At 47.9% G+C, this 287,214-nt stretch overlaps 1 protein-coding gene across 7 annotated transcripts; it reads left to right on the top strand.

Moving 5' to 3' along the window:
- The first annotated feature begins 4,979 nt into the window (after positions 1-4,979).
- SIPA1L2 (signal induced proliferation associated 1 like 2) lies at positions 4,980-228,930 on the top strand. Of its 7 annotated transcripts, none has more exons than XM_023240409.2 (23): positions 4,980-5,255; positions 55,348-55,397; positions 119,562-121,302; positions 138,380-138,513; positions 140,203-140,391; positions 146,311-146,485; positions 150,741-150,844; positions 161,373-161,530; positions 167,582-168,158; positions 171,335-171,609; positions 184,875-185,132; positions 186,871-186,954; positions 188,570-188,670; positions 189,071-189,174; positions 191,201-191,580; positions 198,919-199,143; positions 202,486-202,639; positions 204,914-205,133; positions 213,176-213,307; positions 223,850-223,903; positions 224,506-224,629; positions 225,700-225,781; positions 227,543-228,930. In XM_023240409.2, the coding sequence occupies exons 3-23, from the start codon at positions 119,826-119,828 to the stop codon at positions 227,687-227,689; spliced, it is 5,154 nt and encodes a 1,717-aa protein (XP_023096177.2). In that variant the 5' UTR covers positions 4,980-5,255; positions 55,348-55,397; positions 119,562-119,825; the 3' UTR covers positions 227,690-228,930. The 7 variants fall into 7 exon arrangements, with proteins under 7 accessions (XP_023096177.2, XP_023096178.2, XP_023096179.2 ...); XM_023240410.2 differs by having other exon boundaries at positions 186,874-186,954; XM_045039940.1 differs by lacking the exon at positions 4,980-5,255 and adding an exon at positions 5,428-6,095.
- Positions 228,931-287,214: the final 58,284 nt, after the last annotated feature.

Genomic DNA, 287,214 nt, shown 5'->3' on the forward strand with positions numbered 1-287,214 from the left:
TGGCTCCTATGAGTAATATGTGGTATTTAGCACATTATTTAATAACTCTTACTTATTCTATTGAGTTTCACTTGAAAAGGAACAGGTGCTTTCTTTTTATCAGGACTGCTGGAATACTCACAACCAGGGCCAGTAACCCACACTTTCTAAATATAGTTTTATTTTGTTTTTTAATGTTTTTATTTTATTTTTGACAGAGAGAGAGAGCGAGAGAGGGAGACAGAGAGTGAGTGGGGGAGGGGCAGAGAGAGAGGGAGACACAGAATCCGAAGCAGGTTCCAGGCTCTGAGCCATCAGCACAGAGCCCGATGCAGGGCTCGAACCCACAAGCTGTGAGATCATGACCTGAGCCGAAGTTGGATGCTCAACCAACTGTGCCACCCAGGAGCCCCCCCTTTTTAAAAAATGTTTTAATGTTTATTTAATTTTGAGAGAGACAGACAGAGCATGAATGGGGAAGGGGCAGAGAGAGAGGGACACACAGAATCCGAAGCAGGCTCCAGGCTCTGAGCTGTCAGCACAGAGCCCGACGCGGGGCTTGAACTCAAGAACGGTGAGATCATGACTTGAGCCGAAGTCAGATGCTTAACTGACCGAGCCACCGAGATGTCCCTTAACCGTGTTTAAATTGCACCAGAAATTGGCACTTCTTATTTTGCTTTATTACAGGATAGCCTAACACGTTTCTGTTGTGAGAGATGGCCACTTGGAAAGGAAAGTGAAGCAATGCCTATATGGGACGATTTCCCTCTGAAGAAGAAAACGCACCTCGCATGGACAACGCACTAGATAAGTGTACGTTATATAAGTGAATAAGCCTGCGTACGGCCAAAGGGCACAGCTGTTTCCCAAACATGCCTCGCACTGTTGGTTCCTGCGTCTTTGCCCATCGTGTTTCCTCTTGCTGGCGGTGTTCTCTTCTTTCCTCCTTGCTCGGCAGGTTTGATATCTTTGGTGATGCTTTCCTCCACTGGCTCAAGCTTTGCCTGCAGGCGGTTGACTCTCCCGCTCTCCCTATGGGAACCTCTCCTCAGGGGTCCTGAACACCTGCTCCTTATCATGAAATACACATACACTGCTGTGTAGCCCTTTGGGTCCTTTGAGACTAACATAATGCCCTGAATGTAGTATGAAATCAATACACATTTGTTGCCATTTATGAATATTCATTTGGCTTAAAAGAAATACTTTTAAAAAGAGGGTTGACGGTAGAAAAGGGAAAGAGGAAATGAGGGTGGAAATCTAAAACCTTATTAGCTTAGACAGCCTTTCAGGTTTATGACAGTGTATACATATAGTTTGTAGGTAGAAACTTGCTGTAGTGTGTTAAGAAATTAAAAAGTCCCGTTTTGCTAAATTCAAAGGTAAATAGATACAAGTACTAGCCAAGGTCAGCCAATAAGCTCAAAATCTTGGAACGGCGTAGACAGCTGGTATGTCTTTGAACTCTGTGCCTTTTTACACCGTTTAGAAAAAAATAGGTAAGGCCGATGTTGGAATTATTTCAGAAGGAGTGGATGTGCTGATTCAGACTTGTAAAGAGGATTAATCCCTTGAGTTCGTTTCTTTAGGAACCCCTCAGAGCATGATGAAATTCACAGGAGAAAGCAGACTTGAAAGGCAGAAATTGAACACAGGGCAGGGGTGGGGGAGGAAGCCTTAACCCGAGGGAGGGTGACAGTGACAAGATAAACACACGATCTTTCACTCTAGCTTTTGGGCAAATACAGTGTCACACTTCATAGTTGATATTTTTCTTTAGAACGTCAGCAAAATTTATAGCTTTAATAGAAAAAGATTTTTTTTTTTCTGGTAAGATATCCTAAGGCCGAAATGATGAACTGATATCTTAACAGGTAAGGCAATTTCAATCTCTGCCCTTGCCTAGAAGGTCAAGAAACGAGGGTTGATGGAAAAACCGGTGAGGAAGAACACAGCAGTAAACCTAATGGTATCTCTGTAATATATTTCTGGGGAATACGATGTGCAATCATTCCTGAGGTTTGTCTCTTGAAGATCTCACAGTGTCCTATAAGGTGGACACCTTGTGGACCTGGTCCTGGGCCCTGTCACCACCGTCCAACATCAACCAGATGCGGGAAAGGGGCTCAGGAGAAGTCTCCTGAAGCAGGGGACACTGGGACGAGGGAGGACTCCGTGTGACCTGGGGTTCTGGGAAAGTCAGAAACCCTCACAGGCTTTCATAAACGCAGACAACCGGTTGCACGGTCAATTACAAGCGCTTAAACAAATGCTGCCAACTTTGGTAGTGGCCAAAAGGGCCCCGGGTGTTTCGGTTTCAGCTTGCAAAACACGAGAGGGATGGTAAAGTGGGAGAGGAAGAGAATTGTGGCTCACACCGTCACTGAGCGTCTGGGCAGACTTCCTTGGAAAATCGTTCCGCAGTGGACCTTAAGGAACACCTCAAGGTTCCTCCTCATCTGCCAGACAGTAGACAAGTGCGGCTGCCAGAGCAAGGGCCACCTCCGTGCCAACCCACCGACTCAGGCAGTGACCGCCACCTGGAGCCAAAAGGCTGGGGCAGATGTGGTTCTGTTCCTCGAGGCCCTCGCGGCATAGTGGGAAAGACAATGACATGTGTGATTATGTCGAGTGTGAGAACTACTGTAATAACACGTTATGAAGGGAAATATGTCCTCCCTAGGCTCCCCCAGGAAACGTCTGTCCATGACTGTCCCTGTGGGATTTTGTTCACATCTGTAGCAGAGCATCTCTGATATATGAGGATGACTCCTGAAGACAGGGCCCGTGTGCTATGTGGTTTTATATCCCCTGCTCCTGCATCTTCTGGAACATCCCAGGATCTCCGCATTGTGTTTGTTGAATGACTATTTGACCACCTTGTAAGTGCGGGAATGGGGTGGCAGGTGGGAAACCCATCAAACCTGGAGAACTCAGAAATTTTATCATGTCGTTGTAACACTCAGACATGTTTTATTACACCTACTCCCATATATTATGCACATACTTTACAAAGAGGTCTAAAAGATTGTACGATGTACAGCCTTAAAACACGGCATGGGAGGAACCACCTCTAACTTTTCACAGGGTTATATTCTAGGGAGTGTTGGCGATGGGGAAGTACAGACAACTTTATCTCTCCAGGGAGAATTCTGCCTCCAGAAAACAGGAACTGAAAGCCCCGGATCCAGTCTCAGGAAACAGCCTGGCCGGCCCTATGCCATAAAACCAGCTCAGGAAATGCTATATGTAAGGTGGGGCTGGAAGGTAAGTTAGATTACCTAAACCAATCCAGTCCTGCTTACAGGTTGTGACTCCCACCTTACCATTTAAAAGGCAGAGGCAATTCCACCATAGCTTAAACAAAGTCTTCTCTCTCTCTCTTTATTTATTTTGAGAGAGAGAGAGCACGTGCATAAGCAGGGCAGGGGCAGAGAGAGAGGGAGGGAAAGTCCCACGGTAGGACTGTGAGCCTGTGAGCGCTGAGCCCCACGCGTGCCTGGAACCCACGAGCGCTAGGAACACGTGAGATCATGACCTGATCCGAGGCTTACCTGACTGAGCCACCCAGGCGCCCCTAAAAATGGCTTCTCTTCAAAGAGTTCCTTGAGGGGCTCCTGGGTGGCTCAGTCGCGCCGACCTGGACTCAGGTCATGATCTAGCAATTTGTGAGTTCTAGCCCCGCCTCGGGCTCTGTGCTGGGCTGGCAGCCTGGATCTTCTTTCGGATTCTGTGTCTCCTTCTCTCTCTCTCTCTCTCTGCCCCTCCCATGCTCGCAATCCCTCAATCTCAAAAAAAAAAAAAAAAAAAAAAAAAAAAAAAAAAAAAAAAAAGAGTCCTTTGAATCTTTCAGCAACCAATTCAAGTGTCAAGCAATTTATATTAATAGTTTCAGGTAGCGCTTCCTCCTGGGTGATCAACATCTCCTAGCAAAGCAGAAAAAGATGGGTATAAAAAAGTTCATTTCCTTCTCCTCCTGTAGATAAAGATCCGAAAGCATTCCGACCCTAGGTTGAGGATTGCCTGCGGCGCAGGGTGGGCGGGCTCCGGGCTGGGCCCGCAGCGCCTGGACTTCTCGCCTAGCACCCCTCCCCCTAGCTTGGAAAGGTTTCATCTGTGCAGCATTCCAGGGCGCTGGCACCTACCTGACCTCATCTTACCGTGCAACCTATTACCCCAGCCCCAGAGCGCAGGGGCTCAGTCAGGGCTGTCCCGGGGCGCGTTCCCGGGCCAGAACGCAGTAGGGACATCCCCAGGGCGGTCCCGGGACGCCCCCTTCCCTCCAGGCCGGCACACGGTAGGAACACCGCCTGGGCGGCCCTGGGGCGCCCTACCAGGCCGGCACCCAGTCGGAGCTCGCCCCTCTTGCCGTCGTCTTCTGAACGCAGTGAGACAGTGGTCTGGGCCGTCGCCGGCCGCCGCGATTCCGCTGCGTCTTGAGGCAGGTGCCCGCGCAGCGCCCGCGGCTGGCTGGGTCTCCTCGGCCCGCGACACTCAGGCTCTGGCGGCTCGGGGACCTGAGCCCGGGGCTGGCGCGTCTCTCCCAGTCGCGGAGAGTGGAGGGCCAGGCGGGGTCGCGACGGCGCTAGGGGGCCGCTCGCGGCCGGACTCGGGGTTTTTAACTTATTCCGGCCGGAGGGGGGAAACGAGTCCGCGGAGGGCGGCGCCGGTTCCCCCGGGGCGCGGGTCCAGGTAGGCTGTACCTCCCCCGAGGTCACCAGGCGCCGCGCCCCCGCGCCCCGCAGCCCCCTCGCGGGGAAGGGCGCCCGAACCCCTCCGGGACGCGCCACTCTCGCGCGCCGCGGGGCCTGGGAACCGCGCACCGGCTGAGCCCCGAGCCCCGCGGGGCGGCGGGACGGACGGCGCCCGCGCCCAATCGCGGGGCGGGGCCGAGGGGGCCTGCAGGCGGCGGCCAATGGGAGGCCGCAGAGCGGGCGGGGGGCGGTGCCGCCGGGCGGGCGGGCGGCGGCGTCGGGAGCCGGCTCGGCAGACCGGGAGCCCGGGAGGAGCCGGCGGAGCGGGAGGAGGACGACGGAGGAGGAGGAGGAGGAGCAGCGCCGCGCCCCCGCCCCGGCCGCCCGCCCGCCCGAGCGCAGGCCGACAGCTCCAGCCGCAGCCGGCGGGTCCGGGCCGCCTCCCGCCGGAGCCCGGCGCCGGCAGAGTCCGGGCCGATGGGCAGCCCCGGGCAGCGGCGGGCGGCGAGGCGGCGGCCCCGGTACGCGCCGCCGCGCGCTCGTGGGCTGTAGCAGGTCCCGGCGGACTGCGTCTCCGAGGTGCGTGTCGGGCGAGCGGACGGGGAGCGAGGCGGGATCCGCTCGGGAGCCTTCGGGTGGTGTCTGGGCACGGCCTCCGCGAGGACTGTCCCGGGGTGCCGGGGCTGCCCCGGGAGCGCTTCGGGGGCTGATGGCCGGGCCGGGGGCAGGGCAGGGGCGCGGGGCGGGGGGTCCGGCTGGCAGACGCGCCCGCGCTTCCGAGCCCCGGGTGGAAGAGGAGCCGCCGCCGCTCGTTCTCTCAAAGTTATCGATCGGCAGAAAGGTTATTCCCGTCTTGGTGACACGAGCACTAATGAGGACCTCCTCTGGGTGCGCAGCAACTCCTCTGTGACTAACCCAAGAGCGAAGATGAAAGGCTGCGGGACGCTGTGCACCGGCGCGCCGGGCGGGGTTACTTGCTGAACTTGCTGCGGGGTGTCTTCCCCCGGGAAGGTGTGCGCCCCCGGCGCGCGCTCTCGCCGGCGCCCCGCTCCCTCTTTTGTAAGATCCCGAGGCGCGGCGAACGCCCTTCTAACTCGGCGCGACCACCCTTTGGGGTCCCGACCGCTCTGCCACCTCTCCGGTCTCCGTGCCTCGCTCCATCCTCCGCTCCCGGGCCTTGTCGGGTCCCCCCATATTATTAAAGCTAGTTTGACCACGTCCTGGGAGTATCCCCACGAGCGCCTATAGATTAATTTTCAACCGTGCCACAAACCCAAAGAATCAATTTCAGTTCATCATCTGCAAGCGAGAGCCGATGCTTCTGGGGAAGAGAAAACAACTTGGCATTACCCCTCTGGGAGATATTTGTCATCATTAACCTGCTTCAGTTAAATTAATTCAGCCCAAGATGACTCCAGCGTGAGTATTGGAAAAATCAAGTGCATTGGTCACGGAATTGTGGTCACCAAAACATGATTTTGGTCAAAATGAAATTGTACATGTTTTGGATTTTGTTTAGCTTAGGAGTTGGTTTTCATGATGATGGCCCCCTTTTTTTTAAAAAAAAAAAAAACAAAGAATCTTGATGATTCTCATAGGTTTGCTCTCAGTAAGTTCAAAATAGTCACTAAGATTTTTCTTTTCTTTGCCTCTTTTGTCTGCAGCTTTCATTTCTAAATGTTAACACTAGATGGCTTTCTTATGACGGGCATTTGTAAACTGCGCTTTTGAGTTGCCTATCTGCAATCCAGGTTGCAATTTTTTCCAGTTTTGCAATTAGTGATGGGAGGGGGGAAAAATCTCCAGAACTGTTGCTTTCTTTGAAATATACTACTTCTGTATAAAACAAACGTTTATCTCCACTTCAAAAAGTGTCATTATTTCTGGCATTCTTAAAGATGAATTTCAAGAGACAACTTGGTCACCATTTTTAGTCACAAATTTAAGGATGTCTGTTTTCATGTTTTTGTTTGAGGAATATATTCGAGGACTGGATTTAGACCATATTTTCACTTTTTTTTTAACTTAGGAGTTCACTGCTTGATTCAGAGAGGTATAAAACAACATTATTCGTGAGAAAGTGCAGTCTTCAATCTTGAGTTTTGTGTACAAAATCATTGATTCTTCCTAAGGTTTCAGTGATGCTTGTAGTTGGAAGTATATATATGCATGATTCATACCAAGAATTTGGTAGAGACGTCTTTCTGTCTTTCTCCCGGTTGACACTTGGTTTTTCATTTCCAAGCACAACCCCTTTTTATGAGAATTACTGTAGCCAGCAGGTAATCAGCAACAGCAGGTTCTCAGTTATACATTTTAAGTACTTTTTTTCCTAGACCAAAACCGTGGCAGCCTGTCCAAATCTTGCCTCGGTAGGCATACTTGTTCATAAGCTGGAGAAATATCTTGGACTTATTTTATAGCTGCCATTTATTGTGTGTCTTGCCCAGCTTAAAATATGACATGTTGAATTTGTTTGTTCTAAATTGGAGTGCATTCATAAATAGCTGAAGAAAAAAAAGAAAACTCTAGCAAACATCTGGGAAGTAGGAAATGGAATCAGAAACAGCTTTTATCAGTACCCACATGCTACCTATAGATGGGGTGAAATGAACTTGGGTAAGAAGCAGTATAAGCATTTGGTCTGGAGAATAAGAGAAAATAACATACGTTGCAGGTATGGAGGTAGAGCTTCTGGCTTTGGGGTAGGGGCTGCAGATTTTCCCCAGCCGATTTAAGTGTATATTTTTCATCAGATGCTTGTGTTTTTAAATCTTTGCCTTTTTCCAAGAGCTTTCATTTTATGGAATGTGACGGGAATTATCAGAGCATCGTGATTTGGCTTTTATGAGGTTTATTGTAGTTAAAGCTGTGTACTGTGGGCTTGTAAGTTGCCCCCCCCCCCCCCGAGACTGGAATGGCATTTTAAAGGGTTCCTTGATACCTGAGCTTAGTAAACACCTGGCCACCTTGGGGATCTTTTTACCTGAGGCAGAGGAGGGAATAGTGGGTTATTCATTTTGAAAATCTGTCTGTTCTTGAACGTGAGGAAATATGCACTAACCTTGAAAGGGCAACTGTCTGGTAATTGAAACTGGTTTAGAAGTATTGGGTTTGGTCATGAAAACTAGTTTAAAGTCTTTGCATTTATGGTCTGCTTGTCATGGTGGTTTAGGATTACTTATCTTTTCAAAGATGCGCTGAACTTGAAGAAAATTTAGACTGTTACTATTAACTGAAAAGCAAAGCAGTTTTTTTTTTTTTTCCTGTTTTGAACTTGAGTGAGATACAATGTACAGTTCTGAAGAATGCAGGGAACCGGGTTCCAGATTTTTCTGCATCCATTATTGTACCTAATTCCCTTGCAGGGTGATAGACTAGGGAGAGCTTTAGGCGGGAGGAACAGGAACCTCTACTTTCCTCCTTCTATTGCCTGTCACAAATGAGTTTGGATAAAGTATTTCCATGATCCCTTTCAGCAGCAATATTTTAGATTTCTTGAACATTTAAAACAAAGGTATTCGCGTAATGCAGAGGACTCACTGTGACATTTCATCGTTTTCATGATTGTGTCTGCATTCATTGCCTTACGGTGTGTTTGTATGTGAACATTCCTGAGAGTTCTAGCTACTTGGTTTACCTTGGAATCAGTGAGGCAGAAATCGCTTTTCTGTTCCAATCACATGTCACCGTGACCCCTTTGAAGGAGAGATAACAGTATAATAGGACTTTAAATGCTTCTTAACTTCAGCGATAAATGATTTCAATCCTTTCTGGACTTGATTCATAAACTTTGGTTCCCAAGAGTGGTTGGAGAGAGCCAGATCTGACCCACAGGAGAGGTTCTCTTTCTTGAGAGGTTTCATATTTAGCGTAACCCAGTTCCATGATATTCCCCCCCGCCTACCCCCCCAGTATGCAGTATTGCTACACGAACATACTGAAAATTAACAGCATCAGTTCCTATCTACTTTCGATGCATTTCATCAAGGTGTATTAGTTTATACCCCACTCCTCACCCCACCCCACCCCCCAAAAGGAAGAAAGAGTATGCATGCCTTCAGACAGGAAGGTTCTTCCCCTCCAGAGAAGACATTTGTTAAAATTATCCCACATGAGGGGCGCCTGGGTGGCTCAGTCGGTTGAGCGTCCCCACTTCGGCTCAGGTCATGATCTCACGGTTCACGGGTTCGAGCCCCGCGTCGGGCCCGACAGCGCAGAGCCTGGAGCCCGCTTCCGATTCTGTGTCTCCCTCTCTCCGCCCCTCTCCCACTCACGCTCTGTCTCCCCCTTCTCAAAAATAAACGTTAAAAAAAATTTTTTTTTTTAATTATCCCACTTGTGCATATATACCCTCCCAGACATGGATACTTTTTCCTTTTGCACGGGCCAGTGAAAAGTTCACTGAGGACCAGTGTTTGGAAATCACAGTCCAGCCCTTCTGTGATGCGGGGATCTCTTGATAATGCCCTACGAGTGGTCTTCCAGCAATACCTGAACATTGCCTGGAAGGGGTGGAGGGCTCCACCCTTCCGAGGTTTTTGACTACTAGATGAGTGTTTTTTTTCTTTTTCTTTTTCTTTTCTTTTATTTTTTTCAACGTTTATTTATTTTTGAGACAGAGAGAGACAGAGCATGAACAGGGGAGGGGCAGAGAGAGAGGGAGACACAGAATCTGAAACAGGCTCCAGGCTCTGAGTGGTCAGCACAGAGCCTGATGTGGGGCTCGAACTCATGGGCCGTGAGATCATGACCTGAGCCGAAGTCGGACGCTTAACCGACCGAGCCACCCAGGCGCCCTTAGACGAGTGTTTTTTACCCACAGCACTGAAATCGAACTCTTCCTGTTTATTTGCATTCTACTCCCTTGGTGGCCCGTGGAACAAATCTTTCTAGAGAGGTATTTCAGTTATTCACTGAGCACCACCTGTCACACTCGGACCCCGAACTGAAGGCTTCCCACTCAGCTTGACCTGGGCAGAGTAGGAGTACCCTTCCCTCAGCCTGCGTGTCCCACTCGCACTGATAGAGGCCAGGCCTGCGTTCAGTTTTTTTTTTTTTTTTTTTTTTTTTGGTGGCCGCGTTACCCAGACTCAGTGAGTTTCCTGTTCGCTAAAACCCCTGAGTTGTTAATCACATACTGCCACTAGCCATGGTTGGCCTTCCTGCACTAACGTCGCTGCAAGACCCAACATCTATGGTGCTTCATTTTCCTTTATTTTAGCTGGTTCTACCCCGGGTGCTTCTTGGGAGTTTGATTCTGTTGGTTAGCACCTTTGCCTGCCCTCCCAAAGGAAGGCTGCTTGCTTAGAACATCAGACTGGTTTTTTTGTTTTGTTTTGTTTTTTATCTCTACCTAAGTCGGGGATGAAATTGTCAAACTGGCTCAGCCATGAATAGTGGCTCTGGAAGCTTCTAGGTCTACAAGGAATCACTCTCGGTTATCGTTAAGTCCTAACGCACCTAATTTCTTACCAGCTGGCTCTGATCTCTCTGCCTTTTCCAGACATCCTGAAAGAGGGTGTCAAGCCTCCTTGGCTACTTCTGCTGACCAGGTTATTCTAAGACAGAAATGAGTTGAATTGTAGTGTGTCCCTGGTAATTAGAACCGTGCTCTGCATGGTTGGTGATTAAGAAATATTTTAATGACTGACTGACTGAATGACTTAGAAAATAGGGCCCCACTGTGACCTGTGACCTCTGGAGGTCTTAGGCACTGAAAAGCCTGTGGGAAAAATCAGAATGTTGTTGGACTTTCTGAACTTATCTTGGAGCTGGGTATTATTTTATTTTGTGTTACTTTCGGGTAGTGGGTAAGAGAACCGTGAGCTTTCCCCATTTTCTCGGCGTTTTAATACTCTTCCCTTCCTGTTTCCCGAACATACGTTTAGTCCGAAGGGGCTTGTTCAGCTCTGCCCGTGGGATTACTCCATATTTTTCACTTTCGCATATTTGCTAAATCTGGAAGAAGCTCCTCGTTGGTCGAGCTGTTCGAGCAATCCGAGTTGCCCGAGCAGGCTGTTGGGTTGTGCATTCAGTTACTCATCAGTAGAAAAAATCTAGGTAGAGAGCCAATGTTAAAAATTGTTCCTGTGGAAAGCAAGAACTCTTGGATAAATAAAAAAATTATGTATGCTGGGATGAACTATTTGTGGATACTCAAAAAAGCATTTCTGATGGCAGTGCTTGGGGCGTAGTGGCCTGTATAGTCAGATGATGGCTTTCTGTCTTCCGGGGGGCTTCATAATGCATTTGGTTCCTGGTTGGACAGTGGGTGTTCACGTGGCTCAGGAATAGCTCTGGGATACAGTCTTCTTTGTACTGAAGTTTCTAATAAGTAATTTTAGGAATCACAGTTTTAATTATTCATAAAGGACAAAAGCTTTCGTTTGAGTGTTTAATACCTTAATCCAAGGAACAGTGATTTCTTTGTAGTGGGGTTTCTAAATGTTTTTCAGCGTGCATACCCTTTCTGTACAAAATCACCATCTCAATAAATGTGTGTGTATGCCTGTGCAAATATACGTGTCTGTGTCTGTGTGTTTGTGCCTATGTGTATATACACTTGCATGTATGTAAATTTATCATGCTAAGATACAGACGTTATAAAACACAGAAATGCACATTTGAAGAAGGGTGGCATTGAAAATAAATAGAAATGGAGTATTTCCTTTTGCACCTTAAGGGCTGTCTTGTTACCCTTCGAAATGTGTGGCCCCCAGTCTGGAGACCCGTGTTCTGTCCACCACTCTCTTCAGCTTAGAGTTCATGACTGTTTGGAAGCAGTTTCTCAGGGGCCTGTCAGCATCCTGTGAGGGAACTTTAAGACAGACTCTATCCTTACCGGGCCCTCTGTTTACTATATTTGTTCCTTTTCTGAGAACTTTTTTTTTTTTTTTTAAACTTTGGCCTGTTCTCTTCCAGAATTGCTGTGGGTTCTTTAGGGGTTTAATTTGGGTAGGGAGTAGATACCGTCCTGGGGGCTACTGTTCTTTCTGGAACGTTTCTGGTTGAACTCAGCTGTTGAGGAGGCACCATACTGTCACACACAGCCCCCACCAGGCCCACAGTCAGGAGAGAAGGACATAAGTAATCATTTTCTCATCCAGAAACTTCTGAAGCGTAAAAACAAATTTGGAAGTACAGTATAGTTCGGCTCATGTATCATTGGCTACCGTGCTAGCACATGTCAGCCCCTGCTGCGAGGGAGTTAAGGGAGCCCAGCCACCTGGCCTCTCCAGAGCCTTGGTGCTGCAGCTACCCAGCTAAACTAGCACCTCCCCCCTCAGTCTCCCTCCTGTGCACTCTCTGCTCCCCTGTTGTCTGCTGGATCTTAATCCGCAGCACTCAGCATTGCCTGACATGAAGAGTGTGTGTATGTGTATATTGTTTTTAAATAGGCTCCACAGCCAACGTGGGACCTGATCTCACGACCCTAAGATCAAGAGTCACCCGATATACTGACTGAGCCAGCCCCCCAGCCTCAGCATTGTATTTTAATTTTTTTTAACGTTTATTTATTTTTGCAAGACTAGAGAGAGAGAGACCGAGCATGAGCGGGGGAGGGGCAGAGAGAGAGGGAGACACAGAATCTGAAGCAGGTTCCAGGCTCTGAGCTGTCGGCACAGAGCCCGACGCGGGGCCGGCACCCATGGACCGTGAGATCATGGTCTGAGCCGAAGTCGGACACTTAACCGACTGAGCCACCCAGGCGCCCCCTCAGTATTGTATTTTAATTTTTGTATGTTTATCTTCCATCTCACCTCAATAGAACATAAGAGCCGCAGGGGAGGGGCATTTCTGGTTTATTACTGTTACTGCCTGCACTTCCCTGGGTTTTACCACATAATAGGCTCTTAGCAAACAAATATTTGTTAAAGGAATGATGGGGAGCCAGGGGTTTAAACATGAAGGGATTGTGTATCTTGGCTTTTATTGAACTAAGTAAGTAGTGTTCCCTGAAAGTGCGGTAGTGCTGCATCATTTCTTTTGGAAATGGTCTATGTAAACAAGCTTTTTAAAAAAAATTCATTTATTTTCAGAGAGAGACAGACGGCACGAGTGGGGGAGGGGCAGAGAGGGGAAAAGAGAATCCCAAGCAGGCTCCATGCTGTCAGCGCCCAACCACATAGGAGGCTCGAACTCACAACGGTGAGATCACGACCCGACAGGAATCCGAGAGTCGGACGCTAAACCGACTGAGCCACCCAGGCACCCCTCAACAGCCTTTTATACTTCCATTTTAAATCATTTCCATCTGAAATGACCTGTGATTGAACTTGGACACCAAGCCAGTGAAAGGGGAGTAGTAAGTAGTTTCTGAAGAGAGTGAGAGCAGAGGCCCAGCTGTTCCTTTAGGACGTTTATAGCCCTGCTCCAGGGCTGTGATTCTGGGGACGCAGGACACCCTGGGGGTTGTCCTCCTGTTCCTGAGAGCGTGTGGTCTGCACCCATCCCAGGTTTCAGAGTCTCCAGACTGACAAGGGCACAGCCCTGATGGAATCCGGTGACGCTACAGGTCACTTAAAAACCCTGGTGTGGGCTCCTTCGTAAACACACCTGAAACGAAGTGATTTCTGAATTGTGCCGTTTCATCGGTAAAGTCTTTTGCCTGTCGGCCCATCAGCCATGGTAATTTCTAGAGGAAACCGTGATTTTTGAAACTCATCACTAGAACACTGGACACCTCTTGTTGACTTAGCACTTTGAGGATTGCAAAGTACATCAGAGAGATATTTATGCCTTAAAGGTAGTCGGTGCTCAGGAAGTGTAGGTTTCATTTTACAGGTGAAAGTCTTTTATGTTCAATATCCTGATACGGTATTCCTTCCTACATTCCATGAACTCAGAAGGGTGTCATCCTAAGTCCTGTGTGTGTAAATTTCTGTGTTAACAGGTACTAATGATGAGATTTGAGGCAGGACTGAGAGATTCATCTAAATAATAATAGAATCACCTCATTTACCAACCAAGTCTGCTTACTGGAGGGTCATGGGAGGCCTTTTGCTTGGAAAAATGCATCAATGTTCCTATTTAAAAACTTTTTTTTATAAATTTTTTTTTTTTAACGTTTATTTATTTTTGAGACAGAGACAGAGCATGAACGGGGGAGGGTCAGAGAGAGGGAGACACAGAATCTGAAACAGGCTCCAGGCTCTGAGCTGTCAGCACAGAGCCCGACGCGGGGCTTGAACTCACGGACTGCGAGATCATGACCTGAGCCAAAGTCAGCCACTTAACTGACTGAGCCACCCAGGCGCCCCTTATTTAAAAACTTTTATGTGTTTTTGGTAAGAGTGAGGGAGACTAATGTTTTTGACTTAACAACATAGAGAATCAGGGGGAGGTATTCTTGAAAATAAATGTAAAAGACAGCCATTGTGCTGGAACTTTCATTGGCGTTCTCTCACATACTGAACCAGACCCTTGTAAGCTGATGGGATGATCCCCTTTCACTAACACAAAAACTAAGGTTTGTGGAGAGAACACATGCTTTTCTGAGTCTTCTTAGTCTTAAAAAATTTTTTTTAAGGTTTATTGCCTTTGAGAGAAAGAGAGACAAAGCGCAAGCAACAGAGGAACAGAGAGAGAGGGAGACAGAGAATCCGAAGCAGGCTCCAGGCTCTGAGCTGTCTGTGCACAACCCGACGCGGGGCTTGAACCCACGAACCGCGAGATCATGAGCTGAGCAGAAGTCGGACGCTTAACCGACTGAGCCACCCAGGTGTCCTTGAGTCTCCTTAGTCTTAGACCTGAAACCCCATCTCTCTGCTCCAGCTACCGGCCGCTTTCCTCTGTTCCCATCTGCTTTGTGAGGTGTGGTTGGTCTCCAGAGATCATGGAAGGAGTGAATGGAAGGAGGGAGTGAGTAGAGAAGGTGTGTGCACAGGAGAATGGTGGACTCCAGCCAGCTGTCCCTGAAAGGGGGAAAACGGTGGCCCAGCGTTGGGCTGAGGAGTCTGAGTTTTATTAGCCGGTGGATGGTCTGTTCTTCAGGAGAAATGTAATTCGCGGAGAGGTAGCCCTTCTGATCCAATCTGGTTACCTGTCCTTTGTTGGGAAGTGAGTGGGACAATTTCTCTGGCTCCCCGCCTCTTTGCCCGGGTTCAAAGAAGTATAAGGGGAAAACAGTTTTTGTTTTGCATTTATACTTTGCCAGATTTGCATAATCTGTGTTGAAGCCAGTTCAGTGTGAATCCCTAAATAAATTTCAGGCATTTAAATATTTAAAAGGATCCGTCCACAGTACTTTACTCACCCAAAGAATAAGTGCTTCCAACAAAGAAAATAACCCCCTTGCAGATGCAGCCCATACAGACTTTGTTCACCTTGTCACTGAATTATAAAACATTAATAGCAAAGCTAGAATTGGAACATTCGCCGACATGCCTGGCTGGCTCGCTTCCAAAATATTGTTTCCCTGGTTGGAGCATGCGGGACGGTTTGTTTAAAACTGGCAGCTGGCCAGGGAGCGGAGCTCTGACGCAATCACGGCGGTAACTACTTTGCTCCGACTGCTAATTTTAGGGCAGTTAAATCTGGGTGATGTCTGATGACTGCTGTCGCTGTGCGTCTGGTGGCGGGGAGCCTTCCAGATCCATCCTCCGGGCCCGGCACCGCGGTCCTCGGCTCCCCGCGCGATGGGCTGGCAGAGGCGATGCCGGGCTGGCACCGAATGTGAGCGGTGAGATGAGTTGGGGCAGGGCCCGCGCGGGGCTCCAGGGGACGCCGCCTCTGATCTCACTGGTTTTCTGTGCCAGTCCCTCAACAGATCCGTATCCGAGGGCACCGGGCCGTGGGAGGTGTGGAGGACGGAGGCAAGTGTAAACAGAGGCTCTCGCCTTCCGCGGCCCCCCCCCCCCCCCCCCCCCCCCGATGACAACACGCTCTGCTTCTCCCTGCCCTCCCCGCCGGCGCTGGCTGGCTGGCTCAGCACCCAGTCGCTTCTGCCTTCTCCTTTTCTGGAAGAGGCAAAACTGAGGAGAAAGATGGGAATTTTTGGAGACCAGTTTGGAGCATCGTATAGAAGAGCAGAGTAGAGTTTTCTGGCTCTTGCAGGAGAGGGAGGTGGCGGGGAGGGGTTGCTTTGTGGCCATCCCGACCTCACTTCGCTTCCTGGACAGCCAGCGTAACCCAGTTTCAAAGCAAGGATCCCCAAGGCCTCTATAAACGCTGGCATTCTGAGGTTGCCCGGTTAGCGGGAGGCGTCCTGGGGTGTGACACCCATGGGGGCAGGGGCCACTTACCTCGTTCCCTCCTGGGCTCCGGGTGAGCGTCCGGCACCATCAGAGAATTAACGGACTCGTAGCATTTCCGGCCTCAGAGGGCCCTTCTGGTCGTCTTCGAATCAAACTTCCTCATGTTCCTGATTCGGAAATTTAAGAGAAGGGTTTAACAGCCGGGCCCCCGTCGTGGAAGAGAATGGGCTGGCTTACTGGGTGAGACCCTGGGATAGCCGGGCTCTGTGGCTTGAAGTCCCCGTGGGCTGCTGAGCATATAGCGGGTTGCCTAGTCGAGAGAACATTCCAGAAGAAGGCAGGAGCCAAGTTATGCTTCGGCAAACGGTTAGGATTTGAATTTTCCGCGAGGGGCCCTTAGACACAAGGACACTCCGGGCTCTGTAGAGACCGGCCAACGCAAGTAAACCCATCTCACTTAGTTGTTCATTTGAACCCAGTGTTGTCTACAACAACTCCCTCTGCCTGAAACAAAACTCACCTCCTTGCCTGGTTTAGGTTTTGCAACCCCGAAAACAGATTTCGTTATAAAAGCGACCTCAAGGAGAAGTGACGGACCGTGTTTTTGACATGGTGGTTAACTCACTCGTCTGTCACGTGAGGTAGTCAATCTGATCTCCCCCCCCCATTGTAATTTGTTAAAAGTTATGTCACACACCTGAAGGAAAAAAATATCGAAAGTAAATGATGAGCTTTATTTATTTTTTTTAACATCGAGATATATAGATGACATCATATTAGTTTCAGGTGTATCACATGACAGTTGGCATTTCTGTGTGCTGTGAAATGATCACAGTAAGTCTGGTCACAATTTTTTTTTTCTGGGGATGACACCTTGTAAGATCTGTCTTCGCAACTTTGAAGCCCTTTAACTGTCCCGTATTATTCACTATAACACCACGCTGTACATTACATCCTCGGAACTTATGTATTTTATGACTGGGAGTTTGTGCCTTTTGACCATGACGTTTTGGTGTGAAATTACTGAATCTGTTTCAGTTGTTTGTCTAGAAAATATACACACCAGTATTACAGTTGTAATCCAAGGTCACATGTTTTAAGACTTTAGGAATTTATAACTTTTGGTGATTGGTTGACCAGAGTGACTTATTTGAAAAATTATTCTGGGTAATCAAACTTTTATTTTTTATTTTTTTAAGTTTTAGTTATTTACTTACTTGTATATTTGTTTTGAGAGAGAGAATGAGTGGCGGTTGGGGCAGAGAGAGAGAAGGAGAGAGAGAATCCCAAGCAGTCTCCACGCTCTCAGTGCAGAGCCTGATGTGAGTCTCGATCCCAGGAACCATGAGATCATGACCTGAGCTGAAATCAAGAGTCAGGATGCTGGGGCACCTGGGTGGCTCAGTCTGTTAAGCATCTGGCTTTGGCTCTGGTCATGATCTCACGGTTTGTGAGTTCGAGCCCCGTGTCGGGCTGTATGCTGACAGCTCGGAGCCTGGAGCCTGCTTCGGATTCTGTGTCTCTCTCTGCCCCTCCCCCAGCCACGCTCTGTGTCTTTCTTTCAAAAGTAAATAAACATTAAAAAAAGAAAAAAGGATGCTTAACCGACTGAACCACCCAGGCACCCCATGAGTAATCAGACTTGTAAACCGAGGCAGCAGGGCTTGGGAAGCATGGCCGCGGGCCGAGCATTTACCCTGTGGAGCACTGGTCCCCCGCCGGCCAGGGTCTCTCTGCTGTGTTGAGTTACCGTCCATGCCCTCTTGCCGTAGCTCTCTGTCACTTTTAAGTGCCACGAAGTAGTAGAAAGTGCCAGCTAAGATTTGCATTCCCCTGTAACTCTAAAACAAGAGATCTCAAGATCATCACCGTAGACTTCCCCTCAGGTTTTTTATCACATGGATTTTTATTTTTTTTTTTTATTTAAAAATTTTTTTTTAACGTTTATTTATTTTTGGGACAGAGAGAGACAGAGCATGAACAGGGGAGGGTCAGAGAGAGAGGGAGACACAGAATCTGAAACAGGCTCCAGGCTCTGAGCTGTCAGCACAGAGCCCGACGCGGGGCTCGAACTCACGGACCGCGAGATCGTGACCTGAGCCGAAGTCGGACGCTTAACTGACTGAGCCACCCAGACGCCCCTATCACATGGATTTTTAGACACGCAGAGAAGTTGCAAGAATTCTGTAGTACAGTGGGCACTATATATCCACCACCTAGGTCGTGTAAAGTGTTGGCATTTTACTATATTTGCTGCACGCATATCCATGCAGCAGACCAGTTTTGGGGGATGCATTTGAAAATAATGGTACCCATCAGTACACTTCGCTGCCCTGTTCTACTTTTTTCTCTTCGCCATAGATAAGTTTTGCCCGTGTTTGAACTTCATAGAAATGGAATCCTGCAGGATGCACTCTTTTGGGTTAAGGCTTCTTTCGCTCAGCATAACGTTTTCCTGATTGGCTATATGCTTTTAAATGCATCACCGCACCAGGCGGCCTTTCCCCTTGGTTTCGGGCTGTTTTTGAAGGTGGGATCGTCAAGGAATTTTAGGAGCAATTTCTTTTGGGTGTGTGTGTATTTTTCTTAAGCCTCATCTTCCTCTTTCCGAACAGGGATGTGATTTTTACACTTAATTTTGGTCGTTTTCTCACTGGGTCTCTTCTTACCTCCCGCCCGTGCGTTCGGGGAGACCAGGCGTGCCTCTGGCCAGTTTGCAGACATTTGCCACCTGGTGGGCTCAGGCTGGTGCGAAGCTTTCAGCTGAGCCCTCCGCTTCTGAAGATTTAGATCGACACATGATCCCTTTACTTATTTATGTGTGCTACTTGGAAAATTTTAGGTAAAAGAAAATCCATCTATTTACTTTTGCAAAGTCTATGCTTGACCTTTGTGATTAACTTTTAAAAGATGAAGATTTTATAAGGCATCTCTGAGGAATAATTTCTAGTTCCGTTGCAATAAATTATTAAAGCCGAAATATCCTGACTTCAGTTTTCGGACACTAGATAGAGGAGACTAACCAACAAAACCTACAAAATGAGATTTTTAAATCAGCTGCCGTGAGTCGATACCAGTTAGCAAAATAAAGTCCTAGCTGCTTAAAAATAAAATGCTACATTGCTAAATTTACCTTTTTAAAATTTTGGACAGTGAGCAAGCACGATGGGGGGAGGGGCAGAGAGAGAGAGAGAGAGAGAGAGAGAGAGAGAGAGAGAGAGAGAATCCCAAGCAGGCTCCACACTGTCAGCGCAGAGCCTGATGTGGGGCTTGAACCCATGGACTGTGAGATCACGACCTGATCACGACCTGAACCGAAAGCAAGAGTCAGAGGCTTAACCGACTGAGCCACCCAGGCACCCCCCCCCCCAAAATGCCAGAAATAAATTAACCGTGCCTTTTGCAGAAGGCCCACTATTACTGAAGCTCTGAGTTGCTAAACCTCTCTAGCTGGGCACAAACTAGTTAAGTTTTCGTCAGCAGGACTGGTGTATGTTCCGGTACGGTGACATTGGCCCTGCCCGTGGAGCAGTGGGCACGCACGTGTCTTGCCTCGTTTGTCCCATACTTACCACACTCCCTTTTGTGCCGGGCACGGTTCTAGGGAGGGACTCCGATTACGGTGGGGGGTGGGCAGACATGGGTGTTGTTCTAATGGCACTCGCATTCTGGAAGTATAGTCGGTCTTCTATTAATATTTCTCTCAGATTTTTTTTTTTTTTTTTTTAAATGGGAAGCAGTGCACTCTTCAAGTGCGGTTTAGCTCTGGGTAGAGGCAGGGAGGGTAACGTCTACTCGTAATGAGATTGCAGACAGAGTCTGTAACTCTGAAAGAAATGTTACTGGGGACATGGATTAGGAGATGTAATAAAGGACCTCGTCCCCTGTTTAAAATTCAGACTCATAATAGAAGGCTTAAGAGACACTCGATGAATGGAATAATGGGAATCATTTATTCTGGAGCCAGAGGGTTTCTTGGGAGCAGAAACCTTTTGAATGACTGCAGGGCCCTCCGGCTTATGGGCCATTCAGGAGCAGGTTCCACGGGAGTCCAAGGGCCAGCGCCCAGTCCGAGAAGAGCCGTGACGGGGTCCTGGGGCAGATGGCAGGGAGACAGCTGTGCATGCGATTCCCGCCCCCCCTTCCCCCGATGAGCTGACGTCACATTGCTTTTGCCCCCAAAGAACGGCGCACTATGCCCCCAATGCTGGCACCTTGACAAACTCTTGAAGGGCCAGCCTGATGGGTCGAAGTGGCTGCTTTGGAGACCATGAGGAGCAGATCATGAGTCTGTCTGAGCTCAAGGTGGGCAAGGTCAGCGCACCTTGGGTGCCAAGGATGTGGAGGTGGGATGCGGCCGCCGTGCCTGGGCTCTGAGTTCTGTGTTCTCCAGGGTTATCCCGTGGCTTCCAAGCATGTGCAGAGTAATCCTGGGCATAGCAAACAAAATATTCCTTCCAGAGGGTCAGCTCATAACACGCGGTCTGAACATGAGTTTATTTCCCTCGGAATGTCTGGGAGAAGAGACTTCCTTCCGCTCACTTGCTCTACGTTGAGGGACTGCATCCAGCTTTGGATCTGAACTCTTTTCCTAGAGATTAGGAGTGTTCATGAGCCCGAAGGAAGGTCTGCAAAAGAGAGAGAACATAGAGATTCGGTTGTATTTGTCGCTTCGCACTGATAAAATTAAAAAGTGGGGGAGGACTCCGGGTCGAAATAAATGACACTTGAAATTGTTTCAAGGATGGAAAGGCTGGATGGTTTTTATTTTTCACAGGAGCATCATGGCGTTTTGATCATTCATGGCCCCTCAATTGCTGCTGTCTGCTCAGGATATGTTACAGATGGGTTATGCTGATTTTGCTAATTTTTGCCAATAATTTAAGCATGGAAGGATTCAGGGAACCTCCCGAGCGATAAGAACACAGCTGCTGAGGATAACTTTGAGAGAAGAGGAGTATGTCTTGAGCCTCTCACATGATTTGGGGGCAGTAGCCACAGCTAAGCAGCTGCAGATGGCGTGTTTTCAGCTCGCACTGTGGCAGTTTGGGAGTTTTCTCCATCTTTTTGTTTGTAGCGAACAAAAGAGCAGCGCGGAACTGAATCGGCTAGATCAAGTGTATATAAATTCTACGGACGGTGTCTCTACTCCATCTTGACTGAAATATTAAACTTCTGTCTCAGGAAGGGAAAACCGACCCGGTGATTTACTGGTGTCTGATTAAACCCCATCTTCACATGCCTCTAGAATGTGTGTGCTTTGACTTTCCATCAGTGGGTAAACATTTACATTGGCCTTTGCCCTTAGAAATTCACTATTCTAGCAAAAAACCAATGAAACGATTTCTGCTTTCGCTGTTCCGTGAAGTGTTCTGCAGCATCTGGAAGGGAGGAGGGGCCTGGATTTCAGTATTAATTCCTTTAGTTTGCAGGAGAAAGGGAAGGCTTCTAGAGGAGGGCTTGTCAGGGGTCACGTCTTCATGGGGAGAAGGGGAGGAGATGCCAAAGAAATCACAAATATTCTAATAATCCTCCCGGAAGTGGCTTGTACACACCCCCTCCCACTGCTCTCTGTTATTGTTGGACTCCAAAGAAAGGCCTGCTGGACCTGCCTCTACTCCCCTGGGTGATTTCTTTCTTGTGTTCAGAACCTTCTTGACTTCCTGTTGCTCAGATGCTGGGCATGTTCTGTGGGTTAAAAAAAGCATATGGCTCCTCAAAGATCCTATTCTGTGCTCCCTAAATCCAGATGAACCAGTCCGACCTACATCAAGGCTTTTTTTTTTTTTTTTTTTTGCCACTATATCTTTTTTGTTCTTGAGTTGCATAACTTAATTGGAAGTTTCCAGAAGGCTGATCCTTCTCATCTTGTCTTTATAGTTAGTGTCTCTGTTTTGTTCCAGTTTGTTGTTGTTGTTGTTGTTGTTTTAATTGCCGAGTCATGGGAACACATTTTCACCCAGCACTAAGTGGAAATGTAGGCTTAACAGGCTCTGAAATGCAGTTTTTTTGTAGGCGTGTCCCTGATTGCCTGTAGGCCCCTGCCTCCGACCCAAGGCCGCCGGGTCCTCCTAGAGCTCAGCCCTGGTCACAGGTTTTTCATCTTCGAATGTTTCGATTCCAAATAATTTTCAGAATCGGTGGAAGACAGTTCCATGTCTGACACCTGGAGATATTCCCTTTGACTCCATAGTGAAAGTGAGAGATTGCTAGAGAAGACCTATAACTTTGCTTTTTACTTCTTTTTTTTTAATGTTTTATTTATTTTTGAGACAGAGGGAGACAGAGTGCAAGCGGAGGAGGGGCAGAGAGAGAGAGGGAGACACAGAATCCAAAGCAGGCTCCAAGCTCTGGGCTGTCAGCACAGAGCCTGATGCGGGGCTAGAACCCACGATCCATGAGACCATGACCTGAGCCCAAGTCAGATGCTTAACTGGCTGAGCCACCCAGGCACCCCTGCTTTTTACTCCTTGTATGGGACTTCTATAGCCATCAAGACTTTTTTTTTTCTTTACATGTAATATTTTTTCTTTAAATGTAGTATTAAAGGTCTTAGGCAAATATTAATTTTTTCAGTAATACGTTTTGGAGTGGAGACATTGTGACTCCAGTGCTGCTGCTGACCATCCCACTCCTTCTGGTAGACAAGTCCAAGGTCGCAGAGCATCCACAGCCCTCTGTGCCTTGGGCCTATTGTTAGACCATAGAGAAATTTTCAAAAAATGCATTTTTGAAATGTGACTGAAGGTCGCTATGCGGACAGAGCCGATTCCCCACCCCACCCTCTTGCCCCACTGTTTTGTCTTTATTCTGTTTCATTTTATATATTACTTTGTTTTACTTTTATCAGGCACCTGCCCTGGCCTTCTGTTGAATTCAGAGTTAGGGAGAGAGATTGAAATGGTGCTTCCTCTCAGCCCCGAGAGGAATCAAACAATATTTTATTGTTTACCCAGATCTCTTAGTATAATTTCTCGGGTATTTCACGAAACAAAAACTGCAGAAATTAGCAAGGATGTTACCTCCCTTCCATCTTCGGTTACAATTACACGCATAACTTTGTTCTACAATCATAACCAAGTAACAGTTATCAGTAAAAGAGCAGTTCCTCATACTAAATGCTCATAACACATTTGTAACAAACACCACTGTATATCAGTGCAGTTGACCCTTGGACACCGTGGGGGTTGGGGGCGCTGACCCCCCACACAGTCGAAAATCCGCATGTAACTTTTAACTCCCCAGAACTTAACTACTAATAGCTTACTGTTGACCAGAAGCCTCACCGATGACGATTAACACTTAACTTTGTATGTTATGTGCATCACATACGGTATTCCTACAGTAAAGCTGGAGAAAGAAAATGAAATTAAGAAAATCATTAAGGAAGAGAAAGTAGGTCTTCAGTTCTGTACCGTATTGGAAAAAATCTGCATAGAAGTGGACCCACGCAGTTCGAATCTGTGCTGTTCAGTGGTCAACTATTTTTAGAGATTTTGATGTGATAAATGAGCTTGCCTGCTCCTTGCTTATTAATTTCTCTAATCAGGGACAGATTGATGATGTCTGTTTGCGGGGGATTATATGTGTCTAGATAGTTTCTATGTTTTGTTTGAACCACACTCATTGTAGAGAGACCCTTTGACATGAGGTACTTTGATGGAAATGGAAGAAGAGATTTTAAAGTACATTTGGCAAGTTCAATTTATATAGCATTTTACGCTTTTATCTGAAAATCAACAAATGATGTATTTCCAACTTGATCTTTGATTTGTCATTGGGGGCCAGGTCAGAAAACTTATTCTGCAAAGTAGTAGACCATTTGTCTTTTGATGAACAAAAAGGATTTTGTGTACTTTTGTGTTATATTTGACAACATCATAATACTGTCCTGATCAGGATTAGTCACGTGACTTACGTGTTCAACAATTTTCGAACTGGTTTCCAGGAGGTTTGATGTGGGTGATTATCCTGACTTAGCTTTCAGAGAAACTAGATTAAAATTGTGGAATACAAACCATTAGAAAAGAAGTTCTGTGTGTGTGTGTGTGTGTGTGTGTGTGTGTGTGTGTGTGAAATAGCTGCCTCTTCTTTAAAGTTGGGGTGTGGATTAGTGTTAGATAATGTGTTTGATGTCATGAAGACTGATCTGTAGCGAGGAGATAGCTACTAGTGGGTAGGGAAGTTCTTACAGAATTTATTTAAAAAAAATTTTTTTTTAATGTTTATTTTTGAGAGAGACAGCGCATGAGCTGGGGAGGGGCATAGAGCGAGAGGGAGACACAGAATCTGAAGCAGGCTCCAGGCTCCAAGCTGTCAGCACAGAGCCCGATGTGGGGCTCCAACTCACAACGTGTGAGATTGTAACCTGAGCCAAAGTCAGACCCTTAACCGACTGAGCCACCCAGGCGCCCCTGTGTTTTTTACCTTAAAAGAGAGTGTGTGTGCACACACACGTGTGAGTGGGGGAGGAACAGAGAGAGAGAGGGAGAGAGAAAATCCCAAGCAGGCTCTACCCTCAGTGCGGAGCCCGACATGGGGCTCGATCCTACTATCATGAGATCATGACCTGAGCTGAAATCAAGGAGCTGTAAGCTTAACCAACTGAACCACCCAGGGGCTCCTATATATTTTTATTACATGTACCCTGTACATGTAAATGGTTAAGGGCTGTGCTAAGGAGGAAGGGATCTACCCGAGGAAGGGATGATACTGAAAATTGATCCCCTGATCCCCACGCCTGGGGATCCCCACGCCTGGGGATCCCAGCCTATTTTTATTTTTGTTATTTCAAAGTCCCTCGTACCTAGGGCAGGTGGTCTGTCTTCTGCAGCAGGGTCCCCAGGTTCTCTGTCTGTTTCCCTCAAGAGGCGAAAGATGGATGGTGTACGGGTAGGAGGGAACATGACCCAGCAACCCTGCACCTGTGCCCGAACACTTTCAGTGAAGCAGCTCTTCCGAGGCCCCGGGTCAAAGATTAATGGAGAAGAAGCAAAGAAGGGACAGTGAAGTTTTCCTTAACCCTCTGTACTGCGAGCCCTGCTTCCCACGATTTCTAGGGTAAGCTCTGTGCAACCCTTAATAAAGAAGAGGCTAATAATTGGGTGGGGATATAGGGTGGGGAATTCAGCCCAACAAAATAACCACAATTGGTGCAAAAGATTTATGTATAAGGATCCTCAAAGTAGTATTAGTTATGATGTGAAAAACTGGAAAAATACTGGCTGTAAAGCATTAAATTATGATTCTCCATATGATCAAGTAATTTAAATCAATTAAATATCTTGTTTTATAGGGCCATTTAATGACGTGGGAAAATGTGCACAGAATATTAAGTGAAAACATTTTCTTGCTAAGCAGTATATATAATGGATCCCAGTTTTGCAGGAAAATTAAATATGCATATGCATTCTCAGAACAAGGATACATTAAAGAATTTACAGTGGTTATTACTTGTGGTTATGTGTAATTATCATTTTCTTTCCGCGTTTGTTTTCCACTTTTTCTAAAATGAACATATTAATTTTGTGAGAGGAAAAAACATAGTGTTAAAGTATTTGAATTCTATGACTCCGTTATATGTATCCTTAAAAAAAAGTAGTTTGTTTCAATAAAGTTTCCTGGTTCAGTGTAGTGTGGATTTATTTTATTACATAATCTTCTTGATTTGTTCTTTTGAGTATAATTAAAAGAAGTATTTAAGGCCCAGAGTTAGCAAATATTTATTAGATACTTACTATGTATTCTAAACCTACTTATCAGAAAGCACTTACAATCTGAGGTTAGTATTATGTAGGCAGTTCTTTGAAAACTGTTACTTGGCTGATACTATATGTTGAGTTTAAGCACTATATATTTTTAACCTTTTGACTACCTTCTTTCATTTAAACTTGTTACATAGGACGGGGCGCCTGGGTGGCGCAGTCGGTTAAGCGTCCGACTTCAGCCAGGTCACGATCTCGCGGTCCGTGAGTTCGAGCCCCGCGTCAGGCTCTGGGCTGATGGCTCAGAACCTGGAGCCTGTTTCTGATTCTGTGTCTCCCTCTCTCTCTGCCCCTCCCCCATTCATGCTCTGTCTCTCTCTGTCCCAAAAAAATAAATAAACGTTGAAAAAAAATTTTAAACTTGTTACATAGGAGAAAATACATGTATGGATACCTTAAAGGCATTAAATCAACCTACTTTCAGGAGATTGATTTTTTACTATTAATAATACATTTTATTGGTAAGGCACTGAATGCTTTTATTTATTTATTTATAATTGTTTTTAATGTTTATTTATTTTTGAGGGAGAGAGAGACAGAGTGAGAGCAGGGGAGGGACACAGAGAGAGAGGGAGACACAGAATCCGAAGCAGGCTCCAGGCTCCGAGCTGTCGGCACAGAGCCCGACGCGGGCCTCGAACTCAAGAACCGTGCGATCATGACCTGAGCCGAAGTCGGATGCTTAACCGACTGAGCCACCCAGGTGCCCCGGCACTGAATGCTTTTATATACATTTATTGTTGAATCCTCATAGCTAGTATTCCTGGACAATGAGGACATCTTTCTTAGTGGGACTAAGAATTAAGTTAGAGACTTCGGCATTTACTCTCAAATTACTGTTGTCGCTCTCTGCTTATCTTTGAGAGCAGAGATACCTTGATTCGGATAACATCCATGTGTTTTTGGCAGTGTCATTGCCAGCCCTTTGATACTGTGCTTTTTGACATTTACATTAAAAATAAAAATTAGCTAATTTGTAAGTTATAAGGTCTCAAAAAGTAGTTCATTCTTCCTTCACGCTTGTTAATGCTTCTATTAAAATTCCGGAATGGCTTATTAAATTAAGTGCAGTGTCAAAGGCTAATTGTCTCTCCGTGAATTATCTACATGACTTATGAAAGCACGATTTAAGAATTATGTTTGAATAGCAAGTCTGAAGTCAGTTTTTAGTATCTATCAAATTGTAACGATCGTGGACGAAAAGTATTAATAGATGATGAAGTCCATGCCTGTGCTACAAAAGACGCCTCTAAAATATAACCAGCGTTAATGTCCTTGAAATCGCTTGCCCTTCTTAGCGTCACATGTCTGAGGCACAAACGGGTGGTCTGAATGTCTCACGCAGCACGGCCTGATGGATCAGAAAGCCGTGACGGCGTCTGTGGCGACAGCTAGCGTTCCGGTGGGGGTTCGGGCACTGTGGTGACCTAGGCTTTGACTGTGACTGAGCACTGCACTTCCTTGGGCAAGTGGTACCTCGATTTGCACAAGTCAGAGTGGGGATGTGAGGCCCGCTGTGGAAGATGGTTGTGAGCTCACGGAGGGCGCTCGTACAAGTGCTTTGCCTGCTACTAGCGCGTGTGAGTGCTCAGCGGCTCCCAGTTGCTGTTCCTCGTGTGCGTTATTTGAGCATCGAGCACGTGCTACAGGAGCCCATGCCTGTGCTTACGCTCAGGGAGAGAAGACAGCTGGAAAAGAAAGGAATACGACTGCCTAGAGAAGCTCAGGGAGTTTTGAATGAATACGGCGATTTTTTTAAAAGAACGCGAAGGAAATCAAGTTTTAAGCCGAGGGTTAATATTCCTCTCATTAGTGATAATGAGAGTCGGAAACAAAGTTGATTTGAAAACAGTTGGTTTGGATTCTTGCAAAGGAGGTGCCCTCCATGCTGGACAACCTGCTGGGATCCTTTGAAGATAAGAGTCCGGGTGTGCTGGGTCTTTCTGCCTGCTGGACTCGGCCCCTGGGGTGGGATCAGCTCCATTTGTTTGGAAAAGTGCCACCAACTGGTATTAAAGGAGATAGTTGCGGTGACAGGTAGGTGTAGGATGACAAAAGAGAGACTTTAAAAAAAATTTTTTTTTTTAACATTTATTTATTTTTGAGAGACAGAGAGAGACAGAGCATGAGGAGGGGAGGGGCAGAGAGAGGAGGAGACACAGAATCCGAAACAGGCTCCAGGCTCCGAGCTGTCAGCACAGAGCCCGACGTGGGGCTCGGACTCACAAACCATAAGATCATGACCTGAGCCGAAGTCAGATGCTTAACTGACTGAGCCACCCAGGCGCCCCCAAAAGGGAGACTTTGTAAAGCAGACTGTGCACGCATCATGTCTGTTCCCATTAAACTTCCTGATCTTGACTTCGGAAGTTGAAAGGTGTTTATTTTTATTATTATTATTTTTTTGCTAGATACCCTTTTACTTCGAACCTTCCTGATAGTTTCCGTTGGGGCCCAGAGAAAGAAATGACCTTGGTAAAGACTTGCAGCGGGTGTGGTCTTGTAGCTGGTGTCGGAGCAGGGCCTGAGTGCCCCATGTGTATCTTATCACTGAGCGAGAGGAGACTGCCCGGTTCTTGCTGTGCCCCCAGCACCCAGCAGGGCGCTCATCCCTCAGCACTCTGCGGTTCCTGGTCTTGTGAATCCTCCCGCTGGCCCCAGTCCCCGTCCTTTGTGACTTGCCCTCCTTGTGACCATGTCGAGTACTAACCCCCCTGCCCCCCTTCTCTCTCCCCTCTGCTTCTGTGCACCACTCTCTCGCATGCTGTGACTGCCTTTGGACATTTCTTCTCTGCCATGGCTGGCCTCTCCTTCCTGAATACCTTCGAGGTGTTGGGGTCCCTTCTGTTTGCTCTCGCTCTGGGTGATCCTACCTTCCTAAGTGGCTTGTTTCACTACCTCTGTGATGGTGACCTCCAAATCTTTACCTGTCTGACCTTTTTTCCACCCACCTTCTAGCCATCTTCTGGGTATTCTTTGTTTAATTTAACTTATTTTATTGTATTTTTTTGAGAGAGAAACACATAGTGCGAGCAGGGGAGGGGCAGAGAGAGGGGGAGCCACAGAACCTGAAACAGGCTCCAGACTCTGTGTTGTCAGCACAGAGCCCGACGCAGGGCTCGAACTCACGGACCGCGAGATCATGACCTGAGCCGAAGACGGCCGCTCAACTGACTGAGCCACCCAGGCGCCCCCAGAAATCTTTTTAAAACTAAATAACTAATTAATTAATTAATTAATTTTGAGCGCGAGGGAGGGAGTGACAGGGGGCGGGGGGGGGGGGCGGGGAGAGAATCCCAAGCAGGCTCCACGCTGTCAACACAGGGTCCAACGTGGGGCTTGATCTCACCCATGATCCTGGAATCTGACCTGACCTGAAATCAAGAGTAAGACACTTAACCGACTGAGCCACCGAGGCGCCCCCAGAAATCCCTCTTGAATCTTTTCCCCCTGTTCCTGCCGCACATCAGGACGTACCATCCTGTGAAGTTAAAACCGCTCCCTAGTCTGTGGGTCCAGTAGGGTAGCCACCGGCCTGCATGTGGCAATGTAAGTTTAAATGAGGGAAAATTAAATACAGAGAAAAGTTCACCTCCTCAGTCTCATGAGCTGCATTTCAGGTGTTCGGCAGCCGCCTGGAACGTTGTCCTTGCTGACGGGGCAGATGGAACATTCCCATCACTACAGAAGGTTCTGTGGGACATCACTGCCTAGCTGACCTGCCTGCTCCCAGCTTCTCATTCTCTCCGGCTCATCCTTCCTATTGCTGTCAGCATTTTCTCCATAGAAGCAGCGATTTAGTTAAAACCTTCTCTTGGGTGTGTGGATAAAACCTGAGCCCCTCTGCAGGGCACATAAGCTCTCCACTGCCTCAGTCCTCTCTCCGGGCTGGAAACTTCTGCCCCTAGCCCCCTTATGTGCATCCCTGGCTTTGCTGTTCTCTCCTTTCCCAGGGCTCCTCTCTGCTTGGAATGCCCTCCCCCTCCTCCTTGTCCTTTTCATAGACTTTTCCTGTACCACTTCTGTCTCCGGTAGTGACATTCCTCATGGCCTTGCGGAGTGCTTACTGCTCTGGCTGCCATGTGAGGAGGTGTCTGGGGCGTGCTCAAATTTTTTGTCCTTATGCCCTCTGAAAGAACTTAAAAGTTTTTTTAATGTTTAATTTTGAGAAAGAGAGACAGAGGCAGACAGACCATGAGTGGGGGAGGGGCAGAGAGCGAGGGAGACAGAATCTAAAGCAGACTCCAGGCTCTGAGCTGTCAGCACAGAGCCTGATGCGGGGCTTGAACTCACAGACGGTAACATCATGACCTGAGCCAAAGTCGGACGCCTAAGCCACTGAGTCACCCAGGCACCCCTGGAAGAACTTTTAAAAACTTTGTAGTCTCCACTGAGGGTTGATGGGGGGGGGGTGGGAGGGAGAGGGGGGTGGGTGATGGGCACTGAGGAGGGCACCCGTTGGGATGAGCACTGGGTGTTATATGGAAACCAATTTGACAATAAATTTCATATTAAAAAAAATAAAAAGAGATGTGAACCAAAAAAACAAGAAAACTACAGAGTCTCTCCCATGTTTTTAAGTTCACACCCAACATTTTGGTCACAAGGTCAAATGATTTATTTTTGGTGATGGGAAGTGTGAGGTATTAAACATCTTAAACAGTGAAACTAATACGAGGGTTGTCTTAGTTGAAATAGAGTTTTTGACAGTATAGTTTGAGAGAATCAATTCTAACTTCCTGATTGAAAAATACAGAATTCAAGTAAATTTGTCATCTGAGGAGTTTCCCTAACATGGCTTGAACGTTTTGGCACTGGGGGAAAAAAATTTCCAGTTCATGTTTAAGAGAATCCATACCACTAATCTATATTTCTTCATTTTTTTTTTCCCCCCTGGGTCAGATGGGTCAGAGTTTCCCCTTAGCAGAAATATGTTTAAGGCGCTTAAAACCAGGAAGCATTATGAATTTAAAGGGTCATGATTAATTACCAAAGACATCTTCCCCGATGATCACATTTTGAATTATCCCTTTGGCGCCCTGGGGGTTGGCGTTTGAACTTTGGGACCATGCACCATGTTGAGATTTCGGGAGACAGCAGCTGTTGGGAAAACAGAAATACCCATCCGTTTTCGGGAAGAGTGCATGGAAGGTGAGGGTCTAGAGACAGATTCCTTATCCACCCTCTGCCTATTAACTATTCCTGGACTCCTGGGAGAATCTTAGGGCCCTGGGGGCTGCATGCCTCATTGTCTGCCCCAGGGCCCAGCCTGGCCATACATTTGAGGCCTGGAGAGTAGATCTGTCTCCTGCTGTTAGCTCACTCCCCCTCCCCGTGGTTCACCTCCTTTTCTGGAGATGCAGTGGGGGAGTGCTGCAGAAACCCCCCTCATCCGATAGGCTTGTCCACCAATGGCCGCAGGAAGCAGGTTACTTACAATATGCTAGACTAGAAGTGGTTTTGTCATGAGAAACAATAGCTGTGTTTATGGCTCCTTGGCTGGATTTTATCAAGCCTTACATAACCAGCTTTCTAGGCGAGTGAAGATGGCATATGTCTCCCCTTGCATTGCCTGCACGACGGGAGTGTGCGTGTCCCGAGGCTTCCGTTTCTTCCTGCGGTGACCCCCGGCCTCTTGCACTGGAGTTGAGGTACTGTGTATGCAGAGTTGAGGATCAGCCTGCTTCCTCCCCGGCTCTCGCAGAGATAGACCACTTGTGTCATCCACCAGGCACACTCTTTAATTCAGGCTGTCATCTCTTTTGGGAAATTATATAAACAGATACCTTCAGGCATAAAGAAGAAGCCACTCTCAGACAGCAGTCCTTTGGTTCTCAGTCAGCCCAGCGGCCCATTCTCTCATCCCTTCACGTACCTCACCCCTGCTTTGCAGGGCCTAAGGCGTTTGCCCCGATCAGGCGGCATGCCCTTACAAGCTCGAAGTAACCAGAAGATATTAGACATGCTTGATTGGAAATAAAGGGAGGGTTGACTTTGGCTGTAACTTTTAAGGGAGAGTGACTGGGGAAATAAATTGATTTTGTGTAGTTTTTATTAAAAATGCACTTTCTGATTCTGCTTAATACAGCACCGCGCAGATATGCAAAGAAATGATTTTTCTTGTTGTTGTTAACTGTCATCAGTACTGCCCCTTCCTTTGAAAAGTTGAAGTGGCTGTCATGTTTATAGCTCCTTCCAGAGCTGAGCTTAAACTTCTCAAGCATCCCTGGCAAGCACCCAGCAAAGCCCAAGGTCTTGCTTTCTGAGCCGGTTCAGGGCCAAGGGGGCCCCTCAGATGGCGGTAAACTCCAGCGTGGACTCTTGCCCGTGGTTCGCTGGGAGCCCAGCCTGTGTGCGAGCAAAGCCCACATGTTTGCTTTCTCATCTCAAGTACATTAGTTGCTAATTTTTCATCTGATAAGTCTTGAGTAGCACACATTGAGGAAGGTGCTTCTTATCTTGGACCAGAGATGCCTAGGGTAGATAGGTGATTGATGAATGGTTTGCGGAGGATGTGATCTGTTTCTGCACAGCCTGCCGGGAGTGGGTTGTGGCCTTCTTCCCACCTGGCAGCGTGGGATTCTGGTCCTGGTGGTGGGTGCTCACAGGCCTCAGGCAAATCTGCTTTCCCCGGCTCTGGTCACATCTGCCGGAGGGGACACGGGAGGGGGACTGTCCCAGATCTCAATGGAGGCAGTTCTCCCACCGTGGGCGGCCACCCTCGCTGAACCCCTGGGGACCAACAAGGCTGTTTCAGGCGGCTGCGCCACGCGGGGTGGGCACACGTGGGCGCGCAGCACGGGCGTGTGGGTTTCTCCAGAATTGGCAATGTGTTTGGATCTGACAGTTTACAGAACCTGGTGCAACTTCCTTGCAACAGGTAAAAATGTGCCCTTGGCCAAAATTCTTACTCGGCAGGCAGCGCTTTGCTGAAAAGCTGTCGACATTCTATTACCCTGAATCCACCTGCCAAGTGGTATAGTTAGTGGGGGATACGCGGGGTCAGGAAGCAGCCATTGGAGGAGGCCCACCGTGGGGCTCCTTGAGCCGGTCCTGGCTTCGGCAGGACGGGAGCTTGGCCACAGCTGCTGTGTCCCCAGATGAGGAGCAGTGGCTTTGTTGTTTATTTTTAAAAAGCAGAATGTAACCCGAGTCCAGGACCCCCACGCCCACTCTGTCGGGGTCCAGGTTTTGAAGCGTGTGACAGGTTGCTGTTTACCCAGTGACTAGTCACTGTTTGCTAAGGCAAGTGATGTCAACTGAATCCAACGCATTCCAGGCCATGAGGGAAATTGCTTGATCAGCAACTGTTGAAGTCCATTTAAATGAACAAGCCAAGGGGCGCCTGGGTGGCTCAGTCGGTTAAGCGTCCGACTTCAGCTCAGGTCACGATCTCATGGTCCGTGAGTTCGAGCCCCGCATTGGGCTCTGGGCTGATGGCTCAGAGCCTGGAGCCTGCTTCCGATTCTGTGTCTCCCTCTCTCTCTGCCCCTCCCCCGTTCATGTTCTCTGTCTCAAAAATAAATAAACATTAAAAAAAAAATTAAAAAAAAAATAAATAAATGAACAAGCCAAAAACCCCAAAGTTGGGAAGTCTGTGATTTTGTGTGTTAGATAATGCAGGGGCCAGCCTGCAGTCCGAGAGAATAAGCTTGTTTCATGGGGAGGGAGGCACATCTCTAGGACTCGTGCCCCAAGGCTGGGGCGAGTTCCAGAGTTGAGGGGCGTCTGAGGCCTATTTGTCTAGGTTCATCTCTGTCTGGCTCGCCAGTCTCTGATGAACCAAAGGGAAACAGGTGTCTTTGGAGTTGGACACGAGCTGTCTTTTAAAGGAACATTGACCAAACAGAGCAGGCTTGACTTTGGGAGCCGGAATCATGGACAAGCTCACGGCCAGGTGAGGGGGTTGAAGGGGCAGATAGTTATCTGCAAGCTGTCAGCAGCCTGCGGCTCACGTGCAGGTATACCTCGCTTTAGGAAAACCAATACGTAAAGATCTTCATGCAGAAAACCTGTTTTTTAAAATGAGGCATTTAGGGGTGCCCAGGTAGCTCAGTCGGTTAAACATCTGACTTCGGCTCAGGTCGTGATCTCACGGTTCGTGAGTTCGAGCCCCACATCGGGCTCTGTGCTGACAGCTCAGAGCCTGGAGCCTGTTTTTCTGTGTCTCCCTCTCTCTCTCTGCCCCTCCCCCACTTGTGCTCTGTCTCTCTGACTCTCAAAAAGAAATAAACATTAAAAAAATAAATAAAATGGGGTATTTATTTGCATTGCAAAAGTTGTTTCTGATGCATCGGACTCAGCCTTGCCAAAAGGAATTCACGTTTGGGCTTCTGCTTCTACCTCTGAAATGTCTGGTCTCCACAGTAGTCTGAGCGATTGGACTCCCAGATCAGATCTTGTCGTTTCTTTAGGCTGGAGTCCAGGCACCCGTTGCCACCAGAGAGGGGACTGTTGCCTGGCTTCTGCCGAATCCACTGTCCCCACCTTGTGCCTTCCCTTCCCCCGTCCAGACCGTGTCTGCAGTGCGTCTTCCCCGGGGGCAGCTGTGCCACCTGCCATCTGTCCTCCAGGCCCGGCCACTCCACGCTCGCTTGGCCAGCGCTGCTCCTCCTTCAGCTCTCAACTCGGACACCAGTGCTGAGAACACCCTCCAGACCTCCTCTCCCCAGTTCTGGACTCAGCTCCGCCCTCCCCGCTCATCCGGGTCTTTTCCTACAGGCACTTAGTACAGCCGCCAGTACCCCCACCGTGGAATCCCTCCCGTCCCCATCAGGCCACGTGCTCTGGGGGAGGGGGGTGGTGGTGGCGGAGACCAAGCGACTGTCTTACCTTTGGTGCCTCAGTTTCCAGCATGTTCTTAGACGTGATGGGCGGTTGGCACATTTTTGTAGGTTGAATGAGGGTAAGAGTATTTCGTTTAAATCGCGACTGTTTCTAATGTGCTTTAATAGCCGACTTTCAGATAAACCTATCGGCCGGAAGCCGAGCCATCCCAGCCTGAGTGGCAGGGCCCGGGCTGTGGGCGGATTGGTGACCGCCCGACAGGAAAGCGTCTTGTACTCCCGCTTTTAGTTATTTCGGCCTCAAAACTACCTGGGGTATTGTCTGCTGGGGAATGGCCCTCGGCAGGGCCTCTGGGAAAAGAACCATTCGGGAAGAAAATAAGGCTCCGCAAGAAATTGTGCGGCCTTACGTTTAGCCCTTGCCATCCCCTACGGAGACTCCTCTACTTACAGGAAGGATGGCCTCATACATTTGCCAGCAAAGGAGGCCAATAAAGGAGAGACATCTGGATTTGAAAGCCCCACTCCGGCAACTAAGGAGTGTATCTCTGGGCACAGGTGACTTCAACCCCTAGGCCCCCCCAGCCCCCCCGGAGGCATTCCAGATGATGACTGAACCTAGTCGGTTAAGGTACAGAATGGTTCATTGGTTCTAGGTGCATTGTCTCTCTGAGAATGCATGGGGCATGGGTTTCTAAGGCTTTTTCGGCCCCTTCCTGGCACCTCGGACGGAGGCAAACGCATTGTTCTTCTGGCCTCATGTGGTTAGGAGGTCATGTCCGTGTAACTGTTCCACTTGAGGTGTTGAGAAATGGAGGGCCTTTCATGCGAACAGCAAAGCAAACGCTTTATAGACTATAGATAATTATAGACAAATGCGGGTGCATAATGGAATAATGTAAGAAATTAATCAATAGTCAAAGGGTATGCGGGAACATTACGAGAAAATCGCCACGGCATTTCTTAAAGGTTGATTACACATAGGAACATTTTCGAAGTTAGGTAATGTTAGAAAAACGTCGATGACGTATGCCGCAAGGAGATCACTAGCAAATATAATGCCACATTTACTGCAACAAATCGGCCAGTTCAACACACTGCTGTTGTCCGGGTCCATTTTTATTTTAGTTTCAGTTTCTTATTTTAGTGTTTTATTTTTAGTTTTTTTTAATTTTCGTTTTGTTTTATTTTCACCGACGCCATCCGTCCTTCGGGAACCCCTGGACCTGTTGGAGCTGGACTCCGGCAACCATCCGTGCAGCAAACGAGGGTATCCTAGTTATCGGGGTGGGGAACGCGGACGGTGGTGGTATAGACGCTACGTTTCAATGGTGACTGCACTCACAGACCCTGGAATAGGAGACTGCGCTGTCCTTTTGGGAAGTGAAATTCTCACGAACCGTAGCCTTCCTACTACTACTCTTCTCTCTAGTGCTTGTTTTAATATGAAATTTAATCCTATTTAGAGTGTTAAATACATTATTAAATACTATAAATATGAAATTCAATAATAATAAACTGTTGCCTCTCCAGATAGACCATGCCTTTATAGCTATTTTGTTGGATTCAAGTGGAGCCCCCTACCCTTTCTCCATACGAATACGGGTATTTTAGAATATATTAGTTGACCAAAAGAAAAAAAAAAAAAAAGCAAATAGGCAATATTTTAATAGTTTCTTTTCCTGGAACGAATTCTATTTCATGTTAGCACATTGGAATTCAGATTCTTTTCATATTAGCACAGGTACGTTTCAGTGACCAGAAAGTCATGTTAGGATCCTTCCTTGTGTGTGATTGGGGGCCCAGCTGTGCTATGCTTTGGGCCCTCGCTTTGAGGTTTTTCAGCAAGTTGCAAACCAGTGGCACTGTCCGTTTGGAATTTGTCGCGCGTGTGGGAAACCCACAGGGCAGTTCTCCTGTGGCCACATGAATCCTGGAAGACTCTTACCGAATGTTCCGGGGCTGCCCGAATTGAGTATTCATAGAACCGCTTCAAGGTGAGCTCACCGACTTGCTGGAATCTGAGTTGCCGTGAAGGAAGTCTTTTCTCTCCTGCCCTTCCTCTGCGTCTCGCCAGCATACCCCGCCGCCCCGCCACCCCCAGCTTCAGACCTGCTGTTAACTTTCGTTAGAAGGGTCTGAAGGCATCCTTAGTGAATGAGAGCAGTTCTGCAGGCAGCAAGGGAAGCCACTCACCTCTTCCCCGGCAGTGGAACTTTCCAGGTAATTGTCAGCCATCGTGGAAGACCGGATTCATACGTGTTCTGACCTAGTTACCATTTGGTTTGCAAGTGTTTATGGATCCAGTTGATCCTCTAAGCAAGCACTGAATGATGATTTCATAACGAAAGTAGGAACGTTTTTCCCTTTGATATTTTTAATGGAATCAAGCTCAAATTTCGTATGTCTCCAAAAGTCAGGTTTTTTTTTCTTTTCTCAAAGAGAATATTGATGGGACAAAAATGGTCATTTGCTGCAAAGACTCTAATTCTAAGGATACGTGGAAGTCTACACATATTCTCCCCCCCACCCCCACTTCCTGAAAGTTAATTTAGACAGTTTCTATGAAAGTCAGGATTCTGAAAACCCCTATTGTTGGAGGAAGTACAAAAGATGACTTTGCAGACCTCGTCTCAAGCCCAGTCTGAGACTCAAGCCCATTCTGAGCTGGATGGAATGAGATTAGTGCGCTGGGATAGAGTGTCCAGTCTCCAGGCCTTCTGTCCTTTGTGATGAAGGTGACAGCTGAAAACAATCAGGGTCCGCCCAGTGACAGCAGTGGCCTTGCAGCACAAAGACTGGGGTGCCTCTGACCTTCGCCTGTCCTTGCTCCTTGCTCTCCTTCACAGGGGGACTGGGAGGTTTTGTGGGGTTGAAACTTTTTGCTAGACCTTTCATTGTAATCAGCCACTCAGACTTTCACATTTTTCTTCTTTACGTTTTTGTGTTGTTTTGTGTAGCCACTTTATTAAAGTAAGACTTTCATCGCCCCAAAGCTTGGTGCTCTTTGGACTGGAAATTACATGAGGTGGGGGATAAGTCTTGTTTATGTGAATGAAAAGAGAGTAGTTGACAGGAAAGACACTGTGACCCAGCGCCCCCCTGCCTAGCCAGGTGTAAATGACCTGATTCTTGCCAACAGTGTTGTAAGTGCTCAGTAGCAACCGGCTCCGATCACACGTTGGCTGTTCCTGATCTTCAGAATGAGTGCCTTCCCTGGAGTTCAAGAAGAGCCTTCTCAGACTTGTCTGCACACTGGGATCATGGTGGGGGGGGGGGTCTTGAAAGACTACACGTGCCCCGCCCCACCCCAGAGGTTCTGATCCAATAGGAGTGGGGCAGCCTGGGGGCCGGGACTTCCTGAAACTCTTCAGGTGATTCTGACACCTGGCCGTGGCCAGGACACCCACCCCCCCACCTGTTCTGGCTCAGAGCCCTCGCCTCAAATCTGGAATCGGGGGCCCTGCTCTTTCCCCGCCGCTGAGCTTTTGGGGGGTTATTGGTACTCTTTCTGACTTCCGGGACTTGGAATTTTTAGTGAACTTAAATGGTGTTAGAAACAGCAGAGATTCTGGCCAGATGTAAGAAAGAGCCTATTAAATTTGGGAGACTCGGGCCATTTAATGTGGTTGACCTGGGAGAAGATTTAGTGAACGCTGAAGCGCACTGATGTTGCTAAACCCTTAAAGGGAAGAGTTAACAGCGAGGCTGGGAAAAGAGTCCAACGGTTGCCTTTAGTGCTTGTTCAAGGTGTTTCTCCCAGGGAGAGAACGAAGAGGGAACTCTCTGGAACAGAATTACATGGGCACAGTCGCTCCAGAAAGAGCTACTGGAGTGGATGATTAGGAGCTTACAGTGAGGTTTGGGTGACATCCCTACCCAGGCCCCTGTGGCTGTTAGTCATGTCTCCCTTGGTTCTGCATCCTTGGTGCTAGCCCCTCTGACTCAACTTCCCCTTGTGTTTTTACGCTCTTCCCAGGACCATCTGCTCGCTTTTTATTCATTCACACCCATGCCCTGCCCCCCCCCCCCCCATCACGGGCCTTAACCACCTACTAACTCTGGCTACATTTTCCTTTTCCGTCTCCATTGGTTCATGTTTTATATTCGCTTTTTCTGTTACGAGTTAGGTGGAACTGGAGTCATACCCTGCAAGTCTGTTTTAGCCGGGGCGGGGGGGGGGGGGTGATGGAGTGAGGTCACCGAAAGATTGTGGGGGAGAGGGGCTTTGAGAAATCTCGGGGACTGGGACCAGTCTGCTGGTCGACAGGAGGCTAGAGGGTCAGAAGCCCGATCCACGGGCCAGAGGTCAAGGGGGCAGCTGAGTACGGCTGTGGGAGGGACCTGAGCTTGCCTGTGTGGGTTAGCATTGACCATGCAGAAAAAGAGCTAGTCCGTGCCTACCCAGGCAGGGTCTCTGCCCTCGTATCCACGGAGAAAAAAAAACATCCCTGGGGCCACGTGGTCCAACTACTTGCCTGTTAGAAATCCACTTTTCTAAAGATCCTCATTATAGCTCTGTGACTATTGCTCATTTCACACAAGGACTTTTTTTTGTTTTTGTTTTTGATGGGATATCTTTATTTTATTCTCTGTGTTGCCGAGAATTTTTGTCTTTTCACTTTATTTTGACAACTTGTTGGAACATTCTTGCCACTTGGCTAACTTTTGAGATGCCTAGCAACGTTTTATAGATATTTTGGAATGTTTCTCTCTAATCATTTTGGTGAAACCACAATAAATCATTTTATGAAAAGCACCCTAGAGACAATAAATCTTTGCTGAGAGTTATTTCAGAATTCCTTATTCTGTAGAGCTATATATGCATTTAAACTTTTCATGTAATGTAGTCTTTGTGTCAGGCCCTAGAAAGGAACACCTCTAGTTAATATCTTGCTTACGTTCAAGAATATCTGGGAAAGTGGGTTGGTGTTGATCCACAGGCTGAAAGCTAGCATCCTGTGGGCTGGTGGGGGCTGGCTCCTGGCTTCAGCCCCTGTCCCCGGCCACCACTAGGACTCTGTAAACATGGGCTATTAAACAAATGAGTATTTCTTGACTTTTAGGAGTATGACCAGCTAATGGAACATTTTAGAGGCATCTTTGTGGGGGAGTATTTAACTTTCAGAGAAAATATCTTCTTGTTTTTCTTGGAAGTGTTGTTTTTTGTTAGGAGTGTGAGATAGGAGATGTCGTAATTTATGCAGCCCCCGGAAAGACGCATGTTTGGATTCATTTTGCAGCTGGTGTCTGAGTTTCCTAAGAAATTTGGATTTACCTGCATATGTCCGGCTCTGCAGTTGGGCTGCTGTTAAAACTAAGAATCTTGGGGCACCTGGGCGGCTCAGTCGGTTAAGCATCCGACTTCAGCTCAGGTCTTTGTCTCTTGGTTCTTGAGTTTGAGCCCCGGTCAGGGTCTGTGCTGATGGCTCAGAGCCTGGAGCCCACTTCAGATTCTATGTCTCCCTCTCCCTCTGCCCCGCCTCCGCCAGCCACCAAATAATAAAGCATTAAAAAAAACAAACCTGAGAATCTTTTGCAGTGAAGGAGCAGATCTTCTTAGTTACTTATAATGATTTTGCCCCCTCTTCTGTTTTTCTAGTTGTGCAGAGGAAAGAAGGAGATGTGGGATTTAAGGAGAGAAAGGCATGTGTGCTCCAGGGTTCTTTCTCGTGTGGCGAACATATGGAAAGGGTACACCGACGTTTGACATATCGGTGCTCCTTTCTACTCAGTAGTAAGAAATTAGGCTCGTTGCTGGTTTTCTGAGGCCCTTAAGGAAAGGTTTTGGAAATTTTTTTCTTTTTTTTAATTCTAGAAAACTTACCAGTTTACCAAGTTTCTGGGTAACAATAAACCTTCCTTTCTTTGATGATTCAGGAAGTTTTGCTTAGCCCTTCTAATGCCTTTCAGGCCAGCAACGTGTAGACAGCCCGATACATCAGCTCTTGTTTGATTTTCCCAGATAAACCAGAAGCTATTTTGATTCAGTACCAGAAGTCACAATTTATAATGGGCTATGACTGGTTTTTTTTGTTTTGCTTTTTTTTTGGACGTAAACATTTTAGGTGTCCATAGTTGTATCCCGAAATGAAGAACCTTTAAAACAAAACAAAACAAAACAAAGACAAGTGGCAGGTGGTCCCATTCAGATCTACTAGTTCGGATGTGTTTACCTCCGGAGATGGAGTGAACGTAATTGTATCTGGCAGATAGCAGAGTAAAATTGTCGTCATTGCTAATTATTCAGTGACTCCTATCTCTGCCGCTTCCCATTTTAATTCAGACAGTAAGTGTCTGCAAATGTCTGTGCTAAATATTCCTCTCGCTATCAGACAGCCTCTAACAGCGTGTGTGTGTGTGTGTGTGTGTGTGTGTGTGTGTGTGTGTCTAAGAATTGATAATTTTACATTCTTTCCCTTCCCTTTCTCTGGTGGTTTATTTTCAGTAGTAGATTAGTAGAAACAGGTAATTCAGCCATCTTTCCCCCTGGTCCTGGTCGCCCCTTTGGGCACTGATTAGTGGGAAAGAAGGGACTAGGCTCAGCAGCGCTGAACCTGCTGTCCTGTCTGGTCTGCCCGGAGCCCTGAGCGCCACCCCCACCCGGCCCGCTGCCCCTCGCACCCTGGGCGGACCTGGGGCTGGAGGAAGAGGATAGCCTTCCATGCAGTCCTGGTTAGTCCACCCGTTACAGGATTGATTCCAGTCCTCCTGCTGACCCACGTGGAACATTTCAGTACTCCTTTTTTTTTTTTAAACCCCCCCCCTCCCTGAAATATAAACAGTCGAGTTATTTTCCAGTTTGGTCAGGGAAGTGGAGAATCACGTGTGAAATATTTGTGTAACAGGCAGAGTTACTCATTTCTGTGTTACTAAGTCTTCCCGTTCAGATACACTTGCCCATTTTCTCATGATTCCCATTCGGGCCGATACCTTCACACCGGGGTGCTGGGGGCACGAAATAGGTCGGTGAGCCCTCTGCCCTGCTCCCCGGAAAACAAACCCACACTCTGAATGCACCACGTTCCGATTTACCAGCTTTTCTTCTCAGCAGCCCTGAACTTGCTCAAGGTTTGAAACCTTTTGTTTGGTCTAAACTATATGGAGGAAAGTCTGAGGAAGCACAGGCTTTCCTGTTGGCATTATGTGTGTTTGAAGTCGGTGGATTTCAGTTCTCTCTTTAGAGGATTGCTTCTCTAGCCAGTTGCCCCTTGTCTGTTGCATGTTAATGAATTTGCTGTTTGTACGGTGACTCTGGTTGGCTGGGCGTTGGAAGATCTCACTCTCCTTCACTGCAGGACCTATTTTTTTCTTTTTTTGTGTGTATGCTGGTGCAGGTGTAGGAGGAAGGCAGGGCTGACATGCTGTGTGGCAGGTCCTGTGGGCTGGCCCCAGGCCCTATCTTTCAGGATGTGGGTGAGGCTGGGGTCCCAAGGCGCATCTGATACCAAGTCCTCGGTGTTTTTCCTCTGTGCCTTCCCTCTTTCCAGAAAAGAATGTGTGTAACTCAAAATTTGTTTCTTCCTCCAGCAACCTTGTTAAATGTGGATGCTGTCCTAAAGTTTCTTTCTTTCCTTCTCTTTCTCCTTGCTCAGCATTTACACTGTGGCTTAACTTGTTTGCTTTTTCCAGACTGAGGTTGTGCTGAACACAGAGCCTTATTGAGTCTCACTGCTCAAGCCGGTGACACCCACATTTTAGAGAACTTAAGAAGGGCCATAATGGGTATTCTTGAGATGAATTCCGGAGGCTTTGAATAGCATCCTCTTTTGCTGTGGAGTCTAAATCCTAGAGTTGCTGCAGGGACGTCCGCTTAGCTGTGCAAGTATTATTTCGGGAATTAGACCCTGTTTTCCCTTCTCTTAGATTTCCATGCTTGCCCATCGGTAAGGCGAATTTGTTTTCTATTGTTCTTGTAAGGTCAAGCATGCGGCTTTTATGAATGAGCGTTTGTACGTGAATGTACTTAGCAGTCTTCGGCTGGGCTCAGCACAACTGATTTATTCTAAGATTCGAGTGGTAAAGTTGTTGAAGTGACAGAGAATTGAGGGAAGATCTAAGGGAAAAGCATCAAAGCCTGTTATCCAGTGAAAAATAGGTCTTTGTCCACTTAAGCGTCTGACAACTGGCTTGTTTGTAAGTTATGCCAGGGATATTTTTAGAATTCAGGATCGCGTCTTTAGGCTTCCAATTATTTTGATTCCCCAAGAGACTCTAAAGGGTACAAGAAAAGGAAGACTGGAGAAGGGACAATTTCTACAGAGATAAGCCCTACTGAATCTCACTATGGTAATTAATTGGCAGAAAATCAATAATTCAGTGAGAAGTCTCTCAGCCAATGGTGGCAAAAGACAATGTGGTGATGTTAGTGAATTCGGGAGAGTGTACAAGTATCAGTGAGCTAATTGGGTGAATTTGCATACGGTGTTACCCTAACGTCACACGAGACTAGTCATTTGGGAAATTTGTGGAAGATTAATGGCGATCCACATGTGTAAATACCTTAACCATTTGTCTCTCCTTAAAGAGAGACCTCAGTAAATGTATATTTGGCTTAATGAATTAAGATGGGACTGTTTTTTTGCATTGTCATCTGACGATTAAGAAACGTTAGCCCACCTGCTTTCTTTCTCAAATTTGTCTCCCTGTGGGAGTTGCCATCTAAATGTTCCTTTTTAAGGTGGTGATTCTCAAATATTTTCGTCTCGGGACTTTTGTACGCACTTAAAAACTATCGAGGACACCATTGAGAGCTTTTGTTTATATGGCTGTATCCACTGATGTTTATCACATTAGAAATAAAAACCAAGAGATTAAAAAAAAGTCGTTATTGAGCAGAATTCACGTTAACATAAACAGCATTTTTTTTTGTCAAAAGTCACCATTTTCCAAACCCAAACAAACCTAATTAAGAAGCGTTGTATAAAGTTTTTATACCTTTCTATAAAAATGCCTTGAATATTGGGCACAACCGAAGACAGCTGGGTTCTCATTTTTGTGTCTGCATCCATTCTGCTGTGATATGATCTTCCAGTTGCCACGTATGATGAAAATCCAGCCTCACATGGATATGTGGTTGGGGAGAAAGCGGGGAGGGGAGTGTCTTAAGACTGAACATGAGCAGGGGAGGGGCCCAAGAGAGAGGGAGACGCAGAATCTGAAGCAGGCTCCAGGCTCTGAGCTGTCAGCACAGAGCCTGATGCGGGGCTCGAACTCGTGAACCACAAGACCATGACCTGAGCCGAAGTTGGACGCTCAACCAACTGAGCCACCCAGGCGCCCCAGATGGTGGTGGTTTCTTTTTTAATGTTTATTTATTTTTGAGAGAGAGAGAGAGAGAGAGAGAGCATGCACCAGCAGGGGAAGGGCAGAGAGAGGGGGGGACAGAGGATCAGAAGCGAAGTGGGGCTCTGCACTGACAGCAGAGAGCCCAAGGCAGGTTCGAACTCATGAACCGTGAGATCATGACCTGAGCCGAAGTTGGACGCTTAACCGACTGAGCCACCCAGGCTCGCCAACTAGTGGTGGTTCCTTAAAGGTTGGTTGAGATGTGGGTTCTGAAACCACATATATTAACTTTCTTTTTTTTTTTTTTAATTTTTTTTTTCAACGTTTATTTATTTTTGAGACAGAGAGAGACAGAGCATGAACGGGGGAGGGCCAGAGAGAGGGAGACACAGAATCGGAAACGGGCTCCAGGCTCTGAGCCGTCAGCCCAGAGCCTGACGCGGGGCTCGAACTCACGGACCGCAAGATTGTGACCTGGCTGAAGTTGGACGCTTAACCGACTGCGCCACCCAGGCGCCCCTGAAACCACATATATTAACTTTCAAAACTCTGTCCCGGATGTGATTTTGAACATCACGCATCGGTCATTTGGAACATCTCCCAAGTGTTGATAGATTTTATTTTGTAAGTTAAAAATGTCCTATCGCCAATTGGAAAAGCCTTTAAATACAGGGAAGTTGTCAGTGTTAAGGTGCATATGGAAATACAAGTTTTCAAAGAGTCCTAGGGCTGCATAGAGGCTGAGATCTCAGTAGCTTATTGGCCGTTTCCCTTGAAAACACGCCCACGTTGTTCCTTTCCTGTCGAGTGTCACCACCAAGCCAGTCTGAATAGTGGATTGCTCGCTGAAGTACGAGGTAATGTTTCGTCTCACGGAGGGTGAGATCGTGACCTGAGCCGACGTCGGATGCTTAACCGACTGAGCCACCCAGGCACCCCGAGAACCGTTGCTTTAAAACAGATGGGGAGGGTGCTCGGTGAAGCAGAGCTGGGCTTGATTTGTACTGATCGTACAGACACAGACCGCAGAGGTGGCGGGGCCCGAGGTGAAGAGAGCTCCTAGAGGCTGGAACTCTCACTGGGGGTGGCGGCTCACGCGTCCGCGACATCTAAATCCGTGCCTGCTGTGTGACTCCAGAAACGTGTTGTAGTTTGAGTCATTAGATCAAGAGTAACGGGTTCATAAAGTCAGTGGGTTTGAAGACAGTCTGGTTTATCGAGTGCTCCTTGTATTATAAAGGTAATTTCGGACATCGTGAAAGGGAGCTGCACAGCCTGTCCCGTCCATGCTGCACTGTGACGCTGCTCCCTTCCTTCGCTGCCCTCGCCCTCGCAGGTCTCTTTCCTGACCCCTGGAAGTCCCTGTTACCGGCTGTGCAGAACCACTTCCCCCGTCAACACTGCAGCCTCTGTGGATGTTAGCTTAAGAAAAACCAGTGTTTTCCAGCGCGAAGGGCAAGGGCGTGGAGTCGGTTGTGAAATTGATTCTGCTGCCCGTGATAAAGTCATTCACTCCCGTTTTCCAAGTGTGTTTGCACGGTGACTAGGTGGTTCGGCCGTTTACGTTGTCTTGTGCTTCTGAAGCATCACAGGTAAGTTCCTCTTCGGAAGGCTCCAGAAGAGAAAGGTTTTGTGCCTAGAACACCTTGTCATTTCTGTCTGTGCTTTCCTTTCTTCGTCGTTAAAAGAAACTTACCTGGGTGATGGTGGGGGCTAATCACTATTTCATGGGTTAGAACTACTGCCTTCATTTTTTGTTACCGTTACTACGAATTTGTCAGGTTGGTCGGTTACTCGAGAGTTGATATTTTGCCCCATTTTATTTTTCTCTTGGTTTTCTGATTTTGTGTGATGGTGCAAGGGACTCCTTCTGTGAACGTGGAATACCCAGGCTGGAGTTAGTCCCTTAGGGCCTCTTGAGATGAGGCCAGGTTTCCTTCAACGGCTCTTTCCATTAGGAATCCCCAGTTGTAGAGGCATTGTAGACGTGATGTGCTAGTCTGAGCAAAATGAAAACGTCTGATAAAATATTAATAAATACCTTAGCGGACATCTCCTCAAGCATGTGGATCACATGAGCTTAGATATTCTGGTTTATGGCTTTTTCATTGACTTCACTGGGATCAGATCGACCCACGCGATCACTGAGAAGCTACCAAAGAGCAGTGTGGGCAGAAGCGTGGCAGAACCCCCTGTCCCAGCCCTGTCCCCGTGCACAGCAAACACGAGGTCTGGAGGAGGAGCCGCGTCTTGTGTTTTGCCTTTCTGTGGGAGTTTTCTGGAGTAGCTAATGAAGTCAAGCCAAGTCAATACTATCTTTTCATGTTGGCCTTTTGTTTTGAAATACCATCCCAACTCTATTCTCCAGTTTTCTTTTTATTACTGGTGTTACCGTTACAGATTAGAGGTACCGCCCTTTCCTGGTTTGTTCCTCATGCTTTTCTTGCTTGGGACCTGTGAAATCTTTCATTCAGGTCAGCGGGCATTTGTACAGTGTGTGCAAGTCAGTGTGGCATTACTACCAACCTCCAGCTTTGTTTTCGTCATTTCTAGAAACCCTGCGATTTGCATGTTCAGGATCCACACTCTGGCTTCCTCTTTGCTCTGCTTTTCCCCCTCGTTAGGTTACTAAGACCAAGAGAACCTTGTGATGGAGCATGACTCTTCCCGATGGGCTTTCTTCCTCCTTTGGTCGTTTTGTGTTGTTTCATTGCTGTACTTCTGTGTAGACAGGTATAGATATCAAATTGTGGGCTCCTTTGGAGGGGGAAGACTTCTTGGAGGCGAGAGAGATCGGAAGGAAAGGGGAGGAAGAGAGAGGACATTAAGAGGAGATTATTCTGCTTTGGTCACTTTCCATTTTTGCAAAGTTCCTAACCTTTGGCCCATCTCATTCTTACTCCCCCACTTTAGTTAGAGACCGCACCTCTTCATCTATGCTTGTACAATGAGGCCCACTGCTCTGCCGTGGTAGGATGGCTGCTTCTAGAGTTGAGGCTGTCAAATATCTTCCATTGCTGGGGAAGGAGGGGAAGTCAGTTAGAAAACAAGCGGTAGCCCCTAGACTAGGATACTGATTGTACGTGTAGAACATATAGGTAGAACACTTGTAGAACATATCGCCTAAAGGTCTGATATCTTGGTACTGAGAAAACATAGAAGACATGTCTTCCTGATGATAGCTGATAACCTACATGGATGGGCAAGGGTTGTTTTCTTGTTACACTTCAGATGCTTCCGTTGTATTTTCTCCCCAAATTGCGTATCAGTTACAGAGGTTAGCTTCCCATTTTCTACATTTAGGTGTATACAATAAAGATCTACGCCTCAGTTGACTAAGATACATAATTGTTTCAAGTTGAACAAAGTGAGGGACGCCTGCGTGGCTCAGTCAGTTGAGCGTCCGACCCTTGATTTCGGCTCAAATCATGATCTCGTGGTTTGTAAGATGGACCCCTGAATCTATCTGGGATTCTGTCTCTATCCCTCTGTCTCTCTGCCCCTCCACTGCTTGTGCTCTCTCCCTCTCTCTCTCTCTGTCAAAATAAATAAATAAACTTAAAAAAAATAAATGCTGAACAAAGTGAAGTAACAGGGCTTAAAGGAAGTGCACCCTTACATACTAGCTGGGATCCTCTGCCCTGCCCAAGGTGACAACACAGTTATTATGTCACTTTGCACAGTCAGAGTTCTTTCTTCCGTTCTGGATGTGGTCAAGCCCTCAGTAGATGAATCTATGCCAATGTATTTTCCCTTTCTCATGTTCCTTCTGTCTGGTTTGCCCAGCTCAGCATAGACTTTTCATCTTGAGTTTTGTGTAAGCGATATTTAAGGATGATTCAAAAAAATGCATCTGGTGATGGGTTCTGTCCCTCCCAGTGTCAGAAAACAGACAGCACTGCTAGCAAGGTTTTTAGTTGGGACATTTTACCTTTTATGGAGGCCAGTAGTCATCTGTGTGAATTTAGACTTTTTCAATTTATTATGGTTGCTCTTGGCAACTATCCTTACAGTAGGGAATCTACTTGAATTTCTGAAGTATGTTTTATCCTTTCTTTTCTTGATCGACTTACTGAACACGATTTCAGGTATACAACGGAGGGTCCCCAAGTCCGAAAATGGCATCATCATATTGTTACGTTAGAATTTTGTCCGACCTGTAGACCGTGCAGGGTACCACAGGTTTTGAGGGTGTGCCTAAGTTTGAATCAGTTGTCAGCCCTTCAGACAATGCACCGCCACGTTAAGGAAGGATATTTTCTTATTTGTGATGTTTTGCTTGTCTCCAAGCGGATGATAAAGCAAACTAGCAAATGAAGATGGAAAGACATGTATCAACTGTGTGGGCCAAGTTCAACATCCTATTTTTTTTTTTTTTTTTTTTTTTTTTGCCCCAGGTAGGCGTGCTTGTGGTGATGGATCTCAATCCACCACGCACATCCTTCTGCTAATAAAAACGTTCCCGGTTCCCAAACTAACATGATGTCATTATTCATCATGTGTTACATACTCGGTAGAGGAGAGCGTGTTCACCAAACAGTGTCAGGAGTTCTTACTGCTCCACCCTCCACCTAAGCAAGTGAAAACCACCGTTTGGGTGTGTGAGCAAGCGTGGTGGGGCAAGGGGCTGGAAGAGGCGGCTGGACAGACCGCCAGTGCTTGGTTGCCTTGGTTACAAGTTTGGACTTTGCGATCACCGAGGAGTAGTGAAAGCTGTCTAGCTTAATTTAGCAAGGGGGTACTGGCTCCCAAGAGTCCTTCCTACTCACCTTATTTGTGGGAAGTACTGAGAGAGCCCAGAGCATTTGCTACGCCACATCAAGGACGTCTCAGTAGTCGTGCTGATTTAGTTATTTATGCTTAGAAGTCCAAAGAAAAAGTAACGTAATAAATTTATGGAAAAGGGGTACAGACTTTGAATCGATTGTAACGTCATCACCAGCCATTGTTTTTGAACACAGGAGGCTCGCCTGCTTAGGATTAGTCATTTCACCAGCGGTGTATCGATTACCTATTATGCCTAAGGCCTCTGCTCATTAAGAACTCCCGATTGAAGGTGGCAGACATCTATAAATAAATCATCATCTATGATACTGACTGAAAAATGTCAGAATAAATGGTGTAAGCAATGGTCCCTGGGGGTAGCAGAGAGCAAGAGACACTGTCTGTCTAGAAGGGTTTTCTTGAAAACTTTTTTCCTCTGGAGATGTCTGAGAAAGTTGTATTGGGGTGAAGGCCTCTCACTGAGGCCCTAAGGATGCTCGCGTTTGGGGTGATGGGAACTATAGGGCTTCTTTATTTGGGGAAGAGCCTACTGACGCCATGACTGTCAGAGTAAAGGCCATCTTAGGGGAATCATTTGAAGACTCCTTTGAGGTGATGTTATGCGTGGTACAGTTTTGCCCAGGTAATTCATCTGGACCACCGGTTACGAATGACAGAAACCCAACTTTAAGCAGAAACGGAAAGGGTATCGCTCAAGTAACGGAGGCATCTAGTAGTAGCATGCTACAGAGCCAGGGGTTCTGACGTGGCCCCAGACCCTTTCTCTGTATCTTGACTCCGCTTTGCGGAGTCCTTCACGGCCGCGCTCTCTGTGTCATCGGCAAGATGGCAGCCAGTAGCCGGAGCTCACGTCCCCCTAGCTAGTGCTCTTAGCTGAAACCGAACTTCTCCCTCCCCAGACCCCTGCGCTGCCCAGGGACGATGTAGACGGCTTGGCTTTGGTTCTGCACGCGGAACTGGGCACTGAGGGTGAGGGAATGCCAGGCCTCGAGTGGCCCAGTGGACGGCATTACGTAGGGCCAGGGAAGGTTCCCCACAAGAGCCAGAAGAAGGGGGCGTGGCCCTGGTGTGCCGGGCAGACAGACACTGGAGCTGCCACGGTCCACGGTGGCGGACGAGGGCACGGGCAGGGAGAACAGAGACGTCAGCTGGGGTGTGGAGCGGGGGCCGAGGGCGAGGTTTGGCGGGAGGGATGTGCGCTCCGCCCTTTGCATGTCGTGGTAGGGGTGCCGGGGTGGGGTGGCATGGTGGGGTGACAGCTCGCTGTTTGGGCGCCAAGCTAGCAGGGTACCAAAGCAAGTGATGCGTCGCAGTCAGAGGCGTGGAGTAGTTAAGCTCACTGGGGAGGAGCGTGTGGGAGGTTGAGTCACATGAAATTCCTGCTTTTGTAGGTCAAAAATGGCAGCGCAGGGGTGATTGCACATGGTTTAGCTCATTCCTTGGGAATTCCGTCCTGAAACGCCTCCGTTCTCTCTTCCGGCAGATGGGCACTGTGTGCTCCTTACTGTGCTGGCCTCCTGTGTTCGCGTTCTCCGCGGCTTTCAAGTCTTCACAGAGAGCCAGTCTTTTTTCCTTCCTCTTTCCTCCCTCCGCCCCTTTCCCTCCATCCTTCTCTTTTTCCTTCCTTCTTCGGGAAATACTGACCGGGTACTTTTGAAGAAAAGCTCGGAGCACAGTACTTAGGACGGGACGCATAGTGTGAACCTTGCCCCCGCCCTCCTGGATCCTAGAGTCTAGATACGAGAGCAGAGTGTTGTGGGGATGAGGAATGCTCTGCGAGGTGTGGGGAGGCATTCAAGGCCTGGATTCTTCTTTATTCACCCTGGGCCAGTCATGGGGGAGAGGAAGACTGTATGTACCTTGCTGATTGACATGAGGGAATAGGACTGTCCCCGCCACGCCCCACACCTTTGCCATGGTTCGGCTACTCCCGTGTTACCTGCTGCAGAAAACCTTCCCTCTCTCTCTCCTCCCAGGTAAAATTTGGCCTCCCCCTCGCTGGTGCCCCAACGGGGCCCTTCGAGAGATTTCATCCCACTTACCTGTGTAAAGGTTGGCTCCCTCCATTAGGCAGTGAGCCTTGGGTGACAGGAATGGACAGCATTTAGTACAGTGTTTGAATGCTCGAGGTGCTAAGTAAATATTGATTCAATGTTTAAATAACTTTGAAGGGGCTGCGTTTCCAGAGCCCTTCTTCTTTCCACCTGACTTGAAAAGAATGCCGGGGAATATATACAAAGGATACTATTCAGCCTTAAACAAGAAACCCTGCCGTTTGTGACAAGGAGGAAGTTGCAGGACGTTATACGAAGTGAAATAAACCAGTTCCAGGAGAACGGATGCCATGTGATCCTACTTAGGAGGGGAATCCAAAAATAAGCAGACCCACGGGGACAGAGAGGGGCATGGTGGTTGCCAGGGGCTGGGCAGGGGGCAGATAGGGAATTTCTGTTCCATACGTATAAAGTTGCGGTTATAACGTAAAGATGAGTACATTCTCGAGATCTGCTGTGCCCCATCGTGCCTATGGAGTTAATAATAGCGTATCGTGCACTTAAACGTTTAAGAGGGTAAATCCCTTGTTAAGGGTTCTTGCAACAATTTAAAAATACGTTTGCGACAGCCGCCAAAACAAACACCGAAACGAAAACAGATATAACCCCACCTGAGTGACGTAGTGCGTGGCGCCACGCTGAAATTCCAAAGGAAATGTGCGTAGCCAAACGGCATCGCTGCCCGCGTTGAGAGTTTCACATCGCGCCGACCCGATTCGCAGCAAAAGTAGACTCTTGAGGGTGGTCAGAGAAGTCACTTGACCTCCGGCCTGTGATTGAGACGCCCAGGTAAAACTAGACCTCTAAATGGACTGAAAACGCTGAACACGGTGTGTCTAAGTGCGACTGGCCGAGATGGTAAAAGCCTGATGACTCGTGCTCCTGCGTGGTCAGTGCTGGTGAACGTGGGGCGTGGCAGGGGCAGCGGTTTCCAAAATGCGTTTCCTGGAGCACGTGGCCTAAGGTGACATTCATCTGCGCAGATCCCAAACCCTTTTCTGGGAACGACTGGCTGTTTGAATCCGGCGCTGATTCCACGTTCGGCTATATGCCTTCTTCAGGAACCATCTCCTGGAGTGTGCAGTTTCCTTTCGGAGCGGGTGAGGTCTGGGTTGAGACTGTAGCTCTGCACCCCTGGGCCTCATGACGGTGCACAGGACACGGCCGTGGTTCAGAGATTCAGGGCGGGAACCGTGGCTGGCCTGTTGGCCCAGAACTGGGGAGTGGGGGGCTGGTCCGCGCAAGGACTGCTTGCACACATTGCCAGCGTTCACAGGTGTAAGGACAGAAAGCAGTGCTTAGGACTTTGCCTCTCGGACCCATGTCCTTCTTTCGAAAGGAATTTTTCTGTTTAAAATAAAAACAAGAACCAAAACACTGTAGCCTTTCTCTGGTGCTTTTCCTGAATACTAGCAAGCATGTCCTAACACTGGAGAAGTAATGACTTCGAGCTGGACCGAATATTTTTATTCTTCTCAGTGGAAAGTAAATATTTGCCCTCACTTTCTCAGAGCCCTGTTTCACTGGGAAAAACAGCTGAGGAACCTGCTGGTAAGAACAAAGGGCCAGGCCTCTCTTTGCCTGCAAATCTGGTTTCTGGCAGAGAGAGTCCTGTTGGAGCGTGAGTCGCCGCCTCTCAGCAATGGGCCAGGGGACAGGAGAGCATCTCGCCTTTCTCTGACCCGCTCTCTGCAGGACAGCGCACAGCCCCAAGTTCTGCGCTTTGAGAAAACTACGCTCTGCCGAAAGCCCACCGATTTTCTTCCCCAGAGCAAAAACAAGGCAAAAGACAATAGCCAGTTGCCTCATGTAAACCACCTGCTCGGTAGGAAATGGAGAACCGTGGAGCCCCCCAGTCCCACTTGGGAGGATTTGTGGTTTCCTTTCCTGTCGGTAAACAAAAGCAGTGAGTTAAAAGAGTGGAGTACGGATTGTTTACAGGATATTTGCTTGTATCAAAGGAAGGAAAAGTGCCTTTTACAGAGTTGCGTTCATTGTGTGGGGGATGTCACAACGTCAGTTAAAGGGTCTCGGCCGAAGAGGAGAAATTAACCCCAAAATAGTGAGTCGTGAAACGCAAACCGTTTCATCAATAGGACTTTGAAAAAGCGGAGGGTTTTATAATGTACCAGCATTTAAAAAAAAAAAAAAATTAGAAGACCAGAAAGCCTCTTGAGAGAGAAAAAAAAAAGGGTTCCTACAACTTTGAAAAATATGGATAGTTCAGAGGATACGATTTTTTTTTTTTTTGTAGTTGCACGAGCTCGTGGCTTTGTGTGCCAGAAACATTTATCACTCACCGTGCAGTTGTGTCTCCTAAGCAGGCCTTTCCAGATTGCATCTCAGTACATCTAGTGCGATGCCTGGGTCGCTGCCCTTCCTGTGCTGCCCAGAGACGGTCTCCTTCAGCTGTTCGAGGCACAGGAGCTCATAGCTGGGAGGTGGTTGGCGAACATGGGCCAAGTGGATGGATGCTTGGTTGGAGTTATTTATTTATTTATTTATTTATTTATTTATTTATTTATTTATAAATGTTTATTTTTGAGAGAAAGGGAGAGAGAGAGCATGAGCAGGGGAGGTGCAGAGAAGGGGGTGGGACAGAGGATCCTAAGCTGGCTCTGGGCTGTCAGTAGAGAGCCCAACTCGGGGCTCGAACTCGTGAACCGTGAGATCACGACCTGAGCTGTCATCGGATGCTCAACTGACTGACCCACCCAGGCGCCCGTGGTTGGAGTTAATAAGCTAGTAAAAGATTGAAGCAATGACCTAGGATGCCCAATAATATATTCTTTTCCCCGTTATTTAATGTTAAGTCTTTTTGATAAATTCTTCGGTGTGTGTGTGTGTGTGTGTGTGTGTGTGTGATAAAGTTTACACAACAGAACATTTACTATGTTTAAGTGTGTGGTTCAGTGGCGTTAAGTATATTCACACAGTGGTGCAACCATCTGTCTCGAGACACTTTCCCTCTTCCCGAGCAGAAATGTTGTACTCATTAAACTCTAACTCCCCCTCCCCCTCCCCCAGCCCCTGGCCACCACCCAACTCTGCTTCCTGTCTCTATGAAGCTGATTATTCTAGGTACCTCATGTAAGGGGAGTCCCGGAGTATCTGTCCTTTTGCGGCCGGTTTGCTTCACTTGGCATCACATCTTTGGCGTTTGTCCGTGTTGTAAGGTGTTATGATCTCCTTCCTTTTGAAAGCTGAGTAATATTCCATCGTGTGGATTTGCCACAGCTGGTTCTTCTGTTCATCTGTTGATGGACACTTGAGCTGCTTCTGCCTTCTGGCTATTGTGAGTAAGGCTGCTGTGAGCACGGGTGTGTGTGCATCTTTTCAAAACCTGTGCTGTCCATTCTCCTGGGTATGTACCCAGAAGGGAAATTACTAGATCGTATGGTAATTCCAGGTTTAATTTTTTTTGAGGGACTCGCCGTACGTGCTTTGGATTTTTAAGCTCCGAATTGGCTGCATCGGCTCCATTAAGTTAAGTCCGTGAGAATGTCTCCCCCCTCCCTTACAGGCGCACATAACCTTAAGTCCAGCTGCAGTTGAGGGACTAACGATAGTAACCTTTCGTCAGCTGTTTCAGGGCTTTGTAAGAATGGAGACAGATTGAAAAAGGTGGGCTTCCCAAAGCCAAGGCCAACGGTAGCCTTCTCGGGAGGTGGTCTTGTAATTGATCGCGGTCAATACCGTTCTGGGACTGTAGGCGTAAGCCGGCCGTTGCGGGACAGCTCACTTACTGGGGTCTGTCTTTTGTAGGGAGCAGAGTGCAGGACTCTACCAGGACTTAGGGAAGCCACGTCGGTACCATTTCATCCAGGCCGCGCACCTCACGCTGTGGCGTGTTGAGTCCGCACGATGTCAGGTAGAGGTGCGGGGCCTCAGCGCGCCTCGCCCTGGTTCAGTTTGCATAAATTCTTACAACGACTGTTTTTAGAAATGATGTAACGAAAAGATCACGATCTTAGGAGCCAGGCTGACTCAAGTTCACACCCTGTTCTGTGTGCTTCACTTTGGGCAGATAATCCATTTCTTAGAGTACCAGTCTCCTCATCCGGGAGGCAGGAGAGGCCGATTCTGTTCAAGTGATCATGAATGTGGAAATACCGTGTGTACAGAAAGTATCTAGCAGAGTGCCTGGTACTTCGTGCTGTATATCCAATATTGTCCGCTGCTGCTATATTAAAAGCAGATGCAGCCTAACAGAAGTTAGTACCAGAAATAGACCCTTAGACCAGCCGTTGTCAAAATTTTGGTTGACATCTGTAAATGACAAATTTTTGGCCCCCTGGACATCTGTAAAAGTGATTGAGGATCCCAGAGAGCTTTTTATTATGTGGCTCATCTCTACTGAGATTTGTGACACTAGGATTCAAATGGAGAGGTTTAAAAATAGTTATTCGTATATTAAACGTGGCAGCAGTAAGCCCTTCACCTTTTATTGTAAATAACACGTTTTACGAGAATCAGTGTTTTCCAGAACGACAGAAACTTAATGAGCAGAACGACATTTTCGCAAATCTCTTTAATGCCCTGCTTACGAGAATACAGCTAGACTCTCAAGCCTTTTGTGCCGAGACTGGTTACTCAGCCTCTAGAAGATTCCGCCGTGCCTTGGCGGGAAGAGAGTGGAAAAGGGAAATCCTGCCTTTTGCTGCGAAAATGGTTTGAACCCGGGAGACCCCTGGAAGGGTCCTGGGAACCCCTGGGGACTCTCAGACCACACCTTAAAAACCGCTGACCGGAAGTTTTTCTGTGATTCTGAACTAGAACTCTTCCTTCTCTTGCAGGTTCTTGCTCCCAGTGGCCCAAGCTGGAGGCTTCTATTCTCCCTGCTCAGGTGAGTCCACTCCCCTTCCACACCCCCAAGCCACTGCTTAGAGGCTTAAATTTGGGCTTTTGGGTCCCATTAATAAGAAGCCATCTGAGGGGTGCCTGGTTGGCTCAGTCGGTTAAGCGGCTGTCTTCTCTCAGGTCACGATCTTGTGGTCTGTGGGTTCGAGCCCCGCGTCGGGCTCCGCGCTGACAGCTCAGAGCCTGGAGCCTCCTTGGGATTCTGTGTCTCCCTCCCTCTGCCCCTCCCCTGCTCACACTCTGTCTCTGTCTCTCTCAAAAATTAACAAACATTAAAAAAAAATAAAAATAAATAAATAAATAAATAAAAAAAAGAAGAAGAAGCCGTTTGAACTTTGGAGTTGCCTAAACTGGGGGCTTCAGAAGGAGGGACTAGCAAGTTCCTGTGAGCCTCTGTCCCTTAAAGTGTTTAAAAGGGCATGAATTTTTAAAACTGGTTGGTGTACCTCTCCAAGGAGTGCCCCTACTTAGAGTAAAGGGACAAAGTGTGAGCATAGCGGAGGTTCAGGGGCTGCACAGAAGCAGCTGTCCTGGTGGCTAGTGTGCCCTGCCCTGAGGGGCCACTGTGAGTGAGGAAGGTGATGGAGGGTGGGGTGGAGGAGGGCTGGGGACCCCTGGATGAGGCCCAGCCCCTGTGCCTGGGGCCCCGCCGCGCCACCTGGAATGCCTTCCTCCAACACGGGATAAAGGCAGAGCTGGCTGCTCCCTTGTGTGTGTCCACACGTGTTGCATTTTCTGTAACAGCAGGACATCAGGTGGTTTGGGAAGGAGCCCTCAGCGGTAGCCGTTGCCCCTGCACATTTGGTCGCTGGCCTTGGATTATCAGAAGTGGCTTACTTACCATCCTTCTGTCTGTCCGTCTGTCCACACACAGATGCACGCACACGCGCACGCACGCAGTTTTCTTCTGCACCATTTATGAATAAGTTACATGCATCGTGGCCCTTGGCCCTCCCCAAACGTCAGTGTGTGTTTCCTAAAAATAGAGATACTCACTTGGTCGACAGTAGTTCAGTGATCAGTCCAGAACTTAATATGGATTCCTTACTAACACCTAATCTAGGATCTGTCTGCCGGTCCTGCCACCTGGCCCGGAGCATCCTATAGAGCCTCGTCCCCTCCGTCTGAGGTCCACTCTAGGGTCGGGTCCTGCCCCCAGTTGTCCAGACGTCTCTGGATCCTCTTTGTTCCCACAGCCTCTGTCGCCTGTGTGTGTGTGTGTGTGTGTGTGTGTGTGTTGGTGCATTTTGAAGGCTGCGGCCTGAGAGCCTGTGTCTTAAAATGTTCTTCAGTAGAGGAGCATTTTGACAGCAGCCAGGGTATCTATCTCTGGAGGAGGGCGCGATGCCCACGATGGGTTTCCTTGTTACCAGGTATAAGTACATCAGTGCTTTGATGGGTTTCCTTGTTACCAGGTATAAGTACATCAGTGTACTACTCGTGGGAGAGAGAAGAGGGGGAATCAAGGAAAGTCAGCCTGAAAAGACTAAGTTCCTTCTTGTGTGGGACTCAGGAGACTTGGCCGAGGAGGTGCTAATGAAGTCCTGATGGCCGAGGACATTGTGATGTGAAAATAACAATGAAGGGGCATCATCTACATTCCAGCGCAGGAGAAAGGAGGGTGGTACCTGGGTTGGTCTTAAGGGAAGACCTTCCCTCGTTTGGCTGTTTTTGTCCCTCCTGGTTCCTTGGCCCGCCTGAAGCCGGGCGATGAGTCCCTTGTGTTAGTAGCCTCTGGCCCACCGAGGGGCAAAAGCTGCCTGGACCCCACCTTGGATTAACCCGTGTCCCTTACTGTGCTTTTCAGCACCATGGGGAAATAGCTCCTGCCAGGAATGAACACTGTCCAGGATTTTTTGGATCAGGTGTATAGAGCTTCCAGCCTAGAGGGTGTGGACTCCAGATTAGTTTCCTTAGGGCTCATTTCGATGAGCGAAGTTATGTGGATTTTATGGAATACGAGACTGTACAGACGTTTGTGATACAGGCTCATGATTTTAAGCATACTTCATTTTATCGAAAATGGCATTCTTTAGTTTTGAAATTGATAGATGTGTTCAGACAACACAGAAATATATAAAGTAGAGCATACATCTCCCCTATATGGGATTATTCCCTTCATACTGTTCTGTTTTCCCAGTCGCTTTTTTTTTCTTACCAGTACATCGTAGATGTCTTTCCCTTGGTAGTATTTCAGTAGTGCCTACTTACTCTTTTAAACGATGAACCGGATTTCCTTGTGTACCTCCACGATTATTTAATCCCTACGAAAGGACACTTCGGGGCTTGTCAGCGTTTGGCTCTAAGTAACAAAATGCTTGTATGTAAACAAGTATATACATACTTACATAACTATCTCTTGGGGATAAATTCCTAGGAATGGAATTCCTGGATAAAAGAGTACTCACACTCAAAATTTTGGAGATATTGCTAGATGGCCCCTCAGATAGGTTGTGCCCAGTTAGGATTCCGTCAGTGACTCAGGAGTGAGCCTGTAGCCGGCACCAACAGCGACTAATCTCAGTCTGTTGTTTCTGATTTTAATGTGAAAACTGTTATTGTTTTCATATTTATTTATTTGTTTTTTTTTTAATTTTTCTTAACATTTATTTATTTTTGAGACAGGGAGAGACAGAGCATGAATGGGGGAGGGGCAGAGAGAGAGGGAGACACAGAATCGGAAGCAGGCTCCAGGCTCTGAGCTGTCAGCACAGAGCACGACTCGGGGCTCAAACTCACAGACCGCGAGATCATGACCTGAGCCGAAGTTGGACTCTTAACCGACTGAGCCACCCAGGCGCCCCTATTTATTTGTTTTAATTAATGCTGAAGTTAGGCACCTTTATGGCCACTTGTGGTTTTTGTTCGTTTGTTTTTTTGGCCTGTTTGTCTTTGGAATTATTACACGTACTCTTTTTTGCTTTTGAAACTTTATTCTGGGTATTGGTCTTTTGTCACATGATACAAACCAGTATTTTTGCAAGTTCTTAATTACCGTCTTTTTGTTTTAAACTGTTTGAGGGGCGTTTGGGTGGCTCGATCCTTTAAGCATTCGACTCTGGCTCAGGTCGTGATCTCAAGGCTCATGAGTTCGAGCCCCTTGTCGGGCTCTGTGCTGACAGCTCGGAGCCTAGAGCCTGCTTCAGATTTCTCTCTCTCTCTTTCTCTGCCCCTCTCCCGCTCGTGCTCTGTCTCCTTCTCTCTCTCATAAATAAACATTAAAAAAATGGAAACTGTTTGAGTTGCTTATGATGTGAATCCAGACAAACTCTTTCAGAGCAGAGTGTGGAGTGAAGCCATGTGTATTGTGCTGTAGCTGCTCTGTACCAACTAGTCTTTTTTTCCAAGTTGAAAATCCGTTTTTTTTAATGTTTATTTATTTTGGAGAGCGAGAGAGACAGAGGACAAGCAAGGGAGGGGCAGAGAGAGAGAGAGAGACGCAGAATCCGAAGCAGGCTCCAGGCTCCTAGCTGTCAGCACAGAGCCCGTCGCGGGGCTCGAACCCACGGACCGCGAGATTGTGACCTGAGCCGAAGTCAGACGTGTAACCGACTGAGCCACGCTGGCGCCCCTGAAAATCCATTTTAAATCTCTCTTAACATGGGTAACGATTACACCCCAGGTAAAGGGGCCGTCAGGAATCTGTACAACATGTCTGTTGTTAAAAAAAAGTATAAATGAAGCTAATTTGCATTGGTTCTTCTGTTTTCTCTTGTGCAAGGACGGTTATTCTCACATAGATTTATCTGTAACGAATACATTGCTTGAAATCTGTGAATGTTTTAATAGCATCAGAACTGAGGAAGTGACACACTGGTTTAACTACTGACTTGTTGCATAATTTTAGAGAGATGGTTTTACCATTTGGTCCCTTCATTTTCCCATTGATGAAATTAGGACTCACTTAACTAAGTCTTTGTAAAGGCTTAGCAGCCAGTCTCCTGAACAAGTCAGGAGACTTGTTCTGTAGGAGAAATCAATTATCATTAGGGGCTGTATGAGAAAAATTCGGGCTGAGCTCCAAACTTGAGTCCTTACAAAGATGAAAGGGATTTTCGGGATAACTGGTACCATACTGGTCTAGAGATGGCCTTCAGAATCCTGGTAGGAAGTTTTAACTCCTTAGGTATTTTCTTATCAGAAAGTTGTGAAGCTGGAACGTCTTGTTCCTCTTCTCTGCTTTCAGCTTTACCTTCAACTTCAGACCTTTCTTTTTTTTAATATGTTAATTTCGAGGGAGAGAGAACGTGAGCAAGCTTTCAGGGAATGGGCAGAGAGAGAGAGAGGGAGAGAATCCCAAGCAGGCTCCTCTCTGTCAGTCCAGAGCCTGATGCAGCGCTCGATCTCACCGACGGTGAGATCATGACCTGAGCCACAATCAAGAGTGCGACTCTTACCCCGCTGAGCCACCCAGGTGCCCCTTCCTTGCACCTTTTTGGAATCACGATAAGTATTGGCAGGGGTAGCTAGGCTTCCTTTCATTCCTATCCTTCGTTGCTTTCTGGCTTTTTTGGGCCAACTTTGTGAGGCCGATGAAGTTCAAGAGGTTCTAGTTGACCTCCAGAGAGGCCACAGTTTATCTCCGTTGACTTACAGCGTTCTCAGACCAGTAAACTTCTTATCGTCCTGCCCGGATTTCTGCAGAGACCTCGTACTCGCTTAGATGTCTCTACGTAGGGGAACAGCCCTGGGGTAGATGCCGTTTGCTTGCTTCCAACAGCAGTGTGCCACCTGTTGCCAGGATCAGGATGTCAAGATCTGTGATGGTGCCTTATCCTCAACTCAGGCGCCTGGACATTGGGAAATGCACTGGCCTACATGTGAAACGTTTGGGTGACTTCTCATCTCTTCCTTAACTTCACGTTTTGCTGCTTATACTCATGGCATAACACCGACATTTTCCAGATTATGTTGCAAAACAGTCTACTTCCTATCACACGATCAGCCAGATTGATAGAAAGTCTCAGCCGCCTCAGTCAAGTGGGCTTAAAATCTCAAGAGCTTGTGGGAGGGAGACCGTGGGCTCTCTTGTTCCATTCGTGCTGGAGATGATTTGCTTCTGTAAACACTTGTTGGGTAATTTCTGCTAATGGAACACTCTGTCAGGAACCAAGGGAAACAAGATGATTAAAATAGGGTCCCTCCCGGGATGCCTGGGTGGCTCAGTCTGTTGAGCACCTAGCTCTTGATTTTGGCTCAGGTCACGATCTCATGACTGGCGAGTCTGAGCCCTGCACTGGGCTCTGCGCTGACCGTGTGGAGCCTGCTCGAGCTTCTCTGTCCCCCCTCTCCCTCTGCCCCTCCCCCGCTCACTCTCCATCTCTCAAAATGCATAAATAAACTTAAAAAAAAAGTTTAATATATGGAATACGGTCCTTCCCTTCAAGAGCTTATAATCTAACCGGAAAGAACGAATTGTATACAAATAGCTGTAATATGGGGTTTGATTGCTGTAACCATCGAACACGAGGGGGGCACTAGTGAGCTGGACCGACCATGCTTCGCTGCACCCCCAGGTTGGCTGGCAGGTCGCAGGCACTTCATACACACGTGTGAATGGACGAATGAATACATTTAGACGCGTACATTTCGGTGTGGTTTATTCATAGCAAAAAAGATGTGTGGAAAGAGATGATTTGATGGATTTGCATTTGGTCGCATGAGTACGAGAATTTGGTGAGGTCACCAAGGGCATAGGGCGGGCTGAGCGAGACCCGTCATGGAGGCACCCTTTCTTTCTCTTCTTCCTTCCTTCCTTCCTTTTTTCTTTCTTTCTTTCTTTCTTTCTTTCTTTCTTTCTTTCTTTCTTTCTTTCTTTCTTTCTTTCTTTCCTTTGCTTCTCTTTCTTTCTTTCTTTCTTTCTTTCTCTCCTTTCTTTCTTTCTTTCCTTCTCTTTCTTTCTTTCTCTTCTTCCTTTTTTCTTCCTTCCTTTCCTTTCTCTTCTTCCTTCCTTCCTTTTTCCTTTCTTCCTTCCTTCCTTTTTTCTTTCTTTCTTTCTTTCTTTCTTTCTTTCTTTCTTTCTTTCTTTCTTTCTCTTCTTCCTTCCTTCCTTTTTTCTTTCTTTCTTTCTTTCTTTCTTTCTTTCCTTCTTTCTTTCTTTCTTTTTTTTCTTTCCTTCTTTCTTTGTCTTTTTTTTCTTCTTTCTTTCTTTCTTTCTTTCTTTCTTTCTTTCTTTCTTGACTCTCTAGTCATTTTGTTTTGTTTTTTTCAAACCTGTCATTTATTATTGTCGGGGTTGTTTTTCTCAATTTACAAGGTAAGATGCACTTTTCTTGATAACAAGGGGTGTCTTTTCCTTCTCTTTTTCCAATTTCTTCTCTTACCGTTAGGTTCTGTCTCGTTGAACAAAGGACAGTGTGCTTTATGTCTGTTATATTACAAATAGTTTTTCCCAAAATGTGGCCCTGATCAGTGTAATCACATGGATGGGCTTGATGATGGAATGTGGCAGACACTTTGTCTCATCTGCAAATATTTGCAGGCCATTTTCTCTTCTTCTCAATAATTATTCTAGTCCATTATTGCAGCTTTATTTGCTTACTGTTGCTACTGTGTGATAGATAATACTTTAGTACTTCAACTATCTCATTTATCTCCCAATAGTTCTTTGAAGTAGGTGTTACTATATTAATTTTCAGAGAGAGAGAGAGAGAGAGAGAGAAAGCAGGGGAGGGGCAGAGAGAGAGAGGGAGAGAGAATCCCAAGCAGGCTCCACAGTGTCAGCACAGAGCCTGATGCAGGGTTCGAACTCATAAACAGTGAGATCATGACCTGAGCTGAAGTTGGACACTTAACCGACTGAGCCACCCAGGCGCCCCCAATATCCACATTTTAAAGATAAGGAAGCCGAGGCCCAGGGACGTAAATGATGTGTTCAGGGTCATCCAGCTAAGCAGTTATGGAGCCAGGAGGAGCTGGGCTCTTAGACCTCCTTCTCTGGCAGGGTCCCAAGGGCAGGTGACTTCTGGAGAAGGCTAACTCATCCATTTTGGCCCCACCACCCACTTGAAGTAGCCAGCCTCACAAAACACACTTGCCCCTGAGCGTCGCAAAAGTCGGAACCTTGTTCCTGGTTGGTTGAACCTTCACCTGAAGTGGCTTCTTGGGTCTGTACGACCTCTGGAAGGTGAATGAGAATGATATCAAAGTCAGTATATCGGGAATCACCATTACCAAATGTTCGCAGCGCAGTAAGGCTTCTCCAGAGCTGCTATTCAGAAAACATTCGCAGTCCCACACTATAAAGATACAATTCTGAGTATTTCTTTACTGAAAGGCTGCTAGCTTCCTTCAGGAACCTGAATGCCAGCAGGGCTCATTCACAAAACACGTTGTAGCTTTGTAAGTTGCATCTCAGCAGGGTTTGTTTTCTTTCCTTTGTTTGTTTTCATGAAACATTTCTCGGGAGGAAATATCAGGGGAAGATTTCATAAAGGCAGCATTCACTGAGGAACAACGGATAGTGTTAAGACTTTGATTCTGAAGTGAAATAACTGTTTTTCCTGGAGAGAAGCAGTTCTGTGTTAATTAGCCGTGTGTCTGATAGCAGAGATGACGTCATCACATTGTGGGTGTCATTCCAAACTCAGTCCTCGTGCCTCACGTTTCTGCGATCTGGGGGGGGGGGTGTAGGATCTTAGGTCATTTGGTCTCCATCACACCTGGAGACACGATTGACATAAAGTAATGGCAGCCATCCCTTCTGTAAGGTTGTTTATTTAGAGAAGAGTCTACAGGTGCAGTGAAATGCACTAAGTTTTTCTATTGAATTGCCTAGCAAATGTGAACACATTTCTAAGATCGGATTCTTTGATTCTCTCTTTTAATTTTTTTAATGTTTATTTCATTTTTGAGAAAATGAAGAGAGAGAGAGAGAGAGAGAGAGAGACAGAGTGTGAGTGGGGAGGGGCAGAGAGAGAGGGAGACACAGAATCTGAAGCAGGCTCCAGGCTCCGAGCTGTCAGCACAGAGCCTGACGTGGGACTTGAACCATGAACTGTGAGATCATCACCTGAGCCAGTGTGGGACGCTTAACCAACTGAGCCACCCAGGGTGCCACCTCACTCTCGCTTTTGTTGTTGTTGTTGTTATTTAGTTTTGAGAGAGGGAGCACGGGCAAGAGAGAGAACAGGGGAGGGGCAGAGAGAGAACCCCAAGCAGGGATTCTGACGAGGGACTTGATCCCACAAACTGTGACATCATGACCTGAGCCAAAATCAAGAGTCAAGACGCTTAACTGACTGAGCCACCTAGGCACCTGCTTTGATTCTCTCTTCTCCTCAATATAGTGATAGTGCTAACCAACAGTTGTGAGCACTTTTCTCTTCTAAGGCTTGTTGTGAGTCCTTGGGAGGTGTGTTTTTCTTAAATGCAAACAGCTCCGGTGACCGTCTTCCCTGCCCTGGGCGCTCCGAGGACAGAGACGTTCAGGGGACTTGTACGTAGGTGCTGGGCCTATAGCTCTGGCCTGAGAGAGAGGATTCTAGTTCCCGGCTCTCAGGCTGAGCCCGTGCCAGCTTCCACGTATTTGCACAGAAACATCCGGCAAACGGGCTTCATGAAAATAGTCTAGGTGAGTGACAACAATGGGAAAGAACCTTTATTTTGAATTCGGGCGATGACAGGGTTTGCCCTTCAGGTGTCAGATTATTAGCTTAATGAAACCTGGGGCAATTTAGTTTGTGTGTCTCCGTTCTATCTTGGCAAAAAGGACATCATAATCTCTTATAGGATATTCACCCGAATTCAGTGAGGCAACGCTTGTACAACTGATCCAGCCATTTTATTTCTCTCTCTCCGATTTTATCTGAAAAATAAACTGAACTCTGTTTGTAAGACACTGTCATGTATTCTCCTGTCTCGGCTTTGTCCTGTCCCTGCTGTAAAAACCCATGGTAGAATCTCTTTTTTTTTATAAATATACCGAGAGAAGAAGTGGATGCTGAGCTAAGACTGGGCGTTAAGGAGTATTAAAATCGAGGGGTAATTTTTTGACTCTTTTATGATCTTTTCTAGTTCATTGTGATTGGATTTTTATTCTTTCCACGAGCGGTGTCTAGAAAAGTAGTGCGGGTGGCCCATCTTTTGCAAGCGTTGCCCCTGATGCTTACCCCCTTCCAGCTGGCTTTGGTTTGCCTGCCTTTCCCCCCACCCCCGGGAGGTGGACCTGGCTTGGCCTAAAGGCCTTTGTTGTTTTCAGCAGTGTTTTTCACTTTTGCTACCCATCGAGTCACCTGGGTGATTTTAAAAATACCAGTACCCGATCCCTAAAACTGATATTTAGGAACTGAAATGCAACTAGATATCCTGTGTGTGTGTGTGTGTGTGTGTGTGTGTGTGTGTGTGTGTGTAAAGTTTATTTATTTTGATAGTGAGAGAGTGGACACAAGTGGAAGAGGGCGAGACAGAGAGAGAGAGAGAGAGAGAGAGAGAGAGAGAGAATCCTAAGCAGGCTCCCCACTGTCAGTACTGAGCCGAATGAGGGGCTCGAACCCACCTAGCCACCCAGGCGCCCCTGACATCTGTATTTTTTTTTAATTTTTTTTTTCAACGTTTATTTATTTTTGGGACAGAGAGAGACAGAGCATGAATGGGCGAGGGGCAGAGAGAGAGGGAGACACAGAATCGGAAACAGTCTCCAGGCTCTGAGCCATCAGCCCAGAGCCTGACACGGGGCTCGAACTCACGGACCGTGAGATCGTGACCTGGCTGAAGTCGGACGCTTAACCGACTGCGCCACCCAGGCGCCCCATATCTGTATTTTTTAAAACTGATTCTGATAGGCAGGGAAGGCTGGAAACTCTGCGTTAGTGTGAGGGAGACTGGGAAGGGCCATATATTCCGTCGTTACTAAAATGGCATCCTCACCGGCAGCCATGTCTGTTTAGGTGAGGAACAGAGTGGCAGTGACTCCTTTCGAATCCAGTGGCTCAGTCCCCTCTTGATTCCACCCGCCCTTTCCTGTCTAGGCTGGAAGGGCTCGGTTGGTTCCTGTGTGTTCAGACAAGGTCAGGAACCTGGAGGCATCCAGGGAAGGGGCCACTGTGGGGGGGACCTACCCGAGGTGCCACCTGCAAATACGTTTTGGCGGCCTTTGCCATTCCTTTGTCTGTTGCTTGGCAGTTTATTATGTCGGAATTATTCCTCGGTGTGATCTGTCTGCCGAACCATACTATTTTTAGGCGCTAACCCACACAATAGGTTTATAAAAAGGCTATTGAACCTTTTGAGGCTGCTGGATTTGGTCTGACAAGGGCTGAGTTGCAGGTAGGACCTCCCGCCTCCCAGTTCAGGCATGCAGGGTTTTTTGTTTGTTTGTTTCTTCGTTATAAAGGGTGCGAAGAGCCTAAAAATACAGAGGTTTGGCGGTCTGTCAGGTGATGCGGGGTCTGCCCAGCCCTCCTCCGGTGTCCCCGCTCTCCAGACACGTCACTTCGCAGGTGTGATTAGGTGGCTAATTTTTATTTCTTTCCCTTTTCCTTTTCCTTGTAAAACCTGCGACAACACGCACACTTTGTAGCGCTGAGGGAAGAAATGAACGCGTGAAGCGTGTTCTTGAATCTCTGCTCTCTGTCTAAAAAGATGTGTTTTCCTCCATTGAAGGGATCCCCTGGCCCGGGTCTGCTTGCTCGTCAAATGGATTAGACACACAAAACCAGTACTAAATGTTATTTTGTTTATTTATTTTACATTTATTTTTTAATTTGTTAATGTTTAGTTATTTTTGAGAGAGACAGAGACAGAGCCTGAGCAGGGGAGGGGCAGAGAGAGAGAGACACAGAATCCAAAGCAGGCTCCAGGCTCTGAGCTGTCAGCACAGAACCCAACGTGGGGCTCAGACCCCGGACCTCAAGATCATGACCTGAGCCAAAGTTGGATGCTTCACCAACTGAGCCACCCAGGCGCCCCTAAGTGTTATTTTAAACTCATTTTTTTTTAATTTTTTTTTTCAACGTTTATTTATTTTTGGGACAGAGAGAGACAGAGCTTGAACGGGGGAGGGGCAGAGAGAGAGGGAGACACAGAATCGGAAACAGGCTCCAGGCTCCGAGCCATCAGCCCAGAGCCCGACTCGGGGCTCGAACTCCCGGACCGCGAGATCGTGACCTGGCTGAAGTCGGACGCTTAACCGACTGCGCCACCCAGGCGCCCCTTAAACTCATTCTTAAAATGGCCATTGGAGGGACACCTGGGTGGCTGGGTCGGTTAAGTATCCGACACTTGGTTTTGGCTCAGGTCATGATCTCATGGCTCTTGAGTTTGAGCCCCATGTCAGGCTCTGTGTTGACAGCATAAGCCTGCTTGGGATTCTCTCTCTCTTTCTCTCTCTCTCTCTCTCACTCTGCCCCTCCCCTGCTTGCTCTCTCTCTCTCTCAAAATAAATAAGCTTAAAAAAAAAAAAAACAAACAGGCCATTGCAACTTGCTGGGTTCTGATCCGTTGTCAGAAATATGCAATCAGTCCATTAGGAGGCAGAAACGTGAGGTTACTCGTAGTTGCAATGGAAAAATAATCTCTCACTGTAAAATAATATGATGCCCTGAAAGTGTCCACATAATAGATTGGATATTATTTATGATCCTTTTCTTCCTTTATTGAATCTCCCACCATTAAAATGCCATAATAGGTAGGGTATCAGGATCACTGCCGTATAGCTTTGACTTTTTAAAGTACATGTCTTCACAAAGATCATACCCAAACTAAATCATAACTAGGCACTTAGCCAAGAAAAGATGTTCTTTGGCCGTGCTTAGTGAGGGGGTAGCCTCTGAGCTACCTTTGATGACTTTTATGGTTCCTACTGATGGTTTTTTACCGCCGGCTTTCTGCTGCTGCTACAAATTTATGACTCTCCTTCCTGTTGGGATCTGTGTCACTGTATAGGACAGGCCTGGCCCGTCTTGTCAAGGGGAACATTTTGGTTTTCCCAAGCACGTTTGGACCATTTTCCCCGTTTCTTCTCGTCAGTATCTCTATAGGGTCCCATACCCTCCACCTCCTTGGGGATTGATCTAGGGATCTCACCCATGCCCATGCCATGGTTATCCTCTCTGCACCTCTGAGAGGGACTGGAGCAGTGGGGACTCTCCAGGTCATTGGCTCTCTGGCCTCCCCTTCACCTCCGGCCCTGAAGGGGTGTAGTAATTTCCAAACCTGCTTATCAAGAGCCACCAGAGGCCTTTGCCAAACTATCCGTTCCCAGGCCCACCCTGCACGCTGCCCTGTGTCCCCTTCTCTCCTGCCCCTGGACTTTGAGTCACAGGTTAAGGTGGAGGCTAGTAAATGGAATTTTCATCAAGATCATTCTGATACAGTTGTCTGTATGGCTCTTCGGATGTTTGGGGACCACCCGTGTAGCCCAAAACCTCATCGTACAGATAAGATATTCAAAGCCCAGCGATGATGATGAACTTGCCCAGGGTCGCCCCGGAAGACGTGCCAGTGAAAGACAGAAGACAGTATCCTCTTACTTTTGCGTTGTGAATGCAGAGGTGGCAGAAATGACCAGGAAGTTAAATGGCGCCATTTATCCTGGACACACGTTAGTTTTCCGTTTCTTATTATCCGGGTCTCTGTGTGTTGTGTCTCTGTGACAGAGGAGCATAGGATGAGTAGGTGATCTATGTACTCACCCAGCCCAGGACCAAACTCAGATATAAAGGAGCAGGAGATCCAGTTGGAATTCTCGTATAGCGAAAGAATTGCTAAGTGTTACTGTTTTTGCCATTGTTTCGGTCTCGTGTTTGTGTTGAGTGGATGTTCCGAGTCGCTTTGCCTGTTGGTAATAATATAAGCAAGCTTCATTCGACGAAGCAGGTATGTAACAGGGGCTATTCAGAGTCTGGCCAGGAGATGCCTAAGACATACAGCCCTTATTCTGATCACATGGAGACAGACGCGTATTTGCAAATCCATTTAAAATTGGCAAAGCTGACTTCTTGAAATTTATCTGAAACCTTACTCTCTTTGACCGGATAGATAATTATTTGGAGCTGGGAAGATAATCTGTGAGGGTAAGAGGTCATTCATGGCATTTACCACGAAGGTCCAGGAATTCATTTTATCTCCCTGACTTTATCTTACTGACAGCGGAGGTTGTGGTCTATCTCCCAGGGAACTGGTACATCAGGGAATGACTTTTTATACATGGGAACCAATGTATGTAATGCCACAATGTGTTTATCCGACGTGTGGTAGGTACGTAATAAATACGTGATGAAGAAAGCTTAGTGCCTTAAAAAAAAAAAAAAAAAAGCTTCTTTTACATCACGGTTCTGGCTCAGGATCCTGCAGTGTTTCTGTTTACGTTTTTCCGCTCTCATAAATATCTGCACTCTAAAATCCAGTACCCTCGGTGGGATGATTTCATTTCTTATATGTAAACTGTTCATTTGGGTAATTTTCCCTGTAATGGTCCCTTTCACGATTCTGTCCCCTTTGAGAAATGATGTCCACTTAGCAGCTTCCATTTCTCATTGTTTTTAAAACTTATCACCAACACAGCCTGGGTCTGAAGCCTGCTGTGGGAGAGGCTTTGCATCAAGATGACTGGCCTCCTCTGTGAGCCTCCTGAAGGCTGGAGGCCTCGCCCTGCCCCGGGCCCCCCTCCAGCTCAGTGCCGCCCCTCCTGCCCACATCTGCCAGATGCATAGGCAGTAGAAAGCTGGAGGTTCTTCCTGTGGACCACGTCGGTCAATAAGCAGTGACTTACTTTTCACGGGCGCTAAACCATCCCTGGAAAACCTTCCTGTTTCTGAGGAATTACGCCCTTTTAAGGGGAGCTGTGGGTACTCACTAGCCCGATAGGCAGACCGTCTGAAAACGAAGACTGAATTACATTGTGTATTTCCAGGGGTTTTATTAAAGACCTCTGGGCTACAAGATCAACGGGGGATAGCGGTGTCTTTCAAGTGTGATTGTTTAGGTATAAGTTACTGACGACCAGATTACTGATGTCTTATTAACGGCTTGGTTTGGGGATGTGATTTGGGGTCCAAGGTGGCCGAGTAACTGTATCCCAACAGTCTGGTGGGCAGGCACGCGGGATTGCTGGCCAAAGTGAAGTCAGCAGCATCACAAAGAGAACTCTTTTTTATGAGCTCAAATGGAGTTTCTTTGCTGGCAGCACGGGGGTAATTCTGTTCTGGGCTAATTCTTTTATTTATTTATTATTTTTTGATATGAAATTTATTGTCAAATTGGTTTCCATACAACACCCAGTGCTCATCCCAACAGGTGCCCTCAACGCCCATCACCCACCGTCCCCTCCTTCCCACCCCCCATCAACCCTCAGTTTGTTCTCAGTTTTTAAGAGTCTTTTATGTTTTGGCTCCCTCCCTCTCTAACCTTTTTTTTTTTTTCTTCCCCCTCCCCCATGGTCTTCTGTTAAGTTTCTCGGGATCCTAAGAGTGAAAACATATGGTATCTGTTTCTCTGTATGACTTATTTCACTTAGCATAACACTCTCCAGTTCCATCCACGTTGCTACAAAAGGCCATGTTTCATCCTTCCTCATTGCCACGTAGTATTTCATTGTGTATGTAAACGACAATTTCTTTATCCATTCATCAGTTGATGGACGTTTAGGCTCTTTCCATAATTTGGCTGTTGTTGAAAGTGCTGCTATAAACATTGGGGTACAAGTGTCTGGGCTAATTCTTCTGTGGGCCCTGAAAGGCCAGCCATATTCCGTGTGAAATAGAGACAAGGGAGTCGACGGGGATTAAAAGTGACGAACGAATTAGGGGGAACCAACGGGAAGGAAATGTGTTTCTAGGCGGATTTGCTGACAGGTAGGTATCACCCTCCCTGTAACACGGAACTTTTATTCCCCTGATAAACAGATGCAGTCAACTTATATCTGCATCCAGATATCTGCAGTCAACTTATATCTGCATCCAGATATCTTATATCTGCAAGCCAGCCTCCTCTCAGAAAACCATCACAGCTCACTCCCAACCAGAGAGCAACCTCCTGATTTCAAGTAATAGACACAGATCTTCACATCCTGATAAACTGAAGGGTATTCGTATTTGTATCCAACGGCTTCTTTACTTTGTAGGGGAATCCCTGTCAAAAGTAACGTGTATTCCATCTATAATATTTGGATAGAAAGAAGGAAGTAGAATCACCCCACATACCGAAAGCTGAAGATAAAAACCAAGAACATCATCTTTTTTCTATGAATAAGTGTGTCTGTATATCCACGTGTGGTTGTATTCTGTAGTTGTGAACATCCCGTATGTGTATCTGGGTGTGCTTTCATTAAAACTTTCTGACATTGCACATCTCATCATTTCACTGTCTTTCTGAACAGTGTTTTTAAAGCCAGGACATTTAATGTCTTTATTTTACTGGAGCCCGCGTGGTTCTTTTCAAGAACACAGACCTGGGCGAAGGGGGTTGCCCGTGTGGCCCCCAGCTTTGGTGCCCTTGGCTGGGGAGCCAAAGACGTCCCGTGCCTCTTAGATCGAACCGGAGCTGATTGGGTTTATGTCATTATTTGCCCATATTGAAAGTGTCCCCGTCTGTCTGAAGATGTGGAAGAAAGCGTTTATTAGAGGAGACGCTGTTGCCTTGTGATAGAGCTCTGCGTAATGAAAATTGACTCAGCCTGGCTGAGTTCTGTCCCGATCCCTGCTTTTCCATTGGCAGGCAGGAGGGAGGGACGCTCAGCTCCCGCTCCTACAGGCGGGCGCAGAGGGCTGATGTCTGAGGTTGCTTGGGTAAATTCAGACACTCCCTTACTTTACATACTTGAGATCACCCACCCACCAGTGGGATGAGGACTGTAAAGTGTGAAATTAACACATCAAGCGAATTTATATCATGGTAGCCTTGGGCTGGTTTTTGCAAATTAAATTTCGCAGAAATTAGCCTCAGCCCTGCCAAGGCAGCATTAATTTAGTACTGGTGAAGGCAAACTGTTTCTGTGACATTTCCAACCCTGAAAGATAAGAGTTTATTTTTACACCCAGACAGTGGGTCTTGCTCAGTAAATTATTGTCTGTTGGGTTAATAAAAAAGAAAAGAAAAAAAAAAACAACACCAAAAACCTACTGTTGATCATAAGTGATGACCCTCAATAAAACATTATACACAGTGTAGAAGTCTGAAGAAAACATACGGGAGTATGTAGGATAGTGCATCAGCCCGCAGAAATGCCAGCCAACTCTTCCAAAAGACTTTTCTGGGTGATATTCATTATTTGACATTCAGAAAAAAAAAACAATTTTTTAAAATATTTTTTAACGTTTTTATATTTATTTTTGAGAGGCAGAGAGACAGAGCGTGAGCAGGGCAAGGGGCAGAGAGAGAGAGGGAGACACAGAATCCAAAGCAGGCTTCAGGCTCTGAGCTGTCAGCACAGAGCCCGATGCAGGGCTCGGACCCACAAACCGTGAGATCATGACCTGAGCTGAAGTCGGACGCTTAACCGACTGAGCCACTCAGGCGCCCCCCAGAAAACAATTTTTTTTTTAATGTTTGTTTTTGAGAGAGAGAGCTGGAGAGGGACAGAGAGGGAGGGAGACATAGAATGAGAAGCAGGCTCCAGGCTCTGAGCTGTCAGCACAGAGCGCGACACGGGGCTCGAACCCATGAACCGCGAGGTCATGACCTGAGCCGAAGTCAGACGCTTATCCCACTGAGCCACCCAGGCGCCCGTGTTCTTTGGCATTCAGAAGAAACAATCTTTTTTTCCCCTGCACTGAGATCAGATCTGTGTCTCCGACCCATCACCGCATTAACCAAGCTAACCTGAGTATGTGATGAGAGTGTCCACTAAGTAATTAAATACAATCATGGGGACCCCCTCTCAGTCTGCATGTTATCTGCCTCGAGGTAGGCAGAGATCAGGATGTCCTGAGAGAGTGTTCCCTGTCGCATGGCTGTCGTTTCTCCCCCTCTGGATGCCAGAATTCGCTTTGGGAGTCATCTTTTCCCCATGCCCCAAATGCCTGACCAAAACCCCCTTTTCAAATTATGTTTTGCCATTAGTTAGGAGACGGCTCTTACAGGCCTTGGCGCGTCTCGCTCTGTAAAGTTTCAATCTCGGAGGGTGATCTTTCCTTCTTCCTCAGCTCCCCGGGGAAGTTTTCATTGTACAAGATGAAGGCCCGTGGCAACTGACTTTCCAGGGAGGGTTCCGTTTGCACGTTGTCGTTTGGACTTGTCGCTTTTTCCAGTAAGGCTGTTCCTTTGTTTTGGCTTGCTCTACGTAACCAGCCTTGCTTTGTGGATGTGGATGTAATCATTTATATAAAAGTATCCCACCTAAATGTTTTACATGTACGACTTACCCCTTGACCGTCACGTAACAGTGTCTTAACAGGGTGTTTGGCCCGCCGACGCGATTCAGCTCTGGGCCTGCGGGCCAATATTGCTGGAGACGAAAACGTTCTCAGGGATGACTGGGGAGTCCATAGTGCCTTGGAATTTGGCTTAACAGGAAAGAGCTGAGCGGTAGGGAGTGGAAAGACTGGTTGAAGTCACCCTTTGGCGGGACCTCGTGTTCTGCGGGGCTGGGAGAGAAAACAGCACGCGTGTGAAGACACACGAGGAGAATCTTGTAGCCTCTGGACCAGAATCAGACACCGGCTCCTGCTCCCTGTGTCTTCCAGTACCTTCCAGCTACCTCAGCTCTTCAAGCCCCTGTGTCCCATTCAATGGGGATCCTGAGAACTACACCCTAGGGTGCCTTATGTAAAATAGAAGTCTCCACCCGCGGAGCAGGCATTCAGTATGTTAGGTCCTCCCATTCATCCTGGCTGTGGGAGATCTGAAGGTCCACAAACATTTCCCCGATCCCCTACCGTGGATTTGAGAGGCACCTGCTATGCCAACCTCCTCCCTCCCTCTGTCCCATCATTTTGTTGAACTGCCCACCTCAGTATTTTTTTTAATGTCCATTTATTCATTTTGAGAGAGCCAGGGAGAGGGAGAGAGAGAGAGCACGAAGAGGGGAGGGAGAGAGGAAGAGGGAGAGAGAGAGAATCCCAAGCGGGCTCCTTGCTGTCAGCTCAAGCCCGATGTGGGGCTGGATCGCACAAACCTCCAGATCATGGCGTGCGCTGAACTCCAGACCCAGATGCTTAACCGACTGAGGCCCCCAGGCGCCCCTTCAGTATTTGTTAATCATTTGCTGATGGAGCCTGGGGGAAAATTTACCTTGTTTGGGTGTAGGATTTTCTCTCCTGGCTTGACTACTGCCCCAGAGCTGTGAGAAGTGTTGGCTTGTGTCCCCGAAGGCCTTTCCAGTTCCCTCTATCCCATATTCAAGGAGATTCTGGTATTTGGGTCAAAACATTGAGTGAAATGAACCTTTTTTTTTTTTTAAGAGTAGTTTGACCACTTTTAACCGTCTTAACCAGTTTTTTGCAGACTTAATGTGATCCGGGTATTCATTAACCTGGAACCCTTCAGTTTGTCTTTTAAGTGTTTGTGGAAGAGAGGATAACAGCCTAGTTTTACAAAGCAAAAGTTCAAAGTTCCTCAAGTGCTTTGGAAACCGCTCCTGAGGTCTCCTGACTTTATCTTGTTTTGGTGTCTGTTGTTAGTTTTTCCTGGACTGCAGACTTACGCGTCTGATGAATCCACACCTCAATGAAGTTCGTGTGCCCCACTGACAGCTGCTCGGGGCCAGAGATTCGATAGCCAGCGGCGTCTGCCGTGTGAGAGCACATTTGCAGAATGGATTCTCATTTGGTCTGTCCAACTTCACGGGGCCCTCCCTGCCTGGTCTGGTCCCTGAAGGGGAGGGAAGAAAAGTTTGGGAGTTCAGTCTTTCCTTTAAAAACACAAAGGAGCTTAATCATTTGGGTCACCTTGCTTAAGCAACAGCAGTATCACCAGCAGCACCACCAAAAGAGCCCGGGGCCCCAACAGATGGCCTAGATGTTGGGGTTTGGTGGGGGGGGCCCAGGGCTGCCAGCAAAACCCCGATGACAGAGGCTCGTCGAGTTCACTTTATTCCTCCGCTAGTTTTTAGAACAGGCGGGGATAGCAGCTTCAGTTAGATACACGTCTGCACATTGAACTCTTGAACAGCTCAGTGGATCCTGGATTCCTGAGGCCGATATTTCAGACTGTGGGCACTCTTGCTATCTTTGGCTGTAATGTCATCTCCGAGGAATCCCGTGTTAGCTGGTCAGGGGCTATCACCGAGCTTAGGTGATCCTTCAACTGTTGACCGTCTTCTGGGTTAACTCTGGCTTGTCTTTACTTCAGAATGCCATTCCAGGACCTCGTAGCAGTATCCAGTTGCTAGGGAAGCAACTTTTTTAGTGAACACCCTCGTGATGCATGGATTTTCCCCCCGCCCCGCCCCACACTTTTCTACAAGGGCGAATTCCCAGTATGGTTTTGTTTAGAAATGTGTTTTTGCGCTTTCTAGGACTCACAATGCGGAGTCCGGTCTCTCCTGCTGTTCCGTGCTTTTCATCCGTTCGTTTATTTGGGATTTCCAAAGACTGAGTGGGCTCCCCGGTTCTTTTTTGAATCTGCTGATTTTCTGTGAAGCTGATGTCATAGTCTAGACCTTTATCCTTACATATGCAAATTTTAGATTACATTTAGCAGCTGGGGGCTCTGTCAGAGGGGGTTGACAAAGGTGGAGTACTTGTGACTGTCTGCCTTGCCCTGGCCTCGGTGAGAGCCTGCACAGGGCAGAACAGTCGGTGGCCTTTGGGTAGAGTGCGTCTTCAGGAGTCCTGATGTGTAGACCTGCCCTTGCTCGCCCGCCTGGAGGCGTTCCAGGTCACGGTGGGTTCGGCTGCCCCAGGGGAGCCCTGGCCACCGTGGGCCGAATTACCTGCTTTCCTCCACACGTGCCTGCTTCCCCAGTCCGGCCTGAATGACCTGGGAGGCGAATCGTGGAGTCCCAGACACTCCTCTGTCTTGATTTTGGGTACGGGGCTGACAAAACAGCGAGATAAATATGTCTCACGGGGTGATTTCATTTGTTTGATGTGAGCGTGGCTTGTTTTCCCAGCACTGCTGAGATCAGCCACGTGACGGAGAGCCTAGGAGGTTTGCAGACGTTTGCCTCGTATCTGATTCTAAAGTAGAAGCCTCTGCCAGCGTGGGCTCATTAGCGTACGTGAATGTGTAAACTCAGTTCTAGCTTAACTTACTTGCTTTTATGTTATTGAGAGGTGTGTAGAACCTCTCAGACACGCATTGTTGGGAATTCTTTCTGTGTTGCTGTTTTTATTTATTTGTTTTAAGTTTAAGTTGTTTAAGTTATTTTGAGAGAGAGAGAGAAAAAAAAAAACGCAAGTGGGGGAGGGGCAGAGAGAGAGAGGGAAAGAGAGAGGCTCCATGCTGTCAGAGCACGAAGGGCTCAAACTCAGGAACCAAGAGATCCTGAGCTGAGCCTAAATGAAGGCTTGGACCCTTAACCATCAGAGCCCCCCAGGCGCCCCCTCATTGTTGTTTTAATAAAAACGATTGAACCTTTTTTTAGCCCCTTTGATAAAATGAAGCTGACAAATACCCTGGAATGCCTGGGAACCATATCCAGCTCGCCTGAGGACAGCTGCCGGGCCAGGGGGCGCCCACAACAAACAGGGGCGGGATGCAGATTGCATTTCTAGAAAGAAAACATCCCCGTGTGTGTCCTAGTCAAGTAGTGTGCTCCAGTTAACGTGTGTGATTGTTGTCATCCTCCATGAGACCAGTGTCCTCGCAAAAGCCAACTGAAGACAAATCAACAGGGTATTTTGAGAAAGAAAAAGGAGACTATTTTTAGGGAAGCCTTGTGGAACGAGTTTTCCTGTGGAAGGGTTGAGCATTTGGGAGGTTGGATTAAAGTTAAGTTTCTTAAAAATAGAACCTTAAGTGTAAATATTTATTTCCTAATATAATATTATTATTTTAGCGCAGCCGCGTCCCCGGCTCTTTTCCTGAGCCAGCCCCTGACGTCTGGGTTGGGGACATCTTTGTCCTGTTCCCGAAGTCCCAGACAGTTCTTGCCACTGATGTGCCCTGTCTCGTATCCAACTCACAGATCTTTCCTACTTTTTCCCTCTCTTCTCATTTCCTCTCGTCGTGCCATTTAAATAATTTTAGCACTTGTTAACATAGGTCTCTCAGAGGCACAGGCAAGGAGATCAAGATGGAAGAGAGAGAGTCAGAGTGTGAGCGGGGGAGGGGCAGAGAGAGAGGGAGACACAGAATGCGAAGCAGGCTCCGGGCCCTGAGCTGTCAGCACAGAGCCCGATGTGGGGCTCGAACCCATGAACCAGGAGATCATGACCTGAGCTGAAGTCGGGTGCTTAACCGAGCCACCCAGGTGCTCCAAAAAGCGTTTTACAGAAGAGGATTTACTCTTCTATTTTATAGGTGGGGGGAAATGTTCATTAGATATCCAGAGGGGGGAGGGAATACAGCCGGCCCTTGAACAACACAGGTTTGAACTGCATAGGTCTACTTATATGTGGAATTATTACAATATATACAGCACTGTAAATAAAGTGTTTTCTCTCCCTTATGATTTTCTTGATAACGGTTTCTTTTGTCTAGCTTATTTTCTTGTGAGAATACAGAATAGAAGATATGTAGCATACAGAATATGTATTAATCGACTGTTGATGTTCTCGGCTAGACTCCTCATCAACAGTAGGCCATTAGCAGCTCGGTTTCTGGGGAGGGAAAAGTTAGAATGTAGATTTTTGACCGTGCTGGGGTCAGTGCCGTAAACCCCGCTGTTGCCCAGGGGTCGGCTATACAAATGGAGTAGGTGACAGAGTAGTTCCTCTGTCAAAATCCCGGTGGGCTGCTTCTCTCGGTGTCTGGCCGAGACAGGGGCCCGCGCGGTAGTGTCAGTCTGAGCGCTGTGGAATACAGGAACCTGCTCTCGTCCCGTGGGTCCTGTCTCCTCCCTTCTTCATTCTCCCCTTTTCTGCCCTAACACTGTATCTGCCATGGTAATCCGTTCGTTTATGCATGCTCTTTTTCACCGAATCCTCATCGATTAGCTGTTCTGAGTCAGATGCCAATTCTGGAACCCGTCTCCCGGTTCAACTTGGGTCCTAAAGAAGTCAAGAACAACAGGATGCTGTGTAAACGCCATCTTTGCCCTGAATTGTTCTCAATCCTAATTGTTTTTAATCGCTGTGCACTCTGTTACGCACTGAGCTAAGTATAACGTTTATATGACTACCGTAAATTTGTAAAAATGATTTGGATTGACTTCCTCCGAATCAGAACTTTCTCTGACTTAAAAACCTGTCGTTTTCAAGACAAAGGTAACATTTCTCTGCCGGGCGTCTTAAGGCTCAACACTGGAGCTAAGTAACTCGTCTTTCCGGCTTTCGCTCTTAAATGTTCACTTAACTATGAATCATTGGCTCCAGCCGCACCCACTTGTCCATCAGCCTTCGCCAGGCTCTGCACGTCCTGGCCCGCGCTGCCCTTTCTCTTTGACAATGGCGCGGAACCCTCATTTGAGGCCCTGGTCACATCTCACCCCTTCCCACTGGGACCTCGTCTCTCCGTCTGCATTCCTAAAGCTCTCGCTGGGAGTACCCCTTGTTTGTCAGTTTTGGCTTCCTGCCTTTCCTTTTCAGTGACTTTCCACGTGCTCACACAGCTCATCTTCAGTGAGTTCGGTTCCCGCCCCCAGTGCAGCGGGGGAGCGCAGTAAACACGGTTGGCACCCACACCCTGTGCTCCTTCCGGGCTTTGGATGTTAAAGTTGTAAGGGACCTTACGTTACGAGGTGCTCCAGACCTAGCCTTTTCATCTTCGAGCTGGAGAAAGGATTGGATCTGGGTCATAGAAGAAAAACAGAACTTCGGCAAGGGAAAAATGAGAGAAGGCAGTGGCTTTGTGTTTGTGCTTTTGGAGTACCTACTAGATCCCAGACGCAGGCTCCGTATGATCTCCTTGAACCTTCCTGCCAGTCCTACCGATTCCTTTGTGATCCCCGTGCAGGGGCCTCTGCGTGGTTCAGTCGGTTAAACGTCCCGACTCTTGATCTCGGCTCAGGTCGCGATCTCACGGTTCGTGAGTTCGAGCCCTGCGTTGGGCTCTGCACTGACGGCATGGAGCCTGCTTGGGATTCTCCTTCCCTCCCTCCCTCTCTCTGTCTCTCCCCTGCTTGCATTCTCTCTCCCGCTCTCTTTCTCTCTCTCTCTCTCTCTCAAAATAAATAAATAAACCTTAAAAAACATATACATATAACTCCTGTGTAGGTGAGGAGGCAGCTCACGGATGCCTGTGTGGTTTGTCCAAGGTCCCCCAGCCAGGAAGTAGAGGGAAGATTCTCACTCGCACTTGCTTTTCCCCAAAGCCCTTGCTGTCCTCACTCATCTTGGCCTCCCAGACCGCCGTGTTTTGTCTCCTTCCTACTACACTGCACTCACTCCTTCCCTGGTACCTCGTGAGCCTATTTGGCAATAACAACGTTGCCTGCTTTCCCCCCTCTTTAAACCCGTGTCCGTGTATTCCTATTTGTATTTAATCCTATTAGAAACACTTTGAAAACAGTTTTCTTTCTTTAGCGTTGGTCTCGTTGTTAAAAAAAATTTTAACATGTTTTTATTTACATTTGAGAGAGAGACTGCACGAGCAGGGGAGGGGTAGAGAGAGAGGGAGACATGGAATCTGAAGCCAGCTCCAGGCTCTGAGCTGTCAGCAAAGAGCCCCACGCGGGGCTCGAACTCACGAACTGCGAGATCAAGACCTGAGCCGCAGTCGGACGCTTAACCGACTGAGCCACCCAGGCACCCCAAAAGTATTGTATTCTTTGCTTTTAACGTTTATTTATTTTTGAGAGAGAGAGAGAGAGAGACAGAGTGAGAGTGGGGGAGGGGCAGAGAGAGAGGGAGACACGGAATCCCAAGCAGGCTCCAGCCTCCGAGCTGTCAGCACAGAACCCGACGCGGGGCTCGAACTCACGAACTGTGAGATCATGACCTGAGCCGAAGTCCGATGCTTAACCCCCTGAGCCACCCAGGTGCCCCGCGTTAGTCTGTTTTAACCCCGCGCACCTCTCAGGGTCTCTGGCCCCGGCACCTCCCATGGTGAAGAAGGTTCGGCCAGCCTCGGGCTCTGCCGTCTGCATCACCAAGACGGTGGAGGGGTTGCCCGCCTCGGATTCTGATTGGAGCGGCGGCAACCACGGCCACAATTATTAATGCTCAGAAAGGCAGCATCAGCTGTTTTCCCCAAATGTTTTTCTGATTCGTGTAATACTGTTTAACTGCTTTTCTGCTTGAAAATGCTGCTGCTGTCAGGATTTTTTTCTTGCCTAAATAAAGGTGCTGTACAGACGGTTGTGATTGGCAGTCCTGTTTGCATAAGTTAAAGCTCTCCTTGTAGGGCAATTTCTATATGCGTTTGCAAATATAGAAGTAAAAATAAAAGACCACGGCGTAGTCATTAAGTCTGACTTGCGGCGGACGGCTGGGTAAGAACGTTCATATTTAAAATCCGAGAGATGTAAATATTTGACGTGATATGATGTGACCATACATTCTTCACTACTGATTATTTAAACCTTCTGTTGAGCTCTCAGACAGATGGTCTTTTGAGTAGTGAACTCCTGTGAATACAGCGAGATGCCATTTGGTAAACTGATGAAGTGGCATTATTAATAAATATTTTATGCAACAACAACAAAAAAAAGCCCCCAAAGTGAGAGTGGGTAGTTGCAGCTTGGGAAAATCTAAACTCCATCTTACAGAGAGCTAGGAGTTGTAATGCCTTTCTTTTCAGGCATTTTCAGTGGGTCTTCTCCATTTCTGCACAGCAGTGGGAGAAAGGGAGATCGCTGTCGGTTTCCATCATCAAACCCAAAGACTCTCTGCCTGTGTGTGTCTGGGCTTCAGGATGAGTAAGACTCCTCCTCCTTCCTTGCTAGTTAGTGTAATCTAAGGGAGAAGTGATGGCGTGAGCTAGGGATGCATAGAAACAAAATAAAAATGGTCCGGAAGAGGGGCACCTGGGTGGCTCAGTCAGTGAGTGTCTGACTTGATTTTGGCTCAGGTCATGATCTCACAGTTGGTGGGATTGAGCCCTGCGCTGGGCTCTGGGCTGACTGTGTGGAGTTTGCTTGGGATTCTCTCCCTCTCTCTCTCTCTCTCTCTGCCCCATCCCTCACTCATTCTCTTTCTCTTTCTCCCTCTCAAAATAAATAAATACACTTTAAAAAGGTTTTTTAACGTTTATTTATTTTTTGAGACAGAGAGAGACAGAGCATGAATGGGGGAGGGTCAGAGACAGAGGGAGACACAGAATCGGAAGCAGGCTCCAGGCTCTGAGCGGTCAGCACAGAGCCCGACGCAGGGCTCGAACTCATGGACCGTGAGATCGTGACCTGAGCCGAAGTCGGACGCTCAACCGACTGAGCCACCCAGGTGCCTCTAAATAAATACACTTTTTTAAAAAAATGGTCAAGAGGAGAGATAATATTGACCATGAATTTTGTACGTTTCACCTTGAAATAGAAGTTGGATCAGCAGATTTTCAGTTAAAAAAAAAAAAACGGCTTCGTTTTTCTTGCTGTATTTGTGCCTCAGGCCCCTTTCTGTAACCTCCGAGAATTTGAGGCTCATTAGCAGTACCTCACTGATTTGTAATCGGTAGAAAAAAAGTGTCCCACTGAAGTGAACTTTCCAGATCGTGGACGTTCTCATCAAATAGCATGCCCATCTTGATCATCTAAGCGAAGATGTTTGACTCCTTCTGAGACTTCTCACACCCATCTGGCTTCTTCCGTGGTTCTCCGTAATCTTCACTGTGAACTGCTCACACTCCAGACAAGGTCTGCTTGAATTCTGTCCACTCCTCCTCAGCCGTGAGGATTTTGCTTTCAAGTCTCTCCACTTAGGAGGAGTTAGAAAAAGGCCGTGGCCAGAGCGAAAAGCCAGTTGAAGATGATGGCCCTGTACGCCTGGGAGTATTTGCAGTGGAGCCTTTAGAGAAGGAGGGGACCTCGAGGGGGCGCCCAGGTCGGGTGAAAGGGAGAGAGCCAGGGTATGTGTGAGGTAGGCTGGAAATGGGGGGGGGGGGACATGTGTGCCTGGGTGATCTGGGGTGTGGTTACAGCTCTCTTGGCGGCAGGGACCACGTGCTATGTGGAAGGCGGGGGGGGGGGCGTGGTGGGGGGTCGGTACAAGCCCAAGGACATCCAGCACCCGCGTTTCCATTTGGCATGCAAATCCTGGCTAGGCACAGAAAACTTCTTCCGTTTCCGTTTCCATTATCCTTCCTTGAAGAACCCCCCTTGGCTTTATTCATCTTCAAATTCTGTTGTTTGTCCCTCTGGCCACGTGTTGGCCCCTTGGTGCCTCCAGAGGTTCTCCCTGATGGGGCCGATGTGCCCTTATACTCATCTTTCACACATTTTCTTCCCCAGCCCCTTCGTGGACCTAGATTTCTCTGCTTTTGCGCCTTTGGACACACTGCTTGCGGTCAGCGTTCTCACAGGCTTGGCTGATGTGGCCCGACAGCCCATACTCAGCTGGAATGCCATCCTGCTGTGACACGTTCCATCTAGACAGGGAGGCCTTGCCGTCCCTGTTCAGGGGAGCCGGGATCCCGTGGGACTGTGTGCATTTACGTGACGACCGCACCGTTGGGAAGGCCTGTCTGTGTCCCTCTCCTTGGGCTTCTCCTGAGGCTAAGGACGTGTTCCCTCCCTTCCAGTAGGTTCCTGGGAAATGGTTGTTGATATGATAAATGAATGAAGTGTATTTATGGAGCCGATCGTTGTTTGGGGTTATAAAACAAATGTTTTGTCTATGAGTCTTAGTAACGTGGGAAGGTGAGTGGCAGACAATATGGGCGTTCTGTGTTTCACGCTAAGGACAGGGTATGTGGGGGGAGGAAACAGACTGGGGTGATGAAGGAATGAAATTGGTTGTAGTCTCTGGGGGTTTTCCCTCAGGACCAGGGTGGCTCTTCATACTTGCTTATCATACCAAACCTTAATCTTGTGAGCCGGCTACTAAGGCAGCCAGGACACTGAAGAAGGAAACCATCCAATCCTTGACCGTGTGGACTGCAGAATCCACGAGAACCCTTGTGACCTGGGCTCTCCTGCGGCGTATGCCTGATTACTGTAGTTTTGTTCGTAGTCCTATTTAGTTTCCTTTTGCTCAAGCGATTGCTCTGTAGAAAAGCTGGCCTGTAAAGGGAGTGGATTATGTCATTACTTCTCTAGAAAATTGGCTCTCTACTTACACTCAGGATTAGTGTCTGAGAAGAATGGGAAGCGTGTTTTGGGACCGCGGGCCCTGTGTCAGGCCCCAGCCGGGCCGTCCCGTGTGGCCTTTGTGCAGCACAGATGTTGAGCCAGTGCCCACGAGCAGAGTCGCTCGTGTCCCTGTCGTGGCATCCACGGGTCGGCCGCGGCTCTGCAGGTGAGGGGCTTCTCCCACACCGCACATCTTAATATTTCAGAGAAGGTTGCATGAAGAACTCGGAAACAAAATACGTATCTGGGCCAGATAACTTTGGCTGGGCGCTTGTGCACAGGAATTGCTTCAGTAAACATTGCAGAGGGCCTCAGAGAAACCCCTCTGTGAGGGACGTGGGGTCTGGACGACGACAATGCCAGTACTCTTTGCCCAGACCTGTGGCTGTCAAGGTTTTTATGTTTGATCGCTCTGCTCTGCCCTCTCCCCACCTCAGAACACATTTTGGACACCATGAAAGTGATGGTTCTGGAAGTACCTGTGCCTGTCGCCCCGTCCCTAGGGGTTACCTGAACACCACACAGTGACCCGGCCTTTCATCCGGTTCGGGCTGTGTCCCCGCATCCTGTGATCACCCGGACGTGACTTGCTCACTGTGGGTACAGCCGTGTGCCCTCATATAAAAATCTGCCTTTGGCGGGGGCTGGGGGTCGGGCAAAAGTGCGCTTTACTTATTACTTATTTACAGTTTTATTCATTGGGGGAAACGTACTCACATGGTCCAAAAGCATATCCGGTGAAAAGTTGTCCCCCCCCCCCTCTGCCCGCCATCCACGTCCCTTCCTCACAGCATCTAGGGTATCCTGCCCGAGGCGTGTTATGCATATCCAAGCAGATACTAATACTTCTGTTTCCGGTCCTAAAATGGTAGCATGCACGTGATGCTTCGCATCTCGAACAGCCCCCCAAACAACCAGCAAACAAGCAGAACAACAAAAACCCCTCTAGTCCAGAAAGCCTTTCTTGACCAGTCAGAAGTCTTGCTCTCTTTGTTTCCGTTTCCTCACAAAGTGTATGATTCTCTGGCAAACTGACAGAATTCTCCAGAGAGCCACCCGCCCCCCCTTTCTCTCCTGCTTCTGAGGGCAGTGGGGAGTGCCTCCCGCCTCACCTGTCTTTATCTCTGTGCTGCCTGCTCTCTCCCGGACTATGCCAGTTTGTTGGCTAAACCTCAACCATTTAGTTTTCTATGGCCTTGCACTGTGAGGCCTTGACTGTGAGCTTGAGACCCCCTTTTATACTTTTCTATGCCTCATGTTTTAAGGTAGGGTAATTACAGGGTGAGAAGTAGTTCATCACTAGACCTTTACTGAATGAGAGGTATGTGAATTCCGGTCTCTTTATCTCTAACTTCCTAGAGATGAGCTCCCGGGATATTCCTCTCGTGCCCCGTTTAACACCCCCAGCCCCTCCTTCATGAAACAGCCCCTCCGGCCACCGGCCCATCATTCTTCTCAGCTGAGCTTAGACTTCCTGTTTCCTTGTCTCTGGTCTCACGTTCATTTGTGAGAATGAACCCCCGTAAGGGTTAGTCTTAAAGTTGTCCACTTGCCTCCGCTGTAAGCCCCGACTTACCCAGTCAAGGGCGCTAACCTAGGCCTCGCTGAGTAGGTATTCTGTGGATGGACTGACTTCCACTATCAGTTGACTTGAAGGAAAGGAGACAATGGGTGGGGCTCATCCAATCAGTTTGAAAGGCTTCAAGAGCAAACCTGAGGTTTCCCTAAAGAAGAAAAAAATGCCTGTGGATTTGCAGCTTCCGCCCTTGTCTGGGAGTTTCTGGCCTGTTCTGTGGATTTCAGACTTCCCAGCTCCCACAGTTGAATAAGCCGATTCCTTTGCGTCTCTCTCCTCTCCCTTCCCCGCCACCCCCCATACCCAACTAGATAAACACACGCTGTTCCGTATCTTTGGTAGAATCCTGACTGCTAACACCACTAGTGACAACTTTTTAGGAAATATCCAGTCTTGCTATTTTCCTGGTTGATAGTTGGGATTGACTCCCCGTTGCCTGCAAAAGCTCACAGCACGAACACGAGACACAGAGTCCCGAACCTCTGGCTTTAAGCTCCCTTTCCATCCTCCCTCACCTCTCTCTCTTGAGAGCCCTGGTCCTCTGTGTTGTAGCTGTCCCACACCCCGCCCCCTTCCCCGTGCCTGTCATGCCTTAATTTTGTCCGCTGCTCTCCTATCTGGATGCCCTCCCCTTTCTTGTCCACCTGCTCATCCGTTGAGGTCTGACTTCGGTGCCATTCCTTCTGAGAAACCATCCTGACCAGCCCCACCTCGGACCGTTGGCTGTTTCCTCGATGCTTCCATGGCACCTTGCAGTTCTCTCTTTGATCGTGTCAACGTCCACATGTTTTGATCATTTGCGCGTGTCATTCCTTTGCTTAGGCGGCTTTCAGGAACTGAGTCTTTGTCACCCACGGCGCCCGGTGCCTCACACAGTCCCTGAAGCAGAGTAGACCCCGGTGCACGAGCGGAAGGAAGTGTGTCCACTGTTGTACTGCTTTGTTGGCGGGGCTGTGCTGCTCGCTTGTCCCACGCCTAGGAGGCCAAAGCGTGTCTGTGACCACACCTGCGACTCCTCTCAGAGCCGGGTGCTGTGTGGTCTGGTGCCACGTGCTCTCCGTCAGTGTCATCGGCTGCTGGCTGGGCAGAGGCTCCCGTGAAATCTTTTACTAGACCAAGCGGGAAGTTCATAAAGTGTATTGACTCTTACAAGGGAAGAGTGGGCCATAAAAGCCCTTTCGTAAAAGGAGACGAAAAGCGCTAAGTCCACGAGGGTGGACATTTCTGAAGAGTAGCAGCCTTTTAGAGTTTCCTTTCCCCTCTCAGCACAGTAGAGAAGTCTTTTAGGAAGAGCAGAGGTGTTTTTTCAGGTGTTTTTTCGACATCTTCATACGCCCAAGTCAGGTTCTGTGGTGTAGCCAGCTGACTGCCAATAGCCTGGATGATGCACAATGCACTTTCTGGCTAGGCTTTGGATCAGCCCGCCGCTTTGATTTGTATCTAAATCTCTCCGGGTTCCATTAGCGTCAAGATTTAGGCAGGGCCCTGGGTCTGCTGGAAGATAAAAATGGCTTTTGGAGTTTTGTCATCTGAATGTTCCTAACGGAGGTAATGGCAACATGGTTGCGGATCGGATCCTGAGCACATCAGTGGCGCCCGGAGAAGGAGGAAGGGAACTTCTGCTCTGTGCGGAAACAATTGACATTCTGAAATGCTGTCTAGCAATTTTGCCCTGTTACTCTAGCTCTTAGAGGAAGCCGGCAACGACTTATGAAAGCAGCAATACAGATCTATACTGACCTAAAAGAAAAAAAGTCATTGATGCTATAATTGAAAAAAAAAGTACGATAATATTGTATCTGTAGTACCATGTAAATTTCATCGTCAACATTTAGATAATCATAGTGAAAGGCACCTGCACCCTCTCTCTTTATATTGTATACATGAGTGTGGTGCATATAGTTAATTGTTAAGCTGTTTTATCATTAAACTCTTAACAGTAGTTAAGAAAAGTTTTTGCTTTTCCTCGACAAATTGAATTAAAAAAAAAACACAATTATCATGCTTTTTATCAGACTAGAAACCCTTTAGTGATTTCAGTTTTTTGGTAGAGAAAACAATCCAAGGACAAGAGGCTAGAAGAAATGCATGTAAATCACAGCGTCTGTAAGGGCTCTAATGTTATGTATGAATTACTTATTTTTCTGTCTTTTCCCATCTTTGTGAAGGTAAGTAGATTGCTTTTATTTTTTTTATTTTTTATTTAAAAAAAATTTTTTTAACGTTTATTTATTTTTGAGACAGAGAGAGACAGAGCATGAACGGGGGGGAGGGTCAGAGAGAGAGGGAGACACAGAATCTGAAACAGGCTCCAGGCTCTGAGCTGTCAGCACAGAGCCTGACGCGGGGCTTGAACTCACAGACTGCGAGATCATGACCTGAGCCGAAGTCGGACGCTTAACCGACTGAGCCACCCAGGCGCCCCAGTAGATTGCTTTTATAATTAAACACAAACAAAGCCAGCCCTGGTTCTTCCAGGGCACCGAGGCTCCCACACAGAGCCTGTTAGATATTTGAGTCAAGCACTTTAATTTAAAATTCCTAAATCACATATGAAAATAAGAAGTCTGTACCAGAAGTTAAAAATCCATCACCAAATGTGCGCTGTTTGTGGAACAAATTTGTGCCCACGTGCATGCTGCCTTTCACCTTTTCAGTGTTCATCTGCTACAGGGAACATTTTAACAATTTATGCTTAATGAAGTGCGGAGTAGGCTGGTCAAAATCATTAGGCTTGAAAGTGTCTGTCAGATTACTAGTCACTTTAGGGTGTTCTTGTAAATGGTAATAACTTGTCTTAATAGGGGATTGGCTGCTTTTGTGGCTTCGGTAACCATCAGCTTGGCTGTTTTTTTTTTTTTTTTTGTTCCTCGGGAAGGAAAGGTATGAAAAAGAGCAAACAGTCTTGGGTCTGTCCTGTTTACAAAAGTGTAAACCCTGGTAATTCCTTTAAAAGGAATTCAGGTGCTCAGGTCACAGTGTTGGGGGAGTTACCCCAGGGTGCAGGGAGTGCCTGCCTGAGAGAAGACGGGGATCTATTTTGGGAGCTCTTCTGATTGAGAGAACATAATGAGAATAGGTAGGTACTTGGGTGCCTTTTTTTCCCACCCTTGGGGGAAACCTTGGTAGTGTTACTCTGGGTGTTAGGAGCCTTTTATTTGATTAGTGAAATAGGTGACCAAGGTGGCACCTTGTACCTAGATTGTACCTAGCGGGCTTACGTGCTATTTCTTTTTTTACTATTGTCACATTCCTATACTACTTGGACCAAGCTTGTCTTTTTTTATTATTATTTTATTTTTAGAGAGAGAGAGCTCACATGGGGGAGAGGGACAGAGGGAGGGAGGGAGGGAGGGAGGGACAAAAGGAGAGAGAGAGAGAGAGAGAGAGAGAGACAGAGACTCTTAAGCAGGCTTCTTGCTCAGTGCGGAACTTTACATGGGGCTCCATCCATGACCCTGGGATCGTGATCTGAGCCAAAATCAAAGGTCAGATGCTTAACCGACTGAGCCACCCAGGTGCCCCAAACTTGTCTTTATTAGAGCAGTTATTCCTTTTGAGAGATTAAGATTATTCTTGTCACGTAAGCACATACTTATATTTGAAAATCTTTACAAACTTTCAATCATGTAAAACATTCCCTATGCCCCAAGATGTCCCAGAGCATGGAAATCGTTCAGTGCCTATTCCCTGTATAAGAGCAAAATTAAGAAAAAAAAAAAAAAATTAAAGATCAAGACTCTTCTTTTTAAGCATTTATTTATTTACTTATTTGTTTATTTATTTTGAAAGAGCGAGAGAAAGCACAAGTCAGGGAGGGGTAGAGAGAGAGGGAGAGAGAGAGAATCCCAAGCAGGCTCAGCCCCGATGTGGGGCTTGAATCCACCAACTGTGAGATCATGACCTGAGCCAAAGTCAGATGCTTAACTGACTACCACGATGCCCCCCAAATTTTAATTTTTATATCAGAAAAGAAAAAAAGATTTGTGCTGGAGGGGATTTACATAAATACATGTAGATGCTGCTTTTCTGTATACTCGTGTAAGCCTATATTTAAAGCGCTTCTTATGAAAATATTAATGGCGATGTCATAAATCCCAATTTTCTAAAGTATTGGTGCTTTTGTATCATAAAAAAAAATCTTTCAATAGATCGCTCAAATTATGTTTGTGTATGCTGTATTTTTCTATCAGTAATTAGATGGGACACCTGGGTGGCTCAGTCAGTTAAGCATCCGACTTTGGCTCAGGTCATGATCTTACCACTTGTGGGTTCAAGACCCACGTCAGGCTCTGTGCTGACCGCTCAGAGCCTGGAACCTGCTTCAGATTCCGTCTTCGTCTCTCTCTGCCCTTCCCTCACTCACACCCACTCTCTCTCTCTCTCTCTCTCAAAAATAAAATAAATAAACATTAAAAAAAGTTAGACCTCAGGTGAAAACAGGTTATTTTTGCTTAGCTCCGAGTGGCTCTGCTTTTGCCCTACAGGCTTTCATTTGGAAGACACTGGTGGCTCCTGCTGGACAGATCCTGCGCGGGGAGAGATCTAGCTAGTACAGAGTAAGCCTTCTGGAGGAGCCCAGATTTACAAAACGTACTTAACATAACGTCTTGAGGGATTCTTGGAAAACTTAGCTGTTTTGCTGTGGCTGAGGGAATTAGTAGGTGGCAGCGCCTGATTTTTGTCATGTGCAAACACCAGTGTACAAACACAGCGTGCTCCGTTCATCGCCCCAGGCTGTTTGCATCCACTTAGGAGGCCTTATCTAATGAGCACAAGCCACGGGTAGTTCCTCTCGGGGCTCCGCTGGCTTCCTGGCGAGGACCTGGGCATACCCAGACTGCCCGGTGCTTGCCGGATCCTTTACTAGTCATGAGATCTTGGCTTCTGTTTTTGTCAACTGGTTCAAGCCTGTGTCTTCAACCAGCTGAACAAATGACCTTGCGTTCTCACCACATTGGACTGTCGTAACAATTAAATGAGATAATGTCAATGCAGATGCCTCGTCTACGGATGACCTGAGGTCACTGTATTTTCTTTTTCATCCTTCTGGGGGGTTTGGCCTAAGTTCTTTTACCGCAGTCTCTGGCTTCTCAGACAGTGAGAAAGGAGGTGGGGGGGGGGTCAGGTGGTGGAGGGGAAGAAGCCCTGCCGGCTGGGGAAGAAATTCCCATTGTATTCCATGTCAGAGGGAGAGGACTGAAGGGGTTTGAGGATTCTGAGCGACTGGACACGACCAGACGTTCTTCACCCGGGTCATCGTGGTGCCGTGTTTAAGACTAGAGACGGGTGCGTTTCAGAACTTCATGGCCAAGTACCTTTGCACTGTGTGCCAGGAAGCTTCTTTAAAGGTGCACTGTGCACGGTGTGAGTCATCCTGCGGTCGCAGCTACCGGAAGTGAAGAAGTCCTTATAGATGCATGCCCGCATTCTCCAGGATGGTGCGGATACGGCCCCACCAGGAGGTGGGAGGTTGAATTCGATTACCCCAGGAGCTCTGCTTGCGTTTGGGTGTCTCTGACAGGATTTCACTGCAGATTAACTATGAAATCAAATTCGCCTTTCTCGGGCAGTAGAGAAATCACCGAGCAGCCCAGAGAGACTTTCCCAAGGTTACATGAGTAAGAGGTAGCAGTCCAGTGCTATTTATGTGGATCGTGATAACTGGAAGTTATTACCTCCTTAACTACAAATGCTAAGTAGTCAGAGGGCATTTTGGGATATCGGAGGCATTGTAATAAAAAAAGGAATGACACTATCTTATCTCTTCTGGTAAGGGTCTGGGTAGGTATTTTTAAATAAAGTACAGAGAAAAGAGAGAGAGAGATTTAAGGTTCAGCCGAAGACTTCACACTCTGTCCCTGCCTCGTTTGCTTTCTGTGTATCTGTAGGATCCAGGCTGGCCTTGCCTCCGGGTCCTGTGTCTGTGCTCAGCTTTCCCTGGGGCCAGCTTGTTTGTGCAAGGGTATGTAGCGAAAACTAGCGTTTGGTTAGTGCTAATGTGATTTTCCTTCACGGTTTCTCTCTGTTCAAATATCAGGAAGAAGCATCAGACCAGCAGATAAAGTTAATGGAGGCTGAAGTCCAAGTTTCACCGAACACTTTTATTATGCAAATGTTATTATACTGCGTTGGCTTACTGTCTTACCTCCAAGGTGCAAACACTGGCAAGAAAATTATTCAGGCTTTTTTCAGTGTCAATGAACCTGAGGTTTTAGGAGACGAAAAAAATCACCGTTCAGTCTCACGTGTTAAAGACCACCTGGTTGGCATTTGGACCGCAGGATGCAGGAAACCCGTAGACGTCAGTGTGAAGGTTTTTGTGTCTTCCTGTCTTCCGAGGTATTTCTGTTCAGTATGTGGACTGGACTCTAGAGCTGTTGGCTTGTTGAAAATTGTAAATTGTTAATAAGTGGCAAGCCCAGAGATGAACCGTCAAGGACTTGGTATGATGTCCGGTGCACGGGGAACATAACGTGGTGGGTGTTGAAGGCGAGGTACCCAATGAAAGCAAATGACTGCTGCTGATAATGTTCTCGTCCAAGTTTGGTGGTTTTTTTTTTTTTTAATGTTTATATATTTTTGAGAGAGAGAGAGAGCATGAGCGTGTGCAAGTGCATAAGGAAGGGAGGGGCAGAGAGAGGGAGAGAGAGAGAGAGAGAGAGAGAGAATCCCAAGCAGGCTCCAGTGCTGTCAGCACAGAGCCCGTTGCAAGGCTCGAACCCACGAACGGTGAGATCGTGACCTGAGCCGAAATCAAGAGTTGGATGAGTCCGATGCTTAACCAACTGAGACACCCAGGCAGGCACCCCTGTGCTGTTCCAAGTTTTAAATTTTATCACCATACTCCACCCAATGGATCCCTATCCCTCCTCCCCTTCCCCTCCCCTTCTCCCTGTGAGAAGTAAGGGAGATGCTTCATTTTCAGAAATACCAAATAAAAGCTGTGCTGTCTAGTTAACAGTAGGTTTACACCCCAACAGTGGAGTCCCAAACCCTTAGACACTTCCCTTTCTGGTTCTTCTTCTCCTCCCCCTCCTTTCTGTTTAGCAGAGGCTCATTTTGTGGGGTTTGCAATGAGCATGTGCCAAAGAACAAAGGAAGGAGGGACTAAAAGTCTCTGCCTCAGTTCAGGGAACTTACGTTTGTCCAGACTACTTTTTGCCTCATGTGGGCATAGGGGACTTCCGGGTCAGGCTGTAACCTCTGTAGTACTCAGCCAGTGAGGAATCAGGGGAGGGGCTTGTGTGCTAGGAGCCAATGAGGAATCAGGGGAGGGGTTTGTGTGTTAGGAGCCAATGAGGAATCAGGGGAGGGCTTTGTGTGTTAGGAGCCAATGAGGAAGCAGGGGAGGGGCTTGCACGCTAGGAGATAAATTGTCTGCCCCCGTGTGCCTGTCAGACACCCACTCTTGCAAGAATGTTGATTCAAGCCTGGCTTCACCTTGCTCCAAGTCTTCACGTCCCTCCTTTGATTGGGTTGGTGGGCTTATTTCGCACACTCCCCTGCCCCCCTTGCCTAATTTCTTCCTCTGTATTTCTCTGTGCGTTTTCTCTCCTGCATCTCCCCCCATCGCTTGCCCTTCCTCCTTTCCTTCCTCCCCTTTCGCTGCCCTCTCTGCTCTAACATGTCTGTAAACTGCCAGAGCCCCCGGCTGCCCTTGGTCCTCCTCCTTCTCCTTTCTTGACTGACCTCAGTGTGCTCCGCCTGTGGGTTTCTTTCTGTGCTGGGAGCTGGCGCCGGCAGCACAGGTGAAGGAGGCTCAATTGGAAGGTGCCGCCGCATTGTCATCTGTTGATTTGACCTTGGCACTTAGAAAAGGGTCTGACCTTGTGGAACATGTAGTGCAGGCCTTGGACGCTTCAGCAGTCCTCTCCCCACCCCACATGGATTTCCGGTTTCTGTCTAGGGCCTTTTGATCCAAGAGCAGAGTCCTCAGGCTCTTGGTGGACAGGGGCTAGCCCTGTGGTGCAGCTCCGAACTGCCAGGCTGTCTTCTAGAAGGGGAGGAGGATGGGGCCGCTTGCTGGCTGGCCAGGTCCGAATCAGCACAGTGATGGGTGCATAGCATTTCCAAGGTCATGGGTTAAGGGCACAGTCATGTGGGCCTAGACCTACTCTGTGGGGATACAGAATAGACTGAATAGCGCCTTCCTAAAAGATGCAGGAGGGGGGATCTCCTCTCAGTCTTTCCACCCGTCCTCGTAAAGTGGCCTTCAAGGCTCAGTTTGACTCCAAGTTAGCAACTTAATCACTATTGGCCTTTTACCTCTTCCATGAAATGAACAAGTTACATGAAGCGCTTTTGAATATTCTAGACTGACCCTTGACTGGATCCTAAACCCTGAGGCTTCTCCCACAAGACTCCTTCATTTGAACTCCTGGGGGCCCTGCCTGAGGAGCCAACTCCTCACCCTGTCAGAGAAGACTCAGGTGGCAGGACTCTAGCCCAAGGGCTTTATTTGTCAGATTAGCCTGAGGAATTGAGCTGCTTTACTGACAGTGACACTTAGAGTTAACTTGGTGGAGAGCTGGAGACCGCAGGCTTGACAGAGGACATCTGAAGGAGATGCATTCTCATTCTGGGGACGGAGGGGGCGCAAAAAAGAACGATGTGGCCCCTTCGGTACCTGCATCAGTGATCAGAACAGTTTTAGGATGCACTGGAAATAGATAAAACTCGTGTCTCTGGAAGAGTCATCAGCTGGACCGACGAGGTGACAAAAATAGGGAAAAGAACATGGTATTATATACATTTGCAGATTTCGATGCCAGGGTCACATTTTGGTTTTTCTCCTGACTGGCCCACTGTGGCTTCCCTGGACGAGTACTATAATTCGGGAGAGGAGCTGAGATCGCTGCTCAAAATTTACACAGCGCTGTATACCTTCTCATGGCCACGAAGATCTAGCCATAGTTTTTCCCGTCTTCTCAGTTGTGTCTGTGGGATTGTGTGTGTGTGTGTGTGTGTGTGTGCGTACATGCTTTTTTTTGGCATTTGTAGTAACAAAACACTAAACATAAGTTTCAAGATTCTACAAAGTAGAAACTAGCAAAAAAAAAAAAAAAAAAAGAAAGAAAACCCTGAAAGATGGCACTGTTCTCGGAAGTGATTCTCTTTGGATAATTTGCAAACAGCAGGATTAGGTACTAAGGTTTAGGTTATGCTGTTTGATACCAGAGGTGAAAAGGTTTCCATGGAAGGGGCGCCTGGGTGGCTCCGTCCGACTTCAGCTCAGGTCATGATCTCGAGGTTCTTGAGTTCAAGCCCCGCGTCGGGCTCTGTGCTGACAGCTCAGAGCCTGGAGCCTGCTTCAGATTCTGTGTCTCCCTCTCGCTCTGCCCCTCCCCTGCTCGTGCGCTATCTCTCTCTCAAAGATAAATAAACATTAAAAAAAATTTTTTTAAAAAGAAAAGGTTTCCATGGAAAATGGTTGTGGCCTTCTGGAAAGGGCCATCTTTCGTGTAGAAAGGTGTTTTGAAAGAACGGCTGGGACACCGGTCATTCTTTTATGAAGGGTTACTCTTGAGGTATGACCCCTTATGGAGGGTCACTTAACTGCCCTCTGCCGTGTTGGAGAAAGGAAGTGGGTGCTTGTAGGATTAAAAGACCTTGTAGACTACTCCCGCCCGGGCTGTGTTAGAAACACCCCAGCGTGCTGGAGTCTTTCTTGTTCATACCCTAACAGCTGAATGCTGAGCCCACTGTCAACAGAAACCCCCGTCTGCTTGACCAGTGACCGGTCAGTAGTGGAATAGAAATACTTGAGCTTTGCCCTCATACCCTTGAAATTACCGAGACTTTTTTGTGGTTTATACAGTTGACCTTTGAACAACGCGGGATTTAGGAGTGCCAACCCCCATGCAGTGAACAATCGAGGTATAACTTTTGACTCCCTTCAAAACTTAATTACTAATAGCCTATTATTGACTAGAGAAGCCTTACTGATAACACAGTTGATAGACTCATATTTTGTATATCGTATGCATTACATACTGTATTCTTACAATAAAGCAGAGAAAAGAACATGTTAACAAAAGCGTAAGAGAAAATACATTTACAGTCCTGTATTTATTGAAATCTGCACGTACGCAGACCCATGCCGTTCACACCCATGTTGTTCAAGGTCGGTTGTATTTCACAAATGTTGTCGAGGCCTTCAACCCAGCCTTCGGACACTGGCCACAGGGTCCGTAAGCGTGGAGCCCGGATTCTCGGCTCTGTGTCCGGCTCCGCAGCCATACGGTGCTGTGAGCTGTCAGCCATCATGGCACCGCCTCTCCTGTCCCAAGGGTGGTGGGACCAAAATTACAGGGTTAGGAATTTCAGCGTTCCTAATGTTGGTGAAGCATCCCTTGTCGCTACAGGTTTTGGATCTGTGAATTTTAATCTGCATTTACTGCGGGAACTGTAAAAAAAAAAAAGAGAGAGAGAGGGATTGCTTCTTCTGTCCGTTTTAAGCAGCTCTTGTGTTTTCCTGTTACACTTTTGGTTTAGTTACAGACTTGTGTGCGTGTGAATATTTGTTAATTCTATTGATCGCCACAGAATTTGTTCCAGGAGCTCTAGGACATAGTATAATTACAGATCGCTTGATACTAGAAATGTACACACAGTTTCTCAAATGAAAGCACCTTCTTTGAAACGTAAACATCTTAAGCCATTAGACTTTCCAGATATTTGGACACAAGAGAAATCGGATTTTCGTAGTTCAGTCTGTGTCACCTGAACTGTTCCTCCTGTTAACCAGGCATCTTAAGTTTGTTTTAGGCAGAAGATCTTTTTATTTCTTTTCTTTATTTTTTCTTATTTTTTTTTTTTTTAATGTTCATTTTTGAGAGAGAGAGAGAGTGTGAGTGGGGATGGGCAGAGAGAGAGGAAGACACAGAATCTGAAGCAGGCTCCAGGCTCTGAGCTGTCAGCACAGAGCCCAACACGGGGCTTAAACCCACAAACTACAAGATCATGACCTGAGCCAAAGTCGGACGCTTAACCAACTGAGCCACTCAGGCACCCCTCTTTTTATTTCTTTTAAAGTGATATCGTTCATAGAAACATTGCAGTTGTGAGAGAAGAAGGCACTTACAGACTTAGAACTTTTTATTTTTTTAATTTGTTTTTTGAGAACTCCCTTCTCATTAATCTGCTTACAGATTTTTATTTTATTTTAGTTAAGCGACTCATTTATTTTGTAGCCCGATTCCTCTTAAGTTTGACTTTTTCTTTGCCTGGGTTCTCATGACTGTGGAGTCAAATACCATTGGAAGCAGAGCTAGAAGAGAGTGCTTCCTGCCAAGCAGTGACAGAAGAGGCAAAGAGATTTGTTTGGGTCACTTTGGAATGGAACGTGGCCTTGAATGTCTGTGAATTCCTGAAAATTAAAGGGGATTCCCTCCAGTTTTCCTTAAAGAGTCTATTGTGTGTGAAAGCCTCCCATGCACATAAGACATTGGTAAGAATATTCTACTCCAGGATCGTCGAGATGAAGCCGTGTTTTCAGTGGACGGAAAGATTGGGGGGATGGGTTGCTTCCAGGGTGTAACATGATTCATAGGTAACCTTGTATTGCTTTTTCCCTTCTCCACCTATCATCTCTCAGATCTCAGACTTGTCCTCTGCAATCTGACTGAGCAGGCAGAGCTCTGTTCAGCGGGCTCCTCTGAAGGCCCTCAGCAACTCTGCCCAGGCAGCACGTGCATTCACTTGGCCTTGGCTGCTGTCAGGCACTGGGGTGTGCCTGTCAGAGAATTCTCTCCTACTTGAGCTGCAGAACGTGTCCCCAAGGAGAGAAAGTGACTTGAGACTCCAACCTTTATGACCTCGATTGAACATTTAAATCTCTTTTATGTGGAGTGTGCCTCACTTGCTTTTCTGTCTCCTATGTATAATTTTAGTAGCCCTGATAAAAATGATTAATCGAATTTTTGTTTCTGATTTTCGGAATTTAAACGTACGTATCCCAAAGTAACTTGTTTAAAGAAATGTCATGATGATATGGCGCAGAATTCCTTACTACTAGGTTTATGTTTGATGCACATGTAATGATTGGCATCCAACAGCATTTGGACACTCTTTCATGGTGCATATCCACATTTAGGAGGCAAAGTTAAATGTGGTATCTTTGTATGGGCAAAAATTAATATTAATAATCAAAAAAAACCTAGCATAAGTTTGTTTGTTTCCTCTTTAGAACCTGGAAGGAAATTTATAATTGAAGATTTTTTTTTCTATAAAATGTTATTCTTCGCTTTGCTTAAATGATTTCTAGACATTTGGCTTGCCGAAAACTGTGATTTTGGTTTTGTAGTAAAACCGTGTTGCCAATGAAAAGCATTAAAATTTAGGCTTCTGCTTGTGTCACATTTCAAACTAAAGACATTCTACAATCAAACCGGGAAAATGTGAAAATAGAGATTTATAATGGAAATGTTGATTCAATTTGAGCTGCAGCCAAACATTCATGAGAGAAAATTAGATTAAACAGTAGATGTTTAGAAAGACTTTAAATTATGACAGCTTTAAAAAAACATATGCTGTGGATGTTTCCCAGGCTTCGAGCGGACTCTCTCTGGCAGACTTGTAACCCAGCTCCTTGATGTTTCAGCCATTTATTAAATTCCCTTTTATCTTTCTCTGGACTAGTGGACTCGGAACTTACGGCCTAGAGTCTGGTGATTGGGAACTGTATCTTACACATTACTCTAGGATCAAAACCTGATGTTGTCAGTGGAAGTAATTCTGTCCTGTCATACTGTATTATATTCATGAGCGTAAATTGCCATTTTCAATTGTGAATATAAAGCTACCAGTTACAACTGATTTATTCCATTTGTCAAAGCCTAACAGATACTCTGTGCAACCAATTTATTTTCATATACTACTCAAGTAGAGGGGGGGAAGGGCTTCAAGTTGTACGAAACTGGAATCTGTGAGTCGGGAGAAGATGGTAATGGGAGGATTCACTGAGGGACTGAATGTTAACACCCAGAACGGCAGGTCTGCTGAAGAATCCCCCACAGGACTCGGACTCACTGGGTCCAGCAGGACTTACCCACGGTGGTGATATCTGAGCCTAAAACAGGCATCTAGGGTCAGCGGGAATGCCATGGGCTGTGGACGCTCCCCGTTAACAGATACATGATTTGCAAATACTTCCTCCCATTTGGGTTGCCTTTTCACATTACTGTTGACAGTGTCCTGTGAGACACAAAAGCTTCTTATTTTGATGAATTCCAACTTAATCTCATTTTGCTGTGTTGCCTGTCCTTTTGATGTCCTATCCAAGAAATCGTTGCCAAATCCAGTGCCGTGAAGCGTCCGCCCTATGTTTTCTTCAATGGATTTTATAGTTTCAGCTCTCGACATTTAGGTCTTTGATCCATTTCGAGTTTGTTTTTGCATCTGTTATAAGATAAGGGTCCAGCCTCATTCTTTTGCATGTAGGTGTCCAGTTGTCCCAGTACCATTTGTTGAGAAGACTGTCCTTTCCCTCTTGAAGAGTCTTGTCCTTTCCACCCTTGTCGAAGATCGTTTGACCACATACACGGGGATTTATGTCCAGGATCTCCTTTTTATTCTGTTGGTCCGTATATCTGTCTGTATACCTGTACCACTGTATTTTGAGTACAGTAGCTTTGTAGTAAGTTTTGAAATTGGAATATATGGGAGACCTCCAGCTTTGTGCTTCTTTTTCAAGATTGTTTTGCCTATTCAAGGTCCCTTGAGAGTCCACATAAATTTTAGGATGGATTTTTCTATTTTCACAAAACACGTCTTTGGGACTTTGGTAGGGATTGCATTGTGTCTTTAGATCACTTTGGGTAGAGAATTGACATGTTAACAATACAGTCCAATATGGTCCCTACACTCGGAGTTTCTTTCCATTCGGTTGAGTCCAGTACTTTCTAGTATATATTTTTCGATGGCAAGAGGACAGATCTGGGTGTATCTAGGCAGTCTTGCTGTTGGATGTTAGTCTAACACTGAACGCGTTGTGCACCTTTTTAGATGAGTGTGTTAGGTGTCTCTGAGCTGTGATTTCTTGTTCTTCAAATGGAAGTCGTGTGAATATTAAGTTTTCTGTGTCTAGCAGGGCCTGTGACCTCTTTTCCTTCCCTTTGTGCCTTTTTGCCAACCGTGGGCGTCTGTATGTGCACCAGCTTCTTCCTCTGTGATCTCCCCAACACTTTGCCTGTTGCCTCTCAGATTTTTAGACTGAACGCTTACCTCGGGATGCCTGCTCTGATTTCAATCCCTTTCTCTGCTTTCTCATTCAGTGTCCCCACTGCAGACTCGCAAGTCCAGCTTTCTGTAGGGATCAGATTTGCCCGGCCAAGCTCTTTAGTCTATGTGCCTGGGCCACCTGGGATCCAGTGCGTGGAGAAATATGGACTTAGATGAATAGAGTCCACAGGGCCAAAGGGAAGGGGGTGGGGTGGTGGCTTTGAAAGGCGGCCATTAGCGTTGCTTTTGAATTAATGGTTTAATTACACCATATGCCTGTGTAGTGTTTTGTATTTTCCAAAGTACTTTCCTACCCCGTGGATCTCAAAGATGAGTCAATACCAGGAACACCTGAGGAACGTGTTAAAAACAGTCTGGGGGGGCCCACACCCAATCTCATGAGTCACAATTACTAGGAGGGTGGCTGAGGAACTAGTGTTTTTTAATAGACTCTTCTCAGCCAGTTTCTGGCTCCTGGCCTGGCCCTGGTCCACTCTCAGACCTCCGCAAGCCCCGGACCCATCCCCTCCACTGGTTCTGGAATCTCGTATTCACGGTGTGACAGGCCAGTCCTGGACACAGTGGATCAGAGCACCACACCCCAGCAGGCAGGATTTCTTTCCTGTTTTCTCCCCCGGCGACCTGACTTCCAAGTGGTCCAGCATTTCCCCCAAAGTAAAAAGAGCAACCCGGTTGCCCTGTCCTGCCTCCGAGTTTTTAACGCGGACGTGAAGTCTGGGTGTTTGTCCGGATTGGGTCGTACGGCAGCTGAGCCTCGGAATATTTTTCTTCTCTGATACGAATTCCAGTTCCCCAGAGCCTGCAGTTCATTTGAACAAGCGTGCTACGGCAGGTGCTTTATTGCCAACGGGAAGTGTGCAAACAGCTTTGGAGGCTAAGTTTACACCCCCCACCACGAAAACTGTGCAAAAATGCAAGGCAGCTGGGTATTTATCATGTGCCCAGTCGAACACGTAATTGAGTTTCCGGTGGGGAGTGCTCAGCAGGTGCTGTGGGGGAGTCCAGGTTTTACCTGGAGTGAGGGCGACGACAAAAACAACTACTGGCGTTTACCAGGTTTCAGGCACGTGCATGGTCATATTTGACCACATAGCCCACGCCCCTCCGTAGTCCTGCTCATCGCAGTGAGGGTCCCCTTCACCCTTCCTGCTCATTAGGCCGCAAGCCCTTCCTTCCCTCTTGTTCTCTCATCCCGCTCAGCCCATCCGTCAGCTCACGTGACCTGTTCTGCCCTCCTCATCCAAATCCAGATTCTTCCGTCCGGAACGCGCCTGTGCTCGCCGCCTAGTTCAAGCCCCCGTCGCCCTCCCCTGCCTGGACTACTGCAGGGGTCTTGCCGTGTGGCCTCCACCTCTGCCCTCTGTTCCTTTGCAGCAGACAAGGTGACTGAAAACCCGAGTCCGGTCTCCTCGCTGCTCTGCCCGGAACCCTCCAGGGTAAAAGCCCCCATGATCTGGCCCCCCCTACCTCTCCAACCCCTGCCCCCAGTATCTTTGCTGTTTTTAGCGTGCGCCAGGCTCACTCTCCAATCCAGTCGTTGGATTTCCCTGATAGGACCTCCTCACCCTCCCCTCCTCCTGGCCACCCTGCGTGGCTCCTCCCCTCACCCTTCCCCACAGGCCTTCCGCTTAGCTACCTTACCCTTCTGCCACATCCACATGCATCCCGAACATGCTTAACCTTCTTCATCCTTTTGCTTTATGACACTCGTCTTTGATAGGTTACTTATTTGTTCCTCTTTTTATTTTTTTAATTTTTTTCTTTTAACGTTTATTTTTGAGAGAGAGAGTGAGCGCGAGAGAGAGAGTGCGAGCAGGGGAGGGGTAGAGAGAGAGGGAGCCGCAGAATCCAAAGAAGGCTCCAGGCTCCGAGCTGTCAGCACAGAGCCAGACATGGGTTCGAACTCATGAACCGCGGGATTGTGACCTGAGCCGAAGTCGGACGCTTAACCGACTGAGCCACCCAGATGCCCCTCTTTGTTCCTCTTTCTTACGTGACATCTGCCAGGATACAAGTTCTGTCAACACAAGGCTTTTCCTAGTTGTGCATCCCCGTGTCCTCAATCCTAGAGGCACCCACAAGCACCCTTAACGCACACCCGCGGCTTGTATAGATGATGAAACTGAGATCCCGAGGGGTTCGAGAAGTTCACCCAGGGGAAGTGCGGTGACTAAGTACGGAAGCCAGGATTTGCACTCAGGTCTGACATCCAAGTCTCTGTGCTCACAGTCACAGAGGGGTTGTAATTGTGCAGTAGAAAGGGCAGGTCTGGGGAGGGAACTCCAAGAAGAAAGTCGCAGAGGTGGGAACGGCTCTGGTGCGCTGTGGAGACAGTGAGGAGATTTTCGGGGCGGTCTTGTAGACTGGAACTAAATTTGGGAAGGGCCTTACGTGCTATACTGGGGTGCCCGAGAAATTTTGCTTTCATTTGAGGTAATGGTAACTCCTAGCACATAGAGTTATCGGGGTTAATTCTTGGTACATAGACGGTGCTCCTAAATGTTGCAGTTGAGGGTACGTCTCACCAGCGGAGCAAACCCAGGCTGCCATCACCAGAGGAGAAACTTCTTGGCTTTGGGGCTCACGTCAGTGGTTTCCAGAGCATTCCCAATTTCGGGTTTCGTTTGTTTTCCTCAAAACTAACTAACAAACGTGAGTAAATAAATTGCTTGGCATCCAGCTGTGAAATCTGAGAGGAAGCTATTTCAGTACGTGAGAAAGGGGGAAAATAGGATGATTTCAGAATCCTGCATTCAACGTTGGGCTTTCTCTTTCCGAGTTATGCTTAGACCAGTCGCTGCCGATGCCAGTGGTGTGTGAGAGCCATCTTTTAAGGCAGTAGGTTCCGGGGCTCATGCCAGACCCTGGGAGCCTGGACCCTAGGGCCCAGGAATCAAGGCATGCGCATCTCAGGTAGTCTTCAAAATTGGGAACCACCTGTTAAACACCGCCCCCCCCCCCCAACCTGTTAACTTCTTTCTTGGAGAGAAGGAATACTTAACCTTTCTTGCTCAGAGACTGGTTCCTATGTTTCGAGAAACCCTTCCAGCTTTACTGCTTGTTTGTGGAGGGACTCGGGCCTGTGCGTTAGGAAACTCTCTGTGGCTGACCTGTGACGGGGCCTATAAATGCAGTAGCGCAGGTAGCACAGAGGGCAAGGCTTTCCTCCTCCAGACTGGAAGAAGGTTCTGGTTCAACGGGAGAGAATTCGGGAAAAACAGGTTGGTTCACCTGCGGTGACTGAAGGGTCAGGCAGAACTGAGCTTTCATCACTGGGCCGACTCACACTCAGGTCTGGGAACTGGCACTTCTGTCCCCATTCGCCGGGGTTGGTGGTGAAACCAGGCTTCGTGCGGTTCATGACACACCGCCGTGATGGGCAGGGTACCCTCGGGAGTCTGGTACAGACTTCTGTGGCTCGCTCTTGCCTGCTGTTGGCCAAAGTCAGCAGCACCTATATTTTTCTTACCCCGTGAGAACAAAAGTCAGATTTGCAGACCTGCTCCTCGTAGCTGAGGAAAGAGAAGAGGGGTTTGTGATGTCTTACTCACCATTGTGTAGTAATGTCCCTTGCTACTCTCCAGTTGTATGCGTGTGTGGGTTTTTTTTGTTTGTTTGTTTTTTTAATGTTTACTTATTTTTGAGTGAGTGAGAGAGAAAGAGAGAGAGAGAGAGGAGGAGGAGGAGGAGAGAATGAGTCTGGGAGGGGCAGAGAGAGAGAGGGAGACACAGAATCCGAAGCAGGCTCCAGGCTCCGAGCTGTCCGCACAGAGCCTGACGCGGGGCTCGAACTCACGAACCATGAGATCATGACCTGAGCCGAAGTTGGATGCTTAACCGACTGAGCCACCCAGGCGCCGCTGGATGTGTGGGGCTTTCATCTCAGCAGCTAGAGATAGAGGGGAAGAGGGGATAGAGGGGTAGAGGGGAAGGTGTGCAACTCTGAACGCGATTTTAAGTAACAGGAGCAAAGGGTGGCAGCAGGGAATCCCCATGGGACATCCTCTTGGCTGAGCTGAATTCTGGGACCCTGAGCCCCATCAAGTTTGCTTTCCCTGGAAGCTTTTCCTGGTCTCCTCCAAGCCGAGAGCCAGGTCTTGTCCATCGTCCCGTGTCCAGCTGGGTGCTTAGCAGGTAGGGAGGTAGGTAAGTGTTTGCTGCATGGTTGAGTATGGTGTAGACTGTGACACAATAAAGGAACAGAAAATGGTTTCAAGGTACAGTTTCAAGGTAAATGAGTGAGTTGGGGAGGAAAGAGTGCTAGAAGATGGCTTTGAATGCATTAGATTTTGTTGCTTCTTTTTTTTTTTTTTTCATGTATTTATTTTTGAGAGAGAGAGAGAGTGAGAGTGGGGTAGGGGCAGAGAGAGAGGGGAACAGAGGATCCAAAGGAGGCTCAGTATTGACAGCACAGAGCCTGAAGCCGGGCTCGAACTCATGAACCATGAGATCATGACCTGAGGCGAAACCAAAGTTCGGTACTTAACTGACTAAGACACCCAGGCACCCCTGGATTTTGTTACTTCCAGGGAAAGAAGAGACACTTTATAAGCAAGGGGGGTTGTAGAAGCAAAAGATGGGAGGACGCAGACCAAGAGACACAGAGCACGAGTGGGGGAGGGACAGAGAGAGAGAGAGCGAGCGAGCACGAGGGAGGCACAGAATCCAGAGCAGGCTCCAGGCTCTGAGCTGTCAGCACAGAGCCCGATGTGGGGCTTGAACTCAAGAACCGTGAGATCATGACCTGAGTTGAAGTCGGCCGCTTAACCGACCGAGCCACCCAGGCTCCCCAGATGGTTTTCTTTTTGCTTGAAGTTAGCAAGTTTGGATTAGGTTGGCTTCTTTGGGGCAAACTCCGGAATTTTGTTTTGATTTTTATTCCTGAGGTTTAGAGGCCATATGCACATTTGACAAGTTAGCAGTTAGAGTGGAAAGAATGAAGCAGCCTGGATCCTGGTTCCGAGTCTCTCGATTTGCTGTCATTTGATTATAGGCAAATCACTTATTTAATTGCCCAATGATTTTCTTCCTTATCTGTTACCTGGGGAGACACATCTCTCTCTGGTCTCTCAGAGGTTTTCCTGGGATCGAGTGGACAGAAGAGAGTTTGGAAAATGGCAAATCCCTAAATAAACGGAATGCTCCTGTATTAACATTTTATGATAAAGAACAAATTACTAGTCAAACAAATTCTTTGGGTCCAGCTAGGATTTTTATGAAGCTTATGGTAATGTAGATGATTTACTTGCTTGTACTTTTTTTCCTTGTTTGATATTCTGTGTACATCTCAGGACTGGTCCTCATGATTGTGGTTTCTGTGTCTCTTATTCATTAACCTAGAAATTCGAAGAAAGTAGTGATTTCCCATGAACATAAGCTTATAAAAGGAAACAGGGTTTTTGGTGTTATTTTAATAAAATCTTGTATAGCATACTAGGTGGTCATTCTTTCAGGTTTTTGCTTTCAGTCAAGATCTTTGGAGATAGGCACTTTAAAAAAAATATAAATAACCAACCCAGATTAACGAGTATGCATCTGTAATTCAGAGTGGTTTAACTTTTCTTTCTTACGTAGCATTTGGTCCCTACTTATTTTTCTCATTTGAGAGAGAGACAGCGAGCGGGGTAGAGGGACAGAGGAAGAGACAGAAAGAATCCCACGAAGGCTCCCTGCTCAGTGCAGAGCCCGACGTGGAGCTCGATCCCACGACGCTGGGTTCCCGACCTGAGCAAAAAGCAAGAGTCAGATGTTCAACCCACCGAGCCGTGCAGGCGCCCCTCGCTTCATACTTTAAAAATTCCAAGTCCGGTATGTTGAGGAAGGATTTCCACTTCAGGGCACTGGACTTCATTCCCTGTGTCTCCTGAGATGAAAATGTGTCCCCCTGGAAGGGAGTGCCTTATTTAAAGGAGGACATCATGGGAAGAAAGTTCCTTAAGGATTCATTCCAAACATGACTCCTGAATTTGAGGTTTCGGGAAATTTTGTGTTCCCGAGTCCTGAATGAGCTTGCCTTCCTCCTAGCTGCCAGCGCGAGGATGACTCGGGGTAAAAATCAGATGGTGAAAAGCATGAATGAATCCCTCCTGTGTCTCTCTTCTCTGTCCGGCTGACCTACTCAGTAACTGTGCCACATGTCTCCTGTTTCTCCTTAGGACGGGTTTACCGGTGGACAGGAATGCAGAATTTGGACTGCGCACAGCAGTAGCTATTATTACATCAAGCGTTTAGGACATTGTCTTCTCCCGTTAGATCACTGCTTTATTGGCGGCCCAGCCTTCTGGGAAGCGAGGTTGCTTTGTGTCAGTGACGGTCCCCGCCTTCCTGAGCCTCCCTGAGCCTCCCTCTGTCTGCCAGCCCTGAGAAGCAGGCCCTGCAGCAGAATCGAGCAGGCAGCCAGTGTGGGGGCTCCTGGGAGGGGACGTCACCGTGCTCCCAGCCAGGCACTGGTGTGCGGCATGCTCCCGCTGGCGGGTCGCAGCCACGGCCTCAGCTGCGGGGGTAAAGCAGCTTCTCTCCCTCGAAGGCGCCGCGAGGAGATGGGACTGCGGTGTCCGGTGGGTGACCGGCTGGCCGGGTCCCCCTTTGAACCATCAGTCCAACGTTTGGGTCGTCAGCTCGGAGCAGGGCACGGTGCAGGTGCCTACACATAGACTCTGGAATTGGAAGAACTCCAAACACTGGGTCTTGGAATCCCATACGAAATGCACACTTCTGTGCAGCACGCCAGTGAGGATTTTGCATGCAGGTGACGCCGGGGTCCCCGGTGAGGATGGCGAGTGCAGGGACAAGCCTGGGGGGGGGGGGGGAGGGCAGGGCTGTTCCTCTGCAGCGAAGTCCACTTTAACTGGCTCTCCCTTATGGGCGCTCCAGGGAGCAGAGGCGCTGAGGACTCTTCTCGAGGGTTACAAGCGGGTGAACTGAGTCCGGAGCTCAGGGAAACGGGAAACCCCTTACAGAGATCATATCCGGTAATGCTCGCTCGCTCGGAGTTTTGCCAGCAGTTTTCTCCGCTTCGCTTCATGCTTCACCTCCCACGCTAGGCTTCCGATCCTGGGTCCTAAGTGGGAACAAGGGTCGCTCCTCGGCGAGGTGGCAGGATCGGTAGTGAAGGACGCTAGAGACGGTTAGGAACAAACCACTTAACCCATTCGCGCCTCCTCCTGCTTATTTATCAGGTGGGAATAATACTCCTGGTTTGCATTTGCGTGCTGTTAAGAGTCCTCAGAACGCTGACGCATGCTTTCTCATTCGGTCCCGCGAGACCCGTCTGCCGTGCCCTGTGCAGACGTAGTCCCTGTCGCGCAGATGAAACTGAGTTTCCGTGGGTGCGTGGGTGGCTAAAGGGCCCACAGTTAATCACGTCCGCAGAGGGAGACGCAGCCTTCATTCCGAGCTCTCCGCGCACCACTGCCCTGCGGGGCACCCAGGCTCACACCGGGCGTGGAGCACCTGAAAATACACGCCAGTGCAAGGGTATCACTGTTCTAACCAAAGTGGTGTTCCAGTGCGTGGGAATAAAGGGCGATATTTTTGCGAATACGTGCTGTAAAAGAAAACTGTGTACGCCAAGTCAATCAGCAATAGGTAATGCTTATCTAACACGAATACCTGCCTCCGTGTATCTTACCATCTTAGGTATCTTGGGACTTAGATCAAGAGGAGGAAGATAATGGCCATCTCATTGTACAAAAACAAGGAATATGCTCTGTGTAACGTAGCACGCGTCGGTTTTATAGGCATTTTACTTACGTATTTTTTTAAGTTTACTTATTTACTGTAAGAGAGACGGAGACAGCGTAAGTGGGGGAGGAGCAGACAGAGAGGGAGGGAGGGAGAGAGAGAGTCCCAAGCGGGCTCCAGGCCATCAGTGCAGAGCCCGGCGTGGGGCTCGAACCCACGAAGCCATGAGATCGTGACCTGAGCTGAAACCGGGAGTCAGACGCTTCACCGACTGAGCCACCCAGGTGCCCCTACAGGCGTTTTTAAAAAATATTTTCCTGTTTATTGAATTTAAAGTTTATAAGTACGTGGATTTACATGTTTCTCATACATAGTTATTTCATTTGGACGCTTTAGAAAAATACAAAGAAGAAGGCTATAAAAGCTTGCATAAAGCCTGTCTGTAATAGGTAGCCACTGTCATAAGGCAGGGTTGTTTCTTCACAGTGCTTTTTTTTTTTTAAGTTTATTTATTTTGAGAGGGAGAAGAGAGTGGGGGAAGCAGAGAGAGAGAGAGAGAGAGAGAGAGAGAGAGAGAGAGAATCCCAAGCAGGCTCCACACTGTCAGCACAGAGCCCAACATGGGGCTCAAGCCCACGAACCTGGAGGGAGATCATGACCTGAGCCAAAATCGAGTCGGATGCTTAACCGGCTGAGCCACCCTGGTGCCCCTCTTTGCAGTACTTTACGTATATGGTTTAAACATCAGGTTTTATTTTTGGATCCTTTCACATAAACCTGTGTTGTAAATTCCAACACGACACATGTTCAGAGAACCTTTTCGGGCTGCGTACCATATTCCGTTGTATGATATTTACCATATGAGGCATAGTTAACCCCTCGCCACCGGCTGTTAACGACTGTTCCACGTTTTTCACTCTTGTAGATAGAGTGCATGTCTTGCTATCTAAGTGTTCCCCCACAGCTCTCCTTTCTTGGGTAGATTTTTCAGATGTGGAAATACGGAGTCAAACGACTGTGTTTATTGGCATTCGGGGGGAGGTGCCGTCCGCAGCACATGAGGACATCCGCTCCCCAGACCCGCACCAGCACAGAGGGCATTGTGGATGCCCATGCATGTGGATAACTTGGATAACACGCTAGCCAGAAGGGCTGCCCTATCCTTGTAACTCATTTCTTCTGTTACTTATTATGCATGTGCGTATCGTGCCCCGCTCAGCTTCTTGAGGATTAGGACGCTCTGTCAGTCATCCTTACTGCTCCCCAGCAGTCCCCCAGCATCCAGTACGGTGCCGAGTAGAACTGAATGCGTTTATTTACTGGAGTAACAAAGGCTTTTTTGTATCAGATGATAAACCTCGTGAAGCTGTTCAGCGAAACTCAGTATCCTGTAATTCAAATAAACTTGAGAAGGATGGGAAGGTAGCTGTGAGCGTGTGATGAGTGAATGGTGTTTGTTGTGTGTTCCTTAAACATGGCTCTTCCTGAAAAATAAAATACTAGACTGTTGTATGGGTTGGTGGGGTTTTCTTTTCCATACCTTTCATGCTCCGTCGAAAGGAAGCATCTTCAGGTTTGATGGCTTTGTGGTTTACTTGTTGCCTTTTTACAGAGAACGCATTGAGGGTAGACACTTTGTGTGTTCAGTTCAGTTTTCAATAGTATTGATTGATTGGAGTTTTGGGGAGCAAGGTGAGGCAGACAGACCTTTGCTCTGCAAGAGTTTTCACTATGGATTTAGTGGAAAATTACGGAGGGAGTGGATTGGTTCTGTCTGAGACACACAACAGGACAGCTCGCAAATAGTCTTTTCTGAAGGCTCTAGCCTATCAGGTTTTTCTTATCAAATGTTCCTGTTTCCTTCTTTGCGACCCCAGTGTCCCTAAACCTTTATTTAAAGAATAGAATAGATTATTTTCTGTGATTTTTTTTTTAAGTGAGAATAACAGAAGAACAGTCTAAATCAGTTGGCACTGGGTTGAAATTCTGTTTTTCTTTTGTTGTGTTTTCCTATGACAGAAATGCCTCAGCTTAAATTATTAATCGGAACGTCTGATTTCCTACTGTGTCATCTGTAATTCAGGGGCCACATCGCTGAAAAAATGTATTAACTAATAACCTCCTGAGGGAAGGAGGTACAGGGCTATCTCTTTTTATCTCTTTCTGATTTAAAAGATTTAATGGAAAACAGTCAATACCCACAGCTGTTCTCGTGTCTCCTTGGAAAAAAATTCCATGATCAAAATGTTCCATTTAACAAAATGGCTCTTTGTTTTTTTCTCCTTTGACATTAGCTGGCTGACTGGATAGGGGAAAAGCTTACTACCAAGAATTGATTCCTGGTTTTTATTGACACCCCGAAAGTTAAAAAGTGCCAAATAATCTCATTATAATTTAATAGCATTCCCTTAAATAATTTCAAATGGAAGTTCTAGCTGGAAAGAGGGCAGCACCTGACCGGAGATTGTTTTGGGCATTTTCTTCACTTTCTAGAAGCTTCTGTCTGCCTCTGGGAGAATCAGCTTAACTACCGCAGGTCAGTTACTGCTTTGTGTCCCTGTTGTGGAGTGCACATAAATCAGCAGATACCACATTACGTTTTGTAAACAACGCTGTGTTCCTGGGGGATAGTTATGTATCTTACTCATTTTAATTGCTCAGTTTAAGTCCATCAGTTAATAAATATTTATTCATATGCACATCAGTTTTGTGGGCTAATAATTCTAGAACTTTCCATGCAGGATACACGGGATAAGCGCTGTGCGTCTACGTTTCATTGAATCTTTCGAATAATCCTTTGAAATAGGTAAAAATCCTTCCCATTTTACAGGTGGGAAACTGAGGCTCGGGGAGAAGGTGTCACTTTACCATGATCTCAGGTCGCACGCGGTAGATCCTGGGTATTTGCCGAGTGCCCGGTGCTGAGAGCCGAGGGGAGGTTAGTGACAAGTACGTAGGTCGTGTCCATGGAGTGGTGCAATGTGTTGTAAGGACTATGGTAGCAAGGTAGAGGGAAGGAGAGTCTCAACAGTCTGTGGGTGGGGGAGGAAGCCTGCGCAGAGCCCTTTGCGTGAGAAAATGCAGGGCAGACATGGCGTGTGGATCTCCAGCCGCTGAAGATGGGGCTGGGCAGCTCCTGGCGGACCCGATCCTACGTGACCTGTCTTACCTTGAGGCAGTCAGGCCTTACTGTGATGAAAATAAGAGACTGTTGAAGGATTTTATGCTAACCCGGGAAAAAGAAGAGAGCAGTTCGACCTGTGGCGGGGGCAGTTGAGACGGCAAGGTGTGCACGGATTGGGAAACATCCGGAAGGTTGCAGACAGGCCTCGGGTTGGGTGTGGACTGTATAAACGCTGAGGATTGTCAGCATTTAAGGAAGGCCAGTGGAGGATCCAGAGAGGAAACCGAAAAGAGAGAGAAGCAAGAATCACGGTGTTCCATGAATGTGTCGCGATGATACGTCGACTCAGTACTTTGGGGGACTTTGGTTCACGGCCATTTCAATGTAGATGGATGGATGTGAGTTCATCGTGAGTGCCAACTCTAGAGGCCGGGGGTACAAGCATGAACAAGTGGATCAGGACCCTACTCTGATGGAGTGCCCGGCCTCTTCACTTAGAAAGCCACACAAGGGGCACCCGGGTGGCGCAGTTGAGCGTCTGACTTTTTTTTTTAAATTTTTTTGGAACATTTATTTATTTTTGAGCGACAGAGTGAGATAGAGCATGAGTGGAGGAGGGGCAGAGAGAGGAGGGGGACACAGAATCCGAAGCAGATTCCAAGCTCCGGGCTGTCCCCCAGGCGGGGCTTGAACTCACGGACCGTGCGATAACGCCCTGAGCCGAAGTCGGATGTGTAAGCGACTGGGCCACCCAGGTGCCCTGAGTGTCTGACTCTTAATTTCAGCTCAGGTCATGATCTCACGGTTTTGGGAGTTCAAGCCCCAAGTTGGGCTGTGCAGTGACAGTGTGGAGCCTGCTTGGGATAAATAAATAAACAAATAAATAAAAGGAAGGGAAAAAAAGTTACATGAGAGCAGAAACCTTTCATTTGTCCCTTTTACTCACCATGGATTATAACTCAGGATAGACTCAGGACATAGGGTTGTAGTGGAAGCCGAATCCTTTAGGCTTTTTACTGGGGTCTCTGTTTTACTCTGATGAAACACTCCTTAACTACACCAAGGGGATCAGCTTTTGTGAGCACATCATGTGAGAGTTTTTCTAAATAACAGCACAGGATACTTCAAAAAATTGTATAGCACCGATGTGAGCATTATACCAGGAGAAGATTTTATGCTCCTCACAAATCTTAGGTTACCCCTTTGTCACAAAACCCCAAAGAGGAGAGAGACTTCTGCTCTTTTTAAAGTTTCCATGGCCCAGAATATTTATCTGTGGTTCCACCCCATTGTTTAGTTCAAGGAAAATACCTAAGAACTAATTTTCATGTCCCGATCTGCCAAAATCTTGGCAGTCAAAAGTCTGATGACTGAACTTCGGATATCCATTTATGACCATTATTAATAACAGCCCATTTATCACATTGTCTCATTTCCTGGAGTTTAGGGGTCTGCTCTGATAGGCATTTGAGTTCATGGATTGTTTCATAGCTGTTTAGCCATAGCTTCACTCAATACCAGGCTGAAGGTACCTGAACTTGGCGATTTTATGGCGAACGCGTTTCAGACCTTAGTGTGAGCGCGCCTCAGCTCCTGTCCTGCCATCCTGGTCACAGGGAGGGTACAAGTGGGTACAGTGTGTCCCTCCATTTAGTCCCTGTCCAATTATACATGTTCATATTAGAGCTGATGGAATATGAGTATGAAAAATAGGCATTTTTTACAGTAGTTAGACTTTTATTATAAGTCTGCCATATAATTTTAACCGTTTTTTCCCTTGAATGAGGCTCATAATTTGTGTGTTTTGTGGTTTTCAATCCATTTGCTACAGCTGCAATCCTGATAAGTGGCTCAATTATAACTGTAATGTTGGTCTTAAAGACTCACTGATGTCTCATGGAAAACTTTGAAAAACATCCTATCTAAAGACAATTATTTTTCTCCATTTCTCTGTTCTATCCTTTACAAATTATTGCCAAGACCATTAGCATGAGAACAGATTATGCCTTCAAGCTGTAAAATCCTTCGGTTTCTCCTTAAGTTGTGGGTGGCTGCCTTGCCCAGCTAGCCCCGTCCTCACCGGAGGCCACCCTCCCGCCCGTGAGGTCACACCGGTTCGCACATGGATTTTTTTTTAAGTTGCCCACAGAGTGCGGCTGACAACTTCCCATTTTTAGTGGGGAACAAGAGCCGTAGACTTTGACGAAATGTAGGAATCGCTGGAAACGGTGAGGGAGGGGCAGTGCCCTTGACATCAGAGCTCAGCTCAAAGAAAGGAAGAAAAATGTAGAAATTTTAATTAGTGATCGTTCAGAGATGGGCTCTGTACCGTCTCCGGTCTTGGCATGTGGTCAGTTGTCCAGGTTTAGGGGGTTACCTGGAGAGATGGGCATCCATGCAGCTCAGCAGACCTCAGTGCAGATTATTAGTCCATTCTCTCCATTATGACCTAAAGAGGGAACTAGACGACTTCCATTGTTTTTGATGTTCGGTTTTTTGTAGCCATACCAGGTTGGCAAGGTGAGTTCATTTTGCCGTGGAATAAGCAAAGTAGCATGTTTGAAGATACTCTTAAGTACTGTCTTCATTTACTAAGGCAAGAGGGGGCAAATGACAATGGCGATGCCCGTAATATGCCCATAGAGGGGGGGTCTGTTTCATTTTCCGCCTTCCTAATATCTGATGAAACAGCACTTCTGTCTTTCATGGAAAAAATACCATGGCCTTTTTTGCTTGAGAACTCTGCACTTGCCAGTTTAAAACTCTCATGCCAGGGGCGCCTGGGTGGCTCAGTCGGTGGAGCGTCTGACTTCAGCTCAGGTCATCATCTCGCAGCTCGTGAGTTCAAGCCCCGTGTCGGGCTCTGTGCTGACAGCTTGGAGCCTGGAGCCTGCTTCGGATTCTGTGTCTCCCTCTCTCTGCCCCTTCCCCGCTCATGCTCTGTCTCTGTCTCTCAAAGATGAATAAACGTTAAAAAAAATTTTTTTTTAACTCTCATATCAGTTTTTTACCATCTGTTAGAATGACCCAGTCATTCTAGGACCAGACAGGAGCAGACGCACTGCTGTGTAGTAAAAGTGACGTGGGGGCTCTTAGGTTCATATGGCTTTATTATGGCATGCTTTCCTTCCATACGGTTTGAAGACATTGTCTATACCCACCTTGTGTGGCCAGTACAGTGGCGGGGGGTGGGAAGCTCTTTCCAGAGCAAACTAGGTGTTGACTCTTATGTTCAAGGTAACCTGTTCTGGGAAGGATCTGGGCCTGCCTTGGCACAAACAGCGGCCTGCAAGGAGCTAACAGCTCTCCATATTTATCTGAGTTTCTGTCATAAATGTTTCTGCAAAATTATTAAACTTTCATGATTGCGGTATATTCTGTAAGCGTAAGAACTCTCCATTTAAGTGCTAAACGCTTTATCTCATAAAAGGTTACTGTCTAACACAGGACTTTAGTAATTTATTCATTTATTTAATAATATTTATTGAATAGCTGCCACACGCTAGAAACCGTGCCCGGCGCGGCAGGTTAAGTGGTGAATGGAACAGACCCAGCCCTAGGGCCTTGAGGCGAGGAGGTTGAAGCAAGGGGGGGGCGGGGGGAGGGTGTCTGGGAAAGAGAGGACACCAAGGGAGCGTGTCACAGAGACACCCAGTCAGGGATGAGAGTGATGAGGCTGTCAGCTCGGCCCAGGCAGCTGACGCTCCGTTTCCAGGGACAGCTCAGACGCAGGGGTGGACAGGTTGAAGGCTGGAAAGGCACTCAGCATGTCTGGGCCACAGCACAGAGGACAAGGAGGGAGGACCCCGAGACAATGAGGCTGCAGCCTGAGCAGGACAGATCAGGAAGAGACTTGTCAGGCACAGTTTGGATTTTTATCTTAAGAAAGCTGGTAAGTCTTAAATGATTGTCTGCCAGGGGCTCACACGGAGGGACAAGTTCAGGAGTCGGCAGGTCCGTTAAGTGATGACAAAAGTCCAGTGAACTATTTACATTGGCTTTATTTTTCCCCTGAGAAGTAAGAAACTGCGGTATTTGCCGAGAGGTTGGGGCTGGAAGTGTGAAGAGATCAAGGTCTTTCCCACGGCAGCTGTGCAGATGGGGGAGGAAACGGGGCGGAGGGGTGGGGCGGGGAACGGGACTGAGCTGGATAATAGTCCCAGACTTTTCATATCAGCCTCCCAGACTCACTGGAAACCCGAAAGGACTTCATTTAAACACGGTTCTGTGCTTGGGGGGATTGTATTTTCTTCGGTAGTGATGCGCACCTGTAATTATTGTGAGCTCTGTGCCTTGTGTGGGGGCCGATCACAGTCCCCTGATTTCTGCAGGCTCTTCTCTAAGATGCCATCCTTTTCCTGTCTCTTCTGCCATTGTGGTGTCCAGCAACACCAGTCGGGTACGCCACCTTGCACTTGAGATTCACAGTGGGTGTGAGCACAGAGGCTATACAGATACTTGGTCAGTACAGAGAATAAATCTGGGGACAGATGTCTGCAGGACTTCCGTTACATTCATGTACATGCCACTAAGAGTGCAAATTTCGGTCTTTCAAAAACTTAGCTCAATGCTGCGGGCTAACAGGCAAAGGCGGAAAGTTAGAACTTGCAGACAACGTAAAGATAATGAAAGATGACAGAAGGTCCTCCTGTGCCAGACATGCTGCTCCAGACGCCCAGCTCGTCATCCATGACCCTGCAGGGTGAACACGATTCACTGGTGTAGGGCTGTTGTGTGTGTGTGCGCGTGTGCACACGCATGCATGTCTGTGTCTCCCTCCCAGCCAGAGCCTCCCCGCTAGGTTCTGGATGATTCCAGAGGTCATTCCAGCTCACACTTTAGATTTTCATCCCCTCCATTGTCGTTGCTTTTTGCGTTTCTCCCTGTGTAGAGCCTGTACCGTTCCTTGTTAATATCTGCTTTTCAAAGACCTTGATTTTAATTCTTCCCCATGTGCTGTAATACCGGTTTTAATTGCATGATGTTAATATTTCTACCTTATCTCACTTGCAAACAAGTCCTGTGATTGTTCTGAGGGGTCTTACTTTTACTGTGGTAGTAAAAATAATTCGCCTGGGAATACTTTTTAAAAGAAGGTGCTGTGTATCATACTTTGTGTTTAGTCCTCTATTTAGTAGTCCTTGTAAAAGGAAGGCGCTGTCTAGGATTCTGTCCGTAGGTTGACTTTGGGGAGCTACGGCAAGCTGGAAAATGTGGCTGGAAGGATGAGGGGCCAGGAGGGGAGCTGCTGTAACCCTGCTTCAACTTTAGTAATCAGCTACCACGTCAGGAATTTTTTGGCTTTGAACACTTTGGGTTGTTAGCGGCGCACGTGACATGCGTTGAAGGGCGTATATTTACATGAGAGCAGGATCTTGCCCAAGAGGCGCCGGTCTCGATTCTGGATCCAAGTGCGAGAACTACACTTTCAATTCATTTCTTCATGGACCAGGCAATGTGCAACACAGTACAAAGTATTTTGGTTATTGAATTTGCTGTCTTCGGTCTTTCACTGAGTATAAATATGGTCTCTTAGAACCTTTAAAGTTGATCTGGACTACACAAAGACCTAACTCAAATGGAATAAACAAACAAACAAACAGAAAACAAAACAAACAAAAAAACCCCACTAGACCTGGTGCCAGGTCTAGTTGGGAGTCAAGACCTCTATCCTTAGGATTCCTTCTTTCCTTCCTGAGGCTCAGCCTCAGCGCGGTCACACCAGCTAGTGAGCCCCGCAGCTCCGTGTGTATGTTACACCCCCTGAGCCCTGCCAAGAATCCTAGCCCAATACTGGGGGGGGGGGGGGGGGTGTCACTCACTGTTCTGGGCAGGGCAGGGCAGGGCTGTCATTGGCTCATCCCTGGACCAATCCCTGAAGGCAGGAGAATGCAGCATTTTCATTGGTCAGATCTGTGTCACATGTCAGGGGTGGAGTTAGGCCCCCAGGATGAACTGATTTTAGAGGTAAGGTTCCCCAGCGGGATTCAAGAGAAGGAAAGGGAATAATAGGTCCTAGCCAGGACGAGCCACTAGCTGTCTGCTACGGCTGATGTTTTCACACATCAAAAATTTAAAACCGTAACTGAAGCAATGGTCTCAGAAGATTTCTTTGGGGAAGAGTTTTGTGTGCTCTCAGTTTGCTGTTCTTTTTTGTTTTCTGACCAGCGTAATACTAAAATTCAACAGAAATTCATCTGTCTTTAATTGTTTCTATCTCTTCTGTTTAAAAATAATCTTGGGGTACCTGGGTGGCTCAGTTTGTTGAGCATCTGGCTTTGGCTCAGGACACGATCTCACAGCTTGTGGGTTTGAAACCCACATCAGTAGGGGCGCCTGGATGGCGCAGTCGGTTAAGCGTCCGACTTCAGCCAGGTCACGATCTCGCGGTCCGGGAGTTCGAGCCCCGCGTCGGGCTCTGGGCTGATGGCTCAGAGCCTGGAGCCTGTTTCCGATTCTGTGTCTCCCTCTCTCTCTGCCCCTCCCCCTTTCATGCTCTGTCTCTCTCTGTCCCCAAAATAAATAAACGTTGAAAAAAAAATTATTAAAAAAAAAAAAAGAAACCCACATCAGGCTCTTTGCTGACAGCTCAGAGCCTGGAGCCTGCTTCGGATTCTGTGTCTCCCACTCTCTCTGTGCCTTCCCCACCTGCACTCTGTCTCTCTCTCTCTCTCTAAAAAAATAAACATTAAAAAAATTTTAAATAATACAAAGTAAAACTAATCTAATTTTTTACAGTGTATTGTCTTCCATTTCTATGGGAGATCTACGGGATAAAGATTTTGTATCTTTAAATTCTGTTACAAACAATCATACATTTAGAAATGTAAAAGGGTATAAATGCTCAGAATAGACCGCTGACTCTTTTATGGTCTGTTTTTCTGGAAGTAATTATTCAGTGAATGTGTTGTTCTTGCTAGGTTTCTGTGTCTCACAAATCTCCCGGCAGATGGCTTAACCCCAGGGCTGCCCCCAGAAGTGTGGGGAGTGGGTTCCCCGTATGGGGAGGTGCTGGTTTGTTCAGCTTGAGGCGTGGTGGGCTTGGGCCAGAGTCCTACCTGCGCCCAAATCTTGAGTGCTTCCTGCTTTGACTGCCATGTGCTGTGTGAATATTGGTATTTTCAGCACGTGCCATGACACGGAAAAGAAAGACTGGGATACTTCCTAAATTTTTTAAATAGTGTTTGGTCTCATAAATGGGAGGATAAAGGAGTTTTAAAATGGTTAAGATGGCTCCTTGCGTCTCATGGGTACACTGGCCGTATTTTTATGTAGCGATTGGTTACGTTTCTGTTGTCTTCAGCAAGAATCAACCTTTACATTTTCCATTCTCGGATCAGTTTGGGGAATTTGTGGTTTGCCAGGAAATCATTAGTTTCCTCTGTGTTCCAAGTTGTTGCTTTACAGTTGCTTGTGGTATAATTCTTCTTATGCTTAATATTTATTTTAATCTCCTGTATATGTGGTCATGTTTCCTTTCCCATGTCCAGACTTGTATAATATTGTTCTTTCTCCCTTTGCCTTTTTCAGGCTTTGGAAGGAGTAGATCTGTTTTCTTGCTCTTTTAAAAAAAAAAAACTACCGTTTGGATTTGTCCCTTGTTTTTCCCTCATTCCATTAATTTCAGCTTTTATCTTTATTCATTCCTTCTTTCCTGGTTTCTTTGAGGGCATTTTGTTCTAATATTTTAAGGTGGTGGTGCTTAGCTGCTGATTATATTTTTTCAAAGTACAGTGTGGTGGTTTCGGTGGGCATGGTTCTTCCTTCTTTATACACAATTAATTAGTATGTAATTAATAGTATATACTTGCAAATGAGTGTCATATGAATGTCTGTTGAGAATTCACATATCTCTGTACCAGCCATTAGAAATCATTTGTAAGCCTTCAAATTCATTGGGTTCTATAAGCAGCAGAATTGTCAATAGAATTTAGAGATCATGTAGAAGCCGGTCTAGTAAATCAAATACCATTTCGGCAGCGAGACTGTAGGCAACAAGTTGTTTTCTTTCATATCTCAGTTGTCATTTTTTTCAGTTTCCAGGAAAGCATTCTGTAATAGCCTAAATCGTACAGGAAATAACTGTCATTCAGAATCGCCCGTGATCCTTTTAAACACAATAATTCCAAGTGAAATAGAGAAGATGCAGGCCTGTCTCTTCTCTTTCTGAGAACCACGGACAGGCACCAGTCTGTTGGGTTCACCGAAGCATCTGATTGTTCGTTCTCCCTTTGTTTGCCACAGCCTAAAACATCATTCTGTTTCCTCAGTTATGAAGTTGCCCTGCGAATAGACAGCATCTTATCATTCCCAGTCCCATTTTTTTTCCCCCCCAATGAGGGGAAGGCAAGTTGCCATGATAAGAAAATATCAGGTATTCCAAAAGACTATCACATGTTCATCTCAAAGCCACTGAGAACCCATCGGAGGGGCACCTGGCTGGTTCTGTCGGTGGAGCATGTGACCCTTGATCTCAGGGTGGCGAGTTCAAGCTCCACTTTGGTGTAGAGATTACTTAAGAAAAAAGAACCCATTGGAAAGAGTTCTAATACTGCTCAGCTGTTTGGAATTTTAATATTTTCTAACAAATATTTGCGTTTTTTTTCGTGCTTTGATGAGGACTGAGGGAAACCAGCAATATTATACCTTCATCACCATCATTATTTTCAGAAGAATTAGAGCCATTCATACATTCTTATGCCAACAAGGAAGGCTTCCATCCGTTGGGGACATAATGATACCTGGACGATATTTTTGTCTAAATAGAGATGGAATACATTGAAACGGTGGTTTGTAATTAAAAATAAAAGTTGATTAAAATTCAAGTGTCAGGGCACCTGGTTGGCTCAGTCAGTTGAGCATCTGACTTCGACTCAGGTCCTGATCTCACAGTTTGTGGGTCTGAGCCCCGTGTCAGTCTCTGCGCTAACAGCTCGGAGCCTGGAGCTTGCTTCGGATTCTGTGTCTCCTGTCTGCCTCTGCCCCTCCCAGCTTATGCTCACACTCTCTCTCAAAAATAAATGAATAAACTTAAAAAAAACAAAAAAAGTCAAGTTTCTATTAACCGCAAAGGTGCACAAAGGTATGTTGTATCTCTGTGATTTTATTTTACCCTGCACATTTATCAGATTGCCAGTGGCATAATAAACTAGAAAGTTAACACTCGTGGGATGCCCGGGTGGCTCAGTTGGCTAAGTGGCCGACCTCGGCTCGGTTCTTAATCGCACGGCTGTGTGTTTGAGCCCCGCTTCGGGCCCTGTGCTGACAGCTCAGAGCTTGGAGTCTGCTTTGGATCTGTGTCTCCCTCTCTCGCTGCCCCCCCCCCCCCCCCCGCTCATGTTTTGTCTCTCTCAAAAATAAATAAACATTAAAAAAAAAAAAAAAGAAACACTCGTTCGGATAGTCAGTTCTTTTTTTTTTTTTTAATGTTTTTTATTGATTTTTGAGACAGAGAGAGACAGAGCATGAACAGGGGAGGGGCAGAGAGAGAGGGAGACACAGAATCCGAAGCAGGCTCCGAGCTCTGAGCTGTCAGCACGGAGCCCGACGCGGGGCTTGAGCTCACAGACCTCGAGATCATGACCTGAGTGGGAGTCGGACGCTCAACTGACTGAGCCACCCAGGCGCCCCTGGATAGCCAGTTCTTAAAGGCTCCCTCCCACTTCACCAGGAATCTCGGCGGGTTCTTATTCGATTGCAAGACCGAATTCTAAAAATACATTGAGAACGCCTGGTATTGATCCTTGTACTGCTGGACATTTTGAGTTTACATGTTTTGAAAGGAAGTATAATGATACTCAAAAAATTACGTGGTCATTGTGTTACTCTTTATAACTGATGGAAATGTTTTGTCTACCTCATTTGAGCCAGGCCACATTAACAGATAATGTTGGTACAGAGATGAAGGGCGTGTTCCGGGCTGAGAGGAGCTTGAAGTTAGCTGGTGGAGGAGACTGGTCGATACACCAGCCAGGAGGAGTATAAAGAGATCTGTTCCCATCTGTTCCCATTAGTGTTCCCATTGTGCTGTGGGAACACAAAGGAAGCACCCTTTGGCAGATGTGGGCTGAGGCAAAGTTTCTCGGAAAGGGTACTGCTCGATTCTGCATATAAGTGCCAGCCAGCCAAGTAGTGCGAGAAGGCAGAATGTTCCAGAGAGAAGGAGCAGTATGAGCAACAGAGACTTGAAACTTCGTGACCGTTTGGGGGAACTGGGGATGGGCAGAAATTGGAGAGAAGGACCGATAAGAAACCCTATGTGGAACGCATTGAACTTGAGTGACAAAAATTGCTAATGGCTGTTTTCTGTGTTTTAATTCAGGTGAAGGAAATACTCCAGGCCAGATGTCTTAAGGAATGCTCTTGAAAAGGACAGAGGCATACAAAATTAGTTCAACATCTGAGAAGCAAGCTGGTTTTAGAAAAACCATACTCTGAGGATGTTGTTTGCTTTCGGTTAAAAGGAGAAAGTACAGCTGTAGAGGAAGCCTTTATATCTGCGTTTACGGTCGCATCGTAAATGACAATGTAATTAGTTTCACCTCAGTCTTGCTGGTGAGCCTTGGAGCTTCTTGCCTCGGCCGACATGAGCGACCCAAGGCAGTCCCAAGAAGAGAAGCACAAGCTTGGCAGGGCCTCTTCCAAGTTCAAGGATCCTCCCAGAATCATGCAGTCGGATGATTATTTTGCTCGAAAATTTAAAGCCATTAATGGCAACATGGGCCCCGCCGCCTCTTTAAATGCCTCGAATTCCACCGAGAGCGGTGGTCCGGCTAATGGCACCCCAGCCGTGCCCAAGATGGGTGTGAGAGCAAGAGTGTGTGAGTGGCCTCCCAAGAAAGACTGCTCCAAGGAGCTGACCTGCAAGGCGCTGTGGGAAAGCCGGTCTCAGACCAGTTACGAAAGCGTCACGTCCATCACGCACAACGGGCAAAGCGACCAGAGCGACGGTCAGCAAGAAGAGAAGCTCGATCTAGACTTTGTGGAGGCGAAGTACACCATTGGGGACATCTTTGTTCACTCTCCTCAAAGAGGGCTGCACCCCATAAGGCAGAGAAGCAACAGCGATGTCACCATCAGTGACATCGATGCTGAAGACGTCTTAGACCAAAATGCAGTGAACCCCAACACCGGGGCTGCCCTCCACCGAGAGTACGGGAGCACGTCTTCCATTGACCGGCAGGGCTTATCTGGCGAGAACTTCTTTGCTATGCTCAGAGGGTACCGAGTAGAGAATTACGACCACAAAGCGATGGCCCCTTTTGGGTTCCCTGAGTGTTTCCCCTGCGATCCTGCAATCTCTCCCAGCCTCCACGCGGCAGCACAGATATCCAGGGGAGAATTCGTCCGCATCTCAGGATTAGACTACATGGACAGTGCCCTCCTCATGGGGAGAGACAGGGACAAACCTTTCAAACGGAGGTTAAAGTCGGAGTCGGTGGAGACGTCCCTCTTCCGGAAGCTGCGAACTGTTAAAAGTGAACATGAAACGTTCAAGTTCACGTGTGACCCGGAAGATGGTCGCCTGGAGCGGGGCGTCCGCCCTTGGAATTGTCAGCGGTGTTTTGCACATTATGACGTCCAGAGCATTTTGTTTAATATCAACGAAGCCATGGCTACGAGGGCCAACGTGGGGAAGCGGAAAAACATCACCACCGGGGCCTCGGCGGCGTCCCAGACTCAGATGCCGGCGGGCCAGACGGGCAACTGCGAGTCCCCTCTGGGGAGCAAGGAGGACCTCAACTCCAAGGAGAACCTGGATGCTGACGAGGGAGACGGGAAAAGCAACGAGCTCGTCCTGAGTTGTCCTTACTTTCGGAACGAGACTGGCGGGGAAGGCGACAGGAGGATCGCCCTTTCCAGGGCCAGCTCGTCTTCGTTCAGCTCCGGGGAAGGCTGCTCCTTCGAGTCCTCTCTGAGCTCCCACTGCACGAACGCCGGTGTGTCGGTCCTGGAAGTGCCGAGGGAGAACCAGCCCATCCACCGGGAGAAAGTGAAGCGCTACATCATAGAGCACATTGACCTTGGGGCCTATTATTACCGCAAGTTCTTCTACGGGAAAGGTAAGGGAGCGTCCTGGGTGTGTGTGCGTGTATCCCAGACTGGTTTTTGCATGTTGCTTTGGGCCGGAGCCCCTTCACCGGGGAGTCCGAGGCCGTGGTTCACTGGACCCTCCGTCGCTTCCAGACTAACCCCTTCCTCAGGAACCCCTCTTCCTGCCTTTGCTGATTGGTGATCTCCAGTGTGGAATGACCACCTCTGTCTCTCTGCCTTCGCCAATTTGTGAGCATCACAGATGTCAGACCTGCTCTAGATTTACCCCTTTTTTTTAATGTTATTTATTTATTTCTTTTGAGAGAGATAGAGCATGGGCGGGGGAGGGGCAGAGAGAGAGAGGGAGAGAGAGAGAATCCCAAGCAGGTTCTGACCCGTCAGCGCAGAGCCCAACGCAAGGCTCAGACTCACGAACCGTGAGATCGTAACGTGAGCCAAAAACAAGAGTTGGACACTTGACCGACTGAGCCACTCAGGCACCCCCATGTTTTAAAAAGTTTATTTATTTATTTGAGAGAGAGAGAGAGAGAGAGACAGAACATGTGAGTGGGGGAGGGGCACAGAGAGAGAGAGAGAGAGAGAGAGAGAGAGAGAATCCCAAGCAGGCTCTGTGCTGACAGCACAGAGCCCCACGTGGGGCTTGAACTCACGAACCCTGAGATCATGACCTGAGCCAAAATCAAGAGTCAGATGCCTAACCAACTGAGCCATGCAGGCCCCTCTAGATTTACCCTTTTAAGACCTCTTCCGTGGGTTAACCTTTATCCCTCCCTTCTTCCTCTGAATAATCTCTCCTCCTGTTTACGGTGGATAATTCTGTCGGGTGTTTTCCCCCTCTAGTCTTTTCTGTGCTTTTTGGGTCCCCCCTCTGTTTCGTCTTTCCACTTCTGTGTCTTCACAGCTCCTGCTGCTCTGTTGTGTGCATTGGAAGTGTTAAGCAAATCTTTGCTGAAAGCATGTATAAATTAGCACAACAGATAGTTTTCCCGCAGCTCTGTAAGTGGCCCTCAAGGTTAAGATACAAACAATTCTTTGGTATTGTGATTTTAGAAATTCTTTCATCCTATGTGAAATAGTATTTACTTTTGTTTAGATTTTCAGGCTCGAAGGCTGCATTCCTCAGAAGTCCTATAGTTGAGTCCTCAGCCGTTATATAAGTATCCTTAGTTATTCCAGGGACATAAAATATGCTTGGTTTGAGACACCTACAGAGAAACAGGTCCCATATACATATGGCAGCCACAGGCTCAATAAAAACACTCAGGGCATCTCACTGCTTTCTTACTGGGTGCAGCTTACCACTTTGGCCCCTTTCTTATATAGGATAGCATACTTTTTCTTTCTTTCTTTCTTTCCTCCTTTTTTTAAAAGTAGGCTTCACTCCTAGGGTGCAGCCCGAGTGAGGCTTGAACTCGGGACCCTGAGATCAAGAGTCAGATGCGTAACTGATTGGGCCACCCAGGCACCCCTTGGACAGTGTGCTTTTCAGGGCTGTCTTTTTCTGTTTTCAGTGGACCCAGCAGCCAGTCTGGAGAAGCTTCTCCACCGTCTGTCTTCTTGGTGAATGAACCGTTCTGCCACGGATGTGGAGAGTTGTCGGATCGGTTTATGTCGGATCGGCTTCTGTCTTCAGAAATGTTTACGTGCACTCTTTGACGCCAGTTGGTTCTTTTCGGTGGTGGGTTGGTGTGTGCCTCAGACCTCGGGAGGTCACTCCATCCATGTCAGTCCCTGGAGCGTCGTTTAATACTTTTCTCCGTGGGCTACAGGCTTTAAAGAATTTGCTTGCTGGATAGATGACAGTTGTTACATTCATAATGGTTTTCCCTCAGTTTTGCAATGAATTCAGGTTTCACCAGTGACCCAGAATCCTGATATGAAATCATGTCAGTGATAGAATGATCATGATGTTGGATAAACGGTTTAGCTAAATAGGCCCTTGCCTTACCACTGGTCACATGTTTGAGTTATCTTTCTGTTTTCATACTGATGACATAATGGGGCTCGAATAGTTCTGTCAGCGGGCCTTGGCTCCCCACGTGTGTTTCCCTGCTCCCGTCTCAGTCCTGGCTTCTGGTAGAACCCAGAGAAACTTGGGCTTCCTTTTTAGTCTGCGCTGTATGAAAGAATGCCGGGCCCTCGTGACCCTGTTCATCCAGGCACAGCGCTTTACAAAATGCTGTTCAAAGATGGCCTCCAGGTGGGAACTAGTTATTTTTGGAAAGGGAGGCCGGGAAGAAATAGGCTCCCTAATTAAGGTTCTTTTCATTGACGAAGCCATGGCTGTCGATGCCAGCAACAAAATAGCCTCTTAGAATTATGAGGCCCTGAAATCTTCAGGCAGTGAGTCATTTTGGCTTAGGTGAGTTTCGTAAATAGTTTATGGCTCACCCTCCAAAGCGTCAGAACGTGAAAGTCCTGTACGTGTCCGTGAATGCGTACCTGTGTATTTATGCAAATACTGAGGGCCAGCAGCCCGTGTGTACTTGGGGCATATGTGTACTTGTGTATTAAGTATACATAGACGTGTACATGGAATGAGGGGTGGATGCTTTCTGAGGCAAGGTCACCACCATTAATGACCTTAGGTCTGTTCCCAGAGCTGGTTTTCGGTGCTGGGTTCTGTTAGTTCTCTGGACTGCTTTTTGTAGGTTTTGGTTTTTTTTTTTTTTTTCCCCTTGAACTCTCAATTGTCACTTCCTGGTAGTTTTAAAGAGGGTCTGTGAGTGGTTGTACTTCCGCTTTTTTCTAAGCTGCTACTTAGGATTTTCCAGGGCGTTGGAAAGAACATCAGCAAACTTGTTAGCTTTGAAAGTGAAATTCAAAATAAGCTCCAGAGAACTTGAGGGCAGACGCCCCCCCCCCCCCCCCCCCCGCCCTTCCCGCCATGGGTGAGTCATTCGTGGACGCAGACAGAAGCCTTGGGGGTCCCGGCCGTCGGGCTGGGTCTGGTTCCAGGCTGCCCCGGGGATCTGTGAATGAGCCAGGCAGGTGAAATCTAGCACCTCTGCAAATGAGGGCGTGGGGCAGTGATCCCTGAGGTGGCTTTGTCCTGTGTTCCTCGATTCTGGGTTGAGGAAGGTGCCGTTGACCGAGCCGGCCCGGCTGCTCTTGCCCTGCAGCCGTGACCTCTGCTACTTTCTTCTAGATTTAGCTCTTCCCCTGTGGGCCTGTGTGTCTCAGGATGAAACTGGCTACCACAGCATCTGCCGCCGGCACCCCAGCGGGTCCCTCTGCGGAGCCTTGAAGGACTGGAGACGGGCCACAGTCTGTGGGCTGTGGCCTCCGTGGTGCGGGACTGGAGACAGGGAGCAGGCTGGCACCCTGGCTTCAGCCTCTAGACTCAGACCTGCAAACAAACCCCACGTGGCAGGAGCCTACAGATAGAGGCCCCCCGGGCAGCCTGGCCCAGAGAAGGGTGTGTTCACAGGGAAGGAGCTTCTTTTCTTTTTTCTCTTTCTCCTTCGCTCAGTTTTCCTCTTTGGAAGCAGGCGTTCAGGGATCGCCTTCCCGGGACCGCCTTTTCTTTTTCTCCACTCTCCATTGCTCTGTGTGAAATTGCATTTTCAAAAGAATTGAGCGGCCCCCAATCGCTGGGGAAGGTTTCCAGTACAGAGTCTTAAGGATGCAGCTTACCCTTTCCTGGGTGGGTGATGTGGGATGGCTGCCCTTTGTGCCAAGGGGCGCTCCTGTGACACACAGTCCCTGGACGGGCTCGGTGACAGCCCTGCAGAAGGCTTTACGCAGGGGAGTGGTTAGCCCGCAGCAAGCTATGGCCCAACATCACTTGTCCGGGCAAATCAGTCTGTAGCCTGGAGGGAACCAGCTTTATTTATTTATTTTTTAAATTTTTATCTTTTTAAAAGTGGGTTCTCTCCTACGGTGTTTCCTTCTAGATGAGGTGAAGAGGTCCTTAGGAATTGGTGATATGATACCTGCTCTTGAAAAGCCTGCCATTTAAAATTTTTAATGATTTATTTTTTGGGGGGGGTGGGAGACCGAGCGTGAACGGGGGAGGGGCAGAGAGAGAGAGACACACACACACAGAATCTGAAACAGGCTCTAGGCTCTGAGCTGTCAACACAGGGCCTGACGCAGGGCTCGAACTCGCAAACCATGAGATTCGTGACCTGAGCTGAAGGCAGACACTTAACCGCTTAACCAACTGAGCCGCCCGGACACCCCTTGAGTGAAACAGCTTTTTAAAGGAGAGCAGGGATTGAAGCAAGAGTAGGGAGTGCTGCCTAAGGATCCTCACTGTTGCTGGTGATGCCCGTGAAGAAAAACGGGTGCAGCCTGCCACGCTCCTGTTTCCCTCGTGGAAGCCCCAGTGAAATCACGACTTCCATCTTCTGTGAGTTTTCCATTTGGGAAGCAGGTGGCGAGGAAAGGCCCCTTAGACAGGGATTCTAGTTGTACGAGCCTGTTTGGATACTCGAGCTTCTGTTGCTGCACGGTGGCTGGCGTCGCGTCCTTCTGGACCTCCTGGGCACTTGGAGCCGCTGGTCAGCCATGGGCTGTCCCCAGCAGGGCTGGAGTGGAGCTGTGGGATCCCGAAGACATGCCGTGGGTCCCTGCATGCCAACCGTGCGTCTTTTCCTTTTTAGGAAATTGCACACCAGCAGAGTTACTCAAGAGTTCTGAAACTGTTCTCTTCCTTAGTTCAGACCACACTTGTCTTCTCTAGACAAGAATAGCTCTAGAAGGCAGCCTGCATCATTTTTAGGTAAAGAAAGCTCAAACCAGAGAGAGAAAGCTGGGTCTCTTTGGAGACTTTGGAGTGGAAAGCAGCCAAGTGTTGGAGCCATTGGGACATTGTTTTACGCGGGTACAGGAACATGTCCTCTTACTTTAGGGGAAAATACTAAGATTGCCAAGAATTTGGCCTAGAATTCTTCCACGGCGCATCAGTGTTACACGATCATTACAGGAAAATATAGTCAAGAAGCCAAAGAAAAAGGAGTAAAATCAGCCCAGTCAGTCCCTAAGAGACAATCACCGTGAACAGTTTCCTCTTTATCCTTGTAGGCTTTTTCTGATGCAAATACGTTTATGTAAATGGAACCTTCTATTGCTGTGTCTGTGGAACTTGCTCCGGATGATCATCCTTATGTGTTATTATGTGTAGAGCTATATCAGCATTTTATGAGCCATTATCAATTATCACTATCTGCTTGGGGGGGATGCCAGGTATTTGCCACCCATGATCCGGGCAGAAGAGTTAATGACTGGATTTGCTTTATTTCAGAGAAAAACCCACCAGCTTGATAGAGGCACAATGATAATGGGACTTCTATTTCTTACTGTCTTAGATGCAGTATATACCTACAAAACGACTCCTGTCAGATAGAGTAGTGTTCATTTTAGCAAGCAGATCTTTACTTACAAGAGTAAATTTTTATACAGTACGTTTTAATATCAAAGTTTGAAAAATTATAAAAATTTGAATCCTAGCCTCCCCCTCCCCCTCCCCCACTTGAATGTGGACTGACTCACTTCCAAGGGATAGGGCACGGAAGGGGGGACAGCTGCGGTGGAGAAGTCTGGAAAGCACCACCCGAGCCAGGTCACCAAGGTCAGCATCAACATTGATAGGTCATGCGGTTAGCGTATAACCTTGACATGACAGGAATGGCATTTCTGGGGTCTTCCTACAAACCCGTAACCTCAGTCTGATGAGGAAACATATCAGATCCTAGCCAAGAGACTCTCTGCAAAATCCCTAACCGCTGCTCCTCAGAACTGCCAAGGGCATCCGAAACTAGGAGTCTTAGAAACTGTCACGGTCTACAGGAGTCTGTGAGAGACATGACAGATAACTATAATGGGGTGTCCCGGATGGGATCCTAGAAGCAAAAAAGGACATTAGGTAAAAACTAAGGAAATCTGAATAAAGATGGGCCTGATCGACATCACTATCAATATCCAAGCTTTAAGGGAATGAACATACCAAAGAAACGTAAGATGTTACCAACTGAGAGACTGGGCAGGGGGTGTGAGAAAACTCTGCTATCTATCTGCAGCTTTTCCACAAATCACAACCAGCTTCCAAATGGTTTGCTTTAAAATTTTTTGAAAAGGCAAGTCCTAAATTCTCATGATATATTTAACAGGAGAATCTTTAAAATAACAACAAAAAGAGCTTATAGGCAGTTCTTAAAAGTATCAGAAACCTGTAGGTTCCTGTTACTTTCATTAAGCTATTTAGGATTCCTGGGAGCAGCTGACTCCACTGTGTGTTTCAAATAGAGTGAAATTGACAAAATGTCACTTTCCCACAGCCCTTTCTATATGCATCCTGCCGAATGCCAGGAGTATGTTTCTCAAACTTACCTAGAAGAGCAGGGGAATTTACATTTTCATCTGTCTTTACTGAAATGCACAGACATTCCCTTTGAATTTCCCCTGAAATGTGCACATTGAGGCGAGGTGGTTGTGAGGTGCCCTTCGGGAAACCCTAGCTTCTCAGGCTCCCAAATTTCTGCTGAATTAACTGTCTGAAGAAAAAGCTTTATGCCCAACTCTTTTTTCTTGCCCCTTAGGATTTTCTATAACAAGTCCAAGGAAAGAAATATGTATCTTTTAGAAATCCTCTGTAAGGAGCTGAAATGGTTTTACAGGGCAGGTTTTGTTGCATAGATTGAAAAGCTAATCTTAGTTTGACCACTTGTCTCCCTTCTGTCTGGTGCTTTAAGGAGACCTGGCGTTTATGGTTCCGTCATTTGCCTGTGATTTCGTTTCTTCTCTGTTTCTTATAAAAGGAAGATGCCAGAGAGAACTTCTTTGATTTCTCCTTCCCATCTTAGCTTCACAAGACTTCTGGAGTGTGAGCAGATTGGACTTCTTTTTGAAAAGATTGGAACTTTCCAGAGAAGAGTTTTTAGCTGCCTCTGGGTGGATTGGGTCTCCAGCAAAAATCTCATCGTCACCATGATATAAAGTGCAAGACTGGCCTCTCCAAGGTCCATTTCTGCCCCAAGATGCCAGCCTTTAAGTTTTGAAGGCCCCTTCCTGTGTCTTTGCGCCGCCCCGGGCTGTGCCATTGGCACCGCCGGGGGATGAATTCCTCTGTTGGATCTGCAGCACCTCTGAGAATTCTTTCTAGGACCTCTCTTCTCTAAGAAAAGCTCACTGTTTTTATTAACGACTCCTGACCAGCTCTAGGTAAACTCACCTTTTTCTCCAGCAGTAATTTTTGTCATTAGTATTTTCGCTGAAGAATAATATTTGTGCGTACGTGTGCTAAATGAACAAATAAAAAGAACAGATTCTTCTAGAATGTGTGGAGTATGCCTGTCTGGATACCAACTTACCGTTTGGTGGCTGGAGAATTTGCCTTCCTGCCTGTAGGAAGAAGGGCCCATCCATTCTAACTATGAATGGTGAAGAGTCCAGAATGTTCTGAAGCCAGATTCCTGGGTTTACATCCCAACTCGGTTTTAGGCAAGTCCTTCAACTCCTTTGTGCCTCAGTTAGTCATGTATAAAATGGGATCACAATAAAAGTATCTCCTGGGGGCACCTGGGTGGCTCAGTCGGTTAAGCGTCTGACTCTTGATTTCATGTTCCCATGGTTTTGTGAGTTCAAGCCCCACATTGGGCTCTGTGCCGACTGTGGAGAGCCTGCTTGGGATTCTCTGTCTCTGTCTCTCTCTCTGCCCCTCCCCTGCTCTCCCTCCTCTCTCAAAATAAATAAGTAAACTTAAAAATGTATCTCCTGTAAAGGGCTTAAAATGGTACCTGTCACAAGGCATGCATCCTCTTTGTCCAAGTCGCTCTTACATGAACTTGCAAAACTTTCTGTCTAGAAAGAAACTATTGTCCACACCACTGGGACAGCATTTAAAGGGCAGTACTTTATTGTAATGGTTAATAAAAGACGAGGAGGGAAAACATAGAACCATATGGCGGGGGGCGGGAGGGGGGCTGGGGAAAGGTGTCTGATGAAGTCTGCCACCCTCTTCCAAACGTATTCACTTAAGTTTCACTAATGTGACAGTGACAGTTGTGGGCGGGAGTATACCTTACATGTCAAATGAACCCCACTGCTGAGCCATGCATGGCTGCATTTGCTCTGAATTTCATGCCTGGTGGCTCCTTTTTCTTTCCCCCCCTCTGGTTTTATACAGTGACTGAAGAAAATTAATAGGGAGTTGGACACTATTAAATTCATACGGGTGAACTGAGGACCACCTAACAATTGGACTATTCTGAGACCCGCATTCCTCCCTGAGCGGACATAATCGACTCCGCTCCTCACCTCTCCGCCTGGCCGGCGTGGCCTCCGCAGACAGAGCTCCCATTGAGGCCCGGCCGGCTCTCAGCGGGGAGGAGCTGCCCAGATACACGGGAGGCGCGGCCTCGTGGCTTCTCGTGGTACCAGTTCCGTGTGGCTGGCGGTGGGAACCTCCCGGGCTTTCTCACGTCCGCCACAGCAGGGAGGTCACAGCTGCCACCTGTTGCCGCGTTGGAGGAACTTGGGGAGGACTATGTGCACATGTCAGCCTGTTGACCCTTTGGCCTCAGAGGCTTTGCAGTCAGCTATTGCGGAAGAGGAACTAATGTTCTGTTGTTTCCCGAGAAGTGGAGGGTCGATGCTGTAGGATCCGTGAACGGTGTGACCGACGTGCAGTTAACTGGCTAGAGCTCCTTGCACTGTGCCCTTTACTGGTACCGTATGCTGGCCGTCAGAGTCTTTGGAACGTAAGGTCTCAGAGCCCCCAGAAGCTTAGCAAATCCTCCCCACCTTGTGTTTGTTCCCTTCCAGGATTTATGCCACTCTTGGTCCCACTCAAGAAGGACCATGCGAAGCTGGACAGCTACCCCCCCTTGGAAACGGCCCCCACCTCTCAGCTTTTATGCAGCGAATTCTTGCTTGCTGTCCTTCCCATTCTTGTAGCAGATACCCCTGAAAACGGTGCGTCGTCAAAGGAAGCCTCTCTGCCAGTCGCCTTTTTTCTCCAGTCTTTCCCTTTTTATTCAAGGTTTTCTTAAAGTGGTGTCTCCCAAGATACTGTCCTTCTGTTCGGAACAGATGGGTTGGCTCATCTGTAAGTTGTGTTCATTTTACCAGGCATTAGCTGATTTTCAGAATTCAGACCTTCCGTGACTCTCAGCACCCCTGAGTTGCTGTACGCGAGAGAGTCCTAGAACCAGCCCCGCCTGGGTGCGCATCCCCTCTGTCACACCAGGCTGTGACCTCGAGCAAGTCACTTAACGCATCAGCTTCTGTAATATTATCTGTGAAACGGGGTTACCTCCTCGTACGCAGGGAGGAGGAAGTGACTTCATTTATGTAAGGTATGTTAAGTGTTCTTTTCGCTGTAATGCCTCAGGGTTTCAAGCTTGGCTAATCCTTTGGTTAAATTTTGATCAAAGGAGCCTTCACGGGGCAAAAACGCATCCTTTTCGCCATCATGGTAAATTCAGTAATTGAATCCACGAAACATGAGCAGGGAGCTTGAGATTTCTTAAAGTTATCTGATGACTCTTAACGTTACCATCTGCAAAAGCAGGCCCCAGGGTTCTTAACTCCTTCATTGCTTCACTCATTCACTAATCCCTTGTCTCTTGCTGACTTTCTCCTTTGTAAGTCTTAAGAGGGCTCCGAACAGGGGAGCTGATCTAAAATGCAGACACGCAGTTGTTTGGAGGGAAAGGTGGGGAAGGAGAGACGTGGTAGGTGGGAACTCAGCGAGCAGCCACCTGCAGCCGTGGATGTGGCCCAGATGGGCCGTGAGCCAGCAATTAAGTGACCAGCTTGCCACCGAAAGAACAAACGTGAAACTGTGTTTTATGGAAAAATAGCAGGAAAGCTGCTGCTGTGCCCTTGAACCCAGTAAAGGGAGGGCCGCGGGGCCCAGATCCAGGGCCTCCTGTGGCTTTGGGGGACTTGTTAATGGTGCCGTGGGCCGTGAGGTGCTAACACCTGACAAATCACGTGAGGCCGAGCTGTGGGTGAAGCTTCTGCACACCTGGCCGCGGGAGGCCCCGCAGACTTGGGGATCCTCACCTGCTCAGTTCCATAGCCGTGAACCCGATAAATCTCCTTTCCAAGACACTGCAGGACCTGGAAACCGCCTCTGGGCTAGGGTCACAGGTGACTCCCTCCCCTTTTGCTTCTTAATTCTCCTGAGTTAGATTTTTCTTTCTTGACAAGCAATGCGCACCACAGAGATGTGCCGAATCTCCTTTCCTGCGCTGCAATCTTGTTAACCGATTTTTTTTTTTTATCTGCTCTGTTGTATTTGCATGATACGTGGATTTTCATTAGCTTCCTTTCTGCCAAGAGAGGGTTTTATCCCACGCACCCTGAAAGTGATTTTCTGGAAATCGTGTGCCTGGGATAAGGACGAGCTCTGGTTGGGGATGGGGGGCTTGCTCGCTGTCCTTTGCCCACAGATGGGAAGGCTCACGTGATGCAGGTGGACGAGCTGAGGTGTCCTGAAGGGGACCCAGGGTGTCCCCTTGGTCCTTAAGGACCAAGTTAAGTTAAGGAAGGCTTAACCGGGTCCTTCCTGGACACTTCAGAGGGGGCACCTTCCCAGTTCTTCATGGTTCACAGAAGCTGAAACAGCGAGTTAAGCCGTTCTCAGAATTCGAGTTATGATTTCTTTGGAAACACACCCAGGTCACCTGCTCTATTCCCTGGTGACACTGGGAGTATGGAGCCTAGCCTTAGACAATGGCTAGGAGGGGGCCAGGTGGCTGGCTCAGAAGGTTGAGCGTCCGACTCTTGATTTCGGCTCAGGTCATGATCCCACAGTTCGTGAGTTTCAGCCCCTACACCGGGCTCTGTATTGACGGGGTTCTCTCTCTCTACTTCTCTCTCTGCCCGCCCCCCCCCCCCGGACACGCTCTCTCTCTCTCTAAATAAAATAAATAAACTTAGGAAAAGAAAAAGAAAAGAAAAGAAAAGAACCAGGAGGTCTCAGAGCTGGGATGTCCAAAGATGTGATGATTGTAAGTGGCAGGAACGTCCCCTGTCCACTTGCATTCAGAAAGCGTGTCTTGTAAAATGGAGAGAGAAACATTGGAAACAAGTGTGGGGAGGCAGACGTGAAAGAAAAAAAATGTTCTCTCTCAAATTTGCCTGTCATCTTTGGTGAAAAAGATGATATACAAATTTCGGATTCCTCCAGTTAAAAGAAAAACAACTTCTAGTTCCTGATGGAACTCATTCAGCAAAATATATGCCTCTGCATTCATAAAAAGACTGCAACGAATGGGATGTAGCTCTCTAGGTGATTACAGATCAGCATTTTGAGATTAAAAGTGTGAATCCCCTTCAAGGCTGACCCTCGTGCTTTGCAGGACTATTGGGGCTCAAAATCAAAATGCCCCACAATGCTGTTTATTGTATGTTCACTCCTTTTTTGTTTTTGATTGATTTATTTTTTTTGTCAGTATCATGCATATCTTTCATTATAATACCTCTCTCAGATTAAGGATAGGTGTGTTATGTGTAATTGGATGGTGGAGGGGCAGGGAGCTGGCACTGAGGCTAAGAAGGGTTACATAACTAACCCGAGGTTAAACAGATGATAAGTTAGCATAGCCCGGGTTCAGAAACCATTAATCAGGCTTATTAGAATTACACATATTTAAGAATACACACGTTTGGGACTGCGAGTTCATTGTGGCAAACTGGAGGCAGATGTTATCTCTCCCTCTCCCAAAACCCCACTAAAAATGATAGTGAAGGAGGGGCGCCTGGGTGGCGCAGTCGGTTAAGCGTCCGACTTCAGCCAGGTCACGATCTCGCGGTCCGGGAGTTCGAGCCCCGCGTCGGGCTCTGGGCTGATGGCTCAGAGCCTGGAGCCTGTTTCCGTTTCTGTGTCTCCCTCTCTCTCTGACCCTCGCCCATTCATGCTCTGTCTCTCTCTGTCCCAAAAATAAATAAACGTTGAAAAAAAATTAAAAAAAAAATGATAGTGAAGGAATAACAAAAGGGCGTAAAGCCACGAAGGAAAAGAGAACTAGGGAGAAGCTTCATGAGGCAAGATAATGATGAAAGGGTTGGTTCCAAGTGCCTAAAAACATGGCTTCAGAGTATGGAGAAAAAGCCAAAACTGGTCAAACTAAAAGGAAGAAATCAAGTCTCCAATCTAAATTCTCTACATACCAAAAACATACAAATAGAAATGGAAAATTTTTGAGGGGCGCCTGGGTGGCTCAGTCGGTTGAGCGTCCGCCTTCAGCTCAGGTCACGATCTCACGGTACGTGGGTTCGAGCCCCGCGTCGGGCTCTGTGCTGACGGCTCAGAACCTGGAGCCTGCTTCGGATTCTGTGTCTCCCTTTCTCTCTGCCCTTCCCCCCTTCCCCTCTGTCTCTCTCCCTCTCTCCCAAAAATAAACATGAAAAAAAAAAGAAAAATGTTGAAAGATACTATTTACATTATCCTAAAAAATTAACAACCTAGGATGAAATCTAAAGACAGGTATGAATGAATGACAGAGAGCCACAAAACAGAGCCAAAATGAAGGAAAACCCTAGGTAGGTGGAGGGGACACGTTGTGGTTGTGAGTTAGAATAGTCGGTATGTCAAAATTCAAAGAATTTTTTCGTGGGAACAGAATTAAGAGTGAGGAAAGATTGAGCAGGGCCCTGCTATTTTTCAAGCCAAGGAGAGTGGCTTTTAAAATTTTTCTGCATATACTTATGTTAAAATAGAGTAGATAGGCCTTGTGACAGTTGCCTCGACTGCGTATGTGGCTTTTTCTTCTGGATTGTTGATTCTGTAGTGGATATTAGTGGTACCTCCGTGGTGTTAAATATGCTTGTTCATATTACAGAACCTGGAATGCGTAATCTCATTGGTTTTCGGTAGTGTTAGCCCCACAGGACTAGAACATTTTGAAGCAGGCACTATACCGTGTCCTGCTCGATGTTGTGTCCTTGTGTTTATCAGGCCTGGCACATGGCTGAGGCATAGACCACGCTGGGTGTTTGAGTGAATGGATTGAACCGAATTGCGTGTGGTGCACTGAATACTGGCCCCCGAAGATACCCAGGTCCTAATCCTCAGACCCTGTGTGTGTTGCCTTGTATGGCAAAAGCTTTCCAGATGTGAGTTAAGTTAAGGATCTGAGACCAGGAGCCCACGCCGGATTCTCTGGCCGGACCCCGAATGCCATCCCGAGTGTCCACGTAAGAGGCAGGCAGAGGGAGATCTGGGGAGAAGCATGCGTTGTGGCCCCTGACGCAACATCGAGGGCTGGATTTGAAGACAGAAGAAGGAATTCAAGGAATACAGCTCTCAAAGCTGGAAGAGGCTGGGAAGCAGATGCTTCCCTAGAACCTTCCTAGGGAACGTTGCCCTGTCACAGCCTTGACTGCGGCCCGTCGAAACTGACTTTGGGCCTCTGACCTCCAGGGCGGTGAGGCGATAATTGAGTGTTGTTTCGAGCCTCCAAGCTTGTGACAGTTTGAGCAGCGCTAGGAAGCGGACATTCTCAGGCGTATGCCTTCTCAGTCTTGTAAATATTTCGAGAAACCATATCGCCCCTCTCACGGGGGCAGTTCCTGCGGCATTTCTGGATGCTGAGACCTTTCACGCTGTCTTTTGCACTCGCCAGCACGAAATGAGCTGCCCCCTTGTTTCTGTTTTGATAGTCCTGGTTGAGGTTCAGTACGACCGGAACCTCTGAATGAGGGAGCCTACGTCAGTTCTTCCTTCAAGTCCAAGCCTTTAAATACTTAACACCGATCAGGCATAGTTCCTATCAGGCCTGGAGGATATAAAAGTTGAAGGACTTAGCGTCATCTGGAGGTGAGGCGAATATTTCCAGTGGAATCGATGTGTGGGGTTGAGTCTGAAATGATGACTGAGAATGTCAAGTGCAGAAAAGCGACAGGAGTGCCAGGCCGAGGGGGGAAATGGCACGAGTTGGGGGAGTTATGGGAGAGGAAACTGTGGAGAGTTTGGGGTGATGTCACTGAGGAACTTACAGGAGAAAATGGGTGGGGGGGGTGGAAGGACAGACGGACGTTCAGACAGATACATGTAAAGACAGAGAGAGAGTCAGAACACACAGCCATGGGCCAAAGGGGGAGCCCTAGGACACATCCAGGTGACGAGGAGAAGCCAGAGGGGCAGCCACAAAGGAGACCCAGAAGAAGAGCCCCCGGGGGGCAGGGGGTGGCTCACTTTGGAAGGACACTCCCGGAAGCCCACCGTGCCCAGCGAGGCAGACAGGCCTATGGAGACAAAGCCCCAGCAGGGGGACGGTAGAGGCAGGTGGAGCCCTGAGCAGCAGTTGGAACATGGCAGAAGAGAGCCTATTAATACTGAGGGGAGGGGCAGGACTTCTCCTCCCTGAGGGGCCGTGGCATGGGGGGGGGGGGTGGTCCACGGGGCTGGGGGCGTCCTCACGACTCCCATCTGTGCCAGAGGCCCGTCCACCTACCAGGCCCACTGGCTCTTCCTCTCACCCAGGTAGGGGCACCCGGGTGGCCCAGTCGGTTAAGCGTCCCACTTCAGCTCAGGTCATGATCTTATAGTTTGTGAGTTTGAGCCCCACGTCAGGCTCTATGCTGACAGCTCGGAGCCTGGAGCCTGCTTCGGATTCTGTGTCTCCCTCTCAGTCTGCCCCTCCCATGCTTGCACTGTCTCTCTCTGTCTGTCAAAAAATGAATAAATGTTAAAAAAAATTTTTTTTAAACAAAAAAAACCAAAGGTATACTTGACCTATAGTACTTCACCCCTTTTTAAGTGTAGATTTCTAACAGTTTTGACAGATGGATGTGGCCAGTAAGCAGTAGCACCATCAAGGTGCAGGCTAGCTCCCTCGCCCCAGAAAATCCCCACGTGTCCCCCTGTGGCCAGCCCCTGCCCCCATGCCTGGCTGCGCTAGCCCGCTGGGCCGGGCAGCACCTGCCGTGTGTGAGAGCAGAACCCATGGCCGAGCTCGGGTTATCAGGAATTAGAATTCATGATTCGGTTCCCCTATTCTGGGCTCTCCGTTTCACCACGAGAAGGGGTTTTGCTCACTTGGTCGGTCTTCTTCCCCCTAAAATAATTTGAAGCTCATTTGATTCTTGTCAGCAGCGTTCGTCAAATCCCTAAGAGGGAATCCACTTGAGCATTTTTGCAAGAAACTTACTGAATTGGGCCCTAAGAAGGAAGCTTTTGCCTGATGATGGCTGGTTGTGCTTTAGTGCACTTTCCAAATATTTTCCCTAACGCATCTGCCTTATGAGAAATGAGGTAAAGGTGCAAGTTCTTGTCAGGACAGTGAGTAACCGCAGCTAAGAAAATTCCACACTGATTTCATTCTAAGTTTGCAGGTGCATTTTCCACAGGATCTAGTATAATGCCACGATCCTAATAGTCACTATCGCCAGTTGAATACAACGATGATATACCCAGGAGCCTGAAGTAGACAATGAACTGTTGTTAGTCTCTGTTTTCAGTGAATATTTTTAAATTGTTGATTAAAACCCAAATAAAATGGGGCACCTGGGTGGCTCAGTTGGTTGAGCGTCTACTCTGGATTTCAGCTCAGGTCATGATCTGCGGGTCATGGGATCCAGCCCCATGTCAGGCTCCACACTGAGTGTGGACGGTTAACCTGCTGTAATTAGCATGTAATTTACTCGCGAAAAACAAAGACTTGTTTCCTAGGGTGTAAGTCCAGGATTATAGTAAGTCAATAATTCATCCTCCAGCCCCTAAAATTAGTTGACTTGCTGCTTGTAGCCCTGACTATAAAGAGAAATAATGTCAGCGTTAATCTCATTTGGTTGTAAGAGGTAAAGAGGTAAATGATTGTGAAAGTAAAGAAGTAAATGCCCCTACTCCTCATTGGCTTTGGGCAGTGTTTGCCCTGCCTGATGCAGGTGCTGTTTTCACCCTGATTTCCACTTTCTGAATAGCATTTCTTGTTTCTTCAAAAATTTAAAGTGGCAGAACACATTGGCATAACCAAAAGGCTTTAGAATACACAGTTTTCTTCAAGCTTCTAAATGTGCTACATTGTATTTATTTTTAACTAAAAATGAAGAGTCAGGAAAGAATGGGCCAAAACCCAGAAGGTGACAGTCAAACAGGGTAAGTGTGGTTTTGCATATGGGGTGTCGAATATATGTGGAGACTCATGACCATCTCTGAGGAGCAGTGTCCTTGGGGGTTCCCGTGCTAGATGGACGATAGGACCCCAGAAATCTGTTCCTGCCATGAGACTCCATGGATCAGAACCCTACAGGGCCAGTGATTTTATGGGAACGGCATGATTAGGTGATAACAGAATTAGATTATAGAATTAGTAGAATTAGTAGAATTAAGTTATAGAATTAGTAGATTTGGGGGAGCCTGGGTGGCTCAGTCGGTTAAGCGTCTGACTTCAGCTCAGGTCATGATCGCGTGGTTCATGGGTTCGAGCCCCGTGTCAGGCTCTGTGTGGATAGGTTGGAGCCTGCAGCCTGCTTTGGATTCTGTGTCTCCCTCTCTCTCTCTGCCCTCCCCTTCTTGTGCTCTCTCTCTGTCTCTCTGTCTTGAAAATAAATAAATCATTAAAAAAATAATAATTAATAGATATAGTTTGACCGCAGCAACCCAATGACCTTTTATGTCTTTTCTGCCATAAAATTTCACCTCAGACGGTTAGGTGCTTTAGTGACATCCTAATGCAGGGGTAGTCTTTGCCACCACACTGGGCCCCAAGATTACCTGACTAGTCCAGGTGCTGACCATGCAAAAGAGGGTGACCTTCCCAGCAGGAGGGGGGAACCATTCAGTAATGGTCTTCAAATAGCTCGATTCCTCTTTTGACGGTTTCTAAGGAGGGCAGCACCCTCCTTCCGGTGACACTCTTCATGTGACACCGTGAATTGTGGCAGGGGACAGGAGGTCTCCTGCTGCTCGCGAGCTGGAGATGAGCCGCAGGAGAGGAGGAAGTAGTGGAAAATGAGACGTACGAATACATCTGACTTGGAAACAAAACACTCCGATCAAACCCCGGTGGGGAATCGTGTACCCAGACCCGTGCAGTATTTCTTCAGAGATTTGACAGGCGGACGAGCCCGGAGATACCCACGCGGTTCTTTGTTCCTTTCTTTTTATGCCACCACTGCCTCCTGTTACAGAGCACCAGAACTACTTTGGGATAGATGAAAACCTTGGCCCTGTGGCAGTCAGCATCCGGAGAGAGAAGGTGGAAGACGCCAAGGAGAAAGAAGGGTCCCAGTTCAACTACCGGGTGGCCTTCAGGACGAGCGAGGTAATAGCTGCCGTGCGTGTGTCATTACTGTCCTGGGCTGAAGTTACTGCTTTAGATTATTTTGGACAAGGTATTGAGTTTCCTTTTGAATGTCACTGATGGTAGTCTTTAAGATCTTTGACAGAGTCTGCGGTATCTTATTCCAAATAAAAATTTGAGAGCCTGTCACAGATGTTAGGCGGCCACGATGTTACTTCCCCCTTACGTGGTAGAAAAGGGAAAATGGTAAGAATGTGGGATTTAGGGGCTAAGAGGGGACACCTATGACCTGGACAGTGCATGTCAGAACGTGCAAACTCTAATGCAGGAAACCCAGGAGTCGGCAGTAGGGGTGAGCGTGGCAATGCCGCCCCCGCACACCTCCCGCGTTGGGGCCCTGGCTTCGTGCCTCGCTTGCCTCGCTTTGCGTGAAACGCGAGGTTGTTGTACGAACGGCGCACGGCGCACACCCGGATCAGTAGAGAGGCTGATTACGAGGAATGAGATCTGGCCCGCATGTGAGGTTTTATCCTCGTGACCCACTGCACTTAGAGGGGGAGCGTATGTGACAAGCATGCCACGCGTGGGTGTTGGCTGGCTCCTTCCGGATCAAAGAGAGAAGAGAGAGCCCTTTGCCAGTCTCCTGTGTGTGCACGAGGCCGTGTACCAGAGTGGCTCTGGCCAGGTGCTCCGGCGATGGCGGGCTCTACGCAGCATAGACAGGAGGTGAGTCCCTCTCTCACGGTGCCGGGTTTGAAGTTATAAACCCGTGCTGTCCCGTTCAGTAGCCATGAGCCGCACGCGGCTGTTTAAAGTAACGGAATGGAATTGCGAAGACCCGCTGGTCACAAGTGCCCAGTAGCCACGTGGAGCCAACACGGCTCCTGCATCAGCTGGCCCAGATGAACGCAGTCTCGCCGTTGCCCCAAACGCTGCTGGGCGGTGGTGTTCTAGAGTGTGACGCGCATGGCAGACGTCGTTGCTACAGCCCTCACCCCGCCTCTCTTGCATGCTGACAGTTCTCTTCCCAGAGTCAGGGTGGGTACAGCCAGAGCGAGTTGCTGCCGGGCTTTCGCCTCTGTGGCGTGTGTCAGAACGGCGAGCCCGTGCGTGCCTCAGAGACCTGAGGACCTCTCACGAGTCACGGGGTAACATGCGAGAGTGAGGAATCCTCAGAGCCCTGAATCACCCTGCCCGGGCCTGTCACCGGCTATCCCCATTCAGCTTCAGGACCGGTCAGCAGTGGAAAGTTAAATAGAAAAAGAGAAAGGAATGGAAGAAACGTTGGTGTGGAACAGTAGGGCAATAGGGAAAGAGAAGGGAGGGGCCGGAGGGGGTGCCGGTGACCAGGCCCAGCCCCGGGACCTCCAGCTGCTCCTCTGTGTCGACGTCCTGTTGGGTCTGAGAGCGGTGGGGATGTCCGTTTCCCCAGCAGCACTCGGCTTGCCCCCCGCCCCCATTCTGCAGGCCCACGTCTGTTGCAACCCCCTCCCGGCTTAGCCCCCCAGCCCCGTGCACTTTTGTTGTTTAGAGGCCGTGCTAATTTTGCTTCCGCCAGTCAGGAGCTGTCGTCTCCCCTGCTCCTCTCGGAAAGGAGACCTCCTTTCCTTCCTCTGCAAGGCAGCTCAGAACTTGTGCCTCAGAGAAGTAACCAGGAGTAAGCACGAACTCTTCCGTGACGTTCTGAAGCCTTCTGTTTTGCCCCTGCAGCTTACAACCCTGCGCGGCGCGATTTTGGAAGACGCCATACCCTCCACCGCCAGGCACGGGACCGCGCGGGGACTACCTCTCAAAGAAGTTCTGGAGTACGTCATTCCAGAGCTGAGCATTCAGTGCCTGAGACAGGCTTCGAATTCGCCCAAAGTCGCGGAGCAGCTACTCAAGCTGGATGAACAAGGGGTATGTACAGCGTGCGAGACTCTGTGTTTGGGGTATGACTTCGTGTCTGCGTTTCTAAATGTTTGGGACTTGCCCTGACCCGGCTAGCGAGACCACATCTGATTCATGATTATCAGACATCGGTGGTGTTTCTTCCGGGGTTTTAAAAAACTCACATCGCGCCTTTCACCGAACTAGCATTTATTCGTGTCCGCTGTGCACGAGGCGTTCCACACTAACAGGTAGGAGTGGACAGCGTGCCTTGGGAAGACTGAAGTTAAGACGTAGCCCCTCGCCCGGTGGGGATGGTAAGACCGAGAGCATAAAACCTCTGCAGGGAAGAATAAATACGGTGGTGGATCTTGGGGAGGTTTACGGGCAGTGAGTGTGCCTTGGGAAAAGAAGGAATAACACACCGGATGGCAAATCTCCTGAAGGGTGGTAGCCTCGCAGCTGGGACTTGGGTAGAATTCCAGGAGGGAGATGTGAGTAGTTGGCCGCTTTAGGAACTATGACTAGTTTCTGTATAAGACAGGGGCACATCTAGGGTGGTTGTAGTTTAAACAACAACAACAAAAAAGTATGCTGAAACTTAGAGCTAGGCTAAGGAGTTTGCACTCGATTCAGGAGGCAGTAGGGAGCCATGGAAGCTTTTTGGTAGGACACGGCACTATCAGAGCTGGATTCTAGGAAGATTATTCTGCTGGAAGGGAATGAGATAGGCTGGAGACGATCAAGAATGACGATGGCCTGGAGTTCAATTATGGTCTGTTGACATCATCCAGGAGAGAATTAATGACAGGCAGGCTTGAGACGGTGGCACAGAAGATAGAAAGAGGTCTTTCAAGTGTCATATGCGAGATAACTTGGAAGGGGAGACTGAGAAGGAGGCACCCAAATATATGCAACTGATTTTAAATGAGCAGAAAAAGCAGAAAGACGCTAGTGATGTGTATTTCTTGAATTTGCTAAGGAAAATTTTTCTGCTCGTTTTGGAAAGAATGCGAGGCGTTTCTTGGTTGACCCAGTAACACCAGTGTGGCTCATACTCGGATCGCTGGAATTCTGAGAGTGCTGAGACAGGAACTTTGTGTAAGGAATTAGCGCTCTGTATGATCAGCTGGAGGACGTAGCCACCATAACATTGAGAATGAATAAGCCTGGGACCTGTCTGTCTCAGGAAGGCTGACATATTAAAAACAGCTAAACCAAACCGAAACTCCAGCCTAGAACAGTTGACTTGTAAAACCGCGTGGTCCACAAGATAGTTCGACCGTGATCATGACCGGGAAAGTGCGTGGAATGTACGAGATGTCCGGGAAGCCGATGAAGGAAACACGATCTTGGAAGGATCGTGGATGTATCAGTGCGGGTCCAGATGCTGTCACGTTCAAGCAGGCTTGTTGAGAAGAATCGCAATAACTTTCACGTCTTATTTTCATGTTTCTTTTTATGATGTTGCACGTCACAGGAGAATGCGGTAGTTCTGGGTCCCTTTATGTTGCCAGTGTATGCGGTTCTCCCCTTAAAGTATATCGCTGTACTTGCTGTATAGCAGGGTCTTGGCGGATGAGGTAGGTGGTTCCCTCAGGCTGCTCTAGAAAATTCCACAGATGGCCCATGAACCGCAGGCCTGAATCCCAAAGTCCTTAAGGCCCCGAGAGACAATTGCAGCAGCTACCATTGACCATCTCCTCACGAAATGAAGCACGAATTTGGGATGCCTGTTTAGCAGAATAGGTCCAGAAGCTATGCCAGGCAATTTTTTTATTTTAATCCAGAGTTTAGGTGCTTTTTATAGTGCGATGTCAAAATTAATGCTTTGAAAATTGGGTTCTGCTTTTAAGTAAACCAACGCGTTCTTTAGCTCTGGTGGTATTTCATGTGTTTTTTCTTTGGCAATCGTATTTGCGTGACTTTGGTATACTTTCTTAATGGTGTACATTGTGGTGTTAAACTTTCCGTACCTCTTGATGGTGTCTGGTTCCCGTATTCCGTGAGGAAGAGATGCTGTTTATTTTCATCTGTAAGAGATTGGACGGCCCTTTTTAACTTTCTGGTTTCTAAAGGACCCTTAAAAGTTGCCACTAACCATTAGAATGTCTGAGAGTTTATTCCAAGGAACGCCCTTCTTATTCTCCTTAAATGTAAATCCGCACAGGAATGGTACTGGCCAGTTATATGGTACTGTTCTTAAGGGTTTTTAATCGTGAAAAAAATACTCAGAGGATATATTGTCGTCTTCTGCTCTCCTGGGGTTTGTAGCCCGCCCTGGCTCAACAAGGTCGGAAAGGGCACCTGCTGTGTCCAGGGCACAGGTTAGTCGTGGAGAGTGACGAGGGAAGTAAGTAACTATTAAGCGAGACTCTGAAACTTTTGTTCCTTTCTCTGCATAAATTCACCTGTCAACCTCTAAAATCCCATATTTCCTGTTTTAAAACACTATCCTAATTTATGTAACAGGTGGCTTTCTAAAATTATGTAGGTTGACCAAAAAAAAAAAAAAAAAAAAAATTCAGGTAAGTGGTGGCGGCTCCCTCTCTTAGAAGATCATGGCTTCTGGGGCAGAATGGATAGTTTGTCCTTGGGCCGGCCATCCCTTCCTCTTGTCCCCTCACCACCCTAGATATTGGTGTTGATTTGCATACCATGCTTGCTTCTCAGTCACGCAGGTCCAAATAAATGAGGCTGCAAGCGCGCTGGGAGTAAACAGACCCGGAGAGAATAGAATGCCCTGGAAGGAAAGGGCTTCCCTGCACACTCCAGTTTATTTGCAAGACAATTCAGAAGCTTTGTGTTTGTCCCCTTCATTTAAATTTAAATTTTCTTGTCAGTGATGACTGGGCTTCTGGCCTTGGGAACCCAGCAGTCAGTCATTATCCAGTCCCAGAAACCAAAGGAGACCTCCCTCACTGGGTTGTCTGTCTGAGCAGCCCGTCTGTATGTCCAGCTCTCCGCACTGAGGCAGTATGCGGTTTCAACAAGCGGGGATTTCTGGTCTGTGACAGTGTGGACACCTGAGAGCCGGCCGAGCTCCCCCCCAGGACTGTGGGACTGGCCGTTGCCCAAGTCGGAATGGCTCAAGCAAGGACGGCGGGATGGGTCGGAGCGGAGGGGGGCGGCCCGAGGTCTGGAAAGCTTGGCTACAAACCCTGTTCCGCGAGAATTGGGCATTTTAGTATTTGGGGGGTGGGATCCCCCCTTTAACTGTGCCCTGATTAACTGCAGGGTGCGTTACCAGCTGTGTGCTAGGTTGCTAGCGTAAGGGGAGTGATGGTCGTATGGCGTTTCGACTGTTTTCGTGAGGTTTGTTAAAATGTTTAAGTCAGAGCTGTGTCTTCACGGTGTTTCATTCTGTTCCTGTTTTAGTGGAATGGAAGCCACCGTAGCAAGCCGGCCCCAACTGTTTGCTCGAAGTCCCTAGAGGTAGTTCCATCTTGCGGCCTCCTCACGGTAAACGTGCTCGGTGCCTTTGCCAGGCTGCGCGTGTCCCACGGGACATTTTCCCTGCAGCAGAGCTCTGGTCGCCCTCGTGGGCACCTGTGGGCTTTGAAATCTCTTGGAGCACATCCCGTAATTTCCGTGGGCCCAGGGGCTTCTTGGACGGTGGGCAGATTCACAGGCAGGGTCTGTGACAGGCAATCTGCACAGGCAGATTCTAGACCCATTCACAGGCAGGGTCTAGACTCAGGCTGGCTTGTCCCCGACGGCTGGGGAGAAGGGTGTGAAGTGGACAGCATCACAGCCAGCGGGGTAGGCCCAGGGGAGTTCGGTTCTCTGGGTGTTTGGCCTTTGCCCAAATGAGAGTCCACAAGGAATATCAAGTCCAGGAGACTCTGGAATCACAGAGAGAAATTGTGCCCGTCGGGTGAGGGCTCTGCTTAGCGGACGTGAGGCCGCACTAGCCCAAACCGTGGGGCCCCAAGCAGCTTTGCTCCTCTGGGCCTCCTCCCAAAGGAGTGGGAGCGTAAGATGGGAAAGTGGTCCCCCTCTGGAGCAGCCAGGGGGCGTCGGAGGCTGGGCCGCGTAAGACCGAGGCGGCCAGGTGGTGTTGGCACATGGCCTGGCAGCACTTTGACGTGAGCAGCAGGTTGAAGAGCAGAGGACAGGCCAACGGGACCGAGCGTGCGGCCATGCGGCCCTGTCTACTGGCTGCGGGGGAAGCCGCGGGTGCCTGGATGCAGGGACATTGGGGCCCACGGGACGCCGGGTTACACACGCCAGGGCTCACCATCCCGCTCTATTTCTGGCGAGCTCTCCTACAGGCTAGGGCCAAATAACCGGAGAGAGGTGAAGTCGTCTTCTGATGGCAAAAGAGAAGTCAAACCAACAAGATATCTAGGCCGGGAAGCAGGCATTCCGAGGCCTTGTTAGAGGATTACGGTGGATCCTGATGGTCGCTGAGATCACCAACGTCCAGGGTGATGCTTGCTAGTCCCGTGTTTCCCTGGCGTGCTGTAAGATCCTGAAACGTCTTCTGAGTCACTCAGGAACAATTAGCGTTCAGAATGAAGTAAAATTAGGCGTTTTTATTACATTTTGTACTACTTTTTAGACGATGGTCCGTTTGCAGTAGATACGGTGTCTCATTTATTTGGGGAGTTGGTCAGAAACGGACATCCCTCAGTCTCTGGATGAAGGGAAGTATTTTTGTACTTGACCCTCCTAAAGAACTGGTTCAATAAAATGCGCGATAGTGGGTAGAAAATAGCTTGTGCCCAGCATCTCATATCCCCACACTCAGGGCACGAATCACTGTGTTCACTGTGCAGTTGTGGTTGACTGTTCAACTCTAAATTCATCCTAATGCGCAGCAAGGTTACTTCCTACGGGCTGCTGAGATCACCCTGGCAGGTGGCTTCCTACCTTTCTTGGGGTGTACGTTGTCATCGGGTAACGTGGATGAGACCGCTTTTATCGCTTTGCCGCTCAAGGGAAATGAGTATCGTTTTGCCTTACTTTACGGAGAGTCAGCTGTAAATTTTGATTAAAGGCTCTCTTTTATAGCTCGATAAGGAAAGTGAACGGTGTTATGGATTGATGCCTTTAGGAAGCCGGCGATGTCTGATAATCTGTCCGTTTTTGAGGCTCAGATTGCCGGTAGTAAGATCAAGTGCGCTGATTGCGTGAGTGAGGAGTAGTTTCTCTTTGGATATAATAAGAAAACTGTAAAAATGGTTCCAGTTTCTCCCCGGCCTTGGGAGAAAGCAAGCCTTTGGCTACCAGCTTGATAAGAGATTGACTGCAAGATAGAGTTACAGCAGGATCTCCTCAATCGCTATCAAAATTCTTTACGGCTTTTGTGTATTTAGCAGATGTCTTCTTTTCAGGATAGCCAAAAACATAGAAATAACTGTAATTGTATAGCCAGAGTTATTTTTATGGAAACAAAACATTATTCTATTTATATACATATATCACAGTTTCCCCTGGGATTCCCTCCTTACCAGACCTTAATTTGGTTTGTGTTTTCATTACAGTCGTTCATATTTTCCTGAATGTTCAAACTAACAACAAAAGAAGCATCGGGAACCAGAGAGGGGAAACTTTAAAGTCGTGGCCTTTTTGGGTTTTTTTTTCTTCCCCCTAACTTAGGAGATGATGCTTCTTATTATATGAAGGGTATAAAATTAGGTATTTCCATGCTTGTATGTTTAAGTAGATGCCTGAACTTGTCTGTGCATTTTGGAAACCTGGTCGATCCCACATGGCCATTCTATACATTCTGTTTCTTAGGATTCCTGCCGTTTCTCCAGCTGCATTTTGGGGTTTCTGGGTTGTGTGTTTGTAGCATTTTGTGCAGTGACCCTTGCTTCTTCCTCTTTTCCCTTATTTGCTTATGGGAATCGTCCTGGTGTGCTCTCTGTAGTTTTAATCTTACTAGAAGTTAGCATGTCTGATACTCTTTGCCAAGTAATTACATTTCTCCCCCCATTTCAGCTGAGCTTTCAGCACAAGATTGGGATCCTTTACTGCAAAGCAGGCCAGAGCACAGAGGAGGAGATGTATAACAATGAGACGGCGGGACCAGCTTTTGAAGAATTCCTTGATCTTCTGGGCCAGAGAGTCCGGCTGAAAGGATTTAGCAAATACCGAGCTCAGCTAGACAATAAAAGTAAGCTTCATATTTGTGTGTGTGCACAAATCGAATCCTCCAGAGGTAGGCATACCGCATAAATCTAAGTGAGCGATCACATGCCCTCCCGTTCTTGACCCCAGCAGCAGCCTGGCCAAGCTTCTTCGGGATAGAGTTTAGATTTCCTCAGACGAGCAAAGGAGGCACATTTCTCAAGAGGTGTGTGTTTCACACGAGCTCAAAAGGTCAATTCTTTTTTTGTAACACCAGCAGAGAGATTCCCCAGTGCTTCGCGAAGAATCTTTTAATATTTCCTTCTTCCTTTTAGCCTCCCCTCTTCTACCACACCCTTGTTCCAGTATATACCGAGGACGTGCACTGCGTTCGTTTCTAAAAGACAGAATATTACCGCGTCCACTCCTGCCGTGGTCTCGGGCCCGTTCTGTGCATTTTTGGTTTCACGATGTTAACTGGGGAATTGAAGCAGTGGTTAAAAACGGATGCGTCCTGTTTCCCAGGGACCTTACCCACGTCCCCTTGAGTGGGGCACACATTAGCTCTGAGGTGCCGATTTAAAACACAGACTCTCCGCCATCCTGTGATGTGCGCATCTGTCTTGTGTCTTCATTTAGATAATCATGTTCCTTCTGGTCCTCATACATTCTAAATATGTTATCTTCATATTTACGCTGTTCAGTTTTATTGCTATCAGCCTTTAAAATATCAGCCAGAGTAATTATGTGTATTTTGGACAATTTTCCTTATTATCAAGCAATTAACCGCTTGCTCTTTTAATAAAAGATGAGCAGTGGGGTGCCTGGGTGGCTCAGTCGGTGAAGGGTCTGACTTCGGCTCAGGTCATGATCTCGTGGTTCGTGAGTTCAAGCCCCGTGTCAGGCTCTGTGCTGACAGCCCAGAGCCTGGTGCCTGCTTTGGATTCTGTGTCTCCCTCTCTCTCTCTCTCTCTGCCCCTCCCCTGCTTGCACTCTGTCTCTCACTTTCTCCCTTAAAAATAAACATTAAATAAATAAACAAACAAACAAACACGAGCAGGTAGTTTCTACACTTGGAGGATGTGGGAGAGCCCACAACCCAGTCCTAGTAGGGGTAGTGAAGTGAGGCCTTTCCCCGTGGGAGCATCCGTGCGAGGCCATCTGAGGTTCCACGACTCTGTGTCCCCAGTGTCCGTCACCTTGGGACCCTCACTGATTCTTGTCTACATCAGGGTGGTGCTGGGTCTTTGTATACCTATCAGTCAGATCCGGCTTTTTATCTTGTTTTTTTTGGAAGTTAAGTTTAAAACATGGATGATAAGACCTGGAAAGACAGTGTTAACTCGTATGCGGGCCCCTGTGTGTCCTTCACACATGCGAGGGCTGGAGTTTGACTGTTGTTTTGAATGCCTATTGCTCATGCCTCAGATCTGTAAAGACTGTAGAATAATTTGTGACACCCACTGTGAATATCCACATATTTTAAGAAAAAATGGTGAGACCTTGCTGGACTTTTCTTCTTTTTTCTTGGCCAACTCCCTTGCATGCAAACCACCACCCACCCCCTAGAGGTGCGGGCATGCTGCCCTTAGGGATATCCTTCCTGGAAAGTCACTGCTGATGTGGATTCATTATCATGAATGCCTGTCATCTTTCTTCAGCGGGGTGGATTGAGGAAACGCCGTAAGACCTTCTGATCCATCCATTCTGTAACACTGCAACACAGATAATGTGAATGTTTCCCTACGTGTAAGAATGGACATCAGCTTTAAATTTTTATGACCTAGGAGATGTCCTTGTTACATCACAGATGTAGCACTAAGCACCTTTGCGCAGGGAAATGATAATGTAAGAACTAGATTTTGATGCATTCATTCTCATAATCAACAAATCCAAGTTATTTTTATGAGTAAGGCGTTCCGGGAGATGTGAGGTCTAAGACATCCCTTTAGTAAGGAGGAAGTTTCTAAGAATTACATTTCATGAAATGCTCAGATAAAATTTTGTCTTTCATGGAACACACACAAAAAATCTTCCTTCTTAAATTTATGAGAGTTGGAGCTTTCACTCTGTCCTCCCTCTTTGGATCCGGGCCACAAGCAAAATTGAGAGTGTTGGGCTGGAGTATCTGGGATGTCCTTTCTGGCTTTGAAATGGGTTCTTTCTGTCTCAGGTACAAAGTGAAATGCAGTAGGATCACATGATCATGAGCCACTAAGATGCTCTCTGCTCACCAGAGTACAGACCCCAGGCCGTGGGCAGCCCAGCCCCTTCCGGTCTGGATGCAGAGAATGATGAAACTGGGGTCCGCCATGATGGCCTGCCGCTCTTGCCCAGTAGAAATATTTGCAGCAGATCCTCAAACAAGCTCATCTGTTTACCTTCTCCATTACCATACTGATATTTATGATGAAAACTTGCAGAATATATAATTTCAGAAGGCCATCTTATAGTACTGTTTGGGATAGACTAATGATGATCTTTTTTTTTTTTTTTTATTTTTATTTTAGAGAAAGTGGAGAGAGAGAGTGTGAGTAGGGCAAAGGGGCAAAGGGGAGGGGAGAGAGAGAGAGAGAGAGAGAGAGAGAGAGAGAGAATCCCAAGCAGGTTCCACGCTCAGCACAGAGCCCGATGCGGAGCTCGATCCCATGACCCTGGGATCATGACCTGAGCCGAAATCAAGAGTCAGATGCTCGACTGACTGAGCCACCAGGCGCCCCAGTGATCATATTTTTAAAAGTGTTTTCCCCCCAAAATGCATTTTTCTTCCTTCACTGCAATTCCCTGAAGCTGAAACCTGTTGTCTAGACTACTAACTACCTATAAGGATGTCTCTAACTGAATTTTAACCATCTGAATAGCAGTGTTTGTGATGGGAGTCATTGAATGTGCTGGGTTATCTCATCCCCTGGCCTTCATGTTGTTATTAGCCAGTCAGTTCTTCATAAAAGAAGACAATCATTGCTCCCTTATGACCGTGCTTGCTCACTTCCAAAGCCACATTCTTTAGCCAAGACAGTTGGAATGGAACGTTACTTTCCATGAAGTCCTATGAAAAGTAACAGATGTGTGTTTAATACGTAGTTAAAAGAGAAAATTGCTTTATTGGGGACCAGAAATATACAGCTTATTAGAGAAATATCCTCTCTTACCATCTGCAAGTTGATTTGTCAGTATCCGTATGTAAACATTTTAAATTCTTCCCTTTTTCCATTCAGTTGCCTTCTGTGAGTACCTCCTCAGACTCTGCAAAACTGTATGTGATGCTTTTTCTAGAAAAACTTTCAGGACTGCTTCTGAGTCAGAATGAATATTCAAAAAAAAAAAAAAAACTGCAGGACTCAGGAAGAAAATCATAAAGGCCCACGAATGCTAGATGTATTCATGTCTTTAAAGAAAATTAAAATATTTAGATTAAGAAAAAAAAAGTTAACCCAAGGTGATTACCTAGATCTTCCCCAACAAACACAATGAAATAAACTTCGTTTTAAATGACCCCGAATAGCATTGTTTCTTGTTTATAAGGTAGAAACATAAACCTATATGTTGGCCAAAGATTGAAAAAGGCGGCCCCGAATTCTGTTTACATCTTATTTTCCATGTATCTTTTTGTCTTTATTTATCCATATTCAAAGTGGTTCGAAACTACACCGTGAAATTATGACTTAAGTGTTTTACAGTCACTGTGTTGGTTCAGGTTCCTGACACTCTGCGTCTGTGATCATCTATTGCTAATACAGATGGATTTTGAGTTTGCAAAGAATCATTCTGCTTTTCAGAAGGTGAATAGCTGTATGATTAAGACGGGTTCGGATGTCATGGTTTCTAACATGTGTCAGTGCAAAATATACAGTAAGAGACCACCTTCATTCTCTGCCGTCTTAATCATAGGACTTCATCGTTACATTGCCTGTTGAAAAAAGAAAATTAATTACATCATTCAGGGAAAGAAATCCTGAATATTATTTTGTTCTCATTTCCATATTAACTCAGTCCCATTTCATTTTTTTGAGTTCTGGAAGATCAGGTGCCCAAGAATCACGCAAGAATTAACCGTAAACACACACACACACACACACACACACACCCAAGTGGGGCAGGGTGGCCGTTAGACACGGGTGAGAAGTGGCAGGAACAGCATGCAGCGAGAGGGCAGAGTGGCCACCAGGACACTTGTGGTTTGTGCTTGGGTGGTTTGTTGCTTGCAATCGAATTGCCTTTGGCAAAACGACCTTCTAAGTGTCACATCGCTGACTTTTGCACTTGCCTGGCTTATTTTTGTCATCATCCTCTGTTTTTAGCTGATTCTACAGGAACTCACTCCCTCTACACGACGTACAAAGACTATGAAGTCATGTTCCACGTGTCCACCATGCTTCCCCACATGCCCAACAACAGACAGCAGGTAGGTCCGCCCTCCTCTTTCCGGATCTCAGGTCAGCCCACTGAGGGGCTTCATGTCGTGAGAATTTGCAAAGAATCACTTGCGGGGGCGGGGGCGGGTTCTTGAATGGCGTTAATAATCTTTGACTCTTTTATCATCGGGAAGTATTTGGCCTTTAAACCGGAGTATTTCTGCATAAGTTATATTGCACTTTTTCCTCATAAAACTTGGAAACTCTTCTGCACACACCTTTATTGCTCGCTAGGCAAAATCTTAATGGAAACTCGTGTCGGCTGTGTTCGTTATAAGTGAGAGAGCTGGGTAAGTAACCTGAGCCCGGGTTTCTGCGTATGGGTGGATAACTTACTTACAGAAAATACTGAAAGGACGGATCTTAGAACTTATTGGTGACACGATTCCATTTTAGTGATTTGATTGCATTTGGTTACATCGGGAGTTGAAACAAAGTTTGGTTTCATGCTTAGGCAGTTTATTTCTGACGTCACATAACCACACTCCTTTGCTGCAAATACATTGATGTACCAGGGACTGCATAGGAATTGCTCAATAAGTGTATGTTCAATGAATGAAACTTCACTGTAGCAGAGACGTTTTCTTCTTTTTTTTTTTTTGAATGCTTGTAAAACACATGAAGGTAGTCAAAACACACATCCTGCACAGAAACCACTTGCACTGTCCCTATCACTAAATGCAAGAACCACCTTAGATCCGACAGCCGGGCCGAGAAGGCAGGCCCCTGATTTCAGCCCAGCACTTTGCAGCAGGGACGGCTCCTCTTTGACTTTTCCTTCTCGTTGCTAGCTGGGTTTTCTGGCCACTTGCCTCATGCTTCACCTCAATCCCTTGTCCTTCCTGAATGGTCTGAAGTGTTTCCCAATAATCAGATTCCTTCCCACCACCATCAGAAGATCTTTCTTTCGATTACATATCTGTATGTGTTTTTAAGAGACAAGAGTTACAATCCCTGGACCACACGTATGTATGTATCGATGTTTTAACCTAAAGGATTTCTAGCTCTCGAAAAAACAGTTATCTGGAATAATGCCACACGGATTCACTCGATATTAAGAAGCTTAATTTAGAGCAGTGCAGTTGCCCGGCAGATACTTGCGAACCATTCAGGAATTAAACTCCGTGTGAGTTGTTGCTCGGAAAACCGATAGGGCTTCTTCAGGCCAAGAAATCTGTCAGTACGGTAGCCAAAGTAGAGCCAATGCCTTTTGACCCCGGTCATCGACTGTTCAAACCACAAAGCCCTTCCAGCTCCCTAATTACTTGAGCCATCGGACTCCAAACTGGATTGGCCTCATCGTTTCCCATCTGGCAGCCTCTGGAATCTGAAGTCTGCTGGGCTTTGCTGTTTGTTAGCCGAACTCGAACCAGGCTTTCCCTGCCCCCTTTCTGTTGCGTGGTATTTGAAATCTGGGTTTATGAGTTCTCCGTACCTGACTTTTTCACTGAAACTATCCTTAAAGCCCTATACACACAGAAAAGTAGGTGGAGGGATGGGGTTGGGGAGTGGGGGACGGAGGAGGGGGCGTATAAAGTTCCCAAACTGGAAATTAAAAAAAAAACAAAAACACAAGCAAACCTGTAAATTAATACTGCACATTACAGACTCTGTAGCTTAAAGACTTCTTTAAGCTTCCCTGTTACCTCTTTGAGTTTTTTTGTTGTTGCCGTTTTTATTTTTGTAACTTGAGTGAGAATCCATGACATCGGGTCATTATGCTGATGGTAGAAAACTGTAAAATTGTTTTGCTTTTTTAAGTGTTCTTACTGTGTCTGGAATCCGTATGATCCTCAGTGTGGTCCACTGGGAAATCTGTGCACTAACCGCTGTGTGGGCAAGTATTCATAATCTAAAGGGGATGGTGAAGAGTGGAGATAAGGGTCCATGGACGTATGCCGAATTCGCCACACCCAGCCACTTGCCTTGTGGCTTTGCGTGAGGTCTTAGCCTCTCGGGAAATTCGATAATTGTATAATGGGGACGTGGTTCAGATGGCAGGCGGTGGCTGCTTGGAGCACTGTGTCGAGAAGGATTCTGGGGGGCAGCACCTAGGCTCAGAGGGAAAGAACGTTGGATTTTAAATTTTGTTTAATGTTTTATTTATTTGTGAGAGCACGAGCAGGGAGGGGCAGAGAGAGAGGGGGAGACACAGAATCCAAAGCAGGCTCCAGGCTCCCAGCTGTCAGCACAGAGCCCGATGCGGGGCTTGAACTCACAGACCGTGAAACCACGACCTGAGCCGAAGTTAGATGCTTAACCGACTGAGCCACCAGGTGCCCCAAGAACGTTGTGTTTTAGAGATATTTTCCACGGGTTTGGCAGTGGGGAGATGGGGCACACGTGATATTTGGACTAGATGGTACACAGCATTTCCCTCTTACTGTCAGATTTCTGTGACTCTAGGGTCCTCTTTGAGGCTTCCTGCTTCTAGGTGGAAAAACAGCTTCAGCAGAGATAGGTGGTTGTTACGAGCAGGAATTCTGGGGCCACGCTATCTGGATTTGAATCCCAGCTCCTCGCTTTGGGACCTTGGGCAAAATTTTCTCTGCTGTAGTTTCCTTTATCCCTGAATACGGGGGCTTTGATCTCATTTCTTCACTGAGGTGTCCCTGTGCGCCCAGAACCATACCCAGAACATGGTAAGCGGCCAGTAAATATTTGTTCAGTGAATGAATGAACCTTTCGTGGATGGTGACTGGAATTAGACAAGCTACTACATACAAAGCACTTCGTAGTGCCCGGCACAGCGTGTGTTCGATTAAGTTTCAGTTGACTGTTTTTCACCATTTATTAGATAATAAAGCACAAGTATTTTAAAAGACTTAATTTGCATTTTATTTTCCTATTCCCAGGCGTAGGGATCTGTCACGAACCACCTAAGGCCTGGAGTTGAGAAAGTAAGGGGCTAACTTACCAAGAGTCTCAGAAGATTATTTTTACTTTGGCATGTAGTATTTTGCTCATCCTGGGTTGTTACCAGAATATTCTGTCTGTAGATAAAAATGATGGCACTGTGTAGTCTTGGCACATGTGCTTCCCAGATTTGTTCTGGGTTGTACCGGCTCCCTCCGCGTCCCCCACCCACCCACCCCCCCATGCCTACAGATTATGTTAATACCAGGGGTAGAAATGTCTGAAACGACCAGCTGGGCTCATGAGTGCAGTCTGAGGCCACAGAACCTAGCACTTAGCTGGCCTGTACATGAATTGTGCCTGGAACTTTGGCCTCATTAGCACCATGGTATTTGTGACTATTTAACTGGCCCAGACTCGTCCACATCAGATATAATTTCTTGTGTTTGTTCTTGTAATAAATCAAGCTGAACGCTGATTGCAGGACGCATTAAAAGTCTTTCGAGAGTTTACCCCTGTTGCAAAAGAGTTTGGTGTTTGGAATGCAGGACTCTTACAAAGAAAACCTAGCCAGCCCCAGGGAATGATAAGAAAGCCTGCTCTTGGAGTGGTTTCCTCTCTTCCCTGAAGACCCCTCCTTCTCTCTGGGTCGGTCTGGCACCCGGGTCTCTTTTCCCAGGGCTGACACCCCTGCGTGCTTCCCCGTCTGCTTGTCCTGTAGACAGATCATGGGTCGGCTGTCGTGGGATGTTATCAGTGGAAAGAAGCCCACAAATGAGCTTCAGTCCTCACTTTGGCAGACAGACCTTTTCTTCAGTCTAAGTACGTAAAATGGAGGAAGGGAGCATGGTGCCTGGCGCATCGTCAATTAGTATTTTTTTAAATGCACGCGTCAACGGTAAACTGCTCCGCTTGGAAGAGGTGTCCGAGCCCCTTGGAAGGAATAAGGCCACGCTCCTAGGTCTCTGAGATTCCGTTTGAAGAATACTGGTGTTAGACTAGGGACGGACTTGACCTCGACAGAGGTCATGGAGACACAGCTTGTTAGGTTTGAGCCAGGCTGCAACCCTTTCTCCATATAATTTGGATAAATGGCCGGCCTGCCTTAAGGGGTTTGTGCACGCACTTCTGTAAGTCCTAATTGGAACTGTTAAGGAACCGTTCACATGCAGGAGGAATCTACCTCATTAAGTGCTGTATGAACCGGTCCTGGCTGCAGTTGGGTTCACGTATAAATCATAATATGGAATCTTTTGGAAGAATAAAATGCCTATGCAGCATTCCACGATTAGATTTATCCCCAGGCCCTAAATAGCAATGTGTACTTACACCAGACAATAAGAACGATTGCTTACAATAGGGTTGGTAGGACCCAGTATCAGAAATAGTTGTGTCTTCGGGGCGCCTGGGTGGCTCGGTCGGTTAGGCGACCGACTTTGGCTCAGGTCATGATCTCGCGGTTTGTGGGTTCGAGCCCCGTGTCGGGCTCTGTGCTGACAGCTCGGAGCCTGGAGCCTGTTTTGGATTCTGTGTCTCCCCCTCTCTCTACCCCTCCCCTGCTCACGCTCTGTGTCTCTCTGTCTCTCAATAATAAATAAACGTTAAAAAAAATTAAAAAAAGGAAATAGTTGTATCTTCATATTCCTCCCCTTATCTTCGCTTTATTTTTTTTTAATTTTTTAAATTGTTTTTTTTTAATGTTTATTTATTTTTGAGACAAGAGAGACAGAGCATGAACGGGGGAGGGGCAGAGAAAGAGGGAGACACAGAATCTGAAGCAGGCTCCAAGCTCTGAGCTGTCAGCACAGAGCCTGATGCAGGGCTCGAACCCACGGACTGTGAGATCATCACGGACTCTGAGCTGAAGTCGGACGCTCAACCGACTGAGCCACCCAGGCGCCCCAACCTCTTCACTTTAAAAATCCACATTCTTGGTTAATTTTGTTTCTCTGTTTGCAGAATATTCCGCCTTGCTTGCTCAACTGGTTTGTCCATTTACTTTTCCTAGTGGTAAAATTGTTTTATATAGTGTTTTGCAGTAAATAGTTTATGCAGTATTTTTATATCGGTTGTATAACGTGTATCAGTGATGAATTTTCAAAACTGAAGTTGAATTCGATACGATCTTGCTGATCTGAGATAAGAGTGGTTAGTTGCCCTGGTGTTCACTCTTTTGTGTGTGGGGAGCAGTGGGCAAGGCCCTCCGTCCCTGGATACAGATCTTTTGTATTTATGCGGTCATGTGCATAGGTTTCCTCCTCTTTCTTATTATACTACTGTTCTACATTCCTGTTTCTACTTTCCACAGGAAACTCTAGATGTCTCCTAAAAATCAAAACAAAATTCTAACCGCTGGTGTTGAGTCTTGAGTATAGAGTACGTGAGGGTGTGTGTGCATGCATGTGTGTGTGGGTGTTGTGTGAACACATGCAAAATTAGGAAGGTGTCTGAAGCGGGAGAAGCTAGCCCTTCGTGTGAGGGGGAGAAACTTCCCACACAAGAGGGTAGCAAGTGTAAAGTCCCTGTGGCAGAAACAAGCTGGGTTGTTGGAGGGATGAGGTAGCTATCTGGGAGGGGAAAAGGGGTGCATGATAAGGTCAGAGAGGTGGGAAGGATGGGGTCAAAGGACTCTTGGTCAACCCTGTTCCTAACGATGGGACGTGAGATTCCAATCCAAGGACTAAGACCCAGAACTTGTGATTGGTTTTCACAGGGATACATGTCATTTTTTGCTCCGTTCTGGGCTCATCTCTTTGAATTTCAGAACGTAAACTGTAATCATTTAATGGTGCAGTTTTCTCTTTGAAATCATGCTGATTTTCACATCTTTGCTTCTTCAGACCGGAGTCTCTCTCTGGAGATCGGCCTTTTCCAGTTTCAAATTAAATTTTTCTCTTCACTAATTCTGACTCTCAGAGACTTCTGAACCACATCCCAGTTGCATTTCTTTCACATTGTACAGCCTGCTTCCCACTCCCCTCCAGAATTAGGTGCAAAATGCTTCTTCTTACTATGCTTAAAAAAAAAAAAAAATCAACAAATGAACCTGTTTGCACAGAGGCCAGTAGATCTGACTTAACTTTCTGCCACCTTTGACCAAGGTGTGGCTACTGGACCATTGTTTGCACTTGCTTTTAATCGTTGCCCCAAGTTAAAACCGGTCCTGTGAGGCCGTGAAGGCTGGCGATGGGATTGAGCATAAACCCTAAGGTTCCTATTTCTGCAGCATCTGGATGCTTTTTGCTATGGAACTGGGTGAAGAGTCACATTTCACTCTAATTGTCCTGTTTCACTGCTTGAATGAAGCATTGGGCATTTCATAGGATTGTGTGAATCTAACACAATATGTTTTTAATAAAAGATCTTTTTTTAATAAGTTTATTTTGAGAGAGTGAGCACAAGTGGGGGAGGGGCAGAGAGCGGGGGAGAGAGAGGGGATCCCAAACAGACTCCCGCACCATCAGTGCCGAGCCTGACGCGGGGCTCAAACCCACAAACCATGAGATCATGACCTGAGCCGAAACCGCGAGTCAGACGCTCAACTGACTGAGCCACCCAGGCGCCCCTATCTAACACAATATTTATTAACTCAGTCTTGCAGTCGAAGACACGAAGGCGGTCCTCTTGGCACTGAAAAGTGCTTCACACGTTCAAAGGAGCAGTTAGCGCTAGAAGGCATCGGTCCTGCATTCCTGAGACAAATCGTGCCGAAGGGGGTCTTGGTCACCCAGGGGTTTGCCTTCATATCTTGCTGGATTGCCACACTCCTTCCCCTTCCCGTTCCGGACTCTGATCGCACAGAATTTCACTGACCAATGAGAAGACAAACAGAAGTTACAACTGAAGAAAACTGTTTTCCTTTATATAAGAAGTTTGAAAAATTACTTAAGGTTATTTAATGTTTGGCAAGATCCTGGAAAACAGTGAATATTTCTGTTACCCTGCCAGATGTTCTATTTCTTTTAGCCTCTAAACAAATTCAGGCATCCTGTTAATGGGCAAGGTGTTAATTTATTTTATTTTATTTTATTCTCTTGCAAAGAGCTTCAGATTTTACTTTGCTGAGGACTCTCCTTTTTCCCCCACCCGGCCAAACAGTTTACTGTCTCACCAAGTGCATTTTGCAACCGTGGTTAAATTAACCAGACTTTTACTTGTTTTTTTTTGTTTTTTTTTTTTTAATGTTTATTTATTTTTGAGAGCGAGAAACAGTGCGAGCGGAGGAGGGGCAGAGAGAGAGAGGGAGACACAGAATCCAAAGCAGGCTCCAGGCTGTGAGCTGTCAGCACAGAGCCCGACGCGGGGCTCGAACTCACAAACCGCGAGATCATGACCTCAGCCAAAGCCGGACGCTTAACCGGCTGAGCTACCCAGGCGCCCCTTAACTAGACTTTTAAAAACATTTTTGGCCCTGTTACAGAGCCAAAGAATGTGCTTAGGAAGGGACGTGTTGTCAAGGGAACCAGCCCTGAAGTTGGGCTTTCCGTGTTCCTGTGGTGTGAAGTGTAGAATTGGACCCTGTCTTCCCTTTGCTTGGACGGGAGTAGCTGTCCAGTTTGCTGTTGCTCCCGCAGCAGAGCGAGGAGGCACCGACTAATGAGTTCGTGCCTGATTAATTTGAGAGGGCTGGCCAAGGTCAAGTTCAACGCAGCAGCCCCACAGGCAGGAAGGGCTACAGAATTCACTCTGTGGCCTTGGCCATCGTGGCCGCCATCTTTCTGTCAATCTGAGAACTCTTGTGTTTCAAGGATATCGAATAAAGTATGGTGTGAGCTGGGGCGCTGGGTGGCTCAGTCGGTTGAGCACCCGACTCTCGGTTTCAGCTCTGGTCATGACTTCCCAGTATGTGAGTTTGAGCCCCCTATCGGGCTCTGTGGAGCTCAGAGCCTGCTTGGGATTCTCTCCTTTTCTCTCTCTCTCTGCCCCTCCCCCAGTTCTCTCTCTCTCTCTCTCTCTCTCTCTCTCTCTCTCTAGATAAATGAATAAACTTAGAAAAAAAATGTTTTAAAAGTATGATGTCAGCTGTTGTGTGTCACATTCAGCCAATCTGGTGCACACGATGTTAGGTATTTAAGATCGTTCTTTTAATCGTTTCATTTGTTCCTGATTTCCCTGTTTGTCCTATTATAGTACCTATGAATCCTGTATTTCAGTTATTGTGGAGATGAGGGAAGAACATCTTAAGCTAGTGCAATTTTCAGCTATTGATGTTTGGTTTAGAGAGTTCTCCTTCCTTCCATTTTCTTTTCCTTATGTGAAACGCTTATTGTGGTTCTTGTCTGTGTCCATCTGTAGTATGGGTCAATAACCACACACCGTGTAGGACCTAGTTTGCTACAGATTTTTTTTCACGTGCGCCCAAAATGGCACATTTTAACTTACTTTGCAAACATTTTTAAAACTACAGATGGCCCATTGGGTCTGTGTTAAAATATATTCGTGTATGTTTCAATACTTGACCCAGACAGTAAGGTGGGCTTTTTTGTGCCTATGACTTTAGCCAGGCTGATTAAACTGGGAGTTTTTCAGCATGTGACTCGGTAATTTAACTGGCACGTAGAGAACTCGGGAAGAAGGAACATTTGAACGTTTCGTCCCCATGCTCCCAGACCTTTTATCGTGCTAAATCACAAGTCAGGGGCCTGACAATGAAACCCTTTTTGTGTCTGGGCTTCAAAGGCTTTAAGAGTTGAACTTAATGCTCTTTACTGTGAGGTATGTTCTATAGGTGCCAAATAAATTTAAGAGCAAGCTCGTTGTCTTTATTATTGCTAGTAAAGAGAGATTTACTACCTGAGATTATCTCATTCCCGCAGTGACATCACCAACTCCTATAAAGATTATTGTATCTATTAAAACTGAAGATCACAAACTTTGTGAGCACAGATGCTATGGTTTTACTCGCATAAACTTAGAGAGGGCTTTTGTGTATGGATTTATCGACATACGTTCAAAGGTGTGATCCCAGTTTTATTGCAGAGTGTTACGTGGCTGTGATCGCTTATCTCTATCACCCATTTATTCACTCAGCAAATGTGTACTGGGTGTCGGCTATGTCCTGGACAGGCCATTAGAACCTAGGAAATGAGAAGTCTACGAGACAGGTCTCCTGCCCTTCTGGACGTCATGACCTGATGCACGAGTCAGTCAGCAGCACAGACGATGGCAACTAATGTACTAGAAATCGGCCTGGGCAGCAGTCAGGGTGGCGTGCCACGGTAGGCTTGTCAAGAAAGTTCCTTTCAGGTGAGGTGATACCTAACGAGAGCCCTAAGTGAGTTGTCTAGGAGAAACTGGGGGTGGAAGGGAACGTTCTAGGCAAAAGGAACATCAAAAATGAAATTGCCGTTAAAATGTTACTGCTCTGGGGGCTCCTGGGTGACTCGTTTGGTTAAGTGTCAGACTCTTGGTTTCGGCTCAGATCATGATCTCACGGTTCATTGGTTCGAGCCCCACATAGGGCTCTGTGCCTACTTGGGACTCTCTCTCTCCTCCCCTCTCTCTCTTTTTCTCTCCGCCCCCTCTCCCCCCCCACCTCCACTTCCGTATTTTGTCTCTCTCTCTCTCAAAATAAATAAAGAAACTTAAAAACAATAGACTGTTACTGCTCTGGGGTTCCTTCTCTCCTGCCACGTTTGTAATTTATAAGATTATACCCCATTGCATTTTCCAGCCATTAATCTGGTAGAATTCTGTGTTTTCGAATTATATTTGAAAGGTTAGATTTCAGTTAATTAGTGTGAATGTATTAGCCACCAAAATAATAGTGTTGCAGAAATGCATGTGGAGACACAGGCTAAGGCCCTAACACACCGGTGTAGGGCTTTTAGCAAATCATTACCCTCTCTTGGACTGTCTCCTTATTGTAAGTTGAAGAACTTACATTATAAAATCCCTGAAAGTTTCTGAGCTCTCGCGTGCTATTATTTTAGGGTAGGAAAGATCCAAGGTGAAAAGGAGAGGGAACGCGAGTTGAATTTTAAGGTAAAGGGGTGGCTCAGTCAGTTAAGCGTCCGACTTCAGCCCGGGTCACGATCTCGCGGTCCGTGAGTTCAAGCCCCGCATCGGGCTCTGGGCTGATGGCTCGGAGTCTGGGGCCTGTTTCCGATTCTGTGTCTCCCTCTCTCTCTGCCCCTCCCCCGTTCATGCTCTGTCTCTCTCTGTCTCAAAAATAAATAAACGTTAAAAAAAAATTTTTTTTAAGGTAAAGGAATAACTTGGTTAGGCCTTTTTTTTTTTTTTTCCCTAGACGTTCCGGATGCAGCCCATCTTGTTCTTCCTGTGTCATACTGAGGAGCGCTAGCTCCCAGAGAATGACTCTGGCTTTGCGAATCACTGCTTTGACACTGAAAGATGAGGGGCGCCTGGGGGGCTCAGTCGGTTAAGCATCCGACTTCGGCTCAGGTCATGATCTCACAGTTCATGGGCTCAAGCCCCGTGTCGGGCTCCGGTGCCGACAGCTCAGAGCCTGGAGCCTGCGTCGGATTCTGTGTCTCCCTCTCTGCCCCTCCCCCCTCACACGCTGTCTCTCTCTCTCTCAAAAACAAACTTTAAAAAAAATTTCGTTTTGATGGAAAGACGAGTGAGTTGTGTATTTCTACACATCGGGTTTTTACAGAAAACCGTGGTGGTAACTCTGTGTGTTCGCTTTCTTGACCGCAGCTTCTGAGGAAAAGGCATATCGGAAATGACATTGTGACCATTGTCTTCCAAGAACCCGGAGCACTTCCTTTTACTCCACGAAGCATCCGGTCTCACTTTCAGCACGTCTTTGTCATAGTCAAAGTGCACAATCCGTGTACCGAAAACGTGTGTTACAGGTGAGTCTGCTATCCCTGATGCTTTATTCCGCGGGGTCTATTTCAACAGAACACCTTCTCCTGAAATATCTTTGTTTTGCAATTATTATCTCTAACCCCATAATTATCCTTTTTCCTTTTTCTAATTATATTTCCACTGTCTTCACTCAGGTAGTTTCTGTAAGAAATAATTGCCTCTTTTCCTGCTTTGAAAAATGAAATGCCTGAGCGTTCAACATTGTAGATTACACATTTCCTCAATTTCCCCTTAAAAACCGCATCCAGACCCTGCCGGAACCATAGCTTAATTAATCCCAGCCTCAGAGGTGGATGGCGTGGCCATTTCGGCTCTTTGCTAGCAGAAGTAGTTACTGCAGGGCTAAAACATTTCTCCTCCTCCGAGATCTTGGAAACACTCCCTCCCCCAGGGTGCCTGAGACCAGGAATTGGCGCTTGCTTTGGTGATTTCAAAGGGCCATACGCGTGCGGCGCACGGGTGGCTCAGATGGGTAGGCATCTGACTCTTGATTTTGGCTCAGGTCATGATCTCATGGCTTGTGAGTTCGAGCCCCATGTCAGGCTCTGCGCTGACAGCACAGAGCCTGCTTTGGATTCTCTCTCTCTATCTGTCCCTCCCCTGCTTGTGCACTCGCTCGCTCACTCTCTCTCTCAAAAATAAGTAAATAAACCTTTAAAAAAAAAAAAAGGCCATACGTGTGCCTCAGAATCCCAAGCCTGTTTCTGACTATCCCTCCCCAAAGACACGTGTACAAAGTAGTTACCGCTGGAAGATTTGGGGGTGTTGGTAAAAGAGTGGCTCTCTGACCTGAGTTTAGAACCCAGCCCCGCTGCTCGCGGTACTTTGTATGCACTGTTTTACCTTTAATTCCTTCCCTTAAAGTGGAGGATAATGGTACCTACATCCGCTTGTAGAAGAAGCAGAAATTATGCAGAATGCCACCGAGAGTTCCTGGCACTCCCCAAAGGTTATTTCCCTTTTTCATCCTGAAACTGTAAGTGCTGGGCCGCTGGGCCGAGGGCAGGGTGCCTGTGTGTGTGCCGGCCCGGGGTGGGGAGACCCTGAAGACTGTGAAGGGTGCTCTCCTAAAGGCAGAGAAGCTGGTCTGGGTGTTAGCTGTTGCCGGTACACGTCCCCGCCCCACGCCCAGCCCAGAGGAGCACAAGAGTCCGTAAGCTGGTAGTTCTCAGCCCGCGTGGTGCGTCGCGGTCAGCCTGTTAAGTGTGGAAATTCTCTGGCCCTACCGTGCAGTTTGCGAATTCCAGAGACCTGGGATGGACTTGAGCATTGGTGCATCCCCCCCGCCCCCCCCACACACACCCCGGTGATTCTTACTCACATCCGAGCAAAATGTTTTTAAAAAAGCATAACCTCCGTTCTGTCTAGAGGATATGTTTAAAACCAATAATGTTGGTACAGACATGGTAAATTGGATTATTTTTCTGAGATCTCACCCAATGAATGGTCCTTATGAAGAATAACCTCAAAGGAACCTTCCTAATGGGTTGGAAAAATTTTTTTTTAATATTTGTTTATTATTGAGAGACAGAGAAAACATGAGCATGGGAGGGACAGAGAGAGGGGGAGACACAGAATCCGAAGCAGGCTCCAGGCTCCAAGCTGTCAGCACAGAGCCCGACGCGGGGCTCGAACCCACAAACCCACGACCTGAGCCGAAGTCAGACGCTTAACTGACTGAGCCACCCAGGTGCCCCACATGGGTTGGAAACTTAAGCCTACAGCTTTATGGAATTTGGTGTTATCTTATTGGCTGCTCTTTTTAGGTCAGGTCAAGTATTTTGAATTACTTTCCATTTCGTTTATACTCACTTCATGAGATGGTGCACGAGCACCAAAAATCCTAAGGAACGGTAATCTCTATTTTCATTTGTTTCAGGTTTTCTGGTTTTTTTTTTTTTTTAATTTTTTTTTCCAACGTTTATTTATTTTTGGGACAGAGAGAGACAGAGCATGAACGGGGGAGGGGCAGAGAGAGAGGGAGACACAGAATCGGAAACAGGCTCCAGGCTCTGAGCCATCAGCCCAGAGCCTGACGCGGGGCTCGAACTCACGGACCGCGAGATCGTGACCTGGCTGAAGTCGGACGCTTAACCGACTGCGCCACCCAGGCGCCCCTGGAATCATTGATTTTTAAGAACCCACGTTGTTATCACTAAATTACCCTTTGCTCATGAGATTCAAATGTATAGTCAGTAGAGTACGTCAAATTCTGGAAAGTGCCTCATAAACATTCATACCCACTGTGCTTAAAAACTTCAACGAGTATTCCTCAACAAGTCGGTAATAATCTTCTTGAATACTATAGTCACATCCATTCCATCACATTTTATGAAGTCACATTAACTCTTGTCACATGGAATAAGGTTACGGCACTCACATTTTCCAAAAACACCTTCTAGGGCCCTTTCGTTTATTATCTGGTCCTCAAAGCAGACCAGTGACAAGATAAATTCATTAAGAGAATTTCCAAGGAAATGACAAAATATAGTCCAGGTCAACTGTTTTGCGAATTGCCGTGTCTTAATCCATGGACGTGTCTCAAAGGAGACCGGATGGACCGCACAGATCTCAGGGAACCCCGGCGAGTACCGTTTTCCCTGAGGAGCTCTGGGCAGGTGTGAGTGACAGCACGTCCTGGGTACCTGTGCTACCCCTTAGTGCAGACCAATCGTCTAGAAGTGCAGTTGGGTTGACGTGCCCTGGATGACAAGCCCAGAAACCTAGAAGGGCACGCTTTCACCTTGGAGAGGCAGGTCTGGAGGCAACAGACTTGCCAGGAAGTACTATTTGATAGTAACAATTTGCGTAATAATAGCTATGCATGCATTTTTTCGTTTAAACTTCACCATGGAGTTTTGAGAATGGCACAATTGAAACTCCACGTTGCAGATGAGGAAACTGGGGCGCCTGGGTGGCTCATTTGGTTGAGCCTCTGACTTCAGCTCAGGTTGTGATCTCGCAGTTCCTGAGTTCGAGCCCCGCCTCGGGCTCTGTGCTGACAGCTCAGAGCCTGGAGCCTGCTTCCGATTCTGTGTCTCCCTCTCTCTCTGCCCCTCTCCTACTCGCTCGCTCAGTCTCTCAATAAATAAATACACAGACGTACATTACAGATGAGGAAACTGAGGCACTGAGGGGATTACATCACTAGCTCAGAGCCTCTCAGAAAACAGTGGAGCTGGAATCCCACACAGGGCACAGAGCCTGCTCTCCACCACTTTGCTTTCCTAAAACCCTTTAACTTGCTTATTAGGGAATGCTCATCTTTATATTGTTCTTCCGGTGGAGGGGTCTTACATTTAGGTTCGCTATCAAGGTATTTGGGGAAAAGAAGAAATTCTGAAACACGTTCTTGTTTCAACCCATTGGCAATTATCTAACTGTGTCTGAAAGAATCAAGGATTGTATAAACTTCTATAACCAGCTATCTCTCATTGATCTCCGTCCCATAATTTCATAGTACTCCTAGAATCTCCAGACCTAAATTCTGGCTGCCTTTCTTATACAACTTGGTTCTTAGATTTCAGTTGATCAGGCACCATACATTGTAGGGGGAATGTCCACCTAGATATTCGGGTCAGTAATTTGGGACAGAAAGAATTGCCCTTCTACAAGAAGCCTCCCTCTGTCTACTGCGGAGCCCCTAGCTTCTAGACTAGCGAAAGCTTTTTCGGAACATATTTAGATATAAAAAGTTTTCCCCGATGCTTTGGCTCACGTGCACGTCAGCTGCAGTCAGAGTAGCTGGAGATCCATCGCGCCAAGTGCGGAAAGTAATTCTGCAAGGTGTCAAATGAGATTGGGCCTCCTCAGCCTTCTGTGGGTAAAATTCTTCCAGAAGTCTATGCTCATTACCAGAAGGAAAAAAACAGATCTAGGAGAGGTGATCACGTGAGCTTTTTGGGATGGCAGATCCCAGTGGCAAATAGGCCATGTGGGCTCACTGACGTGTAGGGAAGAAGCAACGAGGTGTGGTTACCCTCACCACAAGTCTAGACAGGTAGCTTTGTGACAGCTCTCTGGGAGTTAAAACGTGAGGACAAATGAATTTCCCGCTCAGTCTAGAATGTCCACTCTAAGCATAGTAGCAGAGGGGAGACGAGCCAAGTATGAGGTTGGTCCCAAAGACACTTCAGCCTCTACAGCATTTTTAGGGCCTTCCTGTGGGGACACGAGTCAAGTCTGCCCCATCACCATCTGGTTTGGTGCATATGCTGCCATCTGTGAATGAATTCGGTGCCTCTGTCCCAAGGGAGTGAGTCCTCCCCTCCCCTCTCACACCAGCTCCGGCCCCAGGCACACTGTCTTCCATCGCGCTGCCCAACCCCCCGGAAGTGACTCTCCCTCCTGAAGAGTGAAAGCAAAGGTGAGCGATGTGGAGACTGATCTGTTTAGAGTCTAGCCAACCACTTTCCAGAGGAGGAGCTCCCACCTGACAGTTTGGACAGAATTAGTTAATTCCTTAGTTCGCCACATTCAGGGTTTTCTACAGTGATCAAGATGGAGTATGGATTGTTCCCTTTGTTCATCCCACCACAGAAAGTATCCGCCCGGGCAGATGTGGGATTAGTACCACTCCTCGGATGGCAGTGGCTGCCCACTAACCCGGGCACAGATGTCATGGAATTCATTCATTGACCCACTCAGTGCTTCATTTGTTTAGTATCGTTAATTCACTCTGCATAGTTGATCTTATTCCAAAAAGGATTTGAGACAGCTATAGCTTCTGCCTGAGGTAGGCGAGCCTTGTTGGTTTTGACCTATTGTAGAGCATTGTCACCCTACATTTGATCTTTCCGGTCCCTGGAAACTCAAAATTTTACTCCCATAACACTTTGAGATTTTCAAAACGTGACCAAGTGAGCACTTCCTTAAAAAATGGGACACTTAAGGATTCTGACTCTGTAGGGGCACCTGGGTGGCTCAGTCAGTGAAGCATCCGACGTCGGCTCAGGTCATGATCTCACAGCTTGTGAGTTCAAGCCCCGCCTCAGGCTCTGTGCTGACAGCTCGGAGCCTGGAGCCTGCTTCGGATTCTGTGTCTCCCTCTCTCTCTCTGCCTCTCCCCTGTTCTCGTTCTGTCTCTCCCTCTCTCTCAAAAAATAAATAAACATTAAAAAATTTTTTTTCTTAAGGAATTCTGACTCTGTAAAGTGGGATCATTGTGTCCAGTGCCAGTGAGATCCCGAGCAGCCACCTGAGGCTAATAACCTCACTTCCACTGAAAGCGTTGCTCTCTTTCTCCATGATGACCAGCTGCAGAGTTAGAGTACCAGCCTGGTGCCATCTGAAATTCTGGGTTTCCCTTCCCACTGATTGGTCCATTACCCCCTATCTAAGTCCACTGGGGCAGCCATGACAAAGTACCCACACAGAGGGTGGTTTAAACAACAGACGTTTGTTTCTCACGGTTCTGAGTCTGGAAGTCCAAGATCAAGGTGTTGGCAGGTGTAGCTTTTCCTGAGACCTCTCCTTGGCTTGCAGATGGCCACCTTCCTATTGGGTCCTCCTATGGTCCTTCCTCTATGAACATGTGTCCCTAGTGTCTCTCTATGTGTCCAAAACCTCTTTAAAAGGATACCGGTTAGATTGGATTGGGCCCTAATGACCTCATTTTGACTTAATCATGTCTTTATGACCCTATCCATAAATAAGATCACATTCCAAGTTACTTGGGTTCAAGACTTAAGCGTAAAATTTTGAGGAGACACAATTCAGCCCATGACACTCCCCCCATCCCACCCCCATCGGGATACCTGACTGGTTCAGTCAGAAGAGCGTGTAACTCTTGATCTCGGGCTTGTGAGTTTGAGCCCCACATTGGGTGTAGACATTACTAAAATAAATGAATAAACTGAAGAAAAAAAAAAAAACCATCTACCAAGTTTGAAAAACAAAAACTAGGTATCCAGAAATTACATAACAAAAAGCTACCCAAAAAATGGTGTAAGTTGAGAGTATGGGTATATATCACATTTCTGAAGGTAAGTACGATGGTATTACAGCTCATCTTGTTTCTTTTTTTTCTTTCTCAGTGTTGGGGTGTCTAGATCAAAAGACGTACCACCATTTGGCCCACCAATTCCCAAAGGAGTAACTTTCCCAAAGTCAGCAGTATTCCGGGACTTCCTTTTAGCCAAAGTAATCAACGCAGAAAATGCAGCCCATAAGTCGGAAAAGTTTCGAGCTATGGCCACTCGAACAAGGCAAGAGTACTTGAAGGATCTGGCGGAGAACTTTGTCACGACCGCCACTGTGGACACCTCTGTGAAATTCAGCTTCATTACACTGGGTGCAAAGAAAAAGGAGAAAGTGAAGCCAAGGAAGGATGCCCACCTGTTCAGCGTTGGAGCAATCATGTGGCACGTAATAGCTCGGGACTTTGGCCAGTCTGCTGACATTGAATGCCTTCTTGGGATTTCCAACGAATTCATAATGTTGATTGAAAAGGATTCCAAGAACGTTGTATTTAACTGTTCCTGCAGGGATGTCATTGGGTGGACCTCTGGATTAATGAGTATCAAAGTATTTTACGAAAGAGGGGAATGTATCCTTCTGTCCTCAGTGGATAATTGTGCTGAAGACGTGAGGGAAATCGTCCAGCGATTAGGAGTAAGTACAGATCGTGTATTTCCACCATCCTTAGGGTCTTCAGTCCCAGATTCATGATGGCGTCCGCCGTGGAAATTCCACTGCAGTTGTGGCCCCTCGGGAATGAATTACCATCTTGTGTGGCTACAGAGCTTGATTTACAATTCCATGTCTTTTGAGCGGTTGCTGAATTCATGGGTGCTGGAGAAGCGCCCATTACAGACGAATTGGAAAGGAAAAGTTAAACCGGCTTCCGAAAGGGAACACCGGGTTGTATTTTTTAGTATCTGAAGGCACAAATATGGAGAATTGTCCAGATGTTACGTGTGTCTGTGGAGACTGACGGGACAGTACCCTCCCAGAGGGAGATTAATGGGCACTCAGTTGCTGTTGACCCTATGAATGAATAACTCCTTTTTGCAGCTTCAATTCTGTGCATGTTGATACAGCAGGTATTTTCATTTAGTCTGCCTGATTAAATACATTATTAATTGCCAGCCACAGTTTCTTGAGGAGGAGGTTTTATAGAATTACCCATTAAGTTAGACTTAAAAAAAAAATTTGTCATGAAAGAGATTTTTTTTAAATTTTTTTTTCAACGTTTATTTATTTTTGTGACAGAGAGAGACAGAGCATGAACGGGGGAGGGGCAGAGAGAGAGGGAGACACAGAATCGGAAACAGGCTCCAGGCTCCGAGCCATCAGCCCAGAGCCTGACGCGGGGCTCGAACTCACGGACCGCGAGATCGTGACCTGGCTGAAGTCGGACGCTTAACCGACTGCGCCACCCAGGCGCCCCGAAAGAGATTTTTTTATAAAATGTTGTTTTTAAGTACAGAACCCCTAAATGGCGTCCTTGGTGTTTACCAGTTACATTCCTGCTCCTGATTGTCACACAGAAAGATCCAGATTTCAGTTTGAGCCCATCCAGCCAGTTATAAGAGTCAAACATAGTACGAGAACACAAACGTGCCATGACCAAAGAATTTCTCATGTTTAAATCTTCTCCCAAGGGGATGTAGATTGCATTTCTAGAAAACATTTAGCCCATTACAGATCATGAAAAGAGGCCAACTTCTACCCATTTCCTGCCCTCTTTCTTCCCTCCGAATATAAATCTTCCCTTTGTCATTCAAGGCCATGATTTAGAGACAGTACAGTCAAGTCAGTGTCCGCAGGCTTCGGAGACAAAAATTCATTATTTGTAGACACTATTTACAGGAACAGGCCTCCGTGTGTCCAGCAGTATTTTTGGGTGCATGTGCACAAACACAGACATGATGTGGGGACGATCAAGTCTGTGATGGGTTTATGTGGTCTGGAGTCCCAGGACACATTGTGCTTTTGGTAATAGCATAAATACTTCTTTTTAGGAGATCCAGAGTTATCATCATCTGTGCTCCCGAAAACAACGACACAAACAAACACCACTTGACTCCCCCCCCCCCCCCCACCAAAAGTGCGCCGCAAATTATGTTGCCCTCCTGGGTACATGGCTAGGAAGCCACCATTTTCCTATGATAATTGAGCCCCTGTAAGTTTATAAAGGACTGCAAATAAACGATCCTTTATCCCTTGCAAATGTTAAGAAGCAAGGGACAGAAGGGATAAAAAGGTAGCAAAAAGCAAAAGTAGGGCAGGCAGCAGGTGGTTGGAGGGAAAAAAAGAAGAGACACGTAGGACTCAGGAAGAGCTTGACTGTTCAGTCTTCAAGCTGACACACGATGTTAAATTTCAACTGACGACTGCATTAGTATTTGAAAGAAGGCAGAGTATGTGTCATACCTATGTAGACTTTTGGTAGGAGAGCCTAGCTGAACCAAGGTTGAAAGAGGAGCGGAGGAAAATTTTACTCAGGTTGTGCGTGCGACAAGAGTACTTTCCCAACAGTTTTCAACGAGTTCAGCTCGGAACTTTGGAAGCTCCCGTCTTTCAAAGCTTCACCGAGACTGGCAGTCCCTTGCCCCGTTTGCCCTGAGCCCCAAGCCGTCACGTGTGTCTGTGAGAAGTTGATTGGCAGCACGCGCACCTGTGATGGTAACCATGGAAACCGCCAACACAGCGGCCAGACACAGAAGCAGCCCCGTCCCACGGCTGCACTTAACACTCTTATTAAGTAGGAATCTGTGCATTCAGAACGCGTCTCACGGAAATGGCGCATTTATTAAACAGCAGCTTCATACGTTGGCCCAGTGCTTTGGGGGAGACAGGCCTGACGCCCCCTGACTTTAAATGTGCCACGGATGAGGGATGCCGTGGTCCTCAAATGACATTTAACGAGCCTGTGTTTTCCTTTCGGTGCCGGTGCCGGTGAGTTATTCTCGGTTATCACTTTTGAGGGTGGCATTAGGTGATTGCCGGCGCTTTAGTGCACCGTGTGGGATGCAGACCACCCTGCTTCCAGGTTCCTTTTTGGGATCCTGCTGCAGACGCACGCTTTGGGGCGCGCAAGCTGCCACTGCTTGGCCCATGGCCAACGGAAGTTGCCCTTGGCCCCCAAAAGAAGGAGAGGTGGCCTGGAGGCACAGAAGGTCTCTGCTGCCTGCAGGAGCGCCCATCCTCCACGCTGCCCTTGTCAGCAGATGCCCGGGAGCCTGGCGGGCCTGCCCCCGCGTGAGCTAAACGGTGCTCCCCACCCAGGCGAGCGGAGGTAATCTGTCCCTACGAGAGGGCTTCCCGGAGGACAGGGCCGGTGCACAGGGAGAGCAAGCACAGAGAGACTTGCCCTCCAGGTGCTAGCTTGGTAGGGGGTTGGGCCGGTTTTTAAGTTGAATGAAATTGTCTGATAGCTCGTCATGTTTCATGGGCGATACTCGTCACAGTTTTGACAGAGTCCCTTTTTGCATTGCTACCGCCCGTCTGGAATCGCGGGGTTTATACGCTTAAGAGCCAAGTCGGTTGACCCAAGGAAGGGGAGGAGGGAGTTATCAGAGCCCGTCGGAAGCTCACGGGCTCCAGGTCAGTGACTTCTAAGTCAATGCAGGACACCCGTTTCAGGAGTATATTTGTCTTGGAAGAATGAAGCCGTAGTTTTACTTTTGTGATTTTCCCTGCATCTGACGCCACGGGTAATTCTGGTGAACTCGGGAAGGTGACGTCCTTACCGAGACAGCTGGAGGGAAGGGCTGGGAGGGTTATGTGCACGCCTCTACCCTGGGCTCCTCAGCGGTGTCTCTCACGGTCTCCTTCCCCCGCAGATAGTGACAAGAGGCTGCGAGACTGTGGAAATGACCCTGAGGAGGAACGGGCTGGGCCAGCTTGGCTTCCACGTGAATTTCGAAGGAATCGTTGCCGACGTGGAACCTTTCGGCTTTGCCTGGAAGGCCGGCCTTCGCCAGGGGAGCCGCCTCGTGGAGATCTGCAAGGTGGCCGTGGCCACTCTGACCCACGAGCAGATGATCGACCTACTCCGGACTTCTGTGACCGTGAAGGTGGTCATCATCCAGCCCCACGATGACGGCTCACCCCGGAGGTAAGGCACAGGAGGCCCTAAGCAGCACTCGCCCCTCCTTGGCCTCTGTGGCAGGTGCTGTTCTAGCTGCTCCCACGGGGTCCTCAGAAGATGCAGGCACGTGCGTCTTCAACCAGAGTTGTTTGGACATCAGCCATTAGAGCAATTTAAAAAGAGCTTTAAAAAAGTTATTAGCGTATAATAAATGATAACTTCTAATTTTCTAAGCAATTTACAGGGACATTGACCAGGTAACAGCTGAGATATTACAGACTAAGGGGCACAGCCCCTGCTTGATTCACCTGGACCACGAGACCCAACAGGAAATAGTCTTTATCACGGCTCAACCTTTTAGCAAGTTAAATACACCGCACTGCTAGAATTCCTTTCTGGAACGCGAAGCTAGTGATTATTAACAGGGTATGTAAGAGATCAGTGCCTGTATGTCTGAAGGGACAGTGGAATCTCAGACATACTGTGCCAAGTGACTAGTCCATTCTAGTTGAGCTGGTACGGGACATTCCCATAAGCTATCACGAGAAACCTATGCGCAGGAGCTCGGGTGGATGGTGGGGAGGAGGAACAGAATGGAATTAGGAAGTGATTCTGTTCCTTTGTTAATAGAAAATAACCATGCTCAACATCAGGAAAATATTAGGCCCAAAGGGAAAGAATGCTAATTAAGAACAAGCCATCCATCTGGCTGTGGCCCACCGTGTGCCTTCTCTCTCCAGCTTAGAAGGAGCTCCCGCAGGCTGCCTTCCAAGCTCTAGCTTTTGACAGACAAGGCATGCTCGGAATCCATGCCTTCGCTGTGTGTTCTTGGGTCACGCACCTGCTCTCTCTGAGCCTCGTTTAATATCTGTAAGATGGAGATTATAATATTGCCTACCTCCTACTGCTCTCACGAAGATTACGTAAGAATGACACACGTAAAGCACTTAACACCTTCCGGCTTACTCAGAACCCCCACACGTTTTAGGTAAAATTAAAAAAAATAAATAAATAAAACTTTAGGATATTCACATGAGTGTTTTCATGCTCTAAAACAAAGTGTTGTCATCCCAAGAGAGCAAGATGACTGTACCCCCTTCTGGACATATTTCCGTGGTAACCGAGGTCATTCCTGGTACCTTCTCTGTCCTCTAAACCAGTGCTGTCCTGTCTCGGTGTCCGCAATGATAAGGTTCTATATCTGCACTGCCCAAAACAGCAGCCACTAGCCACATGCAGTTGTCACACACTGGAACTGCGGTCAGTGCCACCGAGGAGGTGAATTCTGCATTTCAGTTAAGGTTTACTTAGCCACACGTGGCTACTGCTCATTGGCCACACCAGCTCGAAACCGTGACCTTTTTTAGAAAACAGACCAGAGGTATATATACCACCTTCTTCCTCCCTGAGGAATTTTGCAAACGTCTGTTGCTGTTAGATTTCTTACCGCTTGCTACCTGCCTGACTTTCTGTGGCCTTATTTCTTATGTCTGCCCGGTAGGTTTACAAAATAAAGGTTTAACGAGCTGAAATTCTTCTTGAAAATAGCAGCCGCGTGTCACGGGAAATATCCGAGGCACTCCTTGTTGCCTTGCCAGACTCTGTCCCATTTAGTCCGTTTGCTTTCCAAGAATCCCACGAAGCACACGTAGTGGTATGAATGCAAAGGAACCAAAGACAGACTATTTTTATTAACAACGAAACTTGGAGGGGTTACTGGGTGGCTCATTGGTTTGAGCATCTGACCCTTGATTTTGGCTCAGGTCGTGATCTCACAGTTCCTGAGATCAAGTCCCTCATCGGGCTCAGCACTGGCAGCACAGATCCTGCTTGGGATTCTCTCTCTCCCCCTCTCTGCCCTTTGCCAGCTCGCACCGTCTCTCTCAAAATGAATAAACTATTAAAAATATATTTAAAAAAAACGAGACTTGGGGCGCCTGGGTGGTGCAGTCGGTTAAGCATCCGACTTCAGCCAGGTCACGATCTCGCGGTCCGTGAGTTCGAGCCCCGCGTCAGGCTCTGGGCTGATGGCTCAGAGCCTGGAGCCTGCTTCCGATTCTGTGTCTCCCTCTCTCTCTGCCCCTCCCCTGTTCAGGCTCTGTCTCTCTCTGTCCCAAAAATAAATAAACGTTGAAAAAAAGAAATTAAAAAAAAAAAACCGAGACTTGAAAATAACAGAAGGCGAAGCCTTTAGACCTTTGAAGTCACCGTATTGTATAAGCGACGTGTTTTAAAATAAATTTTAAGCCAGGTTACCAGAAATATTCCCATATGGTAAGATGTCTTTCTTCCTTTGGTGGAAATACAGATTTATAAATCTAGTGAGACTCTTAGAGGTTGAGTACTGCTATGGAATTAGACAAAAGGGTTACCATGTTTTCTCTCTTTGAATTAAAAAACAAAATTTCTCGTCTGTTTATTATTCTAGCCTACTGTTTTTCAGTAAGATACTCTTTAGGCTTACAAGAGATCTGGTTAATAAAGATGTTAAAATTATTACGTTTGGTATTCAGAACATACGATTTGGAAGAATAGAATTTCCTAGGAAATACTGAATTGTTTTTCAGCTAAAACAAACAAAAACTTACCATTTAAAAGTTCTGGCTGTTAGTTTTCCATCCAAGGACGATGAGTTATCTCTGCCTTGGTCTGCACAGAAATGAATTCTTTCTTTGTTTTAAATGCAAATGTTCCTATTGAAGCTATTCAAGACGATTCGAGATTTTGCCTTAGTGTCCTCAGAGTCTCATTAATGTCATTCCCTGAAGATACAGATTTCTCTCCTGATTAATCTGGGATAACTGTCTTCTGCATTTTTACCTTTGCCAGGAGCAGAATTAGCTGTGTGCCTGGTAGTGACACTCTCCCTGCCCCCACCCGCATTCCTTCAAGTCACGAAGGTTTAAAGCCTCGCATGTATCATTTAAAATTCCTTCAGTTCAGTCTTCCAATTTTGTGGGCATTTGAATCTGTAAATTTTTAGATCCGTATTTTTGTCACTTTGGGGTTCGTGTTCCGCCTGGGACTGTCTGGGGGTCCTGATAAAACCACTTGCTGTCGTCAGGCAGCTTCACGTGACAGGAAGCAGCCCTTGCAGTAACAGTCCTTTGCTTCAGACCGCAGCGCAAGTGTGAAACGTCATTTGAAATTTCATCCGTGCTCTAGCAAGCTTAGCCTCTGCGTTACTAGATTTTTTTTTAGCCTCTGCGTTACTAGATGTTTTTTTTTTGAAGGAACAGTAGGAGAGGGGCCCTTAAAAGGGGAAGTGGGTAGCACTTCGACTCATTTAAAAAATTAAACTACAAACCTTTTAATGTTTATTTATTATTGAGAGACAGAGAGACAGAGCATGAGCAGGGGAGGGGCAGAGAGAGGAGACACAGAATCCGAAGGAGGCTCCAGGCTCTGAGCTGTCAGCACAGAGCCCGACGCGGGGCTCGGACTCACAAACCGTGAGATCATGACCTGAGCCAAAGTGGGATGCTTAACCGACTGAGCCACCCAGGTGCCCCAGAACTACAAACCCTTTATTTTTTCTTTTAAATTTTTTTTTCAACGTTTATTTATTTTTTTGGGGACAGAGAGAGACAGGGCATGAACGGGGGAGGGGCAGAGAGAGAGGGAGACACAGAATCGGAAACAGGCTCCAGGCTCCGAGCCATCAGCCCAGAGCCTGACGCGGGGCTCGAACTCACGGACCGCGAGATCGTGACCTGGCTGAAGTCGGACGCTTAACCGACTGCGCCACCCAGGCGCCCCAAAACTACAAACCCTTTAAATGAAACATTGCTTAGTGCCATGTCTCCTTAACAAAATATACAAAGATCTGCCTCAGGCTAAAACTACATGTGTGATTTGTGGCATGGGCAGTTACCACCGGTTTTCCCAGTGTTCTGAGTGCTTGTCAGGGAGGGGGCAAAAAAAGAGATGTTCATATGTGTGCGTGTGTGTGTGTGTGTGTGTGTGTGTATCTTTAACATAAGAGCCATAGGACGACAAAATAACCAAACCAATGAATGGCAAGATATTTCGATCTTCGATCTTCGTAAGCCTCGTGAATGATAGACTAAAACTTCAGTTCAGTTCAAATTTCAATTTGTTGTTGCTGTTTATCAGCTGGATTTTTGTCCTGCGGGATGTGAATGGGGGGGAACGATTCGCCTCCAGCCTGTCTATTCCCATCAGCAGTGGGATAGGCCCGTCCCCTAATAGACTTCTGGTTGTTCACAGGTCAGAAGGTGTTTGCTCATGACTCAGAAGCTGCTGGATTAAATGAAGTCTTTAGTCGGGAAAGTATTTCTCAAAAACCACCCCACACTTCGAAGCCCCGTTCCCCAGCCTAAGGGTGATGGTAATCCAGCTGTCCCTCCGCTTGGAAGGAAGACAGAGCCATTTTCCCTGTTCCTTGTGGAGTCCCAGAACACACTGAGCAGGGAGCATCCCTTCGGGAATGCTTATTAAGGGATGTCGTGCTGGGGTTGGACCGCGAGCGAATTCATACAGATGGGGGAATGAGTGGCAAGAAGCATTTTGGGAATAGCACTCTTCAGATGGAAATGAGGTTTTGAAGGGAGCGAGGGCATTTCCCACGCGGACCCCTCTGTGGCAAAGATAAAGAAGACCCACTGAAGACAATGGATCTCTTCCTTGGTTTGGCAGGGGATCACGTTGCCCCCGCCCCTAGCCTTCAAAGGTGCCTGACACTCTATCAATGTCATTTTAAGACGAGCCCATCAATTTAAAAGGCGGATGTAGAGGAAATAACCACTCATCACAATTAAGCGTGAGTTGTTACACAGTGTGAGCGATCGGGTAAATACGTCCAATAAATGTGGAAATGAAACGCCTTGCTGTGGCACATCCGTTTCGTGTGATTTTTCCTACTTTGCTGACCTACCATCCCGGACAGAGTATATGATGCAAAACAGTGGAAACTGTGTCATGTCACCCTGCATCTAAATTGCGATTCTCTCATCATCCTAGTGAAGCTTTATGCTCGTGTTTATAAATTTATCATACTTTGATTTAAGCTCACTCTGTAAATTGAAGCTTCACGTTGCTCTGCTTTGCTGCTTGGGGCCGGACCGTTTGACTCCCTGACGTGCACACGGGACGACCGGGAACTAGAAATAGGAAGGGAAACTCGATTTTGTCAGGTTAGCATTTTGGAGAGAGATCTGTGTATGTGAAGTAGACGGTGAGTTCAAATCTGGACTAACGGGAGGTTTCCAACTGACTTGTCTGGATAAGAAAAATCCGTTCCATTTGGAGTGAGTTTTAATGTGAGCTGGGAACAGGTTCTGTATCTTCTTGCACCGTCCCTCCAATGTGAAATTCAGATTCTTCTCTCCCTCCTTGAAGTAAGAATGTTGCATCTACCGAAGGAACGAAAGCTGGGTGGCCTCGAGTGTTTACTCAGTCATTCTTTCGTTCGCTCTTAACTAGTTTGTGCCACAAACTTGGCCGGGCACCGAGGCTATTCACGTGGCTGGGACAGACATCGTTTTTCCTTCCCTGGACTCTTTTTCGTCTACTTGGCATTCTGAAATACAGTACTTCCTGGGGCGCCTTGGGGTTAAGCCTCTGACTTTGGCTCAGGTCGTGACCTCACGGTTCCCAAGTTCAAGCCCTGCATCGGGCTCTGTGCTGACAACTGGAGCCTGCTTCAGATCCTGTGTCTCTCTCCCTGTCTCTGCCCCTCCCCTGCTCGCACTCTGTCTCTGTCTCTGTCTCTTTCTCTCTCTCTCGGTCAAAAATAAATAAAAACATTAAAAAATTTTTTTAAATAATAAAATTCAGTACTTCCCATTCATATTTCTGCTGCTTAAAAATGGATTTCCCAAATTCCAGTGTATTATTCAATATGACGTATCTCAGTGCGGAAAACGCTCTCACCCTCTCCAGCCAATGATCGACACTTTAGCGCTCCTGCTTTCTTAGCAGTTTGAGAGGTTGGAACGTCACTGACATTGTCACAGGACAATGTCACAGAGGGTGACAGTGAGCATGAGCGTTGTGTTAGGCAAATAACAGGCACATTCGTGACAACTAACACCACGCTATGGTCATGGGCTGCCAGTGGGTATTCTCATGGAAATATATTCATCGGAAATCAGACATCACGTAGCTATTGAGAATCTCCTGTGTTTCGCTTTGAAGTATGTAATGCAGTAAAACGTTATCCCCGGTCTCAGGCTTTCCAGGAGAAAAAAAAAAAAGAAGCAGGTTGGCTTTATGAAGAACTTTCCGAGCTTGTGTTTTCAGTTGAACAGTGTGCTGGGTATACAGTAGGTGACGAATCTGTTGCCCCTGTGTCTGCCGAGGAAAGAGAGGGGTGGAAGCCGATAAATTATTCAGGACCAGGTAGTCTCCCTTGGCATCTCCTATGACACACGCCTTTTCAATTCAAGACCTTTATGCAAAGGGCTTGGTCAAGTGGGTTTATGATCCAGATGAGTCTTTCTCTATGTATAGTCTAGGTGTCTTTCTATCTATAAATTAAGGAAATACGTGGAAAAGTGAATTAATATTTCACGTAGTCTCTATTTCATATATGACACTGCCCTAACCTTTACAGTAAGGTATGCTTTCTGGTTATCTCCCTGTTGGAAGCTTCTGATTTTTTTATGCAACAGAAAGAAAGATTTTGTGATTCAAGTGAATGAGCATCAATTAGCCCTGTCACCTTGTTGGATGATTTGGAAAGAGTCTTTTAGCTATTAGTAGGCTATTAGCATAACAGACATTAAAATGATTAAAATATCAGTGATTACCTCAATCCCTAGGGCTATAAAAAGGTTCTTTTACAAAGTGCATAATATAAAAGAAGCAGGTAGTTCATTTGAGGGGATCCATCTGCCTTTGTTCCCGAAGATTCTCTTCGCTCCTCCTGGAAACCATAACACGATGAGGGCCACATCACTGTTCTTTGATAGTTTTCTAAAGGAGATGGCCAAACACTTCAGAAAGAGCACTGAGCTAGGAGTCCAGGTTCCTGTATGAACCTGTCCCTGATCCGTTGTAGCCGTCCCACCGTGTGTGAGCCTTCTTCTAAAGATGGGAGATTTCCTTTGTACTACCCCCCCGACATTTTTGTGAAATTGAAAGGCTGTGGCGTGTGTAGGAAACTTGGGAAGTTTTCTGCAGGCGGTGGGTTGGAAGTCCAGGGTCGCGTTGCCGTATGTTGTAAGGCTTTCTGGTAGATTACTGGGTTCAGTTAAAGGTTCTCTGTGATGCAGCCAAGAAAAATAAAACCAAAAGGCAGTCTCAGAGTTCAGTAAATGCAAGTTACAATTATGCGATTAAGCCGTGGCTGGTGGACCATGGTTTACCAGGTGCAGGTCCTGCTGACTTAGCCAACCGCCCCTCCCCCCACTTTTTTTTTTTTTTTTAGGACTATAACTTGTTTCTTTAAGTGTTCTAGGTGTTTGGTTTCATTTCACTACTCTTCAGAAGTATTCTCCCTGTGAATCATCCCTAGAACCCTTCTCCCTTAGTTTTGAAGTGGCATAAACTCACGTGGCCGACTTTCATGAAGATGGAAAGAATAAAGGAACGGGATCACGATGTATTATTGTTCTCAAAGTGAATGTAGGTACCCCCAAAGGAATTGTGCAGCCCTAAAACGTTCTGCAATTCTGATTGTTATAGATGCTTTGCGATTCCAAAGTTCTGTAAATCTGTACATTACCCAGAACGAACCTTCATGAACATTTATGTGCCTTTCGCTGCTTAATATTAGCTTCTTCACTTTTAAAGAAGGAAAAACTAATGGTGTCTGTTTGAAACTAACTTCTTTCTTGGGAGACCAGCACTTCAGGAAGCTTCCGTACCTCCTAAGATTTAACATGGGTCCACAGAGACTGGGTTGTCTCCAACCTACACATTGGCAGCTTTGGGTTTTAAGCCAAGAGCCCAAACTGTGTCTTTCATGGAGAACAGCATGATTCAATGAGAGGCTTCCTGCTGGGGACAGGTGGAGAAGACCGTGCCGCGGCCTGGCTGGCCGGAGCCATCCGAGATGGCCCCGACAGTCAGGCTTGAAGGTGGAAGCGATCCCGGCCAGTGCCGGTTCTGCAGATGACCGGTGACACACGGAGTGTTATTCCAGGAAACTGGGGGTGGCATTTGAAAGGAGTCAGTTTGCGTGAGTGGGTGCCACCTTGGGGGCCTTGCGGGGTATGTGGGAAGTTAGGGTGCACAAGGGCAGTGCCTGGCAGTGCAGGTGACCCCGAGTGGGTGCCACCCCTATGCCGGCCATGCCCAGAAGCCGGGTAGTGGCTGTCGATCCCAAATCCTGCTGGTAGGAAACCGCTTCAGGGTGCAGGAAGCAGGGAGAGCGCTAATAGGGGTGGAGAGAAGGAAGTCAGTGAGCGTCCCTTGCCCCGGAATAAGCCATCCCAGGAAGTCACCTCCATGCCAGGTTCAGAAGGACAAGTAGCATTTTTCAGAGAGAAGCAGTAAAATGTGGGATCCTCTGAGGGCTCCAGCAATGGAACCGCTTGTCACCTTTACGGTTTTGTAGTATCGCATTTTCAACGAGCACGGTTTTTATGGCCACTTTGGTCTGAAGAACGTTTTGCCTTCCGGGGTATACTACAGAGCAATATTAGAAGCGGAGAAAAGTTACTGGCTAGACAAACAGTGTCAAAAATTATATTTATTTTTGACCCTGAAACGGAGCGCGTGTTGATCTCTACCCAGCATCTTAATTAGAAGCAGAATCAGGTGACGTGTACATTTGTAAGTGACTGAACGAGGAAATCAACCTTCTCTAACGTCTTCGAGTGCCTTCTTTTTCACGAGCAGACTGTGAAAAGCGTGCCAGGAGCTAGAAATGCACTTCACATCCGGGGACTTGATTTGGTGCGTGTCAAAAGTGCGCCGAAGGCATTTATCGGAGGGCTCCAAATGTATGCCCTCATGCAGGAAAAATCAAGATCTGTCTTTGGTTAAAAAAAAAAAAAAAGTTACGCACAAGACTAACGGCTCACTTTTTGGGGAATGTCTGTTTTGTGCGAGGTCTTTTCGCCTTTGGTCGGTTTGGGTCTCCGGCGGTCTTTTCTTAATGACTAGAAATACTTGCTGTGTGCCCCTTCATGGCAGCACCAGGCTTGATGCTATAGAGGAGCGGGGATGTCTCGCCTGGTTCCCCACACTGTCTCCCCACGGAGGCAAAAGGAACGCGTGCAGGGACAGGTGCAGGTGTGGATGACGTTCCGTATTCCCCGCAGCAGCAGCTGTAGCCAACTGGCAATTCTTAATCGAGCCCTCTTCCCACGTCCCTAAAAATTGGTTGAATTTTCTGTACATGTCCTTCCAGACATTCCTTTTATTTTATTTTATTTTTTTAACGTTTATTATTTTTGAGAGAGAGAGAGAGATTGACAGAGAGTGGGGGAGGGGCAGAGAGAGAGGGAGACACAGAATCCAAAGCAGGCTCCAGGCTCCGGGGCATCAGCACAAAGCCCGATGTGGGGCCCAAACTCACGAACTGTGAGATCATGACCCGATCCGAAGTCGGACGCTCAACCAACCGAACCACCCAGGCGCCCCCAGACATTCCTTTTATATAGACAGCAGGACTACAGTGGACTAGGTATGATAATATGGTAAAATTAGCAGTATTTACTTGCTGTCTTACTCTCAGAAGTGAACAAAGCAGACACCTAGGGTTTATAAGAGCAGTTGCTGAAAAAATGTCACATACTAACAGAATCAGTTTCGATTTTCAAATAAAGCTATTTGTTTAAGTACGTGATTTGTATTCGGGCAAAAGTATGCCAGTTTTTAGCATCCAAAAGATCATTTACATACGACTTCATGCAAGAGGCTGGAAGTGAAATAACTCCTCCCCGAATCTCCCCTCCACCACATGGGTTTGCACACGCTTGTGTCAGCACTCTCTAAAATATTAGTCATGAGCATGAATTTATGTAATGTTTTCGCTCAGAGATTCGAGCTAAGTTACAATGTCTTATTAAAGACTACAGTCTATGAGGGTGAATTAAATATTCCACACTCCTCAGCCATCTGTCTTCTGTTTGCTGCTTCTTCCTTTTAAGTCAGCCCAGAAAACTTGGAACCCAAACAAGGCGCTGGAAATACATGTTGCCCTTTGGTCCACAAGACTCAAACTTCCGTGTTCCTTTCATTCAGATCTAACTCCAGGACCTTTAACTTGGGTAGGTCTCCCTCCTTTTCGGATTCACAACTGCGGCCTTTGAGATCCCCGAATATCAAGTCACTTGCTTAGAGCACCAGATAGGGCGGAAGACAAGAGTAGGTTTTCTTGATGTTTTGGTATGACCGTAATATCCCACCCTTATGATTTCTACTTACGTTGTTGGTCGTATGGATGAATCACTAGTCAAGGGGATGTGTCCTCTGGTTAAGTAGAAAAACACTTGGAAAGTGCCGTCCATGACAATCCAGTGTAAAGCTGGACTTATTGTCCTTGACCAGTAATTTAACTAATGCATTCAGTAAATCCAGAGTAATTTAAACTTGCCCAGGTAAGAGGTGAATCTTGCTTTGGGAGAAGGAGAGTTAGGATAACATATGAAGTGAAGTTTACTAAAACGGGCGTTAAGTGTCTCTTTCCAATGGCTTGTTCAGTCTGCTTCTCTCCTCGGAGGGTAGTGCCACCATCCACGTGGTTTCCCTAGCCAAAAAGCAGGCCACTGTTTTTGATCCCTACCTGTCTCTTCCTCCCAGGCTCCAAGTACTGTTGATTTGATGGGTGAGAAGTAACTTGCATCCAGTTGTGCTGTTGAGAAAAATAAAGCCGTTCTGTGCCCCAGTCCTTTATGTGAGGCCGGCCCCCCTCTCCAACCTCCTGCCCCCCCCCCACCGCCACCCTAGGAATTCAGGATCTTCTCTGTAACCCAAGGGTTTGTAGTTCCATAAGGATGTCTGGGGGAAAAAATAATAATAATTATATACATATATATATATATAGAGAGAGAGAGAGAGAGAGGTATTATGGACATAACCAAGCTGTATACATCTAACACATATAGCTCGGTGAGTTTAGAGATAAGTAGACACCCATGAAACCATCATCATAATCAACACCATGAACATACCCATCGCCTCTGAAAGTTTCTTCCCATCCCACCTATGTATGTATGCACATATATGTCTCTTGACGTGGACCTTTCTTCACTCACTGCACTGAGCACTCTGTGGACCTTTTAATCTGATTTTATGTATCTTTTAGTTCTGGAGATTTTCTTGTATTGTTTCTTAATAATTTCCTCTCCACCCTTCTCTCTCTCTTTTATCTTTCTGGTACCTCTGTTAGGTAGACATTATTAGACTTTTTGGAATGAACTTTAATTTTCATATGCTCACCCTCCAGTAACGTTTTGGGAGAGCTCCTCAGTTTCCCTTACAGCTGTCTTTTTTTAAATTTTTTTTAACATTTATTTACTTTTTTTTTCTTTTCTTTTTTTTTTTTTTTAACATTTATTTATTTTTGAGACAGAGGGAGAGAGAGCATGAACAGGGGAGGGTCAGAGGAAGAGGGAGACATAGAATCTGAAACAGGCTCCAGGCTCTGAGCTGTCAGCACAGAGCCCGACGTGGGGCTCGGACCCACAGACCATGAGATCATGACCTGAGCCAAAGTTGGACGCTTAACCGACTGAGTCACCCAAGCACCCCTTTTTTTCTTTTTTTTTTTTTAAATTTTTTTTTCCTTACAGCTGTCTTAGTGGACTTTTTTATTTTGAATTTTAGCTGTCATGTTTTTAAATTTCAAAAGTTCCTCCTTCTTGAAGGATATGGTTGGTCAGTGAGCCTCACACAGGGTGATTGGGTGGCTTATATCTAATATACATCTCATGGTCTTTTCTCTAGAGGGAGATCCTCATCCGCCTTTGTGGGGTGATCAGCATTATGAAGCTGGGTTTGGAGTAAGAAGAAATGACTGTAGGTCTCATTTTCCAGTGAGACTTTCACTTAACCTTTTGTTTTCGGCCGTGCTTTTCCTCTGTGTCTGGATCCCGTCAGGTGGCGGTCCCTCGACCATTGTTCCTGCCCCCTAGAGGCAGGGGTGGTAATCGCCTGAATGGACCCGAGCCGCCCAGTGTCAAACTTTTCTTTTGTGTACTCTTCTAAATAACCCCCACCTCTTAAGCGTTCTCCCTCACTCCTGCCTCCTGTGCTGCCTGATGCTCCCTGTCCCTGCACCTGCTCGGGGTTGTGCGAGGGGGATGGTCTCATCTCTCCTTGTCTCCCTCTGCACACCCTTGGGTTTTGCCTTCCTCTGCTCCGCTAAACCTTTAGCACTGTTCCACTGGCCTTTCGTCTTTGATTGCTGAAGTTTACAGTTTCAGTTGTCTCAATTTTTGTAGATGGTCAAGTTTGTGTCTATTTCCTGTTCTCTTTGTTGTTGCATTATGATTTGGACAAGAGGCTGAAACGTTCTTCTACCATCCTGAGAATAGAAGTCTCCTGTTTAAAGAACCATGTTACCCTAGTAGGTTTCTCAAGGGGTGAATATTACCAAGTTTTTACGTTGACTCTGGAATGACTGGGGAGAGGCACCAGCACTCAGATTTGAAACTTACCCAGGCTTCCCGTGTCCTTGCCAAACGGCGCCAGTTGGTTTCACGGGCCAACTTTGTCAAGTTAATAGTACTGTGTGCACTGTGTAATTAGTGAGAAACTTGAGAGATGTCTCACTTAAATCATATTTTGAGGCTAACAGGTTCCTGACTGGTCATTTGAGCACACGAGAGAGCATTCCAGGAGACGACGTTCTGGGAGCTGTAGCGCTAGTTTCAGAGAGTGACTGTGTAACTCAGACCCACACTGTGACGGGATGGGCACTCGGGTTTCCCCTGGACTGTGACAGCTTTTACTAATTTTATTTTCCACTGTTCTCAGACTCCATAGAAGAAGTGACATGCGACTAATTCCCGGTTATAGAACTGTACTTCTCTTGACCCTGTTCAGATGGTATAGGAGGCATTTTTTATCTGTTAAAGTTTGTTTATTGCCTGTGTTCACTGTGCACGATGTCACGTGTGCAAATTGGTTAAAGATACGTTCGAGACTAAGAAGTTCGCGAAAGACGTAGAGAGGGTATCTGCCATAAACCAGAATCACCAGCGTGATACCAGATCCTACTGGTTCATACTGGAGCATAAACAGAGGCACCAGAAGCCAGGGATACTCCTTAGGGTGCATGGCTCTCCTCCGGTCTCTGCAAGCCGCCGGCAGCCGTGCTGATGGCTCGGCGCCCAGCCTCCCTCCCTACTCATCCGCTCTTCTCGGCCCCACAGAGGGTGTTCGGAGCTCTGCCGGATCCCCATGGTGGAGTACAAACTGGACAGTGAAGGCACCCCCTGCGAGTACAAAACGCCCTTCCGGAGGAACACCACGTGGCACCGCGTGCCCACGCCCGCCCTGCAGCCGCTGTCCAGGGCGTCCCCGGTGCCCGGCACGCCCGACCGCCTGCAGTGCCAGCAGCTGCTACAGCAGGCCCAGGCTGCCATTCCCCGGAGCACCTCCTTCGACCGGAAGCTGCCAGACGGCACGAGGTAATGCCGATGCCCTTTCTCCAGGGACGGCGCTTATCAGACCCTGGGGCTGGAACTTGACGTTACAGGGAGACACTTCGGCTTTGGCTTGATGGGTTCTGGGTTGGCCTGTTCTGAACAAGCGGGCCAGGCAGGCGGCAGGGCGGGCCCCGGATGGGGTGGTGCCTGGGATCTGTCCCCGCCCCTAGCCCAGCGCTGGTGCCGGTGGCACGCAGGTTCTGTTCCAGATGCGCCCACCAGGGCGGCGACTTTCTCTCCGTCCTGGTCCTCCTGGTCACCTTGCTCCCTAAACCTTACGGGGCACGAGAACGGGGAAGGCATTCCCAGGAGCCTCTAGATGAGCGCAGGCAGTTTTAAGTATAAATAAAACTGCAAACTGGGGGACCGAATCCCATCTTCCTAATGTAGTATTTTAAGTGTAGCATTTTAAGAGGTCCCAAGGTCATTAGCACATCTTCACTTTGTTCCTCTTATTTTAAGCAAGTTGAGTTAAACTTCAAGTTAATTTTTCAATGACAGAATGTGCTTGTTTAAAAGTTGGCATTAGAAGCTGGTGAGAATTTTTAGGTGCATAATTTGCATTAGGTAGTTTTAAGGGAACAAAATGGTAAATTTGGCTTTTTGTGGTTAAAGCAGTTGATTTCTCCCGCTTTAGTTTTCGTTTTCTCGTAACTTACGGGCCATGGAGAGGCTGTGAGTTTGTGCAGAGTGGCTGGTGGGGCTCTGGTATCTATTAGAGCGTTGGAAACAAGGATGTTGAGCCGGGCTGCTCACCCTCTCCCCACTCCGATTTCCTCATCTGAAAAATAAACCCAGTAATAAGAGAGGACCTCTTCAGGGCATTATGAGGATAGAATCAGTCAATACGTGCAAACCGCTTAGAACCATTCCTGGCACATAGTAAGCCTATACAGGTATTAATGACAATTAGATTAAAACATGAGGTCTTTCTCCAGTTTATTCTTTATAGGTTGAATGCAGGAACGATGTGCCTTTAATTTGGCATTAAATTATCTTGGCTCTGGGCCTCCTCGCTCAGATGTCTGCTGAGTTTATAAACTCGCCATATTCAAAGAAGTGCACGTGGTTAGCCCAGGTAAAAGGGCAGCATGTGGGAGGGACGGGGTCTCCAGAGCCTCCCTTTTTAATGCAGAATGTAGTAAATTATAGGGAAAAAACCTGGAGCGTTCTAGCAACAAAATGGAAACCTGGCAAGCACATCTTTATCAAGTGAGCTCTCAAGGGTCATACTTATTTTGGTGTATCTGAAATAAATAGGATTGCATTCAACAGATGTATGAAAAAAAAGGTTTTGACCAATTTAGGGTTTTCCCTCCGCATAGATTGCAAATATAGGACCCGAACGTGCCTTGCATGAAGCTTTATAGAACAAATGGTAGTAATGTTTTCATAATTCTGTATTCTTGGGGGATTGTGTGCTGTCCTTCCATATTTCACCAGAATCATTCTCTGCACTTTAAGTCTTCAGATGGTGAAGGCTTGTTCCTGCCACATCTCCTTCCTGTGATAAATGGCCACCTAATGTCTCTGCCCCCCCCCCCCCATTCCTGGTGTATTTGCCCACGGTTTATTCTGTTTCACGCTGCGATGCGAATTTCTTCCTTTTCTCTGTCATTGTAAGATGAGTTTATTTGTAAAACAAACTGGGCCCGGTTGCCACGTTGGCCGCTGTGCAGGCCCCTCGGTGCCCCATTAATAATTCTAGTTACTGTTCCAGAAGTTCGCCCAGCAACCAGTCCTCCTCCAGCGACCCCGGGCCTGGTGGCAGCGGACCCTGGAGACCGCAGGCGACATATGACGGGTACTGCTCAGTCTTACCTCCTTGCTGGCCCCTGGGCGGGACCTGGTCAGTAACTCACTGAAGCGTGTACTGAGTGCCTGCTGTACATGGGGCCACTTGGGGGGGGGATATAAAAAAGCCAGGCAGGCTTGTCATAAGTCACTCGTCCAGGCCAAGCAGCTCGTCATGTCTGTGTACGCCGAGCTCATTTGTCCATATTCTGAGCCTGTGTGTTTTTTCGTCTTAATAAGGAAAGTCTTTTTGAAAATGAAGGGTTAGGGGACTCTCTAGGCAGTGGCCCTCGGGAGTTTTCCCCTGACTTAAGTTGCTGACGAGGAGCAAATTCACAGCCTCTCTTGGAAGTGCTTTTTCTCTGAAGCGCAGCCCGACATCAGAGAAGTCAGGTAGAGTGCTTGGCCGTCTTTTCCTGCCTCCTGTTTGAGAACAGTGGTGGGGGGGGGGTGCTCACACACGCAGCTGAGGACCGTCCCCGGTAGCGTGCGTGTGTGTGTGTGTGTGTGTGTGTGTGTGTGTGTGTGGTGTCCAAGAGCCGGCAGGTCAGGTCGAGCCCAAGGATGCCCGAGGTCTGCTGAACCGACAGATACAGACACCCAGGAGAAACATCCAGCAAAGTCAGGGACGAAAAGGGTGAGGGTGGTGTTCCTGACAGCATCTTTTTGCACGTACTGGTTTTTTTTTTTTGTTTTATTTATTTTATTTTATTAATGTTTATTTTTAAGAGAGAGAGAGAGACAGAATGCAAGTGGGTTAGGGGCAGAGAGAGAGGGAGGCACAGAATCCGAAGCAGGCTCCAGGCTCTGAGCTGTCAGCACAGAGCCTGACACAGGGCTCGAACCCACGAGCCGTGAGATCACGACCTGAGCCGACATCGGGCGCTCGACCGACTGAACCACCCAGGCGCCCCATGCCACGTACTGTTTTGCAGTTGAGTCTGGAGAGGAGAGAACCGCCAGGGCAGAGAAGGGCAGAGAAGGGTCTTGCTGGGGGAACAGCAGCTTCGTTACTGCTCTCACAGAAGCAGAGGGAAATGTCTCTCCCTGGATCCCTTTGGTTTAGGCTTAGCAGTCGATGTTTGTAACCAGATTCTGTAAGTGAGAATCGTTTTGTAACAGGAAGAAGTTTCCCGTCCTTTATTTCTTTTGTAGAATTACGTTGCCCTCTTTGGGGTTTTCATACCACGGAGTCCACCGAGATGTAGTCTAGAGCGAAACAGTCTTACTTTCTTGTCCTTAAAATCATTAATATAAAGAAGTATCGGTTCCATGTATTCTCAGCAGGAAGGAAAGCGGAAGAAAACGAAACAGAAGCAGTGAGCTCCTCCTTGGCTTACTGGGGACAGGTTTTCTGACCCTGGACAGCCCTCCCACCTACTGGCATGGGCAGCCCTTTCGTGTCTGTAAATGGCTGTCATCCAGGTGCCTCTGTTGAGCCGGCAGTGACACCATAGGGTCCCCGATTACAGCCGCTTGAAGCACTCCTGGCAGGGCCGGGCCGGCACACGACTTCTGCTGAGGGCTCCCCCCACCGCGCCCCCATTCCGGAGCAGCACCCCCAGGGGATGTGTCCGCGGATGCCCGGCCGGCCGGCCGGCCACTCAGCTCTGTGGTCTTTGCAGGTGCCAGTCTCCCCTGCTGCTCGAGCACCAGGGCGCGGGCCCTTTGGAGTGTGAAGGAGCCAGGGAGCGGGAGGAGGTGCTGGAAGGAAGCAGGCATCTGGGTAATGAGAAACCCGGCTGGTAAACTGGCCTTCCTCCGTGCTCTTCAACCCCGTTCCCTCCTTCCTCCTGTCGCTTGTTTACTTGTTCGTTCGTCCGTTGGCTCAGCCCACTTGGTGAGCACTGTCGTGGGAGCAAGCCCGTGTCGTCGGCGGGGTCTTCCGACGCCACGGGGCACCTCGTCCTGGGTGGTTGTGCTTGTGGTACCTGTGGCAACGGAACATTGACCTTCTGGTGGTGGTCCCGCCCACCCTGGGGGTGTATCCGCTGGGGAGACCAGAAGGGTCTAGAACCACAGTCCCGCTCGTTGTCTCCACACCATTTTGTTCGGCTTCTGTGTTGCTTTGCTGTCTCGTTAACACTAAAAACCAGATATTCTCCTCTTCTCTCTTTATGTGACAGAAACCAAATGGCATGGCCCACCCTCCAAAGTCCTGAGCTCCTATAAGGAAAGAGCCCTGCAGAAAGATTCAAGTTGCAAAGACTCCCCCAACAAGCTTTCCCACGTAAGTCCTTCATCTGTAAACGCCCCTCTCACGTGGCCGGCCTCATGCATCTCCGCACACGTCGCGTGAGGATCCAGGGACTCGGTGGCAGGTCGTCTACCTCCCAGGTCTCTTGGAGGCGAGGTGAAAACAAATCTATACATAAGTTACATTTTCTTTTCCCTCCTTGATTTCTAAAGAACTTCAGAGAAAGGCCACACGGGAAATTACTGGCAAAGCCAAGACTATGTCCTCCAGCCTTTCGATCCGTGACATCTGGCATCGCGGTTACTAAACCACAGTCCTGTTTTTATGGTCAACGGTTTACGCCCTTGTGGGCGGTGCCAGAAAGTGCAAAGCAGCATACCCTGCCCAGAGCTGGCCGCGTAATGATTCACGGTACTACTCGTGGCCGCTGACTAGCGGTCAGCAGCGAGGACTGACCTGTAGTGCTCCAGAGCGCCCGGCATGGGCTCCCGGGCATTGGCACATGCCGTTCCATGCATTAGCACATGCCGTTCCATACAGGCGGCCGTAGCTCAGTGAGGCAGAACTTCCTGTCACATGCGAAAACGTGACCTGTTGGCCGTTGGCCAAAAAAAGCCAACATTTGAAACTAGCTTAGTTTTGAGAGCTTGCAGGTGAAGAAATTTTATCATTTCCTGACCTGAGCTGCTTTTTCCCCTCTTTGTTCGGGAGTCACTGGCGAGCCCTACAGCCGAGTGCCCGGGGAACCCACGGGACCGTCCTTCCCTTAGCGATGTCAGGGCCTTGTCTTGAGCCAGCCTCACAGTAGCCATTGAATTCCACCTTGACAAATCTCTGACGGTGGTGTAAGACCCCTTTAGGAAGGCAGGGGGAGGAGTAGACGTGAGAACAGCAGTGTGTGCTAAAAAGGTCAGGGGGGCGTGCTTAAGGATCTGACGGACGGCAGGAAGGAGAAAAGGCCAAACCGCTTTAAGGTAGATCAGGGCATGAGTTGGCCTCATGATGCCAGCCCTTGGCTCCTGCTTCAGGCCTTGTCCGTTTTCCCAGGCTCTGAAGAGAAGCCAGTCGGTATGATTCCCTGAGTCAGATGCTCTCTTTGCTTTGTGTCTTCCAGAGACTGCAAGGAGAACCCCTTCTCATTAGCACCGGGGGCATACGGTGACTCCGGCTCCCTCAGAGAAGTCACTTGTATTAGATTGCGCTTCGCGGTGGCAGCGTGCGGCCGTGCATTATCTCACTGGGCCCGCGCATTAATCATCGGAGCCCAGTATTGTGAGCACAGGGAGGGGCTAAGTGACCGGACACCATCCCACCGCTGTGATTCAAACCCGGGTCTTGTGCCCGAACCCAGGGCTGGCACTGCAATTTGTCACAGGAGAGCTTTCTTGATAAAAGACTGCTCTCCTCTCTGTGCTAATTTTCCATGCGCCTCCCCGGTTTGTGTGACGTTTGTTGATTATTTTCCGGTTGGTGACACCGCGGCAACACTTTCATGCTTCACGCACGAAGAATCGAACAAAGGCTTGAGGAGATTCCCATGTAACTTAAGATGAGTTATGAGCCGGATTAGGAGTCTGGGACTTGTGCATAAAGCCAGGAGAGTTTTTAAAAGTGAATTCTAGGGGTGCCTGGGTGGTTCAGTCGGTTAAGCACCCGACTTCGGCTCGGGTCACGATCTCACGGTTCGTGGGTTCAAGCTCCACATCGGGCTCGGTGCTACCAGCCTGGAGCCTGCTTCCGATTCTGTGTCTCCCTTTCTCTCTGCTCCTCCCCTGCTCAGACTCTCTCTCTCTCTCTCTCAAAAATAAATAATAAAGATTAAAAAAAAAATTAAAAAAAAATAAAAATAAAAAAATAAAAGTGAATTCTAAAAACACAAAAACAAAAACCCATAAAAGTGAGTTCTGTCATTCATCGTCTCACGTTGCGGGACGCATCCAAAGGGTCCCGGGGGGGATCCTCTGGCCTGTAGCTCTGTGAGTCTGGGCGAGAAGAAGTTTCACAAGGAAGCAGAGCCTGGGGTCTGTTTGACGCCCCTCCGTTTCTCTCTCTTCTCCAGATCGGAGACAAAAGTTGCTCCAGTCACTCAAGCAGCAACACGCTGTCCAGCAACACGTCCAGCAACAGCGACGACAAGCACTTTGGGTCCGGGGACCTGATGGACCCGGAGCTGCTGGGGCTCACCTACATCAAAGGGGCCTCCACGGACAGTGGCATCGACACGGCCCCCTGCATGCCCGCCGCGGTCCTGGGCCCCGTGCACCTGGCGGGCGGCAGGGCCGTGATCCACAGCCGCGCCGAGCAGTGGGGCGACCCGGCCGACCTCCCGGGGCCTGACGGCGAGGCGGCGAAGATGTACGCGGTGCACGGCTATGCGCCGGCCGGCAGCGCGGCCGACGGCAGCGTGGGCGACCTCAGCGAGATCTCGTCTCACTCCAGGTCAGTGCCCCTGTGCCACTGGCCGGCACCGGCGAGGGGGCCCATCCGGTCCTGCTGGGGGCGGGGAGGGGCCCCGGGATGGGAAGGGCGTGTGCCGGCCCGGTGGGCCGGCCCCCTGCGTGCCCGGCCGTGTGACTTCAGAGGAAGGGCTCATGTCTCAGGTCCGACCGTGAAATGCGCACCCCGGGAAGTCACTCGCGTGGGGTGTCGCTACCCTTCTCTTTAAATCGGAGAGAAAAAGCTGCACAGCGCAGTTGCTCGCTCCCGTAGGCACTGACCTCTCTCCCAGTTCGGCTTGTTCCTAAGTTTTTAGAAGTGGTGGCAAGCGAGGCGGCCCTCAGGCTGCAGCGCACGGTAATTCAGGGGGCTGTGCGCAGCTCCCTTAGATGGAGGCCGTGCCCGCTGAGCTGTGTCCCGGAGTCCCCTTTACCGAAAGGGGGGACCCGAGGTCCGAAAGTTCGTTCAGATGATTGGTTCGGTTTTTTAAAACAAAGACTAGCTGCATTTAACAGGATGCTATTCTGAGGTGTAGATGTTTAACACACGGTTACGAGTGGTTTTAAACTCCTTGTGTGTGTGTGCGTGCATGTGTGTGTGTGAGACATATGTCTGTACAACATTTCAAAAACCCATCTAGTCTGTGATTTCTGCCTTCAGAGACTAGATGGAGAAATCCATTTGTTCAGAGGTGGCTGTGGACAGACTTTAACCACACCGGCTACCCTGATCTCCCTCTTGCCTGCGAGGCTTCCTAACCCAGCTCCCAGCTACTGTGGGACTTGCCCCCAGAGCCTTTCTCAAGGCCACTGCTGCCCTCCCCCTCCCCCCAGTCTGCCGCCAGACCTTCTCCCTTTGTCACACAGCCACCGCCAGGGGATGGGGACCTCACGGAGTCTCAGCTGGGAGCCACGTTGGACAGACCCACACGCAGTCAGTGGGCACAAACAGGAGTAGCCGTGGTCAGGTTCTCAGTGCCAGCGTGCAGAGCATCTCGGCTGTCTCCCCCAGAAGTCGTGGAAAATTCTTTACGTCAGACTTGCGCATGTGCGCACATACTCACTGCTGCGGTCCCGCGTTTATTGTCCTGTGGCTAACACCTTCCTCAGTGTCTTACTTACCGCGTGTGTCACTCGAGGGCGTTTATGTTACAAGTCAAAGAAGACCCTCCCCCCCCCCCCCCACTAATCGGTTCACACAACAAAGGCAGTATTGTGGCTCATGTAACAGAAAAGTCCAGAACCGTCAAGGTGCTGCTGCAGCTCGCTTGATAACCACCCAAGACTGGACTGCCCCCATCATTAGGCTTGACGTGATAGGCCCCGAAATCATGGTGGGAGGATCCTCTTGGCTGAATTTGGCCGTGTCGCCTGTAGGCCCCCCGAGCTCACACTCCTTTGTCCACAGGAAGAAAGTGTGGTTCTTGTCTAGTTTCAGCAGAAACTCTACCCCCCCCCCACCCCAAATATCTCCTCACACTCCCTTGGCGTTCACCACCATTGGTAGGGGACACCATGTCTGAGGCAGGAGGCAGCTGAGGGGTGGTGAAGACAGCTGCTTCCCCAGAAGAAATCGGGGTATTGTTACACCAGTAGAAGGGGGAGCGGATGCCAGGCAGGGGAGTCCTAACTGTCCATCCACCCCATACTCTGTCTTCTTCTACGGAGGCAGATGGAGTGTAGGATGCGGAGATTGTTTTCAAGATAGACATTCTTACCACTGTTTACCAGTTCTCTTACTAACTTGACTTAAAATATGTTTAGGAATAAATAAATAATATAGGAGTATTAGCAGTGACTTCGGTTACCTGCATTATTCCTATCCTAATTTCAGGGACAGTTGAAAATCGGCCATACTTACAGAAATCATCTCGGGATTCCACCCGCTTCTAATGTCTCGTTCAGAGTTGACGAGACTTGTGACACGGCTGACTTCGCGATACCTTGTTAGACAAATGTAATTGGCATCGCAGATGGAACTGTGTCGTACTATTAAGGAAAATTTCTGTGGAACCTGCTTCTCAGAGCACCTTCATTTGTAAATAGAGGTAGGGATATTTATAGGATTTGAAGGAGATTTTGTTGAATACCTGAACCATTCGTTAATTTAGTGGGTTAGGCTATTAGAAAGTATATGAGAGTGCAAGATTGAATTTCTGATGGATTTGCCTTTTTTTCTACCTCTTTAAACTGAGTGCGTCCACAGCTGTTGTGGAAATGATATATGTTGAGGGACTAGGAGCCGTTCCCACCTGGCTGGGTTTTTTCTCACAGTCGTTCGCTGACGGTGACTCTGAGGCCACGTTTCAACTTACACTGTAGGCTTTTGCTCAGTAGGAAATTAAGTCAGCAAATTGAATCTTTTGAATACTTCCTCCTGTCTGTCCTCTGACCTGTGCAGAAGAACTAGAGAAAATCAGATTTAAAATATTTTGACATTTTTAAAATATTCAAAATATTTAAAAATTTTAAATGTTATTTTATGTATATGTGAAATATATATTTTGTTTTTGAATTCTGTATTAAATATATCAATATTTTACACTTCCTTATTTATTTTAATGTTTATTTTTGAGAGAGCGAGAGAGAGAGGGAGACACAGAATCCAAAGCAGGCTGCAGGCTCTGAGCCGTCAGCACAGAGCCTGACGCGGGGCTCAAACTCAGAACTGTGAGGTCCTGACCTGAGCCAGTGGGACGCTTAACTGACAGGAGTCACCCAGGCGCCCTGATATTTCACATTTAAAATATTTAAAATGAGATTTAAAGTCTCTGAGGGTGGAAGGAAAAGGAATTTTGCTCAGTAAGGCCTCTGTCCGATTCTGCAAGCCCGAAAGGGCCTGTGTGTCTGTGGTGATGAAATCACCAGCCCCCTACTTTCTCCTCTGGTCCTCTTTGGGCTGGGAGCTGAGGCCCAGTGCCTGGCGGTCTGGGCTACGACTGGGAGCACCCCACGTAGGAGAAAGAGCAGAATAAACCTGGGCAGGGGCTGACACCAGGGCTGAGCACCTGGCGAAGATCACAGCCCCGGCCCCCATGCCCTCTGTACCCCATCCCGTGTTTTAGTTTCTTTTTAGCCCTCACCCAGAGCTGAAATGGTTTGGGCCTATTATGCATCCCCCCGCATAAGAACTTAGCTCTGCCTCCCCTCACTGGAGCGTCCTGTTTGGAGGCCAGAAGGCACTTGGCCTGCCTCGTTCACTTGGTAGCCACAGCACCCGCTACACTGGTTTGCACAGGGTAGGCCTTGGAATACGTGGGAGACGAGGAGGGCTGGGTAACCCCTTACCGATTGAGTTCATAAACCCACTGGGGATTTCTGCTAGAGAAGTAGGGTGCACCTGGGATCAGCTGCTCCCAGTTCCCAGTTTCAGGAGGCCCGATCAGTGGGTGGCACACACTTAATACTCTAGTTCTGCTTTTTTGCACGACTGCCACACTCTCCCCCCCCCCCCCCCCCCCCCCCCCCCCCCCCCCCCCCCCAGCGCTCACACACTTAACTTCCCAGCAGACGTCCGGGAGGAAAGAAGCACAGAGTTGTGTGTATGGTAGGATTGCAGGACTGTGCGGAGGGAGACAGAGGACTTCAAATTCTTTAAGACAAGCTTCCGTGGCGTAGGGCAAAAACAGGCGGGGGGAGGGGTGTGCAGAGGTCATCCAAGATGGGACCCCAGGGGTTTGCAGCCTGCTTTCTCTGCTGCTCAGACCTTTAGTGCAGCAAACCCATTTTCTTCTGCCAGGGGAAGGCGCTTAGGTAAGAGCTCAGAACACAAAGCAGGATTTGTATCAGCCTAACCAAGGTTCTGCAAAGTGAAATAAGTCAACTGCAAAAAAATAATAATAATTTCATGTTCTGGATTCTCCTGCAGAATGGCTCATAGCATCCCTTGTATATCATTATTCATACCCTTCTCTTAGTAGCAGTGATGGGAATCTGGCGGGTGAAACTCTAAAATAAGAACTTTAGTCTAGAAGGCAAGGATTCATGAAAAGCTTACTGCCAACATTCTAGAATATTTACCCATTTCAGAGAAAACTTTGATAATGATGTCACTGCTGCTAAGCATAGATTTTTGCCATGTTGCTCATCAAATCGATTTGGTGAATTTGCTCTTAGAGTTTAGTGTTTAAATATTTTATACTGGTGGGGTGCCTGGGTGGCTCAGTCAGTTAAGCGTCTGACTTCGGCTCAGGTCATGATCTCACGGGTCGTGAGTTCGAGCCCCGCGTCGGTCTCTACGCTGACAGCTCAGAGCCTGGAGCCTGCTTCGGATTCTGTCTGTCTGTCTGTCTGTCTCTCTCTCTCTCTCTCTCTCTGCCCCTCCTCCACTTACACTCTGTCTCTCTCTCCTTCAAAAATAAACATTAACAAAATTTTCTAAAATATAGGAGTATGATAGAGAGCTTGCCACCAATTCTCAAATGGTTCAGAGAGGGATATATGTAACAAGATAGTAACAGTGAATGTAGGTGAAGGATATAGGGATGTGTTTCTACTATTTGTATACCTTGTCCGTCGATCTGAAGTTTCTCAAAATTCGCAGCTTAGGTGGAAATCTCCAGGCCTCCATCTACAGACCCCATATGTTGGGAGTGTATCCCCGGGTGTATACCCGGTAAATGGAAAGAGTTCAAAGCTCCCTTTCTCAGTGCTCCTTGCTTCTTCCTTGGGTAGCTCGGGGCATGGGAAGGCAGTGACATATCTTCCCCCAGAGTCCACGATTTAGAGCCCAGATGGAAGGAGTTTTGAGCCACGCTCAGGAACACCAGACCCACCACCCGTAGCTGAGTTACTTCATAGTAGTAAATGAGGTGTTTTGGTTTTTTTTTAATGTTTGTTTATTTTTGAGAGAGAGAGAGTGCAAGCGCGGGGGGCGTGGGGCAGACAGAGAGAGGGGGACACAGAATCCGAAGCAGGCTCCAGGCTCTGAGCTGTCGGCACAGAGCCTGACGCGGGGCTCGAACTCATGACCCACGAGATCATGACCTGAGCCGAAGTCAGACGCTTAACTGACTGAGCCACCCAGGCGGCCCTGTTTTGTTTGTTTTTTAATTTTTCATATACCACAGTGCCTCCAACACGTAAACCCTCCAAAGTGAGTTGGTTTATTTTGTTACCCTCTTTCCTTCTGAACGTTTATAAAAAGCCCATTTTAATAACCATTCCTCATTTTGATTTTTTTCTTTTACTTCCTACCTTGTAGGATACTTAACTCTATACACAGGGTTTTCCGAAAGGTAGCGCTCATCGGGTTTCAGAATAAGGTTAATATTTCATCCTACCAGAAAGCCTGCCACCCAGGGAGCCCTACGGTAAACTCTTTGAATAGCAAGTACTCCTACTTATGGACAACTCGTTTGCGTGCATCACTAACAAAAATTGACCTTCCTGTAATGCCTGCTCTGTGGCATGTATTGTTGTAAGTGCTTCGCTAATATTAACATAGTCTTCGGAGCAGTCCTTTGAGGGGAGGCCCTGTTACAGCCCCTTTCACAGATGAGAAAACTGAGGTTCAGAAAGCCTCCCCGGGTCTCACCGGGGAGTTAGCATGAAGACACAGCCAGTCCGGCCCCGGGGTCCTCAGAGGGCCCTGGCGTGTCAACTTTCCTGAAAGTGAAGCCCTCCTTGCTTTCTGAATTCTGGCACTTATCACTGCAGTTTGTCATTTGTCACGAAACTTTCTGTTGTCAGTTCTTCCTGAATTAAAAAAGATCTGTAGGCTTTTCTATTTCTTTTTTATTTTTTTTTTTTCAACGTTTATTTATTTTTGGGACAGAGAGAGACAGAGCATGAACGGGGGAGGGGCAGAGAGAGAGAGGGAGACACAGAATCGGAAACAGGCTCCAGGCTCTGAGCCATCAGCCCAGAGCCTGACGCGGGGCTCGAACTCCCGGACCGCGAGATCGTGACCTGGCTGAAGTCGGACGCTTAACCGACTGCGCCACCCAGGCGCCCAGGCTTTTCTATTTCTGTGGGCAGGTTATACTGTCAGCGGGGAGTCCCTCTGGCCTTAGTAGCTCAACTGCTGACTTCAAACAATTTTTGTTGCAATTTAGGGATTCCATCATTTCAGTAGTAGTTTGTTGTTGGGTCACGTGATCGCGCAGCAAACGCGCATACGACCACCAGATGCGGAGTTGGCCTTGCGGTGTCAGAACCCACTCCCATGCCCTTCTCTTCTCCCTGGAGGGAGCCTCTAGCCGGCTTTCCTCGTCCCCCTCCCCTCACCTCTCCTCACTGTTTTCCGAACTGAATACCTGCGTTCCTGAGCAACCTTGTCCCGTTTTGCCTGTTTGTAAACTTTATTTAAACATGGAACCGGGGGCGCCTGGGTGGCTCAGTCGGTTAGGCGTCCAACTTCGGCTCAGGTCACGATCTCGCGGTCCGTGAGTTCGAGCCCCGCGTCGGGCTCTGGGCTGATGGCTCAGAGCCTGGAGCCTGTTTCCGATTCTGTGTCTCCCTCTCTCTCTGCCCCTCCCCTGTTCATGCTCTGTCTCTCTCTGTCCCAAAAATAAATAAACGTTAAAAAAAAATTAAAAAAAAAAAAACCATGGAACCGTGCGACATATTCTTTGTGGCTTGCTGCTTTTTCTATGTGAAGTCTGTGAGGTTCACCCAAGGTGTTGGCAACCTCGGTTCATTTGTTCAGAGTCTTCCCTTTATCCATTCTTGTTCATCGACTGGCCGTCCGTTTCGCCACTGATGATCCAGGTGGGGGGAATCGGGGACCTGTTACGATCAGCCCGCCTATCGCCATGGGTACCTGTTGCACACGTGCAGGGCTTTATCCAGGGCGCACGCTCAGGAGCGGAATTGCTGGGTCGTGTGCCACACAGGTGCACACCTTTACGGGTCGTGCCCAGACTGGTTTCCAAACCGTCTGCCTCACTTCTCACGCCTGCGGGCGGCGGGCGGGCACTCCTTACCAGCCGCTCCCGTTCCTGCCAGCGTGGGGTGCGTGCCCCGTACTTGTCGTGGTTTGCGTCGGCACCTTCCCGGCAGCACTTGACGTGGAGCACGTTCTTTTGGGTTTCCTCTCTTTCGGCGCATCGGTTTTAAGTATGTTGCTTATGTTTATATCTGATTTTCCTCTGATTGTTTTTAATATCCTTCCAGCCACAGGCGTACCGTGTGCACGTGAGCATCCTCGGCGCTGGGAAAATCAGGCACTCCCAACCAGGCCCACGGTGGAAGGACCGCCCCGTCTGCCTGCTTGGCTCGATTTTGCTGCCAGGGGGGAAGCACAGCGAGGCGAGGGGGTGGGGCGTGCCTGAGGTCCGGCAGCGTGCTGGCACTGATGAAATCTGGTTGTATCACAGCATTTGTCTGCTCTTCTCCTCAGCGGTTCACACCATTCAGGAAGCCCTTCTGCTCACTGTTCCAAAAATAGCGGGTCTCTGGATACGTCCAAAGTCTACATCGTGTCCCACAGCAGCGCCCAACAGGTCCCCGGGTCCACGTCCAAACCCTACCACAGGCAAGGGGCAGTGAGCAAGTACGTCATCGGCTGGAAGAAATCGGAGGGCAGCCCGCCGCCTGAGGAACCCGAAGTGACCGAGTGTCAGGGGTAAGGTGGCCAGTGGCTCTTCTCTACCCAGCCTTACACACCTTTTGGGGACGGACTAAGCGGATGCATTTTTCCCCTCGACAGAAATATATTTTCGAAGAAGGGATAACCTAGAAACATCCTTGTACATCTTCTTAAATGTTGGCATTTATGTTTCTCTTTCAAAGTCTTCTCTTTCCTTGAGTTTCATGTTTAAAAAGTGAAAGAAATCCCTGTTCTGTATTCTTCTGTCCAGAAAACTGCCTGCAATAGAAAAGTCACGGTCATGGGCTGTTGACAGTGTGAGGATAGAGTCTGTAAATAAACAAGTTCAAGGGCGATTTGAATCCCCCCCAGTGTCCCTGAGTGTTTCTTAAACTGGTTGTGTGACACCATCAAAGAGAAAGTATTCTACCCAATTTTAACATGACTTTGATTTCCCTTCCAGTTGTTTGGTTTTGTGGGGTCAGGTAGGGAGGGACGTGAGGTGCCTCTTGAAAAAGAGAAAAAAGATGCCGATAATCCGTTTTATAACACCTGTGGAAGCTCTGCTGTCTCTCTGAAGAGACAAGTTAAAGAAATCACATGTCAAGAACCCAAAACAAGGATGGTCAGAGCTATTTTCGTTGTTTGCTTATTTTTTATTTTATTTTTTAAAATTTTTTTGAATGTTTTTTTATTTATTTTTGAGAGAGAGAAAGAGAGACAGAGCAGGAGCAAGAGAGGGAGGGAGGGAATCCGAAGCAGGCTCCTGGCTCCGAGCTGTCCGCTCAGAGCCCGACGCGGGGCTCGAACCCACACCTGCAAGATCATGACCTGAGCCGAAGTCGGACGCTGAACCAACTGAGCCGCCCAGGCACACCCGTTTCCTTATTTTTAAAAGGACAGCCATGGGGAGCCTGGGCGGCTTAGTCAGTTGAGCATCCGACTCTGGATTTCAACTCGGGTCATGATCTCGCAGTTTGGGAGATTGAGCCCCACATCAGGCTCTAGGTTGACCGTGTGGAGCCTGCTTGGGAGTCTCTCTCCCTCGCTCTCTGCCCCTCCCCCACTTATCTCACTCGAATGCCCTCTCTCTCTCTCTCTCTCTCTCTCTCTCTCTCTCTCTCAAAATCAATAAGCATTTTTTAAAAATAAAAGGACAGCCTTAGGAAAAAAGAAACTCCCATGCACTAAACTGTGAGGCCATTGTGTCTGCAGCATCGTCACGTGTGGAGGGCGCACGGGGGGGCTGCCCTGATTTTCACAGAGCTCTTTTACGTCTTCAGCTTGGTTGATGAACTGACACCACTTTTTTTCCCAGAAAAAATGATCCCGCTTTTTAAATATGGAGAGCCTGCTGCTGCTCTCTAAACTAAAAGTCATTTTAGGGCTGAAATTGAACATGGAGTCTTTTTGTTAAAACACACACACACACACACACACACACACACACACACAAAACCCATCATGTCAATAATTGCAAACGAGGTATTTAGAAAGGAATTCAATAGTGATAGCCACACTTTGGGACCACAAATGCAGATTTCTCTTTCCTTTTTCTTTTTTTTTTTTTTAAGTAGGCTCCGTACCCCACGTGGGGTTTGAACTCACGACCCTAAGATCAAGAGTCACCTGCTCTACGGACTGAGCCAGCCAGGCGCCCCCATAAATGCAGATTTCTAACGATAACGTTGGTACTTCTGCCTATTAATCCGTCTCCTGAGCGCCTCACACAAATTCATCCGGAGCCTTCTGAGTTCTGTGTGAAAGCACTGTTTGAGGGCTCTCTGCAAGAGTCAGGGAGGGATGACAGGTGCCCATTTGGACATTTTGCTCTCCCGAGCCCCCCCAGAGTTTGTGCATTTGAACACACAGGTTTGAAGGCACGGCCTCTCAGTAAAAGAAGGGCAGAGTCAGGAGCATCGTGAGGAGGAGGTCTGGGCATGTGGGTGACAAAGCTTTACTTCCCCGCATCACACGAGGCTAGTGCTGGGATTTGAACCCGGGCCTCAGGCCGGATCTCTGTGTGCTGTGCCGTGCCCGTCCTGTGGGGGGGCACAGGCACCCCAGGGGCAGCAGGCACCCCAGGACTTGTCCAGCTAAGTCAAGTGCTCCTGAAACAAGGGAACACACTGTAATGTGGAAGCGATGAATCTAGAACACCTGCAGACAGCAGAAACAGCGTCCCACCTTATCACCAAAAGATGCTTTGAAACGGATGGGCCAAGTCCGGTGCGTTTGTGCCACAAAGGATTAGAGAATGTCAATGTCCCGTTGTACACAAAAGATAAAACTCTGAAGTTTCCAGTCATCTCTTTAACATCACATTGTGGAACCCTCCTTGACCCAACCTGACCTACCTCAGCAACAAAGCAAAAGCCAGAGAGACTTCCAGATAATCACTGTTAATTTTGAGCACGTCCGTGTGAGTTCCTTACCCTGGTAATTTCCCAGTGAGCTGTCGGACTGTGACAAGATGGCCTTGCCTCTCAAATAGAGTCATCTCAGTGACACATGACAATAACATACAGGTCTGTTGCCCTGTGGCCCTGGGCCATGGATTCCTAGAACATTGCATTTCAGGTCATGTGGCAAGTGCCGTTCACTGCTGACAGTACAGCCACTGATGATTCACTGTGTCCTCCGGAATGTTCGCTTCCTCGGATTGAGTTTCCAGAGTAAACTTTTAAAAATCGAGTCCCTGGTTTTCTCCCTGGAAAAGAGCTGAAAACAGTAATTCCGCTAGACAGTCTTTTGTTGTTCGTAAATACATTTTTATATCCTGATAATTAAGGGAGACAGCTGCTTTATTTATCCAAACGGCTTTGCGGAATTGCCAATAATAAAACGTGCTTGGCACACGCCTGAATCGATTACTCTTAAATTTCAGGCTCCCTCGGGTGCCTCTCTCTGTGTCGCCCGGGTGAGCTGGGGCAGTGCGGTCGTCTACCTGCGAGAGGAGGGTTCTCTCGAGTCTTCTGAGAAACGCAAGGAGGTGTTCCTGCAAAGGACATATGATAATCTCTGATGAATTATTGAAAATGTGTTTTCTGACAGATTGGGAAAAGAAAAAGCACGGCCTTAAAAAAAAAAAAAAAAAAGGCTATATTTTTTTTTCCCCATCCAGGGCTTCAAGGATCTGACTTGATTCTGAATTATTCAGAAATCTACCTTTAGAGTTGAGCTCATTTCACACGTGTAAAATGACACGGGGGTCTGGAGCAAACGCGGCAGTGACCTGACTCCATAATTAAGAATTGCGCGTAGGAGTAGGTGGTGGTGGAATCGGCGGATTTTAATCCTTCGGGTTACACGCGTTTTACAAATGGGCTGACCCCTCCCTCCTCTTAACTTCCCCTCTGCTTTGTTTCTGTGCAACAGGCTGTATGGTGAGATGGAGATCCTGTCCACGGCAACCCAGCACCAGACCGTGGTGGGGGATGCTGTTGCAGAAACTCAACATGTTCTGTCCAAAGAAGATTTTCTGAAACTGATGCTTCCTGACAGTCCGTTAGTGGAGGAGGGGAGAAGAAAGGTTAGCGACTTTCATGAGGCTTTGCAGTTACCAGAAATACCGAAGAAAAGTCTAAAGAGGCTCGGAAGTTTCCAGAGTCCCCCCTCGTGCGTTCTCTGTCATGACTCTACCTGGTACTCTGTGCATGGCTGACCGTTTTCAGGGGGTTTTTCTATCAGCAGGGCAAGCCCGGGGGAGGTGAGGAAGGGCAACTTTCTAGCATGGATGGAGAGGACAAGGGGCAGGCAGGCCTGGCCGAAAATCCCAGCTCCAGTGACAAGCAGCCATGTGACTCTGTGCAAGTGACTTGACCTCCCGGCCCAGGGTCGTCCTCTGAAAAAAGGAGACCATGAAACGTGTACCAGAGAGAAGAAATAACACAGCCACAGCCTCTTAGCACTGGTACATTCTGGGTGATCAGAGGCAGTAGCTATGAAATCCATACTACCTGACTTGTTACAGAAATCTGTCCTCTGCTCCAAGCCGGGCACTGTAAATATGACAGAGCATGCAGCACGCCGTCAGTCCCAAGGGAAGGCCAAGTGTCAGTCTTCTAAGCCAACTCACATTCGGTGGCACACCTTCATTCGTCACGTAGTAGACCCCCGCTAACGTTAGATCACTTCTTGTTAACAAGTTGTAGCTTCGCTGTTATTACAGTCTCTTAAACCACTTGGTTACGTAACAGAAAGGATTCGAAAGAACCTGCCGGTCATTTAGCTCAGTCTCCTCTTTTTGCAAGTTCCTGGGTCCCTATGTGGTGAAGTGAGAAGTTCATATAAATGTAGGGTGTCAGAGTCAGGAATGGAAGTCAGATCTTCTCCCTTCTCATCCAGTGCTCTCTCTCGTCCAAATGAAAAGAAAAACATACATATATATATATATATATATATATATATATATATATATATACATATGAGGCATTGCCATGTTGACTGGGATCAGGGTAAACACCAAGTCTGTGTGCTCCTGTCTTCTCTATAATAAAACAATACTGCAATTAACCTAATTGTGTTCTTAGAATAACACTCTAATTAGATACTACCTGAAAGCTGCTTTAATCTAATGCTCCTGTAATCATGTTCTGAAGAACCTGCTGGTGTGTGTGAAGAGGGAATCCCAGAAGAACTCGATCATAATGAGCCTCTTTTTTTTTTTTTTTTTTTTTCTAAACTTGTATCAAATCACATATACGGTACTGTATAAGCTTGGGTGCAGCCTTGTAAAAAGGGGCAGATAGCTGTTCTTTTCATAGAAATGAACTTCTCTCCTTGACGTGGGGTCCCCCCCCCCGCTTTCTAAGACGAATCACCTTCCTTTCATGGTGTAAATTTAACTTTGTAGTCAACACACATTCCAGTTGGACAGAGCAGACAGAATGGAAGGAACGCATACAATAGAAATATGTTTAGCTTTCTCGCTGCACTCACAAATGTAAATAGCCATTTCTGTGTTTGTTTGATGCAAACATTCTGGCTTTTACTATTGTTTATATAAAAGGAATGTGGTTCGGTATGCAGAAGACGAAGTTGGAAAGTCAGATCTGATTTAATTTTTTTGAGTAGTTTGACTGCTGCTTCTTGAGTAAGAATTCTCCCTACCCTGTCTGCGAGTTAACACAATAATTTCAGTGGTTCCCTTAAATCCGGTAATGATCGATTACTATACCTCCATTTTCAACAATTATAATAGACTCCTGTGGGGGATCGCTTTTAAGTAGACAAGATTTTACTGGACTGATAACCATTGCTTCTTGAACCTGCTTGTGTGGCCTAGAGAGCCTCAGTGTTCAAAATTGGTTTTATTTATTTATTTATTTTTTTTGGATGAGATTGAACCTCACATTGCAGTGGATTGATACAGAAATTGCCTGATATTAAAACGTAGTCATTTCAAATTAAAATCAAGCCCACGCTATGTGTGCTTTTGCATAACTGTGCCCGAAATGGCAACCTTCCATATTTCCAGGACCTGGCGGTGTTATAAGGTTATGGAGGTTCCATTTAACATTTCAGAATTAATAAAGCTGCCCTTGTCTAATTCATGATAGTAGTTCACAGAATGTCAAAGGAGGAAAACATTCAAATCCAGTAACAGCACCAGAGCCCTGGTGTGTTTGCCTAGATGACCCACGTGCCTGGTTTAGCATTCCTGAGCTAATGGTTGATGCCTGCCTGCCTAGGGAGAACTCAGAGATGCTATCACGGTGGTACTTGTATTGCTGGATTTAGTCAGAGAAATTCCATGCTTTCAACTCTTTTGTGTCTCTCTTCCCCCTTCTCCCCCCCACCCTAGTTTTCGTTCTATGGGAACCTGTCTCCAAGACGCTCGCTCTACCGCACCCTCTCTGATGAGAGCATCTGCAGCAATCGGAGGGGGTCTTCCTTTGGCAGTTCGCGAAGTTCAATACTTGACCAAGCCCTGCCCAACGACATTCTGTTCAGCACCACCCCACCCTACCACAGCACGCTGCCCCCCCGCACCCACCCGGCGCCCAGCTTGGGGAGCCTGAGAAGTAAGTGTGCGGGGGCTGAACTTCCGTACGCGGGGGCCCTTCGGGTTGTGCCCCGTAGAGATTTGGGAGGGGTTAGGTTTCTTTTTTAAGATACATATTATTTGGTGCATCTGCTTTTCTTTCCTTTTTTTTTTTTAATTTTTTTTCAATATGATACAAGCATCAGAGTGGATACTTTTTAGAACTTAAGCAGTGCCGCGAGTGTTGAAGAATATTGAAAAGCCCACATTCAACGTTTTTTATCGAGTCATGACTATATAAATAAAAGATATATGTGTGTGTATAAGAAAAAAATACCTAAGACCTGATTTTATAAAGGCAGAAGTGGCACGGGAGGTAGAATTTCCATTGGGCAGCAAGCAAGGAGGAAGGTTTGGTTTCCCTCTGTCCCTGACATTGAGCACCAGGGGATGGGCAAGGTGGTAGATGGGCTCGGGAGCCGTGGGTCTTCAACCTGACTTTCCCCGTGGGTGGTGGAATAACCCTGTGTTCATCATTCATGCGCTCTGTGTCCGGTTTACTCCAGTTTAGGGGTCACAGACTGGGTAATTTCTACACGATTTTCCTTCAGATCTTAAAATCTTTGACTTTTACGTGGTGTCAGCGTTTAAGGGTGCTAATTTTTTTTTACTCTGGCTTTGTTTCCTTTGTCAGAATTTAATTTCTAGTGTACGGGATGATTAAGGATTTAATCAGAACTACATTCATTATCCGTTTTTTTTTTTTTATTTCATAAAAAGCATTATCTTTAGAACCAATTTGAACTTCATAATATGTGTGGAAATCTCAGGCTAAATGAAATAAAAGTTCTAATAGTGCTTCTTCTAATGTTGAACATAATTGGAAATGAACCTTGTCTCATAAAATCCTTAATCTATTTCTTTAAGTAACATAATATCCTGCCTGCTATAATGAGTCAATTTGCCTAAATTGAAGAAACCTTTAAACTCCTTCTTGATAACCCCATGAAAGGTCAGACATATTCTAATAACCTAATATTTCTCTAAATGTTTTTCCTTTTTTGTAAATAGGTAAATTTAACGTCCTCTTGAAAGCGTGCGTAAAATCAGTAAGACTGTTTTCTCGCAGATGTTATTTCTTTCATTTCTAATACTTGATGTGTGGTCATGAAATCTGTGGCCTGTGCGTCGATGTAATTCTTATATTCACCCTTCACTGCTTCCATTGTGAAAGATACTTTTTTTTTTACTTTACTTTTTTTTTAATGAAAAAAAAATTTTTTTTTTTTTAAGAGCAGTTCTAGGTTCGCAGCAAAACTTAGCAGAAGGCACAGGGGGTTCCCGGATACCCCTGCCCCCACACATGCACAGCCTCCCTCGCGATCAGCGTCTCTCACCCAGGGTACATTTGCTACAATCCGTGAACCTGCATTGACACACCGTCATGAACCAGAGTCCATCGTTGGCTCACATTAGGATTCAGTCTCGATGCCATACACGCTGTGGGTCTGGACAGTGCCAAATGACATGTATCCACCACAGCAGTATGGCAACCGCTGATCTTTTCACTGTCTCCCTTGTTTTGTCTTTTCCAAAATGTCATATACTTAGAATCATACAGTATGTAGCTTTTTCAGGAGAACTCCGTGTCTTTTCACGGCTTGACAGTTTCTTTCTCTTCAGCACTAGATAATATTCCATTGTCTGGATGTACCACAGCTTCTCTATCTGTCCACCTACTGAAGAAATGCATCCTTTTTTAGTATTTGCAAAGTATAAAGGCGCAAGTAGGAAACAGGCAGGGCACATTACTTGTTCACGATTCAAGTGCAAAACTGCCTCACCTGTCTTCACTGGTCATTTCTCTGGGAAGAGCAGTGAGCGTGGTCCTTGCCGCTGGCTCTTCTCTGTTGAAACCTGATTTGGCAACGCGACTTCAGTTTCCTGTAGAAACTACTCAGAAAAGGTTCTGTCGGTTCCATGAGTGAAATGACACGATGTGGATAAGGGAGCTGGAAGTAATTTGTGCTAACGTGTCTGACGCCCGCACTGAACCTGTGTGGTCGTTCCTTTTGAATCCACAGATTTTTGTCATTCTTCACTTTCTGTGGTTTCTGGTCGCTCAGCAGAACCTCTGTAAGAAGAGCCCACTCTCTGAGAGTAGTTCAGAACCGGAACAACGGATGTCTGAAGAGAGAAATGAGGACGAATTGAGGTTGTCTAGTTGTTTTCTCTTAGTCCCAGAGACTTAGCTTCATGTGAAAGCTTGGAGGGGAGGTTCGTTCCGTCGAGCTTCTAGAAGCCACGTAGAAAGACGTAGGCAGATGCTCAGAAGGCGTGCATGTGCTTCGGGTAAGCCTTAAAACTGGAGCATTCCCACCACGGGATCCTCACAGAGAGAATCTGTCACTAATAGGGACTGGTCAGCAAGTTCGTCTCTTTACAGCGAATGTTGCTGGAGCTTTTCCACGGGTAATTGTTATTATAGTCACAGGCTTCTCGTTCGGATATTTTTAGCTAGTACCTGTCCCACATCTGAACCTGTCTCAGACTCTTTCTTCTCTGGAGATCAAGATCTTGATTCAACCTTGTGAGACCAGTCCCTCACAAACACATTTTGGATGTGATTGATATCACAATTCATGTAGATTTCCTGTGAAGTCCCTGAAATGTGCTATATCATTAGGTCTTCAACTTGGAGGCATAGAAATATGGCCTGATGAAGCAAGTGAAACTGTTTCTGAAATGCTTCTGCGTTGCATTTAGGGTCTTTGTTTTCATTATTATTGGATTCCAGAACAAAATTTCTTTTGTGGCCCACATAGAAAAAAATGGGGAATGGCCATTTGGATGCATGATTCACAGGCCAGATAACCAGTGATATTGATAAATGTGCCCAGTATCTGTTTCCTCCTTGACCGGTTGGGTACCTGGCTTTATTCAGTGAAGGGCTGCTTCTGTACCTTGGCTGTTGTAAATAATGCTGCTGTAAATATCGGAGTGCATGTATCCCTTCGAATTAGTGTTTTTGTATTCTTCAGGTAAATACTGGATCATATGGAGATTTTATTTTTAATTTTTTGAGGCACCTCCACACTGTTTCCCACCGTGGCTTCACCAGTTTGCATTCCCACCGGCAGTGCAGGAGGGTTCCTTTTTCTCCACATCCTCGCCAGCATTTGGTATTTCTTTTTGATATTAGCCATTCTGACAGGTGTGAGACGATATCTCATTGTGGTTTTGATTTGCATTTCCCCGATGATCAGTGATGTTGAGCATCTTTTCACGTATCCTTTGGCCATCTCTATGTCTTCTTTGGAGAAATGTCTGTTCATGTCTTGTGCCCAGTTTTTAATTGGATTATTTGGGTTTTCTTTTCTTTTTTTTCTTTTCTTTTCTTTTTTTTTTTTTTGGTGTTGTGTAAGTTCTTCGCAGGTTTTAGATACTGATCCTTTATCAGAAATATTATTTGCAAACATCTTCCATTCGGTAGGTTGTCTTTTTGTTTTATTGAGTTTCCTTTGCCGTGCAGAAGCTTTTTGTGCCAGTGTGGTCCCGATTCTTTATTTCTCCTCTTGTTTCCCTTGTCTCAGGAGACCTGTGTAGAAAAATGTTGTTACGGCTGATGTCAGAGATATTACTGCCTGTGCTCTCTTCTAGGATTTTTATGGTTTTGAGTCTCACATTTAGGCCCTTAATTCATTTTGAGTTTATTTTTGTGCATGGTGTAAGAAGGTCATATGGTTTCCTCCTTCGGCGTGTCACTGTCCAGTTTTCCCAACACCATTTGTCGAAGAGACTTTTTCCCATTACACATTTTTGCCTCCTTTGTCAAAGATTTATTGACCATATAGTTGTACGTTTATTTCTGGGCTTTCTATTCTGTTCCATTGGTGTGTGTGTGTGTGTGTGTGTGTGTGTGTGTGTGTGTACCATACTGTTTTGATCGGTACAGCTTTGTACTATAACTTGAAGTCTGGAATTGTGATGCCCCCATCTTTGTTTTTCTTTTTCAAGACTGCTTTGGCTATCCGGGGTCTTTTGTGAGAATCCCTCTTTTTTGTTTTTTGTTTTATGGAGATCAAAACTCTCCAAGGAATGGGAGAAATCTTCCTAAGAGCATAGAACTCACAAGAGTTCTTAAGTTTCAGAAGATAAGAAGAGAGTATTAACTTATGCATGTTTCCAAATCCTGGAGTTTTGACCTAGCACCTCCCAAAGGATGCCCCTTGAAGCTTAAAGAAGGGGGTAGTTTAGAATAAATCAAACGAGTATTTTCTCGGTAATTCAGTACGCCCGCATGATGCTACAGACCCAGGCATAGGCCCAGTGTGTGGGGTACAGGTGGTAAGAGCTGCTTATAGGCAGAAGATGACCCTGGCCACAGTTGGCATTGCAGAACGTGCCCGTGGGCCATCAGAGGCAGGGGGTCTGGCTGATCCACGAGGGTGCTGCTTTCTCTTTCTCAGAGGTTCCCAGTCTCCCCTGTAATAAACATCCAGTGGTATTTCGAGAGGAATTGCCCAAACCTCAGCTGTCTGACCATCAGGAGGACTCGTCAACATTTATAACAACAAACAAAGGCACCCCTGATACAGACGGTCATTGTGCCTTCCGGTTGTGGATAAACAAACAGGAAGTCACGACATCAGTGTCCAGGCCGGAGAGCAGGGGCCAGGTGTCCATGCCTAGACGTTAGCCACCTTTCAGACTCCCCGAGCCACTTTCTCCTTTGAATTGGCTGAAAGGGCAGGGTGCGCTCCTGACGTCACACGAGCTTTGGAAATAACAAAGACAAGGGGTGCCTTTTCTTCCGCATCTGTAAGACTCCGGAAACAACCCAGTCACAGCTGCCGTGGTGTGCACCTTCCCCAAACCCCCACCGGACCAGCACCAGCAGCATTCATCTGCTTGCTGACCGGGCTCCTCAAGGGCGGAAGCTGTGTCTTCCTGGTCCTATAGTACCTGCTGGTGCCTGGAACATAGGAGATGCTGGGTAAGCATCATCTCGATGATGGCAGTAGTGATAACCTCACATCCAGCAAGGACGTTCTAAAGGATTTTTGGTGATTCGGACTCTCAGACCAAAAAAATAAATAAATAAAATTTATGTTTTGCCAATTATATGATCTTCCAAGCAATTGAAAAGAAATTGAGGTGCTTTTCATTTTGAGAACTCGGAGAATTTAGATGCTCTTACTCCGTTTAAGGTGAGTGTCAGTGACCCTGGGACCTTTCTGCGTGCTGAGAAATGATGACACGTCATAGATACATGGCTAACTAGGCTCCAAGTAAATCCCGGGGGAAAGAAGCCTTCCTAATCCACTGACCGTCTTTGCCAGCCCTATGGTGTCAAACACAAAAGTTTCATTCACACCTGGGGAAGAGGGAATACTAGTTTGTAATAAAAAAGAAATCTCACAAATCCCATTTCCCTCCTTTTGCCCCCTGCATCTCCATACAAGTCGGAGGAAGTGAGCACGCCCGAGGCTTGCCTCTGGTTGTGAAACTTACGCCCCGATACATTCCCAGATCCTGGAGTCCTCACGGGCTTGGCATGCGGCTTCTGCGTGACTTGTGTCCAGGGCAGCAAGCACACCTACAGAGCAGGTGGACCAGTCCTGCTGGGCCCCCTCCCTCCCTCCGCCCCTCCCTCCCTCCCTCCCTCTCTCCCTCTCAGCTTTGGTTTCCTGGCCACCAAGATTCAGATTTGTGCCTTGGCTTAATTACAGATGGCCACGTATTGTGGAATCTTAGGGCACTCAGGAATAGTCAAAGCATTCATCCTTTGACCCAAGACTGTCAGGTCCCCCCATGGTCAGTGCTCCGTGGGTGTCTGGGGAAGGTAGCTTTTTGAGCTCAGAAATGCTGGAGGGACAAGTGGTGGGGGCGGGGCGGGGGGTACAGGGACATTCGCCTAGTGCCCCAACCAGCCTGCATTCTGCCTCTCTCTTCACGTGGCTCCTGTCAGAGCCAGAAAGGATGCTATTGCCCGGTGCCGGCAGGGAAGAAGGGCGACTGCACACGCAGCATGCGTTGGGCCTGATTCTGGGCTTTCCAGGGCCAGAAGCTCAGGGGAAGGATTGTTTCTCTGTAAAGGCAGAGAAAATCCTCAGGCTGGCATTTGTTAGTAAAACACGACTATCAGAGTGTACTTTCTGTCGAAATGTTCACTTACCTGAATCATTTTCCAGTGCCTGGTGTTTCCTCTCCCAAGAGGGAAGGAGAGGCGGGGGTTGGAGGGAGAGCGCCCTGGGGCACACAGGTTCCAGCCTGCCTGGTGCACCCTTCCCCGCGCTGCCACACTCTTAACCTCATTCCTGAAGAACTCTGGTCCCATGCAAATCAGCGACAAAAGTAATGGCCACCGAGTCAAATAATTCCTCCACACTTGGCTTTGGAAAGCCTATTTTAAGCAAAGGAGCCAATGTGTTTGAGAGACAAAGTGATTGGCAAGTGATGGAAAATCCGGGGGCTTCCTTACCTTTCTGCCTCGGGGGTTGAACCTTAACCCTAAAAGGCCTGAGGTCTGCGAGGGGGCCTCAGCCCAGCCTCTGCCTACCTCTGTCTTCCTAGGTTCCCGAGAACCAGGTCAGGAGAGGAGGGAGCGGTGAGCGCTCCGCAACTGGGCTCCCTTCGCAGTGGAGGCTGGGACCGGGTCGTTGGAATATCCCCGCGGCTAAACGTGGTAGTGCTGAAAATAGAGGAGTTTGATTGGCCACCCCGCCCCGGGTGGGGGTGGGCTGAGAGGTCATGTGAAGACGTCAAGAGGGCAGAAGGACCGTGAGTGCCCTTCAAGGTCAAACACCACCGTGCTCTCTCTCTGTCCAGATGCCTGCATTTCACAGCTACCCCAAAGGGTGTGGGAACAAAAATTACAGGTGCATTGGGTTAATTATGCCCCTTACTTAACTTAATTGCAGGCTCAGACAACCAGGTGGTCATTATTTTGATTGGTCTCATTAGGCAGATGTGTTCACAAGCAGCTGCATGCAACGTTTGGGGCAGGTTCAGAAACGACATGTCCAAGAAAGTCCGGTTGAAGCCTTTGAAAAATCTGTCCTCAGGGTTGCCGGGGTGGCTCAGTCAGTCAAGTGCCTGACTCTTGATGTCAGCTCAGGTCGTGATCTCAGGGTTTGTGAGTTCGAGCCCTGCATCAGGCTCCCACGCGAATAGCACAGGTAGCCTGCTTGGGATTCTCTCTGTCTCTCTCTCTCTCTCTCCCCGTCTCTCCGCCCCTCCCCCACTCAGGCTGTCTCTCTCTCAAAAAAAAAAAATTTGTCCTCAGATGCGTAGTGAGTTCTAACAACTAGTATTATCCATGACATAAACACTTCAAGTCCCGTGATGACAGGTGGAAAAGAAAAAGAAACCTAAAAGGTCCAAAGGAAGGCAAACCGATGCTGGAAGGCAAGGGGTTTCTGGTTTTGCCGGGGATCAAGCCACCTCATTAAGTCAGCAGAGCAGCCCCAGTCCCATTTTTGTGCGTAGGCTGAAAGAGACTGTACTGTCCCTTCTCTTCCTTGCCTGTGAACACTGAAGACAAGGTTCGTCTTCCTGCCTTTTTATAACCAGCTGATATTTGGGGCATCTTGAACTTGCGGTGCTCAGCTTACATAACCGTGTTCTTCAGGAAGCTTCTTAAGCCATCAGTCAGGCTAGAGAGAGAGTGTGCCGAACCTTGTTTACAGTAGAAGCTTGCAACACTTGAAAGGGGGAAGTAACCCCTGAAGAAAGCAGGAATCGTACTGCAGACAGTCAGACTCGGATGGATGTCCTCGGGGAAAGCCCTGCCCTGGAAGAAAACCGTGAGATTCCGATACTGTGCCATCAGAATCCATCCATTCTAAAACCCTCCCACCCCGGGGCGTTGCCGGCCGACCTCTAAGTGAGCCTGTAGGTCATGGCTTTCCTGCAGACCTCCGTTTCTCCAGCTGTGTGTTTTGGGGGCGACGGCACCACACTGTCTCCTTTTGTCCTGGGGGCCAGAGGTCTGTTGGAAGAAGTTCCCTGGCCCCTTGGAGGGGCCGCCCGGGCCCTGCACTGCCATCCGACTGACGCTCTGGTTTTGTTCCCGTTTAGATGAGTTCTGGTTCTCCGATGGGTCCTTATCGGATAAGTCCAAGTGCGCAGATCCTGGCCTGATGCCCCTCCCGGACACGGCCACGGGTTTAGATTGGTCCCACCTCGTGGACGCTGCACGGGCATTTGAAGGTAAAAAGACTCAGGGCCTCCAGGGCCTGGGGCGGCAACATAGGGAACGCGTCTGCTTTTTGGATTGGTCTGGGTTAACGTTTTGGATGCTTTGCACATCTTTGTGGATGAAAACGCGCAGGGGAAGGCTTGAGCTGTGACTAAGGGCGTTTCGTCAGGGAGACCGTGCCATTTCGTGACATGAGCACCGGACAAAGGATCCCAAACCCGCAATCCAGATCAGGTGCCAGCCCTGATCTGGGACGAGTCACTTCCCCTCTCTGACCTGTCTTCCTACCTGAAATGTGGAGGTGAATCTGTAGGACCCAGATTCTTCCCTGCGAGTGTCACGAGGGGAGATGGAGAGGAAGGGCCTCCAGAGGCCGCGGCTGCCTGGCTCGGTGGGACGGGCACAGCTTGAGGAGTCTGGCGGCTTGGTGTACATGCAGTGTGACGTGCCCCAGCCCTGCCCGTCTTCCTCCTCCTCCATGTGTCCCTGACGCACCGGACATGCCCATCTCTGAGGGCCTTTCCAGCCGCCACGCCCACGGGAATTTTCGAGGTTGAAACTGCTCCCATGACCCGGGATTGTGACCTGTGCCATTTGCTGGCGCTGCCCTTCTACGACGACCGCTGCCCCTGGGGTGACTGGTAGAAGTGACCGGGGAGGCGGGGTCTGTCTGCGAATCCCGGCGGAGGGCCACGTGTGGCCACCCCCACGGAGGGAAGGGGGCCAGGGGAGTCTGCAGCCGCCTGAGCAGCCCATCTCTTCTCTCCCTCTCCCCGTCCACTCACCTGCTTGGTCTCTACCCCCACCGCACGTCCAGGCTTCGGGACACAAAAGCACGTTCCTTTCCCAGAAGTGACTGGTGTTGCTGCCAGGTCAAGGTGCTGCCTGAGGTGGGGGTTGCTGCTTGCCCTGCTCCTCACTCTGCACAAGCTGGCCCTGCCGAGGGATCTGTTCTAGACGATCGGGATCAGTGTCTCTGGTCCTAAGTTCCGGCGGCGACAGGGGGAGGGGGAAGGCTACGTGGAGGCTAATTCAGACACCAGGGGCGTTTAGCTCCAGTAGATAAGCAGAGAGAAACTGTTAGGAAGTTTCTGCAAATTGAACAGGCTCTTACTGCTCCCTTAATAGGAGTGAGGGTCTTGGGTTCACTGCCTTGCAAAGTACTCAATTCCATGTGGAAACCTTAGAGTGCCCGTCTGCTCCGCGATGCAGCCTTCGTTCCCTGACATTACCCAAAGTTGGTTATAGAACCCCAGGCCCTCGGCCCAGTTACTTCCTGTGCTTCCAACGCTGACCTAGATGCGACCTAGCCCCAAGGGACAGGAGCGCTGTCTTTACCTCCGTCCAGAGCAGCCCAGGCAGCAGGTAGCAGCATTTTCTCTGGCCCGTTCTTTGCACACTGTGCTGTCTTACTGCCCCTGGGAGAATATGAGAACATCTATTCTGTCCGCTGCGTTATTCTCGGCTGCGTAAATATTTGCACGGTACTTACCGCGCTGAATTCTGCTTTATTCACTTGTCTGTAGCTTCTTACTGGGTGATGAGTTTCTCAAGGGAAGGCTGCTTGTTTTATGTATCTTATCTTTATTTATCAAGCACATGGCGAGATAACTGAATGAGAAAAGCTAGTACCAGAAGATAGGTACCCAACGCGCAGGATACTTGAGCTATTTACCTACTCGTGGCATCGTTTTTGACCTCTGAAGACCCTTTTGCATTTTATGCTCATTTTTCGGATGTAAAATATTTATCAGCCTATCTGCGTATCTACTCGCCACCCCCCGTTTGTGTCTTTGCTTGGTTCCCTTCCACCTCCTCAAGAATAAAAGCACTGCTGTGAAACAGATCTTTGAAGGAAAGGGGCTAAGAGCGGGAAGTGCAGAAACCAAAATGGCACGTGCGGCAGTGACGAAGGTGTCCACCCAGGGACTCTGGTCACAGTCACAGCTCAGCTGCTGGGCTGTGGGCCTTTGGACAAGTCCCTTAACTACCACAATACCACACTACGGGCCGACACCGAATGTTCGGCGGTAATCCTCAAAAGTGCCTGATTAAATATTTGCATTGGGCTGCATTCAGTCTTCTTGACCAGAAAATGAACACGTAAGGCTTCTGACAGTCTTAAACCACCCCCCCTTCGGCAGTTCAGGTCTGTTCATCAGAGAGGGGTTGTGAGCCGAAGTTAGGGTCTAGGTGCGAGTTGGCGCCCACAGACAAAAGAGAAAAAGCATGACGTGGAAACCCCAGAGAGCCAACACCTCGCATGCATTGGCATCAGAGCCAAACAGGATGAATGTGGGGTTCTGCCTGCCAGGGGAGCGGACTTCGGTCATCTGACCTTTCCGAAGTTTCCAAACGCTTACAAATCAAAATTAGAGGAATTCTCGGTGCTACTCTGCAGGGCAGCGGACCACAGCACGCCGCCTTGAGACCACAGGCAGCTTAGGAGAAGTCAGCTGGGAATTTGCAGCTCCAGACATTTGCTAATCAGATCGTCTCCTGTCAGTGCCACTCTGACAACGCTGGCATGGTGGCGAGTGGGTGTCATCCATCACCTGAGCACTTTAAAGAGAAACGTCTTCACCGAGATAACCCACTTGCCCTGCCTGTTACTCGATCTTTCTTGTACCAGTTCCCAGAGCCCTTTCTGAGCTAGACTACACGTGATAAAGATAGTCCAGAAAATCCCCTATGCATCTGTTTAATTGCTACAAACTAATAAAGGCAGTTCAACATGCCTCACTGAGCTCAGAATGCTCTGGAATAATGCGGTGCCCGTCCATGGACGTGAGCGGTCAACACATCTCAAAAAGGGCTTTAAAAAAAAAAAATGGAATGTGTCTGCCTACTTAATACCATGACCCTCATAGAATCCATCCCTGTGATTCATGCAAGCAGAGACACCTCCCTCCCAGCGATCTACCTCTGTTGTCTTCCAGACTTGTGATGTGTTGGACTTTGCTGACCAGCTAAACTTGACACTGGACACAGGAGTGTAAGAACTTAGATCTTTTACTATGCCATGCAGCAGTAGAGCAGAGGCACCAAAATATCTGTCCCGATCATCGTTGCCGAAATATATTGACACTCTGTTCGTACAGAGAACATAACGTATACCCTGTGACTATGGGTGGGGCGTCTCCAACGATGAGGCGTGTTTCCAGACCACCTTTCTGACCACAAGGCAATGAAAATAGAATTAAATAAGAAAACTGAGAAGCAAAACACACACAAAAAATTCTAAGCATTCGTTAGACTCTTGATGTAATTCATAATAATTATTCTAGGAAGAATTCAGGAATACGAGGCCATTTTTTTTTTCCTTTTTTTAGTGAGCGATGATACAAAGATACTACCTATTAAAATCTTTGGACTGCAGCCAGAGAACAGTCCTTAAACAAAAATGCACTGTTTTCAGAAACATTTGTTTAAATGGGGGGGGGGGGGGGGAAACACATGAAAATTAACCAACTTAACCGTGCTTCAAAAAGATTCTACAGGGGCGCCTGGGTGGCTCAGTCGGTTAAGCGGCCGACTTCGGCTCAGGTCATGATCTCGCGGTCCGTGAGTTCAAGCCCCGAGTCGAGCTCTGTGCTGACAGCTCAGAGCCTGGAGCCTGTTTCAGATTCTGTGTCTCCCTCTCTCTGCCCCTCCCCCGTTCATGCTCTGTCTCTCTCTGTCTCAAAAATAAATAAACGTTAAAAAATAAAAAATAAAAAATAAAAAAATGAGAAACAAAAAGATTCTACAAAAGCTGTGAAAGCAAAGAAAGAAAGAAATCAAATAGATTTTTTGGTAAACTGGCAAATGAATTTTCAGTGCAATTTATAAGTAAAGTCAGTGATTAATTTTCTTTGGATATTGATAAAGCAACATAAATTTGATCAAAAAATGGAAAGTACAAATGAACTCTGTACTTTCTAGAACTGGGAAGAGAAATTAGTATTCACCAATACATAAGAGAAATAGAAAAATTATTAATGAATGTCAGGGTTATATAGGAAGAAATTTGATAAATAAGATAACTGGGTATTTCTTGCAAGAAAACGGGGGAGGGAGCCTAAGAAACCATAAAAGGCCCAAATATAGAGGGCACTGAAAAGTTATCTAAGAATATCAAATCCCAAATGTCACCTGAAACTAATACGTTTAGAGTTAATTGTTTTCAAAGCTTCAAGGAATAATGATATCCCCGTATAAATTTTCCTTGAAATTCAGAAGCAGCCTAATAATTGCATAATAGGATTCTTTCCTGATAACACGCAAGAAAAGAAAATCAAAAGACAATCTCAGTCATTAATAGTGATGTCAAGCTTAGATGAAACTCAGTAGGAGATTGAAGAGATTATTCATTGTTATTGGCAAGAGTTGAGCTGGTTTAATAAAAGACAAACTTTTAATTATAAAAAGTTATAGTGGCTGAAATAATTACAAGTTATCATACCAATTTCCCCAAAAGAGCTTATCTAATAGAATTAAGACCTATTTCTAATAAAAATTAAGATTTGAGAGCTACCTTTAAAACCTAACAAAGAATATCTCCTTTATTCCAAAGAGTGACATGATACTTAATGGAGGACTGTTTATAAAAAGCAGGTACCTTCAGTCCAGAAATTAAACCAGATCATGCTTTGAGACTGTGTCCTTTAATTAGGGAGCAAAGTACTTGACATTTATATGAGCAATGCAAAGAAAAAGGAATAAATTTTGGAGGTGAAAACATATATTTACATATGCTTTTATATCTAAAAAAATATGAAAGTTAAATTATTCTGATTAAGAGCACAGTTATCGTGATGAGCTCTGAGAAATGGAAAGAATTGTTGAACCATTATATTGTATACCTGAAACTAACATAACACTCTATGTTAATTCTACTTGAGCTAAAAAATACATATAAATCAAATTTTAAAAATGAAATTATCCAAGATTATAAAACAAAGTGACCAGGTAACATATTTTAAAATACATTTCATATTTTATAAACCTTGTTTCAAAGCGTCGTTAATTTTTTCAGTGATCTATTTCTGCATAAAAATCACCCCCAAATTTATGGCTGGACATAATGGTTTATTATGTCCAGTGATTTCTAGTTAGTTCAGCCAGTGGTTCTTCTCCCTGTGGTTGCAGCTCATGCAGCCGTCTTCAGCTGGAGCTTGATCAGAACTGGAGCATTAAAGGTGACTTCACTCATGTGTCTGTAGCTGGACCAGACACTCTTGCACCGGAACAGTAACAAAGGGCACTTTCGATATATCTGTAAGATCAAATTCTACATTCTTTGGAAATTAAGCCATCATTAGAGTTACAATCCAAGAAAGCAAAGGACACTTCAATAACCGAAAAGTCCTACTGTATATAAGGATAAGAATGGATAGGAAGCTTACGGTAAGGATGATGAATCAATTAGTTTCCTCGGTTAATTTGTGGATTTAGTACAATTTCAATTCAGGTATTTAAAGGTTATCTTAAAGAGCTTAATTGCGCCCAGTTGGAAATAGATGAAAAATATTCCACACACAAAAAAAGTCTGCTGTAAATCAATAATAATTAGCATAGTAGTGATTTAAAAAAAAAAATAGAAATAAGGCCTTTTGGAGACAGAGGAAGAGCTCAGACCAAAACTCTGAATATAATTTAGAGTTAAATGGGAAAGGAATTTATATATACTACTTGGGTTCAGGATTTAGAAGAGCCAATTCTAGAAACAGTGAAGATTACCACTTTAGAAACAAGCACAAATGCTTTAATTACTGATAATGAGAGAATATACAAAATATAATATGGCCAGGCAAAAGAATTGAAACATTAAGATTTTTATGAACTTGAAAGAGAACATTCAGATAAACAGGGGAATATGGGGGGGGGGGGGGTTGTAGTAAACGTGATGGGTAAACCCAGACTATCCCAAGTGCATGGAGGGGCCTAGCCAGCAAAAAACACCAAATCCCTGATAACCAAACGGTCAAGGCATATGGACGCACAGTCCACAAAAGTGGAATTACAAAATGAATAATCAGTATTTGAAAAATGTTCAACCACCCATGTAAATTTAAACTGATAATGAGCTACCAGCTCATACCTTTGGAAGATGAAAACTGAGGCCACCGACCCAGGAAGCGAGGAAGAATACTCAAAGCCGCCATCATGACAAAGATTATAAAATGATCCGCCTTCTTGTGCAGACAATAGGACAGAATGTAGCTTGAGCCAAAAAGTGGACCCACCGTTTGACCAGAAATCTAATTGCTGAGAACTCGCCTACTAGAAATAGATCACCAAACTCTACCCCTAAGACCAACTGTCAGAGAATTTGGCATCTCCTTCGTAGGCCTGTGTGAGGTCAGGTGCAGTGAGCCCGTGCCCCCCCATTCAGCCCTCCTGCCACAGTCAAGTTCCAAAAACGGGCGCAGTCACAGTGCAAGTTTGTTGGAGTGTGTGTGTTGCCCTTGTGTTTGTCGGGGATGGGGATGTGACATATGTTTTGCACATCAGAATTCGCGAGTGAAATTTCTGCTCTAGGTGATACTGATACGGTAAGATCGTCACTTAACTGCCCTTGCGGGCATCATTCCTTCATTAGCTGGAATAATGTGAGGCGTGGGTGCATGAAGTAATAGAGACTAGATCTCACCCCCCCTCACATGTGGGCAAGCGAGCAAACCCAGAAGAGCTGGCGGTGGGTCCAGCAGGGACGCAGCGGAAGGGGAGTCTCTTCAAGAGTGCTAGAATTTAAAATAGATCTCATTTACCCAAATAGCAGGAGTCGTCAGTTTGCGTCTTCTTGAGCATTTGTTGAATGGATAACGTTTTAAATGAAAACAGGCTTTAAAAGGTGAAATTACCAACGAATGACAGGAGACTCTGGATTTCAGAGTCACACACCATCAACAGGCCAGACTTTACTCCCCTCTGGATGCCAGCCTTTTGCTGTTCCTTTCCATGGGCCCATCTTCCTTTCCATGCGCCCATGGTTGTGTGCGTGTGAGTGTCTGTAGGCGGGACACAGCTCATTTATCAGGCCCCACTATCAGAATGAAATATTCCACGTGAATGTATTTCCCAAAAAAATACAAGTTTATGTTTTTAATATATTATGTTCCATATGCCCTTGGTTTTTAAAGAGAATAAGAACAAATTTTTATAATGAGAACTGTTTCAGTTCTGATGCTGCGGCTTAAAACTTGATAAAATAGCTTAAGTTACTGATAGTTGAACACTATGGGGGGGGGCGCAGGCATAAACAAAATGTGGCATACTGCATAACTCCCGAGGTAACATAATTGGTTTAAAAAAATGGAAAAGAAACAGGACTACTACTTGGATGAAAAACGTAAAGTTAACGTAATATTAGTAAATAGACTTAAGTGATCTAGAAAGTAAGGAACTGTTTCAGGCCAATAATAATAGTTGTATCTGAAATGGAGAAGAATTCCCACACTTTGCTTTGTTCATCACTCAAAGGTAGGCTCCAGACCACGATCTTTCAGCATTCGTGAACAGGCTGCAAAAGGCCTAGACCAGAGTATTTATTAAAAGTGCAGTGTAACCTTTTTTTTTTTTTTTCCTTTCCTGGTTGCTGGTTAAGTCAGCTTCTACGAGGACAGTGCCTTTAATTTCCTGCATATAGCTACAGAGCCCCAGCTTTTCTGTAATTCGTAGCTACCGCAGAGACGTGTTAGAAGAGCATTGTTTGTGGAAACAGGTTTAGTCGAACTGAGCCTCATACTTGCATGTCCTGTGTGCTCTGTGTCTCGTGCATACACCCTTCTGCTAGTTCATGCCCTCAGCAGACATGACTAATCGATCAGCGGATCAGATCACTCCCTCCCTCCCTGATGTTGGCTTGGCCTTGCCGTTCCCTCGGTGCTGCTGCAGGCAGCCTGTCTGGGTCCCGGGAGTTATTCACGGGCAACTGTTTTGCCATCTCAAGTCTAGATGGATGTGGGATATCTTGCTGACTGTTTGTTCATCCTCTTTTTTCGTGCCAAGTGCACTAACAAGAAACTACACTTTAATAAGGTTTTTCAAAGATGATTTAAAGGGATGGACTGTTCCATGTGGAAGCCGTGCCCAGTGTCCCCCACCCCCCCTTAGCCAGATGTTCTTGCACAGAGAACAGGAAGGAAAAGGAGAAACAGGCTGTGTATGTAGGTTGAGCTGACTGTATCTGCTGTGCTAACCATTTACATGAAGTTCATGCTCCCGTGCCTGTCTTCTTATAGTCTGGTCTGTGCCATTTGGTTCAATGTCAGTAATTACTTGGTTACTGAATATTCATCATCACAGAAAGAAGCTGTGGGAGAATAAAGCTTCCACTGGAAACTGTCACTATGGTTAAGTATTTCACAGAGTTAGTTCAGTGTCTGGACTTAATCAAGCAGCATTCTGTTTGGATTTCAACCTACCAGCTTTTCAGATCCACAGTGAAATCCTCTTTGTGAAACTACATTGCTGGCAAAACTCCCTTTTTGGCTTCTTGCCTCCTGACCAATAGGACCTTATTTCTCCCCAAGGAATGTTTGAATGACTGCCAGCAGCAAGTCCTGTCTCTGTCAAGTATGTGGATATTTTATCAATTAAGGTAAAAATAGAGGAAGCAAGCTAAGACATTTTCATCCAGATACTTCAGAGTGACCATCAGAGTCAAATATGTTAAGAAAGATGGAAACTGACCGAATTATCACTGGATTGTATAAAATGTGGATGAGTCCGTGGAACTCTTCTAAAAATTTTTTTTTCAACGTTTTTATTTATTTTTGGGACACAGAGAGACAGAGCATGAACGGGGGAGGGGCAGAGAGAGAGGGAGACACAGAATCGGAAACAGGCTCCAGGCTCTGAGCCATCAGCCCAGAGCCTGATGCGGGGCTCGAACTCCCGGACCGCGAGATCGTGACCTGGCTGAAGTCGGACGCTTAACTGACTGCGCCACCCAGGCGCCCCAAGGAACTCTTCTAAAGAGTAATAGAAATAAATCCTTTATCTGTTTTGACATCCCTTTTTTGTCAGTAATTGTACTGTAGAATCAAAATATATCTGCCCTTGATTTTTTTTTTTTTTTTAAGTGTGAGGTATTCCCTTATTTGGTATCGTCATAGAACAGAGGGTTATCTTGGACATCGTGGCAGCCCGGACCCTCCCCACCCCGCCCCCAGAGCTGCTCACCCCCGGCCAGGACGCCCCATCATTCCTGCCCCCACCTCTGCTGCCTGCACCCTGCCACATGCAGAAGTAGGCAATACCCAGATTGTGCTGTTAGTCTTAATTAAATTACACATTATTTCATCATGTGCATAAACCCTACCAGTCAGTACCAAACTGGGAACATGACAGTCTCCCAGGAACTCCTAGTTACAGAAGAATCATCTTGTCGATCTGAAGCGTGGAGGACAATCTGAAAGCTTTACAGAAACGTTTGTCGAAGGACACCTGCGTACCTACCGCCGGCGTTGGGAAATCCGACGTGGGAGAGCGGGACGCGTGGCCAGAGAACTCTGTGTCCTCAGCACCACTTCCAGGAGGCCCGGGCCCCTGGTGGGTGCTTCCAGCACAGTGCCCGTGGCGATCCAGCTCGCTTTCCTTCCTGCCCTGGCAGCCTCCACCATCCTTTCTAATTAACAGGAAGTGCAGGACCCTCCATAAACCAGACAGGCAGGTAGCCTCATTAGGAGACTCGTCCGGCAGCCGGAGGGAGACAGGGTGGGATAAATTAAGAACAGAGCACCCCTGACACGGACCCGAATGCAATTTCTCAGCCATTAATCAAAGCATATGAAAAAGACACCACAGCACTAATACACCTGCTGTATCCCTCGGATTCCAACTGTAGATGCATACGTGGGCTCAGGCACCGAGAAAAGAGACACCGGGGAATGCAGGAAGTGAATAATTAGATAGATTCCTGCTTCTCACCTCCACCTTGTTCAAATGTGGGACTGTTTTTTGCGTGGCATTCAGCATTTCTGGACCGATGCTCTTGGGTCAGCGTTCAGCCCCCAGAGCTGGGCTAGTTCTGGTGCCCCTTCCAAAGAATAGGACGTCCCCTTTCCCGCCTAGCTCTGGAAACATCGCATGTGAGGTTAGGGGTGCCAAGAATAGAAATGGCCCCATGCCGAGAAAAGGCAGAGTGGTCACGCTGACCTTTGTTTCGGCTGCTGGAAACCCTGTGCCCCTCGTGTCTTCCCCTGATGGTTTCTAGAAAGATTAGGCAGCTAATCTCCCTCACCGCCACTATTTTATGTTTGCAGAGTGGGTCATTTAAGCAAACCCCAAATGGTCACAGCTTCTTACTGTTAGATTTACATGTGTGAGGCACCCCACTTCTCGTCATTGTACACGACAGCGTGTGTCCAGCCAGGACCGTCGCACGCGAAATGTTGAACCACGTTGTTTGGCATCGCATATTGTTGGCAGTCAAGGGCACAACTCCCCGTTCGGCACAAGTGCGCACGCATACGCACACGCACAGGCTGTATTTGAGTCATATGTGGGCTTCTAGTCAGGCGCCTAGAGATACCACTGTTCATAGGAAATTCTAAATCTTATTTCAGGTCTTGACTCAGACGAAGAACTTGGGCTGCTCTGTCACCACACGTCCTATCTAGGTGATTGTCCCGGGCTCGCCGCGGGCTCTTGATGTTTTGTAACCGTCTCTTTATTTTTCACGTGTCTGCACGTCTGCATGGTTATCTGAGCTCGGAGGGTTGGCACGCCCAGGGGACGTGGGTCCTGGCTGTTGCTGTTGTCTCATGCTCCCCTGGTCGGGGTGACAGCTTGAGGAGAGGTCCGTCTCCTGGGTTCTGTTAATCAGCCAGGTCATCACGCGACAAGGACGCCGCCGTTATTCCATGCGCACAGCCGGCAGCTTTGGCATTTCTTGGAATGTGGAAGGAGGAAAGCAAATTGGCTCTAGCAAATCGAGGATCTGCTAATTGTCCCCATGGCTGTGATGTGCGCATGCCATACAGCCCCCAAGGACAGCCAATCCTGATGCTTTCTGATTGTCAGCAGCTTGCCTGAGTTTGTTTTTCTTTGTTTTTTTGTTTTTTTTTGAAACAGGGCAGTAACTGATTGGGGGGTGGGGGGGTGGGGTAGGTAGGTTAGTGACTAAATTCATGTCCACAAAGAAACATCGCCTTGCAGCTATACTAAACTTCTGTGTGTGTGTGTGTGTGTGTGTGTGTGTGTACGTGTGTCTCCTTCTCAGACCAGAGAGTGGCATCCTTCTGCACCCTGACAGATATGCAACACGGGCAGGACCTGGAAGGCGCACAGGAACCGGCTTTATGTGTAGACCCAGGCAGCAGCAAAGATTTCATGGATGCAACTGGGTATGTGAGCCCCTGTGGACCCTCCCCCTCTGCTCCCCGGGCCCACGAGTATCAGGGGTTCAGCAAAACCCCAGGAGACCATTTCTGCTCTGTGTTCCCCTGGTCCTTCAGGATCCAGATACGGGACTGAGTAGGGCTGACTGGGCTCCCTCCGCTGCTGGGTGGCTGGCTCTTGGTTGCATTAACTGCTCTGCCCTGTGGGCGGCTCCTACCTTGCTGACCAGTCTCCCTCTGCCGGGCTGTACTTGGGGACCTGCCAAGGGCATGTTTCCCCCCAAGAACCCTGGTCCTTGACCTGGCCTCGTGCCTTCTTCCACTGATGTGACTGAAACATCTCTTTCCCTATATTCTTGACAAGCTTATCACCCACAGAATATATATATTCTTTACCTAATTCGAACTTTCATACGAACTTGTGTTACCATTAACTCGCCCATTCATCTTGGTTCATGATATTTTCTTGACAGAGAAAAACCAATTGGAGAAATCGAATCTGTATTTGGTTCCCAGGACTTCACTCTGGTCTACCTAGTCTCAGTTGGCTAAACTGATGTAGATAATTTATCTTTTGACTTTTTTTTTTAACTAACATTTATGCCCACAGAGATTCTGAATCCCTTTTTAAAATCAACAGAGACGCAGGGGCGCCTGGGTGGCGCAGTCGGTTAAGCGTCCGACTTCAGCCAGGTCACGATCTCGCGGTCCGGGAGTTCGAGCCCCGCGTCGGGCTCTGGGCTGATGGCTCGGAGCCTGGAGCCTGTTTCCGATTCTGTGTCTCCCTCTCTCTCTGCCCCTCCCCCGTTCATGCTCTCTCTCTGTCCCAAAAATAAATAAAAATGTTGAAAAAATAAAATAAAATAAAATAAAATCAACAGAGACACAGAAGGAATTTTCCACCAAAGCAGCGATATGTTCACTTTCCAAATGTGACATAATTTTATGTATTTCCTCGTTGGGCTCTAAGCACATGAAATAATTTTTTGAGTGAAAACTTTACCAACAGGAACACTGAATGCAACATCTTAACTTCAGTGCCCTTGAGTCTTTCTGGTTCTATCCTTCTTCCCTAGGGAGCGGTCTCCATCAACACTGACCGGTAAAGTCAATCAGCTGGAATTGATCCTTCGACAACTGCAGACTGACCTTCGGAAGGTAAAGGGATCCATCGGAATCCATAATCAAAACTCTTGTCTTGCATAATCAACCCCTTCTAGCCAGTAAAAATAAAAATGGAGACGCTCGGGAAAGATAACTGCCCCAGTCAAAGTAGAAAACAGTAGAAAACAGAGACTCCTGAGGTCTAATTCTGTTTTCTGGCCTCCAGCTCATGTATATCACTGTAAGAGGAGGCAAGAATTGCAATAAAGGGGACCAAATGAGGGGGAGCCCTCTGGATGCCCAGTCTTCAGAGCCTAGTATTTTGTAGTTCAGTGAGTTATCATTTGTACCAACTATGGGCTGACCTAAAAGGAGGCAGTTGCTCCTGGAAAGCCTGTTCTCCCCCAAGCTGTTGTATTCCCCCCGAGTCAGCTACATGAACCTCACAACTTCTGCCCTACACGTCAACGTGTGCATGGTCAGGCCTCAAAAGAAATTAACTAATTCATTCCCGTCAAACGTCTGCTGAACTCTTGTGTCGTCAGCGCTGGGCTAGGTAACCATCGTGCTGTCCACAGAAATGGAACAGGGCGCGGTAGCAGAGGGGTGAAGGTGGGGCTGGGAGGGGTGTCACGGGAAGGGTCTCATTACCATTTTGTTTGTTGAAGAAGGGAGAGATTACAGCTGGTGTCAGTGTTGATGGAGGGATCTAGTTGGGAAGGAAGTCACAGTATGCAGAAACGCGGGAGGGTCATGCCCTGATCTTGTGCGCAAAGCTGAGGCCGGTCTTGATTCGGGGTCGGGACGGTTCATACAGAGCGACCAGAGTAGAGTGCGTGCGAGTGTGCACTCACACACGTGCGAACATACATTCACACACACGTAAGAGTTGCCCTCTCATGGTTTCTCTTTTTCCAGGCACGAGCTGAGAGTGAGTAGTGGTGGGAAGGAGTAGGAGAGGTGTAAGGGCAGAGGGTAAGGCCTAGAATAGTCAGTAAACTCACATGTGATAGGATTGCCAAGCAAGGCTGAAGGTACATTTGAATTCGCAGCGTCAGTTAAAGCTTATGCAGTATTTGTTGGCCGAGTTGGGTGCTTCTTTCCAGCTTGGATGACCAGCTGTCCAGTTTGCCTGGGGTGGAGAGGTTTCAGGGCACAGAACTTTCAGAGTTAGAACCAGAAATGTCCCAAGCAAGCCGGGACGTCACCCTACCTCCAGCTGCAGGTGTAGGACAGTTGGAGAGTGGAACGTAACCAGTTTTGAGAGTTTAGACAGGAAGTCAGGACAAGGAGAGAGACAGCGTATGGGATTAATCTGAGGGACCTAGAGTGTAAGATGGGTAAGGAGACATACTATCACTGCAGGGGACAGTGAGAATAAGGTAAGAGAGATTATAATAATCTAGAGAGATGATTCCAGACGGACAAGAGGTGGTGGTCAGGACATGGGAGGACGAAACATCCAGGAAGCTGTGTGGTTTATGGGTAACAGCAAGGTACAGGGTGTGGCCATGGGAGCAGGGGTTGAGGAAGGGTGGGTTTCCAGATCACAGAGAGGAAGTAAGGGAGAGACTTGGATTTAGAATCATCAACATACATGACAAGTGGCAGGGGAGAGAAGAAACGCCAACCACATTCTAGAATCTTCTATCAGTGATGAGAGGAACTGGGGATAGAGGCCCAATGGCGACGTCAGCGCTGGGCTTGCAGGTTGGCGGAAGGGGTGGGGGGAGGGGGCAGCGTTCATGCAGCGCAGCTCCGGAAGCGGGGTTCGTCGGGCGCGTGCGTGACGCCGCCCGTGTGCCCTCTTCGCAGGAGAAGCAGGACAAGGCGGTCCTGCAAGCGGAAGTGCAGCACCTGCGCCGAGACAACCTGAGGCTGCAGGAGGAGTCCCAGACGGCCACCGCGCAGCTGCGGAAATTCACAGAGTGGTTCTTCAACACCATCGACAAGAAGTCTTAACCCGGCCCTAGCCCGCCGGGGGTGGGGGGGGTGGGGCGCCCCCGGGAAACGCCTCGAAGCCCCGGGAACTCGCCAACGCGTGGTCTTTCAGCGTGCTTGCAGCCGACCGTAGATGTGTTTTGGGTTTTTTTGGTTTTCTTTTTTGTTTTTGCTGTTCCACCGCGCCCGGCACCATCCACCCCGCCGGGCGGGGAGGCGACTCGTCCCTGGAAGCCGAAGCCGCCTCGCGTGACAGCAGAGAGGACAGCGAGGCCGCGTGAAGATGAATGTAACCCCCCCGGTGTCGAGATGAATGTAGCCGCTGGCGTCGGTCCCGGACCTCTTTGCCGTCGGGCTCCACGGCGCGGGTGCTGTGGCGCGGGCCGTACCTCAACAGGGAGGAGAAGGGGGGCTCGACCTGCTCTGGATCAGGTGACCTGGTGGAGATGTCCAAAGCAGATCGACCGCAGTTTGGGCTTTAGTATTGTAAAATAAACCTGGAGACAAATAATCAGACGTATACTTTAATGTTAAAGGTGCTCTATTTTTTTGGATGTACAGTAGTTTTATTTCTCAGCCACATTATCATAGCAATAAGAAAGAGGCATAGTAAATAGTAGGGAGAAGCCGCGTGGGGGAAATTTAAAAAGCACTGACGTCTTTAACACTAGTTTGTATGCAGTCGATTTAGAGACTTATTTATTTGCAGGAGCAAACGGTGCCTGAATATTAACAGTGTTCTGATTTAAGAAAAACCACACACACACACACACACACACAAAAACACACAAAAAGCTACACATGCCTTGTGTATGGCTCAGTGAGCGGTCCCTTCAACTCTTAGTTCACTGTGTTTAGTTACTGCTCTGCTGAAGAAGAGTACGCCTGCTTACGTTCTAGAACCTCCCGTCCGCGGGGAGCCCGCAGAATCACGTGTGTACAATGCCAAATTTGTTTCTCTTTGTACAGAAGCTTTGATGAAGTGTCTTGTATTTAACGCCCTTATTTAAGCTTATTTAACCTTAAATTGTTAATTTTATAAACTTGGGTTTGACCTGCACTATGATGAGGGAGGCGTAGGCAGCCGCAGGCTCTGGAAAGAGGGGCTTGCCCGGAACGGACTGAAGAGCAGGGCGGGAAATTCTAACAACTGGAGGCTGCTAGTAACAAGGTGTTTGTATTGCTTTACCATTTTTAACTGTTCTATTTGAGATGAACATACATTTTGCTTTTTTAATAAATGTTCGAAAGAGCCCACCTAAGCAATGGCGTCAGGTGAATGCGGGTTTTTATCATCTGTGTGTCCAGAATTGGAGTGTGTGCGAATTTGTGCTGGCGTCACTTGCCATCTTCATCTGTGTCGAATCCGGCTTCATCTTCTTCTTGAATCCCACGCTCATGTAAAGAGTAACTAGTCTTAACAGCCGCGGCTGCGTTCCACACACTCTTCTCCGCACTTTTTGTCAGCGGGATTCCCATTTTCCAGCAGGTTAAACTGAGGCTCAAGTTGGATGACTTACCCCAGCCAGGAGTTTGGTGTTGAACCATAGGCCACAGTAGAGTCTGGATTTTGTTCTGAGTCAAAAAGGAGGCTGTCGAAGCAGAGAGGGGGCAAAATAAGACCTGTATTCTATTTAAGTTTATTTATCGTGAGGGGCAGAGAGAGGGAGGGAGGATCCCAAGTAGGCCCCACGCTGTCAAAGCAGAGAGCGGGCAAAATAAGACCTGTATTCTATTTAAGTTTATTTATCGTGAGGGGCAGAGAGAAGGAGGGAGGATCCCAAGTAGGCCCCACGCTGTCAGTGCAGAGCCCGACGTGGGACTTGATCCCAGAACCGTGAGACCATGACCGGAGCCAAAATAGAGTCGGACGGTCAACCGGCTGAGCCACCCAGGCACCCCTGTGTTTTAAAAGACTATTCAGACTTCCAAAGGAGAATGGATCAGCTGGGACAGGCGTCCGCAGACTTTCGTGAAGGGCATGTAATAAATATTTTAGGGTTTGGGAGTCCTGTCTCTCTCGTATATTTTTAAATTCTGATTACCCTTGAAAGTTGGATAATCCATGCCACGAAGCTTTCAGGCCACCCACCGCCGTAGCTGGCCAGCCAGTTCCAAGAGAAAGAGTAGAAAAGAGAGACCAGTCCAGGTGAGAGGTGGGGCAGTGTAGGCTACAGGGCGGCAGGAAAGGCAGAGACAAGTAGGGGGTCACACGTGAAAGAACCCACAGAACTGCTGATGGGTTGGAGACAAGAGGGAAAGGTTTAATTTAGGGATAAGCCCTCAACTTCAGAAGACAGGAGGAACTCCATGTTCATCAGAGAGTTTTCAAAAATATGCCCGGCCTTTATGATAAGAGCTTAACAGCAGCTGGTCGTTGGCAAGGTCATGAGAGCATCATGACCAGTGGGGGACGCGGGCAAGAAGCAGACAGAAAAGTTGACCTTGCTTAGAGAAAATAAAAGAATCTGACCGAAACCTAGCTGGACGGAGAGCAACCCCACCTTCCTAAAGTGTCCCTATGGAATCATCCCTCAAGTCTGCCTCCAAAGGGCCATGCCAAAGAACATGGCCAAAATGATGTGGGCCTGTTAAACGTTTTCAAAGGGGTGTTCCCAGTCAACAGGGAAGCCATAGAAAAATCTCGTGGTTTTGTGCAACTTGACATCCTACTGAACACCGTTGGTTACAAAGTGTACCCGTTACCAATTAAACACGTTGACTTTCTGTAACGTTCACCAAGTACAAGCTAATTAGATATTGGAATGTATCCACTAAAGTTATTTTTACTTTGGAATAATTAATATCCAGCAGGTTTTTTTTTTCTTTTTCTAACCATATGGAGTGATCTATTATGTATTAAGGCCAGTCTACTACTACTACGTGACAGAGTTAATCTGTATATTAGAAGCTTTTATCCTGCTATTCTCTGTATCAAGGTACAGGTTTATCATTAAAAATACAAGTTAAGGGCGCCTGGGAAGCTCAGTCGGTTAAGCGTCCGACTTTGGCTCAGGTCATGATCTCATAGATCGTGAGTTCGAGCCCCGCGTCGGGCTCTGTGCTGACAGCTTGAAACCTGGGGCCTGCTTCGGATTCTGTGTCTTCCTGTCTCTCTCTGCCCCTCTCCCAATTGCGTTCTGTCTCTCTCTCAAAAATAAACATTAAGAAAAAAATTTTTAATACAAGTTAAATTGGGGAGGGACATAATACCAGTGCTGCCTTTGCTGATATCACAATTATCCTTTGTCTTTTGTGGGTTTTTTTTTAAGTTTATTTATTTTGAAAGACAGAGCTAAAAGAGGAGGGACAGAGGGAGAAGAAGAGAGAAAATCCCAAGCAGGCTACACACTGTTAGCATGGAGCCAGACCCAGGACTTGAACTCCCAAACCGTGAGATCACGTCCTGAGCCGAAATCGAGAGTCGGACACTTAATGGACTGAGCCACCCCGGCTCAAATTTATCTTTTCAAATGCCAGAAGTCTGTTGTTCTAGCCTACTAAAATGCAGAAATTGATTATGTATCATTAACCAAAGCCTTCATCAAATTCATGAAGCCATAAACCATAGCTTCTTGTCTGCAGAGCCAAAGAGGAATCTGTAAAACACAGTAAGAATAATGCCCTTGACACATTTTTTTTTTCATGAAGAACTACAACTGGTCCGTAGTTTAATACCGCAATATTAAAATAACTTGTTCCTGGTGTACCATGTTAGCGTGAGAAACCTGGAATTGAAGTTTAGAGTGAGAGCTGACATAAACTTGAGCCTAGCCGGTGAATTCCCTAGTTTGGAGAAACTGTGGACATAGCCCCTTGGAGAGTCAACCCTATTCTTGTCTCCCACCAGGTGGATGGCCCATGACTAGAAACGAGCTGCCATCTTTGTGGGTCACCCTCCTCACCACGGCAGTCACCGTGAAATACGTTTGGGCAAACCTTTGGAAGAGGGAAGGCCCACCACTTGAGTCCCATCTTCTGGAGATGATGAAATTCCCACGGATCCTCTGAGGTCAAGCCAATGTGTGCCCTTCAGAATTTCTTAAGTTGGGGGGTGGGAGAGAGGAGGAAAGGAGAAAGATTTTTACCGCTGCTCTGCCCCTTGGAATTACTGGTAAGGGTAAGTTCCAGTTCACTCGAGGGTGTGTGGATCTGGGGCTTAAAACTTCAAAACCGTCCCCCTAGGTCTGGTAGACTCAGTTCACACATGCTGCTTACTTACTAGCGGAAAAGAAAGTAAGTCGAGTTGACCGGGTTTCATTCAACACCTGCTTAGAGGCCGGTGGGAGGTAAATGTGCTTGTTTATGCTTCACAGGATGGAAAAATGGTAAGAAACCTGCCCAAATGCAAGGCCTGGGTTAGGTTTCTGACCTGTGACCTCCAAATTAACCCAAAGACCAAGCTTCCTGACTTTCAACAATAGGAATCAGACAAAAGCTTAAGCACAAAGCAAAGTCTCCTCATGAATTTCATAAAAGGCTTAAATCATCAGCCCCGAAGGTGGCATTCTTGCTTTTTAACATACAAGATTCGGGGACCTTTAAGTTACCTTAAAAAAATCCTTTAAGCCTCTTCCAGTTTATCTTAATATCAGAAAACGTACTGCGCTCTTAAATCCTTACAAACAAGGGTTGGGTAGAGACCTATTAGCATTTGCAGACTCTGAAAAAACACCAGCCTCTGTTTTTCATCCCTAATATCAGAGACCTGCCTAAAATGTGCAGACAGAGCAGCTTGGTTTTTCAGAAGAGGAAATAAAAAATAATCAATTCCCTTGACATGCAAATGTCCTTTGGCTGCTAAACTATAGCCGAGCTAGTAAAGAACAAAATTAAGGGTTAGACTACCAATATCCTGGGCATCAATGCCCATCGATCAGACTGTGAGGCACCGGTGATTTTGTCGTTTGAATATCAGCTGCTCTCCCGGCCTCCTCGAATGCGGTGAAATCAGGACGAAGTCTGTGTGCTCAAGGGGGATTCAGGGTCCTAGCATTTCAGTAAATTATCTGCCTCAACTGAACGGGCGCCAGTTCAGAGAGAATGCCTATGAATACACATCCGCAGATGGAGATTTCGGACCCTGGCAGTCTCCTCTGTCACTGTGCATCACAGAAATAGGGCCTGGGCGTCTGGGTCCATGCCCCTCTTCTCCGCAACCATGATCAGTGACAGCAAACCAAGCGGGACCTAGCCGAATGCTCCATTAAACTGAAATAATTAAACATGGCAGTCCTGTGCTCGTCTAGGATCCGATTAAACACCTTGTAGGAGTCATTACTGAACCCCATCTGGGCTGAGAGCTTGCCAAACAGCAGGCCGGCACTCACCGTCCCCACTTACGTGACGGTAGGATTCCAAGGCTGGGCATTCTATATCCCTTTAAGTCCTTGAGAACCCAAACAACGCTATCTATGCAGGAGAGGAAGCAGCAATTAGCCACAGCAGGGCACTGAAGCCAGTGCGTGTCACCCCTCAATCCCTACTTGGTTCTATTTTGTTGCCACTCTTTTTTTTTTTTTTTAAGTTTAGTTTTGAGAGAGAGAGCGAGAGCAGGGGAGGGGCAGAGAGAGACAGAGAGGGAGAAGAGAGAGAATCCTAAGCAGACTGCAGACTCTTAGCGCAGAGCCACACTCAGGGCTCGAAGCCACAAACAGTGAGCTCATAACCTGAGCCAAAACCACAAGTCGGGCGCTTCACCGACTGAGCCACCCAGGCGCCCCTTTGTTACTCTTAAACCATCTGAAGGCCATTGTTCATCCAACATTGTCCTAAAACCATTTCATTTCTGAATGGGTGCTCAAAGTGGAGGGAAATAAACGGAGGCCTGGTAGTGACCCAAGTGAATAGACTGGCTCCATGGGGCCACACTGTTTATACTAACTCCATTAGGATGAGCTCCGAAATCAAGTGTTGCGCCCTAAATTAACAGATCTCGTTCTGTTCTTTCAAAGCAAGAGCCTCTTACGTGATCTGCCCTGACCTGTAAAACTGAATGAAACTTGGCTGTCCTAATTGTCTACTGTCTCATTGTTTGTATAAAGATTATTCCTTCCAGTGACTGGTTTCCATATGCAAAAATTACATTGCTTAAATATTATTCAATAATGTAGCCCGATGTGGAAAGACGTCTACAGGAATTCTACTTTCTTTTGTCCAAAGAATCAATTTGGGTGCATGAACTTAGGGCTACCGTATAAATACATTATATTAATGGATGTGAGCCTCGAACTTACAGATGCACATTTTATTTATATGGGTATTTATTTGCCAATATAAATGGCCATTTTCAATACGCTTACTTGGAAAATTGGACAAAGCCAGCTCTCCTGCAATAACCCTGGGCTCTTATAGAAACCTGTTGCCTGTATTCTGTTCCGAGGCTTTGTCACGCACAGCCTTGTTCCCTCCTGAGTTATGCCTTGTGATGAATTGTATTATAAAGGAAAGGACATGTAGAAAAAGCGTTGGTGACGATGACAATGAATGGAACTCTCATGTGCTGTTGATGAGAATGTAAAATGGCGCAGCCACTGTGGAAAACAATATGGTGGCTCCTAAAAAATTAAACATAGAATGACCCTATGACCCAGCAATTCCACGCCTGGTCATTACCCCCCAAAAAACTGAAAGCTGGAACTTGAACAGATATTTGCACACCCGGGTTTACCGCAGCATTATTGACCATAGCCAAAAGAAAGAAACGACCCAAGTGTCCACTGATAGATGAATTGAGAAACAAAACGCGATCTACCCATACAATGGAATTTTATTCAGCCTTAAAAGGGAAGGAAATTCCGACACTTGCAACCACTCGGATGAAGCTTGAGGACATCTTGCTGAGTAAAATAAGCCAGACACAAAGGGAGAAATACTCTGTGATGCCCTGTACAGGAGATTCCTAGAGTAGTCAAATTCAGAGAGACAGAAAGTAGAATGGAGGTTGCCGGGGGTGGGGGAGGGGAAGTGGGGAGCTGTTATTTAATGGGGACAGAGTTTCAATTTGGGAAGATCGAGTTCTGTGGGTAGATGGTGGTGATGGTTCCACGCAGTGTGAACGTTCTTAGTGCCACTAGATTGTAGACTTAAAAATGGTTAATCTGGGGCGCCTGGGTGGCTCTGTCAGTTGGGCAGCCGACTTCAGCTCAGGTCATGGTCTCGCTGTCCGTGAGTTCGAGCCCCGCGTCGGGCTCTGTGCTGGCAGCTCGGAGCCTGGAGCCTGTTTCGGATTCTGTGTCTCCCTCTCTCTGACCGTCCCCCGTTCATGCTCTGTCTCTCTATGTCTCAAAAATAAATAAACGTTAAAAAAAATTAAAAATGGTTAAGATGGTACATTTAATGTCACATGCATTTCACCACGATTTAAAATAAAGGATGGGGGTGCCTGGGTGGCTCAGTCAGTTAAGCATCCGACTCTTGGTTTTGGTTCAGGTCGCAATCTCATGTTTTCGTGGGTTTGGGTCTTGCGTCGGGCTCTGTGCTGGCAGCACTGAGCCTGCGTGAGTTTCTCTCCCTTTCCCTCGCTCTCTGCCCCTCCCCCACTCACTTTCTCTGCCTCTCTCAAGATAAATAAAATAAAACTTCAAAATAAAATAAAGGATAGGAAAGGGGACCTGAACGAGTTACTTTGGTGGAACTTGAGAAGGATAAGCACCGAGAAACCAAAAAGCTGAATCTCACAAAAAATAAAGAGTTGTTGGAACACGGCAGGGAAATATAAAAACACCAGTGACATGGTCTTTGGATGTTAAAGAGCAGCCAGGCTTTGATCAATTGCCATATATTCAGAGAGAAGACACGTCATCCCAGGAACTTTGCTCTGGAGCCCACAGGAGAAGCATTGGAGGAAAAGGAGACCTTCTCCCTGAAGAGTGATTAATTTGGTAATTAATGCACAGAAGAGGAAGGCTGATTCAGAAATGTTTGCTCCAGGCCCTAAATTTTAACAGTTAGCTCTGCAGTTGGAGCATCTGGCAGGACGGCGAGGTGGGGTGAGCTAAAGAGTGAGATCAGACACCAGAGCAGCAGGGGAAGGGATTAAAGATGAATAGCTTCAGGGGTGCCGGAAGATTCAGAAGCCCGGAAACCAGGGGCAAGAAAATGCTTTGAAAGAAACAAAAACAAAGGCCATTATGAGAAGGCCCTGGTACCCACTGAAAGAAAGAGCCACCGAGGTGGGAGGGACCAACCCCCTTCACTCTATAGACAAGATGGCTGCATCCGACATGGATGGGTGGAGGGCTGGGGAGGTGATAACATGGCCTGCCGTAGCTTGTTCATTGGCCACGTCAAAGGACGTGTCGTGTTTGTGAATTTAGGGCACTGGTTGCATTTGGGGTGAGGATAAGGCTAGCCGGGGTAAGGGTTAATCAAGATCTGATGAATCTGCTTCAACTTAGGACAATCAAGACTGAAGAGGAAGAATAAGAAAGCGTCATCGGCTACCCGTGAGGTGGGAGATTATTGGAGAAACCCTAATTTTTCAATGCGGCCTTAAATCATAAACTAAACCCTGTAGGACCTGCTCACGGCCCCCACGGGAGCTTTCACGCTGGCCATCGAACACTTGAGTGTAATCAAGGCACAGAGGGAGAACAGGTCCTATTCAAGATCTCCGTTGCCCCACATCCCCACGGCAGAGGTGCGAGGAACATCGCTCAGTTCCCCGTTCTTCAAGAAGGCTCCCTACCTGGCTCTGCTCTTGAACACAGCTGACGGAGCCCAGTGAAAATGGGGGATGGAATTTGTGCTTGTGAAGGACTGTGGGTCAGAGCCTCTGGGGCCTTCGTGTTGACTCGCTCGTGAGTACCTTTCCCTGGGAGGTCACGTCTCCCCAATGCCACTAGTTCTGAAAAGGCTGAGTAGCCTTTCTGTATTTTCACAGGACTTCTGTGGGCCCATGCTAGGCAATCTTGCTATCAGGGGACTGAGAAATGTCCACTGGTGCCCTTGGGTATGAATGAACAGGGGGCAGAGCTCATCCCTGCCTAAAAAGTGGCTTCCTTGGAGCCACCAGCCTTAACAGGAAGAGAAAGGAGACTGGGTGGTCACAAGATGCTGGCTGGCCCCACCGCTCAGGGCATGAATCCGTTGTGAAGCTAAGAGGCAAATAATCTTACACAGTTGCCTGGACAGGTAACTAACCCCCCCCCCACCCCCCAGCCCCCAGACATTGTTCCCTGCTGTCTTCCACCAAAAGCACTTGTGCGCTGAGGTTAGAAGGGGCGGAGCCTGGTCCCGAGAAAGAAGGTTGAGAAAGGTGCCGGGTGGGCGCTTGTGAAATGCACTTCTCTGCCCATCGTCCACCTGGGTGGCAGCTGTGAGGAGCCAGGGGACCACAGCCTACACTCTTTAAGGGGGATAGTTGGGCCTGGAATTTAGTGTCAAATATCAGAAAACCCTAGAAGCAAAAATCCCATATCAGGACTTTTTTCTCAGCAGGATCTGGGAATCTCGATTCTGGATGGTCAATACTAGCAGGTACAGCTTTAGTTAGGAATCATGGGAGCTTTGTCCCGCGACTGGCACGCGTTGATGGTGTCCCTCCGGGACGTATCTCCTAAGCACCCCCAACGGCAATGCCCCCTCGCTCTCCTACCCACGCCCCCTGCCCAGCCCCCAGCTCCTTTTCACACAGAGACTATTCTGGATGCTTGTGCAGGGCAGACACGGTGCTGGGCATTGGGGATTCGGCTGAGCCAGCCTCTGGGAGCCGGTGGTCGAGGGCAGAGATTCATGAATCTATGGACGGGCGACTCACGATGCACCACGGAGGGGGTGACGGCGCAGTAGCAACCAAGTGCAGCGGGAGGAGAGGGGAGGCTGTGAGCCAGGATGGGCCGAGGAACGCCTTCCTGCCTGACCTCATGCCTCGCTGTACCTGGGCTTCCCGTCATCCCCTCGCCTTGTTGCAGAGACCTGCAGTAACTGGGCCCTCCTGCGGGCACCAAAGAAGAAGAGAGACCAACATCTCACAGCATGGGTGCCGGCCAGGAATCCAACAAAATGTGGGTGTTTAACTTTGTGAAGGCATATTGTCTTCCTGCCAGCACGCACCAAGACGGAGGACGAATGCTCTGGTGGCGCCCACAAGTGCCTGCATGGGCAACGCACAGCGCCGGTGCGAACCTGACCCTCGCGCCCACGGTCACAGGTCAGTTCTGGTATGTGTCTCCCAGGATTCGGTGGGTGGCTGTGGAAGGTAGGCCGGATGCGTTCTCAAGCGGGGACGCCAAGGCAGCCGGAGGGTGAGGGGCGGGGAGCTGCCTCACTGGCCCCGGGGAAGGTGGGATCGATCTGAGCCCCCGCTGAGCCCCTGTGGCCCTGCCCTGCCTAGGGTGGGCCCGGGGGGAGCCACCGGGGAGACCCCAGGCGGCGGGTCCTTCCTCTCCCCCTAGGAAACCGGGGCCATCTGTGGAAACTGGGCTCCAGCCTCCCTGCTCACCGCACCAGGGCAGAGATGGCTTAGAGCATCCTCAGAGCCAAGAATGGAGAGGGACCCAGCCCTGGCCAGGGACCAGCTCACTCTGCCAGCCCGTGTCCCTCGCCAAACTAAACGCCTTGCAGTGAAAGCATTTCCCCCACCCCCACCCCCAAGTTTAACATTTTTTTACAGACTGGCAAGACAGAAGCAATCTAGGGGCCTGCGCCTGGCTCCTAGTTTGCAGGGCCGGCTTCCCAGCCCCCGCGTCCCTCCAGAGGCCAGGGAACAACAAGCAGGCAGTTTCCTGTGTGTGATGCTTCACGGAAGGCCCTCGGTCATGTCCACACCGTGGGAGGCTTGGGTCTGCCCGGTATTTCTGCCAGCTCTCCGGTGGGGACGTTGTCAGGCTTCCTCCGCGGAACCGCTTCCGTTAGAGCTGAAACCGCCAGCCCATAACCAGAGTGCACGCTCAGGGGAGTGGCGGTAGGATGCTCGGATATTGGCAGGACCGGAGACAGAGTTCCCTCCCTGGGGATGGCCTCCTGGGTTTTTGCCCTCCCCTCTGTAGGTGGGGTCTAACACATCAGCGCGGTCGGGTGCTAAACGCAATTGGCTTTGGGGTGGGTTCTCCAGACTCTGGAAGGAGAGAACAGAGCATGGTCTGGAGCGGGTCCGGCCTTCCTGGTGACCCCTTCCCAAGGAAGGGGCTGTGTGGCTGGGTGAAAACCGCCTGTGGCTGAGCAGCCGGCGTGAGCTCAGGACTGCCGGTGTGGAAGCCTTCAGCCCCCTCCTCGCTCGGGCAGCGACTCCTGTGCGCGCGCGCGCTGGGCCTGAGTCTGCACTCAGAGACCCTACATCCAGGGTATTGTCGAACATCTGGGACCCCGAGCCTCGGCGGTGCACCTGTCCCTCGGGGGACGCTCTCTAACGCTCCAAACTAGGTACTCAAAGGAGCGTGCAATTTTCTCAGCGGCCCCTCTTTCCACCCACTCATTTTCAAACTAAAGGGATAATTGCATGTAGTTTTGCTATTTGTGTGAGAACGGGAAGGAGGGAAGAGGAGAGGCGGGGGAAGGACAGGAGCGGTCTGGGCGGGTGGAAGGAGGGTGTGCGTGCTTTTGGCTATTGGGGTGGGTACGCGGAAGGCAGGTCTTTGCCTCTGTCTCCTGGGACATTCACCACCTCCCCGCCCCCCACCCCCACCCCCACCCCCACCCCCACCCCCACCCCCAGCCACAAGGACCCACTGCCGAGGCCACACCCCAGATCCGGTCTCTCCTTCACATCCTCTGCCTTTGAAATCTTCTGCTCTGATGCCCTCTCTGACCCCACCCTCACCCTCCACCCCCACCTTTCCTACCTTTATCCGCTCCCCGCCATTCCCCCAATGCCACCTGGACGTGTTGCCTGCCTTCTCGCATCTTGAGGAGCCCTTGCTAACTCCGTTCTTCTTTCTTTCCTTTTTAACCTCTATGTCATGGTAAGGCTGCTCCCACGGTCTACACTGGCAGTCTGCATGCCCACCTGGGATAACAAGTACCAGCTTCCATTGCCACCATTGCCCCTCGCCCCGATGGCCCCAGTGAAGCCCACCAGTGGTCACCCAGATGCCTAAACAGACAGTTGTTTACAGTTTTTATTTATTTAGAGAATGTCTGCACCCAACGTGGGGCTCAAACTCACAATCGCGAGATCAAGAGGCGCATGCTCTTCTGACTGAGCCAGTCAGGTGCCCCAAGACATTTATGTTTAATAACGAGAGTCACCTTGTGTTGCAGATATCCTACGTGCCGGTCACTGGCACAGCGCAGTTTGGAAACTTCTCGTATTTCCAGACCTTTCCCAGGCCCTTTGGCCGTGTTGCTTCTCCGAGCACTGCTCCCCACCCTTCCTTGCCCCTCTCGTGCGGCCGGTCTTTCTGGGCCCCCTCCTCGAGCCAGCTCTCCCAGCCCGCCGTGGGTTTGGAGTCACTTACACAAACCGCCTTCGGCTTAGGAAGAGCTACTTTGGCTTCTCTTACCTGTAGCGAAACCTTTGCTTATGTCTGTTCCAATTCCCACCTGGAGCTTGAGATTCCCAAACCAGAAGTCTGTGCCTCTGTGTCAATTAGCAGGCCTTCAATCGTAATTAACAGAAACCCAATTCCAACAGACTTGAACCTTCGGGGAATTCTTGGCTCTCAGAACAGAGAATCAAGGTCAAACAGGTTTCATCTGGTGGCAGAGTGACGCTCCCAAGGCCCTGACTCCTTCCCACGTCTCTGCTCCTATAGTGGCTGCAGCAGCCTCCCCCGGGGTGGGGGCTGCTTTCTTCTTTGTCTCCAGGGAGAGAGGAGCAGGGTGACTGGGGAGAGGGAGAGAGGGAATGTCTCGGCCCCAAGAGTCGAGCGAGACTCCCAGAGTCCACTCGGAGGGGGCAACACCCTCATCTCTGAGCCAATCATGGCAGGCCCCCCGAAACTTGGGTCTGGGGTAGCCTTCCCCATGTGCACGCGGAGCAGAGGAAAGGGGTGATTCCCCAAGCTAATGAAGGGGAGGAGTCATTGCGAGGTAGCCGACCCAACACCATCCTCCACCGCCTCTCCCAGTAGCTCGTACCCTGCGTCGCGGTCTCCAGTCCGACCTACCTGAACAAGAGATTCTTCATTGATTCAGTTACTCTTTTCCTGATTCACTCATTCAACAAACACGTAGTAAGTGCCTACTGTCTACCTGGCTGCACATTTTCTATCCCTTGCAACCAGCCCATTACCTGACGGCGGGGGGGGGGCGGTGGGGCGCCTAGTTCACTTTTGTGATCGGGGTGTGCCCATCCACGTGAAACAAATCCTAACGTTTATCCTGAGTGTCCCTTTATTTTAAGAGAGCACTTGAATTCTAGAAAAGTGTCTACGCTCCCGTCTGGCCTCCTTTCTGAACAAGGCTCTTCCAACGAGACCTCTCCGGAGGGCTTCTGACGCCAGACTGCCTGGGTTCCAATCCAGGATGTCGGTTGTTGTGAGCTGTGTGACCACAGACGAGCTACCTAGCCTCATGGTGTCTCAGTGTCCCCTTGTATAAAAGGATGGTAATAGTATCCCTGTTGTAGTGCTTTCGTAAGGACTAAAAGAGCCCAAAAAAGTGAAACACTTAGAAAAGTGCCCACACAAAAGGACTGCTCCGTACATGCTGGCTATCGATAGCATTCTACACTCCTAGCTTGGGAGCCCCATCCATCCTCTTCGTGGCCGTGTCCCAGTGCCTAAGACACTGCCCCGTGTATCCCAGCGGCTCGACAAACGTACGGCAACGTATTAACTCCGCATTTCTGACTCACACTTCTCAGATTGTATTTTCTCTCCAACTGGCATGTGCGTGTCTTTACCACATCTTTGTTCAAATATTTGCCTTTTCCTTAGCACGCTCTCACCAGGTGACAGGTGCTGTTTGGGGGAAGGAGGGAGGGAATGAGGCCATCAGCGTCCAGTGCAGAAAGGCCATGGGAAGCACACGGCACCCGACCAGGACGCTCTGAGGCCGCCGTAGTTCAGTTGCCTTTGCTGACAGCTTTCACGATCGCCTACTCGAGGGTCCACGTGCAACGCCAGGAGGAGGGGATCTCTGTTGTCACTGTCACCTTCAATAATGCAGCAGATCCTTGCTGGGCCTCCTTTCGTGGCGCTGTAATGAACACGACTGACACGCACGACTGTGCCACTGCGGACGAGCAGATCCCAATGGCCGTGTCCTCAAAAGTCAGAGGGATGAAGAGTGGACCGTGACATTCCAGCCTGTGCCAGGGACGGAGTAGCCCTCAAGGGATCGCAGCTAGTGGGTGTCCGTGTGTGTGTGTGCGTGCGTGTGTGCAGAGGGGGTGGGCAGGCCCAGCGCTCTTCCTGAGACTCACATCAAGTGCTAAATACATCAAAGAATGACAGCACATAAGCCCCACGGACAAAGAACTTACAAATGCAGCTGAGGACAAGAAGTAATCTCCACCCAGGAATTCATACCATGTGTAGAAATGGTGTGCAGAATCATCTAATTGCCAAATTCCGGGCTGTTACAGTTAATCAGCTCTTGGTCATTCAGGCTGGTGGATTATCCAGCTCCCAGACTCTCTCTCTCTCTCTCTCTCTTTCTCTCTCTCTCTCTCCCTCTCTCTCCTTGATGCTCATTCCCATTCTTTCTATTCATGTGATAGAAGATTATGTTTGTAACCTTGATTGGGAAAGGCTTTATCGAACAATACGGAAAGGACACACCGGGCGGGACAAATTTGATTGACTTCACTAACTCAAAAGTAAGGATTTCTGTTCCATAGCTAGCATCTGAAACAAAGTTGGCAGAGGGGTGAAAATACTTTCTGGGATAAATTATAGCCAGTTTTTTTTTATTTTTATTTTTTTAACATTTATTTATTTTTGAGACAGAGAGAGACAGAGCATGAATGGGGGAGGGGCAGAGAGAGAGGGAGACACAGAATCTGAAACAGGCTCCAGGCTCTGAGCAGTCAGCACAGAGCCCGACGCGGGGCTCGAACCCACGGACAGTGAGATCGTGACCTTAGCCGAAGTCGGATGCTTAACCGACTGAGCCACCCAGGCGCCCCTATAGACAGTTTTCTAGAACTGGTGAATGTTTGTATTCAGGGTAATGTGAAGGGCTCTTGCAAATTATCCAAGCGAAGGAGAGCAATAAAAACTGAAAAGCAGGCCACGTAGGTGAATGGGTAGCCAAGTCACAGAAGGGGCAATGCCAAGTCTAATATGAAGTATCCGAAGAGATTCTCAGCCTCACCAGCAATCAGAGCAATGCAAATGAAAATCAGAGAAATTAAATTACCCACACCGATTGGCCAGAAAGCAAACATTGCATGGCAGCGATTGGTGCTGAGGACGTGGGAGGGGGCCGAAGCTCTCAGGCATCGCCTGTTGGAGAAGCGATAAGTGTGGCCATTTGGAAGGCGGCCAGGCAGCGTTTAGTGAAATCTGGGAAGGAAATGCCACACCACACATTTTCTCGCACGTGTATATCGTACATGTTTGTCAAGAAAAAGTTGCAAGTTTGTGCAAAAGGAAACGTGTGTGAAGATACGGATGTCATGGTGTCGCTTGTGAGTGTCACGTGCTGGGCCAAACGTAGGCGTCCATCCCTAGAAGGGGAAATAACGCGTGATGCTGTTTCCACGGAATGACTCCCTTCCTGAAGGCATAGACGAGGCCTGGGTCGCCAACCAGGAGGTCTCAAAAGCATAACGGGGAGCGGGGAAGGGAATGCTATCACAACACCATTGGGATGGAATTTGAAACAATTCTCCACAAAGCAACAAAGTATGTTTCTTGTAATTCTAAACATTCAGGCACTAACGTAGTCGACTGGGTGGATCCATAGGAACCTCAGGAAAGCAGATGCTAAGGGCTGGTGGGAGGGATTGAGGATGGGGGCTAATGGGAGGGGGGAATAAATTGAAACGAAGACCCAAAAGAGGAGACTTCTGTGGATCTAAGTTTGCCTTGAACTGAGAAGCGTGGTCAACTCAATTCTGTGCACCGAGAGACAGGAAAGAAGGAAGCTCGACCTAGCGACCCCCTGTTCTTTCCTTGTTGGTCAGGCCCCGAGGCAGGTGCTCACGGGGGACCAGCTGCATAATTTGCACGCCCAGTGCAAGGTGGAAAACACAGTCTCCTTGTTAGACAGCAAGGAGACGGTGCTGTTGAAGATACTAAAATTTAAAACGTCTTTTCTTCCACCTTCTCTCTCTCTCTCTCTCTCTCTCTCTCACTACCCGCCTGCCATGGCAGTTTTAATTTGCTATTTAACATCTCCCCCTTGGACACAGGATGTCTGTTGGGTGAGGGCAGACCCTCTCAGGCTCCTGGGGACCTCGCCCTGGCGATCCTCGACAGGATCCCTCCCCGTTTCTGCCAGCCACCATAGTGAGGGACCATGGCCCAGCCCATGGCAACCCCCCCAAGCAGTTGCAACCTCCCGGCCAACACGTGTGCTCGATGCCTGGATCCGGGGAGAGAGCAAGAGGCTGGCCCACACTGGGTCCCCCGCTCTTACCACATGGAAGGCCGACCTTGACTCCCCCCGTGCCTGTGCTCAGCTCTCCACTCGCTGGGCAGGAAAATGACAATGGCTGGAGGGGGCATCCAGCTGGGACCTGAGGTGCCAGAGGGTAGGCGAGCTGGCCTCGGAGGACCCGTGCCAGGCAGGCATCAGGAGGAGGAAGAACACGCAGAGTCAAGCGAGCCATGGCACGTGCCCCATCGTCCCACCAGCCTGCATTTGCAAAACACAGATTCAAAACTTAAATTGTTCAGAATTTAACGGGCGCCTGGGTGGCTCGCTTGGTTAAGCGTCCGACTTCAGCTCAGGCCGTCATCTCATGGTTCGCGAGTTCAAGCCCCACAGTCGGGCTCGCCGCTGGCAGCGTGGAGCCCACTTTGGATCCTCTGCCCCTCTCCCCTCGCCCCTCCCCTGCTTGCGCGCGCTCTCTCTCTCAAACATAAAAACAATAAACATTTTTAAAATGATTAAGAATTCGAGATGACCACAGAGCCTTAACCCCTGTGACACTGCGCGAGTCCCACGTCCGTGAAACGGCCCCCGGTGCTCACTGTGACAGAGCGGATTCCTTCTCCGGGATCGAACTCTGAATCCCACCACATGCTCTGGGTGCCTGCCTTTCCTCCTACAAGCTCACTGCTAAATATTCAGGCATTTTGTAACTCGGTTGCTATGCCATCCGTAGCTCGAAATGAGTCGTAGTAGGAGAGCCTACATCGTGCTACCAGTCAGGGCTCTGTTTTCCCCGGGAAAGCTGGTCACAGCCCCAGTGCAGCCAGACCTGCCCTCCCCCCCCCCCCCCCCCCCACAGCACCTGCGGTGAGACTCCAGAACGCAGGGAATAAATTCCTTTAGCTTTGTCGTTTCCTTCAACTCATCTGGAGTATTCTCACCTGGAGGCTTATTTTTTATTTCTATTTGTTTAAATTTATTTATTTATTTTCAGAGGTGGGGGGGAAGGGCAGAGAGAGAGGGAGAGAGAGAGAATCGTAAGCAGGGCCCGCGATGTCAGCTCAGAACCACTCCGGACTCGATCTCACAAACCATGAGATGGTGACCTGAGCCGAGATCGAGAGCCGGGCACTTAGCCAAATGAGCCACCCAGGTGCCCCTCTTGGATGTTTTAAATCAAGTCCCTTTCTCTTGGGAGGATGAGGTCCCCCAACCCACCGCTTCCGTGGGACTCAGCAGCACCTGCCTCACAGTCCCTCAGACATGCACACACACACACACACACACACACACACATACACATACACACAATTAACAGGATTCCCCATCTGAGGTGCTCTTAGACTGGCAGGGAGACCAAGAGATGTGGGGATGCGGGGATGGTCTAGTATGTTCATCCCATGGTTACTTGCCTAAGGTCACACAGCCACCGAGTGGCAGAGGACAGCCAGGTTTCTGCCTCGCTCGCTGTTTTTTCTCCCACAGAACCTGCAGGTTTTGTTTGTTTGTTTGTTTGTTTGTTTTTTAAGAGGGAGACAGAGAAAGAAAGAGAGGGAGGGACAGAGAGAGAGGGAGAGAGAGAGAGACTCCCAAGCAGGCTTCCTGCTGGCAGCACAGATCCCAACTTGGGACTCGATCTCATGAACCATGAGATTATCAACTGAGCAGAAATCAAGAGTCAGATGCTGAACCAACTGAGCCGCTCAGGCACGATGAGGATCTACAATGATCATCATTATAGATCTAGGTTCTATCATGATGATCCCGTATGGATATTTGGTTGATAAAGTATACCATTAAGGTGCATTTCACCTGTCCCTTTTACTTTTGTAATGTAGCTCCTAGAAAATTTAAAATCATATAAGTGGCTTGCACGTTATTGCTCTTGGGGAGCACTGGTCCGTAGTTTACAGACCCCAGATCCCAGGGTGACCCGTGTGCACCTGTGTGCCTGCAGGGAGCACCAGGAGCGAAAGCTAGGCTGACGGTCCCCAAGCGCCCTCCTGAATAAGGCCAGTACTTTAGGTCCTCCCATGTCAAGGAAGAACTGATCATGGCCTGCACACCTTGAGAGTCTCCCTCCAACCCCAGGAAGTTGGTGGAACCACAGAGTTAAGGCTCCCAGGTTCTCCCCCCTTCCCCTCTGCAGCTCCCTACATCCACTCTCTCTTCCAAAGTTCTCCCACAGTCTCTGCCGCCATTTTGTTCTGCATCTCTGCTTGTGCAAGGACATTGAACGAGGTGCTCAATTGCATTAGCCTAGACACCCGTCTGCCGGTCAGTGGAGAGCTCGCCCCAGCCTGGCCCACGGCTGCATCCGAGCACTTCTCCTTCTCATCAAGGTAGCTCCCTTTCAAGTTCTGGTTCATTCACCTGAAGACCAGAAAGCACACGGCTAGCCTCTGGGGAGGATCAATGAGGCCACGTCCGAATAAGGGAACAATCTTACAAAAGCAGGGCTTACGGGCCAAGCTCGGCCAAGTGTCCAAACTCTCTGGCCCCATGGGAGCGCAGTGTGGCTGGCTGTCCCTATGAACCTCCCTCGGTGCAGAGCCAGCCTGGACCTCCCAGAGAGGGAACTCACTGCCTTCGCATTGGTTCACACCCTCCTGGACACACACTTTCTGCCACCGGCCCCCCTGCAGGAGCTCATTCCCAGGCTGGTGGGCTAAGTCCTCGTCGTCAAGGTCTCTGCAGAGCTCCCAGGGGTCATGAGAACGGCCCACGGGGAGCAGGAGGTGGGAGGAACGGGCCAAGCTGTGTGGGGCCGACCACTTAGCAACCAGAGTCTCGGGCTCCGTAAAACACTTGACGACAGGCCGACAATTTAAAATCCGGGCTCAGATTTCCTCCTCCGTCGCCTGCCCCACCTCACCAGCGAGACTAGTTGCTATTTGTTCTGTAAGACCACTGCCTGGGTACAGTTCGGATCGATGGGAAACGTCTAAAGAATAACTCTACAAATACCGGCAGCCCCTGGGAACACAGCATCTCCTGGGGGTGGGGGTGCAATCCTTGGGGGAGATCCTCGGGGCCTCTGAGAGAAGTTCCCACCGAGCGCCCCCTGCCCTGCCCCGGAAGGAGCTGGTTCTAGCCCTCCGGTCTGGGGCCTAACAGAGACGCCAAAGGCAGCCTGGCTGCTCCCTGGAGAAGCAAGAAGGAATCTTCTGGACGTGAGCTACTTTGCCATCACAGCTCCCAGGCCTCAGAGGCTGGCCAGCTGGGCTGCGCTTAAATTAAGTTCATGGGAGCAGCAGGCCCTTGGTGAGGCCCCTCCCTCCCTCCTCCTCGCAGCTGCCTGGGTGCTGAGGCATGCCAGGGACAAGGGGTTGAGCAGGGAGGAGGATGGGGCTTGGGCACGGTCTTCCCTCCACCAGTCAGCCCTGCACACGGCAGGCAGGCCCCCCCCAGGCAGACCAAGGCAACTGTGCAAACAGCAGGGTGAGCCTTGTTCATTTCAGAATGAGCTTCGGTCTGCACAATCCAGCCCGTGAGCACAGACTCCGCCCTTCGCCAGGTCTGGGGACCTCCTTCCCCGACACACTGGCAGAACTGTCGTGATTAAAAACTGTTTTTAAGCTGGAGGAGACAGAGCTCAACCAGACTGGGAACGTGCTAGGGAAGGGAAAGCTTAAACGTAAGTAACTAGAGCGAATCAGCACAAGGAGGGCAGATAAGGGGTCGGGGTTTCAGCAGAGGGCCATGACTTAGGGTCTGAGTCCTGAAAGCCCCATTCACGAGGTGGCATTTAGGGCGGGGATCCTACCCACCACAGATCCCATGAGGTCCCTACACACACTTGGGTTTCGGATTTGTGCCCTCCAGGAGACCCTTTGTGTGTGTGTGTGTGTGTGTGTGTGTGTGTGTGTGTGTGTTAGGATGGGAACTCGGGGGCAGAGGTGAGGCCTTAGGGACAGCAACAACCTCTGGTTGACCCATATCTACTTCCAAAGCTGCTGCTGGCCTGGGAAGCATCTTTGCATGACTTAGGAAAGGTCCCCCTCTGAATTTAGAAAAGGCCTCCTTCTGGGGTGCCTGGCTGGCTCAGTCAGTCGAGCGTCCCACTCTTGAACGAGGCTCAGGCCATGATCTCACGGTTCGTGGGATTGGGCCCTGTGTCGGGCTCTGTGCTGACAGTGAGAAGCCTGCTTGGGATTCTCTCTCTCCTTCTCTGCCCCTTCCCTGCTCAAGTGCACACACTCATTCTCTCTCTCAAAATAAATAAATAAAAACAGGAAGAAGGAAGGAAGGAAGGAAGGAAGGAAGGAAGGAAGGAAGGTGACCATTCCTGACCCCTCCTCCGTCCTCCAGCTTTAGACTCTGACCTTGGCTTTTGGTTCCAACTTTACTGTTTGCTTCTCCATGACCCCTAGCTTGGCCCTTATTCTCACTCCTGATCTTGCCTCCCCATCTTGGATGCTCCCTATCTGAGAAAGAATCCAGCTCTGGGCACCTCGGTGGCTCAGCCGGTTAAGCGTCCAACTTCTGCCCAGGTCCATGATCTCACGGTCATGATCTCGAGGTCATGTGAGTTCTGTGCTGATAGCTCAGAGTCTGGAGCCTGCTTCGGATTCTGTGTCTCCCTCTCTCTTTGGCCGTCCCCCACTCTCTCTCTCTCTCTCTAATAAAAACATTAAAAAATACTAAAAAAATACTAAAAAAATAAAAAAAAGGAACCCGGCTCCTCTGTGTTTCAACTTGAGTGACTTTGAGGAAACGCCTGCATCCCTGGGGTCTGGGACGCCTGTCTGTAAAGTGGGGATAATAATAGTGCCCACTGACCAGGCTGGTGTCGGATGAGATCAGCTACAGCACCGCCTTGAGGTCCCCGGGGTGTCTGGTGCCTATGTAGGTGCTTCCACCGGTGTGGACGCGGCTTTCCCTGCCCCCGCTCCCCCCTCCTGGCCTCCACTCCAGCCGCACTTCCTGTCCGTGTTCGCCTGGATCCCTGACACGGGCTGGCAAAGCGACACATTCCTAATTTGGCAGGTGCCGTTGCTGCAGCTAGTGGCCTTTTCTCTGCCCACGACCACAACAACATAATTGAAGCAACCAGTGGCTGACGCTAAAGGAAAGTGGGACTGACAAGGTGGCACCTGGTGAGCTAATGAGAGCAGCGCGGAGGCTGAAGAAAGTCAAGTTCTCGGCTCAGCCCCACCCGGCAGGAGGCAGGAGGGCGAGCTCCCATCAGTCGTGTTAACAAGGAGACTCCAGCTTCAGCCACGGGAAGCCCACGCGGCTGCCGCCACGGGCCGGGAGAGCCCCGAGTCCCACACAGATGGGCTCTGGTACGTTTTCAGACCTTCGCTGGTCTCTGGGCCGAAAGGTTAAAACATGCAGGATTCAAACCCCGGCTCTGCCATGCCCTGGCGTGTCCTCTGGGCCTCGGTTTCCGCATCTTTCAACTGGGATAGCGATCGCCTCATTCGTAGCATTACTAGGAGAATGAAGAAAGAATGCATTTTAAACCCTTATCCCGGTACTCCGCACAAACACGGTAAATCCTACCAGGCAGTCGTTATTATTACCTCCTCAATGTCCAGCGACATTCACGTAAGAGCGCATAATTCCACATCCGCTGTGGCATCGATCGCGAGGCGCCCACATCGACCGTGGTCCCTCTCCACCTCAGGAGTGGAGATCTGATTTCACTTGGTGGCAGTGCGTCCCGCCGAATGACTGTCTCCCAATTTCTCCCGCACTTAGTTGTGGTCACGTGGCTAGATTTGGGCCAGAGAGATGTAAGTGGAAAGACCGGACAATGTGGTCAAAGGGGGCCTTCTTCCCAGCCTCCCTTCCGAGCACAGCCCCGCCGGCGGCCGGAGCAACAGTGGCCACCTTGGGGAGGGACAGCAAGGGACTCATACCTGGGATGGAAGAGGAAAGAGCCGGAAGGAATCTGGGTGCCAGCGACCTCGGTGGAACCCCATTGTCCTCTCTGCCGAACACTACAATTGTTCTGTTACACGAGAGAGAAACCCGTTCACGTTTTTTTTTACTTTTTTTTTTAACGTTTATTTTCGAGACAGAGAGAGACAGAGCATGAACGAGGGAGGGTCAGAGAGAGGGAGACACAGAATCTGAAACAGGCTCCAGGCTCTGAGAGGTCAGCACAGAGCCTGACTCGGGGCTCGAACTCACGAACTGTGAGATCGTGACCTGAGCCGAAGTCGGACCCTTAACCGACTGAGCCACCCAGGCGCCCCAAAACCCATTCAGGTTTAGGTAGGTTTTCGTGTCCTGTGGAGCCGAAACTCATCCTGATACTGTAGCTGGCATTTACGGAAGCAGATGTGGGCGCAGGAATGAAGAACACGGATGCCCACGTTAATGGCGAAGGCTACTTGCCTCCTGGGGCTAGGTCTGGCCCCACAGGACGTCGCACCGTCTGTACACCCTCACGTCCCTACTTCATCAACAGTGACCAATTTCCACCTCTCCTGGCTTCACGAATGGAGCCTTCCCGGGAGTGGTCCTGGATGTTTCTGTGCCGATGGCCTCTCTGTGCTGCTTCGCTCTGCACGGTTTTCATCTCTCAGTTAATTGCATAATCCCCCAGTAAACTGCTCATCTCTACAGCTGGATCTTCTTGGGAAAGGGAAGTCAACCTGGGGGAAACAGACACGGAGTGAGCAGTGACTTTTTACGACATTGTTTCTATTGAAAGTTGTGTTGCGAGCTGCACAATCCTGACCTGAACACCACTCTGCAGAGCAAGCCCTACCTGTGAGTTGGAAATTGCCACAATCACCCACGTGTTTCACTGTGTTCCATGCCAATCCCCTCTTCAGGCTTTCGGGACTGTGTATAAACCACAAGACGAGTCTGCTGGAGCCCCTTGAAGGCTCATGCGGAGACCCACGTGGGGAGTGTGATGAGGGTTGTTTCCAAGGACAGTGGGAGTGGATAAGTTTCGGGGACACCTTCACCCAGGAAATCACGTAGAGGACATCCAAAAACATCCCTCCCCCAATTTTTCCATCTTAGAATGTATGAAATCAGCCTGGAGACGGTTCTTGGAAAAGTGCCCGTCAAATCGTGAAATCGGCACAGAACTGAGCTATGTAAAGTCCCTCGCAAGAACTTGAAAGGCTACCGAGCCAGACAGAGTGGTCTATGACTTAACTAGAGTATCAGTGTGCCATGGTGTTCTTTAGAATGTGGGTGGGACAGGCGTAGAAAGTCAGGAAAGGGAAAGTCATGGGTTCAAATGTTGGTAGTGCCTGTCTAGCCAACAGTAAGTCTAGGATCGACCAGCCAGGTGTATCCTTATTTCTGAGACTGATGCTAAACCCTGAGCTCCAATGGGCCGGGTGCCATATGCGTACCTTGTTCGTGGGGCCTGATACATAGTAGACAGTTAACAAATGTATGGGGAATAAACTGGTTGGCTAATCCTTTAAACATTCAAATTATTTGCATACACACATATGTAAATCACATATTGTGTTAATCACGTCTTGTCATTGTATATTCTTAGGCTTTGACGTCCTGGCGCCCTGGTAACCCTGGAGGAACTGTCCTCCCCAGAGTTAGCCAATTCCTAAGGATGGCAAGCAACTCATCTTGGAGTGTGCCTTTCACATAAACCACTAATCCAGAGCCACTACTCCAACCACCTCCTGTGTGAGAGGGTCACCCTCAGGGCCACTGTCCCCCTGACCTGATCACCCCAGGGCCAGGTATCAGACAACTGGGGACAATCCCTACACCCCAGAGCCCTGAAATTATTCAAACTAGCCCATCTCAAGCCTGCCAGCCCTGCTCGTACATTCCTTCCTGGAACTCAAAGTCCCTTGCCCGCCCTTTCCCCTGCTCTCTCTCCCTCCTGGCCAACCCTGGTGCTTCCTTTCGTGCCCTGCCTGGTGTTCTGTGCCTCCTGTTTCTGGGGACCAGAGTATAAAACACCTCTTCCTCCTTGGCAGTCATGGCCGTGCCTGTGTCTCCTATCATAGCTGATTAAAACAAACCCTAAGTACCTTAAGTTCTGTATTACATATAGTCCATTCTCCTCTAGCTCTGTTCTTACCAAACAATGTTTTCATATTCAGCTTCCCAGATAACGTGTCCACAGGGAGAGAAAGTGTTAGTAGTCAGGCTGATGTGAACATCTGGTCCACCTGACAGCTACATTTCTCATTCTAAAATTAAAAAACTGGCATGCCAGTTGTATGCCCAATGACGTTTTGTTAGGGCGAGGCAACATCCCCAGACCAAATGGTTCCTGGACTCTGAGACAGCAAGATGGGGCCAGACTGAGGACGGCGGTCAATTCACCAATCCCGATGCCACTTGGAGCCAACAGGTCTTCATGGCCACCTGCCTTCCCCCGACGACGTCCCCTCTGCCTGGACGTGACCTTTCCTCTATACCCAGAGTGGTGTAGAGGAGCTGATAGGTGTGGAGAAGCCAGCACAGTACCACATTTCCAGAAATGTGCGTCTGAATACGAACCAGGCTGTGAATCAGCCCGTGGCCCTGTAAGTTGGGTGACGTTTCCCAATGAAAAGGAAACCTCAGTGGGCAGAATCTCTGCTTTGCAGACGTGATCTGAACGATGCTTCCAGAGAAGAAGGAAGACTTGGAAATCCCGAGCCAGAACGGGAGCTGACCGCTCTCATTCTCTGTCCCCTGTCCCACCAGGAGGCACTTTTGTCTTCTGCAATACGGTCAAGGCCAATCCCAGAGCTAGAAGTAATCCCAGAGCTTCCTCGGCCCCTCGAGGGAAGTCTTGGAAGAGGAAGCCACCAGCCCTGTACACACTGGCCCTCTCACCCCACCTCCACTTGTAGCTACACGTCCAACCCCCTCCTTCCTTTGTTGGCCAATGGCCTTGGAAGCACCTGGGTCATGCTGGCGCTGGTGAAGTCCGGCTGCAGCAAGGCCCTCAGGGCTCCAGGTCTGCAGCCTGTGTGCGCATGGATAAAGACCCAGCCATGGGAGAAGCTTCTCGTTCCACAGCGAGGCCTGCCAGGGCTTGGCTAAAGATGAGTCAGAGGCTTCTCTGGGCCCGGGACCTTCACTCCAAATCGATTAATGGGGCGAGTTGGTGGTGGGGAGCAGGGGGACAGGACAGAGTCTGACAGCTCATCTAAAACTTGGCAGAGGGGCGCCTGGGTGGCGCAGTCGGTTAAGCGTCCGACTTCAGCCAGGTCACAATCTCGCGGTCTGTGGGTTCAAGCCCCGCATCAGGCTCTGGGCTGATGGCTCAGAGCCTGGAGCCTGTTTCCAATTCTGTGTCTCCGTCTCTCTCTGCCCCTCCCCTGTTCATGCTCTGTCTCTCTCTGTCCCCAAAATAAATAAAAAAACGTTGAAAAAAAAAAAAACTTGGCAGAGGTCAAGACTAGCGCCCCAAGGGAAAACAGTGATGACCACAAGACTGAGAGCTCCTTGCATTGAATCATTGTAAGTCATTATAAATGCAGATTCCTGGGCCTGCCCCAGATGGGAATCTGCAGGTTAGGTCAGCTCCTGGGAGTTCTAGAAGCCTCCCCTCCTGTGGGCGTGGAGGAAATGGCAGGAGGTGCAGTGTGGCATGGGGTAAAGGGTCTGGAATTCAGAAAGCCTGAACTCTTCCCCACTCTGCCCTTCCCTGTGTGTGTACTCTTTGCCCTGCCTCTGATGGCTCCAGGCTGACCCCAGGCATACAGCTCTGGGGACCACCCCTCGTCCTACTCTGCAGCTCTGAGTAGCTAGGTTTGGACCAACTCTTTTTGAAGGTGTCACTACTAATCATCAGAGCAATGCTTGCATGCATCGTGGCCCTAATGATGAGACTGTCCTTCTATAAGGTGCCACTGAACAACACATCCTCCCCCAGGAAGCCTGAGAGCCCACCATGAATTCCTTCAGGAGGACACAAGACAATAAGCACAGGGGTGAGCGAGGAGGGAAAGTCGAGTACAATCGTAGCGTCAGGGTAAGATGCAGACCGAGCCTAGTAAGACGTTCTCAATTCCAAAACAATACCAAAGATGAACATATTTATTCAAGATGCTTTATTCACCGCACGAGTGCTTGCATTTTGACTGTCATGGTTCCAAACTTTCAGGTCCTAGTTTTGTCCTCTGTGGCCCAGCGGGAGCTTTATATTTTATACTGGTAAGTGTGAATGATATCTTGAGAAGTTTTCTGATCTTTGCAACCAAAGTTTCCTAGGCTACATTGTAGGGGGCCGTGTTTCTGCATCTCATGTAGACTTCTGGCCACATGGCCCAAGACCCTCCCTAGACATCTTGCTCACCCATCTGTCCTCCCAGGCAGCACAGGGCCAAAGGACAGGTGGGGGGAGCCACAAAAAAGCCTGCATTCCCCTGTCTGTGTTTTCCTCTTTGGCGGACCACACGAATGTCCAGTTTTGCACAATCTAACTGGGGAAAACCAACAGCAGCACTGTCTTCAGCGCCCAGGCACCCCATTGCAGGCCAGCTCCTAATTTATGCACCCAGATACACAGCTTAATTTTAATGCCAATATGAGCTTACTGTTTTATAATCTAACCTACAACTGGTTTACTTCAGGGGCCATTGGTTAAAGCAAGACAGCTAAATACTGGTATATTTTATCAGATGAGCTGTGACTTCAGCTGGAAAGCCTAATGCAGGCGAAGTCCAGTTGTCTGCCTCTGCCCAGATGAAAGCAGATGAAGGTGCTTATAGGTCCTTATAGAGGCTCATAGAGATAGGGAGCTGGAAAGAAGCTTGAATTGGTCTAACCTGAGTCCTTTACCATCTTCAGCATCAATAAACTTGATGAACTGAGTATCGAAAGTGTCGATAAGTGTCGATAAGTATCAAAAAGTGTCGAAGCACCATATTGCAAACCTGAAACTGCACTGCATTATAACCACCTTGACTTTAAAGAAAAGATTTAAAAAACTGATGGAATAATACAGAAATACCTATTTAGTGGAAACAAACAAGCATAGTGTAAGAGGAACATTCCCCAGTATATCACATGCCCTATGGTAATCATGTTAGCTATTATGCTTTTTTTATGTTTACATATCCATTTTACACAAATGGTCTCTTTCCGTCCTTATTGTTTTGAAACTTGCTTTTCATCCCTTTAAGAATATATCTTGGGGGTGCCTGGGTGGCTCAGTCGGTTAAGCATCCAACTCTTGATTTCAGCTTAGGTCATGATCTCCCAGTTAGTGAGTTTGAGCCCTGCATTGGGCTCTGTGCTGACAGTGCAGAGCCTGCTTGTAATTCTCTCTCTTCCTGCCCCTTCCCTGCATGTGCTCTCTCTTTCTCTCTTTCTCATTCTCTCTCTCTCTCTCCATATGTGTGTGTGTGTGTGTGTGTGTGTGTGTATCTGAAAGTAAAATGAATAAACTTAAAAAAAAAGAATACATCTTGGAAGTCTTTCCATGTATATTTCCATATTTCCATTATATATTTCCATGTATAATACGCATGGTAAGAATATACCTGAGTTTAGGTAATGAGCCCCCAGCCCTTTGTTTAATTTTTGATTATTACCAACAGTGTTGCAATAGTCTTTACTTATATATTTTTTTGCACCTGAAAGAAAATTTTAAGGCTAGGTTCCTAAATTAGAACTACAAAGATAGTATGAATATAAAATTATATGGACATGGACAAATTTTGATCCCCTAGAGAGACCCATTTATCTCCAACCAACATTGTGTGGGGGTGAATATCTTTATCCAAACATTATAGATAGTTTCAGTCGTTTTAATTTTTGCCAGTCATGTAGGTAAAAAAAAAAAAAAAAAAAGAGCACTTTATTTTTTACATTAAATTTCCATGCGCTTATTTTCAAGGGTTTATTGGCCATATCAGTTCACTACCTGCTCCTATCTTTTCTAAAATTGTTGATATTTTTTTAACTTATCAACTCGTAAGACCGCCCTCCATAGTCTGTTCATTAAACGTATGTCTGTAGCAGTATTTTATAGTCTTGCTTAATTTTAAACTTTGTCATTTTGTCAGTGTTTTGATTTTCAGGTAATGAAAATTACCTGCCTGTTTCTTTAGAACACTTAGGTTCTATTTCTTATTTAGAAAAGCCTTCCATATGATAAGATTGTTTGCCCGTTTTTTAAACACTTGTAGACTATTGTGTCCATTTACATCTTAGCTCATTTGGAATTTGTTTTTTTTTTTAATTTTTTTTTCAACGTTTATTTATTTTTGGGACAGAGAGAGACAGAGCATGAACGGGGGAGGGGCAGAGAGAGAGGGAGACACAGAATCGGAAACAGGCTCCAGGCTCTGAGCCATCAGCCCAGAGCCTGACGCGGGGCTCGAACTCATGGACCGCGAGATCGTGACCTGGCTGAAGTCGGACGCTTAACCGATTGCGCCACCCAAGTGCCCCTGGAATTTGTTTTTTTATATATACCGTGAGCATAGTATCTAACATCGCTTTTCTTCCACAGATAAATTACCAGCTTTTTTGTCACAATTTATTGAACTAATAAATGAAAAAGTTCCATTATCTCACTACCGATTTGGAATGCAAATTTTATCACATACTGATTTAATGGTATGTTTCCTGCCTCTTTTTTGATCCATTAATTCCTTATTCTATTTATCTAGTCTAGACTATTGATATTCTGGGGTTTTTTTTTCTCCCAGGCTATTTCTTTTTCTTATATACTAGTTTTATCGAGATATAATTCATATACCATATAATTCACCCATTCAGAGTGTATAAGCCAGTGGTTTTTAGTATATTCATAGACTTGTGCAATCATCAGCACAATCAATTCTAGAACATTTTCATTACCTCAGAAAGAATCCTATACCCTGGGGCAGTCACTCTCCATTTCCCCCAGATTCCCCAGTCCTAAGCAATAACTATTCTGCTTTCTGTCCCTGTGGATTTGCCTATCCTGGGCCTCTCATATAAATGGAATCCTATAATATGTGGTCTTTGACATCTGGCTTCTTTCACTTAGTGTAACATTTCCAAAGTTCATTCACGTTATAGCATGTATCAGTACTTCCTTTCTTTTCCTTTTTTCTTTCCTTTTCTTTTTTCTTTCCTTTTCTTTTTTCTTCTCTTCTCTTCTTTTTCATTTTTTTTTTCATGGCCAGATTGCATGAATATACCACATTTTATTTATCTGCTCATCCGTTGGACCTTTGGGGTTATTTCCAGGTCTGGCTATTGGGAATCATGCTGCTATGAACATTCGTATTTAAATGGACATGTATTTTCATTTCTCTTCCGTATGTTATTAGGACAGACATGTCTGGGTCATATAATGACGCTATGCTTAACCTTTTTGAGGAGCTGCCAGGCTGTTTTTCACTGTGTGTTGCCATTTTACAATTCTCCCGGTAGCCTGTGAGGGTTCCAATTTCTCTAGATCCTCCCCAACACTAGCTGTTCCCTTTTTGATTATAGTCGTTCTAGCAGGTGTGAAGTGGTATTTCACTGTGATTTTCACCTTGACATGGCTAATGATGTTAAGCGTCTCTCCACGTGCTGATTGGGCAAATGAGAGTGCATCCACTGGATCAAAAAGTACGAACATGTCAGATATGGAGAAGCACAATTTAGAAGTGTGGTTTCCTCGGGGCACCCGGGGGGCGCAGTGGGTTAGGCCCCGGACTTGGGCTCAGGTCCTGATCTCACGGTTCGTGGGTTCGAGTCCTGCGTCGGGCTCTGTGCAGACAGCTCAGAGCCTGGAGCCTGCCTCAGATTCTGTGGCTCCCTCTCTGCCTCTCCCTCGCTTGCACTCTCTGTCTCTCAAAAATAAATAAAAATATTAAAGAGAGAGAGAGAGAGAGAGAGTGAGAGAGAGGAGAAGATTCATGGTTTCCCTGATGGCTTTTACACCTGCCCACTACATCGGCATTTACACATACTTGAAAACCAGTAGCATCTACTGACAAGGCAGGGCCAACTTTTAGTTTTCAAGGTCACAGCATATTTGTGGGCTTTTTGTAAATGATCTGTGACCGAAATACTTGAAAACATGGACTTAAATCATTTGGTTCATTTTTACTTCCCACTGCTTCCCTCTCAGTTTGTAGACAAGAATTAGAATCCCAGTTTTGCTGGAGTGACTTAGCCAGGATGTTGCATTATTAAAAAAAAAAAAAAAAAGGATAACAATACTAGATTTTTTTTTTACTCTTTAATGTTCTATGGTCCCACCTACTCTCATAAGATGGTCAAATTCATCCAGTCCAACAAACTTCCGATGACTAGTTTAATAGGCTTGGAGCCCACCTTTTAAAAATAAACACTGAAAATGATTTAATAACGGAGGAGGCATTCTCTAAACATAAGTTTTGAGTATACTTAAAAACTATGCCTTTACATTGTTAACTGTCCTTCATCTGAAAACATTTGTTTCTCTTCTTTTCCGATAAAATCCAATTTGCAGCTGAGGATAGCTGCTGAGTGTTACTCCCCACCCCCCTTCATCTTTTGTAAGTTCTCTTCCACCAATATTTTATATCCAGGGTGAGGAGCTTGTACCTGGTCCTGAGGGTGCCAGTTGCTGGAGGTTTGGTGAGCATTTGGGCAGGTCTCTCCCCAGGACTTTAATGAAGGGTATTTCTTTTCCTGCTCAAGGAAAGGCTCTATCCTGGTTGGTACCAAGGCACCTCGCGAACACAATGATGGATCTCCACTGCCTCAAATTGCTGAGTTTGGCAAATCTCTTCAACACAGTAAAAGTTGCTAAGCATCTCGCCCAGCTGTGGCTTTTTTTTTTTTCTCCTCGAGCAATTTAGTGGGACATTATTCATCCCTTAGCGAAAGGCTATTGAAACATCCCACAAGACAGTAAATTACATGGAGCAGGTGTCTGTAAGAGAAGGTTAAACATTCCACAGCCAAATATGATGATCTGGTACTAACCCCTGTTTCCTGAAAGCCTAATTTACTTCTTGTCTCTCAATTAAAGTGAGCCTTTCGGCAAAAATGATATCATAGTGGCTGGGCTTCACGTTCCAGCGCAAAGGATATGTTAGTCTCATTTTATCTGCTGAGTTTGGTTAGGACACTTGTAGTAATTAACCATCAACTTCTTCTCAAAGTCTTAACTATTGTCCAGCTTTTTAGTATTTTCCCTCTGAGATTTAGAATCATAGAGACTAAGGGATGCTGGAAAAAATTCTAAAATCATTTAACAGAATGGTTGCTAACGAGAGTAAACTGAGTCAAGCATCTCTCTGCCTGGTTGAGCCTGAAATATTCCCTTTTATCCATTTATCCTATTTCTCTTTCAGACAGGATGATATTTACTGGGAAGCCTATCTGCCTTTTGCAGCCCTGGCAGACAGTGCTGATTCATCACAGATTTCTGTCTTGCTATGGAATCCTTCTCTCCATTAGGCTCTAGACAACACTATGACTTGGTCAAAGTTGTCACGCTTTATGAAACTAATATGGTTTGGGGGTTTTAGTTTTCTTGATGAAAGTTTCTGTGTCTAAAATAATTTAAGAGAATGGATCTGCTAAAAGTTCTTCCATCGTAGAGATAAAAATGGAGGCTCAGACTGATCCAAGAACATACCACAAGTTCATGGCAAGTCGAAATTAGAACCATTGGCTCCCGTCTCCCAGAAGAATAGGATATGTTATCATTCCTCTTGTCTTTAGCTTCACTACATTATATAACTGTCTACAAACCACTGTCTCTTCTGGATGATCTGACCCCTGCCCTGAACACTCTCACTTCCTGTGAATGGTCCATTGTTCTACTGAGAGCAGTAACTAGTGAAACTAATGACTATGCTCCTTTGCAATCCTACCAGCTGGAGGTGCACCTCTGTTAGCACAGGCCTTGCACCCAGCTGACAAGGGAAAAACAAGGATACGGAGGAGTGGGGAGGCATAGGCAACGGCCTCGCTGAACATAGTATGCCAAGTGCTTTCTATGTGTTGTGTCATCAAATTCGGACATAATTCCGGCAAGATTTCAGAATAATCCCACAAGGAAGACCAATATCCCCTTAGAGTAGAGAAGGGAATGGGCTAGAGATATAACAAAACACCCCTAAGATCGCACAACTAGTAAGAACCATGTCTAGATTTGAACCCCAAATGGTATGAGTCCAAAGCTTGTACTTTTGCAAGTTTAAGAAATGTGCATATTTATTTGGAAAAAAAATAACTTTACCTAATTCTTGAATATACACCCACTAATCCCCTGGTCTCTGTGGGGACCAGTTTGAGAAACATCACTTGAGAAGTGAAGTGCTACCAGTTCGAAGGGCAAAAGAGCAAAGCTGTTAAGAACTTCCAGATCTGAGGCCAGACTGTCACTGGGTCCCAGCTCCAGGGCTTTCCAGCTGCATAAAATAGGGTGGATCATTTAACATCTCTGTGCCTGTTTCCTCATCTGTAAAATGCAGATGATGGCAGAATACATCTTGTAGGGTTGTTGTGAGGGTAAAAACGAGTGCATACATTTAAAAATACGAAGAATGGTGCCTAGCGTACCGTTAGGGAAACAAATACATGTGGTGTTAATGGAACCAAATGAAACACAGAAACAAGACTGAATTTATGAGCTGATGATCTCAGAATACATATGCGTTGATTTTTTTCATAGTATTAGCAAAATGGTAAAACAAAACTAAACACACACACAGACATTCTCGAACGTGCCGGGAGTGGGTCATCCTAGCCTAAGTTGAGAAAAGAGTGCAAAGAACTGTTATTTATTAAGATATTGAGTGAATCTTGGCTCCCGCCGCTAAAAGTGAGGGCTGTACAATTGACGCCCTCTCGTTTATGACTAAAATAGTTCTGAAGGGACATCATTCAGCCAGGGAAAGGACTCCAGGCCACCGCAAACAAAAGTGCAGAACTCTAATTAGTGAGTTGATTGGGAGCTGGTGTTTATTTGCAGACATGAGCTCAAGCCAAGCATTGACTTAATCCACTGCCTGAGGGGAAGGTCTGGATTCTGGGACACTTACACCATCATGGAGTTGGACACAGAGCCCAGGTTCCTCAGCTCTCCTTGCAGTCCTGAATCCTGGATTCTTCCCTATGCCAGTTTCCAAGTTCTCTGTCACCAAAGAGATACAGGAACTTAGCGTTACGCCAGCTATGCCGCTCAGATCAGACGCAGAGAGTGTTTTGCCCTCTTGAACGACTGATGCTTATAAATAAAAGAAAAAGGCGCAAGAGGAAGGAAAGTAAGGCCCTCAATTATCCAGCAACCAGCATCATTTTCCTTCTCTCCCGTGCTCAGCCACCCGGGTTCAGACTTCGTGCGTCAAAACGCACTTGCATCCAGAAAGCAGCTGGAGAGCATCGGGAATTTTCTCAGGAACAAGCAGCTTGTTGATGAACGAGGGCGAGGTCAGAGAAAACGCAGGCAGACAATAGAGAGCCGAAATCAATGAGGTGGAAATGAATGCTTCCTCATCGTTTCAATCTGATCAGCTCAATCACGGAGCTAGAAGGTCATGAGGTAGGAAGGTCCCCAGGAAACCTAATACAATTACTGGATGATAAGATGTGATCTAGAAAGCTAATATCTTCCCCGAAGGCTGAGGCCAAATGACTCGTTTTTAACAGCCGGGAAGGAAGGGCACTGCTTTTCACATCTTCCTTTACAGGTCTGTGGTTGTTTGCCTTCTCTCTCTGCCCTATAAGGACTCTTGTTAAAAATTCAGGAAGGATGCCAGCTACCCAGGTAGACAGATCTGGAATATATGACAAATATAGTAATCTAGCACTATTATTAACAGCACGCATGTTGCTCCTGGGCTATTTTATGGCTCATTTTCAACGCACCATCCTTGTCCAAAAAAAAAGGGAAATGTATTTCTTATGTGGAGGGCAGTTATAATGGTATGCAATGAATGGGGTTCCAGTGATAAAGCAATCAACTTTTCCATGGTTGGCAGGTGAGTAAATTGGGTTTTACTAGGAGTTATTAAATATGGTTTTTGGCTGATTTACTACCTGCTGGGTTTCCATGGAAGTTGAGTATATAAATACACCAGGCCAACAGCATTAATCTTTTGTTCTTAATTCATTACTGTTTCCAACGTGCACACAGACGGGGAGCGGCCGGACTGATGAGACAGGGAAGCAGGATGCCAGTGTGGTTACTTTAACATGAATAAGGGCATCTGTGCGTGGCAGACAACGCTCTCCCTCCTGGAGTCTCCTTCGGACCAGGACTTACGGTGGTCTGGGCATTCCCCAGACAGAGGCATCCTGGGATCTTCCAGCGTGGCTTCTCCCCGCCCCTGGGCCTTTGCACTTGCTGCCTCTCAGCGAGTCTCTGCTAACCCTGGAGATCCACCTGTCCCGATATGATGGTTCCATCCCTGCATTGTGGTTTGGCTCTGCTCTTTTACTCCTGGTAAGACCACCGTGCACCCCTCCTCCCTGTCACTCTCTCATGTCCTTTTCCCTTCCTCGTCTCTGCAGGAAGACCAGTGCCAAGGAGGATGGTCAGGGCAGAGCAGATTTCCCAACCAATCCTGAGGACCGGGGTGGTAACCTTACCTGGCCTTCTGGCTCTCTTTGTCACGGTTGCTATTAAGATACTGAGCTTCTCTGGCCACCCCTCATCAGGGCCACTGTCCCGCTGTGGCTCCGTCCATCCTCGATCTGACTCCAGTTCCCAGGGCTTCTGATGCCCGAACCCTGCACTCTGGAAATCAGGGTCTAGCAGCAGCAGCCATTTCCTCCAACCTCAACTTCCTGCTGGGGTCACCTCCATCTTCCGGTTTCAAAGCAGGAGACCAAAGGTTTGGGTGAGCCTTCCCATCTTTCCCCACCAACACTCTGTCATCAGTGAGGCTATTTCAATGCCATACCCTTCTGGTGGTGTCCTTGTCCCTGCCCATGACTCGGTCGACAGGTCAACCCGCCTCAGCCACGCACACCGCTACCATTAACCCTGGCAACTCCAACATGCCACTTCAGCCTTCCAGCTTCTGACCACCACTCCCTGCCTTTCTAGCTCACCTGCCTCATTCCCTGAACCCCACAATTCTACGTCCTCGGGGACGGTCACTCTGCTGCCTCAACCACCTTGAACACCCTTCATTTTCTCACTTGCCTTTTTACGCAGCTCAAAGTCCGTCGCTTTGGTCACTCCCTCCACAATATCATCTTCCGTGATAGAATTATTAACACAACTTCATGTAATTCAGGCGTAGTCTGTGTCCACACCCGAACGGTCAACGGTGGCCAGCGTGAGAGCCCCTTGGTTTAACCGGCACCAAGGTAAGTTTATGGACAGAAATCAAAATGCTTCCTCGGGACTGCCCAGCAATCTGGAGATAGTGCCCAGCCGATTCAGTTCACTCTGTCACTCCCCGGAGCAACTACTCCATGCTTCTCTTTCCTCCTCAAAGCTCCAACACCTCGTTCTCCATCTGTATTCCCAGCCACTGACCTCGGTTCCTACATCGCTGAGGGAAGAGAATCAATTGGAAGACAGCGTCTACACTGTGCAGCCACAGCTGCTGATCTACCTGATGCTGGCCAGGCTCTCTGCCTTGGGTACTGCTGTTCCAGGGTATGACCTGGGCCTGCTGCCCTTGAAAGCCACACTCTGGACATGGGCCCTGGCCCCTATCCCCTCTCACCTGTTCCTTGCTTATGCAGTTAACTCTGCTCCCTCCCCCCACACACCCAACGAGCGCCCCGTCTACTGTTTCATTCCCATCTGTGTACCCAGTGTTTGCATTTCTCCCATTTTTAGAACACACTCCCTTCCAGGTAACCCCCCCCCCCCTGCCCATTGAAACTGTTTGGAAAAGTCATCTGCATTCACGGCCCCCATTTTCTCTCTTTTGAGCCCACTCCTAAGGGGTTTTTGTCCCCGCCGGTGCCACGAAATCGTGGTGAGTGTCACCAAAATCTTCACATCCTGTGGCCCCTTCACAGTCCTCACATCTGACAAATTTAATCATCCCCTCCTTCCTGAAATGTTTTCCTTAACTTGGTTTCTGGAACATTCCACCCTCTTGGTCTTTCCCCCACATCACTGCCTATTCCTTCGCAGTCTCATTTTCCCGGATTCCTCTCCCCTTGTCCTGGCCTGAGTGTTAGAGGGCCCAGGGTCCCGTCTTGCGGCTCTTCTCTTCTCCATGCACACGTAAACTTTCATCAGAACCGTGATTCCCGAATGAAGGATGCCACCTCGTCATGAATTCCTAACACATATTTAAGCCATGTCTAGTAGGTGCCTGAAACGTCACATACCCTAGGACAAGGGAGCGTAAGGCAAGCTGACAGGCTGCAAACACCGCACCCCCACCCTCAAGGTGGGATGTATGTGAGGTTCCTCGGGCACTCCTGGCTGCCCAAGAACAAAGGAAAGGGGAAAAACAAATGGTTAACTGATAGAGCTCATAGCCCCGCAGGACCTGAGTCTCCATCTATTTATAAATATCTTAGTAAATCACAAGAAAAAGGCAATCTTATCGATGGCCTAATCTCCAGAAACCTATAGACTCCGTTTCCTGGAGCCCCAACATCGCCCCTCCATAGTGATGTGGGAAACAAAGGCAGAAGGAAATGGCAGATAGAACTACATTTCCTCATAACCTGCAGCCCATTGACAAATACTTGAGGCTCAGAGTAAAATGTTTCTCCAAGAACTCCACTGTCTTAACGCTAACGCTTTGCCGAGGGAAGAACAACCTTAGCTTGACAATAGCCAGGCCTCCAATATCCTGTGGGTCTTAGCATAGGAAAATCTCACTGGAAACTTCCCCTGGACTTTACCTCCCCAGACTCCCAAGTGTATACCAGTCTCTCCTCATGGTCCCGGGCAGCTCTTCCTGCCCACGGGTCCTGTCCCCGTGCTTTAAAAAAATCACCTTTCACACCAAAGACGTCTTCAAGAACTCTTCCTTGGTCATCAGCTCCAGACCCCACGAACTCCACTGCCACCCCCCAAAAATCTCATCACTTCCGCAGAACGCTTGGATTCCCAACTCCTGGGGCCCCAACAAACCAACTCCTCCTCACCATAAACTCCCGTAGCGTCTTTCCAGTTGGCCAACAATCTCTGATTAAAGTCACTGTATATCCCAATCGACCAGACAGTCCTCAGGCATCCCCTCTGATGCTCAAAATTCCTGGTTTGCACAATAAATTGGATCCATGCTTCCCTTGAGTCGTCTTTTTCGCTTCTATCAATCTATCTTCTATCTATGTCCTGTTGACCCTGTGCGCTAAATATATTCCGAATCTGACCGCTTCTCACCACCTTCCCAGGGACTCCCTTATCGGGAATTATCTTAAGTTTGGTGGCTGCTATGCTCGACCCTCTGGTCTCCCTGTTCTCTCCTGCTCCCAGTTCTCTGCGTCCCACACGGCAGCCAAAGTGATCTTGGATAGTCCGCTCATGGCGATCCCCGTTCAAAACCTTCTCGTGGCTCCCCACTGCCTTGAGAACGTAAATGGCTGTGACCAGGCTGCTTCCCTGACCTTGTTTCTATGGTCTCTCGCGCCACTCCAGCCTCCACAAAGCCTCTTTGCTGTTCCTCAGCCACGCCCCCACCTCAGGGTCTGCGCTTTTGCTGTTCCCTCAGCCAGAAGGCTTTTCCCTCACATCTCAGAGGCGGCTCACCGGCTCTGTTCATTTGGATCTCTGCTTACATTTTACTTAGCGGAGGCTGTCACTATTTCTCCCTCTAATGCCTTACCTGGCTTTACTTTTACTCACACAGCCTATGATCATCACCTGTCACATGGCATTTTTTTCTCTCCAACTTGCATGCATGTGGCACACAAGATCCGTTTGTTTTGTTCACCACTAGCTGATGGGACCCTAGAAGAGTGACAAGCAGATAGTAGGGCTACTGTAATAAACATTTCCCGATAAATATTCCCCGAAGAGGGGTGCTTGGGGAGCTCAGTTGGTTAAGTGTCCGACTTTGGCTCAGGTCATGATCTCGTGCTTCATGCGTTCGAGCCTTTCGTGGGGCTCTGTGCTGACAGGGTGGAGCCTGCTTGGGATTCTCTCTCTCTCTCTCTCTCTCTCTCTCTCTCTCTCACTCTGCCCTTCTCCTACTTGTACTCTCTTTCTCTCAAAATAATAAGTAAACTTAAAAAATTCACTGAAGAAATGCATGGTTGGCTGAAAGGGTGAAGCAGCTCTCTGGTGGCCGGAATGTGTGAATTCGTTTTAATGGTGATAATAATTAATAATGATGATGATGTTGTGTGCCTAATACTTGGCCTTCATATTTAATCCTCCTAAAAACAAAAGGATTGATGTTATCAATCCTTTTGATAACATACAGGGAATGACAGCACAGAGAGGCTGGGGCTCGTGCCCAGGGTCACATGACTGGCAAGTGGCAGAACTGCTTTTGGTCCCCGACCGGCTAACTCCAGGGGCCCAGTTCACGGCTGGAACGCTACAAGGCCTCCCCGGTGTAATTGTCACTTAACATGCCACGGATGGTCGCAAAGGAGAGAACCCGGTACGGATTCTTGTCAGCGGTGACCTGATTTATGTCACTTCTATCTCTCCCGTGGAGTGAACTTCCCAAGCGTAGAGACTTTGCTGGATGTTTCGTTGACTGTGCAACCAAATGCCTCAACTCTTCCCTCCCCGGCCACCAGCACGCTGCAGATATAGCTTTTCCCTGACCATGTGCCAATGAGAGCCTGGCCCAGGGCACTGAGGGACACCAGCCATTACCTGCAGCACCCGCGTGTTTCTTTCCAGGGCCTCAGAACACTCAGCAGCTTGCGATTTCTCTGTGCTCCGGGCCACCTTCAGCAGCTTGTGGACTCACTGGGCCCTTCTGCCTGGACCATCGGTTTGACCCACGTCCTCGGTGCCTGGCCCCCTTCTCACAACCATTCCGAAAACAGAACACCTGTCCCTACGTGCCAATTGGCCAGCCAAACAAGGAAACCAAACTTCCTCGCTCAGACCCGTTTACCTCCTTTTCTCCCTGGGGAGACGCCTGCTCCACGGACTCAAACCCTGAGGTCTGTGCTCATTGGAAGCCCAAAGCACCGCCTCTCCTGGAAAGTCTCATCCTTGACCATGGACCTCATCCTGCACTCAGGTTGCTCTCACTGTTGTTATAACAGCTGTTTTATTATTATCATTGCAGCGGATTTTGTAAAGCGCTCCATAGAGCATTTCAAATAATTTTCGCAACTGCCCTGTGAGATGGGCTCTATTTTACCAAGGGGAAATTTGAGGTTTAGAGAGGTTTAGGAAATTGCCCCAGGTCACCCATGTCGCGGGTGGCAGTGGTAGGACTCAAGCCTAGGCGGCCTGCTCTAAAAGCCCACCACCCTGCTTTTCAAGTGTCCCTTACTAGGAGCTGAACTAAACGTCCCTTATTACGAAGGGATGACTCACCCCAGCTCTCCTGAGGGCTCTCCAGAAGCCTTACCCAACACCTACCCAGTCTTGGGCTCTGCTTGTACCATAACAGTTGGGGTTGGGAGACTCTAACCTGCCATGGATCCAAGGCAGATCTATGGCGGACCGTGCCCAGCATCACTAGGTGGGCTCTTTGGCCCTGGCCCCATGGGTGTCTCACCTTTGGTTTCCTCAATAATACCTGACACATGGTAGGTGCTGCAGGATTTTGTTGAATGGGTCATCATCAGCTCATTGGAGGGAGTTATTTGTCATAAAACATACTTTAGAAAGGTAAAGGTAAGACTAAGTGCTAGGACTGAGAAGAATTATTTGAGAGAAGTGAGAAAAAGTTGGAAGAGGCCCCATAAATCACAGCCGCATTCTTTTTACCTACGTTGTCCTTCTTTATTTTATGTCCCCGGCACCAAACAATTCATCATTCCTGTTTCATGCTACGCGCTACAAAAATAGCATTTGGCCCACAATTTGAATGGGAGATTGTTCAGAAAGGATAGCAAAATGTCGAACCATCTGAGTTCCTGAATTTTCCATACTGCCCGCCCCCCTCAGGTGTCCTTGACCTGCACCGACATAAAAAGAACAAGAGGAAGGGAACTTGGGGGGAGGGGGGCACTTTTTTCTGAAATTTAGTAGGAAAGTTGAATGTGGGTTAATGTCTGTCTCATCTTCCTCTATGGCCCGGCACAAGGCACCGGTAGCCAGAAAACCCTAGATCAGCTTTCCCCTCGTGTGTGTGTGTGTGTGTGTGTGTGTGTTGATGAGGGAGTGGGCAGGTGGAGGGCACATAGTGTCTGTGAGGAAGGCCAGAGCTGAGCTATGACACATCCCGAACTAATATCTGCAGTGGAGTGTTGGGTTGGGGGTAATGGTGCAGACAAGGCATTGAAAAGCAAAATGCTTTGAGAAGAAAGCATTTGCAAGCGACTGGATTGCACCCCCTCCCTCACTCAAATCTTTTCAGGAACCCATTGAGTGATTAGAGTGTTTGCTTTTTATTTGGAAATGAATACATGGAAACCATTTGTCAAAGAAGATACTTCAAAATCTACCCCCTGCCCCCAGAACCCTCTTTATACTCTGAAAAACCCTCTTTATGCTAAATTAAAGATTGGTTTTTCCTTTGAAAAGCAGCCTTCTCTTTCAGTAAATAATTATGGCCTGCATATCCACAGTGGACGACACTTGGGGAGCCCATTGTCACTCCCCGCTTTGCCTGTGACTGTCAGCAAGGGCTCAGCCAACGACCACCACCCTGTCCATGCCCCCACCAACGTGGTCATACTCATCCTCAATTCTCCAGTATTTCCTATGCCCCAGAGATCAGGCTAAGAGCTTTACCTACAGAAGTCCCGCTTAAAGCTCACGGCAACCCTATTTAGCTGTTATTTTTCCCATTTTTAAGGATGGGGAAATGGAAGAAAAGTGGCTGGGTGGGAATTCAAACTCCGGTTGGTCGGAGGCTAAAATTCATCTCTTCAGTATCATGAACCTCAGGGCAGGACCACACCCATAGGATGGAGGGCATGTGGGCACCAGACAGAAGGAGGAGGAGTCAATACAACCCACTGGTCTGGAACTTCCCAAGCTGTTCCTTTGGGCTCTGGAGCTGATAAGGACAATCCCATAGTAGCCCTCCCTGTGGCTAGTATGGCAGCTGCAAAATGAGTAGAACCACAGTGACAGCACGGGGCTGTCCTCTCCGGTCCGGGGCTCTGTCTCTCCCAGGCATGGCAAACACACTTCCTATGACTTCGGAGGTAAATTCACGTTTGCCGTGGCACCGCTTCCCTGACCCTCACTCTACCCAAGTGGGGAGAAAATGACACTCGGGACAGGATACTGCTCTTACTTATCTCATCCCTCCCTAAGTGTTCTGCTCAAAATAAAAGGTCTGCGATTGTTTTCCAAGGTGATTGTGATTGTCCCTGCTCCAAACTCACAGGTGGTGTCGATACGAGATGTCTCGCCTCTAACCCCAATGTCATTCTTTCTGGCCGCTCCTCTCTCACCCGGGGAAATTGACTGCCTATCTGGGCTCTTTATCGGGTGGGAGGTTGGATCTCAATGAAAGCAAGGGGAAGACATCACAGAGGAGCAAGACGAACTGTCCCCGGGAAGCCAGTACGAGCTACAGACAAATGCCATGGGTTTTTAATCTGGACTCTCGGGTTGGCATCCCTCTGTCTTTCTGCAAAGGTCTAACTCACGCTTTGGCGCCCTAAGCCTTCCATCTCGCCACCTCCTTGCTGTCACCTCGGACCTGCCCGCTTCGTCCCTTTGCTTCTCCCTTTATTTATTTTTTTATGTAATTATTTATTTATATTTTTATCTGTAGAGGATCTCACAGGTTCTCTTGCAGTTCCTCAGGAATGCGTGTGGCTCTGTGTCCCGGGCATCAGAAGAGTAGACGCTTTTGGAGAACGGCCACCCTCCTTGCTCCATACTTGCTGAGAACTCTCCCCATCACTCATGTCTCTTGCTGTCCATTTATTAACACAGGTACCAGTGCCATCTTTCATCCCCCATACCACTGGTTAGACAAGGGCGATCACCCCACACTGTCTAGAAGGACTCTCAAGGACCCACCTCTAGCCGGGCCCTTTGCACAAGGAAAGTGTCTGCAGGGCCAAGAGGAATATCTACCTGGACCCCATGATCACCCATCACACTCCAGGTACCTGGATACCAAAAGTTCCCGCTCAAATGTCCCTGAGCCCTTCTTGGACCTTGTGCCCAGGGCCATCTTCCTGAGGCCACTCTGCTCCCCGCACGCTCACCTCTGGTCTAAGGTGTGGCTACTTCTGGAGGTGTGGACAGAACCAGGACAGGTGGGCAGGGGGCATTCTCATAGCTGCGTGTGAGGATGTTTGTGATTCGGGAAGAGCCAAGCACGGGGAGAGAAGCAGGAATATCGGAGGGGAAGGTGTTGGTGGCACAAATTCAAAATTACTGCCCAATCTTCCACGTCATTGTTATAACAGGGACTTAATTCACCTACTGTAAAATTCACCCTCTCAATGTGTACAATTCAATAATTTTTCGTATATTCACGAGGTCGTACAACCATAGTCATTGCCTAACTTCAGAGTATGTCATCACATCAAAAAGAAACCTGATACCCAGGAGCAGCAACCCTCCTGGCAGCCACCAGTCTCCGTGTGCCTATGGGTTTGCCCGCCCAGGGTGTTTCACACACACGTAATTGAACAACGTGTGGTCTTTTGTTATTGGCTTCTTTCACTTGGCATCATGTGTCCCAGGTTCATCCATGTTGTAACAAGTGTCAGTTGTTGGTCGACGGATATTGGGGTTATTTCTACTTTTTGGCTCGTATGAATAATGGATAAGCCATTCGTTTTTGTGTAGACATATGTTTTCAATTCTCTTGGGTATATACCTAGGAGTGGAATTGCTGAGTCATAGAATTCTCAGTTTAACTTGTGAAGAATTTCCAGACTGTTTTCTCAAAGTAGCTGAACCATGTCATATGCAGACCAGCAATGTGTGGGGGTTCCAATTTCTCCACATCCTCACCAACATTTGTTATTGTCTGTCATTTTTATTAGAACATCTTAGCGGAGCTGAAATGGTATCTCATTGTGGTTTTGTTTGTACTTCCTTAATGCCTAATCACATTGACCATCTTTTAATATGTTTTGTGGCTATTTGTGTATGTTCTTTGTAGAAAGAACCATTCTGATCCTTTGCCCATTTTAAAAATTGGGTTATTGGTTTTTTTTATGGTTGAGCTATGAGAGTTTTTTCTTAAATAATAAATTCTGGATACTAGAATATGTCAAATATGTGATTTGCAAATATTGTCTTCCATTCTGTGAATTCTCTTTTCGCTTTTTGATGGCATCCTTCAGAAAATGAAAGGTTTTAATTTGGATGATGTCTAATTTGATCTATGTTTTTTCTTTTGTTGCTTGTGTTTTCACTGCCACATTGAAGAAACCATTGCCCAAGCTAAGGTCACATCTAGGTTTTCTTCTTATTCCAAGTCATGTTGAAAGAGCAAAGGTCAGGAAAGAAGGGAGGGACTTATTTTACTTATCAGTTTATTCTTTTAATTGAGGTCCTGTAAATATTTTGGCATATGGTATATGTCCCTCCATTTGTTCCAAGACCTGAAAAGCTGACAGCGGATCTTCGTGTTTGGACAAAGAATTGTCCACAATGTTCCAAAGTAATGGACCCACTGACTTTGATTTCCCACTGGAGACTTCTCATTTGGTCTCCCTTTGAGTTCCCTGAACTCACTGAACCCAGACCCCTTTCCTCTCCTGACCATCATTATGTCTGGTAAATTTCACAATATCTATTTGAATTTTAAAAGCAAAGTATATTTAAATTCCAGTTATAATTTATATTATCATACAGATGGCCCTGATTTTGAGGTCAACTCAGTGACTCTTTTTTAGATATACGTGTATTTTCTACACGTTCTTATGATCTGAATGTTTGTGTCCCCCTACAATTCGTGTGTCGAAACCTTAGTCCCTCACCACGTCCACCAGGTGAGGACAGAGCGAGAAGCCAGCCATCTCTGAACCAGGAAGCAGGACCTTCCCGGACACTGAGTCTGCCAGAGCCTTGATCTTGGATTTCCCAGCCTCCAAGACTGAGAAATAAATTTCTGTCGTGTATAATCTTCCTGGTTTGTGTACCCTGTTATAGCAGCCCAAACAAACTTAGGGCAGGCATCCACCGTGCAAAAAATGCAGGTAAGTCACCAACAGAGTGGCCACGATGCTGCCCAACCTGGAGAGCTTTGGAACCTGCGACCGAGGTCTGGAGAAGCTTCCCAGAGATCAATGAAGTCATGGAGAAGAAAAGTGAATATTTTGGAAGGGTATGGGTAGAAAGAGACTTCGATTGTAGAAGAGTCAGAATTAAAGCCACCAGCCCAGTCCACGGACAACCCAGGGTTGTCGCTTCCTCCAAGGTGTTGCTGGCTGCCCCACTCTGGCCTTCTCCTTTGCTCACATGCCCATGTCATTCATAATCTCCAGGGATCGCATAAAGTTCGAGACAGTCCAAACAGTCTCCTATGGATGACTTTTTGCCGGGGCAGGTGCGCACAGGGGCCTGAAATTCTCAGTTCCTGCTTCCGCCCACCTCTGGTGAATAGGTGGCAGTGTGACAGGTGGCAATGTGACAGGTGGCAATGTGGCTGCCCCTTGCTCCTCCCTGGCATCAATCTTATTTCCTGTTGTCTATTGAGGCTGGAAAGCAGGAATTAGATGGGCACGGTGACAGAGCTGTTCATTCCACAGAGCAAAGCAGTGACCAATGTTTTACGAAGCCAAGTTCTAGCAGATTCCTCCATAGGCTGAATCATCAAATCGAGGTATTAAAACCTAATCGTTCATCCTCAGCCAGGGTCTTCAAAATGCACGTTATTCGTGCATGGTGTTTTTCTACATAAACAGAGGTACAGGATCCGTGCAGGCAAGGATTTCAATTCAGCTGCATTTGGCCTTTGGAAGCGTTTACTCGGTTTTAATGCCCGAGACTATCAGGTGCCAGTGAAGACAGGATTAACATCTTACAGATTGCTTGCTCCCCTCCGGGCGTGATTCAGTTACGAAGGACATATTGCTAGGGAGCGCCGAGCACCAACTAGAGGAAACAGAGGTAAAAGTGTACATGGCCAGGTCAGTGTCACCGATGCTGGCCTCCAGGGGCTGCTGACCCCGAAACCGGTTTATCAGCTGAAACTCGGAGAAACCCTGTCCCCACCAGGTGAAGAGCCAGGTGGGACAAAACGCAAAAACGCCTCCTGTACTGCGGAACGAACGGCTCCAGCTCCCTGGAGCCTTAATTAAAGTTAGAAGATCCCCTTCTCTACCAATCCCACCCCGTCAGGGGGTGGCTCCAACCCTCCTGTGGTTTCCGATTGCAAAGCAGACCATTTATTTCGTGGCAGACAAAAATGTTGCAAGGGGAACAGCGGGACCAGACTGTAAAACCACAGTAATAGAGTTTCCGGTGCTAGATAGCTCAGACTCGGGACTCTCATCATCTGTCCCCAAACAGAGTGGTATATCCTATTTAAGTGAATTTGCTTTTCCTGTAAGCACAAACCTCGTATCTCTTCCGGTTATTGTTCAATTCAGCGCGTCAGTCCAAAGCTAATTGACCTTCAGAGTACAGATTTCTTCCTAGTTCTTTCCTAGGGGTATTCACATTAAACAAGTGCCGAACTATAGCTCAGGCGGCACGAAACTATTGCTTCAAAGCAGGTGTCTGAATAGTGTCTTTTCTCAGGATCAGGCAATGGAGACACACAGACTCTAAAGGACTTCTCAGGACTGAGTGCATTTGCTCAAGAGCTACTGCCTAGATTTCGCATTTGAAGCCCTATATACTTTACAAGACCCCGGGGGAGGGGGGGGGGGACGGTTCCTGTCTGCCCACCCGCCACACGCTGGTGCTCCCCTGCACTGCCTTCTGGGATATTGGCCCCTGCGAGGGCGCCCGTTTCACAGACCCTGTTGATTGGCTGGGGGCAGGTCACCTGACCAAAGATGAGCCAATCAGAGGCCTTCCCTGCAATTTTTGGGAGCCGAGTCAGTGCTCTCTGATGGTGGAACAGAGATGTGAAAGTTGGAAGTTGTTGCGGGCTTTGGTTTTGGACACATGGAAGGATTGGGCTCCAGAGGAAGAGATGAAACCTCTGAGAAACGAGGAGAAAGTTCTGGGAGCATTTAAACCCCTGAGTCTAGGAGGGCCCCCAGGCGCAGCTGTATTCCCTTCCTTCAGTTAGCTTATGTGAGGCCCTCCGGCATCCTTATGCAAACTTCCCCATTTTGCCTAAAACTGGGAATCCTGCTTCTTGAACCCAAAGTAGCTCTGATCGTTTTACACGCCTGATCTCATCCTGTCAGGCAGGTATCATTACCTTCCCTGATTTTGGAAAGAATGAAAATGAGGCTCAGAGAGGTTAAGCAGGTATGTAAGAGTCACAGAGCTTTTGTAAAGCAAAATCAGGACTCGACACTGGTGTGACCCTCAGGCCCAGGGTTTCTGACCGTACTTGCCCCATGTCCCGAGAAGACCCATGGACCCCAGCCGGCATCGTACAATCCTTGGTTCTCTAACTGTGACAGCCGTGCAAGCTTGGGCCGGGATGCCTTTGGGAGTGTCACAGTCATAACAAAGAAGGTCTATTCCCTTAGCATGCTGCCCCATCAGCCTCATGTACAGAGAGTTGTCTCCAGCTCCTGCCACTGTCACTTAGACTTTAATTCATCAGCCTGGCTGCAGACGGTGTCATCCACCGGGATTTCACTGGTTATTAACTATCTCCAGCGTTCTCACCCGGGGGCTTGCGCCAGCTGACTTAAACTTCGGATGAATTATGCGCTATCCACCTGGCACCCCCTCCCTGGGCCAGATCTTTCCGACACCCCAAAGACGCAGGCCCTTCCTGTGCCCACATACTTGACCCGGTGTTTCAAACTCAGCCGCGAGTTCTCAGTGTTATCTTCCGTTCCAAAGACGCGGCAGGGGTTTGTCAAAGCAGAGCCAAAGCTGCAGCTGCCTGGGCAACGGCCATGCTTGCCCTGATGTCCCTTGCTCTTCCTCCCCCTCCAGGGAACATCGGTGACGTCCGCAGCCACAGAGCAACACAGCGTCGCACGGTCACAGCCCTGCAGGAACTGACGAAAACCACCTTGGGACAGGTGGCTTTGAGGGACAAAATGGAAACCTGCCGACAACAAAGCCATCAGCGAAAGCCCGACTTGTCCTTGGTTCCTCTCTCTCTTTCTGATTGGGAATCTAGCTTGAGACCCAGGCAGGGGCTGGCCAGCCTCGCTATTTGGGGCCCTCCAGAGCCACCAATTAAGACTGGTAGGGCTCAGCCCAGGAAAATAAAACTCGGGTTTTTTTGTTTTTGCGGATCCTTTTTCTTTTCCCTAAATTCTATATCGAGGAAAATAAGGATTAGCCACACACATTCAAGCAAAGAAGATGATATTGTAAATAAAAAAAAAAAAAATTTGAGAACAATAATAAAAAATATTTTATTTAGCTCTGCTTTCTCCACGGAACTCTGGGTACTCCTGTGACCCTCCACACATTAACACTGGGGAAAGGTGACGCCTGACCACTCTGACTTCATTTTTATAGGTGTGTCCTCCAGGACTGAGACCCAGAGCAGGCTAACAGTGGAGGTAATGGGAGAGACCACGTCCCTCAGTCAAAGACTCTTGTCCATTCAGAGACACGTCTGTGTATGTCTGGGAGCCTTTTACATATGAAACGCTCCAGTGAAGGACTCAGTCCTGAGACTCCCACTGGGTTGACTCTGTCCAGGCCACGTGTCCAGGCCAAGAGCAAGACACTTGTCCTTGTTCGCACCACGATCTCGATATTTTCCTTATAGTCGTAGAGTTGAACGTGCTTGGACAAATTATAATCGTCCGTCAGAAAGCTAGAGCCTTACTCTCTCAGCTGTACTCAAAGGGAAGGAAACACAGCGAGTTGGTGCCAAGATAGAGATTAGAATGACAAAGCCATGTGGCCTTAAGCGAGGACATCCAGAAGACAGGACACTAGATTTCTTGGTGATATTTCGAGAAGTGTTTAGATCACTCACAACCTAAATGATCTACGGGAAGTTCAAGAACCAAAAGCCCCTCCTTTTTCTTTTTAAGTTTATGTATTTAGTGTGTGTATGTGTGTGTGTGTGTGTGTGGGAGAGAGAGAGAGAGAGAGAGCAAGTGGGGGAGAGGCAAAGACCGAGGAGGAGAGAGAATCCCAAGCAGACTCCGTGATGTCAGCGTGGAGTCCAACTCATGGCCCCACAGACCTTGAGATCATGACCTGACCCGAAATGAAGAGTCAGACGCTTAACCGACTGAGCCACACGGGCGCCTCCAAAGGTCCATCTTCTTTAGCCAAACAATCAAAGAACAGGGATTTTCTGAGTTCTCACTGACCAAATCTTTTAGAGCTCTTACAACTCCCAGCCTTCAGAGGTATAGTGTCCTCTCTAACCTTCCATCTTTAGACATGACTGAAAGAATGATTTGAACCAAAATTTCTGACATATGCATGCCCTTGACTTTGATAATGCAGTCCAACCTCATTTGCACAGAAATAGAAAATAGGGAGATCAGGCAAGAGGCCTGTTACAGGAAGGCTGTGGGGAGTCGGAAGCGGTAATGATAACTGGTTACATTTATTGAGACTTCTGTCGTGCCATGCCTTGGGTTGTCTGAAGAATTTCACATGCAGAAGTCATGTAATGCCCTCTGTAACTGTGTGAGGAAACCGTGTGAGACACATCCACGTGTTTCAGATGAGGTACTGGGCGAGGCATCTGAAATGGGACTTGTTCTATAGAAAAGGAAATTTCCAAAGTTGAATTTCAGTTACGTATGGGAATCAATAATGGTGGGCATCAGAAGACACAGAGAGTCAAGGGAAAAACAGTCAAGGCCAGATACTCTGGGAGTTTCAAGGAAGGAGCTGACGGGAGTTCTGTCCTCAGGGGTGAACAACCGTCAGGACTAGCTGTGTGCAGACAATTCTTCTGGATGAGTCCTACAGATGGTCTTCATCATCTTGAATTCGCGTAGATGTTTATCTAGGCCCGAGAGAGGGGAAGACACAGAATCCAAAGCAGCCTCCAGGCTCTGAGTTGTCAGCACAGAGCATGATGCAGGGCTTGAACTCACGAACCTTGAGATCATGACCTGAGCCAACGTCAGATGCTCAACCAACTGAGCCACCCAGGCGCCCCCTATGCTGTATCAGTTTTAACAGCTGTAACTGAGAAGGGGTCCTGAGCAGTTAGTGGACTTGCTTTGGACCCTGAAAAATGGTCAGGAGGCAAAGAACAGATATGCTAGGAGAAGGGGAGCGTGAGTAGCAAGAAAAAGATGCGGGCTGGGAGGTGGGAATGATAATACCGGGGCATGGAAGGGGTAGAGGATAAGCAGGGGAGAGGGGGAGTCGGGGAGCTGGGGCTGAGGACAGACTGACTTGGTCATTTCCCAACAACCCAACTTATAAATTCATCTAGAAGTAGATCCGCAGAGAAAGGCAGCTGGCCAATAGCTAGCAGTTGATCAGGCAGGCGCTGCCTCCTGACGTTGTTACCTCGGAACTTCCTCAGGGCTGTGACTGGGGTGGCTGCGAGGTGAGTCCAATACCCTCCATCTTTGCGAGAAAGGGTTGACGCCCTAGACCCTGGAGGGAAACTCTTGGTTCTTGGAAAGAGACTTGGCTGAGAGGTGTGACTGAAAGACAGTAGAGATGCTGGAAAAACAAACCGACAAACCAACCCAAACCATCAACACGCACACACGGCTTCTCACATTAGACTACTGTTCCGTACATTCCTAGATGAGGTACCTCATCAATGGCCTGGTATCTAGTAACCCTTCCTGCTTTGGCCTCTGTAGGCTTTCTGACCTCAAGCAGGCCTTGATCTCACACTCAGGAAGGAGGGGGTAGCACAGGGTTGAAATAACACCAGTCATCTCTCTGACAACTTCATGGCCACATCTACCACCCCCAAGTGCTGGTGGAATCCCCTGAGTTCTCAAGACACCTCTCAGACCAGAGCAACATTTTTTTTTATGGTATATCGCACCTGAGGAGAAGAAGGGCTTTTGGAGACCTCTGTGTGTCCTGGGCAGGCAGGTGACTGCGGAGCTGTGGAACCAGGCAGAAGGCCAAGTGGGGTGGCTGTGTACCATTCTCCTGGGGCAAAAAAAGGGCCTCCCTTGGCTCCGGGGTCCAAGTACACTGACTGCATTTGCAAATGGCCAAGCTGGTATCTTGTATGTTCCCTTCCAATTCTGGAACTCATGAGGCATGGTCCCCTGGAGCAGGGGGGGCAGTTGGTGAGTTTGGAGACAGCTCCTTATGAGAATCCCCGTGAAGATCCTCGGGAGGCTAGAGAGAGGGAAGCTGGGTGCACCGGACGCCGATCGCTTCTGGAATTGTGGAGAGCTCAGTTTCCCGAGAATATCATTGATAAATATGTGTGTTTGTTTCTGGGAGAATTTGCAGAACATCACAGACATTGTCTCAGCGGATGACTCACAACCTGCGTCAGAGAAATCTGCCACCGAGCTGGTATTCTGAGTCAAATTTTATAGTTAGAGATGATGGGGCATGAGGAATTTAGGAAAAAAGACGGTGACAAATCGAATGAAAAAGCTCATGCTTTCCGTCTCTCTGTAGAGCGCAATTGTCTGGATGAATTTTTTATAATACATTTAAATCCCATACGCATATTCTCTTTTGTGTATAAATATGTGCATAGATAGACATAAACACATGTGTTTCTTGGGGTTTCCTAAGGTCGTTTCTTTTGTGAGCATGTCACTCCATGCTCGATTACCATTCACAGTGTGGACTGGTAGGTAAGAACAAATATTGCCCTTGTTGGAAGCGTCACTGTCTTCTTTCTCTATTTTTTTTTTTAATTTTGGGGAGACCGCAAGCAAGGGAGGGGCAGAGAGAGGGGGACAGAGGATCGAAGCAGGCTCTGTACTGACAGGCCGACAGCAGTGAGGCTGAGGTGGGGCTCGAACTCACAAACTGCGAGCTCATAACCTGAGCCGAAGTTGGGCGCTCGACCAGCTGACCCACCCAGGTACCCCGAAGCATCGCTGTCTTAAAGGCTTTGGTGAATCTCATCATATTCTCAACTGACTGGTAGACGGATCTAGTTAAAGGTAGTTTTCCTAAAATATCTATCACCTTAATTGCCAGTCTGCTAAGCTCTTATTTCTGTATGTTGGAATAATCTAGAAGTGAAGTCATACCATCCACTGAGCTGCAACCTCCTGATGGTTCTCCCTGCCACTCCCCCAATTCTTCACAGCTTCTCATTCTCCTGTCCCCGGGGCACCCCTCACCACAAGGATAAAGGGAATAAACAAGCTTGGGCAGCAGAAAGCTGAGGCTCCCCGTGAACTTTTGTTGCTGAGCTGGTTCTCAAAGGGGCATCTGTGAAGTGCCGTTAGACTTGGGTCCGTGGGGCCTGTTTTGCCAATTGCCACTTCCCCCCACGAAAAAAAGCAAGGAAAGGGCAGAGGCTCTGATCTCTCGGAGTGATACCTCCTCACACCCACCGCCAAGTCAACACTCCTAACTCCTTCAGTTGTGCAAAAAGTGTGAACTTCTGGGGCCCGCAGGGTGGCCCGGCTCAAAGATCAGGACACACACACACACACACACACGCACGCAGGGCTTGTAGACTAAGACCTCTCTATGGTGACACTGGCTGTAAAGGTTTGCTCCCTTACAAAGAAAAAACCCCGGGGATAAATTTCTGCTTTAAATCCCTAAATTGACCACATGGGCAGCCCTCCATAAATGTCCCTGGGTCTTTTTTCTTCCTAATGAAATGTATTCGTGTCCTGCCCCTTTCCGCACAGTGCCTGAGACAAGCCTTTCTAGACTGAGTATCTTGAAATACACCGTCATAAAACATAAATCTCACTTCCACAGCCTGACACATTATCTAGGTGACAAACGCCTTCTCCCCTGGAGAATCTCACACGCAGAGACACGTTCAGTGACTTAGTCTAAAGGCTGCACGCCCTGGGGTATGAGGCTCCCTGTCCCCACACTCCTCCCTGGGTCGTTAAAAGCTACCTGCTAACCTTGCTTCACCAAGTATCTGGACTCTTGGAGGCACAGGTGCTGCTCTGGGCACCGGGACGCTGTGATGATTGGGCAGGATCCCTGGCAATGGTTGGAGAGAAGGACAGAGTGTGGGATTCTACAGCACAGCTTGGCCACGTCATGGGATGAGAGGGCCTTTAGGAAGAGGTGGGGGGGTGCGGTGCAGGGGACGAGCAAACACTGTTGACTCCCCTCACCCAGGCTGAGGCAGGCTTCCTCAGTGACCAGCCACACAACCCATGGCAGGTCCCCAGCCTCCCTACGTCTGTGAAATAGGGTTAAGAAGGGTACACGCCGTGGGGGGTTCCCATGAAGATTCAATGAGAGGAGTCACATAAACTGGTCTCCGAGGGCGTGATCAGCCCTCCACGAGCGTTTGGGCCAGCTGACGTGCTACGTGCGTGGTACGGTCTCTTTGTAGTAAGACGCGATGCGGGGTAGACAGGTTGAGTGCTGGGGCTGTGTCATCCATGCTCACGACTCTCTAGTACTGCTTCTGGCCTCTGCAACCCTTGCTGGGCACCCCAAGTTTCACATCTCAAAACCCTCCCAATGATTTTTTCCTACGTGCTGAGATCAGGGTAGGGTGGAATCCAATGCGGATCTAATGGGCTCTTCTGCCTTCTGGAACCCGCCCCCCCTGCCCCCACTTGCTCTGGCCATCTCTATGACACACCGGATGAGCACCTTTCGCTTTCAATCACGCCACTGTCATCGCCACCGCCACGCCCCTGTGACAACAACAACAATCCACCATACAATTCATGAGATCGGAAGGCTTGAGGATACATGGTGGGGAAGTGGCGAACCTGATAGCGTTCAACTCTCTGCCACCTTGTTGGCACACACCCTCTCCATCCCTCTCTCTCCCCCCTGGGCCCCTTACCCCCTTTCCATGTTATCCCTGGAGAATCACCTTCTTCTTGCTCTATTGTGCAGAGTTTTCCTGCAAGAAATTCTCCTGATGTCTCCCAATGAGTCAGAAGACCCTGAAGGACACGGGGGTGTATTCTGTTTGTGCTTCACAGTACCGAGGCCCTGCTAAGTTTGCTGTGCTCACAGTGGGTGCTTAGCATGCATCGTGGTTGAACAGAAGGTTCCCCTCCTTGAAGCCCTGTGTGCAGAAAGAACTCCAGCCCCACGTTTATAATCTAACGTAGCACCTCTAATTCGTTCTGGAACGGTCTGGAGTTGTTCTCATTGATGCAGTGTCTTGTTAAATATTATTGCCAAATTGGAGAGCACATCTGAGGACAGCAGAGGGCTAATGCGGTCCCCACCAGTTCGGGCGCAGGGAGACTCTGAGAAGTTCTGTGTCCTGATGGGACTTAGGGGTGTAACGGATGTGTTCGCTAAGCAAGGCTCTTCCCTTCCCTGTGGTTCTGGGCCCAGCCTCTGTAAGAGCAAGGACTCCTTGTAGGTAGAGATGTCACACACACACACTGACCGCCCCCAGGCCTGCCGGCAAGAAGCATCCTCCTGTAACATCTGCTGAAGAGGCAGCCTAAGCAGCCATGTTTCCTGACCCTCCCTTCTTCCACTGCGGGCTTGGCCAGGGCTCTGCCCCTGACTGGTGGCCACAATGTGGCTTGGTGACACGCAGAGACGGTCTTTTGGAAAATGAATCTCCTGTCAGCTGGGGGAGCAAAAGCTGAGCACGTTGAAGTGGAGAGAGGACTGGAGAGCCCAGGAGGAGCTGTGTGCAAGCATTTACAGGGCTCCACAACAGTGCAGGGCAGAAAGAGCCTGGCAGGGGATGGAGGGGGAAGGGGGCGGTGGAGAGCAGTGAGACACCTGACTCGGTTCCCCGAGGTGGGCCCAAGGCCCACGTGAGAGGCGGAAAACGAGGAGAAGGATGGGCCCCAGAGATGGTGAGGCGGACATCTGTCTCCCTTCCAGTTCTCAGCCCTCACCTGTCCTTAGAGGCACCCCCTTTGTCAATAGGTCAGCGGAAATTCTTTCTCTGAGAAGTCCCCAGAAGGAAGCTGCTAGAGAGCCCATTGAGGTCAAGGACCAGCAGTGCCTCTCCATGTTTCACAACACTCTGATTTTCTCACCCCAACAACCCCCTGACAAGGGGAGCTTTGTAACCCTGCCCAACAAGGCAGAGCTGGTCCTCAGAAAAGAAGCATCCACAGCCATGCCACACAGTGCCCATCCCAGAATTGGAGTGGGGCCTGGGTGTTTTTACTGAGCTACACTGGCCCTCTGGCATGACCAGGGACCTCAGGCTGTTCCTCTCTCTACTCAGGGGTGGATGAGGACTGGGATAGGCTCTCAGCTATTCAGCAATGCCATCAGGCTGGACGCTGCCAGACAAGAGCAGACCTGTCTTTCTTTTTCCACCCAGAGCAGGTGGGCAGGGCAGGGCAGGGTTTCAGCTGCCCTTTCATCAGACAAGTCCAGCACGTTGGAGGTGAAGTGCTTCTCCCCAGTTAAGCTTGGCTCAAAGTCAAACGGAAACACTCATCTTTCTTTATAGCCTATCCTCAAAGGCCCAAGGCCCAAGAGTACATTGCTCATCCTTCCCAGCATGGGAAGATTTCAGAGAAGCCAGCACTGAGCCCAGGGGGAAAATGTGTGTGTGTGGCTATAGCAGGAAGGATCAGACTGGGAGGACAGAACTTCAGAGCAGACGGGTCAGCCATTATGGATGGATAGGTGGATGGGTGGATGGTGGATGGATGGATGGATGGGTGGGTGGATGGGTGGATGGATGGATGGGTGGATGGTGGATGGATGGATGGGTGGATGGTGGATGGATGGATGGGTGGGTGGTGGATGGATGGATGGATGGATGGGTGGATGGTGGATGGATGGGTGGATGGATGGATGGGTGGATGGTGGATGGATGGGTGGATGGATGGATTGGTGGATGGATGGATGGATGGATGGGTGGATGGTGGATGGATGGATGCATGGATGGATGGGTGGATGGTGGATGGGTGGATGGATGGGTGGGTGGATGGTGGATGGATGGATGGATGGGTGGATGGGTGGATGGTGGATGGTGGATGGTGGATGGTGGATGGATGGATGGGTGGATGGTGGATGGATGGGTGGATGGATGGTGGATGGATGGATCAATGCATGGATGGATGGGTGGATGGATGGATGGGTGGATGGTGGATGGATGGGTGGATGGATGGATGGATGGACAGATGGGGAGCCAGGAGTAGGAAGGGCAGAAGGAGAGGAATGAAGAGGGGGAAGGGAAGGAGGGAGGGAGAGGAAGAAAGAAAGAAGAGGAGAGGTAGGACAGGGAGGGGGAGGAGGACGAACAGAATCTAGAGAAGACAGCTGAGGAAAGGCAAGGAAGGACGAAGCAGGTTTGTGAGAAAGTGCCTGGCACTGGGTGGGGGCGGGGTGGGCATGGGACTGTGGTGACACCTTCTTTCCAGGAGAACTAATTGGAGCTGTCTGGCCTCTGTCCTGATCTCACCACCCTTTACCTTCTGTGTCACTCTCAGTGCTGTTCAGGGGAAACACACAAACTCTGTTAGGAGAAAACCAGCTCCCACAACCTCTCCAAGGGGGAGAGAAAGACGAGCCACTCAAACTTCAGATTGGCTTCTGGGTGGAAAACAGCCCTTCCACTGCCCTTTCCGTCCGGGCCTGCTAAGTCAGGGTCTTTGCAAAGAGTACCTGTCAATCAGCAATTAGGTTTTAAAAAGCCTATGAAGTTTTCCTTTCGTCCTGGCCGGTAGAGCATGGGTCAGAGTGACTGGAACGTCTCTGTCCCTCTCTCTGCTCTCCCCTTCTCCGTCTTCGCAAACCCAAGGAAGATGATGGTTCTTTTCCAGAACTGCGAGTGCCAGCCCAGCCCTGCGCATTGAAATGTGCACCGCTTCCTCTGTCATTTGCATCTTAATGTTCCAAACCAACAATCATGAAGCCTTGTGTGAAAAAATAAAGAAGGATTTAGAGAAATTTGGGCTAATTCTAAACCTTGATGAATTATACCTAACTATAGAAACTTCATGATGAGGCTTTAAAAAAAAAAAGTCACTGAAATCAATTTACCACCGAGAAAGGTGCCAGATGGGAATTGAACCAAATAGTGGCATTTTCTCTAGCCACAGTTTAGAAATTACAGGGCGGGGGGCACGGGGGTTGGGAACCCTGCCTCGTATGGGAGCCTGTGTTGCAGCTCAGGCTTAGGTGGGATTTGTAGGCTTGCTGTGTGCACTTCCCTGAGGTCTGTCATTCGTTGATGACTCCTGAGCACCCACTGTGTGTGAGGCCCTTATGCACCAAGTGCTGTCCCGCTAGGAGTCACCTCTGCTCTCAAGGGCACCTGCTGGTCAGTCCGGGTCTTCGGGGTGTGTGTTGGCACGACCGTGTCTGAAGGGCATCATCACTGCACTCTGGGAGCCGTGTCTTGTCTGCTGCCAGGAGCTGCGAGCTTTGTGGGGCTTCCCTACCTCCTTCCAGCCCCTGCTGAGCCCCTGCATGCAGCCCTAAATGCCCTGAAGCCCTCACCATGTCAACAGTGGGTGGCCATCAGGGGTCCGTGGTGACATTAGGGAGAAGACTTTTCTCCCCTCTCAGTTGCTTTCTCTAAGAAGGGCTCTGAGGGCATCGTTTGTGCCCCAGTGGGGTTCTTCTTTGTCGGCAGGAGACTAGAACTTCGCGTTTATTCACACCTATGACTATCGGCAACTTTCCAGCTCTCAGACGTTGGTCCGGTGATGACAACCACGTGGTGGTGACAGCATGTTTTCAAAACTTCCCCTATTTCTCTCCCTTAGCAGTAAGGGCTGGCTGCTGGACCAAGCGCCTCCTATGTGGCTTCTCTCCTTAAAATGAATTTTGCCCCGCATGTAGACAACTGACTGGCTGGGTCTGTCTCACTGTTCACTAGTTCAGTAATTTCAAGGTTTGCCTGATGACAGGACCTTCTTTGAAAGCTCCCGTCTCCTTCCCTCAGCCCTAGGGGAGGGAGGTCTGCTGGTTTTAGGGCCAAGAGTCCCGCGGGAGTCATGGTGGACTCGTTTCGACGCCCTGTCCTCCTCCCTCCAAAAATGGGTCTCTCTGACCTTACGCCTTGTGTTGAGTGGCTGGTTTGTTTTGAACTGCTTTGAAAACAAATGCTGGACACACCTGTGTCCACGGCCACCCGCAGTACTCTTTGTTCTATTGCTTAGACGAATGAATGGAAGCACAGCTGGGTCGAGTAACGCCGGCAAGGGTCAATGACGGCCGACCCAGTGGCAGACACCCAGAGCAGGGCAAGTCTCCCAGGCACTCACGATGCACTGTCTTCCCAGCAGAAGAGGCAGATTTAGCAAAAAAGAAAACCAACACAGGCTGCCCGGTTCTGTCTGAATTTCAGATAAACGATGAGGAATTTTAGTATAAGTATGTCTCAAATACTGTGGGGGACACCCTTCAACTACCACTCAAAAAAAATTATTTGTGGTTTATCTGAAATTCGAATTTAACTGGGCATCCTGTGTTGCATCTGGCAACCCACCTGCCCAGGGCAAGTTTTATTCTGTCTCTCTCTCTCTCTCTCTCTCACTTTTTTTTTTTAATGTTTATTCATTTTTTGATAGAGACAGAGCATGAGTGGGGGAGGGTCAGAGAGAGAGGGAGACACAATCTGAAACAGGCTCCAGGCTCCGAGCTGTCAGCACAGAGCCTGACGCAGAGCTCGAACTCATGGACCGTGAGATCATGACCTGAGCTCAAGTCGGACGCTCAACGGACTGAGCCACCCAGGCACCCCCTGGCCCTCTCTTAATAAAATCACTGCCTTTCGCTGAGTTTTATTTCTGTATGTCATGCGACGAGTAAAATTTAGGGAGACAATATTTAGCTTTAAAATTGAAAAAAAGGAAAGCTACATCGTTCTTATACTGATGTGCTAAATTTTTCTGCTGGCGATTTTTACCACTGGTTTGGCCTATCCCGTCTCCCCTTGGTTTAGCGGTAGAACCAGTCCACGTCCTGTGGGTCGATTCTGTGACCCACTGGGTGATTGCCCTCTGGGTGGAAACAAGGTTCCAGTCTCCCAGAACCAGCGAGGAACTTGATTCTTCCCCACCCAGCAGTACTCAAGCAGAGGGAAGCTTCACTTCCGCGAGAACTGATCTTTAATGTCAGAAAGACACGAGATGGGTGTATCCAGCTCCACTTAAGTCCACTGGTGAGACCCGTCATGTCACAGTTTTATCCAGGGCATGAAGCTTTGGCTCGGGCACAGACTGGATTGTGATTTTTCTGGTCAAGCTTCCCCAGGGTCGGATCTGCCGGTAAGAGCCTGCCACAGCCTGGGATGCTGCCTCCGGGGACTAGATGCCGGCTGATGTGGCTGAATCAGGACACGCCACACCTGACGTGAGCTGTCGATAACTGGGCGACGCCCAGAAACGAGAATGTGTCCGCACAAAGCCGGGCCAAGTGCAAGACCAGCCCTCAGCGTGCCTTTCACCGGCCCGAAGGGAGCTGGCTGCTTGTCCGTAAACAGGCGTTCCACAGCAAGACACATCCTGCTTCCCCTCCCCAACTGTGGTGTTCGTTTTCCCGACCAGTGCACAGAAGACAGAGGGCTGTCTCTGCCATTTCTTGCTGTCACAAGAGTCCCTCTGCCTGCTCTCCTCACCCGGGTTCCCTGAGAGAATGTGGCCCCGATGCCCTAAAGTGTCCAACATAACTTCTCTCCTACGTATCTAGACTGGGACTAGTTTGTGTGCTATTCCTGGAATGAGAGGAAATAACTGCTCAAGAAATTTTCTGTAGGAGCTTAGCTCCCTGCCAGAACCCCAGGGGAAAGGCTGAGAGAAGTTGCTAGGCCCCCTGCCCTGATGCAGGGGTCCTGCCCGCTCCCAGGCAGCACTTGAGCTCTCAGGAAAATGGCAGATGGAGGGCATCTGATGGATTCGTCAACACCAGACAGAAGCAGTTAACACAGCATAGAGACTTTGCTTGGACTGTTCTTTACCCACACTTGGGCTTAGACCCGCAATCCCTTCCTCTTTTAGTCTCTAGGAAGCATTTTAGTGTCCTTTTTTGGGCTATTTGGTATGACCTTTGCCACAAACGGCTACAGACAGATCCTTTGAAAAACGCCATCCTGGGATTTGCAGGCCAGCTGATGCTGCAAAAACCTCAGAGCTGT

This window comes from Felis catus, chromosome D2 (genome assembly GCF_018350175.1).
Source record: "Felis catus isolate Fca126 chromosome D2, F.catus_Fca126_mat1.0, whole genome shotgun sequence".
In the NCBI taxonomy this organism is placed as follows: Eukaryota; Metazoa; Chordata; class Mammalia; order Carnivora; family Felidae; genus Felis; species Felis catus.

Excerpts from the sequence above, each read along its gene's own strand:
- SIPA1L2 (XM_023240409.2), top strand. The coding sequence starts at position 119,826 with ATGAGCGACCCAAGGCAGTCCCAAGAAGAGAAGCACAAGCTTGGCAGG. Across the intron at positions 186,955-188,569 it reads CCGCAGGCGACATATGACGG|GTGCCAGTCTCCCCTGCTGC; the intron begins GTACTGCTCAGT and ends TGGTCTTTGCAG. Across the intron at positions 224,630-225,699 it reads GATTTCATGGATGCAACTGG|GGAGCGGTCTCCATCAACAC; the intron begins GTATGTGAGCCC and ends CTTCTTCCCTAG.